The following is a 288,358-nucleotide window of genomic DNA, read 5'->3' as shown; positions in this document are numbered from 1 at the left end:
CACATAAATCTAACAGAGGAAGATCATGAACTTGAGTCACTAACCTGGTTTACAAGTTCAGTCCATGCCCAGAGAACGTGGTAGGATCCAGCTGGTAGTCTACCAACAAGATGCGGCGATGCCCAGAGTCTCCCAGATGATGAAGCCCAGGAGAACAAGCCGGAGTCCGAAGCCAGATCAGGCAAACAGATCAGAACAAGAACAGGCAGGCTGATAGTTTAAGAAGTCCAAAGACAGTTTAGGCAAACCGTTCAAATGGGAATGGGGGGGCTTGGAGGTTATGAATTAATCCATTGGTCAGCACTAGAGACACTAGTCACGTGATTCCCGTGGGATGGGAGTCATTATTATAACGATCACGTGATTGGGACGGTACAGGATTAAACATTAACGGGAGCAGACGGGAGCGGGAGCAAACCGATAACTCCGATACCGATAACTCAGTAACTAAAAAAAAACTACAATCGATGCCAAAAAATAAAATAAAATAGAAAAAAAAAAAATCCAGTACTGGCGCCGCCATTTTGTAGTTTTTTTCCTTGAAGCCTCCACTATAATGCGAGTCAAAAAAACTACACGACCCAAAAACCAACAGTGCTTCCGCTCTGAGTTTTTTTCACCCGCGCAAAAAAACAACAATGGAGGGACCAACTGTCATGATGGGTTTTAGGTTCCTAACCTACATGCAGAACACACACGGAGTCAGGAGGAAAGTTTGACTGTTTATTGAGGAAACACGAGGTTATGACAGGTGTTGGAAACAGGTTCGAGGCTGGTAACACCGGTTCACTATCCAAAGTTTCAGGCTGAGCGTCAGGGGGAGAGTACCGGTTGGGTCCAGAGACAGAGGATCGGCAGAGGGCTTAGCAGCGGCAGGAACTGGCTTCAGAGTTGTGAGGTTCAGACCTTGAGGGGATCTCCAAGCTCTCTCCAGAGAACTGGCTGGAAGACGCAGGTTGAGGTCTTCAGGTTTGGCTTCTCAGAGCAGGCAGGCTGGTTTCCAAACATGAGCTCCACCAGAGCTCCAGGTTTCGGTCAGGATCTTCATAGAAGAGCAAGAGGACAAAACTGATCAGGATCTGGTTTAAGGTTTCAGGAGAGTCAGAGAGTTTGGCAGGTTGGTTGGCTACCGTGACTCATTAAACACTCTGGCACTGAAAGGAAGCTCAGCCGCTGCTTATGAAGCTGGTCTCCTGATGACTGATGGATATCAGGTGAGGACCTCAGCTCAGCTCCAGGTGACCAAGGGGTACCCTCTGCTGGAGGAAGGTGGACAGACCTCCAGATCCCAACACCAACAGTTAGTGGCGAACTCGACTTCGAAAAGTTTGATTGTTAATTCACCTAAGATAAGCATGGTCTGTTTCCTTGTTTGTTACTTTTATTATGTATTTATAATTATTATTCCTTTTACTTTAACTGACCTTTACTACAGTTAGAAACAGGAACTTAACTGACCCTTCATAGAAATTCAGATTCAATGTATCGGAGAAATCTTATTGAAGACAACAAGAATGGGAGTGATGCAGGAGCGGGAGTCATTCTGAATGGGAGTGGGATGGGAGTGGGAGTAATTTCACCAGGAGTGGGACGGGATTTAGATTTCTACTCTGGCCCGGGATCGGGACGGGACACAATTTTTTTCTGTGAGAGTGGGACGGGACAGGAGTGAAAATCCACTCCCATGTCAGTCTCTAGTCAGCACTAAGAACATGATAAATATGGTGAAAATCCACCCCAATCCTCCAATTCACCAGGAAGGTTACCACTTTAAGAGGGGTACACGCTACTTTAAAAGGAAATACTGGACAAGGAATGCATAGAGTATAGCTTCTAGATATGTGATCATTTAGACTGTTAACACTTTACAGTTCATTCATAAGTGTTTAATATGCCTTAATTAATGCTGATCAAGAGACAAATCTGACTAGTGTTGCATATATTCCACAATTCAAACTCAATGATTACTTGGACAAAAATAAAAAATTGCAAGCATAGATTTAAACATGCAGAATGCGTTGAATGCACCAATCCATAACGGGAGCCTTATTGTCAATTTTTACCAAACCCATTTTGACACTAGGGTGTTAATGAGTGGTTAACGATAGCAGCAGTGGTCCCAGAACTGCTCAGTCGTGACAGAAATGTCGTCCGGAGAGTGAAACTCTTCATCAAACTGCTTCCTAATTCAGTTCAAACAGAATTAAATGACTGAACAAAATCTATAGGGTACCATGAAGTTGGGATGGTGAGGGATTATGGGGATTGGGGGAGTGTTGACCTAGTGGTTGGAGCAGTGCGCTTGTTCTCTGAGAAGGTAACAAGAGCCCTACAGCCTGCACTCTGTGACCCTTAACCTGTGATTGCGCCACACAGTGGCAGATCACTGCTCCACAAGAGGATGGGGTTAAGATGCAAAAGTGAATTTCTCCATTTTGAGATCAATGATGTTCAATTATCATTATTGATTTTTTAAATTATGGATTAAATCTGCCTCTATTACGCCGTTCAGACATTGTCGTGTTCCGTTCGGCTTTTTTTGGTTCTGTTTTCAGCTAATCTGCAGTTCAGCGATCCTCCTGCTCAGGACGTTTTATCCAGTCTTGGTCCGATCTTCCCGCCGTCTTGGCTTCTTGTCATCTGCACTCAAGTTGTTTCTGTGTTTTAGGTTGAAATGTATTTGGTTGTTGTTGAACCTGCCTAATGCCTGCCTCCCTTCAGGTCGTTTCAATTACATTTTGTTGAGAACTGGATTGAATCTGCAACAATTACAAACGTCTCAGACTGCTTTTAAGTCAAACCTTTTTAGGACGATTGTGAGAACCTAATCCAAGACCGCAAAACCATTCCCCGGCATACCAAAAAAGTAAAAAACAACAAAAAACAACAACAATCCACTGGACTTCATTTCCAAGTTTGAAATCTTCGCTTACCGTCCAGGAGGCTTTTTCAATTCAAAATGTCAGAAACAGCATTGAGTTGAAGGCTTTATACAGTATAAATCCTCGATCTCAAAGCCTATAGTGTATAAAGCCTGCAACTCTACGCTATTTCTGACATTTTAAATTGAAAAAGCTTTGTGGATGGGAAGCGAAATGTCCAGTGGATTGTTTTTTTTTTTTTACTTTTTTGGAATGACTATGACCTGGGTGACTGAGAATGTTCACCAGCACATTCCCTGGCATAGTTAGTTTGTTTTGTGAATGCCTGCCATGCCATAGAAGAAGAACAAAACAGGAAAAGCACATTAAATCTACATCTGAACACCAAACGGAAACCAAATTAGATGGATTCTGTTCTTCCTGCTTTTTATTCTTCCCTGATCAGTGTTAAGGGCTCGTTATCCTCCTGCAGCAGTGAGCTTGTTGCAGGTATTTTTGATTTATGCCAAAATTAAAGTGTTTTGTTATTCCACATCACAACGCCAGAGGGCCAATCAGGAACTAGCTGTGGGTCTAGATACGGCAGAGGCGGTGAGGAAGTGGGGGCCAGTTTGTGCGACAACGGAGGGACATGAGGGCCAAAAAGAGCGGGGATCCAGGTGGAAAAGGGTCCCAGCGTTCTCACGCACCTCGCTCTTCTAGTTGGTCCATCTTCACCAGTCGTTTTCCACAATGGAAAACAAGCCGGTAAGGAACCAAACAGGAAATACGCATAATGTAGAGTGGATGTAGATTTGACCAATCAGAGGCCTCCTGTCTACGGTCGCCTATAATTTTGGAGAGGAGCAGCAGGGGGGGGGGGCATATCTGCGTTTACTGTGACCTGGTTTCTGAGTATAAATCAACCTTTACACTGAAGGGAGACTGTCCTGTTGCAACGATCTGTTAGAACTGCTTCATTACAGGTGGGAATTTTCTCACATTAACCGCTCGCTGGAATGGACCAACGATGTGAACGAGGCCTCTGACACTGACCGAACAGGAAGCTTCCAGAATAAAATGACTAGTGACTCTGAATGGTCACTGTAACAAGAGCTGCTTTCTTTAAAACGCAGGAAACGTTTGAGCTTTTAACCAATTTTCCGTCAGACCCGATCTGGTGGATCACTGGAAACAAAGCTGCAACACTTTTCTGTCAGCCCTGCAGGTCGCTGAGGTCACAGAGAGAAAAGGGAATCAGATGTCCTCCCCTCATTCCTTTCAAATTACAGCTCTCTCAGGATCTCGCCCAAATATGTAATGACAGACCCTCACAGACACAGATGCACAGAGTGCGTCTAGAAGTTAGCGCTGCCCTGAGAAATATCCTCCACCAACACAAAGACTGCAGAGAACTGTTTGTTTCCATCCGGCAGCAGCGGGGGCAGAAACTATAAACGTTGCTGAACAGGAAAAGTGTGCCATCAGAAAGCAGACCACACCAGTGGATATTCTAACAAGAAAAAGACGACATTAGTGCATAAAAACACAAAGTTACAGTAGACAATTGTGTTTGTTGAAGACACGTCTGGACCCGACAATGCAGTGAAAACAGAAAATCTGGTGCAGACCAGCAGCAGATGGGATCTAAAGGGTTTAAGTGGTTTCGGGTGGAGTTCAAGTATTCCTCCAAGTATTTAAACGTGGGCGAGCATCTGACCGACCTCAGTCAGCTGCTGGAGGACGAGGCAGGCGGCCGTGCTGCATTCCTTCTGGGGAGAAGACCTTCATGTGGTGTGTGTGTGTATGTGTGTGTGTGTGTGTGTGTGTGTGTGTGGCTCGGCTTGCCTGCAGGGAGTCATTAAAGGGAGCGACCACAGCTCTGCCAGGAACTGGTAAAAGTGCATCCTGCTGCACTTTCCCCACGGCTGCATGTCAGAACATTTTATACTAAATCTACAAATTTAGCAACAGATTCTTCTTATAATAACCTTTTTTGTTTTCCTCTTATTGAGGGATTGTGATAATAATAGTTGATGTTACACATTTCTTTAGAATAATAATAAATGATTAAACACAGAATTTAAACAGCTTTACCTTTATTATTCCTAAAGATGATTCATTTAACAAGTGGAGAGGCCTGGGGGGTGAAAGTCAACCCACCCTGAGTCTGAGCCACCAAAGGAGGTGGTCACAAGGCAAATGTGGTCAACATGTATGACGACATGCTGGTTTTCAGTCCAAAGAGTGTGATGTAGAGTCGGTATGATTCGACCTCAATAAGTGAACAGCTGACAGCGACTCCGCTTCTATCCAAAGCACTGAATGTTTGCTGTTGTCCGACAGAAATCATCCATTACCCACATAAAGATATAACACAGTAGTTATTAAACTGTATTACACTATGTAAGAGGTCTATTTTATTCTGTTTTAATTGATCAAGAACTATGTGTGAGGAAGTTTTCATTTTCTCACTCATATAGAGACCTAAAGCAGTTCTCTATATTTCTCAGATTTCTTCGATCTAATGAATCACAGATTGTGTTCGTTATTATCAATCTAAACCACTTTTCTTGAATGTTTTGAGGGTTTTTCTCCACTCCTGAGTTCAAACGTCCCCAAGTCTCCTCCTGGATCTTCATCCCAGAAGTGATCTACAGTAATAACATCATCCGCTAAATAGGGCGGGTCTCAGAATGAACTAAACTTTAACTCAGAGGCAGAGGAAAGCTTACAGAGATCAGAGATCTGAGGCTCATGCTAGAGAACAACGCAGTCCCAGAATGAACAAAAAGCTCTGAAACATGAACACATTTGGTTTCTATTAAAGCAGGGTCCATTCCTACAAAGTGCGTTTCTGATGTGTATAAGTTGTTGTCCAAACCTTAAACTACATGTTGTTGAAGGATTGCCATGTTTAATTGGCAGCTAGTGCCCTCAGTGCAGCATTAGAATCACACTTCTCTTTCTCAGTGTTAGGAATCCAGTTTGTGTGGGTTGTTTTGTGTTTGTCTCTCCCTCCACCACCAGATGGTGCCCTGTCCTCGTTGGCCCTCCTGCACATCTGTGGCTCGTTGATTCATTACTGGGGAGTATTTGAGCTGCTGACTGCCACTACCTCGACTCCAGAGTGTTTGCCAATTTTGGGAAGCCTTCCCACTGACCGGAAGTTTTGGCCTTCTCCCCAGGAAGGATATTTTTTGTTCACACTGAGCTGGGGAAATGTTCCACACGATCCGTTCAATTACCGTCGGAAATCTAAGTGGCAGTCCGCTCTCATACTTCTCCAACCTGTCCGCCCTCCAACAAGTTGCTCTCCCTCTGGAAAACTCACACATTCTGGATTCAAGGCTTTGATTTAGATTCCATCCTACGTGAGTCCCTCTTTCCTCCATACTCAAGAACTCTATTCTGTTTCCTACGGCAATTTAACTAACCACTGTGAACTTCCCTTCTACTTCTAGTTCCGGGTTCAACAGCTCTCTCTGAGTTCAAGATTCCACCTCCTGTTGTCCTCATCAATAAACCTGTTAAACTTTCCCTTGGTTCTCTGAGTGGTTTTCTGCATGTGGGGCAGATCCCTTAAAAGCTTCATGACACTCAGTGTTTCCAGATGGCATAAACCATTGCTAATACTGGCTGACAAGATTAAGTCAAATCATTTTGTCTTACAACGCATTTATTTTGGCTGGCTGCTCACACTGAGCCTGGTTCTGCTGGAGGTTCCTTCCTGTTCAAAGGGAGTTTTTCCTCTCCACTGTCGCTACAAGCATGCTTAGTGTGAGGGATTGCTGAAGAGTCAATGAGTCGATGCAATCAGCTGGTTTTCCTTAGATAGAAAACTTTAAAATCAATCTGACTGGATGATCTGGTGAACTGTAGGTGCCTTGAGATGACATGTTCTGAATTGGTGCTATAAAAATAAACTGAATTGAATTTTAGCAGAACGATGGACCGTTCATTTCTGAGTTTATGGGCTTGATTGCATAAAAACGAGATCTATTTAGAATATGATCACCTGCTGATGACTGAAGCATTTAGAGAAACATGCTCAAACAATGCATGTTTTTTTTGTTTTGTTTTTTGATGAATTGCAATAAGATGAATTACAAATGAGAAGCGGCCTTTAATTCAGCACAATGTGCTCGGTTTCTTTACTGCATACGTGTCTTTGGTCCTTTGTGGGAACAAAATGGTTGCTTCCTGTTTTTTTTTTTTTTCTTCCTCACTTCCCATTTTCCCACGCTGTCATATTCTATTCATTCACAACTTTCAGTTTACTCCACTTACCAGGAAGCTTTGTTGACAAGATTTATTTAAAATTTGCAGACAGGCTGCCTTGGCTTGTATGGATGAAGAAATATGATCAATTTATACAATCCTACAACTTTAACTACAACTATAAAATATAAGACAATCTGGACAAATTGACTGGTAATGCAGAGCATGCCTACTATGTCCTTCCTGGAGGTGTCAAAGGTTCTCATTTTATCCTTACTTAACTAAAAGTAAATATACTCATTCATAAAAGTATTGATTAAACTAAAAAAAAAAAAACTATTAAAGAAAATAGTTCTTTGAACATAAAGCAGGTTTGTTTTCCTCTTTAATCCACTACCTGCATTTTATTTGGTATACTGGAAAAAAATCAGTCATTTTTTCTTAAAATCAGTGCATTTGTTCTTTAAGTGAGGAGGTAAAAGAGACATTTTGCAAATGGAACAAGACAATTTACATTTAAAATAATAAAACACAATTGCATTGTCTTATTTCAAGTCCATTTTATCTAAATATCTTATTTTATGAGTAAAAATACTCATTCCATTGGGAAATCATCTCATTTACCTGCTCAAATTAAGGGGAAATACACTTAATTTAAATTTTTTTTTACTTATTTCTAGATCCTTTTTCTAGTACATGGAAGTCACAAAACTCTGACTCGGACTTGTGTTGTTCTAAATGTAAATTTCAGACAGGATAATAGAGACTGAACTAAACGAAGTCATGCATGTGCTGCTAGAAACATTTTTGGAGCTTCTCAGCATTAAAGTGAAATATAGCACACAATCTTTTTTTTTTTTTTTTACTATTTTCTTATGTTAGAAATCTAATTTCATGAAACCAAATCTTAATAATGATTTCCCTCCAAATGCATCACTTTTGCAACACTGTAATTAAATGATGACCATTATATTAAATCAATGGTTTCAGGTATACTGGAGTATTTTTGTGAATTTTTGAAAAAATAAATAAATAAAATGGACATGCACAACCCTGTGCCCGCTCTCGAAAGGAAACAACTATGAAACATGTGCGAGAGCATGCACAAGTCCATTTCTCCTCGTGCAAGACTCTCAAGGACTCAAGGCAATCCGTTGTTAGCCGAACACTGGATGCAATCTGCTCTTGTTAACAATTCAAAACACTATGCTGTTTCTCAACAACTTGAAGTAATCTGCTTCTAGTCAACCGCTCGATTCAATCTGCTGCTGGTCAATGACAAAACTCAATCTGTTTCTAGCCAATAACTAGATGCAATGTACTGCTTCTATTCAACACAATAATCTGCGTTCCAATAGCGCAAATTACACCACCCTTTTGAAACCATGCAGAGATCGATCCGCGCACGGTAACCGAGACAACTGTTTAATGTAAATGTTACGCAATACTGAACTGGACAGCGCTAAACTGTTACTAGTTCATCAGTAGGGCTCGGCGCGGTTCAGTTCTGGATCAGTTCTCTGCATGAGCAGACCGCGTCATCTCCTTACAGTCAGCCTCCGTAATCATTACATTTCTGAGATCCATAAAAATCCTTGCTTCCCTACCGTGCCACGCGATTTCCAGCGATAATTCTGCTTAGCAGTGTGATGAACCTCAAGGTCCGTTGTTGTTTCCTGCGACTCTAAGCCCTGATTAGACCATCGTTTGTCGTATCCTGTTCCCAAAAGCCGACTCTGTGAAGTAAATTCATCAAAGGAAGCCTTCTTCACCTGACTTTCCGTGAACTTCCTGAATGTTATAGGCGCCGTCTGTTGATTTGCCTGTTTACCTCTAGAGAGCAGTAGTACCGTAACGCGCTAGCACGGTGTGTAAACGGTCGTGAGGAACTGAGCTCTGCATGGATCGGTTTTTAGAGGGTAATGGGGAAATAGATTCAACACAATCTGCTGCTACTCAATAATTCGAAGCAATCTGTCGCTGGTCATTGACTAGATACAATCTGCTGCCACTACTTGATACAGTAAACTGCTTTTTAACAAACTGATGCAATAAGCTGCTAATCAACGACAACCAATCTGCTGCTAGTCAAAGGCTCAACACATCCTGCAGTTATTTTATATTTTAAAAAATGGAATTATCTAAAAAAATAAAGCACTAAACTTAGGGGAGGAAAAAATGTAGATGTTTAGGGTTTTGTGAAATCCAGACCTTCCATCCATATGAATCTTTATTTGTGTCAGGTTGAGTGGAGGCTTTGACGACCCAAATGCAGAGATTAGTAGGCAGCAGACATGTTCACAAGTCATTTTTTGCAAGTCCAAGTCAAGTCTCAAGTCTATTTGCGCGCTTGCTTGTTTCTCCTTGTGTTTTCATCTCCTTCACTGAGACGGTATAGCTTAAAGGTCGCTATTAAATCTATCTGTCAAGTTAGTAAAACAAAAAATGATTAAAAAAAATATTGTTCACAAGTCGGAAATCGCGAGTCTCTATAGAGTCTGAAGTCCTTCAAATGCAAGTCTAAATCGAGTCTGAAGTCATTAAATATGCGACTTAAGTGAGACTCGAGTACGAGTCACAAACTCGAGTCCCCACCTCTGGTAGGCAGAGACGAGTTTTGCTGATTTAATGAGAAGCTCACAGGCAACTGAGGCAAAAATCCAAAAATCAAAAATAATGAATACAGAAAAATCCAGAATCTAGGAGACATCATGGAAAAAATATAGGAAAAGACGAGGAACGAGCACTAAGGAACTGCACACACTGCAAAAAATGGAAATTTAAATAAGTAATTTTCGCTCAAATTATGTGCATTTTTCTTGAATTGAGGAGTTAAGTGAGACACTTTTCCAATGGAACAAGACAATTTACGTTTAAAATAAGAAAAAAACTATTGCTTTTTCTTATTTCAAGTGTATATTATCTTATTATCTTATTTTAGGAGTAAAAATACTCATTCCATTGGCAGATCATCTTATTTGGCTGCTCAATTTAAGGGTAAATACACTTAATTTAAGACATCTTTTACTTATTTCTAGATGTTTTTTGCAGTGCAGGGAGAGTATATATAGGAGACAGAACACATACTAGACTAATGAGGAGACAAGGAACAGGTGTGGATGGAAGCATCTAGAAGGAGGCCAAGGGGAAAGGAAAAAAACACAAGGGGGCAACAGAGAGTAACTCAAGAACAAAACACTGCTGGAAAACAACTACAAATACAAAGAAACTAAAAAAATAAATAAAAAAAAACGCAAACAGAACCCTGACAATTTGATTCTGGAAACAGATGAAGGTGCAATCTAGAAACACTGAATCTGCTCCCTGGACTTCTTACTCAGAGCTTGTTTACCGGCATGTATAGTTCCGTCTCTTCTCCTGCAAACCTGATTTAACAGATCAAATCACCTTCATAGCATAAATCCAGATATGGCTGAAAATCAGGTGTGTGGCAACATGCAGCAAATAAGCCAGGGGTGCAAACATCCTTTCCTGGAGGGCTGCTATCATCAAAAAAAATCGGGAAGCACCCCTGCTTAAAAATGTCTCAATAAGCTACTTCTTTGAATCAGCTGTGTTGGTGCTGAAAGCTTTTGTTTCCCCTGATCTAAAACATGCAGGAAGAGCTTTGGAGCCTCCACTGATTAAACCATCAGATGCCAAATGTGTTTTATGAACAATAATTATTGTTTGGTATTATCTGAGTTGTTGCTGGAAGCACTAAATTTTTATCCTGATGCATAGAAAGTCTTCTGCTAAAGGCAGATAATAAGCATGTACCCTCTCAGAAGACTGCATTCATGTCCTATGACACTTGGAGTAATAACACCATTAGGCACAGTGTGAACGTTTCACTTCTGTTGTCGGGGGAAACAGTTAACATGCCTCCACTTGTGACCTATCATTGTTCTTTAACAGGTTAAATCAGTTGCTTCCTGCTGTGTTTGAGCATCAGTTGTCTGCACAGTCCTGTCAGATAAGCTAATCCAAGCTGGCTATCAATGAGAGACAGAAAAACGCTGCAGGAGTGTAACATGCTATCAGCGCTGCCCTGATCCACACAAACCCATTCACATGAACGCTGACTGAAAACATGAGCGTGCTGCTCGCTCACAGATACACACTATCTGCTTCTACATTTACAACCTGCTTCCTCAACCCTGCAACCACCGCACTCACACAAACACACAGTGTTGATAAGGGCCAGTCAAACCTCCCTGACTTCCACGTAAGCAGAGAAACGTTGCAGAGGGTTGGTTTTCCACAGAAATACCCCCTCCTCAAAAACAAAAAAAACAAAAAAAAACTCTTAGACGCATGAAGTTCTCATCAGAAACTCACAACCATAATCATTTTGGTGATTTAACGATTTATTTAGGGCGGATACACAGTTGGAAGACGTAGATGTTGTGTAAAATTTTTCTCTTATTTCTACAAACTAGCTCAAATGTATACATGCACCAGCTATTTGTTTAAATGACTCGCTAGTTAGACCCCAGCAATAAACTCTATATAACCAGAGTTATAATCACTTCACAATCGTTGGACCAGGTTATAATCATAGCCCACACAGTATGTCAGCTGTTGAGCCACAATGACCACAGAGTATAACTGGAAAAGTCAAGCTGAGGTCTAAAACCAAAAGAATGGCGACTTTCAAGCCTGGTGTTGACAGCAGCATGTCTGTTTTCAGTGTTATTGGTTCAATGGACAGAGTGGATGGGATGATGAATGAGGCCAACCCCCCCCACATTCTTTAATCTTAGCAGCAAGATAAATAAAACATGGAGAGAGTTGGATGTCCTAACAAGACAGTTTTCCAAAACAAGGCCCAGTGTTTGTTTTGGATGGATAAGTCAGAACAGCATTAAGCCTTTATGAGAACTGAATCCAAACCTAAAAGAAATGATAATTCTGAACTCTTCTTTAAAAGTAAGAGCTGAGCTAGATGATTAACCAGCTTAAATTAACATAGGCCCATCATAAGGTGACCAGATTTGGGTTTCTGGAAAGGAGGACACTTCTTTTATATAGGGGGGGGGGGGGGGGGTGTCCTGCTGGGAACCTCGGCGGACGGGGGCAGGGAGCCAGCCGGGGATGGAGAGCGAACAAACCCGACCCGGTGAGGGAAAGTTTCCACCCACCGTACCTGTCAAGCACGGGGCCGCCGGGGTCCAGGCTACCGTCACCGCAAGAGTGTAACTTTGTGATGAGAGTTGATGGGGATACTTGGGTGGCGGCTCATGGACCTACAGTTACACTTTCATTAGGCTAATATTCCAAACATTGTCATGGTTTTATCTAAAGGTCTGACCCCAAAATGCGGAAGACCAAACAGAGAGACACAGATGAAAAGTTTAACGGGTTTTATTAAAGAGATTAAGCTCGGTGCAGAGTTTCTCTGAACTCTGCTCAGCCGGAACTGGAAGGTGAGGGGAAGACACTGCGGTTAGTTCAGGCTCAGTGGGAAATTAGATTCTTAGACTTGAATTGGAGGAATAGGTTGCAGACTCACTTCTCCAGGAAAAGGTGTCCCTTATGGAATCCAGTCTGTGTGGGAAGATTCCAGTGATTGTCTTGTTTGGTGTTGGGCAGACGGGGTTTACCCAGACTGCGGTTGTTTATGTTGGTGAACGGAGAAGCTGACTGCCACTCAGATTTCCTGCGGTACTTGAACGGGCTGTGGTGCGGATGAAACCTTTGCTCGGTGTGAAGCTCAGGCAACCTCTTAGGGAAAGTGGATCCAAACCTCCTGTTTGGAACCCCAGCTCAGTTAGAAGCTCAGTTGATCCTTCCAGAGAGAGAAGGTACGAACAAATCGAGTTAGCAGGATGACTTCCTGCCGAGAGGCAAAGACAAAAACAAGTTAAGACTCAGGTTGATAAAAACTCAGTTTGACTAAGCAAACTCAGCTTGGTTAGAGTACCCAAAACTGGCAAACAAAAAACTCAGGTTAGACTCTGCTAACTAAGCATGGCTTGAGGACCCTGTATAGGCAAACACTCTGGCGTCGAGGTAGTGGCAGTCAGCAGCTGAAGAACACTCCACAGGTAATGAGGCAACGAGCCGCAGGGGTGCAGGGAGGCCCAATGAGGATGGGGCACCACCTGGTGGAGAAGGAAAGGAAACACAAAAACAGACCTCACAAACTGGATTCCTGACAAAAATTAGCTCAAACATCTATTTATTGAATGCGTTCCTATTTTTGAGAACAGATGACCACAACACACTGATATGTATAGATGTTAGAGAGATGCCTTTTGGTGCATTACAAATACAGGGCCCAAAAACATCAATGGATGAAACAAATGATTAATAAGAGCTGATTCCAATGCCAAAATTTATATATCATGCATCCCTAGAAACACAATTTGAATTCCATCCAGAAAAAAAATTGGATATGCTGAATTTTAAATATAGCATAGCATATTTTTCTCTTGTAAACTTTATGGTAAACTTGGGAGATGTATTTTATTGTATGTTGCATATCCCTGTAAATCTGTTTCACCTTTCAATCTGCAGCTCTCCCTACTTCTCTCTGTGCCGTTTAAAAATATTTATGAACCTCTTTACTAATATAATGATGCCAGAAACATAGAAGTTCTCCAGTCTGATTCCGTCTGTACTAAAATAATTGTTTGAACCTGTAACTGGGAGTCATGGTCCTCTGAGAAGCCAAGTTTTTTTTAACTAGCAAAGAAGAACAAACTGTTTTCTCAAGCTTCTTGTGGTATAATACCAACTTGTTTAAACTTACAATCTGTTGCCATTTTAAGCTGAAAAAGTTCTGCATGTTTAACAAACAGATTTTGCGTGGCATCTCTAATTATTTTAACCAAACCGTCTCCTAACGTTTACTTAAACATCGAAGTAGCTGCTGGTTAATATTCACTGAGTGCTGCTGTGTGTCTCTCCTCCTCCACGTAGCTACTCTCTAAGCAGTGAAATTGCGTCCGCCAATCAGATGTCTCAAAGCGACAGGTCGGATGATGTTAGACCGAGATGCGGGACACGGGAGCAGCGGGAGAGAGGAAAAAAAATAAAACACTTACTCAAAACGCTTTGAATACAGATAGCTGCACCCAACCGCTGTTACCCCCGCTGGCTCCCTGCCTCTGTCTACCGGGGTTCCCGGACCAGCCCCGTTTGAATGCCCGGTGTGTTTCGACTATGTGCTGCACTGTAGTCGACCAAAATCCCGGATGAATTTGAAATTCCCCCCGGACATTGCTGCAGATATTCAGTGTAAGACTGCATTTTTAACCCAAAATTTAACACTTTATAAAAAAAAAAAAAAAAAAAAAAAAATCCAAATTTATCCAAATGTATGACAAACTTTTTTAGGATCCAAACAAGCACGAGAAAACACATAGAAATGCTTTCTTTTCATGGTTCCATGACTGACAGATGGCTGTTATGGACATGCTGGTTTAAATCAGGTTTAAAGGATCAGAGGTATGTTTAGAACATGCAGGGCAGCAGCCCTCTGACAAAGGAACGGGACACCAGCGCTCTATGGGGTTACAGTGAGTGACTTCAAAAGTCAAAGTCAAAAAGTCAAAAAGCCTTTATTGTCATTATATTCTGTGACAAATACAATGAGATTTGGGACTTCCATAACAGCTACCGTGAAATAAAATTAAAATAAAAATATATAAAAAATATATAGATATATTAAAAGGAAAGGAAATGTAAACAGTTACAAAAAATATATATAAATATATTAAAAGGAAATGTAAACAGTGAAAAGGAAATGTAAACAGTGAAAAGGAAATGTAAAACAGTACTGGCACAGATTGTGGGGGGGGGGATAGTGCAAAACAACTGTGGGTAAACAAAATAAAGTTCTCTGGAAGTCTTTTGCATGTTTTCACATCTCTAGCAGTAATGCTTAGCAGCATGTCAGTAAAAGGAGCGACCCCCTCTTACATTCATTAACACATTGACAGATTAAAAATGCATAAATGGTAAGAGATCTAACTGACCTCTTCACACTTCCACATTGCCACCACTTCCTCATTTTGTCTACCAGAAACCAGCTCATTCATGACAGCAACAGGATGAACTGCCGGAAGAGGCGCACAGAACCCCCAACTGTCCATTCCCTCTTCCTCTTATTGCTTAATAATAGAAAGTAGAGGACGTTCTGGACCCTGCATGTCGCAAGTGTGCAGAATTTGTTGCACGCAGCCAGTCTGCAGATCATCCACCTAAGCTGCATGGTTGAAGCAGAAAAGGTGAAGAGCAGTTGCAGAGAGGGATTGCCATCTTGATAGTCTCAAGCTCAATTATGAGCTCCAAGACCAACACAAAGCCTTCTCTGACCTATAACCTACTGTAAAGAAAATCCCAAATTCCTAAAATTGCCCTAACAAGACTGGTAAGATGAAACTATCCAAGTAGCTCCACTCTAATCAGAGATAACTGGGTAGTTTGTTGTTGTGCAACAGAAGGTGCTGGTGGGGTTTGAACACACAGACTTCCAGGTGAAAGTCATGCATGCCAACCAGTCAGCCAAAGGGATATCCTTGTGACAAGGACAAACGATCATTCAGAGGCATAGTGACAGGACCCCACACTATCACAATAGTACAATAAAATATGTGAGTAACTTTTAAGAAGAACTTGGTGCAGGTGTTCCCTACATCTCAGCTGATATTTAGTAGATTTGTGTTCACAAACTGCAGGAGTAAGACTTGTCGTAAATATCCAAACATCCAGAGTCTGTCCAAACAAAAAGAACCAAGCCAGCAAGAACACCCGTTTGTGCCACCGTTCACAGGGAAGCTCATTTTGGACCTAGAGGGTGCTGACCATAAAATCAGGTCCTGCCCCAAGGATGACACCTTCAGACTGGACTCAGATGGTAAATGGTATTTACTTATACAGTGCCTTTTTTCAAGTCAGGAGACTTGACCAAAGCTCTTTATACTACATTCATTCACCCATTCACGCACACACTCACACACTGATGGTGGCAAGCTATATTGTAGCCACAGCTGCCCTGGGGCTCACTGACAGAATCAGGACTGCCATACACTGCCACCATCAGTAGACAATGCAGGTGAAGTGCCTTGCCCAAAGACACAATGACACTGAAAGTCAGAGAGGGGGCTTGAACCGTCAATCCTTCGATTTCAGGGCAAACTCCTACATCCAACGCCACTGTCGCCCTATGATCTACAGCTACCGACACTGTCAAAAAGTCCTCTGGAGGAAATGTTGTGGCCATATGAGAATATTTCAAACACCTTACCCAAGATTAATCATGGTAAATTCTTAAAACGACTCCTAATGACTAAGCCCCATTACCTGGACTAGAGATAAAGTGGAGCAAAGCATGTGGTGAGGTTTCATTCTTACACCTAGATGTTCCACCAATGAGGTTCATCTGAGCTCATCCTGAAGCCAAATTTGGACCTCATATGAGCCCTATTTACACTACCCTCTGAAAACCCAACCATGTCGATTTCGAATACAGCTTTGATCAGTTAACAGTGCTGACCTTGTTTCCTTATGACCGTTTACACACCATGCTTGCATGGTTCCTCGCCTCCTAGAGGTGATCTATGATACTAATGCTCGCTAGAGAGAAACAAGCAAATCAACATGGCAGCGCCGTCCGGACAAAGGACGGGACACTGATAGCTAGCCACCATCTGCAGTGAGCTGTGCAGCAGAGAGCAGTAGGGACACTGATTCGGATGTGCATGGCGTGTGTTTCTAAGTCGCTTGTGGAGAAATGTCTTCGGTTGTGAGTAGCGAGGAAAGAGGAAGCGATTCTTGAACGATGGAAGAGGGAAATTGTGAAAAAGAAAGAAGATTGGAAGAGAGTAAAGTCAAAAAATGAGAAAAGGCGGAAAAAGCAGAGATCAGTTGAAGGGGAGTCGAGTTCAGAACAATGTAATGATGAGCTGTTAGGATTCCAGTCTGTGTGGTTTGTTTTGTGTTTGTCTTCCTTCCTCCACCAGGCTGTGCCTGGTTCTCGTTGGCCTCCTCACACACCTGCGGAAGGTTACCTCATTTACGGAGTGCTCTTAAGCTGCTGACTGCCACTACCTCAACGCCAGAGTGTTTGCCAGATTTAGGTACTCTAGCCAGGCTGAGATTTTTTGTCTACACGAGTTTTAACCTCGCTGTTTTTGTCTTTGCCTCTTGGCAGGAAGTCATCCTGCAAACCGGATGGTTCGGACCTTCTCTCCCCTGGAAGGATCTTCTGAGAATCAAACTGAGCTGAGGATTCAAGTTTGTGCTTCTGATCAACCCTTTTCCCCAAGGATCGTTTGGGTCTTCTCTCTGAGAAGGGGATTCATCTCCATAACAACCCGTTCAAGTACCGCAGGAAATCTGAGTGGCAGTCAGCTTCTCCGTTCACCAACGTACAACCGCATTCTGGGTAAACCCTGTCCGCCCTCCATCGATCTAGACAAACACTGGAACATCCCACACCGACTGGAGTCAATAAGAGACGCCTTTTTTTTGGAAATGTGAGTCAGTTACCTATTTCTCCTCTTCAAGTTCAAGAATCTAATTTCCCACTGAGCCTGATCTAACCGCAGTGTCTTCCCCTCACTTTCCAGTTCTGGTTAAACAGTGTTCAGAGCTACACTGGGCTCATCTCATCCTTCTCAATAAACCTGTTAAACTTTTCCCTGGTCTCTCTGTGTTGGTGTTCTGCATGTGGGTCAGAGCATTTGATAAAATCATGACATGAACTCATTTTCATGTTTCCTCGTTTTATTCCTTATCAGTTGGTGGTTGGTGGTGGTAATGCACTTCAACTAGTTTGCCAACCAAGATAAAATACTACAAGAAGAACATGGCGGCGCCCGTAACATTCAGGAAGTTTGCGGGGAGTCAGGCGAAGGAGGCAGCCTTTGGTGAATTTACTGAACAGAGTTGGCCTTTTGGAGGTGGATACGACAAACGATAGTCCAATCAGGGCTTCCAGACGCAGGAAACAACGACAGATGTTGAGGTTCATCACAGTTAAGCAGAATTATCACTGGAAATTGTGGCACAATAGGGAATCTAGTATTTTTATGACTGTCTTAAATTTTATGATTATGGACGTTGACCTTAAGGAGATGAGGTGGTCTGCTCATGCGCTCTTTGTTATCTGAGAACTGATCCTGAACTGAACCGTGCCGAGCCCTACGGATGAACTAGTACCAGTTTAGTGCGGTTCGGTTGTGTCCGGCGCTGTCCGGTTCAGTTTTGCGTACCATCAATAGTGATCTCGGTTACCATACTTGGACCAATTTCAGCACAGTTTTAAAAGGGTAGTTGAAAAGAGGCTATAAACTCCCCCCCTACAGGAGCCCCCACTGCTGGGTGGACTGGGCTGCTGTCCCATCCCCGTTTACTGAGGGTGACATTTTTCCCTCCAGGATGTTCTTTAAACCCACGGTTACCTGAGATTAAATTAACTGGCAAAGAAAAGGGCATCGACCAATCATCCTCATTACTGAAGCTCAGCAGCAGCCCAGACGTCAGCATCAACGTGATCCACAGAGTTTCAGGGAAAAATTAGATTTTCCTCGGGTAGCATGAAGGACTGGAAAATTGCTCTGACATTTAAATTTGCTTGTAGCACAACTTTATAGGTTCAAAGGCTCGATCAAACTCCTTGTTTTTTCAGGTTTTTAGAGAGAGTCGTTTTTTACAAAGATGATTTTATTGTAAAATATTAGATTTAGACAACTTTTATTGTCATTTTGTATTCACAGTGTATACGAAACAAAATTTAGTTGTGGTTCTGATTCATATTTGGACCAATGGACTGAAATATAACAGATTAAGGCTTCTAATCAAATCAGAACAACTCAACGCCACCTCCTGTTGGTAAATGTTATTTCATGCAGTCAGTTAACCACAGTTACTTTCTTGCAGTAGAACAGGGATGTCAAACTGGTTCCAGAAAGGGCTGTGTGGCTGCAGGTTTTCTTTCTAACCAAACAATAGCACACCAGACTCCAGTCATCTCATCAAGGGAGTCCAATCTGAACATGATGACATGATGATATGAATGGAGTCTGGTGCACTGTTGTTTGGTTGGAAAGAAAACCTGCAGCCACACGGCCCTTTCTGGAACTAGTTTGACACCCGTGCAGTAGAATCAATATAGAAAATTACCTTTAAGAAGCAAAAAGCAAAACTTTGCCATTTTAGAGGAAGGAGAACCCGAGGAATGGTTTTGTGAAGAATATATATATGTTTTATGGTAAGATCTCACACACCATCTGTCTGCTGCTCTTCAGGCTCGTTTACATAGCCGGGCGGGTCGTGAGCCGTCTGGTCATGTGTGCGAGCACAAGAATAGCTGCCACTCAAGGCTTAGCAATGTAGCTGTCGGGTTCATAAAATGTAGATTTTTGCAAAAGAAGAACTGAAATACACATTTATGGATACAATTTCTGCAGAAAGGAGAGACAGTTGAACCCCAGACTCAAACACACTGTCTCCCACTGGACCTCCTCCGCAGAGCATTTTATTAACAGAACATGACACATGGTTACAAACGGAGTATTGTTCTGACAGAACAATCGATCAGTTCATGAAGACAGAATGCTCCATCAGAATGACAAGGCAGGATGGTCTCCGGACTGAATCATTAGACAGGAGTGGAGCACCCCCTCGCACAAATGTTTCATAAACACACATTAATTTTATAGTCATCATTGAATAAACCTAATAGTAGCATAGTAGCAAAAATGGCAGACAAAGCAAAAAGGTTCACCAAAAGACAACCGTTCGTGCAACAGTCTTATTAGAGTTGAGCTGCTAGTGACCTTGTGGTTTCAGCGGCTGGCTCAAGCGGCCTGCTCCCTGGGCCCCACACAATGGCAACCCACTGCTCCTGAAAGGGATGGGTCCAAATGCAGAGATAAATTTCTCCAATGTGAGATCAAAAAAGCTAAATTATTTTTATTATGCAACGGTGTCCAGTGGGTTAATTATTAGATTTGATCAATGCTAACACAGTTAGCATTGTTAAATGTGCTGCCCACCACGATCCTCACCTGCATCCATGATGTGTTTAAAATATAACATTAAAACAGATAACTGGTGTTTAAAATTTTCAGATTTTCCATTGAGTTGGTAGATAACAAGGAGCAGAGGCAGTTACCTGATCACGCTATGTGCTTACACTGAGTCTTTACACCAAGAGCAACTTAAGTGTGTTGTCTCACATTATATTAAAATAAAAAAAAAAGACATTAATGCATTAAAGGGAATAGTTGCTTATTTTACAGGTGCTGTAATGTCTGAATTCCATTGGAGGAATTGATGATTTTATCATAAAAAATATTTTTGATTAATTTAACCAACACTTGTGTCATGTTGTTAATCTTGATAGTTGTATTAAAACTGAGATGTTTTGGTCTACAGACAGTGCTCAACAGTGCACCTAGTGGTAAAAACCCATAGAGGAGCTAAGAAGCTAAGAAGCTCCTTTAGTGAAAGACTTTTTACACCCCGTCTGTAAGAAGGAGCGCTACCGTACTATTTCATACCGTGTGCAATAACCAGTTTCTCTACATCCGACACCCAGTGCAATAACTATATACGTATATATATATATATATATATATATATATATATATATATATACGTATATATATATATATATATATATATATATATATATATATATATATATATATATATATATATATATATATATACACTCACCGGCCACTTTATTAGGTACCCCATGCTAGTAACGGGTTGGACCCCCTTTTGCCTTCAGAACTGCCTCAATTCTTCGTGGCATAGATTCAACAAGGTGCTGGAACCATTCCTCAGGGAGTTTGGTCCATATTGACATGATGGCATCACACAGTTGCCGCAGATTTGTCGGCTGCACATCCATGATGCGAATCTCCCGTTCCACCACATCCCAAAGATGCTCTATTGGATTGAGATCTGGTGTCTGTGGAGGCCATTTGAGTACAGTGAACTCATTGTCATGTTCAAGAAACCAGTCTGAGATGATTCCAGCTTTATGACATGGCGCATTATCCTGCTGAAAGTAGCCATCAGAAGTTGGGTACATTGTGGTCATAAAGGGATGGACATGGTCAGCAACAATACTCAGGTAGGCTGTGGCGTTACAACGATGCTCAATTGGTACCAAGGGGCCCAAAGAGTGCCAAGAAAATATTCCCCACACCATGGCACCACCACCACCAGCCTGAACCGTTGATACAAGGCAGGATGGATCCATGCTTTCATGTTGTAGACGCCAAATTCTGACCCTACCATCCGAATATCGCAGCAGAAATCGAGACTCATCAGACCAGGCAATGTTTTTCCAATCTTCTATTGTCCAATTTCGATGAGCTTGTGCAAATTGTAGCCTCAGTTTCCTGTTCTTAGCTCAAAGGAGTGGCACCCGGTGTGGTCTTCTGCTGCTGTAGCCCAACTGCCTCAAAGTTTGACGTACTGTGCATTCAGAGATGCTCTCCTGCCCACCTTGGTTGTAGCGGGTGGTTATTTGAGTCACTGTTGCCCTTCTATCAGCTCGAACCAGTCTGGCCATTCTCCTCTGACCTCTGGCATCAACAAGGCATTTCCGCCCACAGAACTGCCGCTCACTGGATATTTTTTTCTTTTTCGGACCATTCTCTGTAAACCCTAGAGATGGTTGTGCGTGAAAATCCCAGTAGATCAGCAGTTTCTGAAATACTCAGACCAGCCCTTCTGGCACCAACAATCATGCCACGTTCAAAGTCACTCAAATCACCTTTCTTCCCCATACTGATGCTCGGTTTGAACTGCAGGAGATTGTCTTGACCATGTCTACATGCCTAAATGCACTGAGTTGCCGCCATGTGATTGGCTGCTTAGAAATTAAGTGTTAACAAGCAGTTGGACAGGTGTACCTAATAAAGTGGCCGGTGAGTGTATATATATATATATATATATATATATATAAATAAATGATGTGATATGTGTGCATACTGTATATACTGTATATATCCCATGCAGCTTTTTCTTCCTTTGGCACATTCCTCTCCTTTGTTTGAGCTGATGTAATGAGTAAATCTCTTCAGAGTGAGATCAATAAAGGCAATCAATCAAATCCATGTTTGCCAAAGCAGACAGGAAATAACCCCATGCCCTATGCAAATTTATTTCTGATAGGTATGAAAGAGGGCTTGATTTTACCTTTAAAAAGTCTGATCTGAAATTATCAAAACTGCAGAACTACAGTTTGGCAGGGAGTCCATCAATCATCTCTTCACCTAATGGCCTAGTGGTTAGAGTATAGAGCTTGGAATCCTGAGATTCTGAGTTCAAGCCCCACTCCCACAGACTGCCACTCTGTGTCCCTGAGCAAAGACCCTTAACCCCACACTGCTCCCCGGGCGCCGTACAATGGCAGCCCGCTGCTCCCCAAACGGATGGGTTAAATGCAGAGAGTTAATTTTGTTGCTCTGTACTTATGACAGTGGAATGACAATAAAAGCTGGGGGGGGGGAGGAAATTTTTTTTTCCTAAGCTGTGAAATCTGCTGACACATAAAGAAGCCGCAGTGTGAAACAATCCACAACATAAGAAAACATTTAGACGTTGGTTGGATGTCCACTCAGTGAGGAAGAAGACAGATCTGTTTGGAGGAAGAAAAATTCCAGCCTTAGGCAATACTTGAGAAAGCGCTGCTGAAGGTAAATGGGCATCATTTTTTTAAGAGGATGCATGGCACCATAACTTTAAGACAGACAATGCAGTGAGGAATGCTCTGATCTTTATATTGGAGAAACCAAACAACCTCTCCACAGACGCATGGCCCAACAAAGAGCGCCCTACTCTGGACAAGACTCTAGGCTACATCTACACCTGATGGACAAAGGACGTTCTTTGGAGGACCAGAATGTTCACATTTTAGACAAAGAAGACAGATGGTTTGAGAGGAAGGAAGCCGTCTATGTTAGGAAAGAAAAACCAACCTTAAACAGAGGGGGTGGGCTCAGATTTCAGCTTTCAAAAACCTACAATGCAGCAATAGAGTTGATCCCTTCCTGCTATCATTGCAACCCCAACCCCTTTACAGGGGAACAGAAGACCTCGCCTTTTCGGCCAGGCCAACTATCCCCTCTAACGACCCCCATTTCAGAGACACAGACCAGTATCTGAAATTGCAGGCTAAAAAGAAGCCAAATGAACCCCATTCCAAAGGGGCGGACCTGTTCATCTGGTTCAATTTGCATGTTTTCTAAGCCAAAACAAGGCTTTGGCTTAGGTCCGCTCTATAAAACCTGGAACTCAATGCTATTTCTGACAGTTTGAATTGAAAAAGCTTCCTGGAGGGGAAGCAAAACGTTTTCAAACTTGGAAACAAAGTCCAGTGGATTGTTTAACTTTTTTGGAACTTTAAGGCAGACCTAAATGTTCAATTAACCAATGTTGTACATAGGCTTCAATGTTCCCAAGTTAAGCTGCATTTTTAACACCCCCCTCTGTGTTCTGAATAAAGTCTTATCTCTAAGCTCACAGATCTCTTCAAAAATCATTTGAATTATCAGAGATGTTAAATGGATTCCATTAAATTTGGCAACTTTTTCTGGATCCAAGGAAAGGAATCTATGGCGCCTCAGTATCCCAGTTGTTTTGGAATATTCACTCATTTATAATTTTCCTCTCATGAAGCTAAACCTGTGATGGGGAGTTCCAACCGAAGAACCCAGAGAACTGAAAACTCACAGGAAGCAATTTGAGATGAGCCGTGGGATTTTCTAAACCAAAGGGAGACACTGGGGTGGCAACAGGTCAAAGCAACTTTAGAAACTCCACAGAAGATCTAGGTTACTGCAGCCATAGCAGACTCACCAGCAGCTGGAGGACAGGAGCACCAATCCTAGATTTCCAGGTGTCTCTAATGTTCTCTAACAGTCTGCAAAATCTTTTGCAGACTGAAATGAAAATGAAAAAGAGAGATCATATCTCTCCTATCCTGGCTTCTCTTCATTGGCTTCCTGTTAAATCCAGAATAGAATTTAAAATCCTCCTTCTCGCATATAAAGCCTTAAATGGCCAAGCTCCATCTGATATCAGAGATCTGATTGTTCCTTATGTTCCTAACAGAGCACTTCGCTCTCAATCTGCAGGTTTACTAGTGGTTCCTAGAATTTCTAAAAGTAGAATGGGAGGCAGATCTTTTAGTTATCAGGCTCCTCTCCTGTGGAACCAACTACCAGTTTTAGTCCGTGAGGCAGAGACCCTGTCTACTTTTAAGGCTAGGCTTAAAACTTTCCTTGTTGATAAAGCTTATAGTTAGAGTGGCTCAGGTTATCCTGAGCTATCTCTATAGTTATGCTGCTATAGGCTTAGACTGCTGGAGGACATAGGGACCCCTTTTTCATCATTCTGCTTCATTCTATCTCTATTCTCCCACTCTGCAGAATCTGTTAGTTCAATCTCTAACCTTCTGCTCTCTCTGCTTTTTCTCATAGTAGCTTCACCTGGTCTGTTCCTGTTTGGCTGTGACTCCATCCTGGAGAGAAATATCAGCTGTGCTGCTTCCATCAACACCTTTGTTTATAGATGTTGGAGATCGGCCTGTTTTCCAGTGTAGTCCTGCTTCTCTGTCCGTGACTAACTGGATGTGCTCTCTTCATCCTCTGACACGGGAGTTGGCTTGGAGCCGGTCTGCATTGCTGTGTGTTTCCTGGATGGAGCCACCTTTTACAGTTACCTTTTGTATCTCTGCTTCTTTTTCTATCTCTGCTTCTGTCTCCTTGAACCCCAGTCGGCCTCAGCAGATGGCCGCTCACACTGAGCCTGGTTCTGCTGGAGGTTTCTTCCTGTTCAAAGGGAGTTTTTCCTCTCCACTGTCGCTACAAGCATTCTTAGTGTGAGGGATTGCTGAAGAGTCAATGAGTCGATGCAATCAACTGGTTTTCCTTAGATAGAAAACTTTGAATCAATCTGACTGGATGATCTGGTGAACTGGAAAGTGCATTGAGATGACATGTGTTGTGGATTAGCGCTATAGAAATATATGGATTGAATATTGGGACATTAGAGTAAAGGAGGGAAAGAAACAAACCGTGATGAGATTTCCTTCCAAAATTATTGGAACAAATGCTTTTTGTTATTGTTGTAGCTTAGTTTCATATAATCCCTTCCATGTAACCCAGAACCGATGAACAGAACCGAGCTGATGGATGCTCCTCTGTGTTTTCTGGTCTTCCTGACGGCTCTGAGGCTGCAGGACAACCCCTCAGATGTATGCACTTGGAAAGTTTGGCACCGGGCTGCCTCACATGTGAACAACATGTGAAGAAAGAGGACAGAGCGAACTCTGCGGCTCACAGCAGTTTATGGAGCGGCAGGCTTCTCGTGGTTCATGATGTTCCATGAAACTGGACCTGGATGATTCTCAGAACGTCTGGAACAAATGAGGAGAAGGAGGGAGGATAACAGGGAGGGAGATGGAGATTCCTGACGGGAGAGGACTCTATTTTTATTTTAGTTCTAGAAAGAAGAAACCTATTTTCATAGAACTGTCCCATAAAACATTTGCTGCTGAAAGAGTTCTTTCATGATGTGATTTTTATCAGCTTCCCCTCTGCATTCAGTCATATGACCATGGCTCATCCAGACTCCGGTCCAGAAGGTTCTTCTTCCTCCTTTAGAGAGAAATCAAAACGCAGAAGGAAAGGCAGCCCTCATGAGAGACAGGAAGTCAGAGGGATTTCATGTCTGCTGTGGGTTTTATCTGGCTTCGATCCCCTTTCCAAACTTGGTATGCAGAACACTCTCTGTGTCCAACTTTAAATGTCCTCAGAACTTCAACATGAAGCCAGCAGAAAATGTATTTTCCAGTTTACAGGATCAGTCAGAGCTTTAATTGCAGTTATGAAAAAGACTGACGTCAAACTTTTGGGTTTCAAATGATTAAACTGAACTGATGTTTGGATTTTCTCTAATCCTTTCCTCACCGAATCCTGAAGCCTCACTAACATCTGGATAATTATCTATTAACATGATCACCTTCAGCTGACCTTTTCAGAGTGAGGCTCTGGCTTGGTTCTAGTTGGACTTATCTTCTTTTAAGATTTCCCGAATTTCATTTAAACTGATCGGGTATTTCAAAGGAAAAGTCCGGTCGGCAAGGAAGAATCAATGGATCATTATTTATACCTAAAACTAATACGATCACTGTAATTTAATGAATTTAGCCTTAATCCGTTAAAACATAAAAACATTTTTTGTCGCGATTATTGAGTCTGGGAGCGGCCATTTTTGCCCAAATATAGTAGCCCCTCCCTCCTGCCATCTTCCAGCAGTGACGTCACGGTGCGGTAAGCCTAGCGCCATTCTCCCCGCTTTACAAGCTAAATCAATGGGAACTACTAGACACATCTGCAATCAACAACAATTATTGAAGATTTCCAGAGGACTTCACCATTGAAATTCACCAGAGCTATAGTGAAACTGACAATGCCCACGTGCATGGCAGCTGGATGCTGGAATACATCGGGTAAAAGTGAAAAAAAAAGAGTTATTCCACCTTTCTGATTCCTGATCCTCCACGGACGGGTTGGTCGTTGGATCGCCAACTTGAAGAGGGAGGATTTGCCATCGAACTTCTGGCCAGAGAAAAAACCCGTAATATGTAGCCAACATTTGGAAGAAGAATGTTTTCAAGATGACTTGGATAATAGCGCGTTGTGACAAACACCAGATACAGCACTGGGACTTGATCAACAGCCGATACCGCACCGTGACGTCACAAACCAGCAGGTGGCAGTAGTGTTCTTTGACAAACATGGATGCTTCCAGTAAAGCACATTCAGATGAAAATTACTCTGAATTAAAAACACTGATCATTTATTGAACAGTATGGAATAATTTTACTTATTTAAAGTACTCTCAGAAGTTTGAATTCTGAATATGGCCGGACTTCTCCTTTTAAAGAAAACTTCATTCTGCTGGGCTGAGATTATTTCAGCATCCATCCTTCATACTGAGGTATTGCTGTTAAGTAAAATAATCAAAGTCCTCTCCTTAGTCAGGAGATAATTTCTGCAAAACCAATGACTCCATTCAATGGTATGTGGATTATACAAACCCTCTGCAATTGTATTTCAATTCATGTTTAATCATCATGGCCTCTTTTCTTTCCCCTTTTTATCAAGAAGTTACAGACAAGAACCTGACCTGTGTGTTTGAGTGTTCATGTGGATGTAGTGTTAGCAACATTAGCAGCTACTAGTCACGTTTTGTTTACCATCATTTCCCGGCACCTTAAACAACTGATATAAAGTTACACAAGTTACACAAGATTAATGAAAAAGCTGTGGGTGAGTCCCTGAGTGTTGGAGAACAATCACAACCTTTTGGTGAAATAGAGACTGAAGCAAGGAGGTCTAATATTAGCAGCCTTCCAGTTAACAAAGGAGGAGGAACAAGATTGTGCTTTATGGGCTTTTATGGTTAGAACAATGAGCCCAAACAAAAAATGAATAAGTAATTAAATAAATAGATAAATACTAATAATAGCTACTCTCACTCTGTAGATTTTCCTGCAGGTCTTAACTGACGCAAACCATGTTCATGTTTTAACATGAAAAAAAATATGATTTCTTGATGATGAATCCTTTAACTAAAGTATTTTCAGTCTAACATGTATGATCATGACTTTGAGTCTGTCTCTGTTATTGAGTTGGCTGATAATTTAATTATTTTTACATTTATTGGCTCTGGTTGTTTTAGGTTAATTGGCTTTTCTAAATTCTCCTTAGGTGCGAAGGACTGGTTATCCTCCCGCAGCAGTGCGTCGCAGTGAGCTTGTCACATTTATGCCCAATGTTGAAGCGTGGTCTGCGCTGAGGGCCAATCAGGAACTAGCTGTTGGTCTAGACACAGCAGAGGTGCTGAGGAAATGGGGGCAAGTTTGTGCAACAATGCAGGGACATGAGGGCCAAAAAGAGCAGGGATCCAGATGGAAAAAGGGTCCCAGCGTTCTCACCTCGCTTTTTTAGCTGCTCCATCTTCACCAGTCGTTTTCCACAATGGCGGTCATACAAACAAAACAAGCCGGTAAGGAACCAAACAGGAAATTTGACCAATCGGAGGCCTCCTGTCTGCGACACTTTCTGCGGTCACCCACAATTTTCCCAGAATGCTTTGCACAAAGAACATTATAGGATTTGCTGTCACAGTGGCCCGCTCTCGCCATAGCTGTCGCTACCCGACAGCAGCGACTAATAACAAAGATGGCGCAGGCACCGAGCGGTGGACCAATGGGGAAGTGATCATCTGTCCGAACGGTAAGTTAACTGAGTTCACTATATAGTGATTGTGGAATTTAGGGGTTAGGGCGAACGGTCAGACATAGTAAGCATGCATGAGCTATGAGAATAGCAACTTTTAAACAGCTTTTAGAATAGCAACTTTATAAAAAGAAAAGTGCACATGCGAGAGCGTGCACAAGCCCATTTCTGTCATGGTTTTATCTAAAGCTCGGACCTACATGCAGAGAAACCAATTCAGAGAGACCAGGTGAAAAGGTTAAACAGGTTTTATTGAAGAGATAATGCACGGTGCAGTGTTGATCTGAACTTTGCTCAGCCGGAACTAGAAGGTGAGGGGAAGACACAGTGATTAGTTCAGGCTCGGTGGGAAATTTCATTCGTGGATTTGGAGAAGGGGATCTGGTTGTTGACTCACGTTTCCAGAGAAGTTGTAGAATCTCTAACTCCAATCTGTGTGTTGTATTCCAGTGTTAGTTTGATTTGGTTTACCCAGAACACGTTCGGTTGTAGGTGAACGGAGAAACTGACTGCCACTCAGATTTCCTGCGGTACTTGAACGGGTCGTAGTGGAGATGATTCCCTTGCTCAGTGTGGAAACTCAACGTCCTCTCTGGGAAACTGGATCCAAACCTCCAGTTTGAATCCCCAGCTCAGTTTGAGGCTCAGTTGATCCCTCCAGGGAGTGAAGGTCCGAAAAGGTCCAGTTTGCAGGATGACTTCCTGCCGAGAGCAAAAACTCAGCTTGGCTAGAGTACCCAAAACTGGCAAACACTCTGGCATGGAGGTAGTGGCAGTCAGCAGCTTATGAGCACTCCATTAACGAGGTTACCATCAGCAGGTGTGTGAGGAGGCGGACCAGAACCAGGCGCCTCCTGTTGGAGGAAGGGAGACAAACACAAAAACAAACACACAGACTGGAGCTAATTTCACAATTTCTTGTGCACGCTCTCGCACAAGCACTTTTTAAAAAAAAGAAAAGGTCTATAAAAAATTGAGAAAATCCTCAACAGCACCTTTAAAGAGATTTGATTTGAATCAGTTTTACACACGATAACTGAACTGACCTCTTTTGCTATGATTAAACCAAATGATGATGGAGCAGCCATGTGGCCAGCACAGTGAGATGGAAATATTAACCACAGGAAACATCCAAATATCATTAGTTTGCATTCATTGCTTTCTGTAGTCAGTAGAAAGGTGAGTTATTAGAAAAGCTGATGCTTAAAAACATCTCTTTGAGGTCAAATGTGATGGATTCATCTCCACTACTAAAAGGTTTCATCTTTAAAAACGTGAAGCTGTGACCTCAGATCTGAGGGCCACACTAGGAGCCAAACTGGGAGCCAGCTGGTAACGACTTGAAAGGTTTACAGTTTACCTCTGGAATAAATCCCTAAATCACAGCCGACATTCGGTCACAACCGACTAGAGCACAGCGCTTTCCAGGCACACACAAACACGCACCCTCCACCATCAGCAGGACAGCCACTGGATGTGTTGGGAGGCCTTATTTGGCAGCTCCCACACACTCACACATTCCTCTGCTGGGACTGGACCCAAAAAGCTGCCCAACCCGCCCTTTACCCGCTCTCCTCCTCTTTCAGGTTCACTGGGTGATCTTCTGGGAATCAAAGGCAGCAGCTTGCATGTAGGACAGCTGGCCGGCGGGAGTATTCGGTTCCCTCGTTGGGTGACGAAGTATTTGCAACGAGCCAGAGGGTCGTTTGGCTGCAGAGTCACTGTTCAGAGTTAACCGTTTAAGGCGCTTTGCCTCCTTGAAGATGTCCTATTTCTCTGTCTTTTCACAATTAAATGTCTGACCATATTCTATATCAGAAATAAACAGCCCCAGATTTCTACCTGACTTACCTGGCAAAGTGTAGTAATGTTAATACCCTCTGGACTTTAAAGGAAAAGTCCGGCCATATTCAGAATTCAAAATTCTGAAAGTACTAAATAAGTAAAATTATTCCATCCTGTTCAATAAATGATCAGTGTTTTTAATTCAGAGTAATTTTCATGTGAATGTTCTTTACTGGGGGCATCCATGTTTGTCAAAGAACACTACTGCCACCTACTGGTTTGTGACGTCACGGTGCGGTATCGGCTGTTGATCAAGTCCCAGTGCTGTATCTGGTGTTTGTCACAACGCGCTATTATCCAAGTCATCTTGAAAACATTCTTCTTCCAAATGTTGGCTACATATTACGTGTTTTTTCTCTGGCCAGAAGTTCGATGGCAAATCCTCCCTCTTCAAGTTGGCGATCCAACGACCAACCCGTCCGTGGAGGATCAGGAATCAGAAAGGTGGAATAACTCTTTTTTCCACTTTTACCCGATGTATTCCAGCATCCAGCTGCCATGCACGTGGGCATTGTCAGTTTCACTATAGCTCTGGTGAATTTCAATGGTGAAGTCCTCTGGAAATCTTCAATAATTGTTGTTGATTGCAGATGTGTCTAGTAGTTCCCATTGATTTAGCTTGTAAAGCGGGGAGAATGGCGCTAGGCTTACCGCACCGTGATGTCACTGCTGGAAGATGGCAGGAGGGAGGGGTTACTATATTTCGGCAAAAATGGCCGCTCCCAGACTCAGTGATCGCGATAAAAATTACTATTTTTATTTTTTTACTAATTACTGCTAAATTCATTAAATCACTGCAAACTTATTAGTTTTAGGTATAAATAATGATCCATTGATTCTTCCTTGCTGAGGGTATTTTTCCTTGAGGTTGAACTTTGACTAGGCCACTCCATACCTTAACTATACTTCCTTCACATCCATTCAACACTGGACTCTATGGTGTTGTTCTGAATATTATTCTGCTGCATAACCAATGTTTGGTGGTAGTTTAAAGTCATGAATGAAAGGTTAGAAAGCAGAATTTATCATCCATTTCTTAAGAAGCAGAAATGTGTGACTGTTATCCTACTTAATGATGTCATCGGGAGGCCGGAACTAACTATTAGGACCTCCTTGGTAAAATCCGGATCTGTAAAACAGATTCTGTGTCTTATCATGTTTACTTTAATATCAGCCTCTAACTAGAAGGATCGTAATATTTCCCAGAACTGCATGACCGGCAGAGGAATGTGAAGAACGAGGTGTGATTTATTTATTTATTTTTTTAGAGGATGACTCAGGAGATGATCTGGTCTCAAACTCTTTAGATGTCCACGCTGTAGTCTGTCAACTCTGACCGTGTTTTCAGCAGAGATGGCGCCAAGGCCTGTGATTGGCTGGCAGGGCCCGTCCTGGCGAGGCCTGTCCTCCCTCGGAGAATAAACGGACGACCGTGTCGTCAGGGAGGGCACAAGCCTGGCAGGGTGCTGAAATCCCACACTTACTCTATTTCAGGCGGGAATGTGTTGGCTGCACCTCGCTGTAGATACGACCCGGGCCCCAGAATAGAAAAAAACGATTTATCAGGGTTCATGGCAGTGTTCAAATCTGACTCTGCTCTCTAAACATCCCACTCCCACTTCCACAGAAAACTTTAAAAGGAAACTATGTGGAATCATCCCTCTTATATAAATCTGAGCCCTGTATGTCCTTAAAGCACTGACTCAGCCTCTGTCTCTACTTCCCTTCCCATTAGCCAGACTTTCCTCTCATCCCTCAAAGTGGCCTCCAGCAGTAAGACATCTAGAAGGTCTGTTTTCTTTGGCTTTTGGCTGCTTTCCACTTAGTTTCACTTCTGACCTGTTAATCTTCCATGCATAAAAATCCTCTTCACTCTGTTTGAAACTGGATCATTCTTTGGTTCTTTATGTGAGACAGAAATGTCACATCAGAATCTGAATTCCTATTAGTTTCCATTAATTTATCCATCCATTTTCCATCATGCTTATCCCAAGTGGGGTTGTGAGGGGTGCTGGTGCCTATCTCCAGCTGTCTACGGGTGACAGGCGCGGTCCACCCTGGACAGGTCGCCAGTCCATCACAGGGCAACATAGAGACAAACAGGACAAACAACCTAAGGAGAATTTAGAGAAGCATATTAACCAACAGTCATGTTTTTCGACTGTGGGAGGAAGCCGAAGTACCCAGAGAGAACCCACGCATGCACAGGGAGAACAGGTAACTCCATGCAAAAAGACCGCGGGCCGGGAATCGAACCCGGAACCTTCTTGCTGCAAGAAAGCAGTGCTACCGACTGCCCCACGGAGCAGCCCTCCGTGAATTCACTGTACAAAAAAATAAAAGTTATTAAAATCAGCACCACTTAAAGGCATAATAAAAAAATATATATATATTTTAAATAAGGAAATAGAAAGAACTCGGATGTTAAAGAAAAATAAATGAACTGATATACACTATATTGCCAAAAGTATTTGCTCACCTGCCTTGACTCACATATGAGCTTAAGTGACATCCCGTTCCTAATCCATAGGGTTCAATATGACGTCGGTCCACCCTTTGCAGCTAGAACAGCTTCAACTCTTCTGGGAAGGCTGTCCACAAGGTTTAGGAGTGTGTTTATGGGAATTTTTGACCATTCTTCCAGAAGCGCATTTGTGAGGTCGCACACTGATGTTGGACGAGAAGGCCTGGCTCTCAGTCTCCGCTCTAATTCATCCCAAAGGTGTTCTATCGGGTTGAGGTCAGGACTCTGTGCAGGCCAGTCAAGTTCATCCACACCAGACTCTGTCATCCATGTCTTTATGGACCTTGCTTTGTGCACTGGTGCACAGTCATGTTGGAAGAGGAAGGGGCCAGCTCCAAACTGTTCCCACAAAGTTGGGAGCATGGAATTGTCCAAAATGTCTTGGTATGCTGAAGCATTCAGAGTTCCTTTCACTGGAACTAAGGGGCCAAGCCCAGCTCCTGAAAAACAACCCCACACCATAATCCCCCCTCCACCAAACTTTACACTTGGCACAATGCAGTCAGACAAGTACCGTTCTCCTGGCAACCGCCAAACCCAGACCCGTCCATCAGATTGCCAGATGGAGAAGCGCGATTCGTCACTCCAGAGAACGCGTCTCCACTGCTCTAGAGTCCAGTGGCGGCGTGCTTTACACCACCGCATCCGACGCTTTGCATTGCACTTGGTGATGTATGGCTTGGATGCAGCTGCTCGACCATGGAAACCCATTCCATGAAGCTCTCTGCGCACTGTTCTTGAGCTAATCTGAAGGCCACATGAAGTTTGGAGGTCTGTAGTGATTGACTCTGCAGAAAGTTGGCGACCTCTTCGCACTATGCGCGTCAGCATCCGCTGACCCCGCTCCGTCAGTTTACGTGGCCTACCACTTCGTGGCTGAGTTGCTGTCGTTCCCAAACACTTCCATTTTCTTATAATACAGCTGACAGTTGACTGTGGAATATTTAGGAGCGAGGAAATTTCACGACTGGATTTGTTGCACAGGTGGCATCCTATCACAGTTCCACGCTGGAATTCACTGAGCTCCTGAGAGCGACCCATTCTTTCACAAATGTTTGTAAAAACAGTCTGCATGCCTAGGTGCTTGAATTTATACACCTGTGGCCATGGAAGTGATTGGAACACCTGATTCCAATAATTTGGATGGGTGAGCAAATACTTTTGGCAATATAGTGTATAAATGATTATCAGGGTTTGAATTAGACTGAGTTGTTCAGTTTCTTGGATAGAAACTTTTAGAAGTTATTGCCCAGAGATGCCTTCCTGAGGATAGGAGTTTGAAGAAATGATTGCTGGATAGATGGGGGTCCCTGGTGATGCTGTGGACTCTCCAGAGGCAGCAGGTCCAGTAGATCTCCTCCAGAGATGACTTATACTTAGGCAACTGTTACTGTCAATTTTTATACAAAGAGTGTATGCAAAACGAAATGTGGTTTTGTAGCTTTCAGACAGTGAATGAGCAGCAGCTTAGCAGTGAAATTAACATTTCCGTTTTATAAAGTGCAGCAGTGTTTAAATGTAAACAGTATGGGAGAAAAAACATGCTACAAAATGCATTGATATGGGAGTTCAGAGCATCGCAAAGACAAATATGTATGGTGCAAAAATTCTTAAGTATAGTGGAGTTGGCGTTCAGGGTCAGGTCTTCACTGATGTTTACAGGAATCTGAAATGTGTCATCATTAGGGTTCTGCATGGATAACCCAGTTCTAACCTTTCAATTCTCCAGGAATCATTCAGATTTTTTATTTTGGATTCCCTAGTTTTGATGCCAGGTCAGCTGACCGGAAATAGAAGCTGCCGCACATAAGTGAAGAAGAATCCACAGGACTGTGCACAATTATCTGTTCATGCTGCAGAGTGGCTTTAAGTTGATTAAGGAAATGACCAGACGGCTCCCATTGAGATGGGATTAGATTTTTGCCAAGGACAGCAAGCAGCTAGAATGATTACACTCCGCCAAAGTCAGGATGAGAGCTTCATCTTTGACCCGCTCCATCGGTGTTGTGCTAAAGTACACTAGCGTTCAAAAGTTTGGGGTCACATTGAAATGTCCTTATTTTAAATAGGAAATTTAAATAAATACACTTCATACAGCACAAACAGGCTCTAACCAGAGTAGAAAAAGAAGTGGGAGGCCGCGTTGCACAACTGAGCAAGAAGTACATTAGAGTCTCTAGTTTAAGAAACAGACGCCTCACAGGTCCCCAACTGGCATCTTCATTAAATAGTACCCGCAGTAGCCTGTTTGTGCTGTCCTCTGAAGGGAGTAGTACACACCGTTGTAGGAAATCTTCAATTTCTTAGCAATTTCTCTCATGGAATAGCCTTTATTTCTAAGAACAAGAATAAACTGTGGAGTTTCAGATGAAAGTTCTCTTTTTCTGACCGCTTTGAGCGTTTAATTGACCCCACAAATGTGATGCTCCAGAAACTCAATCTGCTCAAAGGAAGGTCAGTTTTGTAGCTTCTGTGACGAGCTAAACTGTTTTCAGATGTGTGAACATGATTGCACAAGGGTTTTCTAATCATCAATCAGCCTTCTGAGCCAATGAGCAAACACATTGTAACGTTAGAACACTGGAGTGATAGTTGCTGGAAATGGGCCTCTATACACCTATGTAGATGTTGCACCAAAAACCAGACATTTGCAGCTAGAATAGTCATTTACCACATTAGCAATGTATAGAGTGTATTTCTTTAAAGTTAAGACTAGTTTAAAGTTATCTTCATTGAAAAGTACAGTGCTTGCCTTCAAATATAAGGACATTTCAATGTGACCCCAAACTTTTGAATGGTAGTGTAGGTTTCCCTGTTCCTTTTGTTAATTCATAGAGCCTTTTTATACTTTACGTCTTAACAGATATCCGCCTCATTTTCTACGCCTTCTGGGTGGAAAGAAAAGCACTTTAAAGTAGATCTGCTGAACTTATGAAAAATTTTTAATGCAACTTCATCCACTTTTTATTTTAGACAAAATCTAACTGAACAGCCGCCCCACTCTAACTGAACAGCCATCCCATTTCTATCACTTGCATGGTTTTGGTCCCTGGCACTCGGTTTTGTGCGTTAATGTGTAAGGGTAGCGTGTCCCAACAATTTTAAGAGTCAGGTGGAAGTGCCCTTCAACCCTTAAGATGATCCCTTCAGACCGAGGGTGGTCAGGAGCTAAATTGGAACAAAGTGGCTTACCAGAATACTTTGCGAACTCATTCCGCAAAAAGAAAAATGGTGTCCGGCTGTGGAAAAAGAACTTCATATATGCAAGTATACTTTTACAATTAATCACGGGTTTTAAAAAAAAAAATAAGTTGGGATATCTTATTTAGCAGTAAATGCTAGTGTTGCACCGATACCAGTATCAGGCAGGTCCCCGATCCAGCGCTAAAATGGTGGTATTGTGAAAAGAAAAAGGAAAACAAAAACACTGATTATTTGCGAACACAACTATGGTGTGTGGCCAGCCTCATTCATTACTCAAACAGGTTAATCGTCTCATTATCTCAAGAAATCAATAACTGTTTTCTCATGATAACAAGATAATTATCTTGTTATCTTGAGAAAACAAGAATGGTTTGACCGCGATAACGAGATAGTAATGTCTAGTGTTGCACCGACACTGATCCAGCACTTATCAGTGAGTACCAACAAATAGGGCATCGATACCATTTTGAGATCCAAAAGTTTATTCAACTATTGTCACCCATTCCAGGTAGGCAATGATAAGTTCTACTGGATTCACTTTGTTTTAGTCTTTTTCCTGCTTCACAAAGGTAGGCAGCAGCTTGATAAAGCCTTGACAGCAATTATTTTACATCCATGTGGTATGCAGTTCTTCATATATATATATATATATATATACGCACACATCAATTTCAAACAGATGGTATCGATATCGGCCGATACTGCACAGCCGGGTAAGTTATCGGTATCGTAACACTAGCAAAAACAATTGAATTCCAAATCGTTGTGTTGAAACATGATTATTGCAAACTATTGTGTGGAATTGCACGGTCACTATAGGAGCATATAAGGTATAAAATTATGCATAATAATCGTTACGCATGTTTACTGCACGGCACACGCACAGTAACTCTTCATAAGGTTTGATTTTTCAGGTCAGGAGTAATATCTCCATAGTTCCTGAGCCAATCGATATTTTTATACAAATATTTTTATATTTTTATGGGCTACTATATTAAGCTTCAAACTGAATTGAAAAAGCTTCCTGGATGGGGAAACCAAGTCCAGCGCATTATTTTTTTACTTTTTTTTTTAATGATTCTTTTTCTTAAAAGAACCGAAATCAAAACAAGGAATCGAAACTGCGATCGTTCAAACACTTTTATAATGATGGTTTGCATGTCTGGCTCCTAGAGTCATCAATAAGTAGCACTGGGCACATGCTGCTGCTTCTCTGCACTGAAAGAGTCGGCTAAGGTGGAGTATCAGGTCAGGATGGCTTCTGGAAGGCTCTCCTTGAAGGTTTTCTGGGAGGAAACTGTGGGATACCCAGGAGCTGCTCTATTCTGATCTAGGAACGCTGGTGCTGTTTTTCCCTGGTGAGAAAACTCAGGATTGATAAACGATAGATGGTATTTGGGCGATACGCTGCATTAGATGAATAATGGTCCAGAATCTCCTCCTATATTAACCCACAGCTCATGAAACACAGCTTGATGTAAAGTGCCTTGAGATGACATGTGTTGTGAATTTGGCGCTATATAAATAAACTGAATTGAATTGAAATTGATCTCAGCAGCCACAGATTTTTATGGATTCACAGACGGATTCCTGTCCACCACCACTCTTGCAGACCATGCAGATGTTTTGCACCGCTGACGTGCAAAACCTCCTGACCTCCTTCACCTCTGCATGCCAAATAAAACAGTGAAACTGATGGAATGACCCACCTTCTGATTAATACTACTGATGATTGCTTGGCCACTCCCAGTCAGTCAGTTCATCCTTAAAGGGGCACTGGGAAACTTTTATAGAAAATTTATTTTTTACTTACTTTTTAAAACTGTTACTGTTACAGATAAACTATAAGACAAATCAAGCTCCTCCCAGTGGTCCTACCGCCATCTGCAGGAAACCACAGCTCCCAGTTAGAAACAACCAATCAGAGCCCGGAGGAATTCCTTAGTAGACATGTTTCCATCAACCCTTTTTTGCACCTTTTGATGTGTTGCATTAAAAGAGCTTGATGGAAAGAAGCAAAATGATGCAAAAAAGGTTTTTACGCTTGAGGTGGTTTCTAGCTTTCCTTTAAAAAGCATAAATGCGGCAAAGAAGAAATGGAAACACATTTTTGAATGAGTTCTGATGTAGCGAATATTGACGTCACATGATTGATCGGCTTTTTCTGCCGCCGCTGACTACATTCTCATAATTTTACGACTTTATTCTCATAAAGTTACGACTATATTCTCGTTGTGACTCGTTGTGACTTTTTTCTCATATTGTTACGACTTTATTGTTGTGACTTTTTTCTCGCAATGTTAAAACTTTACTCTCGAAATAGAAGAAAAAAAATCTTTAGCTTGGCCCTAATACTCCGATATAGGATCCAGGGGTTATTCTGGGATGGCACTGTCTCAATGACAGCTTTCTTTCAGCCATAGATGCACTACTGCTCAACTCACTCCATCTCTGAAGATGGCTGATGCTTCCACAAAGTCAATAAAGATCCTCAGGAGCCCCTTCTGCTCTCCCACAATACTTTGCTGCACATCTCTTGCTTTTGCTCTTTTATGTCATTTTTTTCTCAGCAACTTTTTCAGTTTTTATCCATTTAGTTTCAAATATTTAGCCAGGAAGATTCTACAGAGAAAATATTTATCAGGAAATTAAGCTAAACCTTCACATTGTGCAGAGGAGGAAATAAAGCTGCAACATACTTTGGTTCGTTTAGTTAGTTTTATCTAAAAGTGGAAAAGAATAAGTGGCTGCCAATAGGTTCGTATAAAGAGCTAAAGCACGAGTGTTTATATGTCTAAAGATTTATTGTTTTTAACTTTGCAGTTGTCTGACATGTAAAATTCACTTAGCTGTATTGGCTCCGTTAGTCAGGTTATTAAAGAGTGATTGAGGGTGAATTATCTGGGGGTGGGGGTGAGAGAGAAAAGCCCAGTTTTAGACCCCATTATAAACTAAAGACCTGTGCAGTGGCAGCGGCAGACTACAGAGTATTTTTACTACTTTCCCTTGCATGTGTACAACACCAGATGCACTTCAATTCGTCCCCAGAGGAGAGAAACATCTTCCAAAAGTCACACCAAACACCAAGGAAAATCTGTCACTTTGTAGAACCGTCTACGGTTCCAGCTGTGGTTCTTCTGGGGATTATCCTAACAAACATTAATATTTGGCCCATTCTTCTTTGCAGAACTTTTAAATCTCCTCCTTGACTAAAAAACAGCAGCTGGATTTAGATCTGGACTTTGACTTGGCCGATCCAACTGTTTTAATCTACACGGGTGTCAAACTTCGGTCCTCAGTGGTTGTTGCCCTGAAACGTTGCATGTGTTTCTGTTTTAGCGGGACATAAGGAAATGAGGCCCCGTCCACACGAAGTCAAAACGAACACGAAACGCTAATATTTTCCAGAACGTTTGTCGTAAAGACGGAGACGTAAAATAAATGTGATCGTCCACACGAATGCATGAAAACGCTACAAAATGTATGCCAGGCCTGTAAGTGGCGCTGTGGTGCCAAAGCAAAAATAGGCGACGAAATGTTGGGCATGCGCACTAATATTTATACATGGTTGCCCTGCGGGTCCATTTTCGTGGTTCAGTCAAATTCAGGTGCTGAACTATGTCGTCTATATTGCTCTGTTCTTCCTGGAGATATTCCAGAAGAAGAAGATTCTGTTGTAAGCCCGACAGCAGGGTGAGTAGCATGGGCAGCAACCATTCAACACAGTACGGCGCCATTGTTGTTGTGATACTGTGTCGCGCATGCGTGTTTAGAGGCGACGCTATGACGCATGCGTGTAAAAAAAAAAAAAATGCGGTTAGAGCTTAAAGATGGAAACGCGAAAACGGCGTTTCAAAGTCTTCCCACTCTGAAGGCTGAATAAAAAAAAGATTGTTTACAGACCCCAGAAACGCCTGCTTCGTATGGATGAGAGGCTGGTTTGGTGAAAAATTTGTGTGTTTATGCCAGGGTTCGTCTTCGTGTGGACGGGGCCTGAGTCTGGTGTTAGCAGCACCGTAGAGGTAATTCATCCACCAGGAACCCTTCAATTGAGTCAGTAGCTCAGTGGATAACTCCAGTCCTTGAAGGTTGTTTTAGATGCATCACTGCTTCAGTAAAGCTGACCATAGTATGAGCTCATTAGCAGAGCTTGGAAGCTGGCTAATGAAGTTTAGGTTAGAATAGCAAGGGAGGCATTAGAGTTACCAGGGGCGGATTTAGGAAATGAAGGGGCTCTAGGCAAAGACAGGAATGGGGCCCTCTAAATTGAGAAGACAACAAAACAGACCCATTATACAGATCCTGTTTTCTCAGCTGACTTTTCATGCTGTCTCTAAAGGAATGAAAGATTTTTTCCAAGCACTAAGCTCACTTAGCTGATTGCTCCTTCCTGTGTTTCCAAAAAGGCCAAAGTAAATAACCCAGTCCTTCTTTTCACTGTAGACAAGCCATGATCTGCTTCTCTGTTCTCCAGTTTTCATTTGGATGAAATAATAGCTGCATGAATCATGACAGCAGACAAGATAGAGGAGAGCAGGAGGCGGGGTTACCAATCTACTTGCTCTGGAGAGCAGAGTTCGCTGCTTTTAGATGTTGTCTCCAAAGTCTCCAGTAGCAGAAAAAAAGTCTCAAGATTTGGCGCTAGGAGCTTTTTAGAAATCAAAGTTCTAGAGGGGTCTGAAAAGTGACTAAATATAGCGACTAAAGCGCTAAGTTGGCAACACTGCTCTTTGCATGGTTTGTTTTCAAATGGTTTGCTGCTGTCTGTTTGGACCTTTCTGAACATGTGCAGCAAATGGACTGATCCAATATGGTGGACACTGAAGGGGTGGGGGGGGGGGCTGAGACACACTTAATATTATAAGCTTTCTGATGGCATTTTAGTAAAAGGATTTTTATCAAAAACACAATTAATGTGCACAAATGAGGAATAGTTTTATTAACCATACTTGGGGCCCAAAGAAACTGCCTACTGTAGTATTGCTTAATGATAAATCCGTCCCTGATAGTTGCAGAAGACCAGCCTGTGAGAATCTGAGATGCACCGCTGTTCTAGCTGTATGTTTAAATTGGTTGTTCCTGCAAGGAAATGAATCTGTGTCCAAATCTCAATTAAGTTCAGTTTATTTCTATAGAACCAATTTAAAACACATCACCTGCAGGATCGATCTAAGAAAGGCAGCTGATTAAACCTTATCATTAAATTTGCAGGATTCGCCCCTTTTGGAAGAGCAGGTAGCTGTTAGGAATCCAGTCTGTGTGGGTTGTGTTTTTGGTGTTTTTCTCCCCCTCCACCACCAGGTGGTGCCCCGTCCTCGTTGGTCCTCCTTCACAACTGCGGCTGGTTGACTCATCACTGGGGAGTATTTGAGCAGCGGACTTTCACTACCTTGACGCCAGAGTGTTTGCTAGTTTTGGGTACTCTAGCCGAGCTGAGTTTAGCTGAGTCTTTGTTTCTCTGAGTTCTAACGTTGTTTTTGCCTTTTGCCTTTTGGCAGGAAGTCATCCTGCATACTGGATTATTGGCCTTCTCCCCCCCGGAAGGATTTGTTTGAGCTTCACACTAAGCAGGGGATTTATCTCCACACGTCCCGTTCAAGTACTCCTGGAAATCTAAGTGGCAGACCGCTCCATTGCTCCTCAGGAACCAACCAAACCAAAACCTGTCCGCCCTCCAACGAGCCTCTACCTCTGGAAAAAAAACCCCACACCGACTGGGTACTGGGAAGGAACCTTTCTCCGCTAACATAACGTCGTTCAAAGTTCCCACGGACCCTGTACTAACCTCTGTGAACTTCCCCTCTTACTTCCAGTTCTGGTTCACGAGCCCTCTGAGTTCACCTGAATCCAACCCGTTTGGACCCGTAATAAACCTGTTAAACTTTTACTCCGGTTTCTCTGAGTGGTTTCCTGCATGTGGGTCAGATCTCTTTAAAACATCATGACAGTAGCGACAGTAAAATGTTTACATTGTGTTGACTCTGAAGCATTCGCTCCCACCGTGCAAGCATGCAGCGACAGCGGAGAGGAAAAACTCCCTTTTAACACTAAGAAACCTCCAGCAGAACCAGGCTCAGTGTGAGCGGCCATCTGCTGAGGCCGACTGGGGTTCAAGGAGACAGAAGCAGACATAGAAAAAGACCATAGAGGCACTGATTGAAAAATATTTTCCATGTTAGAAAAAGTAACGGTAAACTAGCTCCACAGGTGGTTCAGCTGAGCTCTCAGCCAGTTTAGGAAGATGTTCTGGTAAGTGTGAAGAGGAAGAAATGTGCAGGACGTCTGTCCTCTTATGTTCATATTGATGGACAGAGCCCGGTGTTCCTTCAGAGGAGATATTGCGGCTGGTAAAAGGAAGTCTCTTCTGTCTGGACAGATTTAGCCACCTCAGCCGCTCAGACTTTAGCTCAGATATTTAAAGGAACCCGGAAATCAAGAACCGTCTGTATTCCCAGCTGTGTTTTTAGCCAAGCAGTTTGGTTTGGATGGAGTCCGGACTTCCTCTCTAACAGCAGAAGATCTCAGAGTGACTCACCAGGGAGATGTTGGCTCCTTTTAGTTCCCCTGACAAACTGCACAGAAGGAAACACACAGTCAGAACTGGTTTGCACTTCCTCTTCTCTGAATATCTAACAGCTTGTGACAGGCCCATGAAACACCGCTCCAGCTCATCTGTTCAAACGTGAACATTTTTGTTCCCTGAGGGAAGAAGAGGAAACGTTTTCTCTGGTCTGTTTGCTTTGTGCTCATCCTTTTGAAACGCATCAAACTGTGTCTTTGGATTTCAGTTTGTGCTTCAGTAAAGCCGCTCAGCTAAAGCATCATTCCAGCAGAGATATGATCAAAGTTTGCAGAGATCCTCCTAAAGAGTTGTGTGTTTTGCTCCAAACAAACTTGATTAAAGGGCTGTTCTGATCTCTCTGCTCTTTTTCTATGAATTCAAAGCCGATCCTTAGAAACCAAACAAGACGCTAGTGTTTGATGGTGAGACGAGAATTCAATGTTTTTAATTCTGACAAAGAAGTCACAGTCAGTGCCGTGCATGCAGGGCAACGTTTGGACTTCATGACAAACTTTCTGTAGTGAAGAAATGGCTCCATCTCCTCTTGGGTTTCCAGTCAACACTTCCAGATGTCAATCCTTTCACATTTAGCCAAACCTGTTAAACTCGGCTTACAATGTACGATTTTTTTGCCTTTTTTTGGACCGATTTTCCAGTTGTACGAGAATTTTTCAATCGTGCCAACTTTCAGCCTGATCGTGCGTCATGTAGTGAACAGGGAGCAATGAGGGTTGATCAACCTCTGACCACCACCTCCCAATCAGAAGTCGTAAGATCGGGGGGAAAAAATCAAACGTATTTGAAATTCAGTCGGACAAACAAGGATTCTTCTTCTTCTTCCTTTCAGATGAAAACCCAGAAGCGGTGGGAGTGCAATGAGTGAAATGGAGTAAAACTGACAGACCGTAGTAGCCACGTTTGCTCAGCCATGTCTTTGTTCAAATACGTCGTCCCGTTTTCTTTTTAGGGATTTCGGCACAAAATTATCCAAATTGCCGAGGCAGCGCTTTTCACTCTAGTGAGCTTCATTTTCTACTGGTTTGGCTTCCGGATAGACGAGTCCGAGTAGCGCCATCTCACTGCGGAGCTGAGTCCCACCTGGTTTTTAGATGTACAGTGTGAGCTGTGAACTTAAACCCTGCAGTTTCTTCGTCATACAGTGTGAGCTGTAGCTGCAACGATTGAAAATAAATAAATCGTACAGCGTTTGTCCAGCTTTAATGTTGATGCTTTCGGACCATCAGCTTTAAATCAATCAAAAGATCTACAGAGAAAATCACAGCAGAGAAGAAACCTCAAGGAATGAACCCACATTTAAAGTGTTTATTTCTCTTCAGTTTGATGCTAATCATTTACATCCAATCGGAACCATCATCAAACTGATAAAAAAAAAAAATCCATGTTCATATGGTCATTTTATACAAAATCATAACTTCTAGTCTTCTAGTCCGGCTTAATAAAGTGATTAAGAAGCAGAAGGATAGCAAAAGGTTTTTTCTCTCTATGACAAAATGGAAACACTTCATCATATTCTTACAGAAGACACTTTTAGTTAACTTTCCCAATTATTGAGAAAAACTTTTCTGACTTTTATTGTAGAAATTTTCTTAGCAGTGACTTTCACTTTTACCAGAGTAATTTTCAGTACCGTATAGACTTTGGAGCACAGAGCAAGAGTCTTGTCCTCAAACAAAATGCTCTCTTCTATAGTTTTGAGCTTGGCACCAGCTACTATCTGCAGGCCTGAATCCAAGGACCTGCAGGAACAAATGGAAGAAGATGGAACCTGGTGTCAGTCCATCCAGAACTCCCCATGTCGGGACAGGCATAAATGATTGGTTTCATGTTTTTACTGATTACCGCTAATTTCATTCAATCACCGTGAACAAATTAGTTTTAGGTTTAAATAATGATCCATTGGTTATTCCTTTCTGAACGGACTTTTCTTTTAAAAAATTAGATACGTGTGTTTGGAAATATTTTTATAAATGACACTTCTTGCCCTGGTGTTCATTTCCAGCTTTCAACATTATGCATTATTTTTACCTCTCAATATGTGTGAAATTAGTTTTTAAACATTTAATTCAAACCTGAATTTGTTAGACACTTTGATTTTGTTTTTTAATATAAGACAGTTCCTTGCTTTAAGGGACAGCTGGTAAAACCACCCTCAAAACAGCGATAGTCAATAAAAGAGCTTTCAGTCCAACTTAAAGCGTCTTTAAAAACACTGCTGTGCAGTAAGAAAGTCCCAGTAGAAAATTACAAAGGTAATATTGATTGTGTAGTAGTTTGGTCGAGGATCAGCAAGGTGAACAAAAAACAGCATCAGCCAGCGGTTCCAGAGTCCTCTGAGGATTTTCATTCAGCACTTTTCACTCTGACAACACACCTGCACTTGACTGGACCAGGCCACAATGAAACAGGTAGAAAACTGAGAAACACAAATAAAATTAATGATCCAGTTTATAAACTCGTCTACATAATGAAAGAGTCTGCATAATAAACCATGTGAGACAAGATAACTCAAAAAGTTACTTCAAAGAAAAACAGAGCATTTCCCCAAAAGGAAACCCTCTAAATGCAAGAGGTAATCAATGACATCATCCAGCCAATTTAGCAGGAAATACTGGGACAAACAATGGTGACTATAAAGGAAAACAAATACCATTAATATACTTTTGAAACAAAATACATGTCAGGACTCCAGTCTGTGTGGTCTGTGTTTTTGTGTGTTTGTCTTCCTTCCTCCACCAGGCGGTGCCTGGTTCTGATTCTCCTCCTCACACACCTGCAAGGGGTTAGCTTGTTAACGAAGTGTACTAAAGCTGCTGACTGCCACGACCTCGACGCGAGAGTGTTTGCAAACTGAGTCAAACAGAGTTTTTGTCAACTTGAGTCTTAATATTGTTTTTTGTCTTTGCCTCTCGGCAGGAAGTCATCCTGCAAACTGGATTTTCGGACCTTCTCTCCCTGGAAGGATCTACTGAACCTCAAACTGAGCTGGGGATACAAACCGGAGGTTTGGATCCACTTTCCCCCCAGAGGAATCATTTGAGCTTCACACTGAGCAAGGGATTCATCTGCACCATAGTCCGTTGAAGTACCGCAGGAAATCTAGGTGGCAGTCAGTCTTCTCCGTTCATCTACAAGCAACCGTATTCTGCGTAACCCTGTCCGCCCTCCTCCGTATGAGACAAACACAGGAACACATTCCTCACCTGCTGGAGTCTAAGAGTAAACCTAATCTCTGGAAACATGAGTCTGCCTACCTTTCCTCCTCTTCAAATTCGAGAATCAATTTTCCCACTGAACCTGAACTAACCGCAGTGTCTTCCTCTCACCTTTCAGTGAGCAGTTTTTCAGAGCAACACTGGAATCTCCACAAAACCTCTCAATAAACTTTTCCCCTTGTCTCTCTGGATTGGTTTATCTGCATGTCGGTCCGAGCTTTTCATAAAATCATGACAATACACAAGTTCAACCACTAATCCAGAAGTAGTAGCTTTAACCTAAACATATAAATGGATGGAAACTGCAACATAATGCTATAACAAACAAACCTGGGATAGTAAGCAAAGCAAAGTTGCAAACTAATGTTTAAATTTAAGCATTATGAATCAGAAATAAGAATAAGGGACAAGTGGTGAACACAAACTGAACCACTTCGTCACATTGATGTAGGCTGCCTTTTTAAAAATTATAAAACTATTGGACTAAATAGAAATGTATATTAGTAGTTTTGAAATGCAGGCTGATACAAAATACTTGGAAAAAAGCAGGCAAAAAACAAAACCCCTTCATTTCTGATTAGTGTGATGCTAAATGAGCAGATTAGGCCTCAGGATTGATTAAGCCTGGCTGTTAGTCTGGTGTGGAGCAGGATAGCTGCACAGAATTAATGATCTGATGCTGCTTCTGCGAAACAGATTTGAGGCCTAATAAAGTCAGGATTTTAGGAAACCCCCCCCGGGTTAAGCTCTTATCTTGGTATCTTGGCCTCAGGTCTCTGTAGAGCAGAAAGAAAGAGGCCCCGCCCACAAAGAGACATGCTTAGTTATGGCTGCAAAGACACCATGTCCTCATGGACTATTCTTTGAGGGGAAACAATTTGTCAAGTTGGTTTGAGGTTTGACAAGACCCAAAACGCAGACACTGAAGCTGGAGGTGGTTACTTGCAGATTTTGAAAAAAAAAAAAACAGAAGCTAAAATCCAAAAACATAAATCCACAAAATCCAAAAATATTGAAAAATAGGAATACTCACAACAAGTGGTCAAAGAAATGACGACAAACCAGCAACAGTGACTGAGCAGGAGGTGCATTTAAGGGAGAGAGAAACAAAGACCAGGGTAATCAGCAGACTGGGAGCAGGTGTGAACAGAGGAGTCTAGAAGGGAGCTAGGGGAAAGGAGACTGACACTAGAGGGCAACAGAGGGCAAACAGGAAATACCTAAGCACTCAAATACAATCAAAAATAACTAGAATAACACAAAATGAAAATATAAACAATGAAAACTCAAAGTTAAAATGTAAACAGAACCAAAACCATGACACAATTATTTTTCAATTGATAAGTTCTGAATGTTGCTTTTTGCATTCTCTGTTTTTTTTGTATTTGTCCATTATGTTGTTGTGTTTCTGCAGCAATGTCACAGCGCCACCAGTGCACTTAAATATTACAGGAGCTTTAATGGTGCTGCTTGCCCTCTTGTTGACACATTGCTTTTAAATATATACCCATGTGGATAGGGCAGATTGCTGAGGGGTGATTTTAATTCAATTCAATTCAGTTTATTTCTATAGCGCCAATTTCCAACACACGTCATCTCAAGGCACTTTCCAGTTCACCAGATCATCCAGTCAGATTGATACAAAGTTTTCTATCTAAGGAAAACCAGCTGATTGCATCAACTCATTGACTCAAATGCCTCACACTAAGCATGCTTGTAGCGACAATGGAGAGGAGCCAACTCCCATGTCAGAGGATGAAGAGAGAACATCCAGTTAGTCACAGTCAGAGAAACAGGACTACACTGAAAAACAGGCCAAGCTCCAACATCTATAAACAAAGGTGTTGATGGCAGCAGCACAGCTGATATTTCTCTCCAGGATGGAGTCACAGCCAAACAGGAACAGACCAGATGAAGCTACTATGAGAAAAAGCAGAGAGAGCAGAACGTTAGAGATTGAACTAACAGATTCTGCAGAGTGGGAGAATAGAGATAGAATGAAGCAGAATGATGAAAAAGGGGTCCCTATGTCCTCCAGCAGTCTAAGCCTATAGCAGCATAGCTATAGAGATAGCTCAGGATAACCTGAGCCACTTTAACTATAAACTTTATCAAACAGGAACGTTTTAAACCTAGCCTTAAAAGTAGACAGGGTGTCTGCCTCACGGACTAAAACTGGTTTTTACCGAAATTTTAACTGAATGATCTTAACCAAAAGACGCATCAAAAAGGATTAAAAAAAATCCCCTTCTGTTATTTTTTCCATTCATTAAACCAAATGAGAGTTTTGTTCCTTTGGGAAGCAAACAGAACCAAAGATAAAAAAAAGGTAAAACAGAAACCATAAAAAAAAAAAAATAGCAAAACTGAATGCTTTTGAAGCGTAATCCTCCCAAACTTGTTAACTTCTAACTGCTGCTTGGTCCCTTTATTTTGGGACCATTTCAAAACAAAGGGAATCAGGAAAGGGGAATCTCCGCACAGACAAAACTATGACCGACGACTGCATGACACACCAGGACTGCGGTCCAATAACTTATATAACTCTGTGGAAATAAATCCATCTGCTCAGAGAACAAAGAGCAACCACAGAGTGAGTCACTGTGGATCACAGGAAGCCTGGGGGCAGGACTCATTACAATCACAAAGACAAGTCCTTTTTTAAATTATGCTGATTTTTTTTTCCATTTTTCAGTGAGCAAAATAAACCATCAGACAAAAAGTCAAATTCAGCTGTCAGCAGTCTGAAAAATGTTTCTAAAAATACCTGTGCTTAATTTGAAGAGGAAATCATCACTAAGTCATGCTGCCAAAATTCAGTTCAGTAAAGAAAAACAAACAGGGTAGAAATAAAATTGAGTGGATCCAGAAAAATAATGTAAACTGGACCTAAGGCAGCAGAGAAAATACCCGCAAATAAAACACTTTAGAATTATAAGAGAGGAAAGTTTATGATCTGAGCTCCAGCACGTTGAAGACGGAATAAATTACATAAAAACTATGAAATACTGATAAAAAATATCAAAGGAAATGTTTATAAAAACACTAAAAAGGACAAATGGTATAAACTAAGATGTTTAATTTCAGAAAGAAGTTAAAATCAGGGCATATTAATAACAATTTAAATTAAAAAAAAAATAATTTTGAAATGTAAGAAACTGAACAATAAGTTGTTCTTCTGGTCACATTAACTTGTTATTGGTGGGAGACAGAGGGACACTGGCAAAAAAATAACATCACAGATAAAAAAAAGTCTGTTACTGAGCTCCTTCAGACACAGAGCGCTGCATTCTATGTGCACTAAGGAGTGTTATCACAGATCCTTCCTCCCAGCAGCTGCTAAAACCATCACTGCTGCAGAAGAACTTATTGCCGCATTTCCAGACAGGACACTGTTAAAAAAAAAAAAAAAAGACTCTATGAATGTTCACATCACTGCTGCTAAAATCAAAACAGTTGTATTTGTGTTGTCTGTTTATGCACAAAAGTGACTATTTTATTTATTTTTCAAATTTAGATTTTCCTTCAATGAGAGAGCTTGTTTTTTTAACACATGTACGCCACCATTTTTCTCATCTTTTCACTTATACTATTTATCCTTAGAAGTCTGAATGCAGGTTGCATGGTGGAGCAGTGGGTAGCACTGTTTCCTTGAAGCAAGAAGGTTCCGGGTTCGATTCCCGGCACGGGGTCTTTCTGCATGGAGTTTGCATGTTCTCCCTGAGCATGCGTAGGTTCTCTCTGGGTACTCCGGTTTCCTCCCACAGTCCAAAAACATCTGTAAGTTAATTGGGTTTGCATGGTTGTGTGTCTCTGTGTTGCCCTGCGACAGACTGGCGACCGGTCCAGGGTGGACCTCACCCATAGACTACCTCACTGTGACCCTGAAAACGACTAAGTGGGAGAAAATAGATGGATGTGAATGCTTCCACTGGCCTTCCATTTTTCTGCTGACACACCTGAGTTTTTGAGAAAATACAAAAAAAACTGAGCCAATTCTTCTCGAAAAAGTTGTTTTTTCTTTTGATTGGAGTAGACAAGTAAGACAATTAGAATCACATTTACAATAATTTAATTTAATAGCTCCATTATTTTATTTTATGTGAAAAATATCTAGTCATTATAATTTAAGGGTAAAAATACTTATTTCAATCTTCAGAACCACTAGAAGAAAATCCAGATGGTGTCAGGAAAGGTCCAGATTGAAGATTATATTTTTGGCCATAGTTATATGGCCAAAAATGCCCTCTGGGAAGAGGCTTTGCAGCATTCAATGCAGGATTAGCAGATTCTGCAAATGCGTCTTCCCCACCCGCCATCAGACGGCTAAATGTTGAAAAAAAAACTCCAAACACTGCATATTTACACCAAATAAACTACTCAAAAAAATTAAAGGAACACTTTGTAATCAGAATGTAGCATCAAGTTAATTAAACTTGTGGGATATTGATTTGGTCAGGTAAGTAGCAGAGGGGTTGTTAATCAGTTTCAGCTGCTTTGGTGTTAATGAAATTAACAACAGGTGAACTAGAGGGGCAACAACGAGACAACCATCAAAACAGGAATGGTTTTACAGGTGGAGGCCACTGACATTTTTTCCCCTCCTCATCTTTTCTCACTCTTTTTCACCAGTTTAGCATTTTGCTAGGGTCACTGTCACTACTGTTAGCATGAGGCGCTACCTGGACCCTGCAGAGGTTGCACAGGCAGTCCAACTCCTCCAGGAAGGCGCATCAATACGTGCCATTGCCAGAAGGTTTGCTGTGTCTCCCAGCACAATCTCAAGAGCATGGAGGAGATTCCAGGAGACAGGCAGTTACTCCAGGAGAGCTGGACAGGGCCGTAGAAGGTCTACAACCCATCAGCAGGACCGCTATCTGCTCCTTTGTGCAAGGAGGAGCAGGAGGAGCACTGCCAGAGCCCTACAAATGACCTCCAGCAGGCCACTGGTGTGAATGTCTCTGACCGAACAATCAGAAACAGGCTTCAACAGGATTGACTTTGGTGCCGGTGCCTTCGCTTCAATGCCGGTTCCTGGGCGATGCTTTTTCCGATGCCGGTTTTGTGGTATCGGTTCGGGGGGGAGGGGAGCTGCACGAAATGGTGAGGTGCAGGTCTTGGGTTTTGTTTTGGGCTGTGGTTTTTCCGCTTTCATTTCTCCTCTTGCATAGGGGAATTTTTATTTATTTTATTTGTATTTATTTATTTATTTTATTTTATTTTTCAGTGGGGGGGAGCGGTTGCGGGCGGGTCAGTGTCTGGTGTCCACTGTCACATTGTGGGGGCTTTTCTGCTTGGCGTTTTTTTTTGGGGGGGGATTGGCATGTCTGTTTTCTCGGGGGGTGGGCAGGCCCATTGGGTGGGGGTCCTGCTGGCGGCGCGCCGCTGGTTTGTGGGGGTCTGGGCGGCTCCGGCGGGGGTGGTGTTGGGGGGCCGGTGTGGATGGGCTGGCTGCGCTGATTGGGTATTTGGATGGGTTTTCCCTCTTGGAGGCATGGTGGAGCTGCTTTGTTCCCGCTGATCGCGGCGGGTGTGGCTGCGGGGCGGGTGGAGTGGCTCCGACCGGCGCACGTTGGGGGGCCGGGGCGGCGGAGCTGCTTCGGCCGCGTGTCGGGGGCCGGTGCGGGCGGCGGGGCTTGCTCCGGACGCGACTGTGCTGCTCTGGCTTTGTCCGGTGAGGGAGAGGCGTGGTTCACTCCGCTGTGAACCACGCCGGCTGATTGCGCCAGCTGCGGTCTGCTCTTCTTGCGGTCGGGCGCCGGGCAGCTTTTCTGCTCTTGGGTTATGTCTGTGCACGGCGTGTTGCATTGCGCGCTGTTGGCATCGGTCTTGGTGGGGTGGGGCCGCGCTTTTGGCCTGGGGGGCGTTTTGGGGGGGTTCCGCAGATGCGCGTGGGCCCCAGCTTTGGGTGGGGCCGCCTGTGTGTTTTTCCTGGGTGGTGCGGTCACGTTGGGTGTTGCGGCCGGTCGCCGAGGCTTGGTGCCTCGGTCGGCGCCGTGGAGGGGCCAGTGTTCGGTGCCCAGCCCAACTTCAGGGTGGCCGGCTGCCGGCGGAGCCCACGGACTCGTCCCCGCGGCTCCCCGGGGCGCCAGCATGGCGGTGGCTGGGGGGCTTCTTCGTGGCTGTCTCTCCTCCTCCCTTGGTGGGGGTCTGACTTCCAGGGCTGGCCCCGCCTTGGTGCCTTCGCTCTTGGGGTCCCTTTGGGCGCCTGGGGCTTTGGGTCTCCCGGCGCTGGACTCAGTGCTCTGGGGGTGCGCCTCTTCGGCTCTCCACAACCACTATTGAGCATTTTTTCTATGGATAAACTTTACATGCACAAGTTCACCCTCACAAACAATTACAGGTGCTAGGCTTCAGGTACTTAGAGATTCACTTCCATGCAGAAACCCCACATTCATATCTTCAGGTAACACAGAGTACATGTCAGACTTAATAATATTACTTTAGCGATAGTTTCAAGGTGTTGCTTTATTGTATATCTCGTACCATGTCTTTCGGTTGTGCTGTTCTTTTTTTCATCTCGTTACAGGTGATGAAGCAGACTGAAAATGTTTTGTCATTGTCTCCTTTCTATCTCCTCTTTCTTTCATCTTTTTTTTTCTTCTTCTGTTTTTCTGCTCTATTCACATTGCAGTGTCCATATAAACTGTAAAAATCCCTGCATAATTATAATAAAGCAATTTATATGCATGAACCAAGTGGAGCAGTATGGTGATAGCCGTACTGCTCAACTTATGAAAGTAAAATCTGTTGGGCTCTTTTTGGCATCAAGACAAATATTCTTATTGGCACATTGCCAGACAGGACGCTGTAAAAAAAAAAAAGAAAAAAGAATGAAACAGACTTCACGAGGGTGACCTGAGGGCCCCACGTCCTCTAGTGGGCCCTGTGCTCACTGCCCGGCACTGTGGAGCTCCATTGGCATTTGCCACAGAACACCGGAATTAGCAAGTCCACCACTGGCGCCCTGTGCTTTTCACAGATGAGAGCAGGTTCACCCTGAGCACATGTGACAGACATGAAAGGGTCTGGAGAAGCCGTGGAGAACGTTATGCTGCCTGTAACATCGTTCAGCATGACCGGTTTGGTGTGGGATCAGTGATGGTCTGGGGAGGCATATCCATGGAGGGACGCACAGACCTATACAGGCTAGACAACACAGCCCTGACTGCCATTAGGTATCGGGATGAAATCCTTGCACCCATTGTCAGACCCTATGCTGGTGCAGTGGGTCCTGGGTTCCTCCTGGTGCACGACAATGCCCGGCCTCATGTGGTGAGAGTATGCAGGCAGTTCCTGGAGGATGAAGGAATTGATGCCATTGATTGGCCCCCCACCCCCCGCTCGCCTGACCTAAATCCAATAGAACACCTCATTATGTTTCCATCCATCCCACGCCGCCAGGTTGCACCTCAGACTGTCCAGGAGCTCAGTGATGCCCTGGTCCAGATCTGGGAGGAGATCTGGACCAGGGCCCCAGGACCCCAGGACGCCATCCGTCGTCTCATTAGGACAATGCCCCGATGTCGTCAGGCATGCATACACGCACGCGGGGGCCATACAAATGACTGAATACCATTTTGAGTTGCTGCAATGAAATTTCAGCAAAATTGACTAGCCTGCAGCATTATTTTTTCACTATAAGTTTTGGGGTGTCTTTGAATTCAGCGCTCTGTAGGTTGATCCTTTTCATTTCCATCAAATGATCTGGCATCCTTTGTTCCTAACACATCACCCAGTCCATATCAGTAGAAATAAAAAGCAAGATTTTTTTTCCCCATTGAGATCTGATGTGTTTTCAAAGAGTTCCTTTAATTTTTTTGAACGGTGCATGTTTGATGCTCTGAACTTCCATATCAATGCGTTTTTTTTTTTTTTTTTCCCCACAATGTTTACATTTGATAACTTCTGCATTTAATAAATAGAAATTTTTGTACACACATTTTGTGTAAACAAAATGAGAATAAAAGTTGTCTAAGTCATATAAATGTTCCTGTTTGGCTGGAAGCACGGAGAGTAGAAGAAGCTTGATCACCTCTCAAGAGCAGGTGACAGGAGTCACCATGAGGCTGCCCCTCTGATCTCTGCTCTCCTACACTGCAAAAAAATTGCAGTCTAAATAAGTCATTTTTTCTTAAAATAAGTGCATTTGTTCTTGAATTAAGGAGGTAAAAGAGACATTTTGCCAATTGAACAAGACAATTTATATTTAAAATAAGAAAAAACAATTACATTGTCTTATTTTAAGTTCATATCATCTAATTATCTTATTTTAAGAGCAAAACTACTCATTCTATTGGCAGATGATCTTATTTACCTGCTCAAATTAAGGGGAAATATACTTCATTCAAGATATTTTTACTTATTTCTAGATAGTTTTTGCAGTGTAGTAGACCTTCATGTCTTGGCAGGTCTGCAGATCCATCCTCTCCTCATGTTCAGATGATTCATTTAGAGCTGAACAATAACTTTCTCTCCGAGCCGCCTGCTGGTTTCCTTGTTTGGTTTTCTAATTGTTCTCCAGAGATTCTCTGAGGCCAGAACCAGAGGAGCTGCAGGTAGTTAAAGCTGACGGCTTTGACTCAGGTTCTGAGGAACCTCAGACCAGAACTATTTCCTGACTGGATTCAGTGGAATCCAGAATGTTCTGAGAAACCGACATGGTACTAGTTATAGCGTCTAAATTCTCTAAGCTGCATATTTGTGATTCACAGGCTGAACATGTGGTCAGCAGAACCACAGACTGAGCCTTTACCTTCTGTAGGGGCAGAGTGGGGCGTTAAATCCCAAAGCTGACATCCATAGATGGTAGATCCCAGCTGATAGAGCAGGAGCTGTAATGGCATCATAATCCAGACAGGAAGTGGAATCAGTGTGACCCCCCCCCCCACCCCCCTGCCCCGACGAAGAGGGAAAGCATGCATTGCATGTCCCTCTGAACCGCTGCAGTCTGCATAGAGAAGCTATCATCCAAACGCAGTTTAGTCCCATAAAGTCCAAATTGTAAGTTAATGGAAGGAACTTTACCCAGAACCTCATCTGGACTGGACTCCCTGCAACCAGAACCAACAGAGCCGGTGAGGCAATCAGCTCCGGGAGGCGAGCAGCTCTCACTGACTCAGAAACTGAGTCAGTGAGAGTCAGAATCTGAGCCTGGGAGCCAAATTGCATGTTTAGACATTGGAGCTGCAGGCTGAAGACTTCTGAGGAGAACGGAGAGTTTATCTTGAAGCTAAAAGTGAAACATGTTCATTTATAGTTCAGCGGGTGAAATGGACGTACAGAGAAGTTCAAACCCATCAACACCTCCTTTCTCTGCAAATCTCACAATTCTAAACTTCCACCATAAAACGGGCGAATCCAAAAGAAGCACAGAGTTTACGTAAACTCGGGGATGTTGCCTTATTTGGTTCTGATCTGGACTTATGTCACGCCCCGAAATTGACATCCAGACCAGCCCAATGGTTCACTGGCCCAGGAACATGAATACAGGTAGATGGAAGACACCAGTTTAGCCTATTATTAAAGTATTTCTGATTCCTGGTTGATGGGACAGGTGTTGTGAATGAAACGGTGCCCAGCTTGAAAGAGCTCCTGTGTGTCTCTGAATGTGTGCATTGATGACTGAAAGACATCTTCTGCCTCCATTTATCTGTTTACTATAGTCTGTTAATTCATGTTAATGTGGATTTAGAGACATTTCAAACAGTGGAAAAAATTGCAGAGGGAATATAAAAAAAAAGTCTAATCAACCAAAACTTTCGTGACCACCATGCAGTACCTCCGTGGAACCCCTAGGGGTCGTAAACCCCCCGTTGAAGACCTCCGATCTATACTTAAAATTAATATGTTTGCGGTGATTTAATGAATTTAGCGTTAATCGGTAAGAAAATGAAAATAATAATTTTCGTCGCGATCACTGAGTCTGGTAGCGGCCATTTTTGCCCAAATATAGTAACCCCTGCCTCCTGCCATCTTCCAGCAGTGACATCACGGTGCGGTAAGCCTAGCGCCATTCTCCCCGCTTTACAAGCTAAATCAATGGGAACTACTAGACACATCTGCAATCAACAACAATTATTGAAGATTTCCAGAGGACTTCACCATTGAAATTCACCAGAGCTATAGTGAAACTGACAATGCCCACGTGCATGGCAGCTGGATGCTGGAATACATCAGGTAAAAGTGAAAAAAAGAGTTATTCCACCTTTCTGATTCCTGATCCTCCACGGACGGGTTGGTCGTTGGATCGCCAACTTGAAGAGGGAGGATTTGCCATCGAACTTCTGGCCAGAGAAAAAACCCGTAATATGTAGCCAACATTTGGAAGAAGAATGTTTTCAAGATGACTTGGATAATAGCGCGTTGTGACAAACACCAGATACAGCACTGGGACTTGATCACACAAATGGAAATTACTTTTAATTAAAAACATTAATTTAGTGAACAGTTTGTAAAAATTTCATATTTAAAGTACTTTCAGGAGTTTGAATTCTGAATATGGCGGGACTTTTCCTTTGAAACAGCAGCTCCTGTCCTGTGAGTGAAGATAGGAGGGATGAAGAAAGAGAAAACGTCCCTGAGAGGCAGAGAGAGGAAACGAAACGAACCAGAACCTTCCAGGAAAGTCTGAGCAGAAACATCTCCTCTTATCTCCTTAAACAAACTTCCAGTAAATCTTTCAGCTTCTGACGGAAAAACGTACAGGGTTGGAAATTCCTTTAAAATATATCAAACCATGAAAATATTTCCTCCCATCTGAAGAACTTTGGGAACGATTTCTAAGATGAGGTTAAAGTTTTAAAATCATACAAACATGTCAGGCTTACACTGTTAAAATAACTTTAAACCCTCTTTAGAGGTGACGAAATATCCCTGTTTCAATTTTTTTTTTCCTTTTTAGCTGCTCAGAAATAAATAAAAGACGCAAAGAAAATTTTTGAAAATAATCAATTATTGTAAAGCTTATTGTTATAGTTTTGGGGTGTTCCTTTTTTATTTTGTTGGTCAAGAAGATGTTTCAGTCTTTTACAAGAAAAAAAAGAATCTTTAATAAACTTATAAATGAATATCCGATAATAAAATAAATGGCTGCTTTTGCACTGTTTCTTGAGGGGCCACATTCACACTATTTAGAGACCAAATAACTAAAGTCCTTGACAGATTTTGAGCTTCATTTCAGAATAATTAAACACATAACTCAGTAGTAAACGGTTCGTCATCTTAGAGTTTTTCCTCTCCACTGTCGCTACAAGCATGCTTAGTGTGAGGGATTGCTGAAGAGTCAATGAGTCGATGCAATCAACTGGTTTTCCTTAGATAGAAAACTTTGAATCAATCTGACTGGATGATCTGGTGAACTGGATGTGTTGTAAATTGGTGCTATAGAAATAAACTGAATAGAACTTTAACAGTGATTTTCACCCCTGGTCCTCAGGGTCCACCTTCCTGCGCTTCGCCAGGCCTCCATCTAATCCTGGTATTCCCTCCTCAGCAGGACATCATTGAAGGTGAAATAATGACAAACTCCCTGCAAATATCCTGCAGGAATCACCTGAACATGCAGAACGGTGGATCCTGGAGGCCATGCAGAAAGGCTCTTCTTTATTTTTTATTTATTTGTCCTCTTGGCTGAACTTTCTTATTAGAAATCCTGTCAAACTCCCACCCTGTTGATGGGAGATTACGTTTTGATAATGAAAAAGTTACAGTAAACTGTTCAGGAGGGGTTTCCAAGCAGCCCGTCTGTGCAGCTGGGTGGGACGCTTTTAGAGTGTGACTCACACTGAGAAATAAACGGAATCTGCTGCAGACACTGAATCCATTAAGGTTAGGTAACACGATGTGAGGGGAGGTTAACTTGGTGTCACACGAGGTGACAGCCGCTGACTTTTGACAGTCAGTCATTGTGACAACAGCAGAGGGGTGTTTGCAGAGATGGCAAAAGTACTCACTTTCCGTACTTGAGTAAAAGTACAGATACTTGTGTTAAAAAATACTCTGGTAAAAGTGGAAGTACTGATTAAACTTCTTTACTCAAGTAAAAGTAACAAAGTACAGGCTTGTAAATTTACTTAAAGTATAAAAGTAAAAGTAGAAACCACTTTTTTCATGCCGTTGCCTACATTTTAAATGGATGTCTGCCAATAGGACTAGATCTCCGTTGTGTTCATTTTCAATCATCTCGTCGTCCATGCTACTATGCTAACGCCACCAAGCTGCAATGATTTGCCGCCAATGAATACCACCGAATCTGTCGATTCATCTTGTAGTGGTGCGTCAAATGCAACGTAGATTCCCATCCAATTAGATTGAATTTGGTATTGATGACGTGAAAAATAATAATGGTAACTCCATTGAAATGATTCAAAACTAAAGTAACGAGCCAATTTTTAAAAATGAAAGGAGTAGAAAGTACAGATATTTATGTAAAAATGTAAGGAGTAGAAGTAAAAAGTCGCCATAAAAATAAGTAGTAAAGTAAAGTAAAAATATCAGAAAAATCTACTTGAGTACAGTAACGAAGTATTTGTACTTCGTTACTTCCCATCTCTGGGTGTAAGATGGCAGCAATCAGAGAACAGTAGAAACAGGCAGAGAAAGGACTGAAGATGAAGATTAAATAGATCAGCAGAGCAGTTAGTTTCTTCCATTTCTTTCTTCCCTTCTTATTTTCACAAAAAAAAAATACTCCAGTGTCCAACAATTATCCCAAAAAGATAAAGGTCTTCCTAAAGCTTCTTCTTTTACCCATTTATTCACAATAAAAACCATGAGCTTGTCAAGTTAAAGCATCTTCTAGGCTGAAAGGAAAAGTCCAAACCTACCAAGATGGACGTCTGCCTGAAACAGACAGGCTGGACAAGATCAACATCCATCATAGGAGTATCACCATTCCACAGCGGAGCAGGTCAGAGGTCATGTAAACATGGATGGATTTAATTCCAGGATAATCCTGAGGAAGACCGGCACCTAAGATCAGCTTCAGTCCAGCTTCTAGTGGAGGTTCAGGTTGGATCATGGAGTCCCCAGAGCTACTATACGGAAACTTTCAGAGTCATCTCTGCTCCAACTCAGTAGGGGATCCATGAATAAACGTCTGTAATGGATTTTGGAGCTAAACCGTTCATTGATTTATAGACTAACAGAAGGATTTTAAAGTTTTTTCTAATTCAATTTAATTCAGTTTATTTCTATAGTGCCGATCCACATCACATGTCATCTAAAGGCTCTTTCCAGTTCACCAGATCATCCATTCAGATTGATTCAAAGTTTTCTATCTAAGAAAAACCAGCTGATTGCATCAACTAATTGACTTAAAGGAATAGTACACCTAAAACATGATTAGCCTTCATTTTCTACTCACCCCCATGCTGAACAACACTCTGGAGTACTTTTTTGATATCTCAAATGCATCTGGAGATCTGGGAGGCTTCTTGCTGTCTGCTGACATTCAAATAATGGAGGTCTATGGCGCCCAAGGCAGAAAGGTCCATAAAAGTCCACAAAAAACGTGTCAATATTCCTCCATACTGCTCGTCCAATGTATTCCAAGTGTCCTGAGTGGGTAGCATCCAGAATTTACTCGAAACAAAGTCATTTAGAATGTTTTTAGATCATAAACAGTAGTGTATAGGATTTCCTGAAAGCGCGCACATGTGCGTTCACGAGCCTACGGAAACTGCGGCAGACCAAACCAGATGAAAGTGCGCATTCAGCATCTGCTCTGCCAATAATGCAAGCGTAGAAGAAGAAATGTGCTGTTTACCTGTGCAAAGAAAGAAACAACGAAAGAAAAATGTCTGAGGACTTCAGTGTTGAGGAAGAGCATGAGTTCTTTGCCGAGCTGAATGCGCTGGTTTGGTCTGCCGGCTTCCATAGGCTCGTGATCGCGCGTGTGCGCGCTTTCAGGAAATCCTATACACTACTGTTTATGCTCTAAAAACATTCTAAATGACTTCGTTTCGAGTAAATTCTGGATGCTACCCACTCAGGACACTTGGAATACATTGGACGAGCAGTATGGAGGAATATTGACACGTTTTTTGTGGACTTTTATGGACCTTTCTGTCTCGGGCGCCATAGACCTCCATTATTTGAATGTCAGCAGACAGCAAGAAGCCTCCCAGATCTCCAGATGCATTTGAGATATCAAAAAAGTACTCCAGAGTGTTGTTCAGCATGGGGGTGGGTAGAAAATGAAGGCTAATCATGTTTTGGGTGTACTATTCCTTTAACCCTGTAATGCCAAATGTATCGTATTTGATACATACGGTTTCTGAAGTGTTTTGCGTCTGACACCTTTTGCATAATTTAATGGTAAAAACTTTGCTCAAAATCCTATTGTACACAATCAGATATACCTGATAACAGAGGGCAGAAGACTACACAAAAAATAATCTGGACTTATCGCATAGTAATAAATTATTAATATCAAAATTGTATTTCTGTTTTTTTCTTCTTACATATTTTGTTAAAAGGCCAAATAAGGACTTCAAACCAAAAAAAATTAATTTTCTGTTTTGTTTTATTCTTGGATCGGGCTTTAAAGGGTTAAAGGCAATCCCTGACACTAAGCATGCTTGTAGCGACAGTGGAGAGGAAAAACTTCCTTCCTTCAAAGCAGCCACTCATTGTTAGGAAGGTGTTTAACCAAATAAATACTTTCAATAATAAAGCTGGTAGACATAAACCCTGAAGACCAAAAGTGTGAATCCAGGAGGTGAACACAGATGTGTGCCATATTTTATTTGCTTAAATTATTTTTTTTTAACAGCTTTCTTCCCCTCATTGTGTCGGCTTGTCCCATAAAAACACAGTTAGACGTCTGTGGTTAAGAACAGTTCAGAGGTTTGAATCCTAAAGGGTCTGTTAGTGTTAGAGAGTGAAGCAGGTTGCGTGTAGAGAATAAGTCTCCCTCCGTCTGAAGCCTCAAACGGCGATGATGCAGACGTGTTCTGGCAGATTTGATCAACCTATAGTCTGCAGAGTGTTCTGCGTTCTCCTATGTCTGAATTAATCTGCTTATCCAGGTCCAGATTGGAGGCAGGGAACCACATGTTACAGCGAGATGGAATCGGGTCTGCTTCATGGCCATGTGGTCAGCTTAGACACAGCTGCTTGTCATCATGATGTCTTCCAGGTAAATAGAATAGAACTTTATTGATCTCGCAATGGAAAAATTCACTTGTGACATCGGCTCTTATGCACATCTCTGATGTTGCTGCTATTTTCAAATTACTGTAAAAATGTCCATAGCTGGATATAAGTTATTTATTCTCCAGGTGCAGTTTTATATTGTTAAAATACTTGACAGTACAATATTTTATTGTATATCTTTTAAGTCTTTACTATTATATTATTTTTATACATTTTACTAAGTTCCACATTTGTGTGACAATTTTTTCTATGATATTTTTGCTGCTGTAACACCAGAATACCCCCATTGTGGGACAATAAAGGGATTTTCTATTCTATTTTATGAACAAACAGGAGAAGCACAAAGTATAAACCGTGCATCCAGATATATACAGTGGGTGGTAAAATGATTTGAGGTGACTTATATACACAGTAAAATGGTGGCAGATAAAGTGCAGTTTCTGGTTCGTTGAATAGATAAATAGTACAAGTTATTACAGTGTTATTACACCAGGTTATATTGCAGTGGCTTTAGTTTTAGTCCGTGAGGCAGACACCCTGTCTACTTTTAAGGCTAGACTTAAAACTTTCCTTTTTGATAAAGCTTATAGTTAGAGTGGCTCAGGTTATCCTGAGCTATCTCTATAGTTATGCTGCTATAGGCTTAGACTGCTGGAGGACATAGGGACCCCTTTTTCATCATTCTGCTTCATTCTATCACTATTCTCCCACTCTGCAGAATCTGTTAGTTCAATCTCTAGCGTTCTGCTCTCTCTGCTTTTTCTCATAGTAGCTTCATCTGGTCTGTTCCTGTTTGGCTGTGACTCCATCCTGGAGAGAAATATCAGCTGTGCTGCTGCCATCAACACCTTTGTTTCTAGATGTTGGAGATCGGCCTGTTTTTCCAGTGTAGTCCTGTTTCTCTGACTGTGACTAACTGGATGTGCTCTCTTCATCCTCTGACATGGGAGCTGGCTCGGAGCTCGTCTCCCTGACTGTGTGTTTCCTGGACGGGCCGCCTGTGGAGCTGGTTGACAGTTGCCTTTTGTATCTATGCTTCTTTTTCTATGTCTGCTTCTGTCTCCTTGAACCCCAGTGGGCCTCAGCAGATGGCCGCTCACACTGAGCCTGGTTCTGCTGGAGGTTTCTTCCTGTTCAAAGGGAGTTTTTCCTCTCCACTGTCGCTACACGCATGCTTAGTGTGAGGGATTGCTGAAGAGTCAATGAGTCGATGCAATCAACTGGTTTTCCTTAGATAGAAAACTTTGAATCATCTTGACTGGTTGATCTGGTTGAACTGTAAAGTGCCTTGAGATGACATGTGTTGTATATTGGCGCTATATAAACTAAACTTAATTGAAATTATATAAATAGTATGTAAAGTAAAGTGGTGGCAGGTAAAGTGCAGGTTCTGGTCTGTTACATAGATAGATAGTATAAGTTATTGCTGTGTTATTACACCAGGTTATAGTGCAGCGGGATGCAGTGGCACTGTCTGATGGCAGCAGGCATGAATGAACCGCTCCTTTTTACACACTGGGAGTTTGAGTCTGTCACTAAAGGAGCTGCTCACCTCCTCTACAGTCTGGGGCAGAGGGGGAAAGGCGTTGTTCATGATGGATGCAATTTTGGACAAGCTGGTCCAAATGGGGATGCACATACTCTGACTCTCACAAAGAAAACCTCAGATGACATCAGAAATGTTTAAATGACATTTAAACAGTAAGCAGTCCATACCTCAGCCCAGCCTGGCATGACCTTTATAATACCTTAGAAAAATAATCATGATGATTCAGAGCAAACATTAACCAAACACATGTGGAAACCTGTTGCTCAACATTAAGAAATTCCTGCAGCAATGTTCCTGGATTGGCACCAAAAATGTTTTTGAGGAGGATTTGGTTGAATGTTCAGCCCAGTTCCTCTAAATCACCTGGAGCATTTCCAGCGGAACGTGTCACCTCTTCACTGGGAGCTCTGACCCAACAGTTCAGACAATCCTTCAGGACCCGGCGGGAGTTCTGCTCCAATCCGGAGCTCCCAGCTCAGAGAATTATTGTGTGTAGAATTTCACTGACACATCCCAGATAACCAAGCTATGATTCCAGTATGCCAGTAATCCCTCTGGACCCAGAGGCCGGCCCAGTCAGCGTTGCGTGGCCCTGACTCTCAGGCACCGGAAGTTTCCAAAGCAGCTGTTATTTCCTTCCAAAATCTTCTATTTTTTTTTTATCATTGTGTTCATATCTCAGTAGGACAACAATGGCACTATGCAGGTACTCCTGAACTGATGTCGCCATCTAGTGGCAGCTTCTGGTTATAGAAGGACCTTGAAGTCGTTTTTTTTCAAAGTGTTCCTTTATTTTAATTTTTTTTAGCAGTGTACAAAAATATTTCTGCCATAATTTAGGATCTATGTAACTTTATTACATAATAAATTTCCATTTATTTTCTAAATAATTTTAACTCAAAGCTATTAAACAAACCTTATATGATGCATATCCATTAGTTTAATAACGGTTATTCATTTAAATTAATCAATTGTCAGGTTTATGTATTTAGAATTTATTAAGTATACCTGCTGAAAATCACTAGAAATGAAAATTTATTTTCTGATTTGCATAATAATCAGGTGACCTGTCTGCAATTCAAACAATAAACTTCATGCATCAAGTCATTAGTTTTAACCAAAACTCTTAGCTACTAGAGACACCGTCTGCATCAGATAATAATAAATCCTATAATTGTTAGAAAATCACTCAGATTAAATTTATCTGATTATAAAATTGATGGGAAGGTCTGAAACATTTCAGCAGAAATCAGCAGGTTAAAGAAAAAACATCAATGAATCTGAGATCTTCCTTCATTTCACAATAAAAACAGAGAGAAGCAGGAGGCTGAAGCTGCTGTCTTCAACATTTATTTCATCACTTTAAAAACCGTCTGTGAACAATCAGAATATAAATACATACCTCTGACACACACACACACACCGACACACACCCTGATTTTAATGTTCAGATGGGCAGCGACAACCTTAGACAATTGAAAGATCAGAAAACGGCTTACAGGCAGGTCCGTTTACAGAGGGAACACTGGGCCGTCGGTACCGGAGGGAACTGGGCCGTCGGTACCGGAGGGAACTGGGCCGTCGGTAATGGGGGAACACCAGGCCGTCGGTACCGGAGGGAACTGGGCCGTCGGTAATGGGGGAACACCAGGCCGTCGGTACCAGAGGGAACTGGGCTGTCGGTACTGGGGGGAACACTGGTCTAGACTCAGAGAAACTCTGAAAGGAGGAACGGTTCTGTAGGTATTTCTGGCTTTTATAAAGATCAAAGGGATCAGGGGTCTAACCCCCCCCCCTCCCCCCCTGGTTTAGACTTTATCAGAACACTGATCTGAACAGAGGTCCAAAATATTTGAAGAGTTTGAAATGTTGGTTCCAGGTAGCCATCAGGATCCAGAAGTTAATGAGCAGTTCTGGCCTCAGATTAAGAAACAAAATAAAAAAAGTTAGAGAAGCAGAACCTTCTGGGGTGGCATGGATCCACCTTCTGATGTCTAGATAAAACCCAAAGATTTGTCCTTCCGGGCTCATTAATGCAGCTGAACTTGAACAGAACCTCCATTTCCCCGACAGATCCTCTCTGTCAGTGTCTGTAAATCTGCCTGAACCAATTTTAAATCACAGCAAGATGCAGCATTTTCCCAACTTCCTTCTCCTGCTTTCTCACTGAGACTTTGGCTGCAGCTTAAACTTTCTGCAGATCTTCAGGAGATGCCTGAACATCTCCTGAAACATCCACCAGCATCCAAACACTTGCAAGGATCTGCATGTTTTCATGACAGAACAGCTTGGAAATCAGTGAAGTTGCAGCGTAATCGGCAATCTGGAAACCAGGCCGGACGTCCTCCAGAGAGAAGCTCTGAAGTCAGACCAGCCGAAGGTTGATGAAAGTTTACAGGATTTCATTTAAGGCTTAAAACCCTTCCAACACTAAAAGAAGCATGGCGGAGGCAGCATCATGCTGTGGGCAGATTCAAGAGTCAAGAATTTTGGCAAACTGGGATTTTAATCAAATGTTTCTTTCTTTCTGTGAGGATTAAAAACCTGATGCTACAGGGAGGATCAACAGCAGCAGGGGGATGATGTGAACGAGTTTGGAAGCAGCATAAAGAGTCAGTGTGATGCTGCTGAGGATCCCTGTTGTAGTGTTTTAATGCTTCTGCACAGATCAGAGGAAAACAGCGGCGGCGGAAACAACGATGGGACCCCCTGAAGATGTGGAATAACAATCAGATCAAATCCTCCCGGCATCACCAGAGTCTGAGTGATGGAAGTTAGAGAAGCTGGACTAAGTTCCCTCGGTACTTAAAATCCTCCATCAGGGTAAAATGAGGTAATTGACTCGGTCCCCTGCTGCGCCTGTAGTGATCAAGCTGCTGATGTATCATGGAGGACGTTCTTTTCCTCCCTGCTCAAAGCCTGTGGAGACGATGTCCTCCCATCTGCTCGGCAGAGTCTGTCTCCTTCCTCCCGGTGCCAAGAGATCCGACAGTGGAGAGGAAAATCCAAAGAGCTCCGCCTCTTTCTGTCCAGAGCTCCTCCCACAGGAACCCAGAGGAACTTCTGTGGATTTCTCTCTCAGTTTATTAAAGGTTCAAAGCCGATGAGAGGAGGCAAACTCTTCCTCCTGCTCCTCCTCCTCGCTGCCCGTTTCTGTCCTCTGGTTTCTCAGCGTCTGGGTCTGAAGAGCTGGCACCAGGCGGGCGATCTGTTAGGACGCCTTGCCCAGCTCTATCTTCTTCTGGATGGCCCGAGCAGAGTGGTAGACGAGCGAGTCGATCAGTCCTGCCACTGAGAGTCAGAACAAGATGGCTGAGCCTCACAGAATCTCCTTTACCATCAGAATGAAGCAGATTCAAAAGGACTGACCTGTGAAGATGCCTCCGATGATGGCGCAGACTCCTGTCAGGAAGTGCGTGAATGATCTGAAGAAAGAGGACATCTTTTCAACATTTATACTTCAGGTCGGAATCAAACTATTTTTTTTATTATTATCAAGCCAGTCACCAACCAAGCTTCCACCTTTCCTTTAGTCATTTTTTAAAGAAACTGAAACATTTGGCATTTATTTCTATTTAGCCCCTTTTACTTAGTGAATTTCTCCAGTTTGAGATCAATTAATTTCTATTCTATTCTATTCCAGCTTTGTGTAATAAAGCCTGAGTTTAACTGCTGTTTCTAATTGTTGGCTAATTGTTTGCAGGAGTGAGAGGAGAGAGAGCGAAGGGCAGCAGTGGCCAAAAAAAAAGAGTAAACAGGTGAGCTAGGAAAGTAAATCTAACATAAAAAAGCAACTAGAGACAAGAAATAAACGAACCCAAATGATTAGGAAAGGATTAAACTAATCAAAATAGAAACTAAGGAAACACAGAACAATGATTAAAACTAGAATCAAACCAAAAACACAAACCTTTAAAACACTACTTTTCTTTCTCCATTAAAAAAACTAAACTAGGATAACAAAAACCCTAAACTTTCGTAGATAAACCTCACTGAACCGTCATGTTGTTTTTAAAGAAAAACCCTTTTTCTTTCTTTTCCCCTGGAATTAACTGAGTTTAGCGTCTGTTTCTGGCCTCAGAGGTTCTTCAGACCTTTTTTTTTTTACCCGTTTACCCCTTTGGACATTTTGTCTCACCATGAGTTCCCCTTACTGTCAAAAGTATGGATTATTGTCCCAAAGTGAAACGTACAATAACTGAAATAAAGACTATTTTAATTAACATTTTATTTTGAGCATTTAGTTCTGCATTTAACCTTTCCATCTTAAATAGAAAACATTAGCATGTTACAGCTTCTTTTTCTGTCTCTGCTTCTGTCTCCTTGAACCCCAGTGGGCCTCAGCAGATGGCCGCTCACACTGAGCCTGGTTCTGCTGGAGGTTTCTTCCTGTTCAAAGGGAGTTTTTCCTCTCCACTGTCGCTACAAGCATGCTTAGTGTGAGGGATTGCTGAGAGTTAATGAGTCGATGCAATCAGCTGGTTTTCCTTAGACAGAAAACTTTGAATGTGAATTGGAGCGATAGAAATAAACTGAATAGAATTGAATATGTTGACAGGAAGTTAATAAGGAATCAAAATAAATACAAAATAAAATCAGGTTATAAACCTTTATTTATAAAACTGGAGCAACTCCCTTATAATCAGATTTAAACTTGATGAAGTGGGGGAAAAAAAACATTATAGTCAGACTGACTTCAGGTTTACTTTGTTTTTTTTTTTATCAAGACAGCTGAGGTGCTTTGATGAGCTCAGTGTGAAAAACAGCTGACTGTTCTCTACATCCAGGCTGTTCCTCTGCTTGGTTTGTGTCAAAGCTGAAGGTGAACTCAAAGAAAAACGTACTTTTTGGTTGATGAAAGCTTGTTTAAACAAAGCAGATCAGATTCCAGCCCGATTTTTTTTCACTAGCTAAGAAATAAAATATTTTCATCTACCAACTGCAATGCCCTCAGAGAATTTAAATATCAACCAGCATCACGGAGCAAAAGGAACCCAGCAGGTCACAGAGGGAATCCTGCAGATGTTTTAGGCTTTAGGATCCGTCATTTCTACGTGAAGAAAGGATGGACCAACATCATTAAAGAAGCAGCAACTCTGGAGGAGCTGCAGAGATCCACCACTAAGGTGGAGGCTGGTGATGGGTCCAGCAACAGCGATGCATGGAGCCCATAGAGCAAAACACTGTATAGGTGAGCGTATTGTTTCCAGAAAGTCATGTGACCGATACAGGAGTTGTTTCTAACTGACTGAGACACTAAACTGTGTTTAAAAAAGGTTTCTGTCAACATGATGCATCTGCTAAAAAAATGTCTCATCTTTTGCAGTCTATCATTAAAATCATCAAGAATTTTGGAGCCTAAAAGGAATAGGAACGTTTGAGCCATTTTTATTTTTAATTTTCTCGTAGTGTCATCTCTCTCAGTTATCAGAATTAAAGTTAACTTCAAACTCACTCTTAGTTTATTTACAGTTTTTACTGTACTAATTATTTAAAAAATTATGATTTAAATCCTAGTCCACAAGCATCCTTATTCACATTTTCCCCTAAACTATCACATTATGATATATGTTTACATTATTTATTGGCTGCATCTAAAAATATCAAAGATATTTTAAATTTAAACATAGATATAACCTACAATAATTTATATTATATCATTGCATAGGGTCATAAAATCAACGGTTTAGTCTGTGAAATAAGCTGCCTGTAGTGTCTTTAAATGTCCAGCAGGTGTCAGTATTCTGTGAGAAAGTATCAACGCAGCATCAATACAGTTTTGCAATGTGTCTTAATGCTTCAGATGCCTCATTAACCCATCACTAGTGGACGCCTATCCACGGGGCAGCTATTAGTATTAATTTCAATCATTTAGTCTGTATTAGACTGAGGAGCAGGCATTGAAACAAAGCCATAAGAAGGCCTGTTCAGTTTGCTGCTCTGAGGGAGACAAAAACCACAGGGAGCCAGACTTCACAGCCTACATGAAAGTCTATGTGGGTGAAGGAAAAGCAACACCGAACACAGTGCAGAGTGGACACAGGGGTGGCAGCATCATGCTGGGGGGACAGGGGAGCTGGTTAAATCCTGGGAGGAAACCTGTTTGAGGAGTAATGCTCAAGTCCAGTCCTTAATAACTACTATCCTGCAGCTTTTTGATGTACCCCATTTTAACAATCCTGAATCAAATGAGTGGCTTGTTACCAGGGTTCGGGTGTGTTAGAGAATAGATGCATGTAAGAGTTAGAGGATGGTAGCTCTTCAGGACTGGACTTGAGCACCACTGTGTTAGAGGCTCTGGAAGACCTGAGACTTTTTCTGCTCATCCAGCAGTAGGATCCCTGCAGAGTCACAGGTTAGAATGGCCTAGTCCAGGGGTCTGCAACCTGTGGCTCTTTGGACCCTCTACAGTGGATCTTAATTGTGCCTAAAATGTACATAAAGTGCTAAATAATGTACCATAATAAATACCAGTCTTAAAAGCTTTAGTGGTTTTTATAAGACGGAAAAGAATGACATTAAAAGAACCAGAAATAGGTTTTTAGACCCATTTTTCTTCAATTTAGCTTGAAATTTATGTGTTTTAATATTAGTTCAACAGTTAAAAATACATAAATTGTCGGTTGTTTAAGATGGAAACTAATTTACTATACGAGATAATAAGGTTTTTTTTTTTTTTTTAAATCATCTTATACTTTGCAGCTCTAAACAGTTTTTATTTGGTCGGACTCGGGGGGGGGGGGGGGGGGGGGGGGGTGGCTCTTTGGATATGAAAGGTTGCAGACCCCTGGCCTAGTCAAAGTCCACGCCTAAACCCAACCTCAAACTGTTGTAAGATATGAAACTCTATGTATTAGATACAGCAGCTCTCCAATCTGACTACGTTTGATCTGAAGAAAGATCAAAGATGGCTGAGTGTAAGACCTGCAGCCAGAGGCTGAACTCAGACATCTTTACCATAATGCACTTCTTTGTGTCTATTTTTACATATTATCCAAATAAAACACATGTAACCTGTGGTTCAAACAAACAACGTGAACAACAGTGAATCATTTTGAAAAAGCTTCATAAAGAAGGTTCTGTTTTTCGGCTGTAGATTTTATAAACTGGTCTACAGCTAGAAAAAGAAATGAGGCAGAGTCCGTATCACCAACGTACCTGTGTTTTTCTGTGAACTTCACCATCATGGGTGAAAGCTCATACAAAACAAAGACGCCTGGCAGACCCTGATCGCCTATTAAACCATTGGCGACTTTCTCATGCCTGGTGACAGAAAACTGGTTGGTTTTTACCACCTGGGGGTTACAAAAAAAAAAAAAAAAGACATTAATCTGAGCAGCTTGGATTTTTTTAATGGTAAAATATGTGGAGAATATGAAAGCAGTGAGAAAATATGACAAAAACAGTTAATTTTCTATTAATTTCAAATGGGCATAAAGTTAGTTTAACCCACCTCTCCGTCTGTTTTTACGTAGATCGTCGGGACAATTTTCACAAAATACTGGTACATCATGGATGCTGTGAAGATAAAAACAACAGGTCTAAATTACATGAATTATTTCTACAGATTTCATAACTTTTTCAATTCAATTCAGTTTATATCTATAGAGCCAATTCACGTCAAGTAATCTCAAGGCACTTTCCAGTTCACCAGATCATCCAGTCAGATTGATTCAAAGTTTTCTATCTAAGGAAAACCAGCTGATTGCATCGATTCATTGACTCTTCAGCAATCCCTCACACTAAGCATGCTTGTAGCGACAGTGGAGAGGAAAAACTCCCTTTGAACAGAGAAGGAACCTCCTGGAACGGCCATCTGCTGAGGCTGACTGGGGTTCAAGGAGACAGAAGCAGAGATAGAAAAAGAAGCTGTAAAAGGCGGCCCCGTCCAGGAAACACACAGCCAGGCAGACGAGCTCCAAGCTAGCTCCCATGTCAGAGGATGAAGAGAGCACATCCACTCAGTCACAGTCAGAGAAACAGGACTACACTGGAAAACAGGCCGATCTCCAACATGTATAAACAAAGGTGTTGATGGCAGCAGCACAGCTGATGTTTCTCTCCAGGATGGAGTCACAGCCAAACAGGAACAGACCAGATGAAGCTACTATGAGAAAAAGCAGAGAGAGCAGAACGTTAGAGATTGAACTAATAGAATCTGCAGAGTGGGAGAATAGAGATAGAATGAAGCAGAATGATGAAATAGGGGTCCCTATGTCCTCCAGCAGTCTAAGCCTATAGCAGCATAACTATAGAGATAGCTCAGGATAACCTGAGCCACTCTAACTATAAGCTTTATCAAAGAGGAAAGTTTTAAGCCTAGCCTTAAAAGTAGACAGTGTGTCAGCAGACCCCCCTTGTCAAGAACAATGGACTGGAATACTAGAAGAAATCTACATTATAAAAAAAGCTGACACATCGTCTAAGACTTCACCAAACTCAAATGGTAGAAAAGTGGAGGAAATGGACAAGATTCAAGACAAAAGACAGCGACAAAGATAAAAAAATAAATAAACTGAACGGGACAAAGGCCAAATAGATGAATAGCTCCCAAGTGAAAGCTCTATGTTACGTCGAGTTTAATGTATAATGTTCATGCACACTGTATATGTAAAAAAGTGAAAAATACCAATAAAAAATTAAATGTAAAAAAAAAAAAAAAAGTAGACAGTGTGTCTGCCTCACGGACTAAAACTGGATTTAACCGAAATTTTAACCGAATGTATGGGGCCAAAATGGTAGCTTTAATATTTGCAAATGTGTGTGGAGAGTTGTGTGTCTGTATCTCGATTTGTGTGTGTGCAGTGGGATTTGAAAATGTGTAAATAAATCTGTAAATGTGTGAGGAGATTTGTGTGTCTGTACAACAATCTGCAAATGTGTAAAACTACTTGTGTGTAATCCGTTTTGCAAATGTGTAAAAAATCCACAAATCTGTATTCAGATCTGCAAATGTGTACTGAGATTTGCAAATGTGTAAAAAATCCACAAATCTGTATTCAGATCTGCAAATGTGTACTGGGATTTGCAAATGTGTAGATCAATCTGTAAGCACACACAGAGACACTTGTGTCTGAAGTATTTTCGCTTCAAGACCCAGAAATACAGACAAATCATTGGTTACAAGTCAAGCGGTTTTTCGGTTGGCTCTCTTTACACACGTGATTTTTGCTACTCTTCTGCCGCGTGAGATGCACAAATGCGTAGAAGGATTTGTATGTGTATTTTCGCGATTTGTAACCCCTTGCGCAGGCTCGCAGGCTCACATGCTGCCCTGACCGCAGGCTCACAGGCTCACAGCTCTCTCTCTGCTGCGACAGTTCAGCACAACTTGCTTCACATACAGCCACACACCACCAGTTGGCGGTATTGTACAGTACGTGACGTTACTGGGGTCCTAGGGGTTGTACCTGCTAAGTTGAGAGCAATGGAATCCCGTCAGCTTTCTGTAAGTATATTTCTTTAATTTTTTCTATAGTTTGCATTAGTAAAACTGTTTCTTCTTCTTCTGCTTCTGTTTTATGGCGGCTGGCAAGCAACTTTATGATGTGCATTACCACCATCTACTTCAGTGGAGTGTGGATCGGGATGCTATGTATTTTCCCACTGAAAAATAAAAATAAATATTAACAATATTTACATAAATAAACTTATATCCTTTCTATCAATTTCGTTTTTTCAAGATTGTTTATCAAATTACAAAAATAATCATAAGTAGATTTTTTCCCCCCAAAATATCTTGTATATTTAACTGTAATTTATTTTCTTGTAACCCTTCTCTCCATAGAATATTTATAACAAAACAACAAAACATGCTCCACCGTCTCCCCTTGATAACAAAAACCACAACCTCCTGTTCCCATTCTAAATAAGTTTCCATTTAACCCCGTGTTTCCGAAACTTAATCTAGATATAACCTCTTTTTTATTCCTTTCCGTTCTCCTCATTTCACCAATTTTCCTTTGAATACTATAAAGCCAACTTCCAGTTCTATGCTCTTCCCACAGCTTCTGCCATCTTTCCGTAACCTTTTGTTTAATAATAGATAAAAAATTTTCCTTACTGAATGGTATCAATATCATCCTTGTCACGTCAACTCCCGCAGCGGAGGAAAATAAAAAAAGGTAGAGGCTGTCTGTGAGCCTGTGAGCCTGCGGTCAGGGCAGCATGTGAGCCTGCGGTCAGGGCAGCATGTGAGCCTGCGAGCCTGCGCAAGGGGTTACAAATCGCGAAAATACACATACAAATCCTTCTACGCATTTGTGCATCTCACGCGGCAGAAGAGTAGCAAAAATCACGTGTGTAAAGAGAGCTAACCGAAAAAACCGCTTGACTTGTAACCAATGATTTGTCTGTATTTCTGGGTCTTGAAGCGAAAATACTTCAGACACAAGTGTCTCTGTGTGTGCTTACAGATTGATCTACACATTTGCAAGTCTCAGTACACATTTGCAGATCTGAATACAGATTTGTGGATTTTTTACAAATTTGCAAATCTCAGTACACATTTACAGATCTGAATACAGATTTGTGGATTTTTTACACATTTGCAAATCTCAGTACACATTTACAGATCTGAATCCAGATTTGTGGATTTTTTACACATTTGCAAATCTCAGTACACATTTGCAGATCTGAATACAGATTTGTGGATTTTTTACACATTTGCAAATCTCAGTACACATTTACAGATCTGAATACAGATTTGTGGATTTTTTACACATTTGCAAAACGGATTACGCACAAGTAGTTTTACACATTTGCAGATTGTTGTACAGACACACAAATCTCCTCACACATTTACAGATTTATTTACACATTTTCAAATCCCACTGCACACACACAAATCGAGATACAGACACACAACTCTCCACACACATTTGCAAATATTAAAGCTACCATTTTGGCCCCATATGAATGATGTTAACCAAAAGACGCATCAAAAAGATGCAGGATAAAAAATCTCCTTCTGTAAATGTTATCTGTTCCATTTATTAATCCAAAGGAAAGTTTTGGTAGTTAGGAGGACATAGGGGTCCATATGTCCTCCTAACTACAGAAGGTTGAAATTATTTATGTTTTAGTGATTTTATGAATATTTAAGTCCAAACCAAAATTATAAACAGTAGATCATTCTAACAATAATCCGGTTGAACTCTGCGGCTAAAGGAGCAATAATAAACCAGGCCGTAGGGGGCGCTGTTTACTTTGCTCGTATCTGTTTCTCCACTGTTCTCCTTCTGCTTCCGGTTATGGAGGTCTGCTGCTAGTGAGGCTTTTAAAACGCATCTGGGCTCCAGCAGAGGATACATTTAAACCGGAGGGACAAATTAGGAGATAATCAGACCAAAATAAGTGAAGGTAAGGCCGCTTTCACGCAGACTGCTCAATGTTTTAAGGGTAAAGCGGGTTTGAAGGTGAATCCTTATCGATCAAGGCCACAGGTGACGTTAGCATGCTAAGCTAGCACAACCAGCTGCGGACTATGGCGAATAAACAAGCGGCAGGTCGTCATTGGTTTTAGTTATAAACCGCGGACGGTTAGCAGTTGAAGGAGCAGAGACGAGCTAATGAGTTAGCATCGAGGAGTGGATGAGCTAAAGGCGGTGTGATGCGGAGCTGCAGCAGCACAGAGCGACCATCAGGTTCAGAGGTTAACAGGACTGTAGAATCAGTCAGGAAGGAACTTGGTCCTAAGCAGATCTGATACAAATGAGATGAACAAGCAGCCATCGGGGATGACGACATAACGCAGAGGTCACGCGTGGAGTGGGGCTGTGGTGATAAAGGGCAGTTTTCTGGGGGTCCAGAATGAAACGGCTACAGCATCTAAAAAGCTGAGGTCGCTCCTATAGTTCATTGTAAACATGATCAAAGCTCAGTCACAAGAAGATGAACATTAAATATTAATACAATTTAAACACTTAATGATTAATTAAATAACCTTTATTGATCTCACATTGGAGAAATTTATTTCTGCATTTAACCCATCCCCTTGGGGAGCAGTGTGGGGTTAAGGGTCTTGCTCAGGGACCCAGAGTGGCAGTCTGTGGGAGTGGGACTCAAACTCAGAACCTCGGGATCCCAAGCTCTATTTCCACCACTCAGAGTTTAAATAATCTGCCTTCACTTAAACGACTTGTAACTATATTTAAATTCATCCAGAGGGTTTCATCTGTTATTGGAATAACAGTTGGTTATTTATTTCTCCTGGAGGCATCATGGGTGAATTTTGGCTTAACTTGATGATCCAATAATTATTTTATAAACCTTCTATTCAATATTTAAATTCTCTATAGTAAAATCTCTCAGATGCAGGTTCTTTCATGTCTTTTAAATCCCTTTATTCTTATTCTATTGTTTAATCTATGGCATATTAAATATATACGTTATATATTTTTTTTGTCTGAATTTTATTTCTCAGTCTGTGAGGCGGTGCAGTTTGGGTTTAATGAGTCATGTCAAACAAACTTATCTTTATTTGCTTTGGACTTTGAAACTAAAGAATGGGAGGAATCCCACACTGACCTTAGAAATGTTACTTTATCCTGTTCTTACTGCTAACACTCATTATCTCAACATTTAGCATTAAATGTAAAGGTTTTTACTTCATATTTCTTGCTACTCAGATGAAATCCTAGCTCTTTTTTGTTTTAGTTCTTCCCGAATATTGGGCATAAATCAAAAATGTCTGCGACAAGCTAACTGCGACACACTGCTGCAGGGGGATAACCAGGCCTTAAGAGGGGCCTCCTTTATATGATTAATTGTAAGGTCCGTTAGAGCTTCTCAATGTTTAAGTTTTAAATTAATACTGAATGGATTAACTTTTAATTGGAAGAAAAAGTCTCCTTTTATCTTGAAATGATCATTAATATTAAAAGGGTGTAGAAAGCTCCAGAAATCGCTGCTCTGAGCCTGTTACTGTTCAGCAGTTTTTCATCTCAGTGGTTTTATAAAATTAAACAAGCCGACCTTTCTGTCTGTGGCTAAACTGTGCTGCTTCTGCACACCAATAACTCTTGAAAAATGACTTTGAATTGTGCTGCTGTGTTTTTAGATGCCTGTAGCTGTAGGTCCGTACGGCCAGACCCAGCCGAGCTGCTTTGATCGGGTCAAGATGGGCTTCATGATGGGGTTTGCAGTAGGAATGGCGGCAGGCGCCATGTTTGGTACCTTCTCTTGTCTCAGGTAAGTCTGGGCCAGAACTGAACCCCAAGAGAAGATGACATTTATTTAGAAAAAGGCACAGATCATCATAATCTGTTAAAATTTTCTCTGCTGTTTATTATTTAGGATTAATTATGGTTTTCGTTTATTTTCCCTTTAAATCTAAACTAGACTTATTGTTTAACACGCCTGTAATTAGTTAAGTTAGTCAATTACTAATATAATAGGTTTTCCTCATGCATGATTTCTTAGCCCCACTGGAAAACCGGCACTGATCTAATGTCATTATTTACATAATTTATTTAACGTTGCTGTAGCTGAAGGAAGAACATTAACTGCTTTGAATCAAAGCTTTCTGATTAATGGAGTCTCCCCTTTAATTATGCTGACATTTGGTTAGGAAGTGAAACCAGGACTAAGTTAAACTCTTTGTATGTTTGCAGGATCGGTATGCGAGGCAGGGAGCTGATGGGAGGCGTGGGGAAGACCATGATGCAGAGCGGAGGGACTTTCGGCACCTTCATGGCCATCGGAATGGGCATCCGCTGCTGAGGACTTCCTCCCCTTTCCTCCAACAACTGTACAGCCATGGGACTTATCAAACCACAGCTCTCTGCCGGCTATCTGTCGCCTTCTCAACCCACACTCTAGTTTTTGTCAATAAAAGTTCAGGTTTGTCCAATCACCTCCAGAGAGAACGTGTCATGTTTTCTGACGAGGCCACAGAACCAGATCATCCAACGTAAGAAGGAACCAGAACTTATCACAGAGTTCTGGTCCATTACAGTTGAATTTAGAGCATGAATTGGATTCATTAAACAAGATTATGCTTCAAATCTATATATAAAAAAAAAAAAAAAAAATTTTCAAAGCTAGAAACAAAAGTTTGGTAGGAGCAACATTTCTACAAAGAAGTCTGAAAGTAAAGCTAGTCCAGGCTGTTACCTTGCGGCGCCGAGACGTCGGTTCCATCCAGCGGGTTAACGATGCCGGGGTAATCTTTACCAAACGACAGGTGTTTAATCAGATGCGTCATGTTGATCTGCAGCACAGCAGGAGGTGAGCAGAAAAAAACAGGTTTAAACTGAGCTGCTCAGTCAGAGGCAAACATCTTCAGGCTCCTCATTTCCTTCTACATTAACTGAAGTTTAATTTTATCAATAAAAACCTCCTGATTGAAGAAAAAAATATCTCACTATTACAGAATCACACAAATAGGAAACTTACATTATCTAGTCCAAAGCTCTGCAGGTCATGGACTGGAAAAAAAAAAAAGAATGAAACAATTATTAAAAATGATTCAAAAATATACAAAACCTTCATTAAAAGCCTAAAAAGAATCAAAATAAAGAAACATGTAGAATATTAACGAGCAGCTGAATTCTAAGGGAAAACATGGATCTTTAACGCGTTCCCCTTGGAGAGGCTTTCAGCATCATGTCGTTCAATCCTTCTGCCAAAGTAGTTTGACCAACAGAACAGTTTTAAATGGAAGAAAAAGTTTACTAAGAGTTAATCTGCAGAAACTGAAATCTGTAAATTTTATCCCCTAATATTTACATTGAAGCAGAAATTTTCCACTTTCTTTGCTCTGCAATAGCATCAGGTTTGACATGTTTATAATTCAATAAAATAAGTGCAAATTTAAATATTTTACCTTATTTTGTCGTATTCAAAAACACTGCTAGAATCTGTAGCATGTTTTTATTTCATGAATTATCTTTATATACACTCACCGGCCACTTTATTAGGTACACCTGTCCAACTGCTCGTTAACACTTAATTTCTAAGCAGCCAATCACATGGCGGCAACTCAGTGCATTTAGGCATGTAGACATGGTCAAGACAATCTCCTGCAGTCCAAACCGAGCATCAGTATGGGGAAGAAAGGTGATTTGAGTGACTTTGAACGTGGCATGATTGTTGGTGCCAGAAGGGCTGGTCTGAGTATTTCAGAAACTGCTGATCTACTGGGATTTTCACGCACAACCATCTCTAGGGTTTACAGAGAATGGTCCGAGAAAGAAAAAACATCCAGTGAGCGGCAGTTCTGTGGGCGGAAATGCCTTGTTGATGCCAGAGGTCAGAGGAGAATGGCCTGACTGGTTCGAGCTGATAGAAGGGCAACAGTGACTCAAATAACCACCCGTTACAACCAAGGTGGGCAGAAGAGCATCTCTGAACGCACAGTACGTCGAACTTTGAGGCAGATGAGCTACAGCAGCAGAAGACCACACCGGGTGCCACTCCTTTCAGCTAAGAACAGGAAACTGAGGCTACAATTTGCACAAGCTCATCGAAATTGGACAATAGAAGATTGGAAAAACGTTGCCTGGTCTGATGAGTCTCGATTTCTGCTGCGACATTCGGATGGTAGGGTCAGTATTTGGCGTCTACAACATGAAAGCATGGATCCATCCTGCCTTGTATCAACGATTCAGGCTGGTGGTGGTGGTGTCATGGTGTGGGGAATATTTTCTTGGCACTCTTTGGGCCCCTTGGTACCAATTGAGCATTGTTGCAACGCCACAGCCTACCTGAGTATTGTTGCTGACCATGTCCATCCCTTTATGACCACAATGTACCCAACTTCTGATGGCTACTTTCAGCAGGATAATGCGCCATGTCATAAAGCTGGAATCATCTCAGACTGGTTTCTTGAACATGACAATGAGTTCACTGTACTCAAATGGCCTCCACAGTCACCAGATCTCAATCCAATAGAGCATCTTTGGGATGTGGTGGAACGGGAGATTCGCATCATGGATGTGCAGCCGACAAATCTGCGGCAACTGTGTGATGCCATCATGTCAATATGGACCAAACTCCCTGAGGAATGCTTCCAGCACCTTGTTGAATCTATGCCATGAAGAACTGAGGCAGTTCTGAAGGCAAAAGGGGGTCCAACCCGTTACTAGCATTGGGTACCTAAAAAAGTGGCCGGTGAGTGTGTATATATATATATATATATATATATATATATATATATATATATATATATTATAGATCAAAGGAAGCCTGACCATCTGTAGAACAGAAGAAACTGACAGAAAATCAGCTTTACAGCTTTTTTTTGTAACATTTAAGCCAAATGAAGCTTTAGAAGAATTAATTTAAAGCAGAGGTTTGAAAACTGCAGCGGTTTGATCATCCGTCACTGATTGAAGATGATGGAAACATTAAACAGGCGGTCAGACGGCGGCTGATGGATTATTTCTCAGTAGATCAGCGCAGGATCTCCTCAAGCTCCACGGAAGTTAGACCGGAGAATTCTGCCCCGCTGCTGAAGCGCAGCGGGGCAGAGACGGAGGATCTGGGATTTTGGGGTAAATCTGCTCCCCAACTTCTGAAAAAAGGCCGATGTGGCTAAAATAATCACATCCTTAGAGGAGCCCAGTGAAGCTTCTGTCATCTGAACCATTTAAACCATCAGGACTTTATCAAAGGAGCATCAACCTTCTACCTTCAGCACATTTAAAATCTTTCAGTAACGTTAAGTTCACAACTTCAGGCCGATTTTAACAAACTAACAAAGGAGGAAAATCAAGATAAGCTTAACTGAAGATTTGCTTAAAGTTAAAAGTTTGTGTGAGAAAAGAGAATCTGATGAAATTAAAATGCAGATGACATCACATCCTGTCCGTCTATTAGAGTTAAATCAACAAGCCGCTGAATGAAGGAACCAGTTCAGATTTGTTAGGATGAAAACCAAACACAATTTAACATCTATTAAACATCAGAGAGTCTTTGTGTTTTTTTATCAAAGAACAGTAAACTTATCTAGCCTGGGTGCCAGTCCGAACTTAGTCCCGCCCACAAGGTTTGAGTTCGGGGAAGTTCGGTCTGGCTCTGCTCCATAGTAGCGCGAGTATTATCGCCCACTGTCAGGCGATCCAATCAAATTGTCAGGGCGGGCTTTATACGATGATGGACAGATGATCAACAGTAACGTAATCAACCACGTGACCAAAGCGCGCATGGGTGACAACAACAATGGCTGCCGCTGGAGAGTTTGGGTGAGTAGATTCTGCTATTAGGTCTGTTCTAGAAGATATCGACAGCAAATTAATTTTAAAAGAGGAACAGAGAAACGCGATCAAGTCTCATCTTCTTATTATAGGTGTGCAACTGCATACTTTGATTTTTGTTGACAACAACTATGCCTCACTTAACATACGTCACGCACTCCGTTGCTCTTATTGGTTGTAGGTCTGTCCAATTGAGTGCAGAGGCATTTTTTTTCCTGGTTCGTTCAAAACACGCCCCATAATCACAGCTCTATGGAGCAGTATCAGACTCATATTCTGACAAGAATTGAGTAGGACTACGTCAGGCTAAAACTTATCAGAAACTGAGGCAAAAGATCTAAACAAATCAGATACGTTTAAATTTTTATGCTGGAGCTTTTATCTATGGAGGACCAGCTCTGCCATATTTAAAAATAAATACATAAAAAAATAAATGCTCCATAAATGAATAAGCATACAATTAATTGCCCCCAAAAATACAATAAATACATTTATTGAGCTGAGATATTAACTTAGAAACTTCAACACCTTAAAGCTCCTCCCGTCACACCGAGGACACTTTATTCACACAAATACTTTCACACATACTACATGCATTCAAAGTCACATATCTGCAAAGGAAGATGGACTTACTTTCCACAGCGTGAACTGCAGAAAGAAGAGAAAAGAGTCACAAGAATAGTGCAGCAGACAACAAACCACGACGTGCGAAAGAGAGAGAGAGAGGAGGCTGAAGGTGGAGCTGCACAGCTTTTCCCTTTAACTCTGATAAAAAGGTTTTCAGACATTTCTACACAGATTCACTGAGAATCAAATCAGTCAATCACCTCAAGAGTTGGTTAAATTGAAAAAAAAAACGATTTTACATCATATCAAGAAAAAATAATCTATGAGATTAACTACAAGTACTGTGCAGCTCGACCCACAGATTTTAAATGGAAGACATTGCTCTGGGACAGGAGGTGTTTTGGTCTGAATGAGTAGGAGGTTCTATTAGGAAGGAACTCCTGATGTGATTCTCATCTAATTTCTGCTGCAAAGACTTAAAATATAAATGAGAGCAACGAATGGAAAAATGTTCAGAGCACAGCATGCATGCATGTTTTGGCACAGGAAACTAAAACCAGTGCAGGGGATCCAGATTTAATCCCAGCTAAGACCTGCAGCCAATCCCGGTTAAAATCCCATCACAGGGGAGATTTTGAACAGATACCAACATTTGTTTGGGTTCTAGTTTTAATTTCCTGCTCTGATTTAAAGCTACAGGAGGATTGTTGGTGCGTTTCTGCAGCAGCTTTGGAGATGAAAGATGGAATAATCTGCTGTGACTTCAGTGCTCTCCTAGTGACAGGATTACAGTGGTTACCAGTGGTTTTAGATCATTTTAAAACAAAATGTTTGTTTTTCTGTCTGATCAGGTTTCCAGATAGATTTTTAAAGCAGCTCCTTACAGGCAAAGATGGCCTCTATGGAGCCACTGCAGAACTGGGTCCAACAGGTTGGAGCTATTCAGAGTTTTAACAACATTAATCGTGATTAATTCAGGGTTTATACAGGAATGAGTAACTAAAGTAAATTTAATGCTCTTAGAAATAATTTTAATGCCATCATAAAGTACCCATAATAAATATAAATATATATATATATATTTATTTATACACAACTTTTTATAGTCCCTTACTATTACTTTTTAGTTGAACATACACCTGTAATAATATTTATATCCTGCATAGCACGTCTGGATAGATGCCATATGGCCTATGGATGAAAGTGCAATGACAAAGTTGAATTCTAATATATATATATCTCAACTTATATATAACAGGGTAAAATCCTTCGTCATCTTTACCTTCGACAAGCAGCAGCCATGTCCCAAATTCCTTGTTTTCCTTTTTCCCGTTCATCTAGCTTTAAAATATATCGCAATATAATATATCTGACGAAATTTTACTTTTATTTTTTTAAATAAAGCATTTTAAAAGGCATTTTTAATAGTACTATATCACATTTTCTGAATTTAAAGCCAATTAAGGCCTTAATATAAGAGATAATAATTTAATGATTTTTAATGACCTGCGGAAACCCTGTAATTGATTATTGAAATAATCGTCAACTAATTCAATAATTGATTACCATAATCGTTAACGGGAGAATAGAAATTCTAGACATACCTTTAGCTGACAGAATGACCCACTTAGAGCAGTAATTATACCAAAATTGTGAAAATAAATCTATAAATATTTAGCATTTAAGATTAAGATTATCATTCTGCTCTATAATCCAGAACTCCACCAACTGAAATTTTTTTATTTCACCTGGTTTAATTTTGTATAAAATCTTTGGCAATCCAATTATTAATAGGTGAATAAAAAAAAAATAACCAACAGATTAATTGATTATGAAAATAATCCTTAGTTGCAGCTCTAATCCATGCTTAATGTCCGTCTTTCTCGCTGTCGTTCTGTCTCGTACCACTCGCGGTAGAAGTCTGCTTCCGGAGGATCTCCGCATTCCCGCGCGCGCGGCTACCGTACTTGTGTGTTGAAGTAAATGTGACGTCAACATGGCGGATGGTAAAATCCGTAGGTTTAGGTATTACTCTAGTGGCCGTTAGGTGTAAAAGTCCATAGATAAGCCGCAAGGTCGAAAAATGGGGGAAAAGTCGCGGCTTATAGTTTGAAAATTACGGTAGATGAGAAGCAAGGAGAGAGAAGGAAATTCAAGCCCCCTCCTCCATCAATCAATCATTCTGTAATCTGTGGTGGACAGTTTGATCTACTCTGCCATTAACTGCTGGATTAACAGCATCGAGCAAATTCCTGAAAGAAAAAACCCTCAACTGATAAAGAAGGCCAGCTCTGAAGTCAACATCTGATAAAAAGGCAGCATTAACAGCGGAGGGTGAAACCCTGCTGGGATTTTATGCTGCTCTATGATCACTGTTAGCCTGTTCAGGGCAGGATGGTGGCGATGGATGAAAGAATGTATGGTGAACATTTTAGGACATCCTCAGGCCTTGAGTTATTAGGTTTCAGGGAGAAAAAACAACCTTTTCGTTCTCTTGTCTTAGGAATTTATGTCTGAGGTGTGAAAAGAGAGAGCTTTTATTCTCATGCACCTCGCTCTTCTAGCGGGTCAAACTTCACGATTCGTTTTTCAACTCATTGACTGTTATTTTTCAGTGAATGAGGTTTTAATAGGAATAGGTGGAGTGCAACTTTTCTACTTCTGTATTTGCTGTTGTTTCTCAAAAAAAAAAAAAGCATAACGTTATTGCAGCTTTCATTGATTTATTTCAAATTTGAAACATTGTCTAGTCTGTAGGGTGTGAAGAAAAAAAACAATTAATCGAATCGTATCGTGGTTTATTCCTGAGTATCGAAAATAATCGAATCGCTGGGTCAGAAAATTGATACTGAATGGAATCGCCATGATAGGTGTGATTTACACCCCTAGTATTTACCCTTAATTTCGGCGGGTGAATTAGATGATTTGCAAACGGAATGAGTATTTTTGCTTTTAAAATAAGATATTTAGATAAAATGCACTTGAAATAAGACAATGCAATTGTGTAAATTGTCTTGTTCCATTGGCAAAATGTCTCTTTAACCTTCTCAATTCAAGAACAAATGCACTTATTTTAAGAAAACATGACTTATCTAGATTTAGATTTTTTTTCCAGTGTGGAGAACAATTCTATTCCCGCTCCGCATCAAAGTCTGTCCCAAAGACCCCCCCAACCCCCGTACCACCCCCCCACCCCCCATCCCCGACTCCCAAGACTCCTTAAAATCCGATAAATGTCTCCCTCTTTTTTGATTTGAAGCGTGGAAGTGGAATATCCCAGCATTTCCCATGATTCATTGCAAGTTAAACAAGACCGGCAGCGCTCGGACATCAATTACACTATATATATATATATATATATATATTAGGGATGGGACGATTTATGAAAACCGTCAGAATCGTTCGGTTCGACTGTCTCGGTTCGGTTCGCGTGTGTTTCGTTCGGTTCGCGCGCTGCTCCTTTTTCTCATAGAGGAAGCGTTTACACTCCAGAGCAGAAGGTGGCGGTACTGCGACCAAAGCCAACCGCCAGTAGTAAACAAGAAGAAGAAGAAGCAAAGCAGCTTAGCGTGTGTAGCAGGGGGAAAAAATCAGTTGTTGTGGAGAATTGTGTGGGTATGGCGAGTGGGAAAGAACAGCAGTTGGAAGACGCGCCAGCAGCACTTTATAGGTCTGCTGTATGGGAGCGCTTTGCATTTAGAGTGACCTACGATGACAGCGGAAAGAAAGTTGTGGATAAAAGTGCAACAGTGTGCAAGCATTGTGCAACACGTTTTGTTTATGCTAACAGCAACATGTCATGCTAACCCCGAAATCCCTCATACTCCGTCAGCAACCCCCGCTGCGCTCCAGACCGGCTGCTCAAAGCAAAGCCTACAGCCCCCACTGTGGCTTCGTCTGCTCCCCTCTGAGTTCCTTGGAGATGGTAGAGAGCATGTAACCTGACAACAGCCAGATGCATGCTCTCTAACCTGGAAGCTCTCAGGTTAGAGAGCATGCACCAGATGATTAAATTCAAAGCAGCAAAACATACGGAAATGATCCAGGGTTTCCGCGGATCATTTAAAATAATTACAATCCATTATTTTTGGGGGGATTTTTTCATTAATTTCATAATTTTTTATGGAATTTCGGTGTAACAATCAACATGTATCGAATCGAACCGAACCGTGGATTTTGTGAATCATTCCACCCCTAATATATATATATATATATATATATATATATATATATATATATATATATATATATATATATATATAGTATACACTTTGTGTAACCCAAAATATATATTTTTTTTATGTCTATTATGTGCTTGGTTGGTCAAGATTTCAAAGATTTCCATCCGTTTCATGAGACCAAAGACCTGATGAGATTCTTCCTAAGACCTGAGAACCATCGTTGACTGTGGCAGCAGCAGGAAACAGCTCTGTTATCAATTTTTATGACACTAATCTTTATTTTATGACCTAAGGTTCAGTTTAGAGCAAAGGGAGAAGCATGCAATCATCCAGCATTAGCAGCGACCTTCAGCTCATCCCTTTGAGAGGAAAACGTGGAGAAAGAGAAGTTTGTATGCAGTTTAAGGTTTTCCTGTTAGAGCTGATTCTACTGAGAAATAATCCATCAGCCGCCGTCTGACCGACGGTTTAATGTTTCCATCATCTTCAATCAGTGACGGATGATCAAACCGCTGCAGTTTTCAAACCTCTGCTTTAAATAAATCTAAAGCTGACGGAGACGGAGGAATCTGAGGTTTAGAACCTGAGGGTGTCCTAAAATCTACATCATATGAATGAAGATGGATTAATGATCAACATGAGGATTAATCAAGTTTAAAAACACCCTTTATTGTGGTTGTCTTGCTATGCTATATAGAATAAACATTAAAATTTTCCCTAATTTTGTTTTAAAGAAACATATTTAGACTGCAGCTCAAATCCAGATCATTATTGCTTTGGTTTAAAACTTAAGGCTCAGTTTAAGTGAAGGGAACCAGATTAGAGCTGGTTAAACTAAACAGCCTCAGATTTTCAGACATGCCTTTGAATCAGAGCTTTCAAAAGGCTCCGGTTTGCGCTACCAAAACCTGACAAAGGGTGTTTAAACCTTTAATGGAGGGACAGATGGAGTGGAGTGAAAGACAGCTGCTTACCGTGGACATGGGACTGTTGAAAACTTTTTCCTGGAGCAAAGTGGAAGTTTCCTGCCACCTAAAAAAAAAAATTAGAAGAAATGACTCAGGGCACATTTTAACGTTTTAAAGCAACAAGAAAACTAATGATTATGAATAAAGAATACATGGAATCAGAGGAAATAAAGAGATATCACCTTGTTGACCTCCAGGAAGCCGTAAACCTGACAGCCCTCGTTCTTCTGCTCCATCATCTTCTGCGTGAAGCCTTCTCTCTTACACTGTTCGATGGTGTCGGCACTTTTAAAGGCCCAGCCGCGCCGCCGGTACGCTTCACGGACGTCGTCACAGGTGTTACAGCACCTGCACGCACACACGCAGACGGTTAGCGGTTAAATCCCAGGCCTTCCGGACGAGCAGAGGCTGAGTGGGCGGGTGTTTTACTTCAGGTCTTCGGTCTCGGCGCCGTAGCAGCTCTCACATCTGTTGGGGTCCAGCGTGCTCGGGTCGAACGTTGCCCCGTCATCAGCTCCACCCAGCTCTGACAACAGAACCGTCGATGGTTTAGAAAACAACATGAAGCTGTGCATAACCGTGCAGAATTATTTGTAAGGTTGGCTTTTCTTTTATTGGTCGGATGAAATACTGTAACTTTGTAAGATAGAAATTTTGAGTTTTCATGAGCTGTATGTCAAAATCATCCGTATTAAGACAATAAAAGACCTGAAATATTTCAGTTAGTGTTCAATGAACCTAAAATATATAAATGTCCAATTTTTTTCACTATATTATGGAAAATAATGAACTTTATCACAATATGCTAATATTTTGAGAAGGACCTGTATTCAGAAGTTTAACTTTAGTAGAACGATTAATTCAAATAGCAAATTTCCTGCAAAATAAACTTTTATGAGTGGCTATATAAAAAAAAAATATTAATGTAATGATTGTAAGTTTTGCTTGACTCATGCATATTTGAGTAACCCTTATGAATTCTGCTCTCTGAGCAGCAGCTCCTCTCTTTCCTGGAAAATAGGGCAGCCTAGACATACTAACATAGAGCCACAGGCCCATTTTCTCTGATCAGCAGGTAGAAATGTGAGGCAGAGTGACATCATTTCTGTTCAAAGTGGAGACAAAGTGGAAAGATAAGCAGCTAATCGGGACAGAGACGCCAACCGTTCTGTTTTTAGCTGCTGTCTTATGCTACGTTCAGTCCGCTAGCTACAGAAGCAGCTAGTCTCCATGCAAATTCAATGGCTGACGTGCATCAAGGCGTCACAATTGGCATCTACCAATCAGAGAAGCTGATCTGGGAAGGAGACAATTTTACTGATCTACTTTAACTATAAAAGTAAAAGTAATGCAGGACAAAATGTTAAGGACAGAAGCTTTACTGCGCTACCCTATTAAAGGAACATTTTACTACAATTCTAGATAACTTTCTTAAACTTTGTTTTCTTAGTTCTATAACTAATGGTAACTGTGTCAAATTTTACTTTGCATCATCTTGGGAATCTTTATTTTTGCATGTGGTGAACAACAAGTTGGGGCAGCACTGAGAAATTGTCTTGATTAAAAAAATATATTTTAATGCTTTCACTTTAGAATATATATATATATATATACACACACACACACACACACACACACACACACACGTAGACACATACATAAAATAAAAAAAAGGAGTATAAGTAAAAAGTTGTCCAAAAAATAATTTCTCTTTTAAATTATAACCAACGTTTCTACTTAAGGAAGTATTTGTACTTTGTTACTTGGCAGCTCTGTGTTCAGCCAAACATCCTAAACATGAATATTTAATTGAAACAAACTATAACTAGCTGCATCTGAAGCTTTCTGTCTAACAGGTTGATCACAGTCCAAAGGGTGAAAGGTCAAAGCGCAGAGAGGTTACCGTGTTTTTCTGCCTCGTCGGTGACCGGTTGGAGATCCTTATCCAGCCGCTGCTTGAACAGGTTGTGTTCCACGTCCAGCTGCTGCTCACCAGCCACGTCCATCGCATCTATACTGAGATCTGAGAGACGGCTTCGTGAACCCAAGTCCAGTCGGTGTTTGAACAGAACTTTTTAAAACAGGCAGAACTTACAGGCGCAGGGCATGTGGGGGAAAATGACGTCGATGTTAATTTTGAGTTTGTCTCCTCTGGACGTGTCGACGTAGAGCTCAGGGTGGACCTGAGGGACCACAGCAAACTTTCATTTCATGAAAACACTGAAAGGTTGACATTATTTGGACCAAAGTAAAAGCTCTGCTACAAAACAGACAGCGGCTGCTTTGCTGCTTCAGGGCCTGGAGGAGCTGCAGTAACTGATGAAACTGGAAATGCTGCGTTTCAGCAGAAGATCCTGCAGGAGAATCTGCAGCCATCAGTCTGGACCTAAAACTCTATCCCTCCTATGTACTGCAGAAACCCCCATGCTACCTGACCACAGACCAGCAACAGGTCAGGTCGTATAAAACCTACATCTATGGGTGGAAAAAAATAAATAAAACTTATCATTTCAGGGGTGTGGGCACGTGTATTTATGAATAAAATACAGGTACCATAGAGTTACAGTATGAATGAAACTTATATTTTTATAAGCTATTACCTCTACATCTTAAAACATCTGCAGGCTTTGGCCAATTTACAGCTGTTAATCTGCGGGTTTAGGCCAATTTACAGCTGTTAATCTGCGGGTTTAGGCCAATTTACAGCTGTTAATCTGCGGGTTTAGGCCAATCTACAGCTGCTAATCTGCGGGTTTAGGCCAATCTACAGCTGTTAAACTGCGAGTTTAGGCCAATCTACAGCTGCTAATCTGCGGGTTTAGGCCAATCTACAGCTGTTAATCTGCGAGTTTAGGCCAATCTACAGCTGCTAATCTGCGGGTTTAGGCCAATCTACAGCTGTTAATCTGCGAGTTTCTGCCAATCTACAGCTGCTGATCTGTGGGTTTAGGCCAATCTACAGCTGTTAATCTGCGGGTTTAGGCCAATCTACAGCTGCTAATCTGCGGGTTTAGGCCAATCTACAGCTGTTGATCTGCGAGTTTCTGCCAATCTACAGCTGCTAATCTGCGGATTTAGGCCAATCTACAGCTGTTAATCTGCGGGTTTAGGCCAATCTACAGCTGCTAATCTGCGGGTTTAGGCCAATCTACAGCTGCTAATCTGCGGGTTTAGGCCAATCTACAGCTGTTAATCTGCGAGTTTCTGCCAATCTATAGCTGCTAATCTGTGGGTTTAGGCCAATCTACAGCTGCTAATCTGCGGGTTTAGGCCAATCTACAGCTGTTAATCTGCGAGTTTCTGCCAATCTACAGCTGCTGATCTGTGGGTTTAGGCCAATCTACAGCTGTTAATCTGCGGGTTTAGGCCAATCTACAGCTGCTAATCTGCGGGTTTAGGCCAATCTACAGCTGCTAATCTGCGGGTTAAGGCCAATCTACAGCTGCTAATCTGCGGGTTAAGGCCAATCTACAGCTGCTAATCTGCGGGTTTAGGCCAATCTACACTTGTTAATCTGCGGGTTTAGGCCAATCTACAGCTGCTAATCTGCGGGTTTAGGCCCATCTACAGCTGCTAATCTGCGGGTTAAGGCCAATCTACAGCTGCTAATCTGCGAGTTTCTGCCAATCTACAGCTGCTAATCTGCGGGTTAAGGCCAATCTACAGCTGCTAATCTGCGGGTTAAGGCCAATCTACAGCTGCTAATCTGCGGGTTAAGGCCAATCTACAGCTGCTAATCTGCGGGTTAAGGCCAATCTACAGCTGCTAATCTGCGGGTTAAGGCCAATCTACAGCTGTTAATCTGCGGGTTAAGGCCAATCTACAGCTGCTAATCTGCGGGTTTAGGCCAATCTACAGCTGCTAATCTGCGGGTTTAGGCCCATCTACAGCTGCTAATCTGCGGGTTAAGGCCAATCTACAGCTGCTAATCTGCGGGTTAAGGCCAATCTACAGCTGCTAATCTGCGAGTTTCTGCCAATCTACAGCTGCTAATCTGCGGGTTAAGGCCAATCTACAGCTGCTAATCTGCAGGTTTAGGCCAATCTACAGCTGTTAATCTGCGGGTTTAGGCCAATCTACAGCTGCTAATCTGCGGGTTTAGGCCAATCTACAGCTGCTAATCTGCGGGTTAAGGCCAATCTACAGCTGCTAATCTGCGGGTTAAGGCCAATCTACAGCTGCTAATCTGCGGGTTTAGGCCAATCTACACTTGTTAATCTGCGGGTTTAGGCCAATCTACAGCTGCTAATCTGCGGGTTTAGGCCAATCTACAGCTGCTAATCTGCGGGTTAAGGCCAATCTACAGCTGCTAATCTGCGAGTTTCTGCCAATCTACAGCTGCTAATCTGCGGGTTAAGGCCAATCTACAGCTGCTAATCTGCGGGTTTAGGCCAATCTACAGCTGTTAATCTGCGGGTTTAGGCCAATCTACAGCTGCTAATCTGCGGGTTTAGGCCAATCTACAGCTGCTAATCTGCGGGTTTAGGCCAATCTACAGCTGCTAATCTGCGGGTTTAGGCCAATCTACACTTGTTAATCTGCGGGTTTAGGCCAATCTACAGCTGTTAATCTGCGGGTTAAGGCCAATCTACAGCTGCTAATCTGCGGGTTTAGGCCAATCTACACTTGTTAATCTGCGGGTTTAGGCCAATCTACACTTGTTAATCTGCGGGTTTAGGCCAATCTACAGCTGCTAATCTGCGGGTTAAGGCCAATCTACAGCTGCTAATCTGCGGGTTAAGGCCAATCTACAGCTGCTAATCTGCGGGTTAAGGCCAATCTACAGCTGCTAATCTGCGGGTTTAGGCCAATCTACACTTGTTAATCTGCGGGTTTAGGCCAATCTACAGCTGCTAATCTGCGGGTTTAGGCCAATCTACAGCTGCTAATCTGCGGGTTAAGGCCAATCTACAGCTGCTAATCTGCGGGTTAAGGCCAATCTACAGCTGCTAATCTGTGGGTTAAGGCCAATCTACAGCTGCTAATCTGCGAGTTTAGGCCAATCTACAGCTGTTAATCTGTGATCGCAGCAGACTGGATGTGAGGCAATGTTGTTAACTGCCACAGTTGTTAAAGGTCTCCGTTTCGGATGTGATCAACCAATAAATGGCCGTTATTAGCGGCTACTAGTCACATAGAATGGCTCCAGACTGCGACTCCTCTGCCTTCTAGAAGGTTTCTAATGGCTGATAATATGCAGCTTCCCGCTGATAACAGCCGCCAAACCAGTCTGACGGGAAACCCTCACCTGGTGCTTTCAGGTGTTTTAGAGTTAAAGTTCAGCTTGCTGTGAGGTTTGCAGGAGGTCCGCTTAGAATCGGACTGAAAACAGCTGAAATGTTTCATCGTTTTGAAATAAAAAGCTGATAATCCCCCTCTGTGAACAGATTGTTGAAGAAAATCTCTGCACAACCGAGGATTAACAGATTTCCTGATAAATCTCTGCAGTTTTACATCTTTATAACACAACGAGAGGCAGTGGAACAATGGAATGAAGCAGACGTCCGAAAGGGGAAGCTGCAGCTTAGGCGTGGAAGGATTTAATCCCACAAACGACGGTCAGATGAGGAGCTCACCTCTTTAGTCAGGTAGTACTGCAGCTCTGAGACGAACAGGATCAGCATGATGATGCCACTGATGATGGTCACTGAGGAGAGACATGGAGCCATAACCGACGTTAAAGGAAAATCTGAACAGAAGTTTCTGTTAAATTCAGTTTGATCTAGGAAAAAAAAAAAAAAAAAATTATTTTCTATTTGTTCCCATTTTGAAACCCTCGCCTCATTAGCAAGAATAAAATCCATTAAACCCATCCATCCAATTTTTTTAGAAAAACTCCCTGAAAATCAGAGATCTAGAAACTGCTTGGAATCAGGACAGAAACGCTGACATTTAGTCGGACCTTCCCACAAAGAATTAAGAATCATTTTTGACTTTTATCCGTTTTAAATTCCTAATTTAACATTTTAAACATCTATCCCTCTTTATTTAAAAAACGTCTGCGTTCATGAAAGCTTTTATAGGAATAAACTTCCCTTTAAACCTTGAAGGGCCAAAAGCCACAGAATTGATTGATGGTTTGACTTTACTGACCTCAAATTGGAGAAATTTACTCGTTAAATCAGCTCAAATAGTCAAAGAAGAAGAATGTGCTAAAGGAAGTTTAAAAAAACTATTGTAGGATGAAACAAGGGTTATTGCACACGCTGTTTACATGCTTATTTATATAGATGGATATTTATATATATAGTTATTGCACTGGGTGTCAGCTATAGAGAAACAGGTTATTGCGCAGGGTATTAAATAGTAACTTGCACATTGTACGTTGCACAAGTTATCAGTGCTGTAGTGTCGCGTTGTAGAGTCTGTTTGCAGCAGGGATGAATCAATCAAATCACTGTTAACTCAGGGAAATTTGATATCTTTACTAGTTTAATTAACTTGTAATTAATACATTATTTGCAGTTTAAAATATTTAAAAGGAGAGGAGAACAGTTAAAATAAGTTAAAATGACAAAATATAATTGTTGTGAAATTTGCATTTAAAAAAAACAAACATAAAATACCAAATTATAAAAAATAAAAAAAAAAACTTTCCAGTGTTTTCTCCTATTTCAGGGACCCAGAAACTAAAGCTCGGGCTGCCACTGATATTAATACGGGGAATCGATCATTATGATCATTTATACACCTGCCTCTGAAATATCCAATATTATAAAGCTCATAGAAACACTTTGCTTCTCTCTGCTTTTTTTTTTAAGTCTTTGTTCAATTCAATTCAGTTTATTTATATAGCGCCAATTCACAACACAGGTCATCTCAAGGCACTTTACAGTTCACCAGATCATTGTTGAATGGGAAACGGGTCAGTAGTTCACATATTGTTGTTAACTGTTGTTCTGTTTGAGAAATGTCACTTAATCAAACCTTTTCCATCATTCCAAATGATAAATAACCAATAAAAGTATAGATGGGTGAAGCTAATACAGTATCTGGTCATAATCGGTATCGCTCAACATCTAAATCTGCATTATTAAAGGTTTTGTACAGGAATGAGTAACCCCAATTTAATGCTTTTTAATGCTCTTTTAATGCACTCATAATTTTTTTTAATGCCATCAACAAGTACCCATGACTCTCATTCATATATTGTAACATGAAGAAATCATCATCTTTACAGTCGACAGGCTGCAGCCGTGTCTCGAATTCCTCGTTTTTCAGCCACTTTTGTTGAAATTTGCATTTTCCTATTCTCTAGCTTTTTCTCCGCCTCGAGCTTCTTTTTCCGAACATACGACTTTACGATCGACGGGAAGCAGTTCCACGCAAAAATAGCGCGATATATCTGATGAAATTGTATTTATAATCTTTTTTTTTTAAATAAAGCATTTAAAAGGCTATAATAATCACATTTAATTAATTTAAATGCCAATTAAGGCCTTAATTAAAAATAATAATAATTTAATGACTTTTAATGATTTTTGATCACCCACGGAAACCCTGTATTAGTATCATAAATGAAAAAGTTGTTTAAGGACTACTCATAACCAAAGTCACCATAAATAGGTAACAAACAGTGAGTGGATGATCACAGGTTCACGGTTTATTGCACTGCTATAACAGGGTTTATATGAGTAACTCTAATTTAATGCTTTTTAATGCTCTTAAAAATCATTTAATGCCATCAACAAGTACCTGTCGACAGGCTGCAGCCATGTCACACATTCCTCATTTTCCAGCCACTTTTGTTGAAATTTTTTCAAATTTTCTCGTTGAGACATTTTTCTCATTCTCTAGCTTTTTCTCCGCCTCGGGCTTCTTTTTCGGAACAAACGGCTTTACGATCGACGGTAAGCAGTTCCACGCAAATATATCGCAATTTATCTGAGGAAATAGTTTTTATCAACTTTTTAGATTTTTAAATAAAGCATTTTAAATGCCACAATAATCATATTTAATTAATTTTAATGCTATTTAAGGCCTTAATAAATAAAAAAAACTAATTTAATGACCCGTCGAAACACGGTATAAAGTCTTCTACCTGGACTGGAAACACTAATGGGTTTTCATTGTTGGGAGAAGAAACTTTATCTGAATCTGCTGGTGAAGATTCTAAGTCATTCAGGTCATTGTAATTCCCAAAGAAAAAGTTAAAATCAATCCACTGGATTTGTTTCCAAGTTTGAAGACGTTTCGCTTCCCATCCAGGAAGCTTTCAGTTCAAAATGTCAGAAATAGGGCCGAGTTTGAGGCTTTTATACGGTAGCCCAACACATACCCTGAGTGACGGCGTGGGCGGCGAGATCCTCAGAGGAATATTAGAGATTGAACCAAGGCTGGAATCCCCAAACGTGCATCAATAGTTTAATAAATGCAAAGTTAAATCATTAGATGTCAAACCCTTTAAAATATGTACTCAGTGTCAGACAGCCAAGGACCCACACTAAGTTTGATCATTTTTAATAACTTCCTCCTTTAAAAGCTGTTGATCTTTCTGATGTTTGGTTTCTATGAAGCAATGAAAATTTGGGCTGATATCTGATAGTAATATATTGATTTAATGGCTGATTAATGATAGATAGATGAAGGTTTTAACGTTAAAAAGTGACCAGTGAGCGTTTCCAGATCCTGTGCTGCATCACTTTCACACGGATACACAAATGGTGCTTTCATTTTAAGCCTTTTTTTCTTTTAAAAACAAAAATATAAAACCTCATACAGGACGCAAAAGTAACAAAAACACAGTTTCACAACATGTAAATTACAAAACAATATTAAGAACTTTGACATTTTTGGCAAATTCTATTAAATATTGTAGAATAAATATTTGTTTTAAGAAATACCTGGAAGAAAGGATTAAATTATAAACTTCTCAATGAACAGGAGAAAATGATCTAATTAATTTTTAAAATCAGTTTATCTTTAGTTCATGTAGATTATAAAGATCACATTAGTTTGTTTATTCTGATAAACATCTTATCCCTCAGCATAAGTTTATAGATTAAGCCTTTAAAGGAGAGTTTTAAAGCAAAAACAAGTTTTATTTAACCATCACTGTTCCCAACAACCTCAATAAGTTTTTACATTCATGCTGATTTTGCACAGTTTCTACCTTAGTCAGTTAAATAACCTGCTGCTGTCATTTTGCTCATCTCTGATGTTGCTGCTATTTTCAAATATCCATTACTGTAAAAATGTCCATAGCTGCATATTGGTTATTTATTCTCCAGGTGCACAGTTTTATATTGTTAAAACACTTTACAGTACAGGATTTTAGTGTTTATATTTTAACTCTTCACTATTAAGTTATTCTTATACATTTTTCTAAGGTCCACATTTGTGTGACCATTTTCTGTATTTTTGTTTTTGCTGTAAACACCACAATTTCCCCCATAGTGGGAAAATAAAGGGATTTTCTATTCTATTCAGTGGCGGTTCTAGACCAAATGAATTAGGGGGCCAGGAGGGGGCCAGCGTGTTTTCATGGGGGCACAGAAAAGCATGAAATAAAAAACAGGTCCAGGCATTCAAATATATTAAGATAGTTGCATGAAGTGAGATTTTTATTAAATAGGTTTAATTAAAATGCCTTATTAGGTCAATATGCATTCATAATTTAGGAACTTAACATATTTTTGTCATAATTTAAGGTAAAATTACAGTTTTTCTATAAAATCTGAATTAGAACTCAAGAAAAACTGAAATAGATCCAAAGGACCTATCAGAAACTATGTCTGTTTCATTCCCTTTGAGTATTATGTCTTCAGTACAGGGGCCATAATAGGGGCCAGGACAGGATCTACAGGGGCACTGGCCCCCGTTGGCCCCTGTATACAACCGCCAATGATTCTATTCTATTTAAACAATGAAAATAGATTTAAAAAATGTCTTGTTTGTGGTTTAATCTTACAATTAACTGCATATTTAAAACTGCCGAGTTTAAAAAAGAAAAACTTGCAGATGTGAATAAAAGGTTAAAGATGTTTAATGATGTAAAACCTGATGTTTATATAAAATGAGTTCTGGCTGTGCTCTAGCTGAAGAATACATTAGAGTTCTATAGAATAAATTATTGAAAATAAATGTTTGTTTTCTGGTCATCAATGAATGAAAAATATTCTTAAGTGATTTAAAAGTGCATCCTGCAGCGTTTGATGTCTGTGAATGAGCGCCGCTGTCAGCAGCCCTGTTAGCAGCGGCAGCTAGCTCCCGGAGTGTCTGATCGGTTAAAGGCTCCTACCGGCCGCTCCTCCCCACGTCTTCACTCGGAAATCCTCCAGAGTTTTGGGAAAAGCGTCAAACTGCTTCAGCTTATTTAATGTGTCCATTTTCTCCGGCAGGAAATCCTCCCGAACGCCACAGAACCTTATCGGAGCGCCCCTGCTCTCCAGAAACACATCGGTCCCTTCACTTCCGCAGCACGTGACGCGCGGTTCAGCCAATCAGCAGCAGACGCGTCAATTTCTATTTTTTTTTACCCTTTCTTTTAACTAAGCTTTATTGAAATAATATATATATATATATATATATATATATATATATATATATATATATATATATATATATATATATATATATATATAAAAAATGTGAATAATGAAATTGTCTATATACTAAACAAAATTGTTCTCTACTTACAAAAAAACACCTTAAATTCTAAGATGGAAAAATTTTCTTTTTCTATATTTTTTATCTAAAAATTCAATGTATAACACGGATCCATAAATACCTTTTATTTCAGGGTTAAATTCTGTATAAAGTAACAGATTATAATTAAAAATGTCTCCAGACCTTTTCTGGTTGATGATGTTCTTTATTCGGACCCCGCTGATTTTTAATTGGTTACCCCTGCTCTATAGAGTGGACTTGTATATCTGATTTTCAGATCAAATTCCCTTCATTTGTCTAAAAAAAGAAAAAGAAAAGAAAAAATAGCTTTTTGTTTGTTTACTTGATTTTGACCCAATGAAAAAATGTCAGATCGCTGCTAACTGAACAGAAAAGGTCCTTAAAATGTGACCAAAATTACTATCTAGGATCAGCTTTTATTATAAACTAGATTATAAGATTGAAAAGACAGAAACACATCGGAACTAGAAAACCTGTGGAGTAACCAACAGTTTGAAGTAAACCTGCAGAGATTCAATTATTCACTTGAATGTTTTTCTTAGTTCTTGGCTTATCTACTATATTAAATGTCTGAAACCTTTAGAACTCAGAGAGGCATTTTGTCCCGAGTCCAGATTAATAAAAGTTCAATTTCAGCTGCAAATACAAAGACATAAAAATGACCTTTTAATAAAATAAAACATGTTACATACGTGCTGCAAGAAATGTGTTGCCATTTTAAAGAACCATAAATTTGTATTTGCATCAACCGCCTCCGTCTGCCTAAAAAGTGGATCAGACAGCTGCAGCTGCTCCAGAACGCTGCTGCACGTGTCCTCACTAAGACTAAGAAATTAGAGCACATCACCCCAGTTCTAAAGTCCTTACACTGGCTCCCTGTATCTCAGAGAATAGACTTTAAAATACTTCTGTTAGTCTATAAATCTCTGAATGGCTTAGCACCTAAATACATCACAGACTTGCTATCAGTGTATCAACCCTCCAGACCACTCAGGTCTTCTGGCTCCAGCCTGCTCTGCATACCTAGAACCAGAACTAAACATGGAGAAGCAGCATTTAGTTCCTATGCTCCACTTATCTGGAACAAACTTCCAGAAAACTGTAAAAGTGCAGAAAGCCTGAGTTCCTTTAAATCAATACTAAAAACACATTTGTTTAGGATTGCCTTCCACTGTTCTAGTTAAACAGTTCAACTAAAACATCATTAGTTAAACTTTTTTTTCCTTAGTCTGTTTTTAATATTCTTTTTTGTTTCTGCATTTTTTATTTTATTTTTCCTACTTGCTTTGATTCTGTTTTATTTTCCTATATTTTAATCATGTAAAGCACTTTGCATTGTCTTTGTACTGAATTGTGCTATACAAATAAATTTGCCTTGCTTTGCCACAACTGATGAGTACTTTACACTTAATGTATGTCAACCATCAGATAACTTACCTGTAACTTATGGCTAGTACGTTACAGGTAACATGGTAGCACGGAGAAACATGCTCATGATTTCTCAACGTGTGCCAGCATGTTTCTCCGTGCTCATAACTTTATCCAATGTATTCCAGCGTTTTTTGCCAGATTTTTCATACAATCAGGCATATGCTGGTCTAAACTGTCACGGTGTGACAGCAGCTAGACCAGGGGTGGTTAATTCCAGTTCCTTAGGGCTGATATCCTGCAACCTTTAGGCTACGTTCACACTGCAGCCTGAAGTGACCCAAATAGGATTTTTTGACCCATATGCGACCTGGATCTGATCTTTTCATGGCGGTCTGAACAACACAGATCCGATTTCTTCAAATGTGACCCAGGCCAATTGGCTCTCTGGTCCTGAGTCCGATACGAATCTGATCTTTTCAAATGCGATCTGGCCGTTCACACACAGATCGCATTTATCTGACTTCAACGCCATTAATACCCAACTAAGGTCACTATTCTGGGTCTTGGTATGAAGAAGGGGCAAGAAAAACAACAACCATGGCAGATGATAATGCTGAGAGCAGTATTTATGATTAACCATATTGAAAAGGTTGTGTTTTATGGTTGGAAACGTAGCCTTAGATGCGTCTTTGGTTCAACACACCTGAATCAAATAATTAGATGGACTCAGGAGGAACTGACTGCACACTGAGGAGGTAACTCAGCTATTTGAATCAGGTGTGTTGGACCAAGGATGGATCTAAATGTTGCAGGATACCGTTCCCCAAGAACCGGACACTTCTAGTTCTGATGCAACCCGTTTGAACTGCGTCCACCTTGAACGCTGTTAAATAAATAGCTCTTTTCACACAAATTCTGTTTCCACTGAGAAAAAATACTTTATTTAAAGTTTTTGGCCTGCAGGTTCTTCGAAAAGCTCTCAAAAAATAAAAATATTTACATTAGAAATATCCCAGAATGAGCTGCAGGTTCGCTGGAACCATGAAGTGTTTTTGATGTTCCGGGTGGCGGTTCGTCTCACTGAGTTTTCAGTTTTTCTACAAACAGTGTCATCGCCACTCCGTACAGGAGCGCCCCCGTCAGGAGCAGGGCCGTGCTGGAGAGGGGCCCAAATGACAGCAGGGCCCCCAGCGCGTAGAAGAGCAGCAGCAGCAGCAGCGTCCTGTAGCTGGCCAGCGGGCGCAGGCTGAGCCGCGGCTGCAGGCTTCGCTCCAGAGTCCGCCGGGACATCGGGCTCCGCTTCAACCGGACCGAGGGCTCCGGTTCCGTCAGGAAGCGGCGGCCGAGGCGACCCAGGAAGTCTGAGCGCGAGCAGAGAGCGCTCATGTGGGCTTGGAACTGCAATCAGAGAGCAGAACGGGATTATCTATTTAATCTGTCTTCATCCACGGTTCCTACAACATAAGGCAAGTTCAATTCAAGACTTTTTAAGACTTTTTTTGTTCCATGAAACAAAACTTTAAGACCAAGTTCACAATAAAGTGGAAATGTTTACAATTTTGAAAAACTTTCCATATAGGAAGAAAGTAGTGATGTTATGAGTTGAGGCTTCGAAGTGTGTGTCAAGGCGTGATTCATTTAGAGGAAGGGCCAACATTGATGACGTCCGAGGCCTCGCTACCGTGAAACCATGTGACCGCTTCAGGAAGCGCAAGAATTTTGAGAGGCATCTAAACAGCCTCAGTGTTCAGTCAAGATGTGGGAGTTTGGAGGAGAGATGCTCTCAGCTGGATAGAGTTTGGATAGATTCTAAGAATAGATTGGTTGTTTTTCCAACCAATCTAGTTGCTTAAAGCTAATTTGATTTGAATAAACAATGTAATGATCAAAATTTGAGCAAACCACCAGACAAAGCCACTGTTAACACATCAGTATTTACAAGTATTTTCTCCTATCCATTGCTATCTACATAGGTGGCGTCATCTGTAAGAGACAGACTGCAACTCTAGAGGCTTATGGTTCATGACCCGTCTTTGATTTTTAAAAGTTGTGATTAAACTTAATTATTTTGGCTGATGAGACTAATTTGTACGGAAGAGGATTAGGGCCACTGGAAAAAAAAGTTAACTGATTTTTAAATTTTATTTCAGTGTAGTATGGGAAAAAAAGTCAGAATTCTGACTTTAATCTCAGAATTCTGACTGATTTCTGACAATAAAAAAAGTCAGAATTCTGACTTTAATCTCAGAATTCTGACTGATTTCTGACAATAAAAAGTCAGAATTCTTAAATTAAAGTCAGAATTTGGAGATTAAAGACAGAATTCTGAGAAAAAAATCAGAATTCTGATTTCTTCCCCATACTAAACTGAAATAAAATTTAAAAATCATTTAACTTTTTTTTTTTTCCAGTGGCCCTAATCCTCTTCCGTAAATTTGCATTGTTTTGCCCGAGTGAAAATATAGATTGGGTAAATTAGGTCGGTTTAGCCAAAAGATTGGTTGAACACAACTTCCAACCTGATTAAAACCAAGAAACGTGGAAAAACTATCATGTTTGAATAAAAATGACTAACACCTTTCATTTTGCTCATCATTGCCCAATTTGCACAAACACTTTCACTGCCTGCTTGAGTTTATTTCCCTAAAATGGCAGAACAACTGTGCGCCTTAAATGATTGCTCTAAGAAAATTTACACTTAAAAAAACTTTTATTATACACACCAACCATTAATAATTGCAAGGGAACTTAAAAGGGGAAAAACAGAAAAGCAGTTGCAAAAAAGAATCACAGATTTTATTTTAAACTGTAGTACTGCTTTACACCAGTAGGTGGTGACATGTTGTTCACATGAAGCCTCGGTTCAATGCCTCATGAGGCTTCATCTCACCGTTACTAGAAGAAAGCTAAAAACACAGTTGTTTCGGCTGCAGCGTGTCCCTGCCATTTTTCCCTCTAGGGTTTGGGAGGCAGCCCCATCGCAGCTGTGATGTTTTGCCCTGATTGGTTCTCCGTTGCGTTAAAGCTGCTATGGATGCAGCAGAAGGGAAAGCTTTTCCGTCTTCCTCCTCAGAGCCCTGTTTGGTTTGTATTGGTTTGGTTGAGTTTTGTTAAGTCTGCTTCCGTCTTCTTGAACCCAGTCGGCCTCGGCAGATGGCCGCTCACACTGAGCCTGGTTCTGCTGGAGGTTTCTTCCTGTTTAAAGGGAGTTTTTCCTCTCCACTGTCGCTACAAGCATGCTTAGTGTGAGGGATTGTATTGAGTCAATGAGTCGATGCAATCAACTGGTTTTCCTTAGATGGAGAACTTTGTATCAATTTGACTTTATGATCTGGTTGAACTGTGAAGTGCCTTGAGATGACATGTGTTGTGAATTTGGCGCTATATAAATAAACTGAATTGAATTGAATTGAATTGTTGCTTTAATTCTGGTTAGTTATGGTATTTGCATTGATCTCTCTTGTTTTGTTATTTCAGGTATTCTCTTTTTGACAAGCCCGGACAAGCCCCCAAAATGTTACGTCCACCAGGCTTGTTTAGTGGGGTAACATTAAAGGAGACCACACAAGGATTTTCTGATTCAATGAAAATTTAATCTATTAAATTATCTTAAAGAAATAAAAAACTGAAAAGAGAAGCAGCCGCTTCCCTATGACTTTAATTTTTGATATGAATTACAAAAATAAAATCCTTTTATGACTTGGTGACAATTTTAAGACCTATTAAAAACTGATTTAAGACATTTTTATATTGAAGAATTCAATGCCTTTTAAGACTTTTTAAGGATCTGCAGGAACCCTGACTGTTTATTTCAGAGCCTCGGCAGTTTCCAGCTCACCCTGTCGTTCAGCAGAGAGGAAACCCTGTAGAGGAACCGGACCAGCAGGGCGCTCTCGTAGCTCCTGATGGGCTGCAGCTCCGGATCCCCCTGATACTGGACCTCAAACCTGCGCAGCCCGTTTATGATCTGCAGAAACACGCAGAGGGTGAGAGGAAAGCCACAGCCGTCGGTCCTCTTCCTGCTGGATCCGACACCTACCTGCATCCTGCCCAGGTCGGTCAGAACCAGCCCGTTCTCCCCCTGGATGCAGTCCGGCAGCTGCCTGGAGTGGCCGTCGTCCTGGGAGGAGCTCAGGTTGGAGAGGAGCTGAGCCAGCTGGCCCTGGTTCAGCTGGAACGCAGAAACATGCAGACATGAGGAGCTGCGCCAACCCCGACCTGCAACACGTTCCAAACCGGACCTGACCTTAAAGATCCCACACAGGTTCTCCAGAGCTCTGTCCAGGAACTCGTGGGTCTTCTTCAGACATTCCCCGCTGTCCTCCGGCTCGGCACCAGGAAACGTGTTGTTGAGGTCGGAGGAGCCGAGTCCGAACCAGGAGAGGAAAGAGCTGCTGGTCGCCGCCTCGTTAGAGTGATCCGATATCCTCTTCGCCGTATGCCGGGCCTGGGCTATGATCTGGATGAACTTCATGACCTGAAGGGAGGGAAGCGACACTCTGAGCCACGCTGAAGGACTTCAGGTCCAACATTTGAAGTGAGAACGGATGTTTGAACAGAACCAAACTGAAACTCACCGCTCCTCTGACCTCAGAGCCGAACATCTGCTTGTACTGACAGTCCTGCCCTTCCAGGGAATACACATGGCTCTTCACCTTGAACACCGTATCCATCACCACCCGTTGCCGTGTGGAGAGGTAGCTCCCGCCCTGGCTCGGGGTGAGGTATCCACGAGGTTGGCGGTGGTGAAGGATGTGGTCCGGCTCCAGGAACAGCTGCTCGCCTGGGCAGAGACCAGGATCAGAGAGATTCTCAGAAATCTCAGCAGATGAGAGCGAAGAAAGATGCAGACTAAGGATGTAAACAAATAATCTGCTATTTTGAAACATCTCTGATGATCTGATAACTTGTATGTATGCGATCCACCTTCAAAAACAGGCTCTTACCACAACGATCACTTTATGCAAACCCACTCTGTATTGTTAGTGTATGTTAGGGCGGGAACGGTTCACAAAATCCACAGTTCGGTTCGGTTCACGGTTTCGTGGTCACGGTTTTCGGTTCCACTTGCACACTGTTGCACTTTTATCCACAACTTTCTTCCCGCCGTCATCGTAGGTCACTCTAAATACAAAGTGGTCCCATACAGCAGACCTATAAAGTGCTCCTTTGGCGTCTTCCAACTCCTGTTCTTTCCCACTCGCCATACCCACACAATTCTCCACAACAACTGATTTTTTTCTGCTACACCCGGCTACGCTGCTTCGCTTCTTCTTCTTGTTTACTACTGGTGGTTGGCTTTGGTCGCAGTACCGCCACCTTCTGCTCTGCAGTGTAAGCGCTTCGCCTATGAGAAAAAGGAGCAGCGCATGTACCGAACGCAACACACGCGAACCGAACAGAGACAGTCGAACCGAACGGTTTCGGATGGTTTTCATAAACCGTTCCATCCCTAATGTATGTTTTTATATTTTATCCCACTTTAATCACACAATGTGCGACCCTCGTCTCTGCGTTTCCGTAGTAAACTTGAAACATAGACTATAACAGACTATAGGCATAGACTGCAGCTCAGGCATTGGCCTAGGTTTTAAGTCAAACATGAATTTAAATAAAGTCGGAGCAAAATCCTCGCTTTAGCCTTTGAATTAAAAACGGCTCCGAGCTCCACCATATTTCTTCGTCTCTGCTCCACCGCTCGCTCCATGCTCCGCTCACATGATCTGGTTGGTAACTTCCATCCCTAATCCCACATGCAGAGACAAATGCCCCATTTACACTACCCTTGAAAAACCGATCCATGCTGAGACCGGTCCGAGCTCGGATCAGTTAACCAGGCCGAGCTCGGTTCTGACGACCGTTTACACATCACGCTGTCTCGGTTCCTCGACTCCTCGCCTCCTAGTGACGATCTGCGGTATTACTGCCAGTATTGAACGAGGAAATCAAGCAGTTGGTGGAGGTAATGCACCAAAAGTTGTTTGCCAACCGCCATAAAACACAAGAAGAAGAAGACCAAGAAGGAGGGGGCGTTTCTCAATATGCGTTCTTGAGCGTTCTCGTGTGCTCGTGTACTCGTGACACGTCATCAGCCTCAGCCCGAGGCCGTTCCAATTCTCAAGAACGCCAAATCGAGAATGCACCAAATCCCCGGATCGAGCATGCATCAGAGCAGACTTGTGCGTTCTTCAGACTGACCGCTTCCCCAGAATGCCCCGCGGCCGCAGCTTGATTCCAGACAGCGCTCACAGTGGTAAGTTAAACATTCCCTTTTCTGCTGCTGTTGTTCTTCAAAAGTACGTTTTGAAATCGTTTGAGGCGATAACATTATACATTTAAGCCTCCCTGTGTGGCCTGTTTACAGAGTTAGTGCGAAATAAAAAAAAAAGTCCGACGTTGAGCGGACCAGAGTGACCAGCAGACCTCCGAGGGTAACCGCAGCCAGGGCTAAATTTACCCCGTCTGTAGGGCACTTCTCTCGGTCTAGTTATGTGTGAACTACCGCTTGTTCTGATGGCGGTTTTTTGCGGTTCGGTAATTTTTTTTAATGTTTTTTAAGCTTTAGAAATTAAAAATATTGTTTTCAAAATGTTTTGTGTAGGGAATAAATAGTTTTGACTGTTAAAGAAATGCTAAACAACGTTGCCTGTGATGACGTCACGAGTACGCTTCTGTTCCAATACACATACGTGCTTGCGTTCTCGTCAAGTCCGATCTTCCTGCGTTCTCACCAAGAACGGACTTGACGAGAACGCGAGTACGTACTCGCGAATTGAGAAACGCCTAGGGAATCAAGCAAATCAAAATGGCGGCGCCCGTCACATTCAGAAAGTTATGCTTGATTATTATCATCATCCCAGGTCGCGCCACGCTCTTTTGAAGCCATTATTTAAAATGTTGCGTGGAGAAGATTTTGATTGTTGTTTATAGTTGTTCTTCTTCTGTTTGTGTTGGTTGGAAAGCAACTTCCGGAGGGGCATTACCGCCAACTACTGGAATGGAGTGTGAATCGGGATGTGCAGCCAGACGGAGATGACGCGTTCTGCTCATGCGCTCTTGTTATCAGAGAACCGAGCCAGGGAAAAACCGAGCCGAGCCCACCTCTGGAACTGGTCTGCAGTTAGCTCGGTCCGGTTGTGTCTAGCTCGGTTCAGTTCAGTTTGCTTTCCATTTACACACCATAAGTTATCTCAGTCACTGAGCTCGGACCGGTCTCGGCACGGTTTTTCAAGGGTAGCGTAAATGGGGTAAAAGCTGCATTAACTCTCCTGATCAGTAGCCTGCTCACCTTTCTGGATCATCTCTGCCAGGTTGGGCTGAGCAAACACTTTGGCCACCCTGAACACCATCAGGGCGTTTTTGACGTTGACCAAGTCGGTTCTCACGGCTCGGTTCAGGAAGCCCTGGAAGAGCTTGGTGTAGAGGAGCAGGTTCTCGTGGATAAACGTCTCCCTGCGGCAGAGTTTGGGTCAGGATTTCACAGACAGAACCAGTCCTGACATAAAGACTCACAGCAATTCCACCAACCATTTGTCTGGGACGGTTCTGTTTTGGTCCGGTTGGGGGTTGGTCTTCTCTCCTGTGTATCTCCAAGGCTGAATGTAGCTGAGCCACGTCTCCAGAACCTGAAGTCAGAGGAAGAGCAGAACTGACTGAATGAGTTTTAATCATCTTCACTACAAACGTAGATCATTTAGTTTGGATTTCCTTCTAATGTCATCATAATCAACTCCTCCTTCCCTCCAGCAGTAACCGCTTAAGCCCTGAGGGTCTTAAGGGAGAAAAATTATGAAAGAAATTACATATGTGAATAAAGCAAGTACAGCTCCCAAACAATAAATTGGAAATACAATTGTTTGTATTTGTATAAGTGAAAGGCATGGAGGAATATTTTTCAGGCGGAACCACTATTTGAAATGTCACAGTTTCTTATTTACAGGTGATTAAATAAAGAAAAAATGAAAAATATTTAGCCTCGCCAAATTTTTTTCCAAAATAAATGTTACAAAACACCATGACAGCCTATTTGAAACTCTGGATGAAACCTCAGACTTTATAGATCTATGTCTTGACTATAACTCAAGCTAATTTGGACTGAATAGATTAAAGCATGTTTGTTCCACCAAGGTTTTAGTGGGCAGAGTGCTGGGAGGAAATGGGATTCTGCCACAACACCAAAAGTGGCCAAATTATGCAAAAATGCATTAATGCAAGTAAAGGAGGTAAACGTACCGCTCTGAAGGAGGCATCCAGAGGCCAGTGTCCGAAGCAATGCTGCAAGAACAGGTAGAGCTTCTGCTGCACGAAACGCTGCACCACCACCCTGCAGAAGGTGACATCACGCTCGTTAAGGTTTACTAACAAACAGGAACATGCAAATTAAAACAACAACGATTGTTCCTTCTTGTCGGTATAGAATGATCTTGTTTAATTTAAATAAAGTCACAGATTATCTGTCTAAACCCGGATCCACATCCGGATCCATAAAACTTTTATTTTCTGCAGGAAACATTAGGATACATTAGAATCAAATAGTTCTGGTTCTGAAGCGGCTGGTTTGCAACTAGAGAACCCAAACCCAAATGAGTCCGGTGTTAAAGTTCTGCCTCATCTGATCAGTGTTTGACCTCCTTCAGCAAAGCGAGTGAGGATGCTGACCTCTTAAACTCCTCCAGTGGGCTGGGGTGGGAGTGGGCTGATGGCGATGAGGACGGCTGCTCGGGCTTCAGGCTGTTGGAGAAGGCGTGCAGATGTTTCACCAGGAGGCGCACCACCAACACGTGTTCCTCCGATGGACTGAAGGGCTCCTGAAAACACAGCCAATCATAGAGCGTTCCACACCAATCAACCTGATCCAGGAAGCAGCCAATCACAGCAGAAAGCGAGGTCCCGCCCTACCAGTCCTGATCAACTCTGGATCAGAGGGTTTTCTAACAGAGTTTAGCTGAAATTTGACATGTTTTCCCAAATCATTCCTTTAATCCTCTGCTCCTGTCCTAATAAAAAAGTCCAACTGGACGTGTTCTGGGACCTCACTTCCTGCCGCTCGCCTGATCTTCTGCAGCCGCCAGCCATCCCTCTGCAGCCAGTCATCATCAAACTCATGCAAAGATGGTTGTTCCTCCTGATTTGAAACATGCTCTGAGGAGCAGCAGCAGCAGCAAGAACGTGAAAACCACCCAGAACCAGTTAGAACGGCATGCATTAACACAGAACCACAGCTCAGATGCATCTCCAAAGCTCTGCTGCAGGATCACACCTGCTGTCGAGGATCCTTCTCTGTAGGTCTGAAGGGTTTAAGCTCCTTAAAACTGCAGCTAAATAATCAATTATCCAATGTTTGTTTTTTTCTAATAATTGTATGATTTATTTAAGTATCTAATGATGTATTAAAATATTTTCTGTTGTTAAAGCAGTTTTTTATTCCTTGTAAACAATCTGTTAGTGTTTTTATGCAGAAATAAAAATTTATTAAGGATTTATTAAGTAAAATCTTATTTTTTGTTACATTTTTTTCACATTTGTGTTTATCTGCATATTTCTATTCACTTAAACTGTCAGAGAAATATCCTCGACTGAATCAGCTGGCTGCAGGTTTACCTCCAGGAGGCCCCAGAGGGGCGGGGGTGAATGAAAAGGTAAAAGTACTTGGTAGGTGTGGAAGGTCCCAGAGCCTGGTGGGGCGTGGGGTTGGCACGGCATGCTGGACATACTGAGGCGGTACTGCAGCAGGGCCAGCTGTTCACCCGTAACCACCAGGGAGGGGGACGACGATGGGGAGGACAACCACAAGGGGAGGAGCACAGAGGAAGAGGGGGGGAAGTGGTGGAAGGGAGGAACAGATGAGAAACAAAAAGGAGAGCAACCAGGAAGAAACAATTGGCCGAAAAGGATTAGGAGAAAAAAAAACAAAAAAAAACAGGAGAGGAGACAAACAAGAAGAAAATATTGACTGTGGGAACAAAACGTTTCATCTGTTGGTGGCCAGAGGAGTCCAGCTCCAGTCCTACAGGCGGGACAAAACAGTCAAATCATCTCCTGGGGAGCAAAGAAACATTCGTGACATGCAGGACGTCTTCCTGAGGACTGAGGCTGGACACCAACCTGCAGACATGCTGCAGGGATGGACATGATATCAGCTGCTCTGGGCCTCAACAGGAGGGACAGCAGAGCTACATCAGAATAAAAACCAGCAGCTTTGACATCAGAATCCATCCCAACAGATTAACAGAAGGAACTCAGGCTGGAAGATTTGGGATTAAATCCATCAGATTGGAGAAGATTTCAGCTGAAACAAAACTCAAAATGCCCCAAATCTGTCAGCAGGAGTCCTCCTGGTTCTGGACACGGAACATGTTGGGGTTAAAGTCTGCAGAACGTCTGGATGCATTTTAAAGGAGACGATGAGATGTTTCCTCTGAGGCTCCACAGAGCAGGACAAACAGCAGCTCCACAGCTCTGACTTCAACCTTAAAGTTCTGGATGTTTGTGGTTTTAAACAAACATTCCTGCAGCAGGAGTCCAGAGGAAACAGTCCAGTGGGACCACGGCATGAATCTGGTCCGTGTTGCCATGCATGTTGTTGGGAGGAACGCCAGCATTAAGTCTCAGCACAGAACTTAATTTATTCTGATCAGGTCTGCGGGTCAACTATGGAGTACGGAAGAGGATTAGGGCCACTGAAAAAAAATAAATAAAAACTTAACTGATTTTTTTATTTTATTTCAGTTTAACATGGGAAAAAAGTCAGAATTCTGACATTTTTCCAATACTAAACTGAAATAAAATTTCCTCCACTGGCCCTAATCCTCTTCCATAATGGAGGACCAACATTGCCTATTTCAAAATAAATACAGAAATAAATAAATGCTCAATAAATAAATAAGCATACAATTAATTGCCCCCAAAATACAATCAGCAAATAAATGTAAGTAGAAATGAAATTATACAGTGAGACATAAACATATATAACTCTTTTAATTAGCTTCTTTATTTATTTCCCTTTGTAATATTTACCTTATTTGTTTTTTGTCCTTTATAATGTTCAACTTTATTTTTTAATGACTTACATTTTCAAGTATTTATTTATGTGCATGTTATAATATTTTTGTCTGTTTTATTCTTCCTTTGTATTTTTTTACGCTAGTTATTTCTTCGCCGCTGTTTATTTCTGCCTGTTGTTTTTACATTTCTCTCTGCATTTCTGCCTCACTATGTAAATGAGGAGGGGGCGTGTCCTAGAGAGTCAACTTATAATTTGAGCATGCTCAAAAACTAACTTCTTTTTTGTTTCTGCATTTTTATTTTATTTTTTTTCCTACATGCTTTGATTCTGTTTTATTTTCCTATATTTTAATCATGTAAAGCACTTTGCATTGTCTTTGTACTGAATCGTGCGATACAAATAAATTTGCCTTGCAGAAATATCTTTATCTCCAACACATTAAACTTTGTTCTCCACTGTCTCCATGGTTTTATTTTATTGCAGAAGGTCGCTCTTTTCAGTTTTGCAGGTAGGAAGACCAGAGATCTGCTTGGATGAGAACCGATGTTCTCTGACTCTGTGGTGACTTCATAAGCGCGTTCCTCCCACAACATCAAACTGGTGACATGCAGCATGCAGAGGATGTGAGGAGGAGCAAAGCGACAGGAACATGCTCGACTCCTGACCGCAGCAGCTTTAAACCAAACAGTAGGAAGTAAAGCATCTGGTTGTTTTGGGTTTGAAACGGAGATTTCTGCTGTTTTCATGCAGCAAACAGCTTCTTCAACATCAAATCAATCTCTGATCTGAACTGGTTAAACTGATGATGCTCTGAACACAGGAGAGGGATGTTTCCTCTGCAGCAAGGTTCACGAGGAGCTCAAACCAAAGGAATCCATTTACAGATGAATGAGGTTCTATGCAGGAACATCAGCTGGTCTGATGGGGAGAGGATCAGCCAATCGACAGCCATGTAGCGCAGGTAAGGAAGGGATGAGGAGGTGGTGGGGGGGAGTAAAGGTCTTACCTTTACCTGAGGAGACTGCAGCTTCTGGTACATGTCCAAGGAGTAATGGTGGAGCCAGATCTCTACGAACATCTAGAGACACGCAGACAAACCGCAGCTTTACTTCATCATCAGTGTTTCAGCACCTCTAACCCTGGGAGGCCCGATCCTGACCCATTACTGCTCACATCACAAAGAGAATCAACATTCAGGAATCATTTCCTTCTGTTCACACACTCACGACAGAGAAGGATTCCCATATTATCGGTCTATAAAAACTTACTGCTGGGATTCCTCCCCCATTCAGCAGAAGGTGTGTGAAAAAACTCAGGGTTTATACAGGAATGAATAACTCTAATTTAATGCTTTTTAATGCTCTTAGAAATAAATGTTATGCCATCAACAAATACCCATGACTTTCATATATAAGGGCACTCGAGGCAGTGACCCCCAAACTGGAGGAATGGTTACAGCAGATTACTGGAAATACATCAGACACCTCAGTCCAGAAGAGTGCGTGTTGATTGTTAGGAAAATCTATTATGGTCATGTTGCTGTTAGCATAAATAAAACGTGTTGCACAATGCTTGCACACTGTTTTTATCCTCAACTTTCTTTCCGGCGTCATCGTATGTCACTCTAAATGCAAAGTGGTCCCATACAGCAGACCTATAAAGTGCTGCTGGTGCGTCTTCCAACTCCTGTTCTTTCCCACTCGCCATACCCACACAATTCTCCACAACAACTGATTTTTTTTCTGCTACACCCGGCTACGCGGCTTCGCTTCTTCTTCTTCTTGTTTACTACTGGTGGTTGGCTTTGGTCGCAGTACCGCCACCTTCTGCTCTGGAGTGTAAACGCTTCCCCTATGAGAAAAAGGAGCAGCCGAACGCAACACAAGCGAACCGAACCGAGACAGTCGAACCGAACGGTTCAGCGGGTTTTCATAAACCGTTCCATCCCTAATATACATATACATATATGCAAAGTTCAACAAAAATGGCTATAAAACGAGGAATTCGGGACATGGCTATATCTATATATATCTATCTATATAGATGCTCTTGGACAAAAACAGAGCCTTAGAGCACCCAGCATTTAGATCTGTTTGAGTAAATAATTCCTCTAAAGTCTCTCTGTTCGGAGTCTGAGCAGGTGCTCCATCTATGGAGGCTGCTCTTCATCAATGCAGCCATCTGACTGTGGGACTTTTCCTGCAGATCTTCCCCCTTTAATTAATGCCAGTAAATACCAATTCTTAGTAATAATTTCTAAACATTTTCCCTCCAATTAAACAGTGTTTATATGAGTAAAACATTAAAGCCTCTTAATGTCTGAAGAGATGCTGTTTGATGTCTGAAGCTGTGGATCCCAGCCGGGTGGAGCTTCTCTCACCTGCAGCAGCGTCTCAGACCTCCAGATCTCCTGGGCTGCAGGGTCTGCGTTCACAGACGACTGGTGGAAAATATGGTGCTTCAGGAGGCTGGGGCTATGAACGCCGTAACCAGCAAACGACACGCTGGAGGCTCTGGGTGGGAGAAAAGACATCTTTTAATAAATCAATCATCTTTTCCTGACTGTAACTAAAAGCACCGGGAGTCTGTCTCCTGCTCAGAACTGCTTTTCCTTTAATATTAGAAGATGAATCAGAGTTTCTGTTTCATCTAAATGTTCGTGGGGAACCGTCACAGCAAAATAAAAAACGCAGCACGTTTCAGAATGAATACCTTTATAAAAGCGTTGTTGCTGTCTCTGCGTGTTTGTTGCTATATTTAAAGATATGCTGGTGAAGATTCTCAGTCATCCAGGTCATGGTTATTCCAAAATATTAAAAAAAACAATCCACTGGACTTTGTTTCCAAGTCTGAAGACGTTTCTCTTCCATCCAGGAAGCTTTTCCAATTCTAAATGTCAGAAATAGCGTTGAGTTCGAGCCTTTATACAGTGGACCAAAAACAAAGCCTTGTTTTTGTTTAGAAAACATGCAAACTGAAACAGACGAACGGGTCCACCCCTTTGGAATGGAGGCGTTTGGCTTCTTTGTTAGCCTGCAATGCCCCATACCCGTTTAACGACCCCCCGTTCAGAGACATAGACAGGTATGGGGTGTCCCAGGCTAACAAAGAAGCCAAACGACCCTCATTCCAAAGGGGTGGACCCGTTCGTCTGTTTCAGTTCGGATGTTTTCTAAAAAAAATGAAGCATCGAACTCCAGGCTATTTCTGACATTTTGAATTGAAAAAGCTTCCTGGATGGGAAGAGAAACATCTTCAAACGTGGAAACATTCCAGTGTTTTCTAACTATATTTAAGGATTTTAAATCCTTAAGATTTTAACAAAATTTTCCCTCAAAATATGACGAGAGACAAATCTATTGACTTTTGTTTTCTGATGCACGACAATAGCAAACTGACACTCTCATTTTCACTTTACAGTTTTTACATTTTCAGTTAAATAATTAGCATGTTTTCAGCGTTGTTCGGCTTTCTAATATTTTTGTTTCTTCGGTTCCTCCATACATAACCTGAAGTGTTAAAATTTTCAAATGTCTTGGTTTGATGAATCGTTACCGTGGTGACGGAGCCGTGACGGAGCCTCTAGCGTCCGAGAACGGAGACGGAGGGACGCTTCCTTCGACGGGGAGGAAGTACTTCAGGTACATGTCCACCAGCACGAAGTAGGCGCTGTCTGTGGAGCTGCTGAGCTGAGGCTGGAGGCAGTTCTGAGGGTAGATTGGAGCACAAAGTTAAACTTAGAGGACAGAGCCTGGTTTTAGTAACGACTCTGGGTCAGTTTGAAAGCTCTCTGACAGCACAGAACTCCAAATATATTTCTCATAATTGTAGGAAATTCTTTAGAAACTGTCCTAAATCCAGTTCATTATCTGGAAAATAGAAAATGTGTAAAATGTGGGAGCCATATGTCCATGACTTCATAATCCTGAAAAGAGAAGCTTCTGAAAACATGCCTGCCTTGGCAGAGATGATGGACATTTCTCAATGTGTGCATTCTCATGTGCTCGTGTACCTGTGAAACGTCATCAGCATAAGCCCTAGTAGTGTTCCAATTCACAAGAACAGCAGACTGAGAACGGACAAAGTCCGTTTCTCAATATGCGTTCTTGAGCGTTCTCGTGACACGCCATCAGCCTCAGCCCGAGAACTTTTCTTATTGTCGAGAAGTTTGATGTTGTTCTCGCCCCGCCCTCTTTACCCAGCACTAATCAGAGCAGACTCATCCTTTCCTGAGATTGACAGCTGTCCCGGCAATCACTGCGGCAGCAGCAGCTTTCAATAAGGCGCTCCATTGAAAGTTCTCTTTTCTGTTGCTGTTGTTCAATAAAAGTGCGTTTTAAGATCATTTGAGGCGAGAATATACTTTAAACCGTCATTATATGGCCCATTTACTACGGAAGAGGATTAGGGCCACTGAAAAAAAAAAGTTAACTGATTTTTTAATTTTATTTCAGTTTAACATGGGGAAAAAAGTCAGAATTCTGACTTTTTTCTCAGAATTGTGGATCTTAATGTAGATGGGCACCATGAAGGAAGAGATGTGGAGCACTCAGCTTTACTGACAAAGATGTGAGTTGTTTGAGGTGGCCAGTGACACATTGGTGGAAAATGACGGAATTAGGCAACTTTTTACGTGGCAGAGGGGTCCCCTCATTAATGGAGGAGCAGAAGGTCATTAAAACAAGAGAGCTAGTCTCTAAAACAGACATGGCTATGGCTTGATGCTAACATGTTTGTTAGCTGTCAGAATTCTGAGAAAAAAAGTCAGAATTCTGACTTTTTCCCGATATTAAATTGAAATAAAATTAAAAAATCAATTATCTTTTTTATTTTTTAATGGCCCTAATCCTCTTCCGTAATTTACTGATTTAATGCGTAATAAAAAAAATAAAATAACCCAAAGTTAAGAGGACTGTGGCAACCAGTGAAGCTCCAAAGCTAACAGCAGCCCGTCTATAGCAGCCCTCTCCCTGCATAGCCGTGTTTGAAGGACTGCTGGCTCTGATGGAGATTTATTTTTGTGTCTTATTTGGCAAAATGTTAATTTGATTTGTGTTTATCTTACTGTGTTCATTATTATTCCCCCACTAAATGAAAAAAGTTTGAATTTATTATTATCTAGAGACTCCCCGAGTCCAGACTGTCCTGTGTTCTTCTCCAGAACAGACTTGGCTCCGTACTCAGTTTTTGTGAATTGAGAAACGGCCAATGTCTGCTCATTTAATCTTCTTTACATAAACCCTCCAAATCTAGGCGTTAGGACTCCTCCTGGTGGCCAGAGGGTGAAGTTCCTCTTTATCTTCAGCCACAAACCCAAAGTTTCTGCTGTTTGGTAACCCTCATAATTCCCTAGGATTAACTAGGCTCTAAAATACCAGAGCATGATGCCGCCCTCACTATGCTGCACAGCTGATGTGAACTGATCATGGCCTAAATGTTCCACCTTGGTTGTCTCACTGATGCTAACAGCTGCTTAAGGGAGACTCCAAGTATTTTTGTGCAAATTTCAACAGAGATTTGATTTTCTTTTTTTATTTATAAGAAAAGCTTCCTGTCCTGCATCTGACCCCAGATATAAGATTAATAGAACACCTCTGATGCTGCTGCAGGCCTCTAGGAAGCCTCTCTGGACTGTTTACACTTTTCCTTCCTCAGTGGAAACAGTTGTGGGTTATTTCAGATAGAGACTGTCCTCATGTAGGTTAGGAATGTCCCCATACAGCGGTTTCCCATCCACTTTACCACACCGAAACCGGAGCTTTGAGTCTTGACGCACAGAGATGCTCATCTCTGACTGTGTGCAAACCTCTTTTACTAATCTTCTAGTAAGAAAAAGCTTGATTAAGTGATATTACTGAAATAATAAGCAACAACAAGTATAAGAAACACTGACCAAATTATTCACCAATAGATTTCAGTTTTATATACACTGAACACACGGACAGTGATGCTGATTAGCTTTGAAGAAACGAAAACCATCTGAAACTGTGAAGCAGCAGCAGAACTCACCCTGGGAGCGACGAGGCAGTAGGCCAAATGAAACATGAAGAACTCAAAAGGATCTGCAGATGGTTGAGGAATCATTTTAGATTCTAATAAACTTCTGTGGATGAAACCCTTTTAAAGAAGCAGAGAAGGGGAGAAATAAACTGATGTGAGCCGTTTGGCGGCGTTTTGACTCTTGAAGGATACCGAGAGCGATGTTCGGAGTCATGACGCCCGGCGGCGGGAACTGCAGCTTGTTGTGGAACAGAGGGCAGTCTGGGAGGACGCCCTCCTGGATGCAGGCCTTCACAGGACCCTGGAAACAAACACGTCGATTAGAGGATCGAGAGGAGCTTTTAAAAACGAAATAATCACAGCAGGAACGTTTCAGTCCTTCAGCTGATCCTGTAGCATCCAGGCTTTGTTTTCATACAGGTGTTACGATTGGCGTTGTCAACTTATGTAAATATGAGTGTGAAGGTGGCCGTCGCCGATTCCTGCGTTTCATCCTCAGCTCATCTCAACGACTAAACTGTTTAAACATCCTGTAAAGTTCTGCAGCCTGTAGGAGTGAGCTGCCGTTTTTTTAGTTAGGGAGGTGAGTTTTTGTCATTTGGTTAATTTACTTTCATTTGTTTGTTTATTTCATTTGTTTTTTTTTTTTACAAAGAAATGCTGGGTTTTTTTTTACACAATATGATATAGATGTCTGAAATGGTAAATATATTTGTTTTTATGGAGACAGCCACTGTCTGTTTCAGTAAAAAAGAGAATGTCCACCACATTCTCTTTTTTACTGAAACATTATTCTATTTTTATCTTTTTGTTGTGAAAAAAATAAATAAAAATTAAGTAAGTTGGTTAGCATTCAGATAGTTTCCTTTTGTTTGCCGTTTTCGGCCTCATCTCTCTCTGAATTCATATTCTCCAATTTTTCTAACATTCATTTCAAAAATACATTTTTTTTTTATATAAATAACACCATATAATGTTGAACTTTGTGTGTTTACTGCTTGGGATCTGAAGAGGATCTTTCATGTTATGATCTGGCCACCCCTAGACGGGTTCTAACAACAGGTAACTAAAGTTACTAGTAACTTCTCCAAAAAAGTCAATACATCAGTCACAGCATAATCAAATTAACTAGCTAATGCATAAAATAAATTAAATATGCAGTTGCTTTATATGAGCTAAAACATTGATAAATGTACCTTTCTTTGAATACAACTGGAGGTTTATTATGGAATATAAAAATTTTTTTTTATTAGTTTTATTTTGTCATTTTTTATACAGGAGTGTAAACAGCCAGGAAAGAGGATGAGAGCGTTCAGGACAACTGGAGGGGGAGTTAGATGAAAAACACGGAAACATCCTGGAAGGTCCTACCGGGAGATAGTTGACAGGAAGTTCATATTTGTATTCTTCAGCCTGGAGTTTATAAACCAGCTTCATCATCGGGCCGCTGAAAAGACAGAAGAGCAAAAAATAAAAAATAGATGGATTACTCTGATTATACAGATGAATGAAGCTTTGGTCACGCAGGAACGAACGGGTCCTACCTGGGGTTCAGAAAGTCCAAAACAACGGCGTACTCGTGGCTCCGGGAGTGGAGGAGGCGCAGGTTCCAGCCAGAGATGATCCCATCCAGACTTCCAAACATGCTCTCCACCAGCCAGGGGAAGATGGGGTGCAGCTCCTGCAGAGACATCAGGGTTAAAGCGCAGCTCTGATCTGCAGCCGCAGCGTTTAAAACGTTTTCTCTGAAGGAACCCAGTTAATACACACAGGGAAAACTCATCATTACCAGCTATGGCTCCCATTAAAGAAACGCCACAGCAGTAATATTTCCTAGGCTACGTTCACACTGCGAGCCTTAATGCTCAATTCCGACTTTTTTGTAATTTTTTTGGTTGTTCACATAATCAAATATTTGTGACTTGTATGTGATCTCCTGTGTGAACTGCACACAGAAGTGGAGAACGCAATGACGTCACAACACTGTCACACTCTGTGTTTACAGAAGTAAACATCTATATTAGTGCTGGAATGCATCAAGCAGTCCTTCATTTCTATTCCAACCTCAGCCGGTGCTTTAACACTAAAATCTTTTCAAGAGGGTTGAAAATAAAGACCGTATTCTACATCATCGTCCACCATGGTTGTTGTTTTCTTCCCGCTTCGGCGTATTAAGACGCAGAATAGTGACCTTTGTGGAGGTCACCTGGCCGTTCAGACACAGGTCGCATTTGAAAAGATCAGATTCGTATCGGATTCAGGACCACAGAGCCAAGTGGCCCGGGTCGCATTGGAAGAAATCAGATCTGTGTTGTTCAGACTGTCATGAAAAGATCAGATCCAGGTTGAATATGTGAAAAAAGAAAAATCAGATTTGAGTCACTTCAGGCGTGTAAACGAAGCCTTAGGCTACGTTCACACTACAAGCTTTAATGCACAATTCCAAATTATTTTTTTTTGCATTGCCGTTCATATTTCCAAATATATGCGACTTTGATGTGATCTTCTGCGTGAACTGCAGTCATACAACGCAAGTGTTCAGCATGTACAGTAGAGGACGTAATGACATCACAAGCCCGCTTGCTTTGAGCTTACGGAAGTGAACATGGATGGCATGGTTGTTGCTTTTCTTCCCGCTTCTGCGTAGCAAGACCCCGAATATGCTGATGAAGATTATCAGTCATTCAGGTCGTAGTCATTACGTAAAAGTTCAAGATTTGAAGACGTTTCGCCACTTTCCAGGAAGCTTTCTCAATAAAATTTTTTTAACTTTTATGGAAAGACTCAGAATAGTGACCTTTGTCAGCTATTAATGCCGTTCATGTCGGATGAATGCGACCTGGCCGTTCAAACACAGGTCGCATTTGAAAAGATCGGATTGGTATCACAGAGCCAAGCGGCCTGGATCGCACTGGAAAAAAATCGGATCTGTGTTGTTCAGACTGTCATGAAAAGATCAGATCCAGGTCGCATATGGGCAAAAAAAAAAAAAGAGATTTGGGTCACTTCAGGCTGTAGAGTGAACGTAGCCTCCGACTAACAAACTTTCTAAACCTTCACTTTATTAACAGTCCCATTCTGACCTACTCTTAAAACTGCAGATGCTTCATGTCTCTTATAAATGACAACTTCTGTCTTAATGAGGCTACCTGTATAAATAAAGAGTTATTATAGTTTAATAATAAAAAAACTGATGGAGATGTGACTTAACCCTTTAAAGCCTGATCCAAGAATAAAAGAAAACAGAAAATTACTTTTTTTTTGGTTTGAATCCCTTATTTGGCCTTTTAACAAAATATGTAAAAAGAAAAAACAGAAATACATTTTTTATTTTAATAATTGCGATAAGTCAAGATTATTTTTGTATAGTCTTCTGTCCTCTGTTATCAGGTATATCTGATTGTGTACAATAGGATTTTGAGCAAAGTTTTTACCATTAAATTATGCAAAAGGTGTCAGACGCAAAACATTTCAGAAACCGTATGTATCAAATACGATACATTTGACATTATGGGTTAAATGAAGAAAAATGATCAGATGCTGGAGGATTTTATGAGACAACTGAACCATGTGGAGCAGCTCCACATAAACCATATAGATTGCAGCAGGTTCTGCTCTTGATGATAACAAAGCTACAGTGCAGGAGGCAGTTTATGAACCAGAATCAATAACCGGATAAAGAACATCAGTGATTGGTTCATCCAAAGACTCGCTGATGACTCTGGAACTACATCTAAGGTAAAAACACATTCTTTTCTTTAAAACCATCCAACCATGTTTTAAATACGGCTGAACGATTTAGCTAAAAATCTACATTGTGATTAATTACAATTTTCCCTTGTAGTAACGCAAGCAACCCCAGGCTTTCAGTTTTAGAAAGCTTGTTTGCTCAGAGTCCATTAGTAAAGGATTATCCTGTAACAACTGTATTAAAAAGTCTTTAATTCTACTTGCATGTATGGATCTGCTGCTAGCTACAAATCTCTCTACCTTTCTGTGTAGCGACAAACCAATTTTAAACATTTAATGAATTAAAAATTAGTACCTTTGCATTTTGTAAATTGCGATTATAAAGCCCATTATAATTGCCCAGTCCTAATTTTAATGAAACACTTTTAGTTTCCTAAAATTTTATATTGAAAACCAGGAATCCTTTACTTCCAATAAACCAACCATGCTTTTTTTTTTAAGTTTAACGCTTTAAAAACATAATTAAAAGTCTAGATCCGAGAAAAGAAAATAAGAAGGGAGAGAATTCTTCAGCAGGAACGCTGCGGCATTAAAAATCTCTTATCATTTTCTAAAGCTTTTGTGTGTCAGTTGTAAATGAAAACAGTTTGATGAACCTTCATCTCTTCCTGTTTTTAAACACAGAAAGGCAGCCGTGGGGCTAAAAGGCAAACTAAACTTGTGGTTCGTTCAGATTCTGCCGCCTCAGTCAGACTGACGTACCTTGGCCGGATACTCGTCTATGATCTTCATCAGGTCCTGGATTCGATGCATCAGAGGTTTGTTGGTGGCGTCAGCTTTAAGGTTTGCCTTAAAAAAAGAAACATTTTAACAGAACATGGTGTTAATCTTTTTCAATAGGAACAAAAAACCAACCCAAACAACAGGTAGTACTGTGATGCAGGGTGGGAACTTTCTTCCATTTTTTTTAACCCAAATCCTCAATATAAAAATCAACAATAAAAAAAATCATATTTCTTTATTTTTTTTATATAATTTTATCTATACATAAAACCTAATACATTAATATTGTAATGGAATTTAAACTTAAAGCACCGAATAACGCACAGCAGAGTCCCATGACGTGACATTTGCTCCAGGATAAACATTTAATCATGAATGATTATTATATATTTAAGCCAAGTAGTCCTTTTTTATTGTGATCTAATACGCTTAGAGTCCGTGTTGCCCTACGAGACATATACAAGTTTTTTCTTACTTTGGTCCAATATAACTCTTTGAGCAGTTTGGGTCGCCGACCCCTGGACAAAACTTTCCTAAGGTCACTACGATGTACGCTGCTTCTTCTTCTTCTATTTTTTAATGGCGGTTGGCAAACAACTTATAGGTGCATTACCGCCACCTTCCAGAATGGAGTATGGACCAGACAAACTATTATAATCTCCCTAAAATACCCATTCTTCTTAGAAAACTAAAAATACTCCCAAAAAATACATCCCCCGATGACCTTTGAAACTACGGAAGAGGATTAGGGCCACTGAAAAAAAATGTTAACTGATTTTTTTTTTATTTTATTTCAGTATAGTATGGGAAAAAAGTCAGAATTCTGACTTTAATCTCAGAATTCTGACTTTTTTTCCCACGTTAAACTGAAATAAAATTTAAAAATCAGTTAACTTTTTTTTTTTTTCAGTGGCCCTAATCCTCTTCCGTAGAAACAATTCCCTTATATCTAGTTTATTTTTATTCCTGTCTAACTCTCTACGCAACATCTCTCTTTCCTGAGTATATTTATCACATTCTAAAAAAATATGTTGGACAGTTTCTAATTTCCCACAAATAAAACACCCTGTATTATGCTTATTCATTATTTTAAGAGTACTATTTAAAGGAATAGTACACCCAAAACATGATTAGCCTTCATTTTCTACTCACCCCCATGCTGAACAACACTCTGGAGTACTTTTTTGATATCTCAAATGCATCTGGAGATCTGGGAGGCTTCTTGCTGTCTGCTGACATTCAAATAATGGAGGTCTATGGCGCCCGAGACAGAAAGGTCCATAAAAGTCCACAAAAAACGTGTCAATATTCCTCCATACTGCTCGTCCAATGTATTCCAAGTGTCCTGAGTGGGTAGCGTCCATAATTTACTCGAAACGAAGTCATTTAGAATGTTTTTAGAGCATAAACAGTAGTGTATAGGATTTCCTGAAAGCGTGCACCTGCGAGTTCACGAGCCTACGGAAACTGCGACAGACCAAGCCAGATGAAAGTGCGCATTCAGCGTCTGCTCTGCCAATAATGCAAGCGTAGAAGAAGAAATGTGCTGTTTACCTGTGCAAAGAAAGAAACAACGAAAGAAAAATGTCTGAGGACTTCAGTGTTGAGGAAGAGCATGAGTTCTTTGCCGAGCTGAATGCGCACTTTCATCCGGTTTGGTCTGCCGCGGTTTCCGTAGCGTCGTGAACGCGCTTTCAGGAAATCCTATACACTACTGTTTATGCTCTAAAAACATTCTAAATGACTTCGTTTCGAGTAAATTCTGGACGCTACCCACTCAGGACACTTGGAATACATTGGACGAGCAGTATGGAGGAATATTGACACGTTTTTTGTGGACTTTTATGGACCTTTCTGCCTCGGGCGCTGGGCACCTCCATTATTTGAATGTCAGCAGACAGCAAGAAGCCTCCCAGATCTCCAGATGCATTTGAGATATCAAAAAAGTACTCCAGGGTGTTGTTCAGCATGGGGGTGAGTAGAAAATGAAGGCTAATCATGTTTTGGGTGTACTATTCCTTTAATCTTGTATGTCCAAATCTTATCCTAGATCTACCTTCTTCTTTTTTAATTCTATTAAATATGTACGCTGCTTTGCAGAATCTGCTCCCCATCACAGCCGCACAGGTGGCAGACAATCTTAAGAACCTGTGTGCAGGAGTGAAGGCTAAGCTGCTGATGGATTGGGTTATAACGGAGGTCTTCAACAGGGGGTCCATGACCCCTATGGGGTCCACAGAGGTAATGCATGGAGGTCGCGGAAGTTTTGGTTGATTGGACTTTTTTCCCACTAATTGAAATATCTTTAAATCCACACGAACATGAATTAACAGACTGTAGTAAACAGATAAATGGAGGCAGAAGATGTCTTTCAGTCATCAATGCACACATTCAGAGACACACAGGAGCTCTTTCAAGCTGGGCACCGTTTCATTCACAACACCTGTCCCATCAACCAGGAAGCAGAAATACTTTAATAATCCCAGGGAGAAATTACTTTAGTTACATTACTCCATCTGTAATAGAGTGACTATAGGACCAGTTTGATAGAACACTATTTCATACAATATATATAATTATGGGGTCCCTGCTCCATCTCACCATAGTTTGCCTGGAAAAAAGACCCCTGGTATAGAGTTAAAAAGCAGATTGTGATCATGGAGGTGGTCATAGACTTCAAGAGTAAACAGCACAGATACCCAATAATTCTAATAACTGATATCTGGACACATCATCTCTGGTTAAACTGTTAAAAACATTTACTAACTAAAGAGTTTTCCTAATGTTTGACTAATAAAGCAACTGAATAACTTAAACAGATGTTGTGGTATAAGTGAAGTAAGCTGTAGGTGAACAGGTGGTGTTAGCAGGGACTGACCAGCAGGAAGCTGGGCTGCAGTAGGCTTGGAGAACTCATCTTTCTAAAGTCCAGTTCACCTCAGGAGACCTGCAGCTGCACAACAAACACACACAAGGTTTTTACTTTAAACCATGAAGCTAAATAATCAATAAACATTTAAACAAACGAATCCAACAACAAAGAAACTGTTCTGGAGAACAAGCACGCAAATGAGGACAATAATATAAACAGTTTAGCTTAGAGATTGAAGCCATAGAAAAGCTAACGATGCTAACTGAGGAGCTAAGCTGTAGCCGGTTAAACTGAAAGCAGCAGCTTAAAGTTCACCGTTAAACACTAGAAACCAACCGGGACACTCAAAGCTGTTAATGACATATTCTTCACCTCTGTTCACTCAGGAAAATTGGAGCTCGAAGGATTTATCCACGAACCGCGTTTCCATCAGCGCTCCAGAGAGCGGGTAGCCTGCTTCTCTGTTGGTTTCACCGCAGCGGATCGCATGTTGTTGCTCACTACCTCCACCAGCTGGATGTGAAGGGTATAGCATATGTTCGCAACATAGTTTCAAAGGGTAACAACTTACTACAAATATACAGTACAGGGGCGCCAGCAGGAATTTGGGGCCCCATGAAAGACATTGACATTGGCCCCCAAATAAAATTTATGCAAGCTTTAAAACTGCTATAAAGATGCACTAAAAAGTATCATTTACATTGTTAATGTTTATAGGCTGCACATAATCCAAATTAGCCAATGATCTGTCAGTCTGGGTTGCTGTTGCTGCTACTTTTACAGACATCCCAAGTCTCCTGGAAGCTCCGGGAGTCTCCCTGATATAGATAGTTGTTCATGGATGCCCGCGAGTCGGATAAATTATCCAGGATTTTAGACTATGGGAGGTGGTGTTTTTTTAATTGGAGTGAAAGCGAACCAGCAATAAAATAATTTGTGCATCATGTGCGGATTAGAACTACTGTGATTGCGCAGGAACAACAAGAGAGAGCGGGGTGTGAGGAGGAGGTTGCTGGTGAATCCAGTGCTGCGTATCTGTCCAAAGCGATGCTCTGATCAACCAGCGTTCCAGGCAACTCGTTGGATCAGTCCGATAAGTTTCTCTGGGTTACTCTCTGGCAGTCACCTAGTTACCACTCAAAGCTGTGCATCCTGTGAAACGGCAGAGGTTCAATCCTCGAGTAAAAAACAAAAAATATCAGACTGATTTTACAGCAGAATATACTAAAGTATATCCATGTCTAGTGAAGGGGAGAAACAGTGACGAATCTAGACCAAATGTGCCAGAGGGCCAGCAGTGGGGGAGCATGTTTTCATGGGGGCCCAGAAAAGCATGAAATAAAAAACAGGGCAAGGGATTCAAATATATTAATATAGCTGCATGAAGTGAAATTTCTTTCAGTTGGGTTCAATAGAAATTCTATTTATTATGAGGTCAATATACATTTAAAATTGAGAAATATTACATATTTTTGACTTAATTTACGTTAAAACTACTATTTTCTATAAATTTGTATGAGTTTTTGGAACTTGGGATGTCTGCTTTTAGACACAGCAGGCAAACCTGTGGCAAGCCGGGCGATGGGAAAGAAGGAGAAGACGGTGAGAAAAAGAGAGCAGAGAAAGTGTGGACTGCTGGAAGAACTGTGGTGAACTGGTGAAAGAAAAGTGAAATGGTGCTCAAAGATGACCCTGCACATTTAGAGGATGTTTGGCTCAACCTGCTGCTGTGAAGCAGGATTCTCCACCATGAACAGAATCAACAATAAATCTGGATCCAGGCTCAAAATGAGCTCCTTGATATGTGCTTGAGAATGGCTTAGTCTCCATTCAGACCCAGGTTTAAAGCCTTGCAGGGCAGCATAAAGCCCACTGCCAACATTAAGACAGAGAAAAGAAAGAAAATAACAAACCATCAGTTCAGGGGTTTTATAAAATATGGGAATCAGGAAACTGTCTATAGACCAAACTGAGAGGTTGTTGTTCTTTACTTAAAAAAAAAACACTTTACATTTTAAAATGTAAAAACGTTCTATTTTTCATATTTTTTATTAAAATATCAATTTATAACATGGGTGGATAAAAACCTCAGAGGAAAAGCTTTTGCAAAATGCAACATGATCCTTTATAAAGCTTCAAATAGACAGAGGTGTATAATAGAAGAGTAAAACTACACTGGAAAAACGATCTAGAAATAAGTAAAAAAATTCTAAATTAAGTATATTTACCCTTAATTTGGGTATGTAAATAAGATTTTATTTTGTATTTTTACTCTTAAAATAAGGAAATTAGAAAAAATGCTCTTGAAATAAGACAATACAATAGTGTTTTCTTATTTTAAGTGTAAATTGTCTTGTTCTATTGGCAAAATGTCTTTTTTACCTCCTCAGTCCAAGAACAGATGCGCTTATTTTAAGAAAAAATTACTTATTTAGATTTCGATTTTTTCCAGTGTAAACTATCAAACTTCTACAAAAGTAAAAGTAATACACTGCATAAAACCCAAAATCCAGATAAGCAATTTTTTCTTAAAATAAGTGCATTTGTTCTTGGATTAAGGAGGTAAAAGAGACATTTTGCCAATGGAACAAGACAATTCACATTTAAAATAAGAAAACACAATGATATTTGTCTTATTTCAAGTGCATTTTATCTAAATATCTTATTTTAAGAGTAAAAATACTCATCCCATTGGCAAACTATCTCATTTACCTACTCAGATTAAGGGTAAATACGCTTAATTTAAGACATTTTTACTTATTCCTAGATAGTTTTTCCAGTGTAAGATATAAACATTTTAAAGGAAGGACTTGTAATAGCACTGAGGAATGGCAAAGACGACAACAAGGCTGAGTAATCTTCCTTTTTCAACCTGATTTACAATCCCTGGACCTTGTTCAGCCTTTTTCACCAAGAGCAGAATTTATATTAACATTTAGGATTTATTGATGTGACGTATTAGAATTGTGGTAAAAAAAACAAAAAAAAAAAACATATGTGAATCTATGTTGTTGTTAATATTTAATCTCCTGATTTTCAGAAAATCTCAACATTTCAGTGAACAGTTTTAGAAATGATCTCAACTTCTACAGCAAAGCATTAAAAACTACTACATTTTATTAACATTTCAGACCATATTTTACTTTAAATATTTTTTTTCTCCATGCAAATCGAAACACACTGCCCATCTCCTAAAGACCATACTTGCTGTGCAGGAAGTGCGAGGAATTTTGTTTGGGAAATGCATCATTTTGTGGGGCAATGCAAGTGCAACTAAAACAAATGTGAAATGTAAAAATCCAAAGATTTGTTCATAAAAAAAGGGCTGGCTCCCTGCCCCAATCCGCCGGTGTTCCCGGCCCTGGAGCTGACGGCTCGGTTCGAGCACCCGGTGTGTTTCCACTACCTGCTTCACTGTAGTCGACAAAAATCCACGATTTTGAAATTCCTCCCGGACATTTTTTAGGTATGAAAAGTAGGACATGTCAGTGAAAAAGAGGACGTCTGGTCACCCTACCATATCAACACTTTGATGTTTCAGTGAGTGAGTGCTTGTTGCTATGATGCGTCTTTGCTCAGCAGCTTCGCTCGTTGTAAACCAACCAATCAGAGCACAGCTCATCTAAATATTCATGATTATACCATAAAAGGAAGCAGGGGCGGGTTTAGGAAATTTGGGGCCCTAGGTAAAGACAGGAAGGGGGCCCTCTGAATTAAGAAGACAAAACATAAAACAGATCCATTATACAGATACAGAAATTTTAATATAATAGACAGACATTATTTGTTCTACGTTTTATCCCTTTTCTTGTTTTCCTCTGTTTTGTACTCAGCTGACTTTTCATGTCGTTTCAAAAGGAATGAAACTAAGCTCACTTAGCTGATTGCTCCTTCCTGTGTTTCCAAAAAGGCCAAAGTAAATAACCCAGTCCTTCTTTTCACTGTAGACAAGCCATGATCTGCTTATCTGTTCTCCATTTTTCATTTGGATGAAATAATAGCTGCATGAATCATGACAGCAGACAAGATAAAGGAGAGCGGGAGGCGGGGTTACCAATCTACTCGCTCTGGAGAGCAGAGTTCGCTGCTTTTAGATGCTGTCGCCAAAATCTCCAGTAGTAGAAAAAAGGCACTACATTTAGAGCTAGGTGCCTTTTTGAAATAAAAGCGATAGAGGGGTCTAAAATACACCTGTGCCTGAGACACACTTAATATTATAAGCATTCTTATGGCATTTTTAATGAAGGGATTTTTATTAAAAACATAATTAATGTGCACAAATAAGTAATAGCTGTATGGAAAAGGAGTTTCATGGGGCCCCCAGGAACTTGGGGCCATAGGCAACTGCCTACTTTTGCCTAATGGTAAATCTGCCCCTGAAAGGAAGAAAACCTGTTGTTTCATTCTAGGGTTTTTAACCAGGCTGCATTAGGGCTCATAGAACAGCTAATATGCCATTTTCAGCCCAACCAGTGTAACACACCCTATTAGAGACCTGAAGGACCAGATACCCTAAATAATTATTCTATCACCCACTTTAATAAAACTTGAAATGATGGAATAATTCAATGGTTTGAGCTTCAGATGGGTCGACTCTTTCCTGGACCACAGAAAGGACCAGCCCATTTTCCAGGCTACCAGGACCGACAGGTGACACATTTAAAGTAACCATCAAGGTCTTTTTTTCTGAGTTAGAGACTGCTTTATAGACCCACCATAAAGTGCTTGGAGACACTCATGGAGGACCATCTCCACCATCCCTCAGCAGGAGAAGATGTGGCTCAAAGTCTTCAAACGGGAACTGTCCGACTTAATCTGACATCATCAGTAAGTAACCAGGAAAAGCTACAAGTATGCAGATCAGATATTCCAGGCCGTTTTGACAGTTATTAAAAGCGCTGTCCTCTCTATTGTTCCATTTGTTGAATAAACTTTTAAATACCTAGAAATACCTACAAATCTTTACAAATTTTAAGTGGCCCTTTTGAGATTTATTAGCTTGACTGAATATATATTTCAGGTATCTTAAATGCATTTTTTCCTAGTCAAAATGAAAATTTCAGACATCTAAGGTAATTCTTACTAGTACAAATTATGTCACATTTCCCATTTATGTGTATTGGGCTTTTACTTCCAGATATCAAAAATAAACATTCTTCCTATCTAAAATGCATTCTGACGAGGATTATTTCTAATTTCAGATCTCCATAATAGAGTAACTGCTAGTCAAAATAATTATTTGTGATATCAGGAATTAATATAACTTTATAGATATCCAGAAATCCAATTCTTGACATCTAAAATATATTTCTACAAGCAGAAATGTAATTACAGATATCTACTATTGATATATGACTAGTTAAATGGAATTTCAGGTATCTACATTTTAATAATGCATATCCAAAATGCAGTTTTAGACATTTGAAAACATATTTGACTAACATTCAAAAAAGAAATAGGGCTCTGTTTTAAAATAAAATAAACAGGCTGACTATTCACATTTCTATTATAGATAGCACAAAGTATTCTACCTAGTCACAATTACAATACTCCTAGTCATAACTGTATTATAGATATCAATAATTACATATCTACCAGTAGAAATAAAATTTTAAATACTCTTACCAGGCCATGGTGCTGCGCTATGATGTAATCAGCTAACGAATCTGGCCTACAGCTGCTGCTGTAGTGGGGGGGGGAGGCAAAGGCGTAGCTAGAAAATGTTTATAAGGGTGGCCAGGCAATAACCAATATACACTGAGGGGTAGCAGATAGTGGATAGGTGCCAGAACCTCACGGTCAAGCCAAAGATAAGACAAACTATACTTTCCTACAGCCTTTGCTAACAAATAGACGGAATATATTTAAACATTCGTGCTCTCTAGATAAAAGGTATAGTGGATAAAATTCTTTCAGGTTTGAGTTCTGGGGCGTAAATCTTTTCTATTGCTATTACTTACCTACTTTTATCAATAATCATTCTGCATAAAATTTATATTTACAAGTACTAATATCTTTATAAATTGATTATTTAACACGTTTTAATGAAACTATTTATTTATCTATGATTTTGCTGAAGACTCTTGATGACTTGCAAGTTCTCTTTTCCCCATATAACTCAATATCTAGTTTTGAAAAGAGCATGAATTCCGTATTTATCATCTTTAACGTAAGTGTATTAATGTGTATAATTAACCTCAGGGTTTTTCTTGTCAAGTAATTATGAATATATGAAAAAAAAATAGTATGTAATATATGAAAAATTTAAATGTTTTGAAAATTTCCACTTGAGAGTATTACGGCTGCCACCGTCTGTTTTAGAGGGGAAAAAATGGTGGGTGTGGCCACAGGGGTGGCCAGTGATTGGCTAAGGGTGGCCATGGCCAGCCCTGGCCCCCCATCTAGCTCCGCCTCTGGGGGGAGGGAAGAGACACTGATTTGGAATGGTGGGATTTCTGAACTTTTGGAGGGTACCTATCTTTATACTTCTCTGAAAGTGAAGCAGCTCAGTGATTTAACATCCAGAGAGAAGACAAGATCCGTGTTTCTGGAATTTTTCTTTCTGGGTTTTTTATAAAAAATGATTGGTTTGGCTGAAATTCCTTCTGCTTTAGCTATATATTTCTGGAATCGTGCAAGCCATGCCACTTACCACCAGTGGTGGACAGTAACGCAGTACTAGTTGTTACTCATTCCATTTGGCTGGGCTTAGCTTTGCAATCCGCTTTGCTGTTTGTCTTTCTTGAAATGCAATTGGCCACACTATGTCTCCAACAAAGTTCTAACTTCATCCTTAAGAACAGCTATCCAGGTGTCATGCTTTTTGTTCTGTTTCAGTTTTTTCTTTGAGTTTTAATTAGTTTTATTTCCATTTTGTGTTATTCTAGTTGTTTTTTATTATTTTTGAGTTCTCACGTATTTACCTTTTGTTACCCTTTGTGTCAGTCTCCGTCCCCTAGCTCCCTTCTAGATGTTTCCATCCACACCTGTTCTTTATCTGCTGGTCAACCTGGTCTTTGTTCAGTCTCCCATTCATACTCCTCCTCTTCAGTTACTGTTTGCTGGTTGTTTCTAAGCTTCTCGTGTGTATTTCCCTGACATCTCCTGTGTTAGGAATCCAGTGTGTGTGAGCTGTGTTTGTTGTTTGTGTTCTCTCCCTCCACCACCAGGTGGCGCCCTGTTCTCGTTGGTACTCCCACACACCTGCGGCTGGTTGTGCTCATTACTGAGGACTCTTAAGCTGCTGACTGCCACTACCTCGTCGCAGGAGTGTTTGCCAGTTTTGGGTTCTCTAGCCCAGCTGAGTTTAGCTGAGTCAAACTGAGTTTTTGTCTCTCTGAGTTCTAACCTTGTTTTTGTCTTTGCCTTTTCGGCAGGAAGTCATCCTGCAAACTGGATTTTTGACCTTCTCCCCCTGGAAGGATTGTTTTGAGCTTCACACTGAGCAGGGGATTAATCTCCACACGACCCGTTCAAGTTCTCCTGGAAGTGGTAGTCTGCTCCATTGCTCCTCAAGGAACCAACCAAACCAAAAACCTGTCTGCCCTCCAACGAGCCCCCCAGTTACTGGATAAAACCCACACCTACTGGATGCTGGGAAGAGAACCTTTTTCTGCCAACGTGAGTCCCGTTCTCTGATTTTTGCAAGACGTTGTTCAAAGTTCCCACGGACCCTGAACTAACCTCTGAACTTCCCGTCTTACTTCCAGTTCCGGTTCAACAGCTCTCTGAGTTACCCTGGATCAACCTTATTGTTTATTCCAATTAACCTGTTAAACTTTTACTCTGGTTCTCTGAGTGGTTTCCTGCATGTGGGTCAGATCTCTTAAAAACAGCATGAGATCCTGGTTTTTGTTTTTTCTGTATTTTGTGTTTGACTTTTGCTTCTGTTGCCCTTTGCAACTATATTAAATCTTCAAGAAGCCACTTCCGCATCCGTCTCTGCATTTGGGTCCCCTTTAAACCTTCACGCAACCTGACATCCAGGATGTTTTAGTTATTTTTCAACACACCTGGATCAAATGGTAGCTTATTAGCAGGCATATGAAGGACACCACTGTTTTAGAAAAAATAGTATGACGTTCCACAAATGTTAAAAACTCAGGGGAGATGGTATTTGTAGTTTTATAATTTTATTAAGGCATGAGTTGTTGCCATGTGGCCAAGTTGTTCAATAGGATGAGTCTTAAATCAATGTTATAGTGTATTTTATGTCAGGACTCCTGTCTTTGTGTTTGTGTTTCTGTGTTTGTCTCCCTTGCTGCACCAGGAGGCGCCTGGTTCTGGTCCGCCTCCTCACACACCTGCTGATGGTTTCCTCATTAGACGGAGTGTTCTTAAGCTGCTGACTGCCACTACCTCGACGCCAGAGTGTTTGCCAGATTTGGATACTCTAGCCAAGCTGAGTTTTTGTCTACCTGAGTTTAACTTTGTTTTTGTCTTTGCCTCTCAGCAGGAAGTCATCCTGCTAACTGGATTTTTTCGGACCTTCTCTCCCTGGAAGGATCAACTGAGCTTCAAACTGAGCTGGGGTTCAAACAGGAGGTTTGGATCCACTTTCCCCAAGAAATCGTTTGAGCTTCTCACTGAGAAAGGGATTATTCTCCACTACAACCCGTTCAAGTACCGCAGGAAATCTGAGTGGCAGTCAGTTTCTCCGTTCACCAACTATCAACCGCATTCTGGTTAAACCCAGTTCCGCCCTCCACCGAATCAGATAAACACTGGAAACAAGGCACAAAGACAGGAGTCAAGGATTCAACAAACTTCTCTGGAAACGTGAGTCGGCAACCAAATCCTCTTCTCCAAGTTCACAAGTCAAATTCCCCACTGAGCCTGAACTAACCACTGTGTCTTCCCCTCACTTTACAGTTCCGGTTGAGCAGTGTTCAGAGCAACACTTCTCCCTCTGTTTAACCACTTCAATAAAACCCATTAAACCTTTTCCCTGGTCTCTCTGTTCGGTTTTCTGCATTTGGCTCTGAACTTTGTAACATCATGACATTCTCTAAATTAGTGAAAAGCTAATTTGATCTGATCCCAAATTCTTCCAGATAAACTTTGGTTTCAAACACAAGATCCATCTTAAACCGTAATATGGTTTTCAACCATGTTTCCCCCTTCCTCTTTGTTCATAGTAGTTAGTTTAGTTTAGTTTAGTTTCACTAGTCTTAGTTGAGAGTCTTAAACTGGAATATGCTTGACGTGGAGCTGAATGATTTTTGTTAATAAACTCTTATATTTTGAACAGAAGTTGTGGTGAATTAATTCCAGAATTAACAGTTTGACCAGGATTAGTCCTCGAATCACTCTTTCATCTATTGTTCTAACACACAGGGCTGTGTGTCATAAACACTATATAACAGCCGAAATAATATCTGATTAAATAAGATATTTCACCCCCCCTACCAGGGAGGGCAATCAACATCTTAAAGTATCAGAAATATAAATTCCCAGCTGGCTGGGAATACATTTGAACATAGAATCACAACACTGTCACGCTTCCTACATCACAGTCAGTTGCACTCATTGGTCAGAGCGTTGGCCAATAGGCACAGACATAGTTTGAAAAACAGCGGGTTGCTCTCATCAACAATCTTCTGATGTCTCATTCATCGGGGGTCAGACTAAATTACACATTTAATCTCACATTTAGTCTGGTTTATCAGGCTAGAAAACAACCAGATGATCAGTCAGATCAGATCAGATCATCTCCAGTTTCCTGTTTCAAACACTGAGTTTCAATCAGATCAATAAGGTTTCATTTGGACTTTGTGTTCTTCATGCTGAGAACATCAGAGCTGCTGTTTGCTCACTGAGATCTTCATGGGTAAGATTTTTATTTTACCCAAAGTGTTGAAGAATGGAAACATCTTGTCAGTGAAGGTGTGAGTGAAGGTGTGTATGTGTGTGTTAGTGTCCAGATCAGAGAAGGACAGCTTTCCTCTGTCCCAGTCCAGATTCACTCTGATCCTCTGGAGCTTCTTCTGGACTGAGAGGAATGTGGAGAGAGCAGCTGGAGACTCCACTGAGTATTCCCCTCCATTGAACATAAGGAGCAATCCAGGCTGGATCCTTCCCTTCCTCTGAACAGACTCTTCTAACACACCAAGTCTCCAGCAGTCACTGTCTCCAACATCAACATCCCAGCTGTGGTTCCCTGAGTTAAAGCTCTCAGAACTCAGGACAGAACAACACACATCAAACCTTTCTGGATTATCTGGAAACTTTGGATTCTCTCCTAAGCTCACGTTGGTCAGATCTTCAGACAGGATGAGTTCTGGACCAGCAGTGTTTGGATCCAGGATGAGAGGAGTGTAGGACACCATGTTCTTCATGTTGCTCCAGATCTTGAAGGCCAGGTTGCCCAGATGTTTGGCCTGGTCTATCAGAGCTCCTGAGGGCAGCTGTGGATCCTCCAGCAGGGGGCAGCGCTGGACTCTTTCCACTGCAGCCTTGTAGTTGTGCAGGAATGAGACGTCTTCAGCTCTCAGCTCCTCCTCTGTGGCTCTGACTGTGTCTGAAAGAGCTGCTATCTCTCTGCTCAGAGCCTCCATCTTCTCCTTCATCATCCCTCTCTTCTGCTCCTCTTCCTCCCTCAGTGCAGCCAGCCTGGCCTCCTCTTCCTCTGCTAGAAACTGATGAAGCTTCTTAAACTGCTCCTTAATCAGCCTCTCTGTGTGTCGGGCCTGGACCTTCATGTGTTCTGCTGTCTGATCAAACTCCTCCTGAACTTTCTTCCTGACCTTCAGCTCCTTATTTAAATGTTCTAGAGATTCACAAAGAGTTAATCTTATATCCAGTGCCGCTTCATCGATGGAAGAAAAGCTGTGTCCAGTGTGTTTTTCTGAATCTCTGCAGATGAAACATACTGGCTGGTGATGGTCCAGACAGAAGAGCTTGAGTTTCTTGGTGTGCAGACTGCAGAGACCCTCTGAAGCTCTCTGCTCTTTATTCTCTAAGGTCTCATAATGGCTCTTCAGAGCCAAATCTGGTGGTGCAAACTTAGAACATCTCCGCTTGCAAACTGGACACTCTTTTACTGGTTTCTCTCTCCAGCAGTTCTTCAGACACTCCTTACAGAAGCTGTGGCTACATGACAGAAGAACTGGATCCTTAAAGACGTCCTGACAGACCGGACAGCAGAGATCCTCCTCTAACCTGGAAGCCATTTAGTCTCTGAGTGAAGCTGAAAACACAGAAGGTCCAGTCAGTCATGGCTCCCCTCCCTCCTCTACTAACTTCCCTCAAAGTGACTCTGAGTGGTGTTCTTGGTCCAACTCACCTTCAGTGTGTGGAGTGTGAGCAGCTTGAAGCAGCAGTGTTGGAGGTTTCCACTTTTCTCTCCTGCAGCTGGACTCACTCAGAGGAAGCTGCTAGTTTGGTCTGAAGGTGAATCTGATTGTGTGGGAGTCTCTCTGTTGGGAACAACAATCAAAAACTACTTCCTTATTTAGTTTGGCTCAAAGTCCAGAAATAAACCTTTACGCTACTATAAAATTTACTGATTAACAGGTTTTTTATTTTCACAACTTTCTGCACTCTTATGGACCTTTCTGTGTAAACCCAGTGTACCTACTCATCTTCCTCATTTTCATAGGAGAAGGAGGAGCAGTACAGACAAGGGTCCATAACTTTACTTTTAAATTAAAATAAACCTCCAGAAGAATGAGTGATATAAAAGCCAATTTATGAAAATGCTCTTTGTCTTTTTTTTACTATATAACTAGGGGGAAAAAATGATTCACCGGATTAGGTAGGATAAAGTCTTAGACTAGGTTTTTGTGCCATATCGCCACGCCCCATTGTAAGTGTTTTAATATGGTTGCTATGCAACATATGTCTGTCTGTGAATACTGGGCCCTCTATTCTCAGCCTAGACAGCTAATCTGCTTCCTTGTTCAATGTCTGAAAATATATATATATGTGTGTATTTTCCTGAGCTGCAAGAGGTCTTGCACTTTTTTTAAGCTTTTTAATTAATTGATCATTGTAATAATTGTCAACCAATTTAGTAATCGATTAATCGCTTCGAGAATGCAAAATATGCCTTTAGGTTACAGGTCAACAAACTTTGAACAGCAATTATACCAAAATTCTTAAATAAATATATAAACACTTTGTATTCAAGATATAAAAAGCTTTTTCGTCTGTCAGTATGCTCTATCCAGAACTCAAGTGGAATCGTTTTAGTTTCACTTTGTTTAATTTCGTGAAAAGTCTTCTTTGTGGAACCTTTTGCTATCCAATTATTAATCTAAAAAAAAAAAAAAAAAAATCGACAGATTAATCGATTTGCAAAATAATCGTTAGTTGCAGCCCAGTTGTTACAGTGTTATTGTGAAGTTGAATTATTAGCGCATATATTTACCTGAGAACTGATGATGTCTGTGTGTTACAGACCCTGGTTGCATGGAAGTGTATATGACAATAAAGTAGTGAATCTTTATTATTTATTTTCATTGTATTTTAAATAGGCCTATCTGCTTTGTCCACAAAAAAAAAATAAAAATCCCAGCCCCCCCACAAAATTACTTCCAGCGGCCCTGGACTGATCCAACAAAAAATCATTTCAGATGAGGTCCTGGCGTTTAGCGCTCATTGACAGTGAATGGGGATGATCACACCTGACATGATTTCCTGCAGAGGGAAGCATAGCTCCGACTGAGATAGAGCCCAGGTCTATTTTAGTCGGTCTACACAGCAATTAAGCACCAAATCTATGAGTCTGACAGGAAGAGAGACACGGTTAAAAAGTAATATACACCCGCTTTGGTGGAAAACAAAAAATAAAATCTGTTGATTGCACGGAGAAAGAGTCAGGTGTGGAGTTGCACATCGCATGTATATAGCAAGCAGGACAGACTTTGCAAAAACAATCATTGAAACATAAACTGCACCACTGCAGTTATAAAGCCCACTGGTGCTTTATAACTGCACCAGTGGGCTTTAAAAATATATTTTGTCCAAGTAAAAGATGGGAAATTGTTTTAATTTGTGTGACAAAAAGACAAAACAAAATCTGGATGGATTTGCTCACCCTGCCTAGTGGAAGCCTTTTTATACGCAGCCAGAGGGTAAAAAGTCATGCGCAACCTGTGTGACCCGGTGTTCTGTCAGATGAGCATACTTGATCAGACCAGCATACCCATAGTCAATACCCGTTTATCCCTTTCGTTTTGTACAAAATATAAACTTTAAATTATCTCAACGAATGTTTATCCTTTTAGTCATGTACAAAAAAAACGATATAATGACTTACTTTTCGATTAGTTTTTTTGAAGCGCATGATGATCTGACCTTAAACTGTTTTTTCTGTACAAGACTAATGTCAGGTTTATGCTTCTGTTATGTTTTTCTTTTGAGTATTCAGTCTTACTTTACTCCTCGTCTTCTAGTGTTTAGTTTTCTTTTCTCCATGTTTTATAGTCCTAGTAGTTAAATTGTTATTTCCAGTCTTCCAGGTTTCTATTTGTTGCTCTCTGCTGCCCTCTTGTGTTCTCCTTCTTCCCTAGCTCTTCCCCTCTCTTGTTCTGTGCACACCTGCTCCCAGTTTCCTCATTAGCCTCCTCTTTGTCTCAGTCTCCTTTAAAAGCCCTCTCTCTTCAGTTCCCCTTTGCTGGGTCCTCGTCAAACACCGTGTACACGCTCCAACTCCTTCTCTCTGTGCCTTCTTCCTTATGATTGTGATTCCCCTGATGTCTCCATGGTTTCTGGTACGTTAGACTAGTTTTCATGTTTTTTTTTTTTTTTTTGGACTTCTTGTTTCATGTTTGTTTGGACTTTGTTTTCCTTTTGGATTTTTGGATAACCTGTTTTTGTTTTCTATTAAATCATTATTCAATCCACAAGAGATTCACCTCTGCCTCCCTGCCTCTGCTTTTGGGTCAACTAACCATAGCCAAATCGTGACAACTAAAGGGATACACACCCGTAGAGGTAGTTTAAAGTCTATTTTCCGTACAAAACTAAAGGGATAAATGCAAATCTGACGTCATGCATATTAACTATAGGTATGCTGATCTGACAGAACAGCGGCCTTAAGGTAAGAGTTAAACTCAGGTTAAGGTTAGGTATGCACTGGTAATGGTTACGGTCATTGTTAGGGACAGAGCATAGAAAGGGTTAAGAAGGACTGAAAATCAATGGAAGTCAATAGGAATCAACACACGGTCCTCATAATAAATAGCAAGAAATGATTGGCTCTGTGTGGCTCTACATGGCTGATAAGGCTCATCCTGATTCACTGAAACCATTCAGATGAAAGAGACAAAAACATACAGGTTACATATATTTGAGTTTATTTGACTTTAAATGTCAGATATTATTTGTGGTTTATTCACATACAAAATGTCATTATTCTGTTTTACATTTGAAAACATCTTATAGAAGAAAAAAGCCACGAAGAACAGTCTTTTTTTTCCGGGTGTGAAGGAGCTCTGAATGAAAAGACCAGGTCCATCACATGTGTTCCTGTTCAATGAGGCTTTTATTTCCTCTAATGCATCAAGGAGCAAAGAACTAAAACAAGTTCAAGCAGAAAACAGATTTTAGCTTTAATAGCAGCTGCTTTGCTGCAGTTGAAGTTCTGGAGATCAAACATTTCTGTGTGAAACTGAGCAAAGTTTGTTAATAAGGAAAAGGTTCAGATTCATCATCAGTTCAACACAGTTTGGTGATGATTATAAGGAGAATGTAAAAAAAATCCTGTTATTATCAGCAGATCAGGAAGAGAACCAGTTCCTAAAAGGTTTTTAAGAAGGAGAAAATGTTTCCGATTGAATATTTACCACATACTGATCATGCATCTGGACCGGGTCTCACTCTTATCTGCAGTTTTTACCAGCGGGAAGATTCAGAAAAGTTTGTCTTTCAACACACAACAGTTTCAGTTGGATCTCTGATAAAAAGTTTTCCTTTCAAGACAAAAAGCTGGAGAAATCTCTCCTGATGACTTTATCAGGTTTTACATCACTTTGGCCGTTTGAGCTTTAAAATGACAGAACATAAATCGCAAACTAAAACTTATCTGTGAAAAAAAAACACTACTACTAATCCAAATGTATTAACTTGTTTTCAGGGATTCAAACTCGCATTGCTTTCTTCTAGCCATTAGGCAAGTTAAAGGAAAAGTCTGTTCAGCAAGGAATAATCAATGGATTACTACTAATAAATTTGCGGTGATTTAATGAATTTAGCGATAATCAGTAAAAAGGTAGATATATAAATTTTCGTCACGATCACTGAATCTGGGAGTGGCCCTTTTTGCCCAAATATAGAAACACATCCCTCACTGCAAAAACGGTCTAGAAATAAGTAAAAATTTTCCTAAATTAAGAGCATTTAGTCTCAATTTGTGCAGGTAAATAAGATTTGCCAATGGAATTAGTATTTTTTACTCTTTAAATTAGATAATTATATAATATGCACTTGGAATAAGACAATGCAGTTGTTTTGTCTTATTTTAAAACCAAATTGTCTTGTTCCATTGGCAAAGACTTTCACATTTCTCCTTAATTCAAGAAAAAAGTTACTTATTTTAAGAAAAAAGGACATATTGAGATATCTTTTTTTGCAGTGCTCCTGCCATCTTCCAGCAGTGACGTCACGGTGCGGTAAGCCTAGCGCCATTCTCCCCGCTTTACAAGCTAAATCAATGGGAACTACTAGACACATCTGCAATCAACAACAATTATTGAAGATTTCCAGAGGACTTCACCATTGAAATTCACCAGAGCTATAGTGAAACTGACAATGCCCACGTGCATGGCAGCTGGATGCTGGAATACATCGGGTAAAAGTGGAAAAAAAAAGAGTTATTCCACCTTTCTGATTCCTGATCCTCCACGGACGGGTTGGTCGTTGGATCGCCAACTTGAAGAGGGAGGATTTGCCATCGAACTTCTGGCCAGAGAAAAAAAACGTAATTTGTAGCCAATATTTGGAAGAAGAATGTTTTCAAGATGACTTAGATAATAGCGCGTTGTGACAAACACCAGATACAGCACTGGGACTTGATCAACACTCTGCAAAAAAAAAGAACTCTCAATAAGTTATTTTTTTCTTAAAATAAGTGCATTTTTCTTGAATTGAGGTGGTAAGTGGGACACTTTGCCAATGGAACAAGACAATTTACATTTAAAATAAGAAAAAGTAATTGCATTGTCTTATTTCAAGTGAATAATATCTAATTTCTAAAATCTACTAAAATGAAGGCTTAATACACTTATTTGAAGAATTTCTCACTTCTTTCTAGATCGTCTTTGCAGTGCAGCCGATACCACACCGTGACGTCACAAACCAGTAGGTGGCAGTAGTGTTCTTTGACAAACATGGATGCCTCCAGTAAAACACATTCACATGAAAATTACTCTGAATTATAAACACTGATCATTTATTGAACAGGATGTAATAATTACATATTTAAAGAACTTTCAGAAGTTTTTATTCTGAATATGAGCGGACTTTTCCTTTAAGAAATGTTAAACATTAAGGAATAAGTATGGATGCTGAGATATAGAACCTTTAGAGCAGATCTAATATTTCCATTCTGGACAAAATGATCTTTAAGGAAACAAAAAAGATTGGGCTCATCTTGTGGTTTTTGATTCTCTTTTTTCCAACAGTCACCTTTGGGAAAAATTCGTTCACTCACTGATTTACTGAGTGCTCACAGTGCATGGTTTGTGAAATTAGAAAAATAAAAAGAATACAATTTTTTCCTCAATCCAAAATGTAAATTGGGTTCTTTCTCTGTTGAAGCAAAAGTTCCCCCCCCCCCCCCCCCCCCCCCCCCCCCAGAAGTCAGCAGTAAGCAGCAGCAGTGATGGAAACAATATCTGAGGAATTAGTGAGGAGATATTTCCAACCCTTTAGGGAAACAGAAGCAGGAAATAAATCTACATTTGGTTCTATAAATGAGCCCACGTCAGTTTGAAAGAGTTAAATTAACATTTGGAGGAAAACTACTAGACAGCTATGACCTGATGCATCACTTCCCTTTTTAATATTTTAAGGCTGAATAATACTTTGTAACAGAAGATGTTACAGTACTTTCTGTCTCTGTGAGACCTGTCCGTCAAAACCCTGGCTGTTAAGGACCTGTTGTCCTAACAGAGTCCACCAGTCCTCCGGGGCACTAAAGGGGAAATTCAGGGGGGTTGTTCCTCCTAACTCGGGCCTTCCGGCTTTCCTGTTTCAGCTTCAGACTGCGAAGTTTCTGCTGTCTGCGTTTTTCTCGGTACCACAGGTGCTCACAATACTCGTCCACGCTCAGACTGTTGGTTCCCACCATCTGCAGGTCTTTGTAGCTCCTTAGAGGAGGCAGCCATGAGTTCCTGTGTGGCGGCAAAGGAACGGCCTCAGACTGACCCAGAAACCCAGAGACTCCTGCTACAGCCGGGCCGGTCCTCAGCAGGCTCAGGAGGTCCGGGTGGTTAAGGTTCTGTTGGTAGCGGGCTGGATGAAGGCTGTTGTTGGGGATGATGTGAACTCGGTACCGGCCAAGGACCTGGCTGTAGAAGCGCTCCTGAGCGGTGCAGGTGTAGAGGCCTGCGTCAGTCAGCTCCAGGCGCTGAACCAGCAACCCTCGCTTCATGTGGAGGAAGCGGTCCTCATCAGTCAGAGAAAGCTGAGAGGAAGAGAGAAGATGTTGGAGTTCAGCTCATCTTTCATGTTCAGGGTTTTAGGATAAACTTTCCATCCATCCATCCATCCATCCATCCATCCATCCATCCATCCATCCATCCATCCATCCATCCATCCATCCATCCATCCATCCATCCATCCATCCATCCATCCATCCATCCATCCATGCATCCATCCATATATACATATGAAGGTTATTTTGTCTCAAAACTATTTCTGCATTGTAAATGTGAATTTGAAGTTGTACAATCTTTTTTTACACCTGTTCAAATTTCAAGTACAAGTACACAAATTCTGTTCTACAAGTTGGACATCAATTATAAACCTTTGTTTCTAGATGTTGGAGCTTGGCCTGTTTTCCAGTGTAGTCTTGTTTCTCTGACTGTGACTAACTGGATGTGCTCTCTTCATCCTCTGACATGGGAGCTGGCTTGGAGCTCGTCTGCCTGGCTGTGTGTTTCCTGGACGGGGCCGCCTTTTACAGCTGCTTTTTGTGTCTCTGCTTCTGTCTCCTTGAACCCCAGTGGGCCTGATTGGATGGCCGCTCACACTGAGCCTGGTTCTGCTGGAGGTTTCTTCCTGTTAAAAGGGAGTTTTTCCTCTCCACTGTCGCTACAAGCATGCTTAGTGTGAGGGATTGCGTTCAAGTCAATGAGTCGATGCAATCAGCTGGTTTTTCTTAGATAGAAAACTTTGAATCAATCTGACTGGATGATCTGGTGAACTGGAAAGTGCCTTGAGATGACATGTGTGAATTGGAGCTATAGAAATAAACTGAACTGAATTGAATTGGATAGTCCAAAATAACCTCCAATTTGATATGTGGAACAAGGACTTGTTCAAAGGTGTCTTAGTGGTTACAACCTGCCTATTACCTTATAACTATAGTTTATAGATTCCTCCAGATGAACATGCATACCTGTTGTTGAAGGCTGTAGGCTCAGTCTCAGTATTGAAGTGTTTTCTTTTAGTTTTTATGGCACTAGTGACTCGTCTGTTTTTTTTGGACAGTAGGCTGACAACAAAGGGGATATGAAAGAGGGGGAGAGACATGCAGCGAAGGACCACAGGTCGGATTAGAACCCGGGTCTGCCGCGTCGAGGACTGAGGCCTCTGTACATGCACCACCGAAGCATGCCCCAGAGTGCTGAAGTGTTAACACTATGCCAGAGCTCTACTAAATCTCTAACCTCTAAGTCCAACACTGAACAGAGCAGCATTAAACATATTAGATATTTTATGTTCTATGATATTATCTGCATGAATGGAGACTAATTTAACCAGATCTCATGTCATTGAATGTCAATATTGAAGTAGGTAAAGGTGCGTCCGATCTGAGGTGTTGGTATGAAGCAAACACCTGTCTGACGGTTTTCTGCTGGTTCTCTGGCAGCTGTAATGTCCAGTTGAGTTCCGTCTGCAATGACCGAGGAACGCACTCCAAGAAGGTGGAGTTTCCCTCAACGCCGTACACCACCTTCACTTCCACGGAGTCTGAATCTGACAAGAGAAAAGCACAAGACAAAAAACACTAAATGTAAGCAGCCAACTTTTCTAGTTGGTGGAGAAACTACAAGAACTTAATGAGACCTGGGGTGAATTCTTATGGTTTTTCTGGTGTAAGAAAAATCTAAGACAAAATCTTACCCATGAAGATCTCAGTGAGCAAACAGCAGCTCTGATGTTCTCAGCATGAAGAACACAAAGTCCAAATGAAATCTTATTGATCTGATTGAAACTCAGTGTTTGAAACAGGAAACTGGAGATGATCTGATCTGATCATCTGGTTGTTTTCAGCTCCCTTTCAGATCTGCTTCATATTCTGTCCAGATGCTGCAAACTAAGACATGAAGTGGATGATGTGGAGTTTAACTGGAGATCTTTACCTTCCTCTGTGACTGGGCACTGACTCCAGGGGTCTCCATACTTCACATCCTGTCTGCGAGCTCGCCTGACACACAAACAAAGATCACAATATGCAGTGTCTGAAGGAGAAACTCAGGTTCTTCACAGAAAAGAACATAAAATGTAGTTTTCAGAATTATTTTTTAGTTTGTTCTGAAAAGAATAAGGATGAACAACTTTTAGGGGCCCTCAATATGAATTTTGATAGTTTTTATAGTTAAAGTGGAAACAACAAGAAAAAAATTTATTTATTAAATTATAAAGTGTGTAAACATTGACGTAGAAATGATGCTTTAGCAAAGCCATGTCTGTAAATGAGTAAGTAGATAATAGCTAGCATGATGCCTACTTTTTAAAAAAGAATTTTGACTTTTTTCTCAGTATTTCATGTTCATTCTGTGGAGTGATGTTAAAGAAAAAGTCCGGTCTTCAGAATTCAAACTTCTGAAAGTACTTTAAATATTAAAATATTACATATTGTTCAATAAATGACAATTGTTTTAATTCAGAGTAATTTTCATGTGAATGTGCTTTACTGGAGGCATCCATGTTTGCCAAAGAACACTACTGCCACCTACTGGTTTGTGACGTCACGGTGCGGTATCGGCTGTTGATCAAGTCCCAGTGCTGTATCTGGTGTTTGTCACAACGCGCTATTATCCAAGTCATCTTGAAAACATTCTTCTTCCAAATGTTGGCTACATATTACGGGTTTTTTCTCTGGCCAGAAGTTCGATGGCAAATCCTCCCTCTTCAAGTTGGCGATCCAACGACCAACCCGTCCGTGGAGGATCAGGGATCAGAAAGGTGGAATAACTCTTTTTTTTTTCACTTTTACCCGATGTATTCCAGCATCCAGCTGCCATGCACGTGGGCATTGTCAGTTTCACTATAGCTCTGGTGAATTTCAATGGTGAAGTCCTCTGGAAATCTTCAATAATTGTTGTTGATTGCAGATGTTTCTAGTAGTTCCCATTGATTTAGCTTGGAAAGCGGGGAGAATGGCGCTAGGCTTACCGCACCGTGACGTCACTGCTGGAAGATGGCAGGAGGGAGGGGTTACTATATTTGGTCAAAAATGGCCGCTCCCAGACTCAGTGATCGCGATGAAAAACATTGTTTTTTTTCACTGATTAACGCTAAATTCAGTAAATCACCGCAAACATATTAGTTTTAGGTATAAATAATGATCCATTGATTATTCCTGCTGACCGGACTTTTCCTTTAACTTTCTGCTGATCCATGGCGTTGGCAGCATCATGCTGTGGGCATGCTTTTCTACAGCACAGATCAGGAAGCTGTTGGAGTTAAATCTGGGGTTAAAGTCTGAACGTTCAGCCTGGGTTTACATTAAACTGTTCTCATGTCTTAAAGGTATGCAGTGGAAGTCCAGACCTAGACCTAGTAGAGAATCTGTTGACCTGAAGACTGATGTCATAGATGCTCTACATCTAAGCTTATTAACGTATTTCCGCTTCAGGATCTTTAAAGAGTTTAACTGTTGGTTTTTATGCATGTTGTGTAACTTTAAAAACTCTGAAATGTTTCTAGCACTGGCTGTAAGTTGATCGCAGTGATCGCAACGAAAATTATTGTTTTTATTTTTTTTACTAATTAATGCTAAATTCCTTAAATCACTGCAAACATATTAGTTTTATGCATAAATGATGATCCATTGATTATTCCTTGCTGTCTTTTCCTTTGAAACAAACTTTGTGACATCACAAGAACTGAGGGCTGAATGGATGAAGACTTTAGCTCAGTGTTCTGTCTATAAAGTGACTCCTAAGGCAGATAATAAGGACGTCGGTCCTTCCTGACTTATTGCCTGTACCTCCTGCTGGTGGGGAAGTATCTGGAGCAGGTCTGTCCGTCCCAGGAGCAGTAGGGGTCTCTGGACAGGCAGCACTCGGCGCAGTCGGCCCCGTAGAGCTCACACCTCTGCAGACTCAACTGGACCAGGCCGAGCTCACTGCAGACGTACAGCTGCTCCTGAGGACAGGAAACACAGGAGCTCAGACTGATGATATTCCTGAGGCATCATATTTGCTCAAGCAGTGGCTGTTATCCCTCAGCTCCGTTTCTATATCTCCAAACTCTTTATTTCAGATTTGATCAAATCTCAAGCTTCCATGAATAAAAGATAGAGGTTTAAAAAAATGCTTAAACTAGTGTCTATTAGCAAGATTCAAACTTAAGTTATTGGTTTCACTAAATGTGTTTTTTTTTAAATAAATATCTGATTAATCAAAAAAGGATAGAATCAAATAATTAAAATGTTTTATATCAGCGCTGGACATAAAGACAGCAGAAAAGTAAAACCTACTCTTTTAGTAGACAGCTCCATGCTGAGGATGGGAGTGGGAGTCTGTGGGATAAAACATCAAGCAGTGATTAAAAATACAATCGACTTTTATTTAAAAAGTAAGAAAGTGATTCTGAAGAACAACAGGTGATGACATTTAAGATTAAAAAGCTTGAATCAAATCACTTTCCCTTCAACCTGATTCAAAACCAACCAATGTTTGTTTGTCAGACTGTCACTAAATCAGGATTTCCTGGGGACCCCATAAAACTCTGTTTACATGTATCGGCAGGATGTCAAAGTGGACCCTGGTTGCTGATTGGTGGAGCTGGTCGGCCGTCATCTGCTGGGCGGAGCTCCAAGTTTTCTTTCTTAAACGGGTTGTTGAATGATGACTTCATTCTCGTAATATTGAAGTCATCACAAACAGGCTACTGCGGGTACTATTTAATGAAGATGCCAGTTGGGGACCTGTGAGGCGTCTGTTTCTCAAACTAGAGACTCTAATGTACTTATATTCTTGCTCAGTTGTGCAACGCGGCCTCCCACTTCTTTTTCTACTCTGGTTAGAGCCTGTTTGTGCTGTCCTCTGAAGAAAGTAGTACACACCGTTCTAGGAAATCTTCAATTTCTTAGCAATTTCACGCATGGACTAGCCTTCATTTCAAAGAACAAGAATAGACTGTCCAGTTTCAGATTTTGAGCGTTTAATTGACCCCACAAATGTGATGCTCCAGAAACTCAATCTGCTCAAAGGAAGGTCAGTTTTGTAGCTTCTGTAACGAGTTAAACTGTTTTCAGATGAGTGAACGTGATTGCACAAGGGTTTTCTAATCATCAATTACCAAAAACCAGACATTTGCAGCTAGAATAGTCATTTACCACATTGTATGTATAGAGTGTATTTCTTTAAAGTTAAAACTAGTTTAAAGTTATCTTCATTGAAAAGTACAGTGCTTTTCCTTCAAAAATAAGGACATTTCAATGTGACCCGCAAACTTTTGAACGGTAGTGTATGATACAAATTAACATGTTAAAATAATAACAATATTTTTTTAATAATTTCATTTTATTGATCACATCGGAGAAATGTACCTCTGCATTTAACCCATCTCCTTGGGGAGCAGTGGGCTGCCATTGTGGGGCGTCCAGGGAGCAATCAGGCGAGTATTAACTATTTTTACCTGTAATGTAATTAATCCTTAAAAGGCTGCATCATAAACAACTCTGACAGAGGGTCAAACCTGCAGGAATGCAGGAATGAAGGCGAACTTGTATGACCGACAGGATCCCACCCTAGTTTGTCTTTAACAGCGGCCATAATTCAGGCAGGCGGAGGGCGAGGAATGCCTCACAGCAACATGAAATACTACAACTGAGTGCGGGGTCAGGGAAGCTACTGAGATTAGAAATCAAATAAGTCTCTTTCTTCTTCTTCACAGGGCTAAAGATTCCCCACAGCGTCACTTTTCTGGGTCACTGACTTGTTTCAGCGTTTCACAAAAGGAGTCTGCGACCTGTGACCGCTCTGAGGCGAGAGGTCGAGCTGAAGGAGGGAGGGGGAGTCGCTGGGAGTATTTTAAGGGGGGATCTGGCCGTCCTCCGTTCTGTCAGCACCAGGGAACCCAGTCAGACCGCAAATTGGCCCTCAGCAGAAACCAGAGGAACCAGCAGCGCTTTCAAACGACTCCACCAGACCTTCTGCTCCTGCTTCCTGGAAATATGTCTGTTCACGCTAAAATTGAAGGATGAAATCGTATCTTGATCTTATCAAAAAATACCTTTCTTCCACTCATGTTAGGTTCATCTCCTCAAAATTGTATTTTTTCGTCTCTCTGATGTCTCTTCACTCAGACGATTTTGGAAAATATGTGCCTTTCCATCTGGTTTTATAATGAGAACAGATTTCTGGACAAACATGTCCCATAGGGAGCTTAAAGAAGGCCTCCTGTGGGGAAACACACTCTGCAGGATTGGCAGAGGAACACAAGGAGATACTAAAACAAGCTCTTAGCCTTAAAAGTCCTGATCCATTACATCAGTTTGGAGTAAATCTGTCCGATAGGAGGCTGTTTGGGCCTGCAGCTGCTGCTCTGACTGGCTGATAGACGGATCGGTTCGGAATAATCTCACCTGGAACACGGTTAGCTCTTCCAGAATGACCTCCTCTGTTTCCCAGTTGTCTTTGATGACAGACACAGCCTTCACCACCTTCCCATCATCTGGAAGATATCACATCAAGAAGAAAAGGGAAGGTTCAATGCACGTTTACATAAGGAGGTCGCTGCTATTAAATATTGCAGAAATGCTTCGACTTTGGAAAGAAAGTTCTTTTGTTTTGTTTATTCTCTTCCAGACATGTGTAATGATTCCAACTCTCATGCAGTGCAACTAAGAAATCTTACTGGTGCTGATGCTGACTGGTTTACTGTATCATGCCCCGAATATCTTATTTGAGCTTTCTTTTATGTTCATGATGAATGGATGGATGGAAGGATGGATGGATGGATGGAGGGATGGATGGATGGATGGATGGATGGAGGGATGGATGGATGGATGGATGATGGATGGATAATGGATGGATGGATGGATGGATGGATGGATGGATGGAGGGATGGATGGATGATGGATGGATAATGGATGGATGGATGGATGGATGGATGGATGATGGATGGATAATGGATGGATGGATGGATGGAGGGATGGATGGATGGATGGATGGATAATGGATGGATGGATGGATGGATGGATGGAGGGATGGATGGATGGATGGATGATAGATGGATAATGGATGGATGGATGGATGGATGGAGGGATGGATGGATGGATGGATAATGGATGGATGGATGGATGGATGGATGGAGGGATGGATGGATGATGGATGGATAATGGATGGATGGATGGATGGATGGAGGGATGGATGGATGGATGGAGGGATGGATGGATGGAGGGATGGATGGATGGATGGATGGATGGAGGGATGGATGGATGGATGATGGATGGATGGATGGAGGGATGGATGGATGGATGGATGGATGATGGATGGATGGATGATGGATGGATGGATGGATGGATGGATGGATAATGGATGGATGATGGATGGATGGATGGATGATGGATGGATGGATGGATGGAGGGATGGATGATGGATGGATGGATGGATGGATGATGGATGGATGATGGATGGATGGATGGATGATGGATGGATGATGGATGGATGATGGATGGATGGATGGATGGATGATGGATGGATGGATGATGGATGGATGGATGGAGGGATGGATTATGGATGGATGATGGATGGATGGATGGATGGAGGGATGGATGGATGGATGGAGGGATGGATGGATGGATGGATGGAGGGATGGATGGATGGATGGAGGGATGGATGGAGGGATGGATGGAGGGATGGATGGATGGATGATGGATGGATAATGGATGGATGGATGGATGGATGGATGATGGATGGATAATGGATGGATGGATGGAGGGATGGATGGATGATGGATGGAGGGATGGAGGGATGGATGTATGGATGGATGGATGGAGGGATGGATGGATGGATGATGGATGGATAATGGATGGATGGATGGATGGATGGATGGATGATGGATGGATGGATGGATGATGGATGGATGGATGGATGGAGGGATGGATGGATGGAGGGATGGATGGATGGATGGAGGGATGGATGGATGATGGATGGATAATGGATGGATGATGGATGGATGGATGGATGATGGATGGATGGATGATGGATGGATGGATGGATGGATGGAGGGATGGATGGAGGGATGGATGGATGGATGGATGGATGATGGATGGATAATGGATGGATGATGGATGGATGGATGGATGATGGATGGAGGGATGGATGGATGGATGGATGGATGGATAATGGATGGATGATGGATGGATGGATGGATGATGGATGGAGGGATGGATGGATGGATGATGGATATTAGCAGTAACTTTAGCTAAGTACTCTGAATCCTAAAGGGAGCATCAGGGCTGAAATATTTTGCAGCAGGAACATCTATGAAGAACGCCACCATCATCAATCTATCTTCTATTTGCTGCATAACCACCTGCGTGATAAACTAGAGGACAGTTTAGCGCATTTTACCCAGAGTGGATCTTCATTAGAGGAGTTTTACTCTCTACGTGTTTCAGCAATATCACAGCAGGACATTAGGAAATACTTTTCCCCCTGTCAGATTCTTTGGTTCCTCCCACAGTCCAAATATACGCATGCTGGGAGAACTGGTGAGTCTACACTGGAGCCTTAGCTATGTTTGTCCTGCACTGGGGAGCAGTTGACCTCTTCCCTCACCCTGCCTCGACTGGAAGGAGCTCTGTGCTGTGGTGAACACAGCAGCTCACCTTCTGGGAGCTTTAAAGGAAGATGCACATGGCATCCACCCCAGTTCCTTTTATAGACTGGAGAGGATGGAAAAGGCTTTATATAGGCTTTTTCTTTACTCTCACCTGAAGACACTTAACTAAGCCCCTAAAGGCAGAATACTGAGCAACCCTCTGATTATTTTTGTTTTTTAAAACATAAGCCACTGATCACAGGCAGGGTGACTGTTGGATTAATTGTACAAGTTATTCTACTTTAATCATATTATACTTATACATTCATATTTATACATTTGCATATTCCTGTATACTTGTATTACACAAAGTGTTGAAATGTTTCACTTGCTGTCTTTCTAATGCTTGTTATTAGTGTGTGCAGATGGAGTGCTGGCTGCTCAAGGTCAGCAAGGAGAAAACACGGGGAAATGCACTCACTAACACCGGAGAAAGGAGTGAAAGCTCTTATCTCATGATACTGTATGATGTTATGCAGACTTCTGGTACCGACTGGGTTTCACCCCCTCCCTTCTGGTTCCGACTGGCTTCACCCTTCCCCCTCCCCTTAGCAGTCGGAACCACATTGTAGCCAGGGCGTTTCCTTAATAAAAAGCTTGGTAGAGCGGAGACTTTTTCAGAGTGGTTTGGAGAATTGTAACTGAACAGTCTCTGATCACTCTCCTTGCAAGTAAATTATACTAAAATTCTCTGTGTCTTCCTTTGTACAGGTTACTGCATAAAATGTTTGGTGTTTAAACCTAACATTAATTGGTCCTTCGAGCCGGATTGCAAGATACCCGACGACCCCCAGCAGGTAAGTGAGACCCAGATAAGCCTGCGGCCGCAGCAAAGAGACCCTTTACGGGACTGGTCTCTCCCTTACAAGCTGGGGTCCGACGGTTGAAGCATTTCGAGGACGCAGAGAATTGTGAGTAGTTTTTCTTTTAATAAGGAGTGAGTGAATTATTGGAAGAAAAATATATAAAAATATAAAAATTTATAAAAATATATTATAAAAAAAAAAGATAGAAGTGAAGGACAGCGAAGTCCTCTCAGCGTGGGGTCACGAGATTCCCCTGTGCAAACAGTTTAAACCTCGTGAAGGACGGCGGTGTCCTCTATCTTAAATAGTTAAATTCCGCATGGGGTAACGAGGTCCCCCTTTTGTACTAAAACCCTGACAATTCTAGACTGTATCAGGTAAAACAGAAATTTTAAAACAGTTAAAGTCCGCGGGAGGGCAGGCTGCCCTAGTTTGTAAGGGCAGGTTCCCCGAGTTGTAAACTAGTTAAATTCTGCGTAGGATGGCGGCGTCCTCTGTGTTTAAAATAAAGTAAAAGTTAACTGCGCAGTGTGTGTGTGAGTGTGTGTGTGAAAGGAAATATAGATATCACTAGATATCTGTATTTCATACCAAAAAGACAAGGGTTAAATGGTGAGCTTTTGTGGATGTTTGTAGACAAGAAAACTCCACCTGTAAAGGTTGAAGTGAGTTTTACCACAAAAAGTAGTTGATCACCATCTTGTCTGAAGCCCCAGTGTTTAGAACACGACAGGTGTTGAAAACCCACTGGGCCCAAATTTAGTTCAAAATGGGAAAAGGGCAAAGTAAAGAAAAACAGAAGTTATTAGAGAAACTCCAGTGCAAAGATTGGAAAGCAGTCGAAAATGATGACCCATCAGCGTTAGAGCCGTTGTGTCACTGAATAAAAACTACGGTTTTAATGGCAAATTGAGCACCACAAACATAAAAGATTTGCAACAAAAAATAAAAACAAAGAGCAAAAATAAAGACACTTTGATGGCAAAAGAAGGTTACATGCAAACCATGGTCTGGATGAAATTGGCAGGTCAGAGAGAAGAGGGAGAGCGCAGAGTTAAGAGAGAGAGGGGGAGAGACAAAGAAAAGAGAAAGAAGAGGAAGAAAGGGAAAGTGAAGAAAGAAAAAAGAAAAAGGAAAGATCAGTTATGTTTCATAGAAAGGAGGATGATGAGTATGCAGGGCCCTATTCTAGCCTGATACATCAAATACATAATCTCCCACCAATGGGAGGTGCTGCCGCTGCAGCCGATCCCTCAGCTCTCTCACCCACGGGGGATCCTCCACGATATACTCCCCCACAACATGTAGAAGCACCATTGAAAATAGCCCCTCCTCAAGTAGCTTCTCCACAAGCTGATACCTCCCAGGGATATATTACTAGGTCCAAAGGTTCTGTAGGGGATTGGTCAAAAACTTTAGCGACAACATTTAATGACATTCTGTCTCCACGGACACCCCGAGTGATGCCTGTGAACCTGGAAGGTGAAGGAGCAGTCCTCACGCTTCCTTTAATAGAATTACCAAACCCCTTAGCAGGCCAGGTTGAGGGGAATGCCCAACAACCAGCCACAGTAATGGTATACAGAACCTGGACACAGGAAGATGTTAGAAAAGCAGTAGAAGGAATTCCCTCTCCAAAGAAGGATGTGGAAGAATGTGTAATTCAAGAATGGGTAAATCGTCACCACATAGAGATGAGTGGTGCAACACTCCAAAAGTATATAAATCACGCCCTGCATGCAGAGAAAGTCATAAAAAGTAAAAAGAATAAAAATAAAGAATCCACTGTGTTTTATCAGGAGGAAGAGGACACTGTGTTTTATCAGCAGTCCAGAGGTAGGGGCCGAGGCCGTGTAAGGGGAAGAGGTTTTGGATCACGCTCAACTGATAATTCCAGAGCGTGTTGGTCATGTGGAAAAAAAGGCCACATAGCTAGACACTGTCAAAGTAAACCACAAAAGCAGGAAGCTCAGCATGACTAGATGAGCAACCATTTTCTATTAGAGAGATAGAGGGTGAAAATATGGATGTCTTAAACCTAGAAGATTTTTTTAAGAAATGTTATAGACCAGAAAAAGTTCTGATGGTCCAGGGCACTCCTGTTAAATTTTGTGTGATACAGGAGCCTGCAGAACCACAATAAAAGAACCCATACCCTTGCACATACCCATCGTAAAGATGATTTACCTGTAGGTCCATATTCAGCATTATTACAGCAAGCACAAGCAGCTTTACAGCAAGACCCAAATGAACTTGGTGCTGCTGCTGCTTCTGCTTCAGCCCCAGTCTTGCCAGCTCCTAAAGTTGAGAATCTACCGGCTTATTCTCCTATGCCCAGCACCTCCACAAGGGTTACCCGTTCTGGGGGACCTGTGGGGGCTTGGTCAAAAGATATGGGGGGAGGCTTAATCTCCCCACTGCCAGCCCCTGAACCCAAACCTGAAATTGAGTGTTTCCTTTAATTGAGCTGCCAAATCCTTTGGCGGGTCAGGGGCCAGCTGAAAATCCATTTTTTCCTGTCATGATGGTCTATAGGCAGGGGCGGATTCAGGAAATTTGGGGCCCTGGGCATGGATGGGCAGGGGGGGGCCCCCCCCTCACACACTGAAAAAAAAATAGAGGTTGACAGAACTTAAATTTTCTAGGCAACGTGATGCATTTGGTTTTTTGAGTTTTCCTTACTTAAATTCACTGTGGTTGAGTTTACAAAGATTTTTGAGTTCTGCCAACTTAGGTTTTTGGAGTGTTACATAGAAATTTTGAGTTCTACCAACTTAGGTTTTTGAGTTTCACCTTTAAGTTCTGAGTTCTATCAACTTTGTTTTATGAGTTTGACATATAGATTTTGAGTTCTACAAACTCAGATTTTGTAGTGTTATCTGCAAGTTGAGTTCTATCAACTCAGTTTTTTTAGTCCTACCAATCGTCTTCACTACCAATCATTCAACACACAAAAAATTATGTTAATACAACATTTTTATTGCTTCAAGTCAAACGTTGTATCAATAGATACAGTATAAAACCATGTTCAACAACATAATCTTAACTGCACAGATCAAAGTAACCTGACACTGGACCAGAATGTTCTAGATTTGTAAGAGGGAGTGATGATGAGGGAAAAAACAGTAAGACACCGATTTAGTAAGAAGAAAACACACAGGTAATTTTTTGTGAAGTAAGTGTATTAACATATATGAAAAAATAACAGTTTTACAAATTTGGACGGCCTTCAGTTTGTTTTTTCAATTGTAGTCTCTTTAAATTGGGTGCACCCTTTAAAAAAATAAAATGAAATAAAATGTCTTGTTTCCCAACGGAAAAAGAAAAAGGTTTTCCCTTTTTATCTCTGAGTTTTTCTTTTTAGTCCTACCACTCCGACAGGACGATAAATGCAAGAAAAGAAAGTCCTCTTTAGTCCAAATCCTTCTCTTCAGTCCAAATCCAGATGTTCACACAGTTGGCTCGCCATCTCCATTTAAGGAGAGAATCCAGAATCCAGGGTATCCAAAAAACCCAGCCTGCATAGCACAACAGGGCTTAGTTAAATCCATTCACTTCTTGTTCTTAACTGTACAGTTTATATCTCTCCAAGTATGATAAATTTCAGTGTGTAATGTAACTTTTCTAACTCATTACGAATTAACTGCTGCATTACAGGGTTAACATATAAAATGTTAATGTCACTGTTTTTCTTGTAAAGCAAATAAAATCATGAAAGCAAAAAATCCACATGTAAATAATTATAAAACCACTTACAGCTAAACAGTAAATACCCACATCGGATTAAGAAAGTAAAATAATGTAGTCTTGTAATATTCTGTGCCTGAGTGCAACAACACTGCACTACATAAAACAATTTAAAATTTCATAAGTTATTACACTCAACTTAATGTCTCTTTTCATTTGTACAATGAAAATAACAGGCACTCTTTTCTCTGGAAAAACACTAAACCGCCCGGCGGCATAAAACAGAAACGCGAAACCCCCCGCGATTATAAACCCGAAACGCGCGGGGTTTTTTCCTTTTTCATCAGAAGTGAAAAACTTTGTAAAATCATGCTTCAACTGGGGTGGAATAAACAACAAGGGAATCCCTAACTACGGGGCAAACCGCTAAGGGTTTGTATTTTGCAGGATTTCCCACCGGGAAAAAAAAAGATTCAAAAACGGTAAGGCCCCGGGGGCCGTTCCCCCGTGGTTTTCCCCAAAATGCATAAAACCCACAATGTCCCCCAATTTTCAAACGGGGGAGGGAAAAAGGCTGTCCCCTTAAAAAAGGGAAAGGAAACCCCCCGAAAGGAAAATGAGGGGGCGTTTCCATAAACATAAGCAGTGCGCAGCCCCTGAGTTTACGTTGAGGGAACTAAAAAAAATCTTGTATAGGGATTTTAAAACTCCTTGTTAAAAACCAACTTTTGAAATTTTGGGTTGGGAAAAGGGGTATTTATTTTTAATGTCAAATTTATATTCTGAGTCGGTTTACAATACAATTGTGTTTTTAAACAACAATTGCCTTTTTATTTTTTTTAACAGGGCATAAAAACCCAAAAAAACAGCCCCATTCTCCAGATAGAAAAATGTTAATAGAATAGACTTTTTCATTATTTGTTCTGGGTTTTGCCCCCTTGGTTCTTTTTCCCTTTTTTCCCTCTCTATTTATCACCCTTTCTGTGGAATTTTACCCAAAGTTTTTTAAATCAAAAACATAATTAATATCCCAACAAAAAAGGGGATTGTTTTTAATATACATGTGAAAGCCCCCCAAACATTTTCCCCCTTGGTTTTTTACATTTGGTGATCCCAACAACTGTTAAACAAAAAATTTCCCAGGTGGGGCCAAGCCCGGGAGACTGTCATGGGCCCGTTTAGCTCAAGGTCTTTTAAAAGGGTTTGGGGCAGGAGACCCGTTGTGTGGTTGAGGCCCCTGAAGGACTCTCCGGCCCGGCGGGTCGTATGATTTACCTGAATGCCCAGTTAACCTTGGGCAGGGATGCTCTATGCTTTGTTAGACAGGGTGGGGCCCATCCCATCCCTGGTGGGGACCCTATTGGTCTGGTTTTTTTTTTGGTACTTTTGCTTTTATGCATGTTTTTTTTTTTTTTATGCTTGAATGAGCATCAGTACTAAATAAGGAATTCATTTTTTAAAAAGAGAAAAGGGCATTTTGCTACTTTAAATTAAAAATTTTTAAGCACTAAATAACAAATTGCTGTTTTTATCAATGTTGGGTTTCCCCGGGCTCTGATAAAATTGGAATTAGGACTGTTTTCCACTTTGTAAAAAAAATTTTTTTTGGAAAAAACTAAAGACAGAGGGTAAATACGTACTTTTTTTCAAATATATAGAATCGTGCAGAATTAAACCCCACCCCTTAAATTTTTTTCCCAACAAACCCTTCTCTCTGAAACAACAAAAAAATACATTTTTTAAAAATAATAACTTCACTAAAAAAAGTTGAACATCCTGGGTTTTAAATTTACTCTGTTTTTCCCCAACTAATGTATTTTATCGGGGCCCGGGAAAAAAGAATCATTTTTAAAATTGATTTTTTTGCATTTTCGAAACAAAATTTAGGGGTTTCATCATTAAAGGGGAGTATAGAACCCCTGAAAAAAAAATTGCATGTAAAATCTGGCTTTCCCCCCGAAGAGAAACCCCTTGGATTAGTAATCATCCCAAAACTGTAAAATAAAATTTATAAACATTTTGCAAAAAACGATTATTTAAAAGTTTTTTTCTGTCAATACTTTCCCTCCGGAGCTCTTCAGAGGGGAAAAGTTTTTGGGTTTTTCCTGGTTTAATGCCAATTGTAAACTTCTTTTTAAAATTTTGGGTAAAACCAAAATTTAAACGAAAAAAAATTAACGATAGACTGTTTGTTTTTCGAAATAATTGTTAATTGCTGTCCCAATTTTAAACGTAACATTGCAAATTAAAAAATAAATTTTTTATTAAAAACTGTGAAAGTGGGGATGACATTCAAAGAAACCAAAAAAGTTTTAAACAGCCAAAATATCTTAAAAAACCCTGATGGGACCTATTTTGTTACCAGAAAAAATAAAAACCCAAACCCTTTCCAAAATTTTTAAAAAAATTTTTTGAATGGGGGCGCTATATTGAGTCTGATTTTTCTCATGTCTCAACCGGGGGGTTGTAGGATTGATTTGGAAACATTGGGTGCATAATTAAAACCCGCCAAAGGATTTATATTTCCCATGCAAAAAATCTTTTGTAAAGCATGTTAATATGTGCTAAATTTTTAAAATAAAAAGGTTTCTTTCCCCCAAAATTTATTCCCTTTTAAATTTTGTTTGGGTTATAATAGATTTTTTTTTTCTAAATGGATTGGGAAGAAAGGATGTTAGATCAGTGAGTAATAATAAAATCACTTTTCTTAATTATTCTTGGAACTTATCGTAGCTTAGCACTCATTTAATTTAATGTGGTACCTGTTATAGAAACACAATTTTGGGTTCCCCTTTACCGAATTCCCAAAGGGAAATCCATCGTTTCAAAAGGGGGTTGTATTTTTTGTATCAAACCCTTCAAACTGGGGAAGGATTCAACAACCCCTGCCCAGAGGTCATAGGAAGTAGGGCCCCTTGTTTAAAAAGATTACCCATAAACCTTTTTTAAAAATTGAACCCGAAAAAACTTTTGGGTTATTTAATTGTTTTGGGGGTTTTAAACTCTCACTCCCGGGCAAGGATTTTGTTGCCCCCCATGAACCCGCTATTTGTAAAAGGGATTTTATCTCTCTATAATTTAAAGAGTAATCAAATTTGGTGACTATTTTTTTTTCAAAATTCTCGCAAGATTTAAAAATTTACCCGGGGAAAATTTACGGGTTTTGATTTTCTCCTATTTCCTCGGAGTTCAAAAACCCCATAATGGTTGGGGGGGAAATTTTTTAAACCCCGGACAAATGGAAAAAAAGGGGTTAAGGGATGGACATTTAGCTAAGAAAAAGGATGAGAGAATATCAGGGTTTTGCTGTTTAAAACCCTGCCCCCAAAGTTTTTACTCGGGCAATAAAACCCCCAGCAGAAAAACCCCCCGGGGAAAGGGGAAATGGTTCTTCCCCATTTCTATGTGCACGGGCCCCAGTGGAACCGATCCATGTTGGCCTTTGTATTTGGTTTCCCCAAAAAATTAACCAAAAAAGAGAAGAGATACAAGGGGTTCTACTTTTTGCCCAAGGGTGAAAATAAAAAATTTTCAAATATTAATGGTCTCTTAAAACGATGAAATTTTTTAAAATATCATGGAAACTTGGGCAAAAAAAACAACTGGTTTTAATGGCAGAACAAGCACTAAAACAGTGTTAATGATTTTTTGTGGTATGGGAGCTTTGCCCCCTTTATGTGTGGGTTCCTGCTACCAAAAACTCCCCAAAAAGTCTTTAAAACCCTAATGAATTTAAAAGGTCCCCAACTGATTGCAAACCCATTGGGATAAGAAACTATCCCCCGACCACAGGGGAGAAGGGAAAAAACCAATCTTTTTGAAAAAAATAGTGTGGCAAATTTCAACTGTGAAAAAAGGGCGGAGCGAGCCCGAAACTACAAAACTAAATGGGAAAACAATGTGAATATTTCCCGGTATCCCCCTTTTTTAAACCTCAATTTCCCCAGCGACTTGGGGGTGGTGTGGAGATGAAAAATTGTTTGACCCAAAATTCCATGTACCACCATTTGGGTTAAGTGCTGGGCCGTCACTTTTATTTTACCCGTTTTGTTACCTCACTCACAACGGATGAAATTAAATTTACAACTGCCCAAAAAGAAATTTTCCCCCACCCCAGGGCATATAAAGGAGGAGGGCATCTGAAAATGCATGGGTGGAGAAAGACCTCAATTATATTGAAAGCATTGGGGTACCCGAGGTGTTTCCCGATGGGGTATAAACTACCCAAAAAAAATTTTTTGCAGGAAATTTTTTTTCTTTTTTTATGCGGTGGGTACTTTTAAATAAAAAATTTTGAAAAGAATCAACAACCATTATAACGTCCAAGGGGGAAAAAAAAAAAAGAGGCTTCTTTCCCCCAGTACCATGAACAATTTTTAACTACCCCTCTGATGGCCCTTTTCCCCAAAAAATATTTCGGGTTTAATGTTTTTTACTGAAAAAGGTGGGGTTTTGCCTTTTTTTGGGATCAGTGTTGCATTTTTCCCCAAACAACACCGCCCGCGATGGCAAACCTCACAAAAGGGCCCCGAAGGCCTTGGGTTTTAAAAAGCAAAAAGAAAGAAACCCTTTTTGGAGTTGACACAAAAAAAATGGGGGTGGTTAGGGGACCAAAATTTTTTTTAAAAACAAACCTTTTTGGGGTTTCTAATTTTTAATTTTCAAAAGTGTATTTCCGCCAAACTTGCCTTTTGGGGATTGTTGTTGGGTTTTCCCTTTTTTAAGCGCCCGCCCAAATAGACTGATTACCCCCGGCAATAAAACCCTGGAAAACAGAAATGTATGCCCCCGCCCCCCTGGGAAAAAAAACCCCCTAATGATGAAACAGGGGCGAAGAGAGATCTCTTTGCTTTTCCTGACCCTTTTATCCAAAATTTCCCAAAGACCCTTAACAGGGAACCCACCAGTTTAAAGTACCCCTGGGGTGTCCCTTTAAGCTAAAAAATGATTTCATAGTTGAAAAATCTGAAAGGAAGGGAAAATATAAATGATAAAAATTTAAAGCTTAAAGTGAAAACGGGGGGAAATGTTGGATTAATTGTACAAATTATTTACTTTAAAAACATAAATTTCTTATACATTTTTTTTTTTTTACATTTGCATATTCCTGTTTTAAAATTTTATTACACAAAGTGTTGAAAGGGTTTTCCCCTTTCTGTCTTTCTAAGCTTGTTATTAGTGGGGTTTCATATTGGGGTGCTTGGTGTCAAGGGCAGCAAAGGGGAAAAAAGGGGAAATAAACACCCCACTAAAAAGGGGAAAAAGGGGTGAAAGCTCTTATCTCAAAGTAAATGTATGATGTTATGCAGGGCTTTTTGGTACCGACTGGGTTTTAACCCCCCCCTTCCCGGTTCCGAATGGTTTTACCCTTCCCCCCCCCCTTAGCAAATTCGGAACCCCAAATTTTAGCCAGGGGGGTTTCCTTAAAAAAAAGGGTTGGTAGAGGCCCGGGGACCCTTTTTTAAAAGTGGTTTGGAAGAATTGTAACTGAACAGTCTCTGATCACTCTCCTTGCAAGTAAATTATACTAAAATTCTCTGTGTCTTCCTTTGTACAGGTTACTGCATAAAATGTTTGGTGTTTAAACCTAACAGTGACATATGAAATTAATTCAATTTATTTCTGCATCATGCCCCGAGTTCACTTTCCAGTTCACCAGATCATCCAGTCAGATTGATTTAAAGGTTTCTATCAAAGGAAAAACCAGCTGATTGCCAGCTGATTGCATCGACTCATTGACTCTTCAGCAATCCCTCACACTAAGCATGCTTGTAGCGACAGTGGAGAGGAAAAACTCCCTTTGAACAGGAAGAAACCTCCAGCAGAACCAGGCTCAGTGTGATCGGCCATCTGCTGAGGCCGACTGGGGTTCAAGGAGACAGAAGCAGAGATACAAAAAGCAGCATAGATACAGAAGGCATGTACATGAAGATGAACGAGGTGATAAAGCTGTAAAAACTACCTCACATACGGAAAGACAAACTCAGAAAGCTCTCAGCACGTGAAAAGATTTACATGAAGACAACATGAAGCACAAATCGAATGTAAGACAAAAAAAATAAGAAAAACACCTAAACCCAAACGCATCAAATGTGTGTGCTGATAGACTATTTGGACTGATTCTGGATCTTTCTGTGAAACAAGCTCAAATCTGTGTTACTACATCTAGACTAGTGTGGACCATTTCTAGCCTGACACGTTACTGATTGTTAATGACGCCTATTTTCAAATTAAAATAAGATGTATTCAGAAGATGAAGAACATCCTGGGAATGTTATGTCTCTCCCTCTGTGGAATTATGGCGTTCTGTTAGGAAATGGCCTCCTAACCTTCCCCTGATTGATGCACAGCAGCAGCTGATTCTGTGGGTCAGGAAGCTGCAGCCGCCGTGACAACGTGATGAGAACAAACTTTTTGACCCGACTTTTACAGTCTTTGTCTTATATGTGACACTTTGGTTGCTGCAGGTTTAATGTTTAACAACAAGCAAGTTATGAGTGTTTCAAAGAACATTTACTGAACTTGATGTTTAGATTTCCACAGCATAGAGAGGAAGATCTCTAGTTTCAGATGAGTTAAAAGTCTCGTACCACAGTGGGAAGAGATTCATCATATAAAGCTGGTGGTTAATGAACATTTTTTGGGCTGGAAAAACTTGAGTCAGTGAAGATAGAAGAAAATTCTTCCTGTTCTGCAGTGTGAAAACTGAGCTCCTGAAGCAGAGAGAAGGTTTTATCCAGGCTGCTAAATGTGCTGCTTGGGGTGGGGGTGAGAGGTCGGAGAGAGGAAACCACTTACAGGAGATATATGGAGCAGTTGGAGCAACTCTGGCCCCCCGATCTGTCACCAGCCCTTATATGACCCCTCATTCATCAGGAACCCGGTCAGGGTCCAAACACACAGAATATAATCATCTTAAAGGACATTTTTTTTACAAACTGACAGCAGCTACTGCAGCTGAAGGCACATAAAGACACAATTTATAGGAAACTGAAGCAGAATGAACCTTACCAGCAATAAAAAACTGAATATGAACCATTCATTTTAATTATTGCTCCCTATAGCAGCAAATCTTCTGAAAACCACCTCCACTAACTCACTGACTTTCATCACCTCCTCATCCTCCCCCTCACCTGTCCCCAGGTGTAAGACATCATACGGTCCATCCTGAGCCTCCACTCGGTCCACAACAACCTTCTTCAGCAGGTACGGGGAGTTGACCCGGGTCAGGACGGGTCGGCCGCCCAGGGGCAGGACGGGCTCCCACATCAGCTGGTGCTGCCGTATGAAGCTCACCACCTCATCTGGGAAGTCCTTGGTGGACTTGTGCCGAGCGTCGTACGTCTCGCTTGGACACTTAGAGGAAAAGAGAGGAGAACAAGGGAAAAAGAACATAGTGGAGGATGTTAGGAGGCAGAAAGGTCCTAACGTCAGGGACATGGGTAAAATTAAAGATTAAAATAAAATCTGGAACATTGGAAAATAATTAGCTAAGTCAAATAAAACGAGTTGAAAACTGAATATTTAGCCAGAAATCAGATGAACTTATCAGAGTGAAACATATAAACCCTAAAAAAAATCTCCTATAATATAAACAAAAAGATGATTAAAGCTTAAAATCAGAGGTTTTTAAGCTTCTGAATCATTTTATTTTAACATATCTAAAGACATTAAAAATAACGTGTGAAGACTATCAGTCATCCAGTTAAAAAACAAACCGCTGGACTTGTTTTCCAAGTCTGAAGATGTTTCGCTTCCCATCCAGAAATATTTCTCTCTGGATTAGCATTGTGTTCCAGGCTTATAGAGTGACCCAAACAAAAGCCTTGTTGTGGCTTAGAAAACATGCAAATAGAACCAAAGAACAGATCCACCCCTTAATATAGGGGGGATCGTTGAGGTCTTTGTTGGCCTGCAAAACCCGATACTGGGCTATATTTCTCAAAAGGGAGTCGTTAGGGTCATTGTTGGCTAATAAGATAGGTAGTCTTGGTCCGGTGCATGGCGATGAGGATTATGATAGCAGGAAGGAATCAACTCTATCGCTGCATTGTAGGTGTTTGAAAGCTGGAATCTGAGTCCCCCCCTCTGTTTAAGGTTGATGTTTCTTTCTTAATATATATGGCTTCTTTCACACCCCTTTCAAACCACCTGTCCTCTTTGTCCAAAATGTGAACATTCTGGTCCTCTAATGAGTGTCCCTTGTCCTTGTCCCTCGAGAGTCTTGTCCAGAGGAGGGCGCTCTTCATGTGTCTGTGGAGAGGTTATTTGGTTTCTCCAATATAAAGATCAGAGGATTCCTCATTGCATTGAAATGCAGACAACACTCTGCTCAGATTTGGTCTGGGAGTTTTGTCTTTAGGATGCACTAGTCTCTGTTTAAGGGTCTTGCTTGGTTTGAAATGTTCTGGGATTCTGTGTTTGGAGAAAATCCTCTTGAGTTTTTCAGAGACTCCAGCAACATATGAGATAGTGATGTTTTTTGTGTTTTTGCATTTAATATTCTCCCCGTTATTTGTCTGTTGGACATGCAGCGGTAAAAAGAAGAATAAAAAAGAAAGGCAATAATAAGGCTTTTATTTGTGCCACTCTATAAGCCTGGAACTCAAAAGCCAATTCTGACATTTTGGATTGAGAAAGCTTCCTGGATGGGAATGCAAAACATCTTTAAACTTGGAAAACAAAATTGCATTATTATTTTCTTTTTATTTCTTTAATAAAAAAAATATCCTTACAATAGATTTAATTTCTATAAACCAAAATATTTAACTGTCCTGCTTTTGAAATAATTAAACTGCTTTTTCTACTTTAAGGTCAAAACAACTAAATCTGTGTGTAAAAATAACAAATACTAACTTATTTATGAATAAATTAGGTTTATCTGAGGTTTTAATGATGTGAAATGAACAGCGGGACCTCATAGATAAAAACTGCTCCAATAATGAGCAGCTGTGGTTCCAGATGTGCTTATCTCTAACTGGTCCCTACTTACACCAACTCTCCAACTCAGCCTGATTAAAACAGATCTGAAAACTTAGAGTCAGTTACTTCAAACCTTACAGGCTGTAACTTAATTTGTATTTAAAGTCACATAGCCTGTTTGCATTCAGAGGAAAATCAAAACATTAATTGATACAATTGTTAACTTTTTCTCATCATAATAACGACTGCTATCCAGGTGTCTTGAGTTTTATTATTCTTTAAGTTAATCTTTACCATTCAAAGCCTTGCCACATAAGGTTGTACTTTTTAATTTAGTTTCTCAGTTTATTCTTGTATTTTTTATTTATTTTTTGCTGTTAAAATTATTCATTTTCTCTTTTTCCCCATTTGTCATTTTGTTCTTTGTGTCCAAGTTCAGCTCCTTTGGTTTTGTTTAATCTCCCACCTTCGATTTCCCTGCTTTCTTTCTGCTACAGCTGCTCCTCATTTCCTCTGATGAGTCTCTTTAGTCACTTTATTGTTTTTCACCTCGTTTCAGTATTAATTAACATGCTGATGCATCACAGATGGATTCTTCTGTTACCCTGTTTGATTTCCCACCTGTGTTTCATCAACTCTCACTACTGTAATTCCCCTCCAGGTTTACCTGTTGCTTCATTATTAGAATAAACAACTCTTTATAAATGGGTCATTTACTACCACAAACATGACAGGAGGTCACTTTATAATGCTACAGTTAGATAACTAAATTTTACCCAAGTTGGTGTAAAAAATTAACCTGACTCCACCAGATGTATTTGCTCTGCATATCCATCTGGAAACCTTCTGTTGAAGTAATTTTGGGAAGGGGCGTAAATACTGGTTAGCTGATTGGCCTATATTGGTGATAGACGGGCCGAATAAACCAATCAGATCAACGAAGCATATGACGTACTAACAGAGCGACGACGAAAACACAACCACAAGCCAGGCTGCTCTTGCCGAAACCAGTCGGGAGAAGAGCAAAAACATCTTTTCCTCTGAGAAAAGCCTCCAGAGCAGTGTTTTGCTCTTCTTTCAGTGAAGAAATACTCTGTAATTCCAATAAAACTTGCTCGATAGCCATGCTAACGCTAGTTTCATCGGCTGAAGCCGCCATGTTCTTTAGACTGAACTGTCGCGCTTCTCGTTGCGTCACACCTCAACCCGCCTCAAAGCCAACGCTGATTGGACGTTCGTTTGGTGAACGGCTCCAAATTTTCTTTAACGGAGAGTCTCAAGACTGATCTGCGAGTGAAACCTTGAAAGCTCGCGAGATCAGGATGGTCTCACGAGGCTAATATGTTGCTGGAGTCTCTGAAAACTCAAGAGGATTTTCTCCAAACACAGAATCCCAGAACATTTCAAACCAAGCAAGACCCTTAAACAGAGAGATCAGGATGGTCTCACGAGGCTAGTAAAAAATGACTTTTGTAAAATCAGAAAATGTTATATAAAATATAGATTAAACTAATGCAAGTTGAACATAAGGAGCTTTAAATGAATAACTGAGGCCAAAAACCAAAATACAAAATACATGGGACCAAAAACCAGACAACTTCAACTGTAAAGCTTAAGCTCAGAGGGGATCGAGCGTTTTCTGTTGCAGCTCCAAAACTTTGGAATGGATTGCCGCTGCACATTAGACAGGCCACCTCTCTGTCTCACTTTAAAACTCTTCTTAAAACCCACCTCTTTTCTTTGGCTTTTGACACCATGTAGAGTGTTGATTTTATGTATACACATGCATATTTTTATCCTTTTGCTGGCAGTGCTTTTATTTTATTTTATTTTATTTACTTTTATTTATTTTAGTTATTTTATCTTTTTTGTGCAGCACTTTGGGAACCTTGTGTTTATTTAAATCGTGCTATATAAATAAAGTGGATTGGATTGGATTGGAACTTATTGGGGAAACTCAGCAAAACTCAAACCAGCACTGAGGAATTGCGAATGGAGAGTATATATGGGAGACTGAACAAAGACAGGACTAATGAGCTGATTAGGAGCAGGTGTGAACAGAGGATTCTAAAAAGGAGCTAGAGAAAAGGCAACCAACAGAGGGCAACCAATAAACACCTAAGAACTCAAATATATCCATAAAACACCACAAAATAGGAATAAAACCAATAGAAGTAGAAAACAAAGAAAAACATGGACAGAGATGGGAAGTAACGAAGTACAAATACTTCATATTTTTACTTTACTACTTATTTTTATGGTGACTTTTTACTTCTACTCCTTACATTTTTACACAAATATCTGTACTTTCTACTCCTTACATTTTAAAAAATTGGCTCATTACTTTATTTTGAATAATTTCAGTGGAGTTACCGTTATTATTTTTCACGTCATCAATACCAAATTCAGTCTAATTGGATGGGAATCTACGTTGCATTTGACGCACAACTACAAGATGAATCCACAGATTTGGCAGTATTCATTCACGGCAAATCATTGCAGCTTGGTGGGGATGGCGTTAGCATAGTAGCATGGACGACGAGATGATTGAAAATGAACACAATGGAGATCTAGTCCTATTGGCAGACATCCATTTAAAATGTAGGCAACGGCATGAAAAAAGTGGTTTCTACTTTTACTTTTATACTTTAAGTAAATTTACAAGCCTGTACTTTGTTACTTTTACTTGAGTGAAGAAGTTTAATCAGTACTTCCACTTTTACCAGAGTATTTTTTAACACAAGTATCTGTACTTTTACTCAAGTACGGAAAGTGAGTACTTTTGCCATCTCTGAACATGGATCAAAGTGAAACTGAAAACACAAAAGAAAACTTAACAGAACCAAGACTGTGGACAAATAAAAAATAAAGAAGAACAAAAAGAAATGGGAATAAATATCATACATATACAAATTTTCTTAAAATTTTCTTAAATAACTAACAGCTATAAGGTACATTCTTCTTGTGTCAAACCCCAGGCTGTTTCATGCAGAGCCTCATATTATCCCTCAGTGAGGAAAATGGAAACGTGAGAATGATGGATAGATGAAAAACTGGGAGCAGGAAAGATTAATTTGTTAAACAGATAAAGCAACTTGTAGCAACAAGATAAAAAGTGAGGTGAGGTAAAAGGAGCTGCAGGGAGAAATGTGGAAGCCATTATTGTCTCTGCGGTGAGCCGGTGGTCAGGAGGTTACCACCACAGAGTCTCAGTGACAGCTTCATCTGGCTTATAATCATCCCGCCTGATTCAAGGCTCTCATCGTTGCCACGGCTCACCTCTCCTGCAGTCGACCGCGTGATTGAACGGCACGCCACAGAGAGCTGAAATAATACCTGACGCGCACACCGACCTCTGCCCTCATGACAAGCTGAAACACCCCAGAGGAGCCGAGGTGTTGGACCTGCAGGGGCTGAACCGTCTTTATGGGTTTGGACTCTGATCCCACAGGAAATTCCTAATTTCTCACAAAAACACAAATGCCACACAGGTTCTAATATATTTGGGACAAATGATGGACTGCAAGGCTGGAAGTGATGGTTTAACTAAATAAAAGGTGAAACTCTACTCCTTAGAGCCCTGCCTCAATGAAGCATGCACACTCTGCGGTGCAGGTTTAGACATTAAAGATACATTTAATGATATTTGCATAAGAATAATAGAAGTAGTGGTAATATGCACTGGCTATCAGGTCCAAGAACGGAGACGCATCAGACGTCCTCTAGGGGCCCTAGCCAACCTTTGTTGAACTTCCTTAGAAAAACTTAGAAAAGGTTTTAGAGTTTAGTGAGAAATTCCGCTCCTTTTCTTGAAGTCGTGCAGGATATGCTAATATTTAATGCTAATGCTGACATTTAGCAGCAGTTAAGTTAAATTTCAATGTGGTACTTTTTTATTTTATGCAGAGTGACAATTGGTAACTTTACTTCTATTTATCAAATGTTCTTTAAAAACTGTTCTTATATGTGAGGTAAATATTGTTGACATTCAACAGCAGTATACCAATGGCCAGTCAGATCCTCCTCTCTTTGTGTTCCTGCCAGTAGTGGCAGTAGCAGAATAAAGTCTAACACCAGGATTTTTCAGTTTAGGAATAATTATATAATCCATGCCAGAAATTGTTTGTAATTATAAATTTTCAAAGAGTAAATAAAAACCCCTAAAAATCCTATTTCTTTGGTTATGTTAATGCCCATCATCTCTTTGTGGCCATATAGGAAAAAGCCTGTAGCTTTTGGCCAGTAGGGGGTGCTACACAGAGTCTAGAGGCCCTGAAGCACAGATGAGAGATTTAAAAGCAGAAAGGATTTAAATGCATTTATTTTCTGAAATAGTTTTTTTTAACCTTTTACAGGTTAGAGTGTAGTCCGCTTATTATACTTAGGGAGAAAAAAACAAATGTTGTTCTTTTTTATAACGTAAAACCAAAGACGGACCGGACGTATTTCTGGTTGATGCACAATTAAGCTGATGATTGGGCAGTGCCATTCTGATTGTAGAACACTTTGGACTAACAGAGTGATAAGTCATGGGCGATTTCTCAATATACATATGTTAGTTTCTTCAATGATGATTATAAAGTTAATGTGTGTGCATATGGAACATTGGAGAAATTATATGCTTCACTCTGTTTACTGCAAACTGTCATGCAACGGTGGTAGAAATTGTGGATGTTTGTGCAAGGCTAATCACAGTTATCAGGAGACCACTCTATTCTGCGATTCAATCAGAAGGAGCATTTTGTCCTATGACCTGATCAATTGCCTTGTCAAAAGAACACTCTATTTTGTAACCCACCCCATGTGTTATGATCTGCTAATAAAAAGGCTTCTGCTGAGGAAACCCACCAGAGAGCAGATGTAGCTGAATGTAGCTCTCTCCTTCTGCAGAAGCCGTTAAAAAAATCCCTCTTCTGTGTGGACTCAGTTTCTCTTTTATGAACCTACATTTTTGAACGTAACAGCATACTTGTGCATCCTGCACTTGTGCATTATGCACCCTTGTGCTTGTGAAAAGTCATCAGCCTCAGCCCTAGCACAGTTCCAATTCACTAGAACACAAGACCGAGAACGGACAAAGTCCCTGGATGTTGTTCTCGCCCCTCCCTCTTTACCCAGAGGTGGTAAAGAGGTGTTAGGGACGACGTTCGGACACGGCCATGGAGTTCCTGGTAAAGTAAAGGCCACATTTACCCCTCTCGAGTAAATCCTACTTAATATTACTAAAAATCTGCCTGATCAGGCAGGTGGCACATTTGTTTGGTTGCATAACAACGGCTGTTACAGCATAGTCAGCTCTGGTCTGTGATGGGAGCTCAGACTGCTGTAAAGTGGACCACATGAACCATTCAGTGAGGAATCAATTTCAAGTTACATCGGCGAGATTTAGTGAAGGGAAGGGTACAAGCATCAATATGCATCAAGTGCTGCAAAATCATTTAATATATGTTAAAGTGGAGGATGTTCTTTTTCCAGGTGGATCATCAAAATAAGAGGTTCTCCTAATTGTCAATCATCCATCCATTTTCTGACACGCTTTATCCCGAGTGGGGTGGTGAGGGGTGCTGGTGCCTATGGCCAGCTGTTTACGGGAGAGAGGCGGGGTTCACCCTGGACAGGTCGCCAGTCCATTGCAGGGCAACACAGAGACAAACAGGACTAATTCTCAATCATTCTGGTGATATGTTTACGTAACGCCATCCTACGTGCTCGTCACCATTTTCACTTGTGAGCCTGACGTAGTGGAAAAATTGCAAATCTTTTTTTTTGGAACATAAGCTTGTATGAGAGATGCAAACATCCGTTTTCAGACAGAGCGTGCACGAGGAGCAATGGGCTTGTGCACGCTGTCGCAGGTGTTTCACAGGCATTCTCTTTCGGGAGCGGGTACAGGGTTGTGCATGTGCATTTTTTTTTAAAGTGGAGAGGGCGGGAATTTTCAAAAATTCGCAAAAATTCTTAACAATACCTTTAAATGATACTAAGACGGAAGGTCAAACGTCATGCTGTATTTCTTTAATAAACAGAGATTTATGATGTCACGTCCTGCTCTAAGCACCCCCATTTCTGCTGCTGCTCTGTGACTCCTCTGAAGAATGGCTGGGCAATTAATTGCATTTGCAATATAATCACAATTTAATAAAGCTGAATTTTCAAATCGCAGAGGCACTGATTTTTAACCACACTGTGATCAACAAGAGTAAGACACTAAATTTCTCCCTCCAGCCCTTCAGGTGGGGATTAAACGCTTAAAGTGGGTTCGTCGTTGTCAGATTTCTGTTATGTTTTTCTTTTGAGTATCCAGTTTCGCTTTGCTCCTTGTTTTCAAGTTTTAGTGGGTTAATTCTTAGTTTATTGAGTTCTTTGTTTTTTTCTCAGTTGCTGTCTTAGTCTTGGTTCTGTTATATTTTCTTTTTACTGTTCAGTCTTGCTTTACTCCTTGTTTTCTAGTGTTAGTGGTTTTATTTTTATTTTACTGTGTTCTTTGGTTTTATTCCCAGTTACTGTCCTAGTCTGGGTTCTGTTATGTTTTCTTTTGAGTCTTTAGTTTTCTTTGTTTTATAGTCCTAGTAGTTTTATTATTATTTTGTTGTTATTTCCAGTCTTCCGGGTTTCTTTTTGTTGCTCTCTGCTGCCCTCTTGTGTTCTCCTTTTTCCCTAGCTCTTTCCCTCTCTTGTTCTGTGCACACCTGCTCCCAGTTTCCTCATTAGCCCTCTCTTTGTCTCAGTCTCCTTTAAAAGCCCTCTCTCTTCAGTTCCTCTTTGCTGGGTCAAACATCGTCAAATCTCATCAGTCTTCCTCCACTTCGTCTCTCTGAGCCCTCCTTGTGATTTTGATTCCCCTGATGTCTCCTTGGTTTTTTGGTACGTCTAGACTTGTGTTTTATTCTTAGTTTTGATCTTTGGACTCCAGGTTTCATTTTTGTTTGGACTTTGTTTTCTTTTTGATCTTTTGGATAACCTGCCTCTGTTTTCAGTTTTTTTTTTATTATTCATCATTAAATCACTCAAAAAAATTCACCTCTGCCTTCCTGCCTCTGCCTTTGGGTCCACAACCCTCACTGCATGAAAAGTGAGATTTTCGTCCCCGTAAACCCCCGTAAACTCCCGCAGATCTGCCTGATTTTCGTCAGTTTCCGACAATTTGCAACCCGTGCTTGTCCGCGTTTGTCGTGCCACAAATTGTCGGAAACGTACCGTGACGTATGTGGAGAGCGATAAGCTGTACTAATGGCCCTAATTAGCACATGAATACAGCAAACCCGCGCGGCTGGCCAGGTCTGGCTTGAATAACCTACTCAGTATTGGCTGAAACCACTATTCTCAAACAAATGAAATCGCTCGTGATTGGCAGCAAAACCACACGTGGCCACGCCAGGCTTTAATTTTCTTACTGAGTATTGGACGGAACCACTTCTTTTTAAACAAGTAAAGTCGCTCGTGATTGGTTGGCATATATATATATTTACATATATATATTTATTCATATATATATATATATATATATATATTTATTCATTCATTTATATATTTATTCATTCGTATATTTATTCATTCATATATTTATTCATTCATATGCTGTGTATTTATGTTATCCTACACTACTACACAATTATTATGCTACCATCAAGGACATGAATGAATTTATACAGGAAATGAAGATTTGCCAGGAAGCTGTTTATGCAAAGAAAGAGCTTTATTGAAACACACACAACTATATACAACGCATATCCAAACACATGCGTATCTAAAAATTACAACTCCGTGAACATTCCGTTTGCTTCCTCGGGGTTGGAGGTAACAGGCAGCATTCCCTCCGAGGCAGGTCCGATGTGCAGACGCCTACTGTGCGTGGCCCTGTACTTCGGCATCGCTTCTAACCGGGACTGCAGCTTAACACAGAGTTCAGTGAGATCCGGCCTACGAAATGGCGGCGACCGTACAATCCATCCAGAGACACCGCCGACGACGCCATCTTCTTCGTCGGACATGAGGTCGACGGTGGCGGACTTCCAGAGTTCCATTTCCTCATCTGCTAGCACACTCTGCCTCGCCTTCAGCAGCTGAAAAAAAAAACAATGAATCAGCGCACTGCATATGGACACAACACATCTATCAATGCACCTGAAAAATAGTCACCAAATAAAGTCTTACCCTCTTTCTTCTGGCCCGACTCCGAGCAGATAGCCTGGCCGCCTCCGCACGCAGCGTGCTGGCTAGCAGCGTGTATCTGAAGCTCCTGCATACCGTCTCATAATACGTCTTACAGGCAGCTGGAAAACAATTAAATGAGAGTGGTATGAATAAAAAAAAAAAAAATCAAACGCAAGTCACAGTAACAAGGAAGGAGAAAACATTAAAACGAGTCACTTACACACAATGTCGTCTTTATCAACATCGTGCAAATCCGAGCAAATAGGAGGTCACCGCCTCATTGTGAGGCGACTGTAGTCTGTGAAAAAAAAAAAAAGTACAGCTATGGTCGGTATCCATCCGTATCCATGTCCTTTTACCGCAGAATGAAAGCATATTCTTTAAACCTTACCCCTGCTCCGGTTCATAGCGCCTGCAATTAGTCTCCGAGTTGTTAAGACGGCATACTGCATCCTGTGAATCACAAAAAATACACTTTAATAAAGCTTTAGGCTAGGCTGCTTTTAGCTTACCTAGCTAGGCTAGGTTGTCTTTAGCTTGCCTAGCTAAGCTAGGCTGCTTTTAGCATAGCTACCAGTAATCGAACATATATTTACCGCTAGCGTGGCGTTGTGCACCCGTCTTCTCTTCCTCGAGTTCGTATATCCCGGAAAGTTGCTCGACTGCAGAGCCGCCATCTTGTCGTCTATGGACTACAACCTGGAGTGCATCGAATTCTCCAGCAGAGTGAGGCGCCCATTCATGTCGGCAGTATGTTGGGCAAGCTGACGAGACAGTCCGCTGATAGCAATCAGCAGTTTCTTCTCGTCAGTCTGCGGGCTGGCCAAAAGTTGTGGACTAAGAGCAGTTGGAGGCGAGTTGAACGCGAGACGTCGTGCAGCCATTGTTCACGTAACAACAAAATACAAACACGGTAACTGGAGATGAAGTTCTATAGTAACACAAACATGTCTGCTAATATGCTGGTCTCGCGAGAAGTCGTAGTGCACAAAAGCTCACACGTGATTGGACGATGGGGCCGAAGGCTCATCAGGCTCCTCCAATCACATACAACGTCATTGTTATACGGAAGGACTCGCGAGAAGAGCTCGCGTCGCTCCATTCTGGAAGGTGGCGGTAATGCACCTATAAATTGTTTGCAATTGCAATTGTTTGTCTCCATAAGATTGAATTTGAGCAGGTGGACATTAGAGATAATAAATGCAACAACAAGTTTTTGAATCAATATTCTATAAATAATATGTACCCAGGAAGAACAAAAAGCACAGCTCTCTTACAAAATTTTAAGAAATCTATGATAGTCACAATTAGGACAAATTATTTGAAATTCCCAATTCCTCCTAAATATAAAGAATTACAATTTAAAATAATAAATAACATATATCCTTCAAATGAGTTTTTAAGAGAGAGATTTAAGTTTAATGTTGAGAATTGTGGCTTTTGTACAACTCAATTGGAAACAACTAAACATCTTTTTTATGAATGTAAAGAAGTATTAAACTTATGGGATCAACTTCGAACCTTTCTGTCTTCTAAAACAATAAATTTAGATTTTATTTCCTGGCAAAACATTCAATTCGGTTTATCCATTAAAGAAAAAAAATTTGGAATTTTTAATCAATATTCTAATAATTGTAACAAAGTATTATATCCATAAATGTCGCTATGCAAAATGCTCCCTCTCAATCTCTGCTCTCAAAAATGAACTTTCCCTTTTCAAAAGATGTCTGAGAAAGATGCAGAATTTAAATGCAATTAAATTGTTTGAGTTAATTGAAGAATTTCAGTTGGTAGTCCCCACTGATTAATTTACTTTAACTACTATTATTATTTTATTTATTTTTATTTATTTTATTTTATTTTATACTTTTTTCCAGCCTGTGCATTTAATTTTATTTTTCAAAAGCAGGAGTTGTGATATTTCTTCTTGTATTGAAATATTTGTTATTGACTTGTTGTTTGAGATTGTTATTGTTTTCTTATATATTCAATAACAAAAAAAAAAAAGTGGAAATCTAAAAAAAAAAATTAACCATAACAGCCAACTGATTCTGATTAAAACTAATTTTTGAAGTAAATTATTTTGTGTATTTTTTTTTACATAACATTTGCATACACAGTAATCTAGCGTACTTTAATTAAATAAATCAATTCAAGCTAAAATGTAAGAGTCTATAATTAGGCTATACTGAGCCTGATCTATTTCTACCATCTATTTGGGGGATATTTATTGCCACACTTTGGGCCACTTAAAACCAATTTAGCAGGCTGACCTATGACCTTATGACCACAGTGTACCAATCTTCTGATGGCTACTTCCAACAGGATAATGCGCCATGTTATAAAGTGAATCATCTCAGAATCATTTCTTGAAACTTTTCCACTTAAGTAATTGTGAATTGAGCATATTGACAGACAACATTTTATTTTTTATCTTAAATGCAAATTTAAAAAAAAATAATTACAGCTCTAAATGTATTGCTCTGTCAGCTAAAGATCTGTTTTGGTCTCTATACTTTAATTAAATAAATCAATTCAAGCTAAAATGTAAGAGGCTATACCTGATCTCTTTATATCAGAGATTTTCTTACCCAGGGTTGCAGGGGGGGTAAAACCCCCCCTGCAACCCTGGTTTGCATTTGTATAGCTCACAGCATGTTCATTTACATTAAGCCTCCCCTAGAATTCCATGGGGGGGAGGCATGGGGGGAACACTGCCTAAGAAATTCCACGTCAATTTCTGACAATTTACGGGAGTTTTCGGCGAAGCGTGCAAATTGCCGTAAACTGCCGCTAACCTGAAGTTCCACGACAATCTACCGTGCCGTATATTGACGAAAATCCCACTTTTCATGCAGTGCCTAAAACAAATCCTGACAGTCGTCACACAGAAAGGTAGAGAGGTTTGCAGCGTGTAGCAGATCAATGATTGCAAGTAGACGTAAACACTTTTCACGCAATGGTTAAAGTGAATTCCTGTAACAATGGACTCTGGGCAAACCAGCTTTCAAAAACCGAAAGCCTTGGGTGAAACATCTTCAAATTTGGGGTTAGTTCAAAGGAAAATGGAATCGCATATTTCATTAAAAATAATCGCAAATTAAGATTTTTGTTAAAATTGTTCAGCGCTGCTCTGGAGGTCCTTATTTTTATGGAGAGAGACAATTTTTAAAACAACCAGAGGGAAAATGTTGATGGGCTGAATGTTCAGTTAAAGCCTAAACTGCCTGTTGTGGTTTGTCTGGACTAATGCAGCTTCATGTAACCCTAAACTGTCTCCATGATGCTGGAATGAGGTCTCCAGAGGAGCTGGACCATCTGCTGCAGGGTTTCTGTTTTGTTGTGACTGATCACAGCTCTGCACGACTGTGGCTGCAGGACTAATTTAGGATAATTACCTTCCTGAAGGGACCCTGCAGTGGGAATAACCCAGACGGGCATCTATATATGCTGCATTTTCCTATTAGGCCTGTTCCTGCGTGTTTCCCAGTGATATTCACCCGCCCTGCAGCCACAACCTCAATAAACCAGACTCCTGCCTGGTAGGGACTGTAAAAACCCAGTTATCTTAAAGCTTATTGTGTGTCTTCAACTCACAGTTCCAGGTCTGGGGTAGGGGATGCGGCCTTTGTACTCAACCCAGCGGTAGTCAGGACCTTCTTTGTGGGCAAAGGGTCCGTTGAAGGCGGCACGGATTGATGCCATGGAGTAGACGCACACAGCTGAGCCTCGGAATATGGAGCTACGAAAGAAGCAGACCAGTTGGTTGATTTCCTGGGTTTGAGAATAAGTTAAGAAGAGACAAAATCAGAGCCGAAAAAGTGAAAACAAAAAAGTTTTAATTTAGAAAGAACTAGCAGAGGAAGACTAGAGCTTCCTCTGTTCCTCAGGATGAAGAAAAGCAAGATGGAGCCTGAACGGCAGAAGGAGGAGGATAGAATAAAGGTAGGAGGCAAAGGGAAAAAAAGCAGGTCTGCTTTTATACATCATGGTTAGAAAAACACAACTAGTCAGGCCCCTTCACCTTTGCCCCAGGCACCCACCCATGCCTGACCTCTGACCCCAGCACGGATGGATAAGCACGTGCCAGATTCAGAGGAAGGTCGTATCCTTCCAGAACCCCAGCTGACGTTTTCTTCAGCATTTAAAGTTTATAGGTGGATTCAGGTGGTGGCGATTATAGAGCGGATTATATAACTAGATACTGACACATAGAACTGTCCAAACAGACACTGAGGGATTATAATACAAAGATTCTAATATAATAATGCTTCTTTCTCTCTATGATGAGAAGAAATGGAAATACTATACATACATTTCCTGTACAGTGAAGCAGTTTGTTAAAGTCCTATAGAAGCCACTGTTCCAACCGTTGTATTTCCAAATTCTCCCGAGTGGTGCCCAACTTTACACGAGTGAATAAAGTGAATGTGATTGGTCGATTATCAAGGGGGCGGGACAAGCAAGTTTGGTTGTGGCCGGTTTGTCGGAAGCATGTTGCTAACCAGTTAGCAACTTAGTGCTAGTAGGTTCCCAATGGGAAATTCCATTGGGACCAAGTAGCACTAAATTGGTGACTTAGAAACGACGCTGTCAAGGAACGCTATGGACAGAGGAAACATGCAAGAGGAGGAGAGTTTAGTGTCGGAGGTCGTGGATGAGTCTCCTCCGTCATCCATTTTTTATTTAGAGGAGGAAAGCGGGGACGAAGATGTTGTGGAAGAGGACGCCAGGGCGGCAGAAGCTTGGTTTGGTGTAGAAGGCTTCCAGCCGTACATGATTGAGCCCTTGCCTCACAACGCTGCCAGTTCTGTTAGCTCTACGCCTGCTGAAGACACAGACGTCCATCCCCGTGAACACTGGGACGCAACTCAATGGGAAAGGAAAGGATTCTGATTTCAACCGTTGCGTATATTAGCTGGGACATATGAATCAAGATGCTATGACCGAAAAAAATTGATTGACAGATGACCGTTGATATATGATTGGCTGATTTTAGGTGTTCAGGCTGACGTAGAACTAACTGGCCTGCATAAGATAACGGAAAAAACCCACAGATTTTAAGACAGGATTTCTTTTTTATTGAAATGTTCTAAATTTTGGGACAATATCATCTGATAAAGAGTACATTTATATACCGGTACATGTTTTAACCAGAATGATTTGACATTTAAAAATGAATTCCTTACGACTTTAACCTGATGCCTTGCAGCAAGCAGGTCCTGGGTTCAAATCCCTCTCTGAGTTGTTTTGTTTTTTTTTGAATGGAGTTTTTTTAGTTCTCCTCCTGTATACTTTGGCTCTCTCTGAGTTCTGGGCCCTGCAACTAAACTTGAGCCTGACCTCATTTGGTCTAAACATGCTTATCATTTTCGGAAACTGATGACTTTGTCTGCTGGAGTTTTCTCCACTCCTGCTTTGTGTTTAGATGTTTACTTCACTGCTGTTTCAGCTTGATCAACCTGCTGCATATTCAAGAAAATGTTTTTAAAAACCTGTGAAATGAATAACCAGCTTCTCACCTGGAGGTCTTGAAGACGCCGTAGATGGTCGGGTTCTGAGGATCCTTGGTTTCCAGAACAAAGACGTCCTCTGAGAACAAAACAAAAATCAAGATCTGGACTTTTTTTTTCCTTTTATCCGTAAACAGTTAAAGTCCGATTAAAGAGATTCTTGACGTATTCCAAAATAATTGGGTAAGAAAATAAGAAGTTTGAGAGGAAGGAGGAGGAAGAGGAGGGAAAGGGTCAGTGTTACCCAGTTCATCAAAGTGCGTATCGACTCCAGACGGGCCGGGAACAGAACAGACCAATCTGGCTTTGAGGAAGGTGGTCCAGCGGTTGATCAGACTCCTCTTCCCGCCAACGTCGTTCTTTAGGAAGTCAGGGAGCAGAGAAACAGGACAGAGACAGATATGGGACATGAGGTTTTTTTTATTAAACTGATCTGGAGGCCTTTTCATTCAGCTTCAGTCCAAAACGCACTTCCTTATCAATGTGTTTTTTGCACCATGTTTTTTCTCCCACACTGTTTACATTTGATCACTGCTGCACTTTCTGGAATGGAAATCTTTATTTACTGTCTGTAAAGCTGTACTAAACAAAATTTTGATTTGTATACACTCTGTATGCAAAATGACATTTTAAAAAAGTTCAAGTCTAAGAACCCGTCCATCACAGCATGCTGGGCATCGGCATGTCTGGAAGGAGGTAAATGGGTCCGGCTTGATCAAACTAAGTGGATCCCTCCTCTGATGTCTTCAGGAACTGGACTGACAACAAATGAAAGAGCAGCCAAACTCCAGGGAACCATTGATCCACATTCACATAAAAAAGGAGAATAAGAAAATAAAGCCGCATCAGGAATTTCAAGCTCAAAGATATTCATGCATATTAATCAAATTTGTATCAATCTAATATGATCAGTTTCAGATACGCAGCATGAAGACATGCTCAGAGTTTCTAATCCTGCCGATTGGTGAATCAAGGTTGTTTAGACTTCAGCTGTTGTAGTTATCTAACTACCTCAATTGTATTCTTTACCTAGTTCCACTTTATTGTAAAACGCCAAATCCATATGTGTATAAGTAACCTTAAAGTCACCTTCATCGATCAACTGTATATGTGTGGAGAAACTGCACTGGAAAAACGATCTAGAAATGAGTGAAAATTCTCAAATTAAGTGTATTTACCCTTAATCTGAGTTGGTAAATGAGATAGTACGAAAAGAATGAGTATTTTTACCCTTAAAATAAGATTATTTCCTCCTCAATAAAAAAAATGCACTTATTTTAAGAAAAAAATTACTTTTTTAGATTTTAATTTTTTGTAGTTTGTATTTACTATATGCACCTTTTCCTCCTTTTGGTGCCTTCCTTAGATTATTGATAAATAGTCAAAAGGGATAAACTATCAGTAAAGTCTATCTTATCTTATCTTACCTTGCAGACTCGGGCCACTCGGCTGTAGACCCTCCTGTCCCACTGGCCGGCCTCCACTGCCTTCTCCTTGAAGAAGAAGTAAACCTTATCATCATCCGGACTGTGAGTATCGGGGATGGAGAAGGAGCCCACAAAGTCCGGTTCTGGGGAAGACACAGAAAGCCTGTTTTTGAGATCAAAGCCAACGGAGGGATCACCGACAATCATTCATGCTGAGGTGCAATGAAAATGGATTTCAGTTTAGCTTTTAATCCTGAATGGATCAGGTGACTAGGAGAGGGTCTTCAAAGAAGTGCATCATGTAGAGAACGTCCAGCTGCTCACCGTTGAGCCAGTTCTGTTCGTAGGCCTCAGTGCGGAGGTAATGCTGACTGCTGCCCTGAACGGATGTGCGGAAAATCGCTGCGTTGGCTCCCATAAAGTCAACGGAAGTGCCGGCATAAAGTTCGCCATCTGAGTAGAAGGAAGGAGAGATCGCGTCTGGTTGAAATCCAAAGAGCACTGCAGTATAACATCAGTCAACAGCCCCACTATGGAGTTCTTTAGGAGAAACAATTAAAGCTCCATGTCTACTCAGAAAACTCAGAAAAAGCAAATTATGTTTGGAGTGAGAGCAGAGATTCATTATGTCTTTACAAATAATGAACAGTGTAGTGGGAAAAAAGTATTAAACTATTCAGCCTAGTTAAATAAACGGAGATCGATGGATTTCACTCAGCATTTTATTTTCTTATCTTTACAAAGAGAGAACAGTTCATAATACGGCCGTTACTGCTCTGTAATCAGCCCTGTTCTGACTTGACAGAGTTTGTCTCCCTTACTTGAGGACAAAGCTGTGAAGGTTGTGTCAGAGTCAAAACAAGTTACACCAACTTAAAAAAAAAAGCCTTGGGGAAACAATTTGGCTTGTCGTGGGAATAAGTCTGTTTTATCTGAAATCACCCCTCACTGAGACATTTTCTCATCCTTGCAGGTAAAACAAACTGAGGAAAAACATTTTTTTATTGAATAAATTGCATAACTAAATATATGAGACAAGAGAAATCAAACATTTCCGACCCCAACATTTAAGAGTTTTATGTTTTGTTCAGTAAATCTGAGTTTGGAGAAGAAATTAACATGAAATCAGGAACAGATGAATAAAGCTGTAGTTTTCAAAACAAAAACATGAAGCTCTAAGAAAGGTGGAAACCAGATGAAATTCATCAGTATTCAGTAAACAGTCCAGTCCCTTTTCAGTGCAAATGGATATCAAGTTCTTTAATCTAAACCAGCGGCTTTTAAAGAGCCGCCTCATCACCAAAAGTCACACAAGAAGCCCGTCCAGGTGGCTAATAGCACCTAAACCACTAAATGTTCCACTGAGCGCATTTATGCTTTGGAAAAACCATCTAGAAATAAGTAAAAATTCTTTAAATTGAATGTATTTACCCTTAATCTGAGCAGGTAAATGAGATAGTTTGCCAATGGAATGAGTAGTTTTACTCTTAAAATAAGATAATTAGATAACATACACTTGAAATAAGACAATGTAATTGTTTCTTCTTATTTTAAAATCTAAATAGTCTTGTTCCATTGGCAAAATGTCGCTTTTGCCTCCTCAATTCAAGAACAAATGCACTTATTTTAAGAAAAAATTATTCATCTAGATTTTGATTTTTTTCAAGTGTGAACGGGACCTGAAAGAGGAAAGAGAAGTTTTAGGAATATCATCCATGAGGGAAAAATGAAATTTCCTGACAATGGTCTAAGAACATGGCCCTGGATACTCAGCTGGATACTTTGAGAAGGAAAATTAAGCTTTTAGGGAAAAAAAAAACACAGAAAGTACAGAAATTTACGGAAGCCGAGAGCGGTCGTACTTGTCTTCTTTTTTTTCTTCGTCTTCTCAAGATAATGACATAACTATCTCGTTATCGCGGGTAAACAATTAATTGTTGTCTTGAGATAAAGAGATGATTAACCTGTATACTATTACTGCACCATAATTTGGACTCATTTCTGTAGGTTTATTTAGGTCTTCCTGAAAAGCAAAGTGAACATGATGTCAGTGGGTCGATTAGAAATGTATTTACTGACAACCAAGTTAATAGTTTCCAATTAACTAGTTACTGAAGGTAGAAGAATATGGAGGACCAGCTCGACCATATTTAAAAATAAATACAATAAACAAATAAATGTAGGTTGAAATTTAATTATACTCTGAGACATAAATGTATATATATCTCTTTTAATTAGCTTCTTTATTTATTCACCTTTGTAATAATTACCTTACTGCTAACCAACCAATGGGCAGAAGCTGCCCCTCTAAGACTCATTTGCATAATGAGGCAGAAATTTATCCAGAAATGTAAAAATGACAGTCAGGAATAAATAGCATTGAAGAAATAAACAGGGAAATAAAATACAAAGGAAGATTAAAACAGACAAAAATATTATAACATGCACATATATATATATATATATAAAAAAAAAAAGTAATTAATACATAAAGTTTATAACAGATAATAAATAAATAAGGTAATTATTACAAAGGTGAATAAATAAAGAAGCTAATTAAAAGCGATATATACATTTGTCTCACTGTATAATTTAAATTCTACCTACATTTATTCATTTATTATATTTTGGGGGCAATTAATTGTATGCTTATTTATTTATTGAGCATTTATTTATTTCTGTATTTATTTTTAACCTCTTACACCCTAAGGGGGTATAAATAAATTTCTGCCTGTCAAAAACACACAAAAGTAAATAACTTATAGCCTCAAAGCTATTAGATTTAAGAAGAAACTTTTGGTACGTCTGTAAAGGTAAGATGTCATAGAATGGTTTTCTGGTGTCAGCACCATTGTAGCTTTGACCCTGCCTGAACTATTAGGGACAAAATACAACATATTTTGCATTTTTTGAACCTCGCCAAAATTTTCTTTGAAATAAACATTGCAAAACACTACCAAAATATAATTTATAGCACAAAAAAGTAGTACAGACTTTCAAATCTAAATGTTGTGTAAAAATATACCAAATTTGGACTCAATCAGATGAATCATATTTATTTTAGAAGGGTATTAGTGAGAAATTTCTTAGGCGGAGGGGCCAGTTTGGCAGATTTATCCATAAATGTCACCAAACTGTGCCAAATATGTTTTTTACATCAATACTGGGGGTTTGGTAAAACTACGAGGTCACGTAGCAGCTGGACCCGCCGGTGGGTCCGTAGGGTTCAAGGGGTTAAATTTGTTAAAGCTGGACAAGCTGGAAAAAACAAATTAAACTAAAATAATCACAAGACAAAAGGAACAGCAGACCTTTTACCTACGAGGCAACATGCATTGAAAGGCCCCGACCCACAGGCTGAGAAACACTTGACTTAGGATTAGGTAGCTGTTAAAATATCTTAGTTAGTTTTAGTGTCATTTGTTGTTTTACTCAGAATTAATTGTCTAAGGAAAGAAAAAGTTTGCTTCATGACATTCAGCTTGGATTTAATGTTTTTTATTCAGACTGTCCAGCTGTGGAACATCCATCAGAAGACATGAAGCTCAGAGTTATAATCTGATCCTCTTGGGACGTCTGTCTTTGTGAGGAAGACATAAATGGAGTTGCAGTGTTTTATGTCCACAGCGGCTGACGTCATGATGTGAAATAACTCAGTCAGACCACACAAGTCTCTGCTCAGCTCACGATCTGCAGCCGGACGGCGGACAGTGCAGGGACTGTTGGCTGCAGAACATTAGTGTCACCAGAACATGAAGCCGATGACCTACGGCTGCTTAACGTTCTCCGGCTGTGTGTGGCAGGGTGTTAAATGAGCCTGGGTGTCACCTACCGGTCAGTCTGACAGTGAAGGGCTCTCTGGGACTGAAGGGACATTTTCCTCGTCCTGACTCAACTGTGTGGGACAACTTGAACGTGGACCTCTGCAGGACGGAAAAAGGGAGGGGAGGGGGACATGGGCCACACACAAACACAGAAAGAGTGAGTGATAAAGTGACCTGCAGCCTCATCACTGCACTCAGAATACTTAACACCAACAAATCATCAACATTCAGCAAATTATTTCACATTTTTGATCCCTTGTTATTTATTAACAGACTCTGGTTCCAAAGGACTTATCTAGAATAACCTGATCCACATCTCTAGGCTATAGAACTCAGAAATCTAAAATGTTTAATTTTCATGCTTTCAGTTGAACATCAATTACTGTATTTCCACCTCTGATGTGACCTCCTCAGCAGTAAAACAAGGCTCCATACTGGGTTATTTTCCTTTAACTTCCAAAAAAACACTTTTTGCAGATGACTACCAGGTTTACTTTGCACTGAGGTGCACTGCTGACTGCTCTGTTCAGCCTGGAGAAATTGTAAGATGGAAGCACCTGCATTTTAACACCAAGACAAGTCACCGACATTCACACCTTCCTCGCATTTGCTGCACTACACGGCAGACATGTTCACAAGTCATTTTTTGCAAGTCCAAGTCAAGTCTCAAGTCTTGAGAAGGCCTGTCGCAATAATCAATTAATCGCACAAAAAATTCTAATCACTTGATTAATTTAAAAAAGTGCAATAATTTTCATGCTTGCTTGTTTCTCCTTGTGTTTTTATCTCCGTCACTGAGACGGTATAGCTTAAAGGTCGCTATTATATCTATGGAATTATCATTATCTTGAACTGCTAAATGAAAAATACAATTAAAAAAAGCACACGCAAAATTTTTTTCCAGATAAATTTAGCATTTTCTTACAGTATTTCCTGACATTTGTGGTTACAACTTTTTCTAGTTTTAGCAGTAAATGTCTGCTCTTTTATTGAAAATGAGGACTGTGGAAAAAAAAAAAAACAATCACAATCCTGCCTTCCACGTAATGTTGCGTCAGTGACGTCAGTGTGTTGCACAGGGAAAAATATGATTTATGGTTTTCTTTCATTTTAATGTTAGTTTTATGCTTTGCATGTTTGGAGAGGAAGATATGATTTGTTTTTCTTTGTATTTTCTTCTTAAGCTTTGCATGTTTTGATGTTTCTTTTTTATATGATTGTTTTCCTTTATTTTAGACTTTTTAAGTTTTCCTGCATGTTGGGTTGCTTGTTTTGGTTTGTTTTTCCCTTGTGACAATCCATGCGCATTGGACTGAAGTAGTTGTCTGAGGAGGCGGAGTGCATTAATTGCACTGCGTAATGCTACGCTCAGGTGTGAGCAAGGGCTGATTAAAGCCGACATAAAAGGAGTCTGAAGGAAAGGAGAAGGAGAACGGAATCTGCAGGTGACAGAGACGGACGCGCTGCTGGGGGAGATGCAGGCGGGATCCATGCGCACAGATGGCCCAGTAAGAAGTATTAGGGCAGAGGAGGAACCTCGGCTGTAAGTAGCGCTCCCCCTCGCTTAAAGCATAAACAGGAATATATCTTCCGACGGGGTTTTGGCGCGTGGATGCTGGCGTTCTCCTTGCTTCTCTTTTTAGCTAGATCGGTCTGGAAAGGGGTGTGGCACGCCAGGGAGTGGAACAGTGCTGGAGCGCCGCAGAGTCTGTGGATCAGCCAGTGGGTGCTGCAGGCTGATCACTCACACCTGAAGCAGCATAACAAGCGGAGCCCAACTTCCAGCCTCTGATTTTTAAGGAAAACTCTTGAATTTTAGGTTTTATCAGGAGAAGAAAAGGACTGTTTTATTATGCCACTTTTGCTGTGGCTTTTTGTATAAATAAAACACTTGAACTTGAGTGCTTCACAGTTTGGGTCTTTGAGTTTTCTTCTGTGTGCGGGTAAGGCGAGCGGCAATCAGTCAAGTTAGTAAAACAAAAAACACTTGAATAAGTGTTTTTACACTGGAATAAAATATTGTTCACAAGTCGGAAATCACGAGTCTCAGTCGAGTCTGAAGTCCTTTAAATGCAAGTCTAAGTCGAGTCTGAAGTCATTAAATATGCGACTTAAGTGCGATTCGAGTACGAGTCACAAACTCGAGTCCCCATCTCTGCTACACGGACGTCTTTAACAGGTATTTATAAGAATGTAATATAACAGTATCATAGAAAACAACTGAACAGTCAAATAGCCACTTAGTATTTACTGTGTGATGGACGAAAGAAATAAAATGAGGAATAACCCAGTGTGATGATGAACAGGTCCTACCTGTTAGAACAATGTTTTTATACTTCATCTGCTGCCAGCTTTCCCCCCATAATGTCATCAGATTAGAAGAGGCTATGGCAGCTTGTTTTTAATACTTATTAGTTTGTCTGAATATGTATTTCTGATATCTGAAATACATATTTTTTTCTTGTCAAAATAAACATTTCAAACAAAATTCATTTCAATTCAGTTTATTTCTATAGCGCCAATTCACATTATGTCATCTCAAGGCACTTTCCAGTTCACCAGATCATCCAGTCAGATTGATTCAAAGTTTTCTATCTAAGGAAAACCAGACTCATCGACTTGAATGCATTCCCTCACACTAAGCATGCTTGTAGTAACAGTGGAGAGGAAAAACTCCCCTTTAACAGGAAGAAACCTCCAGCAGAACCAGGCTCAGTGTGAGCGGCCATCTGCTGAGGCCCACTGGGGTTCAAGGAGACAGAAGCAGACATGCAAACAAAATGAAATTCTTTAGATCTAAAATAGACTTTCTGGGTAATATTTTGATCAGAAGAAATGTATTTCCTATAAATATAATAATAAAAGTCAAAACAGCCACCTAAAATGAGGAAAACATAGATATACATTCACCGGCCACTTTATTAGGTACACCTGTCCAACTGCTCGTTAACACTTAATTTCTAAGCAGCCAATCACATGGCGGCAACTCAGTGCATTTAGGCATGTAGACATGGTCAAGACAATCTCCTGCAGTTCAAACCGAGCATCAGTATGGGGAAGAAAGGTGATTTGAGTGACTTTGAACGTGGCATGATTGTTGGTGCCAGAAGGGCTGGACTGAGTATTTCAGAAACTGCTGATCTGCTGGGATTTTCACGCACAACCATCTCTAGGGTTTACAGAGAATGGTCCGAAAAAGAAAAAACATCCAGTGAGCGGCAGTTCTGTGGGCGGAAATGCCTTGTTGATGCCAGAGGTCAGAGGAGAATGGCCAGACTGGTTCGAGCTGATAGAAGGGCAACAGTGACTCAAATAACCACCCGTTACAACCAAGGTGGGCAGAAGAGCATCTCTGAACGCACAGTACGTGGAACTTTGAGGCAGATGGGCTACAGCAGCAGAAGACCACACCGGGTGCCACTCCTTTCAGCTAAGAACAGGAAACTGAGGCTACAATTTGCACAAGCTCATCGAAATTGGACAATAGAAGATTGGAAAAACGTTGCCTGGTCTGATGAGTCTCGATTTCTGCTGCGACATTCGGATGGTAGGGTCAGAATTTGGCGTCTACAACATGAAAGCATGGATCCATCCTGCCTTGTATCAACGGTTCAGGCTGGTGGTGGTGGTGTCATGGTGTGGGGAATATTTTCTTGGCACTCTTTGGGCCCCTTGGTACCAATTGAGCATCGTTGCAACGCCACAGCCTACCTGAGTATTGTTGCTGACCATGTCCATCCCTTTATGAACACAATTTACCCAACTTCTGATGGCTACTTTCAGCAGGATAATGCGCCATGTCATAAAGCTGGAATCATCTCAGACTGGTTTCTTGAACATGACAATGAGTTCACTGTACTCAAATGGCCTCCACAGTCACCAGATCTCAATCCAATAGAGCATCTTTGGGATGTGGTGGAACGGGAGATTCGCATCATGGATGTGCAGCTGACAAATCTGCGGCAACTGTGTGATGCCATCATGTCAATATGGACCAAACTCCCTGAGGAATGCTTCCAGCACCTTGCTGAATCTATGCCACGAAGAATTGAGGCAGTTCTGAAGGCAAAAGGGGGTCCAACCCGTTACTAGCATGGGGTACCTAATAAAGTGGCCGGTGAGTGTATATAAAACTTCTTACTTGTACAACCTTGTTTTTTTTTACTTTTTAAAATTCTGTTTTTGCTGCATACATGTAATTCATAAAATCTATTATAGTTTTGACTGGGAATGTGATTCTGATCAGGAAGAATCTTATTTAAGGGATCTACATTTGAAAAAAAAAACTGAGAAGAGAGTGCTTTTAATAAATGTCAAAAACGGCCTGCCATACCACACTGCATATAAACTGCATTAACTCGAGCAGAAATCTTTTCCCATGCAGCTGTAATGCAGGTGCTCTCTCTTTTAAACATATTATCTGATGTTTTATTTTCTATTCTGCATTATTCTGCATTTGGCCTCAGATAATGGACTTGTATCTGTGCTCGTCCTGTTGGATCTTAGTGCTGCATTTGATACAGTTGACCATAATATTCTTTTAGAAAGACTTGAATATTTTGTTGGAATTAAAGGAACAGCACTAGACTGGTTTAAATCTTATCTATCTGATCGAATTCAGTTTGTTCATGTTAATGATAGATCTTCAACACGCTCAAAGGTTACCTGTGGAGTACCACAGGGATCAGTGCTAGGACCAATTCTCTTTACTTTATACATGCTCCCAATTGGTAGAATTATTAGACAGCATGGGATTAATTTCCACTGTTATGCTGATGATACCCAGCTATATCTGTCTACAAATCCAGATGAAGCTAACCCATTACATAGATTACAGGCATGTCTTGAAGACATAAAAACCTGGATGACTCTTAACTTTCTGCTTCTGAATGCAGACAAAACAGAAGTTATAGTCTTTGGACCAGAGTCTCTGAAAAAGAAACTGATTAGCCAGTCACTTCATTTGGATGGGATTAAACTGATTTCAGATAATAAAGTAAAAAATCTTGGTGTTATTTTTGATCAGGACCTGTCATTTAAATCCCATATCAAAGAGGTTTCTAGAATTTCCTTCTTTCATCTGAGGAACATTGCAAAAATTAGAAATATCCTGTCCAGGGGTGATGCTGAGAAACTAGTCCATGCATTTGTTACTTCAAGGCTGGACTATTGTAATTCTTTACTATCAGGAAGTCCACAAACTGTAGTTAAAAGCCTTCAGCTGATCCAAAATGCTGCAGCCAGAGTTCTAATGAAAATTAAAGAGAGATCATATCTCGCCTATCCTGGCTTCTCTTCATTGGCTTCCTGTTAAATCAAGAATAGAATTTAAAATCCTCCTTCTCACATATAAAGCCTTAAATGGCCAAGCTCCATCTTATATCAGAGATCTGATTGTTCCTTATGTTCCTAACAGAGCACTTCGCTCTCAATCTGCAAGTTTACTAGTGGTTCCTAGAATTTCTAAAAGTAGAATGGGAGGCAGATCTTTTAGTTCTCAGGCTCCTCTCCTGTGGAACCAACTACCTGTTTTAGTCCGTGAGGCAGACACCCTGTCTACTTTTAAGGCTAGGCTTAAAACTTTCCTTTTTGATAAAGCTTATAGTTAGGGTGGCTCAGGTTATCCTGAGCTATCTCTATAGTTATGCTGCTATAGGCTTAGACTTTTGGAGGACATAGGGACCCCCATTTCATCATTCTGCTTCATTCTCTCTCTGTTCTCCTATTCTACAGAATCTGTTAGTTCAATCTCTAACCTTCTGCTCTCTCTGCTTTTCCTCAGAGTAGCTTTGCCTCGTCTGTTCCTGTTTGGCTGTGACTCCATCCTGGAAAGAAACATCAGCTGTGCTGCTTCTATCAACACCCTTGTTTATAGATGTTGGAGATCGGCCTGTTTTCCAGTGTGGTCCTGTTTCTCTGACCGTGACTGAGTGGATGTGCTCTCTTCGTCCTCTGGCATGGGAGCTGCCTTGGAGCTCGTCTGCCTGGCTGTGTGTTTCCTGGACGGGGCCGCCTTTTACAGCTGCTTTTTGTATCTCTGCTTCTGTCTCCTTGAACCCCAGTCGGCCTCGGCAGATGGCCGCTCACACTGAGCCTGGTTCTGCTGGAGGTTTCTTCCTGTTAAAAGGGAGTTTTTCCTCTCCACTGTCGCTACAAGCATGCTTAGTGTGGGGGATTGTATTTGAGTCAATGAGTCAATGCAATCAACTGGTTTTCCTTAGATAGAAAACTTTGTATCAATTTGACTGTATGATCTGGTTGAACTGTAAAGTGCCTTGAGATGACATGTGTTGTGAATTTGGCGCTATATAAATAAACTGAATTGAATTGAATTAAAATCTCTAGTTCCAGTGGGGAGAAATAGGCACTTCTTGTTGCCTAATGTTAATAAAAGACTGCTGTTCTGTTGGGGGGCAGAAAGGTGCTGGGATGTGAGGCAGCCTTTTCTCATCCTGCAGGGAGCTTTGTTTGAAAATCCCTTTCTGTGTATGATTCATTTTTTGTACTATATGAACTCACAATTGTGAATCTAACACCAACCTTAAGCTAGATCAATTCAGAGTTGAGTGTTTGATTCTGAGTTTGTTAACTGATTTGTTTCCAAAATGTTAATCAAGTGAATGTGACTGAGTAAATGTGACCAGTTATGATCCAAGTCAATCAAACAATCAGGAAAGCTGAAGTTTCTCCACGTAGCAGAACTGAATTGTTGCAGTACGACGTGTAAAAGAGATAAACTGCCCACTGATCATGTTTCTCACCTCAGAGTTGTGGCTGAGCTGCAGGTACGTACACTGTGGATGGAAGGCACCGGTTCCACACGCGTAAACGTGAGTCTTATTGAACGGCTGCAGCGCGCGAACAAAGTTGGCACAATCCCTCTGAAAATCGAGCCAAAAAATAGATCTGTGACTTTTCCTCGTGTTTAAGAGAAAAAAAACACAGGAAAAAAAAACATTTCAAAAAGAAAAGAAAGATGTAAAGCAGGTTTTAGGCTCCTAAACCTTTAAAATTATCTTTAGTTTGTTTCTTTTTGAAATAAATTTTACCTCCAGACTTTTTCCTGCCAGCCTGCAGTGCTCCACATGTTCTTGCGCAGCGGGCCAGTGGATCTGATGGAGAACATGGAGAACATCCAATCAACAACATAGATTATAAACAATCAAATGTTAACTGCAATATCTGCTAATGGAAACTGAAAAATAACAGATGTTACCTAAATATAGAGAAAGACATATAAATATTGATTAAACGATAATTAACTTCTGATCCCAAACTTGTGATGACTTTCCGATACCAGAAAATGCATTAAATAAAGAAAATGCATTAAATAAAGTTTATATTTTTACAATCTTTGTGAAACAAAATCAGGACCTCAGAGCTGCAATAATAATTTCTAATGCAGATTTATGATAAGCCTCTGATTACAGGCTGAAATATAGCTTATAGATATATTTCTCATTAGTATGGACTTTTATCATATTTAGTCACTTTCTGTGTCAATATATCATATCAGATCATAACTTTGTAGCTGCAACCAAAGACTCATTATAACATCAACGCTCATTAACATTAATATTTAGGAACTGGGGAAGCAGATTAAGGGGAAATATGGGATAAAAATCGATTCCAGTGTTTTTTTTTAAACTGATAAATAGACTTAGAATAAATAGATAAAGCATTAATGCTGCTTCCAATGTGTCAAAGGAAACAATAAAATGTAAATGTTGACTCAGAGATCAGAATGGCTCAGTATTAGAATAATTCTCCCTCAGAATTTTCCATAGTTTTTTTTCTTTCTGCATCAAGAAGATTTTAAGACCTCAAACCCTCAGAAGGCATCAGATAGACGGTTTCACCGCCTCACCTTCTGAAAGGGGCGTTGCAGGTTGTCGGGACTCAGCAGGTAAATGTGGTCTTTCCCTCCGACCAGCAGCCAGCCTCGATCCTCGTCTAAAAGCAGGACCTGATAGCCTCCACTGACTCCACCCTCCCAATAGAGCGCCGAGCCGTTCCGTAGATCTGGAAAAGAGTCAAAATCAATTAAGGTTTTAGACAAATCAATCTAACCGTGCTATTTAAAGCACTTCAAGCAGCTTTTAAAGCCAAAGGTGTCAATGGGTTAGTCTGTGTCAGGATGATCATCTTCATTAATAGACACCTCCAGTGGTGATGCTGATAAGCACTGAGGGAATGGGCTCAGCTTTTATAGGAATCTAATGTGCAGTAGATCACAGTCCCAACCCTTTTACAGAGGAACAGAAGACCTCGCCTTTTCAGCCAGGCCAACAATTCCCTTTAACGACCCCCCTTTCAGAGACATAGACAGGTATGGGGCATTGCAGGCTCACAATGAAGCCAAACGACCCCCATTCCAAAGGGGGGGACCCGTTTGTCCGCTTCTATTTGCATGTTTTCTAAACAAAAACAAGGCTTTGTTGGGCTGCTGTATAAAACCTCAAACTCAACGCTATTTCTGACATCTTGAATTGAAAAAGTGTTGGATTCAGAAAATGTAGGTTTGCAAATAAATAGAAATTGAGTCTACACAGGAAAGAGATTCAAGCAGCTTCTGCAGGAGCAGAAGGAAAAGCCCAACCCAACTTCAAGCTTTCCTTCCCCGAATCCCATTAACAGAACATAACACATGGTTACAAAACAGTATTTTTTCTGACAGAACAATTGATCAGTTCATAAAGACAAGATGCTCCATCAGAATGCCAAGGCAGGATGGTCTCCTTACTGAATCAAGAGACAGGAGTGGAGCATCCCCTTGCACAAATTAAGCACACATTCATTTTATAATCATCATTGAATAAACCTAACAAAAGCTTCCTGGATGGGAAGAGAAATGTCTTCAAAACTTGGAAACAAACTTACTTTTTTGAAGCCCCAGTGTCGTTTACCAAAGATGTAATCTAATGATCTCCACCAGCAAAAAAGTTGGTTTGATGTTACATTTTCAAAACATTTTGCCTAAATTTATTCCTGCAAGGACTTCAGTAATAAACAGTGATTTAATGAAAAAAGGCAGGTTTGTCTAACTGCATCTCAGCAGCAAGCATGTGAGTGAACAGCATGTCAGAGACATCAGCAATGAACTCTGAGAAGCAGCTGTTGCTGCTCATCAATCTAGGAAGGTTTTAAGACCATTTCCAATCAATCTGAAGTCCATCATTCTTAAAGAGAAAGATTAGAGGGAAACCCTTTGAGGAGTTGATGTTGCAGCAGATTAAGCCAAAATGTCAGAGCTTGAAGCTCAGAGGAGGGAAAGAAAAGTCAACATCTCAGATTCTCACACTGCAAAAAATTTTAATCTAAATAAGTATTTTTTTCTTAAAATAAGTGAATTTTGTCTTGAATTGAGGAGTTAAGTGAGACTCTTTCCCGACAATTTCCATTCAAAAAAAAGAAAAAACAACTGCATTGCTTTATTACAAGTGCATATTATCTAAGCATCTAATCCTAAGAGTAAAAATATTAATTCCACTGACAAATCATCCCATTTACCAGTGGCAGCTGGCCCATAGGGGGTCCATAGATATGGAGGGGAAATGTCATAATATATATACCTATTAAAAGTATTATCAATGTCAGTTTCACTTAATAGTATATAGCTATATGTAATATGAATTATTAAAACAACACTTCTACCAATTGACTCTCATTCAATAGAACATTTCCACCGACAGAACGGATCATTTATCTTTTGGGCGCTCATTCAAAGTGCACCTGAAGTGTAGCGAAATAACCAATCGTATAATAATTACTAAATATTTGGCTAATCAGCATCGCCAAACTTAATGGCTTTGGGCTCCTGGAATTTTGGTTCCTGCTACAGTGATATAGGTGATGGAGCCAGTAGTCAGTCTGGAAGTGAGGTAGAGACTATGGTGGCGACGACAGCTGAACTTGAAGAGCAGCTTTCACACATCTTTACCGAGCTAACCTTTCGCTAGAAGGACGATGCTGGAAAAAATCCATGTAAAGGAGCTGGGACTTGACAAGTCTGAAATAAATTTAACGCAGCGAACCGAGGAAAAGGTTAAATCCTGGTTCCTTTTCAAACTTCAGAATCTAACCCAGGATAAAGACAGCTAGGACTGATTTAAAGCACTTTTTAGAAAAGGCAAAGAAAAAAGAACAATCTGGGATTCACATGGAAAATAATATAAAATAGCGTACTTTTTAGGTGTATATTAATTTGCATACTTGCTCTTAAATAAACACATTCTCAGAAAATAAATAGTTTTAATATATTTAGAAAATATAAATATGTTCCACAGAATGCTCTAGGCAAATTTCCAGTTAACATGAATTCTGCCACCATCAGTCTCCTGCTTAAACCAGGCAAAGATCCTATGTTTGCGACCAGCTATCGTCCCATATCCTTAATAAATGTGGATATTAAAATAATCTGTAAAGCTTTAGCAAAACGATTAGATAAAATCACTCCTCTCATAATCCACCCAGATCAAACTGGTTTCATTAAAGGAAGGCAGTCAGCTGCTAACACACGCACAAACAAATATGATTAAGGTATAAAAGGCATGAAAATAGAGCATAAAATTAGTCTTTACGCAGATGATGTATTACTTTATCTCCAGCATTCAAACACTTGCATCTCTCAAGTGATTAGTTTACTAGAATCTTTCTCAAAAGTCTCAGAATACTCTATAAATTGGTCTAAATCTATAATACTACCAATTAATTGCTCTCTACAGAATCCCTCAGGTCTACAATTGCAATCAGGAAATATCAAATATTTGGGAATTACTGTGTCATCTAAACTAGCTGAGTTACCAAAACTTTTCTTTTTTCCTTTTCTTCTTCTGTTTTTCTGCTCTATTTACATTGCAGTGTCCATATAAACTGTAAAACTCCCTGCATGATTATAATAAAGCAATTTATATGCATGAAACAAGTAAAATCTGTTGGGCTCTTTTTGGCATCAAGACAATTATTCTTATTGCCACCTTGCCAGACAGGACACTGTAAAAAAAAAAAAAAAAAGAAAATATAAAGCTGACTAATAGCTTCTCCATTATCAAACTAGTTCATTATACATTATAATTTTAGGTGCATTATAATTTTAGGTTTGTGACGCCATATTGGACCATATAAAACACAGATTTACCTTCACAGAGCTTTAGAAGGACAAGATTTATGTACAAAAAGTAAACCTGTACATAAAATTATGTTTATAAAGTATTTTTAAGATGTTTTTTTCCGTTGTTAGCATTAATCTAAATAAACTGGTGAGATAAATTATTATACATATGATTGGTTTTTGGTATAATCCTATTTTGAATTTATAGAAGGCAAGCTAACAAAAGAAGCTGAATGACCCCCATCCTAAATGGGTGGAGCCCTTTGCTTGTTCAACTCTGCATGTTTTCTAAACTAAAACAAGACTTTGTTGGGGTACGGTATAAAACCTGGAACTCAAATCTATTTCTGACATTTTGAATTGAAAAAGCTTCCTGGATGGAAGAGAAACGTCTTTAAACCTGGAAACAAAGTCTTTAGTGTTTCTAAAGAAACTAATGCACAGCTCAAAAGGAGGTTTTTCTAAATCAGTGTCTCCATTTTCACCTTGTTGGTTTTTAGATTATAAAATGAGGTAGATCAATAATCTATACTGTTTATCTGAGGTAATATTATTCAGCTCATTTTGGGACCAAGCGAGCTGTGAGTGATTTATTCGGTCCTGTTTCAAAACGCAGGCAGCCTAATTCATTTTTCCACATAACTGCAGCTTGAACCTGGCAGCTCTTATGTTCATAAATCAACGGCGATGTAATCCAACACTGCAGGTCAGGAGAAGACCTTCACTCTACAGGTTGAATGGGTTTCCTTCACGTGAATTGAAGTAAATCAACGCTGCGGTTGAGTGCTCCATAACTAAAGTCAACAGCGATACGGCACATGCACATTGATCTGCCCTCTCTGGGGAGTCGGTGTTAAAGCAGGCAGAAAACAACCTGAAGAAGAGGAGTAAATTAACCCTGCAGCTCCGTCTTTCCCCTCACTCTTCTGCAGCCACCATCCTGATTCTGTAACGCTGTCAGATCAGGCCTCATGGAGGACCAACCACTGCAGGGTCGGTGCCAAAGCAACAAGAACCCAAACAGAAACACCACTGCTGAACAATCATGATGTGGAACCAAAAGCATTTCATGGCAGAAGGTTTCTGCGCCGATCAAGTTTCCAGTTATTTTTACATTTCAGTCATTTGAAGGGAAAGTCATCGCGCTGACAGCGTGTTCCTCACAGCTGAGTCTCATTTATGGCTGCGACTTCATATTTGATTCATTTATCCTCCGTTTCTGGAGCCAGAGTTGTTGCTTTTTGATAGAAATCTGTTTTAAATCTAAACTACTTTTAGGAAGAAAAAAAAAAAACATAGGACTTTAGGACATTCCAATGATTAATTTCCCCCCAAAATATTGAAATGACAAAATCCCACTTAAGGTATTGGGTTCCAATGTTGGCCTTCAGAGAAGTTTCCTAGAAAAGTATCTAACCCTCTCCTCTCCTGCTAAAGTTCTCCTGGTTTCTACATCTCCAGTAACTGTAAAAATATAAAGTTTCTGACTGTAAAAGCAGCTTTAAATGTATCTTTAGAGAAAAGCAGCAAACATGCTGCAGCTGACTGTGCCCTAAATGCAACATGCTTCTGCAGAATGTTTCTGTGCAGCAATAAGGTGCTTTAAAGGTAAAGAAAAGTGAGCATGAAGCTCTGTAAACCTGTCATGAAGTTTGCAATGAGCTGAGTGGAGCGAGACGACCCCCCGCGGTGCACGCCGAGCACAAACATCGTTTAAGCATACAGAGACGCTGCCTGTGGGTTCAGCCTTTGAATGCAGCACGCCACATTTCCTACAGCGCCCAGAAAGAAATAAATCACCGCTCTGACAATCCCATTGATTTCACTGGAAGCTTACAGGTGACAGCGGAGACTCAGCTTGCCAGTGGGCCATAGAGGAAAGGACTGAATAACTGCAGAAGAATGTAGTCGGGTTTGTTTGCACAGCCTTTATTTGGTGAGGAAAATTGTGATGGATGAAAATAGGGCTGCATCTGGCAAACAAACCCCAACTCACTGACAATGATGTACATGTGGTATTAGATTCAGACGGCTCATTTGTCACTTTTACTTTATGTCTTAGTTTCTTGTTATTTGACTGTTAAATAAAATGAAGCGGAGATGTTAACAGCTGTCTGAATTCATTTGATTCTAAATACTGAAATTGGAAATAATTTATTCTAATTCATCATTTTATAAAATATCTTTAGTTTTGCATGGTAGTAATCCACCTGTAAGTTCTACAAAAGTATTTAGAAAGCATGATGGCTGACAGGAGTGAGCCAAACTTTAAACACAAAACTGGGAGTGGCAGCCTGGTGGTTAGGAGTTCGAAACCCGCTGCCATTCTGGCTCCCTGAGCAAAGACCCTCAAACTCTCACTTAGGGTTGCCAACTGTCCCTTAAAAAGCGTAATTGTTCATTATGTAGAAATAGAAGTACCTGTCCTGTATTTAGTGGAAAAGGAACGCAGTTTGTCCCTTATTACTGTGAGAGTAAAAAAATTGTCAGTAAAAAGCTGATGGAAAATGATGAACAATGGCACGTTAGATACAAAACTTGGGGTAAACTTGTTCCTGTCCTGTGTTGTGACCAATGAGCTGTAGACATATATGTAACGATTCCAGAATTTTTTTTTTTGTTTACAACTGCAGCCTATGTACAGTCATTGCATTTGAGGCACAAATATGTTTACAATTTTGCACAAGCTTGCTGTTGCACCAAAAATGTGCACCATTTATATATTGTTATTGTATAAATTTTTACAGTTTGAAGTTAAGCAGGACAGGCTTATGTTTTGTTAGGAATCCAGTTTGTGTGGGTTGTGTTTTTGTTTGTTTTCCCTCCAACACCAGGTGGCGCCTGGTTCTCGTTGGCCTTCTTACACACCTGAGGATGGTTGCCTCATTACCGGAGGACTCTTAAGCTGCTGACTGCCACTACCTCGACGCCAGAGTGTTTGCCAGTTTTGGGAAGTCATGCTGCATACTGGATGTTTTGGACCTTCTCCCCCTGGAAGGATCTTCTGAGCTTCAAACTGAGCTGGGGATTCAAACTGGAGGTTTGAATCAACTTTTCCCCAAAGGATTGCTTGAGCATTACACTGAGCAGGGGATTCATCTCCATGAGAAACCGTTCAAGTACCATAGGAAATCTAAGTGGCAGTCAGTTCCTCCGTTCCTCAAGGAAACACCTCAAACTGGGTAAACCCTGTCCGCCCTCCAACGAGCAGCACTGGATCCATCTCTACCAGTTCTCAATAAACCTATTAAATCTTCCCCTGGTCTATCTGTTTGGTTTTCTGCATGTGGGTCAGATCTTTGCATAAAATCATGACATGTTTAAGATATTTATTGTATTCAGCAAAATTTGTTATTTTGTATTAAAGTGAATTGCTGGATAATAATTTGTTAATGTGTTCATGTCACTAGATTAGAGTCAAACAGCTAAAAAAATTATTTCACACACAAAGGGGGGCTTTAAAAAAAATCCCCACACCAGGAGGGTAAAAGGCAATTGGGTCAGCTGGCACACACATGAGGTGTTCCTTTTTTTTATTCTCAGGGAGTTAGCAACCCTACTCACACTGCTCCCTGGGCGCCCCATGATGGCAGCCCACTGCTCCCCCAGGGGATGGGTTAAATGCAGACAGTGAATTTCGCTGCACTGTACTTGTGACAGTGCAAATAAACACCGGAAACAACACCAACAAACTGATGCAGCAGGAGAAGATTGCAAAAGAAAAGTGCTGCACTCACAGAAAACATGCGAAGAAAATGCTAAAAATACAAAAACATTATCAAGTTTAAAGCTTTCCCTATATTTCATCTGTTTTCTGTGATTGTTGGTTTGTCCTGTTGGACAGTTTTTCTTTTTCATTAACAGTCAGTTTGATCGTTTGTGGAACATCATGTTGGACCAACAGGAGAGAGACTGAGCTGCATGGAGCCGTACAGTTGATTTAACCCTACAGGAGGTTCGAGCCTTAACACAATCAGAAGATAATTTATGGAGCTTCTGCTCTTCTCCAAGTCTTCAGGATCTCATCCATCAAACAGCAACGATAGCAAATCGACCACATAATGAAAAGTAAACGTAGCAGGAGAAGTTTGTGAGAAAGCTCCCTGAGGCGGGATGTGGTGGAAAATAGGACATGAAAAAGTGGAGGAAGAAGCCAAAGAGTTTACATCACAGCAGAAATCTCTCATGCTTTGACTTTGGGTTTTCCAGAAATGTTCCTGAAATTATGTGTGACCTATCTCGTTTGTAAAGGTGGAAAAACAGCCTTAAAACTGGAGAGACATGCAGAAAGAATGGCGGCCTAGTTATTAGTAACTAATGTTTATTTATAAAGCACCTTTCACAGACACAGAGGTAACAAAGTGCTTTACAAAAATAAAATAGAAATAAAATACATTTACATTCACAGAAGACATGGTCATAAAACAACGATTAATCTACTGGATTTAAAATGCTTTCTTAAGCAAACATGTTTTCAGTTCACTCTTAAAAACATAAACAAAATCAAGTAAGCCTGAGGAAAGCGGAAGATGGCTCCAAAGCGCCGGCGCGACCACCTGAAAGGAGCGATCTACCCTGGTCCTGGTTAGTAGCCTCGTGAGACCATCCTGATCTCGCGAGCTTTCAAGGTTTCACTCGCAGATCAGTCTGGAGACTCTCCGTTAGAGAAAATTTGGAGCCGTTCACCAAACGAACGTCCAGTCAGCGTTGGCTTTGAGGCGGGTTGAGGTGTGACGCAACGAGAAGCGCGATAGTTCAGTCTAAAGAACATGGCGGCTTCAGCCGATGAAACTAGCGTTAGCGTGGCTATCGAGCAAGTTTTATCGGAATTACAGAGTATTTGTTCACTGAAAGAAGAGCAAAACACTGCTCTGGAGGCTTTTCTCAGAGGAAAATATGTTTTTGCTCTTCTCCCGACTGGTTTCAGCAAGAGTTTGATCTTGTGGTTGTGTTTTCGTCGTCGCTCTGTTAGTACGTCATATGCTTCATTGATCTGATTGGTTTATTTGGCCCGTCTATCACCAACATAGGCCAATCAGCTAACCAGTATTTTCGCCCCTTCCCAAAATTACTTCAACGGAAGGTTTCCAGATGGATATGCGGAGCAAATCCATCTGGCGGAGTCAGGTTACCTGGTTAGGGCATAGAGCTTCTGAGTCCTGAGGTTCTGAGTACAAGTCCCACTCCCACAGACTCTGGGGAGTAATCTGAGCAAGACCCTTAACCCCACACTGCTCCCGGGGCGCCACACGATGGCAGCCCTCTACTCCCCAAGGGAATGGGTTAAATGCAGAGAGTTAATTTTGTTGTTCTGTACTTGTGACAGTGTAATGACAATAAAACCTGGGTAAAGGAGAAAGACAAAGCTCTGATATACGGTGGATTAAACTCCGATCTGTGTTAAAATGCAGGCTTTTATTTCAGAGGATGTTTCTTCTATCCTCTGGAGGTTTGAACTTTCCTGAGAACTCAACTACTGTAAACCAGACTGAGCTTTTATAGAGAATCTGAGTGGTTTCCTTTAGTGAAACATGATAGTGGAGGTGACTGATTGCTCTCTGTGATGAACACTGATTGCCTGTAATCATGGAGGTGGTTTTAACGTGATTTGCTTCATTAAACATGCATGCTGTGCAGCGGAGGCAAACGCTGCGATCCGATGCGTACAAATAAAAACAGGCTTGCTTCACACCTTCATGACATGCGACAGCGCAGCAGAGCCAAACCTGCCTGCATAACAAGGATCAGGCAGCCGGTGCAAACAGAGCGGCTCTGAATGACGGGTTCTGGTTAGAATCTAACCTCTGGGATCGTGGCAGTCTGCCCAGATACAGACATGACGTCCACAAGGACCAACATCTACATACTGTACTCCAACCCTCAGGCCTCATGTCAGGTTTTAACACCTCCAGTTCCTTCTTTGTTCTCATTTTTCCTTCTTCCACCCCTGCAGGTCGTGAACTCGTGGTCAGACTTGAAATGTTGGCTGAAGCCTGAGGTTCCCTGATAGTTATTGTTGGAATGTGCAAACCCAGCCTCCCCACACCATGTTCCTATATCACTAATGCACAGGCGGGTGGTTCAAACCCCAAAGTGACGCACTCATTTGCATGACAACTGGTTGTACAGTTTCCAGTACAGCTCAGGAAAATTCCCACATGGATATCAGGAATGTTCAGCGCCGCAGCAGAGGGAACGCTGAAAACCATAAAGAGAAAACGGGGGTTTTCAGTTCTCTATAGAGGCTGCAGTTTGAAATTAACAATCATTATTTTTACATCCAAATGTTGGAAAATGACTAATTTCACATAATGTTAGTATATGGCAGCTGAATCTGACCCCGCCCTTAACTTCAGGTTGTCCAGCAATAACTCAACCTCAGACACAGGAATTCTAATTGTTTTATATTACAACAGAGCAGCCGATCCATCATTAAGTCTGCAGACATTTTTTCCTGAACAGCTCTATGAAGCGCCTTCACAGCATTTTAGGATGAGATCAAGACTTTGACTAGGCCTTTGTGGGCCTATTCGCTTGTGTACTTCTAGTTTCATCTAGTCTTAAAAGCATCATTCCTTCACCACCCTGCTTGACCACCGGCAGGTTGTGGTTTTAGAGTATTTTACCCTATTAATTCAGTTCAATTCCATTTATTTCTATAGCGCCAATTCACAACACATGTCATCTCAAGGCACTTTACAGTTCACCATCCAGTCAAATTGATTCAAAGTTTTCTATCTAGGAAAAGCAGCTGATTGCATCGACTCATTACAAAAGGAAAAACTCATGTGGGGAGCCAGAGACAATGGAACAACAAATCAGCACTGAATGACTGCAGAGGTGGAGTATAGGCTCTGTTCGAAAACCTAGGACGCGTCCTCCAAGGACGCGGTCTACCTAGACTGGGTCCTTCGAAGTCCTTGAAAATAAGGAGAACGGAAGAGTTTAGGCTTTGAATTCGACCAGGTCTACCCTTCGGCGGGTTTTACCGCCGTATGCTCTGTTGCTTAGCAACCGTAAACGTTGACACACAAAGCAGGAAAAGAATGAATACAGAAGTTTTCAAAACTGTTTATTTATTTCTTTTTTATTGTAAAGTGAACAAAGACTACACTCACAAGAATCCAGAATGGAATAAAGGTTCCAACCACCGGGAGCAGGAACAAATAAAATCAAATGTAACGATAGAAACCTTAGTCAGTTAAATAACCTGCTGCTGTCATTCTGCACATCTCTGATGTTGCTGCTATTTTCAAATTACTGTAAAAATGTCCATAGCTGCATATTGGTTATTTATTCCCCAGCTTTATATTGTTAAAACACTTTACAGTATTTTATTGTTTATATTTTAACTCTTCCCTATTATGTTATTCTTATACATTTTTCTAAGGTCCACATTTGTGTGACCATTTTCAATAATCTTTCTGCTGCTGTAAATTTGCCCGTTGTGGGACAATAAAGGGATTTTCTATTCTATAAAAGGGTTAGAAATATATAAGTAAATCTAAACAATGTATTTATAAAAAATATATCTGCAAAATCTCTAATATTCAACAACAAAAAATACATAGTTAAGCATATTGTGCAAAACAGCAATAAAAAGATAAAACTCCTATCAGATTTATAGTCCCCACCCTGCAGATATATTAGAATCTGTCCTTAAATTACAGCCAAACTCATTTACACAGTAACAGATAAAAACCTTTAGATAAATCAAACATTACCGCCACATATCTGACTCAATAACCATTAAAACAACTATTTTCATTAATCTCAGACGGAACTATTAAATGACTTGTATTATATTAAACTGAACTTCCAATTTTCACCACTGTTCGGCGCCAAGTAACCTTTCCTCTGATCACAGCTTGCTTGGTCTCGCAATGAATCCTGGGATATCCAAGAATACTGAGGATACATCAGACCCGTCGTTCAAATCGGGCAAAAAGAAGGACGCATTTTAAGGCCGCATAACGAGGACTCTTGGAATCCGACCAGACCTCGGCGCCGCGCTATGACGTAATCGGCCTTCGAATCCGGTCTTCTAAGGATGCGTCCTAGGTTTTGGAACAGAGCCATAGGGAGACTGAACCGAGACAGGCTAATTAGCAGATTGGCAGCAGGTGTGGGAAACACCAATTAGAAGGGAGCCAAGGGGAAAGGAAAACAGAGAGTAACTAAAGAACTCAGCACTGTTAGAACACAAAAAAACTAGAAAATAAACCCAAGCAGGGGGCAGAACCCTGACACATTGACTCAAAGGCAATTCCTCACTCCAAACTAGCGACAGTGGAGAGGAAACACTCCCTTTTAACAGGAGGAAACCTCCATCAGAACCAGGCTCAGTGTGAGCGGGAATCTTAACTGGTTAAATCCCCCTGCTTCCAAATTTACAGCATCATACTGATCCAATAAGGCTACTGTCTTACATTACAATGGTTTAACATGGATAGACCCTTCCTAAGGTTAAAGGACAGCAGCTGATTTATTTTGCATAGATTTTTTTTAGGGCTTTTTTTTTAGTGATTTTGTTGTGGAGAGTTAACAGGTTAGTCTGGAATAAAGCAATCAGAGCGACAGCTACAAGGGGGTTCCTACATGCTGACGGCCTAACTGCTGATAAGAGCTGACAGGAGTCCTCACCTGTCAAACAGCTCCGTCTGCTCAGGGTTAAACAGCTCTGATTATCAGAACCTGTCAAATGCCAGACACATGACCACGCGTCAACTTCAACCCCCATGTTTACATGGACAGCAAACATGGAGAGTCAGAGAGGGCAGGGACTGAGGGTGTGTGAAGATGTTCCTCCTTCCTGCTTCTGTGCTGACAGAAGTTCTGGCTTCATTGAGGACCAAGCGACCACCATCAGGGTTCATCTGGAAAGGTCAAGCCCTGCATGGCTGAACATCAGTTTAAATAAATACTTTGCATCCTTCTGCTATATAATAAGGCATAATTTCTGCTTCTTTGTTTGCCCTGTTTTTCAGTGTAATCCTGTTTCTCTGACTGTGACTAACTGGATGTGCTCTCTTCATCCTCTGACATGGGAGCTGGTTCGGAGCTCGTCTGCCTGGCTGTGTTTCCTGGACAGGGCCACCTTTTACAGTTGCCTTTTGTATCTATGCTTCTTTTTCTATCTCTGCTTCTGTCTCCTTGAACCCCAGTCAGCCTCAGCAGATGGCCGCTCACACTGAGCCTGGTTCTGCTGGAGGTTTCTTCCTGTTGAAAGGGAGTTTTTCCTCTCCACTGTCGCTACAAGCATGCTTAGTGTGAGGGATTGCTGAAGAGTCAATGAGTCGAAGCAATCAGCTGGTTTTCCTTAGATAGAAAACTTTGAATCAATCTGACTGGATGATCTTGTAAACTTGAAAGTCCCCTGAGATGACATGTGTTGTGAACTGGCGCTATAGATATAAATTGAATAGAATTGGATAATACGGCAAAATCCCTCATACGCCATGAAGGCGGCTGCTCGATGCACAACATACTAAAAGATCTGAGTGACAGTGGGCAGACAGGGGGGAGGTTTTCCTCATAAGACTCAGACGAGAGGAAAAAGCCATTATGAATTGGCACTATAGAAATAAACTGAATTGAATTTTAACCACGTATCTGATTTCACTACCTGCTTCTACTCACCTTCTTCTTGTCTTGTGGACAACTCTGCAGCTTAAATGTCAGTAGGCTCTTGCAGACCGTCCGGTTAGTGACACTAGCATGAACCTTGTGTTCCTCTTCCAATGCAATGTTTTACTTTCTGAATTTTCCTCCTTTAATTAAACCTTTTTATTTTCACCCGCCTGTTTTCTACCTCCGCTCTATTTTTGGGATCCTGCTTTAAAACATTTTATTTCATACATAAAGAAAATCAAATGTTTCTTTTCTGTGCCAGTCAGAGGTGTCAAGTAACAAAGTACAAATACCTCATTACCTTCCTTAAGAAGAAATGTTGCCTATCTATTCTTTGCTGGAGTCATCATTTTTAGACAACTTTTTATTTCTACTCCTTGCATGTTTATGTAATTATCACTACTTTCTCCTCCTTACATTATAAAAATAGACTCATTAGTTTTGTTTCATTTAAGCTCATTTCCATTATGGCCTCTTGGTTTTGCTAATAAAAAAAAAATTAAAACCATCACAATAATTAGTTTCATCCCCAACTTGTTCACAACATACCAAAATAAATAGTTTATCCAGATGATGCAAAGTTAAATTTGGCAGTGCTACCATTAGTTATAAAACTAAGAAAACAACGTCTAAGGAAGTTATCTTCCAGAATTGTAGAAAAATGTTCCTTTAATAGGGTAGAGCAGTAAAACTTCTGTCCTTAACATTTTTTCCTGCATTACTTTTACTTTTATACTTCAGGTTAAAAATTATACTTTAATACTTTTACTGGAGTAAAAAGCTTAAATTCGTAGCTGTTCCAGTCGTTGCATTTCCGAATTCTCCCAAGTGGTGCCCGACTTTACACGAGTGAATAATGTGAATGTGATTGGTCGATTATCAAGGAAGTTTGGTTGTGGTTTGGTTTGTTGGAAGCATCTTGCTAATGTAACCGGATCCTTTCTGCGTTGTGCTGGTTTATTAAGTGATCAGGCCGTGACACAGTTCATCTGTAACAGGACAGTTTCCCGATTTATTGTGCCTGACGAGAACAACATACAAAAACAACTGTGTTATTGGCTGCCCGCTCCAAGTCCTCTCCCACAGGACAACATGACAAAAGGGGCGCGGTGCGGCAAAAGTATGTCTCACAGTAAACCGAATAAACCTTTTTTATACAACATACCTGACGAGAACAACATACAAAAACAACTGTGTTATTGGCTGCCCGCTCCAAGTCCTACACAAAACAGAAGTACAGAACAAATATTAACTTAATAGATCTATAAATAAACTGTACATATTCAGATGAAAAATAATTGGCACACACCTCTCCCGCAGGACAACATGACAAAAGGGGAGGGTCTAAGGGGTGCAGACAATTTAAAGACAATACCACAGAAGACGTCAAAAGGAGGGGCTTATACTCTTACAGTAGAAGCACAGTTAAAACAATGATATTTTCTAGAGGTTTTTCAGTCAGGTACGTAACAATACAAATAAACAAATAAAAACATTTTGTGTAATTATAACAAAAGAGAAATACAACCAGGTTACACTAACCAGTTAGCAACTTAGTGCTAGCAGGTTCCCAATGGGAAATTCCATTGGGACCAAGTAGCACTAAATTGGTGACTTAGAAACGACGCTGTCAAGGAACGCTATGGACAGAGGAAACATGCAAGAGTAGGAGAGTTTAGTGTCGGAGGTCGTGGATGAGTCTCCTCCGTCATCCATTTTTTATTTAGAGGAGTAAAGCGGGGATGAAGATGTTGTGGAAGAGGACGCCAGGGCGGCAGAAGCTTGGTTTGGTGTAGAAGGCTTCCAGCCGTACATGTTTGAGCCCTTGCCTCGCAACGCTGCCAGTTCTGTTAGCTCTACGCCTGCTGAAGACACAGACGTCCATCCCCGTGAACACTGGGATGCAACTCAATGGGAAAGGAAATGATTCTGATTTCTGATTTCAGCCGTTGCATATATTAGCTGCGACATATGAATCAAGATGCTATGACCGAAAAAATGTGATTGACAGATGACTGTTGATATATGATTGGCCGAATTTAGGTGTTCAGGCTGACGTAAAACTAACTGGCCTGCAGAAGATAACGGGAATAAGACACAAATTTTAAGACAGAATTTTTTTGTTTTTTAAAAAGAAATTTTCTAACTTTGGGGAAAATATGGTCTGATAAAGAGTACATTTATATATGTTTAAGCCAGAATGATTTGAAATTTAAATGCGACTTCCCTATGACTTTAAGTTGATTCTCTAACTTCTATAAAAAGTGTTTTTAAACAGTAGGATTTTTACTTCTATTGGAGTAATAAACATGAATACTCTTGACCCTTCCAGCCAGTCAGTATTTGACAGAAATGTCTTTATCTGGAGAAGTGAACTCCTTTGGTCTATTACAAGAAGCAAAGCTTTGGAGACACTGACATGTTTTTCTGAGCTCTCATTTTAAAGATGGTACCAGGAAGATTAATCTGCCAGCTGGTTTAGACAACAGAGAGAACCATTATCCCAAACACTAAACAGTTGGAGGCATAAAACTGATTTGTGGTTTGTTTGTATTGTCTGTGTTTGGTTTCCAAACTTGCTTCTGTGCATCACGGTTCCCCATCTCTGCTTTGGTCTTCTGACTAATTTATAGTTCCCTCAGAAGCAAAGATACAAATCTGAGTCATGCTAGCCTGATGTTTTTAGACAGGAAAGGAATTCCTCTGGCAACTCTTCAAAAAAAAGCCAAACATGTTTTCTTTTAATTTGTTATACATTCATAAATTTTAACAAAATGTATTTTTTAATCATTTGTTGCTAAGGATATTCGGCGGTTCTGGCTGTTCTTAAACTCCAGAGTTAAAGGTTGAATGAAGGCAGAGTGTCAAAGATGTGATAATTGTTTGCAGACGGACTCCACATTTGTTGGTTGCACCTCGATGACAGAAGGCAGAAATAATGGAGTAGGAGGAGGTCTTTCTCAGCAACCTGGTTTCTCTCTCATGTTTCAGCAGACGCTCGGTGACACAGAGAAGTGAGTGTGAAAATGGGATCAGTGGTTTGGGAAAGATAAGACATGTAGTCACTATCTGAGCATTTAAAGGTAGAGCAGGGTTGCAGTCTCTGGAGATAACCGAGTCACCAGAATTTGGCCAGAATCACCTCAGCAAAAAGATTTTTGTTTTTTTTTTCCCAGTAGTTCCAGTGCTGCTGACAGAGACAGACTGGTTTTACAAATACCAAACACATGCAAACAGACTTCAATTAAAATGCATGTTTTAATGCCAGAAGATGTAATACTTTCTGATCTTAGCTCAGAGCTCATATAGATACTGAACAGAAATGGCATGAGTAGTGAGCTTTAAGGAACCTCACATGTGACTTTATTTTATTTACAATTATAAATGACAAATAATAAAAAGTTGTACAGAACTGTTAAGTAAAATCTGAGTTCCAGTTGCTCAGAAACACAGACAGTCTATTATGAATAACTGTGTCAAAGGTCAGACTAAGATCCAGCGAAACAAAAATACAGAACAATATTATGATCATGTCATGATCACTGCCCTGATAGCTGGCCTAATTGCTTATTATTATTAATTATCACTCATCTTATCCACCTGCTCCTGCTGCTTTATATACAGCTCAGCTACCGGGGCTAGATCATTGTCTGAGCTGGAGATCATGGCTCATTTCCATAGTTCATGTTCTCATGGAGGCCGGTGGTGAGAGAGGGTTTTTAGCCTTGTCTTAGTGTTTCCTGATCATGTCCTGTCTCTTATCCCCTGAGCATGACCGGTTCCTGTTTTGGCTCAGTTGAGGAAGCTAGTTTAAAGTTAAGTAGTTTTCCTAATATCATGTTTTGTTCTGCTTCTTAACTAGCCTTGTGAGACCATCCTGATCTCGCGATCTTTCAAGATTTCACTCACTAATCAGTCTGGAGACTCTCCGTTAAAGAAAATTTGGAGCCGTTCACCAAACGAACGTCCAATCAGCGTTGGCTTTGAGGCGGGTTGAGGTGTGACGCAACGAGAAGCGCGACAGTTCAGTCTAAAGAACATGGCGGCTTCAGCCGATGAAACTAGCGTAAGCGTGGCTATCGGGCAAGTTTTATCGGAATTACAGAGTATTTCTTCACTGAAAGAAGAGCAAAACACTGCTCTGGAGGCTTTTCTCAGAGGAAAAGATGTTTTTGCTCTTCTCCCGACTGGTTTCGGCAAGAGTTTGATCTATCAATTGGCTCCTCTTCGTCGTCGCTCTGTTACGTCATATGCTTCGTTGATCTGATTGGTTTATTTGGCTCGTCTATTACCAACATAGGCCAATCAGCTAACCAGTATTTTCGCCCCTTCCCAAAATTACTTCAACGGAAGGTTTCCAGATGGATATGTGGAGCAAATCCATCAAATCCATCTGGCGGAGTCAGGTTACTTCTCAACTACTGACCTACCTGTTTCCATTTGAACATTTCTTGCTGAACTCTATGCTGGACTCTTGGAACCCCACCTCACCCGCTTCTATTCTGTATTTCAAATCAACACAGTGAACTTTCCCACTGTCTGTCTCATCTTGAATTCTGTGTCATAAATTCTGAGTTCATTACAGATCAGACAAATTAAATATTTTAAATAACGATAGTATTATGGAAATATCTAATGAATTGTGTTAGAAACACTCAAAGAGACTTAATTTGCCACCCAGTCTGGAGCAACACTCTGAATCTTCAGTTTTGCTTCAATCCATGTCCTAAAAGACATCTATTTCAAATGTTGGACTCTGTTTCCCATGCTTCATTAAGGTTAATCACAAACTGTAGAGCCATGACACATCGCTGTGACCTGTACTCTAAGGTGGGATGGCCTTCCCTCTCTATGAGAAGGCAGTTTCATTGCTACACTTTTATTTACAAGGCCCTTCTTGGATTACTGCCCTCTTACATTTGTACCTTACTCACACAGAAAAGCATGGCTTCTTCTGCCCTGAGATCCAACCATCAGCTGTTGCACATTGTTCCTTTTGCCCGCTGATAACTGGGAAGAAAGGCTTTATCTACGCAGATCCTTGTGCGTGGAATTTTTTTAGTTGGCTGAGATATTATCCTTAAATTTATTTAAGTTGAAAGTGAAAGAATTTAAAGCATTCTCAATTACCTGTAATTGTTTACTTGATATGTTTTTTTATGTACCTGTCATTTAATTTAATGTATTTCTCTTTTTTCTCTATTTTATTTATTTATTAGTATTATTATTAATTATTATTATTATTTGTATTTATATTTTTTATGATAAATAATAATAATTTAATGTATCTGTTTATTATGTAACTTTGCTGCCTCTTGGCCAGGACTCCCTTGAAAAAGAGGCTTTTAATCTCAATGGGATTTTAATAAAATTTTAAAAACTATTTTTTGAAATTGGCAGGTTATTTTTTAAACTCATAAGATTGAATAAAGATTTGGTTTGAGGATGTCCCCTATTTAGCCTGTATTGCAGAAATCGTCTGTATTTAAACATCAGCAAGTCACCAGAAACGACCTGGGCTGAAATATACTGTTACTGCATTTTACGCAGAGTTTTATGGTTGATAAATAATAAGAGTTCTCATACCCAACATTTGTTCTCACAATGATTGATGAAAGTTTAAAATATTTAGTTATTTCAGGTCCTTGAATGTTTAACTTGTGTTTAGATAGACAGAAACTGTAAACTGAGCAACATCAGAAAAGCTCCAGCTGTTTATGCTCACGAGGCATTCAGGGACAGTCGGACTGCATGTCACCACACTGCAAAAAATTCAAATCTCAATAAGTGATTTTTTTCTTAAAATAAGTGCATTTTTTCTTGAATTGAGGAGGTGAGACTCTTTGCCAATTGAGCAGGAAAATGTACGCTTAAAATAGGAAAAAAACAATTATATTGCCTTATTGCAAGTGCATATTATCTAATTATCTTATTTTAAGAGTAAAAATACTCATTCCATTGGCAAATCATCCTAATTACCTGCTCAAATTAAGGGTAAATACACTTAATTTAAGACATTTTTACTCATTTTTATATCGTTTTTGCAGTGCAGTCTTTGGATGTTTGTCGCTTTAAACACTTGTAATGCTGTGCACCATTAATGCTACTTTCAGTGAATGTTTCATTATCAAACATAAACCAAATCCTAAAATATGCTTAAAATGGTTCTTCTGCCAAAAGATCACAAAATAAAACGCAACATTACTCCAAACCAAAAACCTCCCATGTTGGCCTTCTTCTGCAACCCATTAGCCTCAGTTAGCATATGCTAACACTTAGAGAGGACATAGGTGAAGGTGGAGGGGCAGCAGCGTAGAGCTCATGTGTTCTGAAACTGGACTGAAATGAAAGCAGCTCTGATGTTTGATAGAAACCAAAGCTGAGCCGTCCTGACACGGCGACCTGAGAGGAGAAGCTGGAGCAAATATGACCTCCATCTGTTTTAGGAACAGCTCCCAGAGGAAGATAAATTCATTTGAATTTTTACCTCTTCAAGCTGCACACATGCAGCTGACGCAAATGCAAACATCTCCAATTATCAGCGTCCCACAGGGCGTCCAGATAAAACACTGACTGATTTTCTAAAATAACAACGTTTACAGTTTGAAATGCATGTTAGGACATGTTATAAACCACATGTGACCATAGACAGATGGCTGGTGTAATTGGACACAGTTGCATTAAACCTGTAGTAAATGGAGACATTTGATGTGGGGCTGCTTTTTTAAACTTTATAGTAAGATTAAAGTCAAACAAATTAAACTAGAGGAACATTTTACAACAAGCAAACTGCATTTCGTTTTAGATCTATCTTTCATATAACTCCTATTAATAAATATAGTAATTTACCAGCTATTTCTTTTTTAATCAATCATAGAAAACCTTGGTTGCGTTTTTTTTGTTTTTTTGTTTGTTTTTTCCAAAATCGCTTGCACTGCAAAAACGATCTAGAAATAAGTAAAAATTTCTAAAATGAAGTGTATTCACCCGTAATTTGAACAGGTAAATATGATGATTTGCCAATGAAATTAGTATCTTTACCCTTAAAATAAGATAATTAGATGATATGTACTTAAAATAAGACAATGCAATTGTTTTTTCTTATTTTGAAGGTAAATGGTCTTGTTCCATTGGCAAAGTGTCTCACTTTCTTCCTCAATTAGAGGAAAATGCACTTACTGTAAGAAAAAATGACTTGCTTAGATTTCCATTTTTTGCAGTGTCGTCTGCATCCAATAACCAGCTAAGGCGGTATTTATTCTGTGAAATGTTAATTAATTTACTCCATGAGTCTCCATCACATAGCTATATTAAAACCAGACAAATGAAAGTGTGGAAGACAAATCCAGTAAAGTCTTTAGAAACATTGCAGGAACACTGTTACTGTGTCCACTGAGCTTAGAAAGTCTGGTTTAACTCTGGTTAATAATCAAATTACAGCCCTGATTGGATCAAGAAACGTTTTGTGTAAATAAAACCTTTATTTATTGAGTTCTGCAGGACACAGAAACTCTGGACTGGTTGGGTCCACGTTGTTTGGTGCTTTCCTGGGAAAGACATGGAGGTGTTGAGTTACCCCTGGTTACTGCTCCTGTCTGAAACAGGACTCCTCTGTTAGTTTTTTTAGGCATTTCAGGTAGCCATGTTTCCCTCGGATTGTTTGACAACGCTGCCAGGAAACATCCGGCCCAAACCAGGACTGCTCTGCAGGCCCACATTAACCTGCTCTGGGTCCACAGCTATTTAAAGGCACACTATGCAACATTTTTCAGTTAATTAATGTGTTCCATAACGTTTTGGATGATTTAATGAGTCATTTCAGGTTGAACAAAGGTATTCTTTGTGGTCTGTGGGGGAAATACCGCACTTGCAATTGCAGGAGCACCGACCCGCACCCACAGGCTCAGAAGTCTCGCTAGAGTCAGTCTTGCTTTACGGCGAGAACTGCTACACCCCCCAGTTAAAAGCATGCTCGTTGCTAGCACAGTGGCGATCTTTGTGCAGTGCTGTGTTCACACCGGACGCAGCAGGAGCAGCAAAATCACGTCTGCTGCTTCATTTTTGCTGCTTGTACCAGTGAGTTCTGACGCGCGGCTGAAGCAGCTTTGCTGCTCTCTCTGCGCTGCCCAAAAGTGTGTCTGATGCGCGTTGGGCGGAGCTATCCTATCCTTTCTCTGCCTTGCAGCTATATTTGCTGTGATCAGTGGGAATAAAGTAGTTTTAATATGTTTTTAAGTGAGAAAATCTACCTGAAAACGTAATCAGTGCAGTCAGTTCATTCAGATTATTATCCTGCCTTCAATATTTTTTCTGTCGGAGCCGCTCAGACCCCCACATACCAGCGCTGCGCCGACAGTAGGAATCCCTTCATCAGCAGCCTCTGGCCGGGTCGCCTCATCGCAGTTCACCGCGGCAGCTGGTAGGTGTTTTTCATCTAAATAATCCAAACTGCAGGCAGCAGGATAATAAAAGCGAACATATTCTACCGGCATATTTCTGCATTTTAAGTTAATTTAGGCGTCAATAAACTGTTTAAGAGGAGTGATCACAGCGCTCTGATCATCAGCGCTGTGTCTCTCTCCCTGCCAGCTCCCAGATCAGCTTCTCTGATTGGTTGACGCGGCGCGTCGAGCAGCAAAAATTCAATTTTTCCATCTCGAGCAGCAGCGCGTTTGCGGCGCGTCACGCGTGTCAGATGCTTAAACGCGCCCGATGCGCTGCTTCAGCTGCTCAGACGTGCTGCGCCTGCTGCTCAAAACGCGCCGCGGGACCTTTTGCTGCGCCTTGACGCGCGTCAACCATTGACTTTGCATGTAAACTCGCTGCTTCTGTTGCGCCAGCTGCGTCCGGTGTGAACGTAGCATTAGTCATTCGTTGCGTTCGCCTGTCTGCTAAGCTCAAAACAACCGCGCCTGGCTTGATGGAGAAACCAGGAGAACAGCTGTGCACTTTTACCTTCGCCCTATTGGGGGAGCCTCGCTGGAAAATCAACACCGGTTGCATAGTGTACCTTTAAAGCTTCTGTTCTCTTTCTGTTGATTTTATTTTTTCAATGTGCTTTATTTCTAAATCATAGTTTGCTTTTATTTCGCTGATCAAATAATCATCACTTTAGTTTGGATTGAGACTCCAGGAGTAAAAAAGATTTGGAGGCTTTAATCTCAGCAGGTTCTTGTGTCTCCAGCAGCTGGATGGTGATAAGGCAGGTCGTCTGAGTGTGTCGCAGATAACGCACATATGCCCCCCCTTGCGCAGACACTCTGGTGCACCTCTCCAAAATTGTAGGCGAACATAAGCAGGAGGCCTCTGATTGGTAAAATCTACATCCGCTCTACACTGTGAGTATTTGCTGTTTGGTTCCTTACCGGCTTGTTTTGTTTGTCTGACCGCCATTGTGGAAAACGACTGGTGAAGATGGAGCAGCTAGAAGAGCGAGGAGCGCTTGTCAGGCCTTTGCCTTCTCCACAGGTGTTCCAGGTTTACTGATAGGTGTTCGCACACCTGCAGGTGGTTCTGCAGCACCGGGGCATTCTATAAGAACTGCGTTCAGACAGCGGGAGGACGACTGAGTGTTACCGTAGTGGTATGCAAACCTACCATGGTCTCTAGCCTTCAAAGCTCTTTGAGTAACCAAACTTTACCTTTGTGTTTCCCAGGTACCCCCTCATGTTCTGATCCTTCCTCTCGAGTCCAAGTTATCCCTCTCGTGGTGGATTCCTATGAGTGGTTCCCCCAGTTCCTTCCGAGTTAGTTCCCCTTACTGGTCCCATCACCCTCACGGACCTCCATCAGGTTCCTTCCGCTGTTCTGGATCCCTGGATTTTCCCGGTGCTGCTCGGACCCTCTCTGGCTTCAGCTCTCTGGTCACCTGGACGATCGCCTTCTCCACCTTCAGGCAAGCATAGAGTCCAACCCGCCTTCTCCCCGGTTTGGCTTTCCCCGCTCTGAGGTAAGCGTTCGTTGAGCTGTACATTCCTCTGCTCCATCCCTGGTTGACCGCCCTTCTCATTCCCTTAGACGTTCCCTGGTTCCGGCTCCCTGTGCTGAGCTTCGGTCTGCTGTTGCAGAATCCCCTTTCGTTAAGTTTTTTTCAATAAAACCCTTAAAGATCTGCCTGTTTCCGAGTGTAAAACATGACAGCGCTGGGACCCTTTTTCCACCTGGACCCCCGCTCTTTTTCGCCCTCATGTCCCTCCGTTGTCACAGAAACTTGACCCCACTTCCTCACCGCCTCGGCCGTATCTAGACCCACAGCTAGTTCCTGATTAGCCCTCTTGCATTGCGGAGTGGAATAACATAGCGCAGAGCACGCTTCAATATTGAGCATAAATCAAAATCATTTGCTTCATACCTGCAACAAGCTCACTGTCCTACACTGCTGAGGGAGTATCACAAGCCCTTTAGTCTAAGAAGTAGAGCCTGGATAGGTTCAGTACAGTAAAACCTACATGGGCCAAGGTGGGTCGACTATGTGGGTCAAATCTTTGGAGAGGAATTGAACATTTCTTTTCATAATCCATCTTCTCCCACTTCATCCATGAGGGTCACAGTGGGACTGATGCCCATTTATAGAAGTCCTTGTGCGAAAGGCAGGGTCCACCCTGGACAATTCACCAGTTTATCTACTGGGCACCTTAAAAAACCATGCACAAATACAGTCACACCCAGGGACATTTTAGATTCACCAAAAAACCCAACAAAGACGTTTTGGGGACTAACGTGCCAGCTGCACCTATGCATGCTAACTCATCCAGGAAGTCCTGGGTTTAACCCTTTTTAAAAAATGTGGAGATGGAACGTTTTTTAATAGCTGACCCACCATGTGAGCTGTGGGACGGGCCGGGTCATCTCTGTGGGCAAAAGGTGATCTAAGCAAGTGACAAAATGCCCTGCAAAAACATAAACAAACTAAATCCTACGCACACAAACACACTAAAGAAAGCTGAAGAAAAATGCTACAGTCACAGAAAATAGAGATGCTGTAAGATGTTACACTGCAAAAACAATCCAGAAATAAGTAAAAAATGGCTTAAATTAAGTATATTTAGCCTTAATTTGAGCAGGTAAATAAGATGATTTGCCAATGGAATGAGTATTTTCACTCTTAAAATAAGATAGTTAGATAATATTTACTTGAAATAAGACGATAAAATAGTTTTTTCTTATTTTAAAAGGAAATTGTCTTGTTCCATTGGCAAAGTGTCTTACTTACCTCCTCAAATCAAGGAAAAACACACTTATTTTAAGAAAAAATAACTTATTGAGATTTATATTTTTTGCAGTGTACAACTATCAAACATCATACCAAATAAAAATAAAATAAAAGCTGCATCTGATGGAGTCAAGAACATTTCATATTCTCTACATCGGCCAGATTTCTCCGCATCTGAGCATAAAGTTTAATCTGGAGCACCTTGTATTTGTTTTTAGTAAAACCTATTATCCATGTGAAATTTAGTCGGTTATTTATGCACTATTATGTATTTCTAATGGTTTTAATGCTTTTCATATCAATTACCTATGATGTAAAGTCGTGTTTTTATAATTGTGAGCTTAGCTGTAGCGTCCAAGAATACAAGCAGGAAACTGGAACGCTTTTACCTCAGAGATGACATCACTCTGACCCTGCTCTGATGAAAATTGAATGGAGTATTAAATTTCTTCACTGGACACCTGCAGAAATTTATTTTATTTTATTTCAATAAAGTAAACTTGCGTAATGCTCAGATACGCTCCGTGTTTTTTTAAGTACAGCGTTTTCAATCAAAGGCAACAAGCATAAATTAAATGAGTCTTTGTGGAATCTTCTTTAAGGTTTTCCTACAGTGACTAAGATTAGAGCAGTGAAGCTTCACCCATGGAGCTTTAAACACTTAACACATGGTTCCTCTTTGCACACATGTTTTAATCTGAGCCAATGACGTGGAGGATCATCTGCAGGGAAGATGAAAGGCTGATGACATCTGTTACCACGGTGACCCAAGCCTCCAGCTCTGCTAGGTCTTTCTGATGGTTTGAACTGTTTATGCTCTGTCTCTGTCTGCGCTGTCTCACAATCTGACGGCTTTTATGGGCTGGAAAACATTTAGAGACCCTGAACAGGCTGAAGCTTCTTGGTTAAAGATGCTTTGATCATTGTGCCAGAAGGTTTTAGATCTTCTGCACGTCACCTCCTCACTTCATAATCGTCACATTAGCCGTATATCACAGTTAAAGAAGTTTTTCCAAACTCCGAAGGTTAGCATTCTTAAGTCCAAACCAGATACCTGCTGAGACCTCTTACCACCCGTCTAATTTAAACTTGTGCACAAACCTTAGACAGACCTGTATGGCACTGCCTATTAAAGATATATGTTAAATCTCAGCTCCTTGCAGGTGAATGCATCCTAAAGTGCAAACTATCAAGTGTTTGATGATAACATCTCAACACTGTGATCGATCCACAGGTTAAACTATAGCATCACAAACATGTTAAACGTGTGCTTTGTTTCTATTGGAAAAAGAAACGCCACTGGTTTGTTCTACATCAAACTATGCATGTAGAGTTTTACCAAACATTGTTGTCTTGTTCTTATGAACATATGTACAAAATTTCACATCTATAAAATGTGGTGTGGTGATGCTCTAGGTCAGGGGTAACCAATTAAATATCAGCAGGGTCAGAATAATAAAAATCATCAACCAGTAAAGGTCCGGAGACATTTTTAATTATAATCCGTTACTGTAAACAGAATTTAAAACTGAAATTCTACAGTTAGGCACTGCCATCAGACAACATGAGGTAATTAATAAATGTTTTAAGGTGGGTCCGGATCCGGGCTGCGGTCCGCTAATCCGTGACCTCTGCTCTAAAGAGTGAGGCCCTGGATAAATGCTGGTCATAAGTCCTGTCCATCATTTTAAACCTCTTCTCATTGGCTGCCACCAACTATCAACCATTTTTAGAAATGTTGCTGCATCAGCTGTCATATGTGGAAGCACTGTGTTAGGATTATTCAGTGATGATTATAAAATTAATGTGTGCTTATGAAACATTTGTGCGAGGGGATGCTCCACTCCTGTCTCATGATTCAGTCAGGAGACCATCCTGCCTTGTCATTCTGATGGAGCATTCTGTCTTCGTGAACTGATCAATTGTTCTGTCAGAACAATACTCTGTTTGTAACCATGCGTCATGTTCTGTTAATAAAATGCTCTGCGGAGGAGGTCCAGTGGGAGACAGTGTGTTTGAGTCTGGAGTTCAACTTTCTCTTCTTCCTGCAGGAATTGTATTGATAAGTCTGTATTTCAGTTCTTCTTAAGAAAAAACCTATTTATGAACCCAACACACTGTATATACTGTATATATGTAACAAGTAAATTTCTCCACTGTGAGACCAATAAAGGCAATCAATCAATCAACCAATCAATCAATCAATCAATCAATCAGATCATAAGGCAGGTGAGAAGAGAAGTGAGCATACACAAAATGACTTTGAAAGAATCGGTTGGTTTTACTAAAATTGATGACTTTAGGTTAAACTGTGATTTAATGAGCTGAAAATAAGCACATCCAACCTAGCGGGCGGAGATTTCAGTGGATTTCTCTATTTTTGATGGAAAAAGCTTTCAATTTTTTTATTTTTTGAATGAGGAAAATCTAATTTTGATGGATTCCACCAGGGATGAATACTGGATTCTGGACTGATAGAGGGAATTCAAACATGATTTAGACTTCCATTTTTAAAAATTCAGAGCCGATTCAGACTCACGGTTACAGACTTGTGAACGAGTTTACATCTTAAAATGTTTCTCGTTTTACTTGTGAGTGTGTTACATTCCATAAGGCTGAATAATTTTATGTGACACCTGCTCAAACTTATTGCATCCATGGAAGAGACAGTGAGCACACCTGTTCTGCCCACCAACTTCTAATAACGTTTGGTGAAAAGAATGAACAACGTAAAATTGCAGGATTTTGATTGGTATTATTTCAAAGCCTTTATTTTTTCTTTAGAATAAAAAAAATATACATTTACTGCCAAAATAAGAGAATGCTGTGACAACAAATGTGAAGATAATAATAAAATGTATCTGTAAAAAAACTGAGTTGCTGTAGTGCTGTTTAAGATAATGATCATTCTGCCTACTTAGGTAATAGCTTCATCTGGTCTGTTCCTGTTTGGCTGTGACTCCATCCTGGAGAGAAATATCAGCTGTGCTGCTGCCATCAACACCTTTGTTTCTAGATGTTGGAGCTTGGCCTGTTTTTCAGTGTAGTCCTGTTTCTCTGACCGTGACTGGCTGGATGTGCTCTCTTCATCCTCTGACATGGGAGCTGGCTCAGAGCTCGTCTGCCTGGCTGTGTGTTTCCTGGACGGGGCCGCCTTTTACAGCTGCTTTTTGTATCTCTGCTTCTGTCTCCTTGAACCCCAGTCGGCCTCAGCAGATGGCCGCTCACACTGAGCCTGGTTCTGCTGGAGGTTTCTTCCTGTTCAAAGGGAGTTTTTCCTGGACCTGGCTCGGATTCCTGCTTGTTCACTGAGGCTGCAGCATCTGGTTCACTCTTGGCGTTGCCTGCGGCATCTCGTTGGCGGTCCACCGCCTGATCCTACCTCGCTCTAAGGAAATAAACTGAACTCTCATGGATAATCATCTTCCGTCAGATTATCATGGTCACTTGCCTGTGTTTCTCTCCACCAGTTTTCCAGTGATGGGCGGTGCCTCGCCTCAACCGCAGCCACTGCAGATCCGCAGATCCTTCTCCCCTTTTTAATAAAAACCTTTGAATTACCCCACTGTTTGTCTGACCTCCAATTCTGGGTCCTACATTCTGAGCCTTTGACACTGTGGGTCTGGTGGTCAATGACATGATCTCAGATCAGAAGCTGAAATCTTCTCATCCGCTCAGATTTTTCCATCCTTCATTGGACTTTTCAGTTTTCAGCAATGTTTCTGACCAAATTCCCTTAACAAGGCTTCGCCGCAGACTTCCCTCGTTTTCCTACATCCTGTGTTAACCTAGACGGTTCTAATAAGACTGTTGAGGCATTTTCAGGTGTAATTTTAAATAAATACATGCTGAACGTTAACAGATGGTTGAAACACAGATTGCATCTTGTTTTGAAACAGTTTGATGCCTCTCCACCCAGAAAACACCCATTAAATCAGATCCGACTGCACTCAGAATCTATTGGCTTGCAGCTGTTTGCTGATAAAATCTGAAGGAGCTATTTGAATCAATCAGTTTTCGGGCAGTCTTAGCAGTGGGGGTGGTCGTTTGGAGGAAAAGCGCCTGTAAGTTCTGTTGCTGCTGGAGGACACTAACCTTTATGCTTCATGTTGAAGGAGGCTGAAGTGTTTGCTAAACAGAGCAAGTGTTCATAAATCAAGCTTACTAAAGATGTTTAATTCCCTGAGAACATCTGAAGGCATCGGAGCTCATGGGATTAAAAACTTCAATATGAAGGTTTGAACAGAGGATGTTTTAATGATTGTTGACTATACAACAACCAGTTTCATTGAGGAGTTAATATTATGGTCTTATCTGGTAAAGAAATGAAGAGCAGGCTGTTGTCTGCAGCTTTTAACCATTTAAAAAACTAAAACTAAAATGCATCGTCACAAAGCCAAATTTAGGATTATATTTATAAACTCTATGCAAGAATGCAATAAGGAATGCTCTGATCTTTATATTGGAGAAAAACCAAACAACCTCTCCACAGACGCATGGCCCAACACAGAAGAGCGACAAGGGACAAGACCCTGCGGTCCATCTACACCTTATGGACAAAGGACATTCTTTGGAGGACCAGAATGTTCACATTTTGGACAAAGAAGACAGGTGGTTTGAGAGGGGCGTGAAGGAAGCCATCTATGTTAAGAAAGAAACATCAACCTTAAACAGAGGGGGTGATTTCAGCTTTCAAAAACCTACAAAGCAGCAATTGGGTTGATTCCTTCCCGCTATCGTCACACCACCAACCCTTTTACAGAGGAGCAGAAGACCTCGCCTATTCAGCAAGGCCAACAATTCCCTTTAACGACAGGTATGGGGTATTGCAGGCTAACAAAAGAAGCCAAACAACCCCATTCCAAAGGGGTGGACCCGTTCGTCCGTTTCAATTTTCATGTTTTCTAAACAAAAACAAACCTTTGTTGGGCTGCTGAATAAAACCTGGAACTCAACGCTATTTCTGACTTTTTGAATTAAAAAAGCTTCCTGGATGGGAAGAGAAAAGTCTTCAAACTTGGAAACAAAGTCCAGTGGATTGTCTTTTAACCTTTTTTTAATGACTATTACCTGGATGACTAAGAACTTTTCACAGCTGCCCACCTCCACCTATAAATCTGATGATTTGGTGCATCAGGGAGGCAGACCTGGTAGGCCTGTCTATCTAGAGCAAGTCACAACGTTGAAAACATAAACATTTACTGGCCTTCAGACTTTATTGGTACTCTTATATTTAAAAGGCCCAAAAGCAAAGACAGCCAACAAGTCTGACAAAACTGCTGAGTTAGTGGCGTTAGAGCAGAGAAAACAGAGATGAAGCTCAAGCTAAAGATAAACCTTCTCAGCAGACAAATTAAACCTCTTTATATCAATGTGATGAAGCAGCTGCCTGGTCCAAAGCACAGAGACAATTCCAGGGTGTCTATTTTCTCTTCTCTGTGATGGAGGACTGTTTTATACTCTACTGGGAGGACTTAATGAACTTAAAGTATTAAGCTCTAACAGAGGCCAAACCATTCTGTCTCTGCAGGCGGGCGGGCGTGTGCTTCACCAATGCAAGGACGATTGGGAAGAAAAGAGTAATGTAAGGCTTAGCTATGCATGACGAACACGGGGACACAATGTCTGCAGCTGTTATATTCCATGCAGGATTACCCCCTGCACCTAATATTCTGGCCAACACTACTGGAATGGGGGTTAGGGCACAGACCGCAAGCTTACAGCACCACACAGCATGTAGGAATACTTTTTAAAGCCTCTCTGTACCAGTCAAGAGTTACAATAGTTCCTTTCAAAGAGTTACAATCTTTTGACTGTGTTTGTGTTCCCACTCAGTTACTGTTAGAGTCATAGGAAAACGGCTGTTCCAATTGTTGCATTTCCGAATTCTCCAGAGTGGTGCCCAACTTTAAACGAGTGAATAAAGTGAATGTGATTGGTCATTTATCAAGGGGGCGGGATTGTTGTGGCAGAAGGTTCGCAAGCAAGTTTGGTTGTGGCCTATTTGTGGGAAGCATCTTGCTAACCAGTTAGCAACTTAGTGCTAGTAGGTTCCCAATGGGAAATTCCATTGGGACCAAGTAGCACTAAATTGGTGACTTAGAAACGACGCTGTCAAGGAACGCTATGGACAGAGGAAACATGCAAGAGGAGGAGAGTTTAGTGTCGGAGGTCGTGGATGAGTCTCCTCCGTCATCCATTTTTTATTTAGAGGAGGAAAGCGGGGACGAAGATGTTGTGGAAGAGGACGCCAGGGCGGCAGAAGCTTGGTTTGGTGTAGAAGGCTTCCAGCCGTACATGTTTGAGCCCTTGCCTCGCAACGCTGCCAGTTCTGTTAGCTCTACGCCTGCTGAAGACACAGACGTCCATCCCCGTGAACACTGGGACGCAACTCAATAGGAAAGGATTCTGATTTCAACCGGTGCGTATATTAGCTGCGACATGAATCAAGATGCTATGACCGAAAAAACTTGATTGACAGATGACTGTTGATATATGATTGGCCGAATTTAGGTGTTCAGGCTGACGTAGAACTAACTGGCCTGCAGAAGATAACGAAGAAAAAAAAATGATTTTAAGAAAGGATTTCTTTTTTTAATAGAAATTTTCTAAATTTTGGGAAAATGTCGCCTGATAAAGAGAACATTTATATACATGTTTAAGCCAGAATTAATTACACTTAATTATGACTTTCCTACCACTTTAAAGACAGGGTTTCAACTCCACTAATACTGCATGCATGCTAGGTGTGACGGTTTGCTGTCGATTCAATCAGCTGTTTTTCCTGAGACAGAAAACTGAATCCATCTGATTCATCCAGGTCATAGTCAAGCTTGAAAAGTTCAGTTTAGGCAAATGGATGTGGAGTTTTCTAGAAGACAATTCTTCTCTCATCCAAGAGTCTTCTTCCGTTCTAACTAGTGGTGGAGAGCAGAGAATTAGGGGAAAAACAAAAGTTGGCTCTGATCCCTCCCACTGGATTGGCCATGGAGGTCACCTGGGGGTGGTAATGGTCATTAGAGGGTTCTGATGGGTCCTTAATTCCCTCGTCATTGCATCGTGAGTCAGGTGAGGGTAGGTGAGAGGAGAATCTTCTAGGTATTTTTCCTAAAAGTGCTTTGCAAGTAGGTGAAAGGTTATGTCTAAAGACCACCTCCTCACTGCAGTGCAGAGCAGGAAATCAATCAGCTCAAAGGGGAATGGGTGTTAATGTGGCCGTGCAAACCTTTTGGATGAATAAACCCAACTTTGGGACTATTTTAAGAACAAAAAAAACACCATGCATGTGATCATCACTAGACTGAACTAAACCTGAAGCCACCAAAGTGCTGTCTCTTAGGACTCATGAAACGGACACAAATGGCCCCAAGGAGCTTAACCTGAAGGCCCCACAGGGCTGCACCTGGTGTGGCTTGGTCTGCATTCCTTCATTGCTCTGCTTCATCTCAGGTGCCGGACGGCTTTGCTAAGCTTAGGAAACATCCACACTGTCATCCCTTCCCTTCCCTCCTTCCTTTCTACTTTCCTTTGTTTTCCTCTTTCTTTACCAACTCCTCCCGGGTCTACAATCCATAATCAGAGCAGGCTAAAGGTCAAGGTTGACAGTATGACTGCGTTTGGTACCAACACCTCACGCCTACACATCCTTTCACACACAGGTTGCATTCCTGACCCCTTATTTCTGGATGTTTATGGATGTGAATCAGTTTTGACAGACTTCCTGCAGAAACACGTTGGTTGTTTTTATCTAACAACACAGCAACTCGGCTCAGATTGGACCGCTGTGTCTGTGTGTTTTCATAGTTTGGAAGATGTGACGGAATCAGTTCTTGTTTTTCTACGTCTGAGTGACCAGCTATCATAATACCTGCTGGATGAGTGTGTAGAGGCAACCTGCCATAGACAGCTGAGCTGTCACAGCTATCAGAAAGTGTGTGTGTGTGGGTGTGTGTGTGTGTGGGGGTGTTGCTGTGTTTCTCATCCCACAGTCCCATATGAGGTCAGTGTGTTTTGGTTGGATTTTTTCCACCCGAGCGTCAGAAAGCAGCAACAGCAGTTGGAAAAGTCAGATCCACAGTAAACTAACGCAGGCACCTTTTACTGAAACAGGGTTAAAATCATTATCCACACTGATGTTTCTCCTTCATTAGGCTCTGAAAAGCGGCCTGCTTTTAGTTTGAACCCGAAGTTGCACAATTTCCTCACAGCTGGAACGGATCTGGAAGGTATTCAGTTAATGCGGCAATGATTTGTGGAGCTCTGGTGCCCTCCAACAGCCCACAAACAACATGTAAGTCCATGAAAGTCCAACATGTAAGTCAATATTGTTCCAAAACGCCTTCCACCAGGTCCAAACTACTGCTGGCTTAGATCCATGCGGATCAATCCTGACATTAATTTCTCAAAAAAAAGTTTCTGGATACTTAAGCGAAGTAGATATTATATATTTGCTCTCTGCAGGATTCTAAAAGTTAATAAATGTTCAATTAAAACTTACATGACCGAGTGGGAAGAAAAAGGAGCAGAGTTTTAAGTGTGTGAATCACTTTTGGATCCCTCAGTTTTCTAAATTCAGAACTACAGAGAATGAATGGAGCTTAATGAAGTCCAGGCTGCTGACTTTTCCTCCGAACTAATAAAACTGACAGACATACATTTTCTCAAAAAATAAAGTTGCAGTGGGAAAAAAAATGATAATTTCACAGAATTTCACAGAAATTGAATAAAGCTAAAGCAAAGAGTTCAAACAAAACTGCTGTTTGGATTAGGCTTGGTTCTGATGGCTGCACAATACTTCATGCTGGTCGCTTCTCTTGAAGAGCCTGTCTGTTCAAGTGAGACGAGCCGTCATGAAGCCCTGATCAGCCAATCAGAAGTGGACTGTGAACCAACATGAGTCCAACTGCCTTCGATGGCCACAAAAAAAAAAAAAAAGGAGTCCCAGAATGTAAACCAACGATGTTACTCCTGGTCTTTTAGTTACACAACCCAGAGTGTTTGTCTGTAACTAAGAGTAAAAGACCAGGAGTATATGTCATGGTTTTGGTTATGTTCTGCTTAACTTTGCTCATTGTTTTCCAGTTTTATTGGTTCAATTCCTATTTTGTTGTAATTTCTAGATTAATGTTAGTCCTCATGTTTTTCTGTTGTTGTCCTCTGTTGCCCTCTTGTGTGTGTTCCTTTCCCCTTGCCTTCCTCGTTGTCTCCTCTCACACCTGCTCCTTGTCAGCTCGTTAGCCCTCCCTTTGTCTCTGTCAGCTATATATGTTCTCCCTCTGCTCTCACTCTTTGTTGGTTCCTTGTTGTTGCTGGTCCTGTCATCGCTGTTGTCATCTCGCCTCGTCTCTCCCTGGCTCCTTCTATGTGTTTTCCCTTGATGTCTCCATGGTTCTGGTCTGTTACATTTTTAGTTGGATTTTTGGATTCCCTTTGTTAACCATTTTCATCTTTAAAACTACAAGTAATCACCTCAGCCTTTCTGCCCCTGCATTTGGGTCCTCCAAACCTCAACCAAGACGTGACAGTATATATATATATATAGATATATATATATATATATATATATATATATATATATATATATATATATATACTAGTGATGGTGAGATGAAGCCTCATGAGGCATTGAACCGTTTGGCCAAATTGCTTCAACGATCCCAACAGTTCATGAGGCTTCATGTGAACATGTCACCACCTACTGGTGGAGGGCAGAACTACAGTTTGTAATAAAATCTGTGATTTTTTTTTGCAATTGTTTTTTATTTTTTCCCCCTTTTAAGTTCCCTTGAAATTGTTAATGGCTGGTGTGTATAATAAAATTTTTATAAGTTTTTTTTTTAAGTGTAAAATTTCTTAGAGCAATCATTTAAGGCGCACAGTTGTTCTGCCATTTTATTGAAATAAACTCAAGCAGACAGTGAAAGTGTTTGTGCAAATTGGGCAATGATGAACAAAATTAACGGTGTTAGTCATTTTTATTCAAACATGATAGTTTTTCCATGTTTTTCTTTATTTTAAACAGGTTGGAAGTTGTGTTCAACCAATCTTTTTAATAAACCGACCTAATTTTCCCAATCTATATTTTTACTCGGGCAAAACAATGCAGTTTAATCTCATCAGCCAAAATAATTAAGTTTAATCGCAACTTTCAAAAGAGAGAGACAGGTCTTGAACCATCAACCTCTAGGGTGAGAGTCTGTCCCTTACAGAGGATGCCAATCATGTAGATGGTCTATGATGGGAGAAAATACTTCTTAAAACTGACGTATTAACACTGGCTTTGTCTGGTGGTTTACTCAGATTTTGATCATTACATTGTTTATTCAAACCAAATTAGCTTTAAGCAACTAAATTGGTTGGAAAAGCAACCAATTTATTCTTAGAATCTATCCAAATTTTATCCAGCTGACAGCAGCTCTCCTCCAATCTCCCACATCTTGACTGAACACTGAGGCTGTTTAGATGCCTGTCAAAATTCTTGCGCTTCCCGAACCACTTACCGAACCGGTCACGTGGTTTCACGGTAGCGAGGCCTCGGACGTCATCAATTTTGGCCCCTCCTCTAAATGAATCACGCCTCGACACGCGCATCGGGGAAACGCCCCCTCCATTACTCGACACACGCCTCGAAGCCTCGGCTCATCTCATAACATCATTAATATATACTGTACAAGGCGGGTTTCAATTATTAAAGTTTGTCTCGCTGCAAACTAAGAACATCTGGGTTTTTTAGAAGTCCGGTGCAAAGAAAAAAAGAGAAGATAACATCAAACGCTTGACAGTGCATATAAAAAAAATAAATAAATAAACAGAAGATGAGTCAGGAAAAGGTCCAAGACAGGAGCAAAAACACTGTGTTGTCGCGACCCAGGCATAGCTGCCAGCTGGCCTGACTACAGGCAGGCTGGCAGAAGATCGGCTCATTTTACAGCTCAGTTAATACTTTTACACCAGGGCTTTATATCTGGCCTCAGAGCTTCTCCTTCTAAAGGCTTTTACTGGATCTCTCTGTGATGCTGAACATCAGAAAGGCTTATCAGCAGCAGCTGAGATAAAGTTCTTTGACCTTGGACACTTAAAGCTAAGTTTGGAAACTGGTCTCAGTTTTAAAAAGACACCTGAGGTGCATGAAATCTGCTTCATCTGTTGAGCAAAGATTTATGACCCGACACATGATGGGCCTGAAACATTTCCCAGAGGTTTTCCCTAAGGCCACACAATAAAGCACCATGCAGAGTAGAATCATTTCAGCAGCTTTGGAGAGGAAAAATGTTCTCGTTTTTGAGTCTGTTTAATCGTTGTCTAAATAGGTTTATCAGAAACTGTTGAAGTACAAACCCAGCTTCTAAATGCTTGAGCTGATCCTAGATTGATCATTTTATCATCTCTAAACTTAGGTTACAAATTGTGGTTAAGTTTGGATTTTATTTTTAAACAAACATACCATGAGTGGTGCCCATACCATGATAAAACCTCCTACTGCTGCAGCACAGAGCCTCACTGCAAAGACTGGTTGCAGGAATCATATACACTATATTGCCAAAAGTATTTGCTCACCTGCCTTGACTCACATATGAGCTTAAGTGACATCCCGTTCCTAATCCATAGGGTTCAATATGACGTCGGTCCACCCTTTGCAGCTAGAACAGCTTCAACTCTTCTGGGAAGGCTGTCCACAAGGTTTAGGAGTGTGTTTATGGGAATTTTTGACCATTCTTCCAGAAGCGCATTTGTGAGGTCGCACACTGATGTTGGACGAGAAGGCCTGGCTCTCAGTCTCCGCTCTAATTCATCCCAAAGGTGTTCTATCGGGTTGAGGTCAGGACTCTGTGCAGGCCAGTCAAGTTCATCCACACCAGACTCTGTCATCCATGTCTTTATGGACCTTGCTTTGTGCACTGGTGCACAGTCATGTTGGAAGAGGAAGGGGCCAGCTCCAAACTGTTCCCACAAAGTTGGGAGCATGGAATTGTCCAAAATGTCTTGGTATGCTGAAGCATTCAGAGTTCCTTTCACTGGAACTAAGGGGCCAAGCCCAGCTCCTGAAAAACAACCCCACACCATAATCCCCCCTCCACCAAACTTTACACTTGGCACAATGCAGTCAGACAAGTACCGTTCTCCTGGCAACCGCCAAACCCAGACCCGTCCATCAGATTGCCAGATGGAGAAGCGCGATTCGTCACTCCAGAGAACGCGTCTCCACTGCTCTAGAGTCCAGTGGCGGCGTGCTTTACACCACCGCATCCGACGCTTTGCATTGCACTTGGTGATGTATGGCTTGGATGCAGCTGCTCGACCATGGAAACCCATTCCATGAAGCTCTCTGCGCACTGTTCTTGAGCTAATCTGAAGGCCACATGAAGTTTGGAGGTCTGTAGTGATTGACTCTGCAGAAAGTTGGCGACCTCTTCGCACTATGCGCGTCAGCATCCGCTGACCCCGCTCCGTCAGTTTACGTGGCCTACCACTTCGTGGCTGAGTTGCTGTCGTTCCCAAACACTTCCATTTTCTTATAATACAGCTGACAGTTGACTGTGGAATATTTAGGAGCGAGGAAATTTCACGACTGGATTTGTTGCACAGGTGGCATCCTATCACAGTTCCACGCTGGAATTCACTGAGCTCCTGAGAGCGACCCATTCTTTCACAAATGTTTGTAAAAACAGTCTGCATGCCTAGGTGCTTGAATTTATACACCTGTGGCCATGGAAGTGATTGGAACACCTGATTCCAATAATTTGGATGGGTGAGCAAATACTTTTGGCAATATAGTGTATGAAACTTCACTTCACTTTCACTTTATTTTTTAGCAAATAATCCAACATTAAACAACAATATCAAAACAAAACAAAACCAAATATTTTCCAAAAAAAAAGGAATAGGCTGAAGCAAAGCTTATTATTGCCTACCCTGTTTTATACTTCCAACCTTTACAACCTACCAGGTTCTTTACTGCGTATATAAATATACAAATCTAGATAACATAGGATTTTATCATTTTACATTCTAAAGCCCTTTTAAAATTCACCAAGAAAGAACATAACTTTAAATCATCATTCAATTCATTCCACATTTTCACACCAATAACTGAAACTCATCTAGACTTTATCTGGCTCTTCTCTTTTGCACATTCAAATATAAACAAACCTCGCAAATTATATTTATTCTTTCTTAACTTAAATAATTTCTGAATACCAGAAGGAAGACTTTTGTTCTCTGCTATATGAATTATTTCCAGTATTTTTACATAAACGTCTTTGAATGTTAATGTATTGCTTTAAATGAAGAGTTTATCAGTTGGTTCTTATTAATACGCCTTATAGCTTTTTTTTGCAACTTTACTAACTTATCAATAATTGTTTTATTTGCATTTCCCGATATTTCTGAACAATAGGACAAATAAGGCATAACCAAAGAGGACTATATAATATGCAGGCCTTTAATATTTATTAAATCTTTTATTTTAAATAATATTCCAATAGTTTTTGTAATTTTATTTCTAATATATTCTATGTGAGGCTTCCAACTAAGTTTGTTGTCTATAATAATCCCTAAAAATTTTGTCTCATAAACTCTTTCAATTTCAACTCCATTTGTACATAACTTATTATAATGAAACCATGTTTTCAACTCAGCTAACTCTTTTTTTATCGTTTTTATTATTTCATCCAAATTTCTCCCAGAAAAAAATGGATTCATATAATCAGCAAACATTATAAACTTTAAATTACTGGTGATACTGATCCATCTGTTCCCCATGTCTCTTTGTCCATTCCAAACTGACGGTCCTCTAAAAGAGGACACCATCTCTGGACAGGGATAAAGGAAGGCTTCACAGACGCCCATCTTCCGGCTGACTTCAGTTAATCTCCCTGGGCTGCGAGCGATGAGCCTCTGAATCAAATCCTGCATGTTGGTTTGACTCATTCATGCTGGAATTGATCCTAATTTAATGTTTTTACAACTTTCTTTTTTTAAACTGATTACAGTTTGTCAGTCAGGTTCAAGGTTTTAAATGTTAAAACCTCCAGACTATTTCAGTTTAGCCATGTGATGTGGCGCTCCAAAGAACCACAGATCATTTCCTTTGATTATTGGGAGAAGTATTTCAGAATGGAGCCTCTGAAGTCTAAGGTGGATCTAGGTGTAGATATTTCTATGGCAGAAGTTGGAGAAAGGCGTCCAGTTCACACCTGGATTGGATAAAGATGCTTCACTGGATTTATGGAAGCTCTCAGCTTCGGTTCTCCAGGACAGATGTTTATTCTGCAGGGAGAGGCAGACCTGGAGCTTGCTGTTCCCCGCTGCGCTTCCTTTCTGCTGCTAAATCTCTATATTTACAGTTATCTGCATGTGTTGACAAAGACTTTGGCATTATGGACATTTTTAACTACAACTGTAGAAAAAAAGAGAATGCAGTAAAAAGAGATCAAACTTAAGTTTTCTAATTAAACAAGCGGTTATTTTCAGCAGATTTGAGAACGAGTGTTTGTTTCCGTTTTGAGCCCCAAAGCTGCTGAACAGCATTAAAAGTTTACAGGTTGAGGATTGTTCATCCTGCGGCTAAAACGCAGCAGGAGAGTCACGCCGGAGTTCATTAAACATGTTCGCTGCTTCCTTTTACGACCAGAAGCTGCTACTGTTTCTAATAATAAACACAAACTCGCCTCAATTCTGTGTGAATATAAAAGTTCTGCCATGAAATCAAATAGTCTCCTTCAAATTGTGAAAAAGTACAAACAAAGACCAAAATATTATAGAAGAAAAGTTTTTGATGCAAAAGCAGCTCTAAGTATAACAGGTTTTTCGAGCTTCGCTTTTATCATTTCAATATAAAAAAAAATCCGATTTAGATCCAAGATAGACTGTTATAAAAACTTGTTAGTATTTTCATCAAGTCATCTCAGAGATTTTTAAATTATATTTTATACCTGTACTGTAGTAGTTGTTTTTTTTCTACTAAACACGATAAGAAAAAATAAACCTTAACGGCGTAGAACAGGGTAACCAATTAAAAATCAGCGGGGTCCAAATAAAGAAAATCATCAACCAGTAAAGGTCCGGAGACATTTTTAATTAAAATATGTTATTTTAAACAGAATTTAAAACTGTAATAAAATGAGTTTTTTATCCATGTTATACATTGAATTTTTTAATTACAAAAAAATAGAACATTTTTATATCTAAAGTGTTTTTTTAAGTAGAGAACAACAATCGTTCAGTTTGGTTTATTGACAATTTCGTGATTCCCATATTTTCTCAAACACCTGAACTGATCGTTTGTTATTTCCTTTCTTTTTTCTGTCTTAATGTTGGCAGTGGGTTTTAGGCTGCCCTGCAAGGCTTTAAACCTGGGTCTGAATGGAGACTAAGCCATTCTCAAGCACATATCAAGGAGCTCATTTTGAGCCTGGATCCAGATTTATTGTTGATTCTGTTCATGGTGGAGAATCCTGCTTCACAGCAGCAGGTTGAGCCAAACATCCTCTAAATGTGCAGGGTCATCTTTGAGCGCCATTTCACTTTTCTTTCACCAGTTCACCGCAGTTCTTCCAGCAGTCCACACTTTCTCTGCTCTCTTTTTCTCATCGTCTTCTCCTTCTTTCCCATCGCCCGGCTTGCCACAGGTTTGCCTGCTGTGTCTAAAAGTAGCAGCAGCAGCAACCCAGACTGACAGCTCATTGGCTCATTTGGATCACGTGCAGCCTGGAGCCGGACGCTCCCCAGGGCTTTACCGTATTAACAGGAGAAGCAGCGCAGGTGAAATTAGACACAGCCGTCAGACAACATGCAGTAATTTATAAATGTTTTAAATCAGGTTGGGTCCGGATTAGCCAGCAGGTGGGTCTGGTTCCAGACCGCAGTCCGCTAATCCATGACCTCTTGTGTAGAAAGTATGCCAGGCCTGTGTGTGGCGCTGTGACATAGTTTCTAAAACACACTGAGAACAACAAAGACATTCCAGTTTCTGAAGTTTAGTATTTGGTCATATATGGTGGCTGCGACATTATCTTCGTACAAATACCTGTGTTGTATCTTATAAAAACTAAAATATTTTTAATAATAATCTCTGGGTTTTTTCATTATTCCTATAAGGGAGTTTCCATACCAGTTTCATATATTGTTAGTTTATTAACCTACAGTGAATTTCAGTTAGATCTTCTGGTCCTTTTGTCATTCTCCACTCAACAATCATTATTTATGCTTCTGGTTTGTCATTGTTCATTGCTGGATTTCTGAATCAATCTATCCATTACCCCCTTGGTTTCTCTGCTTCTGCCCATCCTTGTAATTTTGAAATCATTTTTATTATTAAAGAACTCCTTCTATCCATCTACAACCCTGCTGGGGTTGTGAGGGTTGCTGGTGTCTATCTCCAGCTGTCCAGGCGGGGTCCACCCTGGACAGGTCTGCAGTCCATCGCAGAGCAACACAGAGACAAACAACCATTCACACTCACACCTAAGGAGGATTTAGAGAAGACAATTAACCTAACAGTCATGTTTTTTCAATGTGGGAGGAAGCCAGAGTACCCAGAGAGAACCCACAAATGCACAGGGAGAACATACAAACTCCATGCAGAAAGACCCTGGGCCAGGATTGAACCCCACACCTTCTTGCTGCAAGGCAGCAGTGCTTCCCACTGTGCAGCCCAAGAACGCGCTGTTTGAATAGTTAGTCTGCATTTGTGTTTTTTCTGTACCACAATATGACACTTTATGCTAAAACTAAAAGCCTAATACACTCTAAGATACAACTACTTTGCATCATAATGTCAAGAGCCAATTTTCATTTCTGAAATTAATGTTTAATCTACTTGGCCACCTAGTTTAGATTTTATTTTTTACATTTTGCACCTCAGGCAGACTTTAACACACACAGACTGGTATATAAACATGTTCTCCTGCAGATTTCTTCTTTTATGTTTTTTCTAACGACCAACAGAAACACCGTGGTGACAGAAAGGGATTCAAAGCTCCACAAACCTGAAGCTCTTCCTCAGTTAAAAGAAGCCAGATGAGCTCCAGCAGACAGTCTGCAGGGAAGAGCTGCAGCTTTGCAGCTTGTAAAACCTCTCTGATAAACAAAGTCTGCACAACCTCTGAGCTCATCCGCTCAGTGACAGGAGAGCCTGGAGGAGGTTAACACATTTACCAAGAGAAGTGGGGGTTACTGCTGCATGCCTCCAAACGGAGACACAGGGCTGCTTTCTCTATAGATCTGCTGCTATAGGCTTAGACTGCTGGAGGACATAGGGACCCCTTTTTCATCATTCTGCTTCATTCTATCTCTATTCTCCCACTCTGCAGAATCTGTTAGTTCAATCTCTAACGTTCTTCTCTCTCTGCTTTTTCTCATAGTAGCTTCATCTGGTCTGTTCCTGTTTAGCTGTGACTCCATCCTGGAGAGAAATATCAGCTGTGCTGCTGCCATCAACACCTTTGTTTAGATGTTGGAGATCGGCCTGTTTTCCAGTGTAGTCCTGTTTCTCCTCTTGCAAGAAGAAGTCCAAACACAACACATTGATGTTTGTTAACTATTAAAATCAGATTGATTTAGCCTTTTAGTCTCAGAAAGTAAAGTTAAGTCTGTTTAAAGCTCAGCTGAGAATGTCCTGAAAAGACGTGATTAATGCTGTGGTGTAAATAAAGCAGAAACATTTCTTAATCAGCCGTTTAGTGTTTAAAAGATTGATGCTATAAGCAAAGAAAACAAATGATCTCCGTTTACATCAGGACTGATTTGCAGTGGTCTAAATCAAAGCCCGAGCCACTGAAATCCATCCATTAAAGGAAGATGAAAGCAGCATGTTCCCAATTTCCTTCAGAGAGCTTTCTAAATTTAAAGCTTTGCTCCTGATTAAAAAGTACATCAAACATGAGTTGGTTTGTTTTTCTCTCCCAGAATAGAGAAAATTGGCATGAATTGAACCCTTTAGGCCCCACATCCTCATGTTTAATCGGTTTCTGCCTCCATCATTCATGTAAACCCCACCTTCATCTGAAAGCTCAGCTTTAGCACTTCAGTTTACTTTTGGTTCATTGTCAGGTTCATCCATCTCACTGATTGGTTCCTATTCCCTCATCAAACACAGACACAACCTCTGAGAAGGTTTCCATTTATTTTGGGGCTGAGACATCATATGATGGGGTCATCTGGAGTGGAAACGTGTTCAGAAATTTGAGCAGGACATGCTAACATGCAAGATAGTTTTACTCTGCAAAAACCACCGAAGGCAGAGCAATTTAACTTTGATATATTTATGTAAATGTAATGTACACATATCAATGTTAAAATAGGTTATTTCCTTGAAGCTGGATCCAAGGCTAAATGAGGCCCTAAGCAGCGGGTTAGTTCACCTCTGCCTTGGACCGGCTCTGGGGAAACGTTCCGTTATTCTTTCATAGTTAAAACACCAATTCAGCTCACGAGAGCAAACATGTAGAGTTATACAGTATGATACAGGAAAATCATGCTTTTGTTCCAAAAAAAAAAAAAAATAGTTAAAAAACAATCCACTGGATTTTATTTCCAAGTTTGAAGACATTTCTCTTCCCATCCAGGAAGCTTTTCAAAATGTCAGAAATAGCGTTGAGCCCAAGGCTTTATAGAGTAGACCAAAACAAAGCCTTGTTTTTGTTTAGAAAACATGCAAATTAAAATGGACTAACGGGTCCCCCCCTTTGGAATTGGGGTCGTTTGCCTCCTTTTTTTAGCCTGCAATGCCCCATACCTGTCTATGTTTCTGAAAGGGGGGGGTCATTAAAGGGAATTATTGGCCCGGCTGGCCAGGTCTGGAAGGGATCAACTCAAATGCTGCATTGAGTTGATCCCTTCTCACTATCATCGCAGAGACATAGGCAGGTATGGGGCATTGCAGGCTAACAAAAGAAGCCAAACAACCCCCATTTCAAAACTGCTGGATCCGTTCATCCGTTTCTATTTGCATGTTTCTAAACAAAAACAAGGTTTTGTTGTGCTACTCTATAAAGCCTTTAAATTCAAAGCTATTTCTAACAATTTTAATTGAAAAAGCTTCCTGGATGGGAAGCAAAACGTCTTCAAACTTGGAAACAAAGTCCAGTGGATTGTTTTTTTAACATATTTGGAATAGAAAATGACCTGGATAACTGAGAATCTTCACCAGCATAATGCTTTTAGTGAGGTTCACCTGAATAAAATATTTAGTCACCAATTTAACTAAAATAATTCCTCAGGATAGCTGCAGTTTATTTGTACGGAAGAGGATTAGGGCCACTGGAAAAAAAAAAAAAAAGTTTACTGATTTTAAAATTTTATTTCAATTTAGTATTGGAGAAAAGTCAGAATTCTGACTTTGTTCTCAGAACTCTGACTTTTTTTTTTTTAGAATTCTGACTTTTTTGTTCAGAATTCTGGGATTAAAGTCAGAATTCTGAGAAGAAAGTCAGAATTTCTAAGAAGAAAGTCAGAAAACTGAGAAAAAAGTCATAATTTCTAAGAAAAACGTCAGAATTCCGACTTTTTTCTTAGAAATTCTGACTTTTTTTATTTTAGAATTCTGACTTTTTTTTTCAGAATTCTGAGAAACAAGTCAGAATTCTGAGAAACAAGTCTTCTTCTGACTTTCTTCCCATACTAAACTGAAATAAAATTTAAAAATCAGTGAATTTTTTTTTTTCCAGTGGCCCTAATCCTCTTCCGTATATTTGAAATGGTCTAAAATTTGCAGAAATATACATTTTCTGTTACATTCTGGATGCAAAATGCCTTGCTATGCTAACCATGCAAAGCCTTGTTGCTGAGCACAATAAATAACAAATCTCTGTTTCTTTATTGAAGCTAAAATATAATTGAAGTGTAATTTACTAATAATAAATTCTGTCAAAGAAAGGTTCCAGAGTATAATCGGAAAAGAACAGAACAGGAGAGTCAACCTCATGCAGCACATGTTTAAATCATGTCATACCTGAGTGTGAGAGCTGTAGCCGTGGCCTGGTCTGTCTCCAGGTTCTGAGTTCTGGATCACTTCTAGACTGTGAAGGTTGCACGCAAAGCAGCAAGAAGAGAAACATTGCTGGAATCAGAGGATGTGTGGCCCTTCTGGTGCTGAGATCTGCTGCCTGCAGGCCTGCAGGCAAAGCCGGCATCTTCTTTGAGTGGTCTTCAGTGATGTGGAGGAACTGATGGGAGGAAGAACCATCCAGGAGGTCACATCACACACTGGGCTGGAAGAACAGAGGAAAAAAGCCAGAGAATGTCATGATTGGCTCTGCAAAGTCTTCAGATTAAATCCGCACATCTTTAAGTATCTTCCTTATATCTGATATTTTGAGGGGGGACGCTGAAGCCTTCATTCCAGCAGGAATCCTAATTCATCTTATTCTGTCAGGAGGCTTTCTGCTGAGCGTTACCTCAGTGGGTTTTTAGGAGCCTAACAAGTCGGAAAGACGTCTGCTGAGAGAGAAAAGACAGCGAGACGGTTTTAAAATCCGATTCTGCTCAATGTTTCAGCTTCACCTCAGCTTGACTCTGCAGACACAGGAATGTGGAAAACAGTGGAAATGATCTCAGCAGCAGAGATTTCAGAACCTGCTGACATCTTATTCTGCAGATCACTTCTCACTTTATAAAGCCAGGTTTCCATTTTAATTTAAATAGTTTTAAATGGTGAAAAATTCAATGATCCAGCTGCTCCTGATGGCTCTCCTGGTAAATCAGTTGGTTTTAGAATCAGACAGTCAGTAACAATCAGCAGAGGGTTACGGTTGAATATGGCCTCCAACCTGAAGCTAAGCCCAAACCTGCTGTTTCCATTTCATCTGTGACTCTTTGACCCTTCAAACTGAGTGAACAGTTCATCTGAAATGAAGCTGTTTCCCACATAAAGGACCAGGAAAAGCAATATAACGGAACATCAGGGCGATAATCCAACAGTGGAAGCTCTTTCAGGCTTTATGGACGAGTTTCTGCATGAACATGACTTTTAATTAGGGCCGGAAAACATTTCCACTTAGAGGTGATACAAGCTTTTCCAGCATATCTAAACCTTAAACATACACCAGCTGGAAACAGCTACAGGGCAGAGAAAGTGGCTGATATTAGTCAGCTCAGTGAGGCAGCATCTTTAGGCCTCCATATGGAAACAAACTCATATAAAACATCTTTTTTTTTGTGTCTGCTGCTCCAACTTTTAAACACGTTCAACCAAGCAGAACTCCAGTCAGCTAGAAACCAATCAAAAGATCACCTAAGTCCATGGTTACAAAATTCAAATTCCTTACATGGAAACTGTGAGTCAAAGCACAAGAGAGAAAAAAAAATCCTTCTGGAATCAAATCTGAAACTAAACGGTTTATGTAATTCTGTGATCAAATTCTTTATTATCTGTGGGGCAAAGATGATTTAAGTTTCCTCTGAGATAAAAAAACCCATCCTGCATTGGAGAGAGGCTCAGAAAGGCAAACTGAATGAGGAAACATTTTAAACGTAATTTTTCTCACTACAAACATGTCCTACAAACAGGTCTCGTAGAGTAAAGGGTAAGCCAAGAAGATCTGTTGAAAAACTGTATTTTTTATTTTTATTTTTTTACAGTGTCCTGTCTGGCAAAGTCGCAATAAGAATAATTGTCTTGATGCCAAAAAGAGCCCAACAGATTTTACTTTCACAAGTGTAGCAGTATAGCAATTGCCATATTGCTCCACTTGTTTCATGCATATAAATTGCTTTATTATAATTATGCAGGGAGTTTTACAGTTTATATGGACACTGCAATGTAAATAGAGCAAAAAAACAGAAGAAAAAGGAAAGAAAAAAAAGAGAAAAGATGAAAGAAATAGGAGATAGAAAGGAGATCATGACAAAACATTTTCAGTCTGCTTCATCACCACAAACGAGATGTAAAACAGCAGAACCAAAAGACATGGTACGAGATACACAATAAAGCAACACCTTAAAACTATCACTGAAGTAGTATTAGTACGTCTGACGTGTACTCTGTGTTACCTGAAGATATGAATGTGGGCTTTCTGAATGGAAGTACATCTCTGAGTACCTGGAACTGCAGGATTTTTCTCCAGTTTTACCATAATACAGGCTCCTACCATGATACAGGCTCCTACCATGATACAGGCTCCTACCATGATACAGGCTCCTACCATGATACAGGCTCCTACCATGATACAGGCTCCTACCATGATACAGGCTCCTACCATGATACAGGCTCCTACCATGATACAGGCTCCTACCATGATACAGGCTCCTACCATGATACAGGCTCCTACCATGATACAGGCTCCTACCATGATACAGGCTCCTACCATGATACAGGCCCATACCATGCAGAGCCTGACAGGATGGAGACGTTCTTGACCAAAGTTTAGAGGCTTGTTGTCCTCATTTCTCCTCCTCTTAAGACAAACTCCTGGATCTCTGCTCTTTCTGGTCAAACAGGCTGAATTTAATAAATCTTCTTGATGTTAGAAATTGCAACAAACAATAAATTTTTACAGGATTTGTTTTATATACAACCAATGAGGCAACTAGGTGTGTCAGATTTATTAAATACAATTTAAAAATCGAGATTTAAGATAAATACGTTTTAATTTTAAATTTATTCCTAAACGATTGTTGTATATTTTTATATATAGTTTAACTTCTTTATCTGGTTGTCATAGTTCTGTATTAATTTCCTATTGTCCGCTTCCTTGGTAGCACTTCCTCTTCCTCCTGTTACAGTAGGACTGTAAACATGGCTGACCTCGCCTTTAAACCTCTGAAAGCTTTATATGTTTGCTTAAACCTTCCAGGAAAATGAACCGTATCTTAGTCCAGGAATTTGCTGTATTTGCAGCAGGATGAGGGTAAATGGGTGGTGGACCTTATTTTAGACTGATTAATTGTCAGAGAGGCAGAGTGGAGGACGCCAGATTCTGACCATGCTAATCCCTCCCATTATTTCTAATCTATCCGCTGTTATTTATCACATTTGGTATTTTCTCTTCATACTCCCCATCCTCTGTCCTAATCCTGCTCACTTGATCCTTTTATACCTTTTGTCACCTGAACTATCCGTCACTTCCTTCTCTGATATGCTTTATCTCCGTCCTTCAACCACATGCAGTCTTCCTGCAAACCCTTCAAATCCTGTTACTCGGGCAATAAATACCTCCCTTATCTCCAGCTTCTTGCTTCTTAATCTCTCATTCTTTGATGTTGGGCTTTTTTTACTTGCTAAAAATCCCAAACCTAATCACAGCAAATCTCTTTTATCTGTATTTTTTTAGCGTTTTGCTGTGAGTATTGCCTGCAGGATGGAAGAACACTGCAAAAAATCTAAATCTAGATAAGTCATTTTTTCTTAAAATAGGTGCGTTTGTTCTTGAATTGAGGAGGTAAAAGAGACATATTGCCAATGGAACAAGACAATTTACACTTGAAATAAGAAAACACAATTGCATTGTCTTATTTCAAGTGCATATTATCTGATTATCTTATTTCAAGAGTAAAATTACAAATTCCATTGGCAAACAATCCCATTTACCTACTCAAATAAGGGTAAATACACTTAATTTAAGAATTTTTTACTTTTTTCTAGATAGTTTTTGCAGTGAAGAGGCTACACACTGGAAAGACAATCTAGAAACAAGTAAAATGTTTCTTAAATTAACTGTATTTGTCCTTAATTTGAGTAGTTAAACAAGATAGTTTGAGATAGTATTTTTACTCTAAAAAATAAGATAATTAGATAATATGCACTTAAAATAAAACAATGCCATTGTGTTTTATTATTTTAAGTGTAAATTGTCTCGTTCCATTGGCAAAACGTCTCTTTTACCTCCTCAATCCAACAACAAACACACTTATTTTAAGAAAAAAATGACTTATCTAGATTTCCATTTTTTCCAGTGCATGAATTATTAATAAAATCCTGCTTAGCGTTTCCAGAAGACAACAGACGTAAAAACAGGGAAGTAACTAATGGATTCTAAACATAAAATATTAAAATAAGATTAGATCTCATGATTAAATCCAGATTCTAAATATTTTGTTGAAAGAAAAATAGAAAAAACTGACTGAAGGAAAAATAGCTCTGAACCACAGAGGTATGTGGTACTAAAAAGCCAAGCTGTAAAGACATCAGAAATAACCTTAAAGGAGCAGCTGCTGCATTACACTCAGATGGATTAATGAGGTAATTTCCAAACTATCTGAGGTCCTGTCATAACCTGAGATTATTCATATTCTGACAGCTGTAAAACTTCCCAGGAGTAAAAGTATCACCAGATGTTAAAGTTCATGATAAGGAAATGAGAAAAAGAACAGGTATGGATGTATGACTTTGGTTTGCAAAGCTGCTCCTTAGTTTTACCCTGAATATCATCCATCACCACCTCAGTCAACAAGTTTACACTCTTTTTTTTTTAGAATCGCTATTTCTTTCATTTGAAGAACATCTTTAATCTTTAAAATCCTGGTTCAGAACCTGAGCTGGAGCATGTTTATCTCCTCCTACTTCACTATTGTTGCAGCATTTTGATGTGTTTCTATTGGAAGGAGTTTGACCATCTGCCGCCTGTACAGAGTTTAGCAGCAGAGCTTCTATCTGAGCCACATCAGTCTCTCTGCACTCGCTGCCAGGCAGGTCGGTCCTTTAACACTGTTTGGTCTTTATGCCTGTTGGATTCAGAAAATGTAGGTTTGCAAATAAATAGAAATTGAGTCTACACAGGAAAGAGATTTAAGCAGCTTCTGCAGGAGCGGAAGGAAAAGCCCAATCCAACTTCAAGCCTTCCTCCTCCGAATCGCCTCCTGCAGCCGTCTTTTTTTAACAGAACATAACACATGGTTACAAAACAGTATTTGTTCTGACAGAACAATTGATCAGTTCATGAAGACAAGATGCTCCATCAGAATGACAAGGCAGGATGGTCTCCTGACTGGATCATGAAACAGGAGTAGAGCATCCCCTTGCAAAAATGTTTCATAAGAACACATTAATTTTATAATCATCATTGAATAAACCTAACAATGCCCATGCTTACATCTCTGACCCGTCTACAGCCTCAACCCCCTCCAGTCTAAGCTCATCGGCTCAGAGGCTGTTGGTATTGTTCATTGACGTTCCTCATCAGCAGACTTTATTAAAAATTCTTGCCTCCATCTTGTTATTGTCTCTAATAGTTTGCTGATTTATTTTGTTGTAACCTTTTTAAATAGAGGTTTCTTACTTATTCCTTTTTCCTACATTATTTCTCAAAATACAATTATTTTATATAGGTACTCCTTTGGAGCCTGGGTGGAAGTTCAGCTGAATAAACTGATTACTCGCCTTCATCTGCCTCCGACACAAGCTAATGAGCTTTGAACTACACCTTTACGAAGCCCAATCAACAAAGCATCCAACGTTCATCTTGGGGGCGACAGTGGCGTTGGATGTAGGAGTTTGCCCTGAAATCGAAGGATTGACGTTTCAAGCCCCAGCTCCAGCTGTCAGTGTCGTTGTGTCCTTGGGCAAGACACTTCACCTGCATTGTCTACTGATGGTGGTCAGAGGGCCCGGTGGCGCCAGTGTACGGCAGCCCCGCTTCTGTCAGTGAGCCCCAGGGCAGCTGTGGCTACAATGTAGCTTGTCCCCATCAGTGTGTGAGTGAATGGGTGAATGAATGTAGTGTAAAGAGCTTTGGTCAAGTCTCCTAACTTGAATAAAGGCGCTATATAAGTACATGCCATTTATCATTTACCATCTTAAAAGGTCTCCAAATCCACATCTCAGTCTCCTATCCAAAGTGCAGGCAGTGGTTCTGCTATGTCTGACTTCATTCAGATGACCCGGTTCCATCCACCTCCAGCCCCTCCTACCACCTTCTTAACTAAAGCTTCATTAGAGCGTCATTCCACCTGGACTTTTACTGCATTCCATTCTCATTTCAACCGGTCTGCCAGAAGACCACCATGTTGAGCCTGGTTCTTCCAGAGGTTTCTTCCCAATGGGGAGTTTTTCCTCTCCACTGTCGCTTCATGCTTGCTCATCATAGACCGGTTCTCATAACTCGTGTTATCCAACTGGACTTCCATCTTCCAGATCCCTGAGTGAAGCTCTAGTATCAGCTCACGCAGTCCACAGGATCTTCCCATAAAGCTCAGCAGACCGTCTTACTAACCAGCAGTCTACAGACTGACCAACTCCATCTATCTCCACTCCACCACCAGTTTCAGGCCTGAGGGGAAACATCCCTGTTCTTAACTCCTGTTCATGCATTTCAAACAAAATTCAGCGCTATGTTTCCTGCTGAGGTCTGAGCGCCAAAGACTGAAGAAATTGTATCAAAAAATTCTTCTAATTGTCTTTTCTTTTCCGTGTGCTTTTTTCAGATTGAAATGTTATTTTATATATGATTTTTTTTTGGTGATTGCAAACATTTCTTTGTCTTTGTGAACACCTCATACCAAAGGTCAAACACGGCGGTGGTGGGTTGATGATTTGGGCTTGTTCTGCACCCTTTGGACCTGGGTGCTATGCATCTTGGATACGGTGGACCATAAATAGAGGAGATATAGGGGGGTCAATAATATCTCCATATAGCTGAAGTTTGTGCCAAACTGTGTCACAAACAGAACAATGATCCAAACACAGCAGATAATCTACAACAGTCAAGAGAAAAGGAACAGAGACGCTGGAATGGTCCAGTTAAAGTCCAAACCCCTGATGTTTACTGAAATGATGCGGTTGGACCTTCAACCTCTGCAGGAACCTCAGTGAAATGAAGCAGCATTGAAAAGAAGGGAGAGTTATAAATCCTCCACAGTGATGTGAGACGCTGACACTGCTGAGAGTTCCTGCTGTCAGCGAGGTGCTATGGAGTTATGTGTTGTTCTTCTGAGGTTCTATTCATCTCATTTTAAACCTTACAACAACCACTTCATTTCATTATGTTTTAATCCAGAGAAAACACCCAGAAAGCTGTAAAACTCCTGATTAACAGCCTGATAATAAAGATGTTTTACTCTTAAAAATGCTGAGAATGTCGAGGTTAATCAAAAAGAGATTGGCCGCTCCCGCTCTTATCCACCTCCAGAGACAAATATAACGAAAAGGAAAATATTCATACATTTGGTAAAAACAGTCATAGATATTTGATGCTGAAGGCCTGCAGTTTATCTCCCTCTCACCCTGCTGCTAACACACCAGCGCTGCACTTTGCTTTATGACTGTGGGGGCTCAGGTTCAGCCGGGGTCAGTGCTGGAAGAGAAGATGCAGAGCATCAGGAGAAGCTCCAGATCCAGGCGGTGACCTGCAGTACCTGCCTGTACAGGCCATGTTTATCTCTGCAACTCAGCATCCTTCATGTTTTACTGCTCGGCAGTTCAAGGTCACACAGATACAGATGCTCCAAACGCTGCAGCTCCTGAAACCATCGCAGAACCCAAACTGACTCACATGTGGAGTCCAGGTGGAGGAGCCGCCCTGATGCTCACAGGGAGCTCCGAACGTCTGGATCGGATCTGCATCGTTCTCCCGCATCCACTCTTTGGTTTACAGAAAAACCAAAATCTACAGAAGTTAGTTCAACGGGAGATGTTTTCTATTTCTCTCCAAATGGACGGTGACTTCAATGAATATGAAATAGAAACAAATACTAAAATAAAAAACATCTGGAACATTTAGAATCACCACATCTTCTCTCCATTTTCTTAGAACAGAAAGTCAAAAACCGTGACCCCAAAAGGAGCGATGCAACAGACGCAATAATTTTATAATGATTTATATGAATACAGATACATCATTTATTCATTATCAAACTGATTGATTGATTGATTGATTGATTGATTGATTGATTGATTAGCTTTAATGATCTCACAGTGGGGAAATTCCCTGGTCACATATTGGCATAGTAAATAAAGAAGGTGCAAATAAGGAGAAAAAAGGTGCATTAAGAATAAACACTATATATACAGTATATCAAGATAAATAAGGATTAAGGTGCAAGTTTACATGTATCACACACAATCAAAAACAAAATAAAAATAAGAAATAAAAAAAATAAGATGATTCGTTAGTAAGAATTCATTAATTCTGGCATGTCTGGCTTTAGCCCCTCCCAACCTATAAATCTATCAAGAGAACAGCGGCAAATAGGAGCAAAATGGTGCAGATCAAATGGGATGAGGGCAGGGCTGCATCTGCATGTGCTTCCAAACATTTGTTTTGGTCTACAGAGAGTGCCAATTACCCCCCCCCCCCCCCCCCCCCCCCCACAGTGGTGACGTTTCTCATTGCTTGTTTACTTGTTTTACTTAAGTCAGATTCCATTCAGGAAGATGTTTCAGATGACTCCTGGGGGGGGGCGTCTTGATCCCGAGACTGGCCCCAAGCAGAGATCCATCCCAGTCAGGAATCTTCCTCTGAGGTTTCAATGAACGCCGCCTAAAGCTCTGCGTGATTTCACGCTTCATCCACATGATAGCTGGACGGAGCAGCAGCTGAAGAGAAAGGTCCGATAAATCTTTCAGGATGTCCTGAACCAAGACTGGGGGGATTTACACAGCTCTGCTCTCCTCTTTTGAAATGGCTGTAAATTTCCGAGGGATGAAGCAATAAATTTCTATCAAAGCAGACCTCCTGCAGGAAGTGATGTCATGTCTGGACCCATAATCCCTCTGGCTTTGAGATGTGTGTGCTGATAGTTTTGCAAAGCTTCAGTAAACTGAAGGTAAACCTTCAGGTGCGGATTTCACAGAGTCATGATGGCGATGAACGCCTGTTTCATCTATCGGTCAGGAGGATGTTGGATCCTGAAGTCAAACCCAGAAGAAGATGATTTGCATTCAGATTTTAAAGCAGAGTACAGAGTCTCTGTGACGCCAGACTGGACCCAAACCACTGGCAGATATAAGAGCATCACAGCCTGCCTCTGTTCTGGAACAATCCAAGGGGGGGGGGGGTTCTGTTTGCTTAGATTATTTCAGAGCCTTTAAACTGAAATTAAATCATTTCTGTTGTTCTGATTTATCCGCTTTCCAAACTATGTTTTGGAAAAGACCCGCTGGGATTCCCAGGGCTCTGTGGTTTCAGAAGTCGGTCCTGCGGTCCAGTTAAAGCAGCAAGTATGTGAACTCAGAGCTGGAAGACGTCAGACTCGCCACAGTAAAGAAAAACAAAATTCCTGAATCCTGGACAATAAGTGTGAGCGATGGGGAAGCTTTTCTGAGGTTCTCTGCTGGCCCGCTTCTAACGACTAGCTCATGCTTGTTGGCTCCACCTGGATGTTACTCAACATCCAGAGAATGAACTCAGTGTTTGCTTTTAATCCTGTTGCTGTTTGCAGCGTGTTTTATCTGAGGCCTGAGCCTGTCTGTTCAGGTTTCAGCTTTTTTATGGATTCACACCTCAACTCTCCATGAATCAGTGGAAACCTGCAGTTTTAGCAGCACCAGTAAGAGAAATAGATGTTCCTGAATCCGTTCGTCCTTCAGTAATCAGCGGAGCGGTAGATTAAAGACTTAGGTTCAGGTCAGAGACGTGATGATTGGAAAGGAAGCAGAGGAAACAATCCAGATGTTTATTTAAGTCAATAAAGAAAATGTTGAATTATAACAGTGAGTCCAGGCATGTTTCCATGTTATCATTAATGGCTCCTTAGAGACTCCGTCTGCTTTGTCTCTTTAACCTGAAGAAGCAGAACCAATTCACAGGTTCCCTTACAGCCAATGTCTGGGAACAGAACCAATGGTCAGAACAGAGAACGGATCTCCAGGACTTTTTAAGTCGGGCGTACACTGTACGTTTTTTTCAACCGTTGCACACAGCTACAGCTCACACGAAAACAGCAGGGTTTAAAAGTTCACAGCTCATGATGTTTGTTCTCACACTGCAAAGCTCTGATGCGATCTACCTGCTCACACTGTGCTTCTAAAAACCACGTCAGACTCAGCTCCACAGTGAGATGGTGCTACTCGGACTCGTTTATCCGAAAGGGAAGCTCACTAGAGTGAAACACGCTGCCTTGGCAATTTGTGCAATTCTGTGCTGAAAGCCCTAAAAAGAAAAGTCAATGACCTATTTGAACAAAGAAATGGCTGAGCAAACATGGCTACTGTCAATTCTGTCAATTTTATAGAAAGAACTCCATTTCACTCATTGCACCCCCGCCATGATTCTGGGTTTTCATCTGAGAGGAAGAAGATTCCTTGTTTGCCGACTGAGCAATTTGCCCACAACCACCTTAGGACGGCCGACTGAATTGTTGACCTTACGATTCCTGATCAGGAGGTGGTCGTTAGAAGCCGATCGTCCCTCGTTAAGGCCGATTTATACTCAGAAACCAGTTCGTCTGCATGTGTGTCACAGTGAACGCAGATGTGCCCCCGTTCCTTCCGCAGACACTCTGCTGCACCTCTCCAAAATTGTAGGTGACCGCAGACAGGAGGCCTCTGATTGGTCAAATCTACATCCGCTCTACACTATCTGCATTTCCTGTTTGGTTCCTTACCGGCTTGTTTTGTTTGTATGACCACCATTGTGGAAAACGACTGGTGAAGATGGACCAGCTAGAAGAGCGAGGTGTGCGAGAATGCTGGGACCCTTTTTCCACCTGGATCTCCGCTCTTTTTGGCCCTCAAGTTTGTCCGCTGTCGTACAAACATGCTAGCCTCGTGAGACCATCCTGATCTCGCGAGCTTTCAAGGTTTCACTCGCTAATCAGTCTGGAGACTCTCCGTTAAAGAAAATTTGGAGCCGTTCACCAAACGAACGTCCAATCAGCGTTGGCTTTGAGGCGGGTTGAGGTGTGACACAACGAGAAGCGCGACAGTTCAGTCTAAAGAACGTGGGAGCTTCAGCCGATGAAACTAGCGTTAGCGTGGCTATCGAGCAAGTTTTATCGGAATGACAGTGTATTTCTTCACTGAAAGAAGAGCAAAACACTGCTCTGGAGGCTTTTCTCAGAGGAAAAGATGTTTTTGCTCTTCTCCCGACTGGTTTCGGCAAGAGTTTGATCTATCAATTGGCTCCTCTTCGTCGTCGCTCTGTTAGTACGTCATATGCTTCGTTGATCTGATTGGTTTGTTTGGCCCATCTATCACCAACATAGGCCAATCAGCTAACCAGTATTTTCGCCCCTTCCCAAAATTACTTCAACGGAAGGTTTCCAGATGGATATGCGGAGAAAATCCATCTGGCGGAGTCAGGTTACAAACTTGCCCCCACTTCCTCACCGCCTCGGCCGTATCTAGACCCACAGCTGGTTCCTGATTGTACCTCTTGAGTGGTTGCATGGAATAAATCAAAATATCTGTGATACCCCTTTACACTCCAGGACGCACAATCAGGCTGAAAGTCTTCCCGATCGGAAAATTCTTGCAGGACTGGAGAGTCAGCCCGAAAAGGGCAAAAAAAATCGTACAGTGAAAGCCCGGCTTTACTCAGCTGCTCCAGAAAACCCAAATCTGCTTTGAAAACAGTTTTACACTTTTATAATATTTTTATATGCTATAATAGTATGCTATTCCAGAAAGCTGTGGAGCTCCGACCATCATTTAGCGAGAGGCAGGAGACATCTTGCACGGGTCGTCTGTCTGTTTATCACCAGGCTGCAAAAACCCAAAGTTCTGTTTTATAGAAAAAAAAGTAAAAGATTTTAGCCAAAAAAATAGGTCATTGCTTAATAAGCTGGCTCTTCATAGAGAGCCATCAAACCATATTCCAGTTGATTGGAAGGGAAAAAAATGTGGTCAACCCACAACTCTTAGAGATTCTCTGGAGTTTTGTCAAAAGGAAATGCAGAGATATATTGATGCAGCGGTTAATGCGCCCAGTTCAAGCATTAAATGTAGGTACTGTACTGCAAATAGACCCTAAGCCCGTTGGTGAAGGAACGACTTTATATTCTGTTTCAGAAAACTTTTCTTACTCCAGAAAGACGCCAACTGACACACACAGCTATCTTTCTTTAGTAAAATATGGTTGCATCCAGTAAAACTGCATGTCGTTATTTTCCAGAACTGAACCTGAAGAAACGTCTTTCTGGGAACTGAGCTTCATGTCACAAGAAGTTCTGGGAAGAGGAAACAATCTCTGTGACTTTGTTCTTCCGCTGTTTCCTGCTTCAGTTCAAGAGCTCGAGGAAATGTTGTCCCTCTGTGTCCCTGAGGGTTCCTGGGAAGAGGAAGCGAGCTGATGTCATGCTCTTCCACAGCGCGGCACTCAGACGGAGACCAATGGGAAACAGCCCCCCCCCCCCCCAGTGGTTCATAGGCTGATAGCCTTACAGTTGGTCAGATACTCTGACACTTCCTGCTACCTCCACAGCATCAGAACATCCAAACAAACTTCTGCTTGAGTGTTCAAGACTAAAATTACGGTAAAGAACCCAAAGACAGCAGGTTTTAATGTTTTTGATCCTCATCATGAAAAAAAAAAAAAAAACTGATGTTAAATTCCACTATATTAATCTTCTTAGCATTTTTAAAAGAATAAAAATGCTTCAAATTCTCCTTTTAACATTAAGCAACAATATCCATCCGTCTATTTTCCCCCTTGCTTATCCCAGCTGGGGTCCTGAGAGGTCCTGGTGTCTATCTCCAGCTATCTATGGGTCCACCCTGGACAGGTCTCGAGTCCATCTCAGGGAAACACAGAGACAAACAAGACAAACAACCATTCACACACACACTGATACCTACGGAGGATTTAGAGAAGCCAATTAACCTGACAGTCATGTTTTTGGACTCTGGGAGGAAGCCGGAGTACCCGGAGAGAACCTATGCATCCACAGGGAGAACAGGCACTCCATACGAAAAGACCCCAAGCAGGAAATCAAACCCGGAACCTTCTTGGTGCAAGGCAGCAGTCTTACCCACTGCAACAATATTCAATAGAAATAGCCTGACTGTTAACAGCGTTTAATTGGCTGTCATTGTTTTTTTTTTGTCTTTGATATTGTCTCAAAACATCTTGCCATATTAAGGCGACGTCTCTTTCTTTCTGTATTTTTTTGTGGTTGCCATATAGATTAAATTCTTTAGATTTTAGCTTAATCTTATTTTCTGTATTTTAGTTTTTCCTTCAGATCAATGTTTTTTAGTTTCCGTTTGAGTTTAGTTTTTATTTCACTCCTTCCACCAGCCTCTCTCTTTGCTCTCCTCTGCTGCTGTTCTAAATCCCCCCTCATTAACCCACCTGTAGCTAATATCCATCACCCTCTTTCTTCAGTATATAAGCTCTCTGTTTATCTCCGTTCATGAATGGTTCCTCCCGTTACTCTGTGCTTCGTGTCCTGCCCTTTTGCAGGTTTCCTGTTTTCATTTATCAAATCTCCACCGTATTTTTCCCAAGTTTCTGTCTTTATCTTGGTTCTGCTCTCAAAGCACAAAAACTCAACCTGACTTTAGGTAAACAAAAATACACAACATATTCTCCTGCACAGCACTATGGCGGCTCAGCAAAGCAGCCATAGTTCGACACTGATCTGAGATCTTTATTATTGTTTTTATTGTTTTTTTAAACTAATTTTATTTTTTTTATCCTATTTTATATGTTTTTAGGTGAATTTCCTTATCATGGATTAATTATCTATCTATCTATCTATCTATCTATCTATCTATCTATCTATCTATCTATCTATCTATCTATCTATCTATCTATCTATCTATCTATCTATCTGATCCAGGCTTCCTCCCACAGTTCAAAAAACACAACAGCCAGAGAAGGAGGATGGATTGATGGAAGTTATATGTTCATCCCAAATACCCAGGATTTCTATTGACCTCAGGCCTTGGAGGTCATGACTGAGGAGAAATACTATTTTTAGTGTAAAAACAAGATGGCAGCAGGACGTAGGTTAGCTACATACTGGCTTAATATGAGTCAATCACTGGAAAGAAAGATTGGGAGATTCTCCAGAAGATCTGAAAGACTAACCTGACTCCGCCAGATGGATTTGCTCTGCATATCCATCTGGAAACCTTCCGTTGAAGTAATTTTGGGAAGGGGCGAAAATGCTGCTTAGCTGATTGGCCTATGTTGGTGATAGACGGGCCAAATAAACCAATCAGATCAACGAAGCATATGACGTACTAACAGAGCGACGACGAAGAGGAGCCAAGTGATAGACCAAACTCTTGCCGAAAGCAGTCGGGAGAAGAGCAAAAACATCTTTTCCTCTGAGAAAAGCCTCCAGAGCAATGTTTTGCTCTTCTTTCAGTGAAGAAATACTCTGTAATTCCGATAAAACTTGCTCGATAGCCAAGCTAACGCTAGTTTCATCGGCTGAAGCCGCCATGTTCTTTAGACTGAACTGTCGTGCTTTTCGTTGCGTCACACCTCAACCTGCCTCAAAGCCAACGCTGATTGGACGTTCGTTTGGTGAACGGCTCCAAATTTTCTTTAACAGAGAGTCTCCAGACTGATCTGCGAGTGAAACCTTGAAAACTCGCGAGATCAGGATGGTCTCACGAGGCTACTGAAAGACAGGCAAACATGCCAGGAGTTAATGTTCCTGAAGGTGTTTCAGGAAGTTTAATGACCAGATAAAGACCAGATCAGTTTCAGTTTGTCCTAAATAAACCCTAGAAGAGGATTTTTTTGTTTTTCACACTGTTGAACAAATGAGAAACTCTGCAGGAGATCCACTCAGGCCGGTCCAACAAAGCCGGATGATGAAATGTGTTCGTCTGGAAAACTTTTACCACAGCTGACTACATTTTACTGAGGAGATGAGCATCAGTGAAGTCCCAGTTGGCTCACGGAAAAGGCTAAATCACTAAAAGGCTCCAGTTCTTTTTTTTCAGGATGTTTGAATCGCATTGTCTGAGTTTTCCAGTCCGTAACATCTCTGATTCGCTCTCCTCACAGAGATGTTTCCAAATGAGCAAAGCTTCCCGCTGACTTCTAAGGAATGAACCAGTGGAGCTTTTCAAGGCTGGTTCTGTTAGCCCTACTCTGCTCCTTCTGTACTGAACATCCCTCTCATACCTGAGCCGGAGGAGTTCATGCTCCAGGAGCAGCTTCCATCCCATCCTTTCTCTCCTGGTGACAGGAGGCGGAGCCTGTTCCTGGAAGACGCCCTGAAGGAGGCGGCGGCTGATTGTTAAACTGAGGGAACAAGTTAATTAGGCTTCTGCTCGGGGAGGGAGAGAGGCACTGCTGGGTGCATTCCACATTTTTCCAACATTTCTGAAAGCCGCTTGTGAAGTGAGAGAAGGTGTGTGGGCAGATGCATGAATGAAAGCTCTTTTCTGCCTTTCTGTGTGCATATAATCAGTCATGTGCAGCGTGGCTGATGTATTGCTGCTGTCCAGTTAGATGGATGGCTGCTTTTTTGCGTCGGGGTCTGCCTCCGGGCTCCAGGGACGGGTGGGGCTTTCAGAGCCGAGCAGCGGGAATCCAAAGTTTGTTTTTGCCTTAACAAACATCAGTCTGGGAGACTTTTTTTTTCTCTTTCTGTTTGTTAAAAAACCTCCAGACAACCTGCTGCTGCACATTTACAGAAATAAACGTCTGTCACATCTGAACCCGAGTCTGACGAGAGGCGCTGGCCCCGCCGGACATTTTCCGAGTCTCGTACATTTAAAAGCTGTCAGTGGCTTATTTATAGTCAGATCCTTTGGATGTCCTACAGCTGGATTACAAGATATTTACTTTATGTGACGCATGGATAAAATTCATTCATAACCAGCTTATTATCCCTCTCTTTTCCAACTCTTCCTTCTTCCTCTCCTCTCTCCTGCTCTCTGTGTCAGATGTTCAGTTATTCCTCTGCCTCCTTTAGTGATAATGGGATGTGTAATAAGTGTAGTATTTTTGTAGCTTTGGAGGCGAGGGTGTCAGAGTTAGAATCCAGGCTTCAGGCTGTTGAAGTAGGCCCCCCACGTAGCTGTCCTCCAAAAGTGCCTGAGCAGCCAGGCGATTGGGTAACTGTACACAGAAAGCGTAGTCGTGGATCTCTGCCCACTGGTCACCACCAACCCGTTCACGTTTCTAACCGGTTTTCCCCACTCAGTGACACACCCACTGAGAAGCCCACTCTGGTGATTGGCAGCTCCATAGTCAGAAACGTGGCATTAGAGACACCAGGGACCATAGTCAAATGTTTGCCGGGGGCCAGAACGGGCGACATCAAATCCTACCTGAAACTACTGGCTAAGGATAAGGTTAAATACAGTAAGATTGTTATTCACGCTGGTGGTAATGACACCCGGTTACGCCGATCGGAGGTCACTAAAATTAGTGTTGCTTCGGTGTGTAAGTTTGCCAAAAAAATGTCGGACTCCGTAATTTTCTCTGGTCCCCTCCCTGATCTGACCAGTGATGACATGTTTAGCCGCATGTCGTCATTCAACCGCTGGTTGTCTAGGTGGTGTCCTGAAAACAACGTGGGCTACATTAATAATTGGCAATCCTTTTGGGGAAAGCCTGGTCTGATTCGGAGAGACGGCATCCATCCCACTTTGGATGGTGCAGCTCTTCTTTCTAGGAATCTGGCCACGTTTATTAGTCCTCCAAAACCCTGACCCCCCAGGGTGCAGACCAGGAAGCAGAGTTGTAGTTTAACACACATCTCTGCAGCTTCTCTACTGTTACCCACTCTTTACTCCATCCAGACAGTGTCTTGCCCACGACCAAAATCTAATAAATTAGCAAAGATTCCCAAAGGAGTAAATCATGATAATCTAATTAAAATCAAAATAACTCCAAGTGGGGGAAAAGTTAAAACAATTAAATGCGGTCTGTTTAACATAAGATCGCTTTCCTCTAAAAGTCTGCTAGTTAATGACTTGATTTGTGATAATCACATTGACTTGTTTTGCCTTACAGAAACCTGGCTGCAGCAAGAGGATTATGTGAGCATAAATGAGGCAACTCCTTCAAGCTATTTAAATTTTCACATACCCAGAAGTTCTGGGCGAGGAGGAGGAGTAGCAACAATCTTCCAGTCTGACTTACTGATTACTCCCAAAACAGTTAATACCTACAACTCTTTTGAACATTTAACCCTTAATTTCCCTCATCCAAATTTCAAGGCAAGAAAACCTCTTCTTTTTGTAACTTTGTATCGTCCGCCAGGTCCTTACTCTGAATTTTTAGATGAGTTTTCAGAGTTCCTTTCTGATTTGGTATTAAATACTGACAGGGTCATCATAGTGGGAGATTTTAACATCCATGCTGACATTGAAGGCGATAGCTTAAGAGCAGCCTTTAATGCTATCTTAGACACTATTGGCTTTGTTCAAAATGTGAATAGTCCCACACATTCTCATCTTCATACTTTGGATCTTGTGCTGACATACGGCATAGAATGTGAAGAAATAACAGTATTTCCTCACAACCCTGTCCTCTCTGACCACTTTCTAATAACCTTCAGGATTACTTTAACAGAGTTCTCCTCCCCCAAAAGAAGGTTCAATTTTAGTAGATCTTTATCAGATAGTGCAGTTATAAATTTTAAAGAATCGGCTTCACTTTCTCTCTCCTCTGTGTCGCTGAGCAGTGCTGCAGAGTGCAAAAGTATAGCTTATTCCCCTTCACAGGTTGATGATTTTGTTGATGGGGTTGCTAGTTCTCTGCGTATTGCCTTAGACAACGCAGCTCCTTTGAAAATGAAAACCGTTAAAAATAGAAAGCTTGCTCCTTGGTTTAATGCAGAGCTGCGTACTTTGAAGCAAAATGCTAGGAAACTGGAGAGAAAATATCGCTCCACAGGCCTGCAGGAGTCCTTCCTAGTCTGGAAAAATGGTTTACTGCTGTATAAGAGGACCCTTTGTAAAGCAAGAGCAGCATACTTCTCCTCATTAATAGAGGAGAATAAGAATAATCCTAGATTTCTTTTTAATACAGTTGCCAAACTCACCCAGAGCCATAGCTCTGTTGAACCGTCCATTCCACCTGCTCTTAGCAGCAATGATTTTATGGGATTCTTTATAAATAAGATTGATCTTATTAAAAATAAGATCATAAGCACTCCTCTATCCGCGATTGTACCTGAGGTAGTCATGGAATCTGAACCGGGTTTAGACTGCTTTGATCCAGTTGAACTTTATGAATTAGCAAAATTATTGTCTTCATCTAGGCCTTCAACTTGTATGTTAGATCCAGTTCCAACCAGGTTATTTAAGGAGGTATTCCCTTTGATCTCCTCCTCCATTTATATGTGATTAATCTATCTCTGTTACAGGGATATGTACCTAAAGCTTTTAAGGTTGCTGTAATTAAACCTCTGCTTAAGAAACCGTCTCTTGACCCAGATGACTTGGTTAATTATAGACCTATATCCAATCTTCCTTTCTTATCCAAAATTCTTGAGAAAGTAGTTGCCAAACAAGTTTGCGACCACTTACACCATAATGAACTTTTTGAAGAGTTTCAGTCTGGCTTTAGAGCTCATCATAGCACTGAAACAGCTCTGGTGAAAGTCACTAATGATATTCTCATGGCCTCAGATAATGGACTTGTATCTGTGCTCGTCCTGTTGGATCTTAGTGCTGCATTTGATACAGTTGACCATAATATTCTTTTAGAAAGACTTGAATATTTTGTTGGAATTAAAGGAACAGCACTAGACTGGTTTAAATCCTATCTATCTGATCGAATTCAGTTTGTTTATGTTAATGATAGATCTTCAACACACTCAAAGGTTACCTGTGGAGTACCACAGGGATCAGTGCTAGGACCAATTCTCTTTACTTTGTACATGCTCCCAATTGGTAGAGTTATTAGACAGCATGGGATTAATTTCCACTGTTATGCTGATGATACCCAGCTATATCTGTCTATAAATCCAGATGAAGCTAACCCATTACATAGATTACAGACATGTCTTGAAGACATAAAAACCTGGATGACTCTTAACTTTCTGCTTCTGAATGCAGACAAAACAGAAGTTATAGTCTTTGGACCAGAGTCTCTGAAAAAGAAGCTGATTAGCCAGTCACTTCATTTGGATGGGATTAAACTGATTTCAGATAATAAAGTAAAAAATCTTGGTGTTATTTTTGATCAGGACCTGTCATTTAAATCCCAGATCAAAGAGGTTTCTAGAATTTCCTTCTTTCATCTGAGGAACATTGCAAAAATTAGAAATCTCCTGTCCAGGGGTGATGCTGAGAAACTAGTCCATGCATTTGTTACTTCAAGGCTGGACTATTGTAATTCTTTACTATCAGGAAGTCCACAAACTGTAGTTAAAAGCCTTCAGCTGATCCAAAATGCTGCAGCCAGAGTTCTGATGAAAATTAAAAAGAGAGATCATATCTCGCCTATCCTGGCTTCTCTTCATTGGCTTCCTGTTAAATCAAGAATAGAATTTAAAATCCTCCTTCTCACATATAAAGCCTTAAATGGCCAAGCTCCATCTGATATCAGAGATCTGATTGTTCCTTATGTTCCTAACAGAGCACTTCGCTCTCAATCTGCAAGTTTACTAGTGGTTCCTAGAATTTCTAAAAGTAGAATGGGAGGCAGATCTTTTAGTTATCAGGCTCCTCTCCTGTGGAACCAACTACCAGTTTTAGTCCGTGAGGCAGACACCCTGTCTACTTTTAAGGCTAGGCTTAAAACTTTCCTTTTTGATAAAGCTTATAGTTAGGGTGGCTCAGGTTATCCTGAGCTATCTCTATAGTTATGCTGCTATAGGCTTAGACTTTTGGAGGACATAGGGACCCCCATTTCATCATTCTGCTTCATTCTCTCTCTGTTCTCCTATTCTGCAGAATCTGTTTGTTCAATCTCTAACCTTCTGCTCTCTCTGCTTTTCCTCAGAGTAGCTTTGCCTCGTCTGTTCCTGTTTGGCTGTGACGTCATCCAGGAAAGAAACATCAGCTGTGCTGCTTCCATCAACACCCTTGTTTGTAGATGTTGGAGATCGGCCTGTCTTCAGGTGTGGTCCTGTTTCTCTGGCCGTGGCTTGGCTGGATGTGCTCTCTTCATCCTCTGGCATGGGAGCTGCCTTGGAGCTCGTCTGCCTGGCTGTGTGATTCCTGGACGGGGCCGCCTTTTACAGCTGCTTTTTGTATCTCTGCTTCTGTCTCCTTGAACCCCAGTCGGCCTCAGCAGATGGCCGCTCACACTGAGCCTGGTTCTGCTGGAGGTTTCTTCCTGTTAAAAGGGAGTTTTTCCTCTCCACTGTCGCTACAAGCATGCTTAGTGTGAGGGATTGTATTTGAGTCAATGAGTTAATGCAATCAACTGGTTTTCCTTAGATAGAAAACTTTGTATCAATTTGACTGTATGATCTGGTTGAACTGTAAAGTGCCTTGAGATGACATGTGTTGTGAATTTGGCGCTATATAAATAAACTGAATTGAATTGAATTGAATTTTAAATTATTCAGTGTTTTCTTCCTATTCTGTTCAACAAGCCTGTTAAGCTGCTGTCATGCTTCTATGCAGCAGTTCCCAAAGGGCCATATGGGCCATTTGGAGCCCTCAAAAGGATATTTTGTGGCTCCTGACATTTATGGAATGGAGGAAATCTAGCCTCAAGTGACAGTCGATGCAGTCACATCTTTTGTTGATCAGGTTTGTGCATTCATAATATTTTTTGTCAAAAGAACAACAAAGAAATATAAAAAACATTCTTTAAGCCCTAAAAATAAAACCAGTTTACCATAGAAAAGGGAAGCGGTGTGTCTGTCTTATTATTAAATAATTGATGGATAAATTAATATTTAAAGTTCATTCTGTAACAAATTAAAATCTTACTATTGTGTTTATTTTACTATAATGTCATCACATACTGTCATGCATAAATTATTGTTTATTAGATTAAATAGAAAAAGACATTTATTCTTAAAACTTAACTGTAAAGTGCATTTAACTTATGATTTTGACCATATGGTGAAAAATTACCTTAATATGACCCTAAGCACTGGTTAGATAATGAGTTAGTTAAAAAGAACCAGTTTAAGTTCTGATCTTTGGGCTTTTATCAGCTGATTGGGACAATCTGATCCAGCTTTATCTGGTAAAATTTGAAGGAAAAGTCCAAATATATCAGGTTTAACAGATAGAAAATTAGATTTAAAATTTTCCAAGTCCTTTCAGATCTTTGGTAAATTTGTTCCTGTTAGGACTCGAGTCTGTGTGGTCTGTGTTTTTGTGCGTTTGTCTTCCTTCCTCCACCAGGTGGCGCCTGGTTCTGAACTTCTCCTCACACACCTGCAGATGGTTACCTCGTTAACGGAGCGCTCTTAAGCTGCTGACTGCCACTACCTCGACGCCAGAGTGTTTGCCAGTTTTGAGTACTCTAGCCAAGCTGAGTTTTGCTGAGTCAAACTGAGTTTTTGTCAACCTGAGTCTTAACACTGTTTTTTAGTCTTTGCCTCTCGGCAGGAAGTCATCCTGCAAACTGGATTTTTTTGGACCTTCTCTCCCTGGAAGGATCAACTGAGCTTCAAACTGAGCTGAGTAAACAAACCGGTTTGGATCCACTTTTCCCCGAGGAAACGTTTGAGTTTCACACTGAGCAAGAGATTCATCTGCACAACAGTCCGTTCAAGTACCGCAGGAAATCTGAGTGGCAGTCAGTCTTTCTCCGTTCATCTACAAGCAACTGCATTCTGGGTAAACCCTGTCCGCCCTCCACCGTATGAGACAAACACCGGAACACATTCCTCACCTGCTGGAGTCTAAGAGTCAACCTAATCTCTGGAAATGTGAGTCTGCAAACCATTTCTCCTCTTCAAGTTCGAGAATCAATTCTCCCACTGAACCTGAACTAACCGCAGTGTCTTCCCCTCACCTTTCAGTTCCGGTTGAGCAGTGTTCAGAGCAATAATGGAATTTCCACAAAACTTCTCAATAAATCTGTTAAACTTTTTTTTCCTTGTCTCTCTGGACTGGTTTATCTGCATGTGGGTCTGAGCTCTTCATAAAATCATAACAGTTCCTAAGTATTTTCAGAAGTGAAGAATATACATGAAATTTTTCATGTATATTATTTTTCTATTTGTCATGAATATCCTGCTCCTGCCTCCTTATCATCTTCATTGCATTGCCGCTCCCCTCCTTATTTCAAGTTTTCAATGTTGGCAGAATTCTGATCGACAGCCAGACCACTAAATCAGAACCAACACTCATGCTATTCTTTCCTCTCACTTTGGATTTAACCCTGACTTACTGTAACCTGACCACATTCCTCCTAACATATTGCAACGGCACTGAGGACTGAGCCGTCAATAAGTCTTCACTGCAGGTTCATAAAGGCCTGGAATTCCAATCAGTCTGAGGGGACCTTTAACGGCCACCAGGCGGCCGAAGGTGAAAGAGAGCAAAGGTGCAATTTAAGAGCTGCTCCAACATCAACACAGATAAATAAGGGTGTGTTCTCTGATTTAAAGAGTGGTGTGAACTCAGGCCTCTGGGTGATTTCTGGAGATTAACCTTCAGGGTCATCAAGGTGCTGAAATAAGAGCTCAGAGGCGGCGAAAAGGAATTTTAAAAAAACAGGATCCTTAACAGGATCTAAAAAAGTTCTCCTAGTTTTAATTAAAAAAAATTGTTGTTACCTTTCCCTTTAGCGTTAATATATCGCAATAATTAAGAATTTTTCTTAACAATTATGAATCTGACCACACAACCATGAAATTCTGATAAAGGGAGAAAATACTTCCCTTGAAATAATCACTGCATAAATAGAAACTCTAATCCCAGAGAATTATATTGTTTACTGGAATTATGGGATTATATTATATGTATTTGCATTTTACAATGCGGTCATCCCCTCTGTAACAGTGATGGTAATTTCTATATGACTGTCTGTTTCCTTGCTGCTTTATAATGTAAACTTTGAAGTGCGGTTTTTAGGCTTTTATTGGGAGGATTTGATTGATGTTGCGTCACGGTGTTTCTTCTGTATCTGCTGTTCGTTGGATCAATACCAACAAAAACATTCACCTTTTTCATTTGAATAGTTTTTTAGAGAAAAATAAAATGTATTCTCTTTATAAAAAGGTTAAAGACAGATTCAGTCCCTGGGTAGAAAAGGTTGTGGGTTTAATCCCAGAGCCGTCCTGTCACATATTATTGTGTCCAATCAATGTTGGAATCTGGTTTGAAGCACTTTGAGTTTTGAAATGACTCATGAAGTGCTTCATAAAGTCAGTCCATTATATATTTATTTTTTATTTATCCTTTATTTAACCAGGTAATAGCCATTGAGATTAAAAATCTCTTTTGCAAGGGAGACCTGACCAAGATAGGCATCAAAATTACATCACATCATTACATACGTATAAAGACACACATAAAAGCCAAATATGCACTTACAATAAAATTTCAATTAAAACGTTGACATGTGAGGGAGTCTAACTCAAAACATCTCATTCCCAGCTTAAAAGTATTCAAAGGAACCAATTTACTAAGTTTCAAGTTATTTTGCAGCAAATTCCATGTAAAGGTAGTAGAGTAAGCAAAGGCCTTTTTAACCAGCTCAGTACTGACACGAAAACAAGACAACAGCCTGAGAACGGAGAGAGTAATGACCAGTACCTTTCTTTCATAAGAAGTATTTGATGAGCCAGACTGGAAAAACGATCTATAAATAAGTGAAAATATCTTAAATTAAGTGTATTTACCCTTAATTTGAGGAGGTAAATGAGATAGTTTGCCAATTGAATTCGTATTTTTAATTTTAAGATAAAATAAGATAATATGCACTTGAAATAAGACAATGCAGTTGTGTTTTCTTATTTTAAGTGTAAATTGTCTTGTTCCATTTGCAAAATGTCTATTTTGCCTCCTTAATCCAAGAACAAATGCACTTATCTTAAGAAAAAACGACCTATCTAGGTTTCGATTTTTTCCATAGGCTTGAAGGCTTTAGTGCCTTTCAGCTAATAATTATAATTAATATCTTATGGGAGAGGAAAGCAAATCAGCAGAAGGAGGTCCATTAGACTGTTGGACCTGGATGTTTAGATTCAGTCTGTCCAAAGAGAAACAGGACTACAGCTGTCCGGAACAGCAGATAATTCTCTGGTTTGGATGTGAAACGAGACCAACTCATATCTAACCACAACTCCTACACACCTGTGAGCCCCTCTGTTCCTGCTGTCGATGCACTGAGAGCTTCTCTGGTTTAATTGAAGATGTTAGGAGCAGATGTTCCTGAAGGGATCAGCCCTTATTTCTGAGATGCAGGTGAGGACCCAAAAGATCTGAAGCTCCGCAGGAAGGAAGCCGTTTACAGGAAGGGAGAGAGCAGAGTGTACTTTTACAGCTAGCAGAGGTCCTTCAGAGTTTAATGCACGATGCTGCATATATTCTAGTGCAGGTGTGACCAATTAATAATCAGCAGAAATCAACAACCAGTAGGTCCGGAGACATTTTACATTATAATCTGTTACTTTAAAGAGAACTTACAACTGATATACACTGAGGTGTTAATGGAGCCATGTTATACATTACTTTTTTTAAATAAAAAATATGAAAGGGGAAAAAAAAGAGCATATTTTTAAATTTTAAAATCCAAACATCAATTTCCTGATTCCCATATTTTCTCAAACACCTGAACTGATCATATGTTATTTTCTTTCTTATTTCTGTCTTAATGTTGGCAGTGGGTTTTAGGCTGCCCTGCAAGGCTTTAAACCTGGGTTTGAATGGAGACTAAGCCATTCTCAAGCACATATCAAGGAGCTCATTTTGAGCCTGGATCCAGATTTATTGTTGATTCTGTTCATGGTGGAGAATCCTGCTTCACAGCAGCAGGTTGAGCCAAACATCCTCTAAATGTTCAGGGTCATCTTTGAGCACCATTTCACTTTTCTTTCACCAGTTCACCACAGTTCTTCCAGCAGTCCACACTTTCTCTGCTCTCTTTTTCTCATGGTCTTCTCCTTCTTTCCCATCGCCCGGCTTGCCACAGGTTTGCCTGCTGTGTCTAAAAGTAGCAGCAGCAGCAACCCAGACTGACAGCAGCTCATTGGCTCATTTGGATCACGCGCAGCCTGGAGCCGGACGCTCCCCAGGGCTTTACCGTATTAACAGGAGAAGCTGAGCAAGTAAAGTTAGACACTCGTCCGATTACATGCGGTAATTTATAAATGTTTTAAATCAGGTTGGGTCCGGATTAGCAAGCAGGTGGGTCCGGATCCGGACCCTAATCTGCCTATCCGTGACCTCTGTTCTAGTGGTACGCTGCAGAGACAATCTGGTTACAAAGAAAACCTATAAGACTTACAATTATATCCTGTGAGAAAAATCAAGTATTTTTGAACTGAGTTGAACTGAATTGAAGAGCCCATCCCTGCCTGGGTCAGCAGGATCTAAAGGCTGCTGGATCACATAGTGAACAGTGTTGCTTCAGTGATAATAATACAGTCTTAATGGGATAAACAGTTTTTTATCATGACTTTATCTCCTACTTTAAACCTTTTTCGATGATTTAGGATCCATCCAGCTGTGTGTGGGAGTGCAGGGTGTGGATGGTAATGGTTTGGTTAGTGTCAAAGCGCTGGAAGATATGGAAGCAGAGGAAGAAGGTTATCTTCTCTCTGATTCTTATCTTCCAACAGATTCAGGCTGCAGATCCACATCATGAAAGCACATAGATCTGTCCCTCTGCCCTGCAGCCCTGCTGGGAAACTTCTCTGCTCTGTTTCTGCAGCATTTCATTTCATCTGAAGGTTTTATTTGGCTCTGTGATCCAAGCGGAGGCTGATTTACAGGCTGGGCTGTGACCTGCCGGCCCATCACACTGCATCACCCACCAGCGGCAGAGTTTAGGGTATTTATCCACAATAACTGGAGACATGTCTGTTTGCTTTTACATTTCTATGTGACCTCTCTAAGAGTAATATGCAAGTAAAGATTTTAGAGGACCCACTATTTTTTAAGAGCTGCATTAATTTTCAGTATTTCTGCTCAGTTCAGCAGCAATATGTCCATTACAGTAGAGGTGGGAAGTTTTCTCAGCTCTACTAGCAGAGATTAGGCACTAAAACAAACAGATTCTTCATCCTTTTTATCAGGAGAAACAGCTGAAACAAGCTTAGTACGGCCTTCACAGCTGCATCAAATCAAAGTAAAGCCCTCATTAAATTCATAGGGAAGCGGCTGTTCCAACCGTTGCAGTTCCAAATTCTCCCGAGTGGTGCCCGACTTTACACAAGTGGATAAAGTAAAATCGGTTTGTCGGAAGCATCTTGCTCACCAGTTAGCAACTTAGTGCTAGCAGGTTCCCAATGGGAAATTCCATTGGGACCAAGTAGCACTAAATTGGTGACTTAGAAACGACGCTGTCAAGGAACGCTATGGACAGAGGAAACATGCAAGAGGAGGAGAGTTTAGTGTCGGAGGTCGTGGATGAGTCTCCTCCTTCATCCATTTTTTATTCAGAGGAGGAAAGCGGGGACGAAGATGTTGTGGAAGAGGACGCCAGGGCGGCAGAAGCTTGGTTTGGTGTAGAAGGCTTCCAGCCGTACATGTTTGAGCCCTTGCCTCGCAACGCTGCCAGTTCTGTTAGCTCTACGCCTGCTGAAGACACAGACGTCCTTCCCCGTGAACACTGGGACGCAACTCAATGGGAAAGGAAAGGATTCTGATTTCAACCGTTGCGTATATTAGCTGTGACATATTAATCAAGATGCTATGACCGAAAAAGTGTGATTGACAGATGACCGTTGATATATGATTGGCCGAATTTAGGTTTTCAGGCCAGAATGATTTGACATTTAAATATGACTTCCCTACGACAGACAAACCTGTGACCCATTCTACCAGGATACCAGAACTCCTCCAGCTGAGGCCCAGACTTCTCCATCTGTATCAATAACAGGTACAGGTGTATTTCTATACTTCTAATTTTGCTAATTTTTGGACCTTTTTTTTATTATTCTCTGACAATCAGACTGAAAGGTCAGATCCAGGTGAAAAAAAAAAGATTTATTTTCAGGAGTCAGCAGACGGACAGATGTGGCTCTGGAGCAGAGCTGAAGCTTCATTAGACCAGTTGGATCAAACTTCAACTGGACATCTGACAGAGGAGCCTAATCACAGAGGAGAACATGTTTTATCTATTATATATATATATACGGTGGAGTTTGATGGATCCGTTGAACTCAGTTTAAACTTGTCTTCACTTCATTGTTTCTGTTTGAAACAATTCATTTCAATTCAGTTTAGTTCTATAGCTCCAGTTCACAACACATGTCATCTCAAGGCACTTTCCAGTTCACCAGATCATCCAGTCAGATTGATTCAAAGTTTTCTATCTAAGGGAAACCAGCTGATTGCATCGACTCATTGACTCTTCAGCAATCCCTCACACTAAGCATGCTTGTAGCGACAGTGGAGAGGAAATACTCCCTTTTAACAGGAAGAAACCTCCAGCAGAACCAGTAGCATCTGTTTCCTTAAAAAAGGTGAAGAAAATCCTTGACTCAAAAAAAATAAAAAAAATAAAAAAGTAGTTTTAAACAGTTTATTTTGTACAGCTAAAAACATACAAACCTTCCTGGATCATAAAGGATGATCCTGGGACTTTATTCATCCATTGTCTGTGATTAATGTCTCTGAACTTCAGGCCTTTATAACTCTGGAAATAAAAGTGGACCTCAAAATTATTTCTTATTGGTACGACATTCCAAAAAAAATAAAAATCAATCCACTGGACTTGGTTTCCAAGTTTGAAGACGTTTTGCTTCCCATCCAGGAAGCTTTTTCAATTTAAAATGTCAATAATAGCGTTAACCTCGAACTATACGCTATTTCTTACATTTTGAACTGAAAAAGCTTCCTGGATGGGAAGCAAAACGTCTTCAAACTTGGAAACCAAGTCCAGTGGATTGATTTTAATTTATTTTATTTTTTTTTGAACTCATTTGTTCTGACGGATTTAGATTATACAAGAAGAGTATTCCAAAAAAAGTTGACGGGAAGTTAAACATCTTAAGGTGACCCAGGTTGGGTCATTGAAACACGTTTTTATCATGTAAAGCATTTAGAATCAGCTCCAATGTCAGAGGTTGTCTTTAATTAAACACCAGCAGAGTTTAAATTAGATCCACCCTTTCTTTCGCCTGAAGAAACTTTTTCTGCTCTTTAACTGGAAACAGAAGCGCCTCGCCTCTCCTTCAGCTTTCTTGTACGTTTGCCAAAGCTGTTGATCTGCATGTCGTTAGCTGTTAGCTCGCCGATGGGGGTCCCTGCTGCTCGATGGCATGAGTGACAGCCCTCAGCTGCTTTTCTTTAACGTCTCACTGAAAAGAGTGAGCTGTGGAGGAGGAGGGGGGGTGAAGATGAAGAAGGGATGCAGACCTGAGAAAAGCTTAAAGTTAAGGCTCCACATGAAGCTTCGCTTTTGTCTCTGTCAGGAGTCTGCAGGCTGTGCCTGTGTGTGGCTGCCTCCCTGCTGCTGGGTTGTTTTTGTACTTGGCTGCTCCCAGTGTTCCCACCAGAACCAGTGAATAGACGCTCCTTTCAGCGCTCACCAGGGCTCCTAATGAGGGGGAGCGCTTAATGTCTGTTTCAATGTGCTTCAATCCTGAATCCTGGATGGGGGGGGGCCTGACTGAGTTCTCAAGGCTCAATTAAATCAAAGCAGGTTCATAGTCCCAGTAAGACCAGTTCTAAATGGTTTCTCAAACATGCACTTTGACAGCCAGCAGAATCTCTATCAGTGCAAACTGGTACCAGATGGATCCAGGTTTCATATCCCTCCTTCCAGCACTGGGTTGTTTTCCCCAGACTAACGTTTCAGGAAGCACATTTCTTCAACAATTCCCAGAAAGTTACAGAATTGGACAAAATCACCTTTAAAAAATGTGCAGAAAACTAAAGAAATCCTCCAAAGCTTCACTCAGCAGCTCAGGACGCGACACAAACTTCCGTCTCCAGTTCAGACTGAGAAACTGTTTCAGAACCAGTTTCTTTGATGGGAGGACGCTCTCTGAGAGTTTGGTTCTGTGGACCAGTCAGCCATTGGAACTGGATCTACGACCCAGACTGGGTCTAATAGGGCTGGTCAGCCAATCAGAAATGGATCTGTGTCATATTTTCCAGGCATTAAGATAATCTGTTCCTTCCTCTCTAAAATTGCAAATGTGAGATTTATCATTTCTTCTTCTTAGCTAAAACAAAGTGCAAACTGAATTCATAGTATTCTCAAACTATTGAAATTTCAGATTCACCTTTTTGATTTAATGAACATTCAGTGTTAAACCTAAAAGGAAATAGAAAGATTTACCACCATGATCCCCTGATTTGTCTCAGATGAAAATCTCATGCAACTGCAGGCGGTCATAATATGAACAGAATAAAGTCAAAAAATATTTATTTTGAGAAAGTACTGAAGCCCAGAGCGGTCGTATCCCTCCGATACTTTTTTACGATAGTTTTCTAAAAAAAAAAAAAAGATAACAAAAAGATCACAAAACCCGCTTTCTCGTGATAAGGAGATGATTGGTGTGTTAAAACTGATTTCATTCTTCAATACCACAACAGGGGGAGAGGATTTATATGTCATGGCAGCCAATGTGTTATTCTGCTAATAATTCTGTGTTTAACTTTTAGGTAACGAGACGACATTGTTGGTTTGATGATTTGCTTCCAGTTCTGATTCATAAACAATTAGACCTATGCCTCCGGCGCCTTATACTGGAAAAACAATCAGAAATAAGTAAAAATGTCTTAAATTAAGTGTATTTACCCTTAATTTGAGTGGGTAAATGAGATGATTTTCCAATGGAATTAGTATTTTTACTCTAAAAAAAAAAGATATTTAGATAAAATGCACTTAAAATATGACAATGCAATTGTATTTTCTTATTTTAAATGTATATTGTCTCGTTCCATTGGTAAAATGTCTTGTTTACCTCCTCAATCCAAGAACAAGTACACTTATTATAAGAAAAAAATGACTTATCTAGATTTAGATTTTTTCCAGGTGTTTTCAAACAGCCCCGGTGTTACGCCTGCAACAGGTACAAGATGCATTAACCTCCAAAATGGGTCCCGATCACAGATTTTCATTTAAAAAAAACTGTCAAATTTGTTTCTACTGTATTCCATGCAATTGAATCATCCACCATGCCCTGACAATGAGTGAAAAGAAAAAGGAAAACAAAAAAACTGATTATTTGCGAACACAACCACGGTGTGTGGCCAGCCTCATTCATTACTCACACAGGTTAATCATCAAAGAGATAATTATCTTGTTATCTTGAGAAAACAATTAATGGTTTAACCGCGATAACGAGATAGTAATGTCTAGTGTTGCACCGATACCGATACCAGTATTGGGCGGGACCCCGACCCAGCACTAAAATGGTGATATCTGTATTGGCGATTACCAACAAATAGGGCATCGATGCCATTTTAAGAGCCATAGGTTTAGGTAGGCAATAAAAAGTTCTACTGGATTCACTTTGTATTAGTCTTTTTCCTGCTTTACAAAGGTAGACAGCAGCTTGACAAAGCCATGATGCTAATTAGTAGTATGCAGTTCTTCATATATACACACACACACACATCAATTTCAAACAGATGGTACAGGTATCAGTATCGGGGCCGAAAAATTTAATCGGCACCACAGTAGTTATGTCATTATCTCGAGAATGTGGTGTTTGTAAACTAAACACTTAGCTGCATGCTTCACATGGATGGCAAAACCGCTGTGCTTAGGATTGATAAAAGGCGACGTGAAACCCTGGAATAACAATCAGTGTCTCAGACCAGGACGGTCTGTGAGAGGAAGAACCAAACCTGCATGCTGGTCCATAAAGCAGCAGCTCATTGAATCGGTAGCCAACAACATTGCTGTTATTGCTGGTCAGGTTTTCGCCTCATTTTCTGGATCAGCACCTCTACATTTCCACCAAGATTAAAGCAAAACCAAAACAATTCAGATTTGAAACAGTAATTTGGGTTCAAACCTTTTCATTTCTGCTGTTTCCAAAACAGAGAAACAAACAGCGAGACTTTCATTACGAGATTCCTCTCCGGCATTAACTAAAGCATTTCCAGATAACTCCTGCAGCTACACCCCGAGCTGAGTGTGGAAGAGCGACGTAGATGCTGTGATTACAGTAAATTAAAGGGTATTACAGCGTAATCCACTGCCAGTATTTATGGGTCATTGTAACACATGAGTTCCTGTTGGAGCCATGCTGATGTGGAGAACAAGATTAATGTCTTCATCTCTGGCTCTTAGGGCACAACGAGGTGCGTTACTGACTTGGAACAACTGCTCACACGTGTAGAAACATAGAAAATTAAAAATCACACGGAAATCAGAAACAAGCAGGCCGAAAATCCCAAACATTTTATCCTGCAGACACTCAGATCTAAGGAAAACTTTCTAAGGAAGTTGAGACAGGTTTTCATTTTTAGATTTTGTTCTATCTAACATAATGCAGGTCAAAAATATTTTCTCCTATTTAAGATGGTTTATTAGCCAGAGAAGCATCAGACCTTTGGGCATAAACAAAGCTCTGTTGCACAGGGTCAAAGTTTAAGATTGCAAAAATGAAAACAGAAATAATTTACATCACAGTCGAAAACAGATTGAGAAACTAAATTCGCTGACAAGTAACTTCAAGCTCTTTAATAACAGATAAAACCTTTTCATAAACAAGAAAAAAAATTTTATTTTTCTAATGACTTTGAGGATTTTATAGAACAAAAGAGTAGCCTCCCAGATCAGTTAATTCAGTTTTCGTATTAATGTTATCGGACTAAAGACATCCATATGTTTTCAGTTAGGATCAACCTGATTGAACAAAGTTTGTCTTTATTGTTCTGCTAAGTAAAAACAGTCTATACCTTCCAAACCTCTCACGAGAAAGACTAAAAACAGCTTATGTTGCTTAAAAAAAATAAAAATGAACGACTAATGACCAGGAAACCTTTAAAGAAAGTATCAACATACTGATAGCTTGGAATGAAAATGAGAAGAAAGTCAAAACATGTGTTGCAACCTGCCTAAATGATTACCACCCCGTCGCACTGACCCACCTTATAATAAATTGCTTTAAGCAGTAAACCTCATTCCATCACTGGATCTGTACGAGTTCCCCCAAATACTCCAAGTATTTACACCAGAGGTGAATGTTTTTCGACCACACTGCTGAAAATGCTCATTTAAAAAGCCTAAGTCACAATCAGGCAACATCTTTCAGATTCGACTCAAAATGTTTTTCTTTATTTTGGCTAAATAATGAAACTTCTCTCTTTATTCCTAATTGGCTGAGGTGGAGTCAGTCCAATTAAAATAAAATAAAAATCTCCTGCTTTATACTCTTTGTTTCAATTCACATCATGTCACCTCAAGGCACTTTCCAGTTCACCAGATCATCCAGTCAGATTGATTCAAAGTTTTCTATCTAAGGAAAACCAGTTGATTGCATCGACTCATTGACTCTTCAGCAATCTCTCACACTAAGCATGCTTGTAGCAACAGTGGAGAGGAAAAACTCCCTTTGAACAGGAAGAAACCTCCAGCAGAACCAGGCTCAGTGTGAGCGGCCATCTGCTGAGGCCCACTGGGGTTCAAGGAGACAGAAGCAGACATAGAAAAAGAAGCATAGATACAAAAGGCAACTATCAACCAGCTCCACAGGCGGCCCCGTCCAGGAAACACACAGCCAGGCAGACGAGCTCCGAGCCAGCTCCCATGTCAGAGGATGAAGAGAGCACATCCAGTTAGTTACAGTCAGAGAAACAGGACTACACTGAAAAAAAGGCAGATCTCCAACATCTATAAACAAAGGTGTTGATGGCAGCAGCACAGCTGATATTTCTCTCCAGGATGGAGTCACAGCCAAACAGGAACAGACCAGATGAAGCTACTATGAGAAAAAGCAGAGAGAGCAGCTCCAGAAGTCTAAACATATAGCAGCATAACTATAGAGTTAGCTCAGGATAACCTCCTCAAGGTTGTGTCATCGGCCCGTAGCGGTTCACACTGTTAACAAACAGCATCAACACAAGAAAAAAACCGGATAACTGCACTGGCACATGATCCCACATGCACAGGGATGATAAATCAAGGTAAAGAGCAAGAGGGCAGCAGCAGAGAGACAACAACCTGGTCCCAAACATGGACATAAAAGAGGACAAGATTGTAAATTTCCAGAGGTCGTGACCCAAGCACACACCGTCAGCATCCGCAGCTGTGCAGCAGAGGGAAGGGATAGCACAGAGTTTGTCAGAGAGCAGATAGGGTTATCTCAATGGATGGAAAACTTTTCTGTGTCCGACAGGGACCGTTCTGCCACAACATCTGAAACAAACCCACTCACACAGGGGTTCTCACATTTTACAAGGCTGTGCAAGAGAGTAGTGATGATCTTGGCACTCCCCGATCCGTCCCGGAAGCACAATCCATCCTGCGCATGTGCACACAGATTTTTTTTTTTTTTACTTGATCGTATTCAAATCCACCCTCCCACACACACACCTGCGCGGACCGGCCAAGCAGGTAAATATGATCAAGTAAAATGATACGACTGGCATAAAATCAAATACAAACAGCATAAAAATAAAACAAGCCGGTCCCATCTAGGCGTAATCGGAGACAATGACAGACGAAGTGTGCTCCTGATGTCCAGTCTGCTCCGCAGCTTTGTTTTGGTCGCTGTAACCGCAGTAAATCCTGCTTCACAAAGATAGGATAGATAGGATTAGTCTTAACCTGTGTCAAGAGGCACAGATGCACCGACTGATGGAATTGGGAGAGAATACCGCAATTTTTTATAAGTTTTCAAAATAAAACATCACTCAGACTCTGATCGTCGATAAATTATTCTGTGCGGCCCGGTACCAAATGACCGACGGCCCGTTCGTTGGGGACCGCTGCTCTAAACCACAACCAAAATCTGACACTTACATATCGCATATTCTAAAAAATGAAAAACAACAATACAGTTAAATAGCCTTTCGACCGTTACTGTGACCGCTCTGAGCATGCCGGATGATGACATCACAGAATACAATGGAGAGAATGAAAACGTATCCATTTCTTTCAGAAAAGTCTTCAAAAATGTTTGAAGTATAAAAAGAAGTATTTTCAGTACAGTTATTGCGCAGTTTTTCAGCTATCTGGTTCTTATTATTCAGTTGGAGGATGCACAGGACGTTTCGTGCTTCTGGGATGAATGGGGTAGTAACAGATCTAAATCTCACTGTTTTAGTCCTGCAGTGTGGCAGACAGGACAGCCCTACAGGAGACAGTGATGGTGAGAGGAGCCGATGATGCCCCTGGAGTCATGGAGCACCTGGAACCTTGGTCCAGAGACCCACTCCCACCCTCTCCATGGTTCAGGCCTGGTTCAGATGTTTAGAAAAGAAACTGAAATCTTCCATCAGACCTTCTTCCATGCATATGACTGTAGACCCACAGTGAGTTTACAGAAACCCAACATGCAGCATAAATATTAAACAAACCTTCATTCTTTTGTTCCGCTACAGCTGCACCCAGAAGAAACAATGGTGTTAAAATAAAGTCCCTTCTGTCAGCTGCATTGTCCCGCGGTGACTCAAATAAACTTGTCCTCTGAGGACGTGGGGAGCACGCTGTCTGTTTGTTCAGATGTTTACACCCACTCTGCGCGTCCTTGTAGTGATTTGTGTCTCTGTATACGTCTGCAGACAAAGTGGAGCCCAGCAGAGAGCAGACAGTGATGCATGATGTGTGAAGAAACAATCGCTTACAGTATTTATGTATTATTGTTAGCTGTGTGTGTGTTCTATAAATGGCAGCTTTGGTTTATGGGTCTGCAAGCCAACCGAGTTACTCCTCTTCTTTTGCACCAGACCGCAGCTAAAATTATATTTTATTCCAGCTTCTCTGCAGAATTTTGTAATTAAACTGGAAAAAAGAGATTCAATTTTATCATAAAACAAAATAACATATTGATAAATCTGAAAATTGACAACTGATTTCACAAACTACAGAAAACTGCTGATCCTCTCTGTCAAGTTAATTAAACTGTCTGTGTTTCACCTAAATAAATGGTTGAGGAAACTATTATTTATTTTAAGGAAATCTTGAAACAGATACATATGATTTCGATTAGAAAGGTTTGTGCAAATCATTGTAGGTCAAAAACTTAAAAACTATTTTCTTTATCAAAACAAAGGTATGCTGTTTGCTAATTCTTTTGCAATAGAACTAAAGTAAATGAATCTAGTATTTAACCAAGTTTAATGACCTAAATAAGTATAAATAATCTATAAAGCCTCGAACTCAACGCTATTTCTGACATTTTGAACTGAAAAAGCTTCGTGGATGGAAAGCGAAACGTCTTCAAACTTGTAAATAAAATGCAGTGGATTGTTTTTTTAACTTTTTTGGATTGACTATGACCTGGATGACTGAGAATCTTCACCAGCAAACCTAAATAAGAACATTAAAGGCTCACCAAAGTCTTGGAACAAGTTATGCTACGTTCACACCAGACGCAGCAGGCGCAGCGAGTTTACATGCAAAGTCAATGGTTGACGCGCGTCAAAGCACAGCAAAAGGTCCAGCAGCGCTCAGCAAGTGAAGCAGCACGCCGCAAACGCGCTGCTGCTCGAGGTGGATAAATTGAACTTTTGCTGCTCGACGCGCAGCGTCAACCAATCAGAGAAGCTGATCTGGGAGCTTGCAGAGAGACAGACACATCGCTGATGACACAGAGCGCTGTGATTACTCCTCTGAAACAGTTTATTGATGCATAAATTAACTTAAAATGCAGAAATCTGCCGGCATAATATGTTCGCTTTTATTATCCTGCTGCCTGCAGTTTGGATTATTTAGATGAAAAACACCTACCAGCTGCCGCGGTGAACCGCGAGGAGGCGACCCGGCCAGAGGCTGCTGTGGAATGGGATTCCTACTGTCGGCGCACCGCTGGTATGTGGGGGTCTGAGCGGCTCCGACAGAAATAATATTGTAAGGCAGGATGGTAATCTGGATGAACTGACTGCACTGATTCAATTCAATTCAGTTTATTTATATAGCACCACATTCACAACAAATGTCATCTCAAGGCATCTGATTAAGTTTTCAGGTGGATTTTCTCACTTTAAAACATCTTAAAACTACTTTATTCCCACTGATCACAGTAAATATAGCTGCAAGGCAGAGAAAGGACAGTGAAGCTCCGCCCAACGTGCGTCAGACACACTTTTGCACCGCGCAGCCAGAGCAGCAAAGCTGCTTCAGCCGCGCGTCAGAACTAAACTGGTACAAGCAGCAAAAATGAAGCAGCAGAAGCGATTTTGCTGCTCCTGCTGTGTCCGGTGTGAAAGCAGCATTAGAACTAAAATTAAAGTCAATCTGAAAGATTGACTATAAATAATTTAGTGATTTTGACGTTTTCGAATATGCAAAGATTTGAGTCATTCTGTAATAATTTAAAGTAGATTAAAAATAAAAAGTCCTTCAGCCACGGATGCTTTGAGTTCATTACTGACCTCATATTTGATCAATAAATGAAGACTTTCAAAAGCAGAGTTATGAACTATTGGTAAACCAGGAGGACTCTATGTAGCTCCGTGTCTCCTGTCACTGTATCAAAGCATCATCCACCTGTTCTGGTGTTTTGCTCCACCTGTTTTTGACACATGCTCGCTCTTAAAACCTGAAATAGAATCAAACCCGGAACCAGCACTGCTGGCAAAATCATCGGCCTTCGTTCACGTTCAGCCTTTCTAAACTCAACAATAAGCTAATTATACACATCGCCACGTAAACAGCAAAGTTACCAACTAACCCAGTAAAGGAATCACCTACTACCTTCAGGATGCATGTGGAGGAGGAGGAGGAGGAGGAGGAGGAGGGCTTGGTTTGTCTGTACTCTTATGCTGCATTTTCATGTTACAATAATGGGATGTAATCATGTTACAATTATGTGCTGCATTGTTCCGTTGGTGGGGTTGGAGTCTGGGAGCTGCCCTGTGGAAAAATAATTTCCCTTTGCAGACAATCAAATCTAATGTCGTAAAAAAAAGTCTTGATCAAAAGTCAGACTGATTGTTTCCATTGATTTAAACTGTCGTCTGACCTATTTAAGCTGTTAATGTTCCTTCGTCCAATATCATATTTATATACATTTCTAAGTATAGTTTTATTAAATGATCTTTTATTGTAGATCATAATTGTAGTTTTGACCTTTAATCAGCCAAAGTTTAGACAGAAGCCCAGGATTAGCTTTATGACATCTGCTAACAGTCACTGGGATCAGCCTGGCTCATTCTCAGGGTGTTTAAATCTGTCTGCTCCTGTTTTGGCATCAGAGTGAGGACCATTTGTTTTTGGTTCCACCATCAAATTGAGGACCGTTTATACATTTCTGGTAAAAGTTGGGTTCAGGACTGAAGTGTGACTGAGTTTAGGTTAACATTAGGGTTAGTATGCACTGGTAATGGTTCAGTTTATTTTCAGGGTCAGGGCAGAGAAAGGGTTGAGGCTAGGGTTAGGCGTTAGGGTTAGACCAGTTGTAAAGTGCAAAGAAACGACATTTTGCCGGTCCTCACATGCTATTTAGCTAATGGTGAAGTTTAGTGCTAAGGTGTCAATTGGTTATGGTTAGGATTGAGGCTGATTTACTCAGAAAGCATGTCGTCTGCTTGTGTCGCAGTGAATGCAAATGTGCCCCAGCCACTGCCGCAGACACTCTGCTGCAGCTCTCCCAAACTGTAGGCAACCGCAGACAGTGCCGCAAACAGGAGGCCTCTGATTGGTCAAATCTACATCTGCTCTACACTATACATATTTCCTGTTTGGTTCCTTCCCCGCTTGTTTTGTTTGTATGACCGCCATTGTGGAAAATGACTTGCGAAGATGGAGCAGCTAGAAGAGCGAGGTGCGTGAGAACGCTGGGACCCTTTTTCCACCTGGATCCCCGCTCTTTTTGGCCCTCATGTCCCTCCGTTGTCGCAAAAACTTGCCCCCACTTCCTCACCGCCTCGGCCGTATCTAGATCCACAGCTAGTTCCTGATTGACCTTCTTGCATTGTAGTTTGGAATAACATATATCAATATTGGGCATAAATCAAAAATATCTGCGACAAGCTCACTGCGACACACTGCTGCAGGAGGATAACCAGCCTTTAGGGAAAGATATGCATTGGTAATGGTTAGGTTTAGGGTTAATTTTAAGGTTAAGGCATAGAAAGGGTTGACAATGACTGAAAATCAATGGAAGTAAATGGGAGTCAACAAATGGTCCTCACTATATATAGCAGAATGAGTATGTGAGTGTGTGTGTCCGCTGGGTGTACAGTTGGCGTCCCTCGGCGCCAGCCCCTTGGTTTGCTCAGATGGCTCCAGAGAGGAAGGAAGCGCTCGGCTGGACAGAAAAAGATTATTGTTGCCTCGGTTCAGATAAGCAGCTCATTAATTAGCCCATTGCTAAACACAATGATACAATAGAGTCTGATAGGGGAGCTGATGGGAGGATGCTGCTGGTGTGCCAACTCATTCAGAGATGTTGGTGTGTTTTTGGGTTTCTGGGTCGCTCAGTGATGGATCTAAAACATTGAGATGAGAAAAAATGGATAGAGATCAAGAATTCAGACAGCTGGAATAAAATGAGCAGAAAAATATTTTCCAAGCTGCTGAAGCAGAGCCGGAGAAACCGAGCAGAGCCCATCGTGTTTGGACTGCTTTGTCTCCATCTCAGACTCAGGATCCCATGAGATCTAAGGAGAACCAACGCGCGCAGTTGGATCAGCGCAAAAACCCAGTAAAACACCCTCATTCCTGCAGTAAAGTCTGCTGAATGGTTTCTGAAAACAGACGAAAGCCGAAGTTCCCTCAATCATTAAACAGCCTGAAATCTTAAGGAAAATCCCTTCAACAGACTGGAAATTTCTGAAGAATCAGTGCTGGTTTGGGGTTGGTGCCATGAATCCGTCTCCTCTGTGGCAGCCTTCTTTGCAGAAATCTTATCTCAGCTTTTATTGATCATTCAGGCTCCACAGGTGCTAATGTACATCACTCAGGTCCCGTTAAAGCTGCCAGAGGAGAGAACTAAATCATTCTGAGCTTTAAATGCTCCACCTGTTAATGAGTCACATTCTGGGACATGTCCAAGTCTGGCTGTGATGAGAGGAGACCATCCTGTGAACCTTTAATACAAAAAACTCATGTCTAGCCTGGACCGTGGTTAATGCGGCTGATAACCGTATGCAGCCGCTGACGTCTGATAGTCTGCTGATGGGCCTCTAGAAGCTCCATCAAATCATGAAGTTATTCTTTAAACAGAGGAAAATATTTCAGACCTTTCCCAGGATGGAACATCAAGCAGATTTAGCTGGAAACTCAGAGGAAAGGGCAGAAACCTCAGAGTCTACAGGCCTTAGTTACCAGGTTAAAGGTCATGACCCTGAACCAGTCGGGATGCTTTGAAAGGATGAGGGAGACACCCTCTCCTCTGATAAAACAAGATGGCAGCAGGGAAGGTTAACAAATGGACAAGACTGTCTGGAACAGATGAGACCAAAGCGGAGATGTTTGGTCATAATGAATCAGCACAAACACGTCAAACCAAGGCTAAGGCACGGCGGTGGACAGTTGATGATGTGGGCTTTTCAACTGAGAGAAATTATTTTGTTGGATTCAGACATAGAATTTTAGATTCATTCCTAAACTTTAGTTATAGTCGATATGCTGAGTTTTTTTTTGTTTCATTTGATGACAGCAAGGAACTAAAGCGACGCAGACGCTGTGCATCCAAGATGAGTTTTTAAAGTTACGCAACATGCATAAAAACCAACAGTTAAACTCTGTAAAGATACTGAAGCGGAAATACGTTAATAAGCTTAGATGTAGAGCATCTATGACATCAGTCTTCAGGTCAACAGATTCTCTACTAGGTCTAGGTCTGGACTTCCACTGCCTACCTTTAAGACATGAGAACAGTTTAATGTAAACCCAGGCTGAACGTTCAGACTTTAACCCCAGATTTAACTCCAACAGCTTCCTGATCTCTGCTGTAGAAAAGCATACCCACAGCATGATGCTGCCAACCCCATGGATCAACAGAAAGTTAAAGGAAAAGTCCGGTCAGCAGGAATAATCAATGGATTGTTATTTATACCTAAAACGAATAAGTTTGCGGTGATTTACTGAATTTAGCGTTAATCAGTAAAAAAATAAAAATATTTTTCTTCGCAATCACTGAGTCTGGGAGCGGCCATTTTTGCCCAAATATAGTAGCCCCTCCCTCCTGCCATCTTCCAGCAGTGACGTCACGGTGCGGTAAGCCTAGCGCCATTCTCCCCGCTTTCCAAGCTAAATCAATGGGAACTACTAGACACATCTGCAATCAACAACAATTATTGAAGATTTCCAGAGGACTTCACCATTGAAATTCACCAGAGCTATAGTGAAACTGACAATGCCCACGTGCATGGCAGCTGGAATACATCGGGTAAAAGTGAAAATAAAGAGTTATTCCACCTTTCTGATTCCTGATCCTCCACGGACGGGTTGGTCGTTGGATCGCCAACTTGAAGAGGGAGGATTTGCCATCGAACTTCTGGCCAGAGAAAAAACCCGTAATATGTAGCCAACATTTGGAAGAAGAATGTTTTCAAGATGACTTGGATAATAGCGCGTTGTGACAAACACCAGATACAGCACTGGGACTTGATCAACAGCCGATACCGCACCGTGACGTCACAAACCAGTAGGTGGCAGTAGTGTTCTTTGACAGACATGGATGCCTCCAGTAAAGCACATTCACATGAAAATTACTCTGAATCAAAAACACTGATCATTTATTGAACAGGAGGGAATAATTTCATATTTAAAGTATTTTCAGAAGTTTGTATTCTGAATGTGACCGGACTTTTCCTTTAAAGGATTCTATTCGCCTTCATACCAGCCTGATCCTTTTCAGCACAGAAATGTTTGCATAGATGCACAACAGGAATTATTTCGCTCCAACAACTGAGATTCTTTCCTCATCAATGTCGCCTCTAAAAGAAGCGATTTCTCTGGGTCTCAAAGGGACATTTCAAAGTCAATTCCTTCCAGTGTTCTGGCCCCCAGGGGGCCTGTGCAAGCCTTGACCTTTGACCCCAAGCAGCACCTCCTCAGCTGATGAAGGAATGGCTCGTCGCTCAGCTGTTGTGTCCTCTGAGGCTGAGACACTGATGTAAGCCCGACTGGGTGGTCCGACCCGCTCTGTATGTGTGTCGCTCAGACCTTCTGAGCACGCTCAGTAATTTGCACTTGATTTGGAACACATTTTGTTGGAATAATAAGTTGTTTTTTTTCTCCCTGTTTCCTGTCTGAAGCTGACAGTGCTCAGTTCTCAGACTATACAAAACGAAAACTTATTTTGTACAGCTCTCATGACATTTCCATTTCTTAAAGTGCAGCAGTGATCAAATGTAAACAGTTGATATGGAAGTTAAGAGCATTAAATGCAATTTTGCAGTGTTGTGGTTTGGTGTTGTCAGTGTGATGCAGGGTCTCTGACGTGATTTAGAGTTTTTTTTAACACTTCAGCTGTTTGATGGCGGTGAACTGTTGAAAAAAAAAGAAAGAAAAGCTCCCTGCAGCTTTTTGACTTTGATACTGGAATGAATATAAAAACCAACTGTTACCCAGAGCCTCTGAGATCAAACCAGCCACATGTTTCTATTCATGGAAGCTTCTGTAAAGCAAATATTTACCCAGAGAAAAATGAAAGAAAAAAAAAAAAAAATTCTCCTGCAGTTTTCTTTCCATTATCTGCAGTTATTTCTCATGTAAGATGAAGACAATAAAACAGGCTAATAAAGAGGAGCTGTTGTTTTTCCTGACCCCATCATGTTGACCCTGTTCACACAATCAGGAAACGGCTGCAGCGGAAGGAAAAACAACAAAAACACTTGTTCTGCATCTACTCTGCTCCTGAGAACAAACAGCGGCTGCAGGATGGACCAGAAAAGAAAAAAAAACAGCACGCACTTCTACGGCAGCGAACGGACAAACGAGTCACGCTGAGTCACTCCCACAGCGTGAACACATGACTCCTCTTTCCTTTAAACTGCTTATCTGGATGTTTGTTCAATCTGTAAAAATCTAAACCTTCATCTAAATCACATGTCGTTTTAAACCAGCCTTAAACCGTCCTTTTCTGGATGATTTCATAAACCTTTAACCAAAGTTTCCAACTTGCAACTCGATGCAGAAGAGCAGAAGACCCAAACCCTGACCTCTACAACCCGCCGCTGTTCTGTCAGATGAGCATACCCCGTCAGACCAGCATACCCATAGTCAATTCCCGTTTATTCCTTTAGTTTTGTGCAAAAATGAACTTTAAACTACCTCAACGAGCATGCATTCTGTAGTCATGTACAAAAAAACGATTGAATTACTTACTTTTTGGTGTTTTTTGAAGCGTATGGTGATCTCACCTTAAATTGTTTGTTTTTTGTACATGACCAAATCAATACACACCTGTCAAGGTAGTTTAAAGTCTATTTTTCGTACAAAACTAAAGGGATAAACAGAAATCTGACGTCTTGCGCATGTGTATTGACTATAGGGATGCTGATCTGACAGAACAGCAACCTGCAGGCTTTAGGTCACAGGGGTCTGGTCCTTGAGGACAACTGTGCTGCCAATTTTAGAGTCATCTCCGGCACTCTTTGAAAATCAAGATTTCAAACCAATAGTGTTATTGGAATCCAGGACAAGAGCTTATAACCTCTGAAACGTTAAAAAAATATGGATATTTTGATGGCAAAAATTAATGTCAATGTAAAAACAAGAAACGCCAACTTGCCCGAAAATATAAAGAATAATAATAAAAGTGCTTTTATAAGAAATTCATGAAAAACCCTCTAAGAGTTTTTTTTTTTTTTTTTTGCTACAACATAACCTTAGAGGTATTAATGCTGATATTGGAACTTACATCTTTTAGTTTATTAACCTGAATATAATTGTTAACTAGGCTTATTAATTTTTTAACTTTACCTTTTAACTTTTCAATTAGCGTTTTACCTTTTTTTCTTGTTAACCTTTTTTCCAAATTAATTCCACAGTAGGTAATCTATCATTCAGGGGCTCATCAATTAGTCAAATGCCAAAATAAGATATACAGCCATGTAGCAGGATGTTTACTGAATGGCTGGATATAGATCTTGTGCTTCTAGACCTCACTGAGGTGTCAATTTATAAGTGTATGGAAGTGATCAAAAATGGAAACTTGTCTATAAAGGGTTAAAAGATCAAGTTTAGGCAGAGTTTTGCAGAGATTGACTGGATACATAACATATAATTCAGGCGTTTAACTCACATGTGTTGAACCAGGGAGTCCTCTTAACATTGCAGGAGACTGTTGAGACTGTTTCTATAGAACTAGAGCTTAAAGAATGTGACTTCATCATCATGTACTGATTTAAACCAAATTTGTTTAAGCAGCGACGTCTCTTAACCCATAGAAAACCATGGCAGTAGTCATTACTGTGTGTTATGGCTGAAAAACATATCACGATGTAAGCCTTTACTATCAGTCTATATTCAAAAATTATAGATTTATTTTGTTTGTTTCAGCCATTTGAAATAAGGACCATGGTTAAAAACATAGTCGAAAAATTACAAATCTTCTTTTGGAAGGTAAGTTTGTATGAGTGAAGCAAACGGCAACCTTCAAACAGAGTTTGCACGAGGAGAAATGGGCTCACACACTTTTAATAGGTGTTCCCTCTCGGGAGCGGGTACAGGGTTGTGCATGTGCATTTTTTGTTGGAGAGGGCGGGTCTTTTCAGAATTCGCGCAAAAAAATTCCTCTATAGTTTTAAGTTGGTTGGAGCTTTGAAACTGCAGCAATTTTACTTTGCTTTGCTGTGAGAGTTTGAGACTAAATCCTTTCCTCTGCCTACATCCCCCAGAATGCAATGCAGTTGTGAATAGGAGTTCACTTAAATCATGGATCATTCCATCTACTGTAGTAGCCATTCACATTTTTTGTGGACAGATCTATAGAGAAGCCTTATCTCCTGGTCAGACCCTGTAATTCAGTGAAAGGGTGGAGTCAGAGTAAAAAAATATGGACGCCCAGGAGAAGGCCAATGGCTTGAAGTTGGAGTGGATTTTGCCGCCATTCGGCTGGCTTTTGACTGGGAAGGGCCACTTTGAATGGCTGCTTCTGTAAACTATTTTCTAAAATCTTTTCTGTTAATGTTGATGTTATTTGATTTTATTTTCTCTTGATAATTGGTTTCATTTCGTTTTACCTGCAGGAAGTTGGTCGAATTTGATGAACGGCGACATTTAACCCGTTTCAGATGCAGCATTGATCAGATTTCACACAGATGCTGCCTATCATTAATAAAAACATCTGCAGAAACACACTTTATATGAGGCAAATGAAGACAAAACATGAGACAGTCAGCAAAAAAAAAACAGACAGGACAGGCTGAAGACATTGGAAGGGAAACAACTGTCACTACACTGAAAATTTACGAAGAGGAACCTAAATAACTAGAGCAGGAACCAAATGAGTTTAAATACAGAGAAGAAAAGCAGGGCAAGAACTGGAAGAAGAATCAAAATTAATATTTCAAACAAAATTCAATTCAGTTTATTTCTATAGCGCCAATTCACAACACACGTCATCTCAAGGAACTTTCCAGTTCACCAGATCATCCAGTCAGATTGATTCAAAGTTTTCTATCTCAGGAAAACCAGTTGTTTGCATCGACTCATTGACTCTTCAGCAATCCCTCACGCTAAGCATGCTTGTAGCGACAGTGGAGAGGAAAAACTCCCTTTGAACAGGAAGAAACCTCCAGCAGAACCAGGCTCAGTGTGAGCGGCCATCTGCTGAGGCCCGACTGGGGTTCAAGGAGACAGAAGCAGACATAGAAAAAGAAGCATAGATACAAAAGGCAACTGTCAACCAGCTCCACAGGCGGCCCCGTCCAGGAAACACACAGCCAGGCAGACGAGCTCCGAGCCAGCTCCCATGTCAGAGGATGAAGAGAGCACATCCAGTTAGTCACAGTCAGAGAAACAGGACCACACTGGAAAACAGGCTGATGTCAAACATCTATAAACAAAGGTGTTGATGGCAGCAGCACAGCTGATATTTCTCTCCAGGATGGAGTCACAGCCAAACAGGAACATATCTTCAAGCTATGAGCTGGAAGAGGAGCGGGACTCAATGAATGATGTAACATCTGGAGATGAAGATTAGAAGGATGTTATTTTTGGGCTCCTCAGCATCAGTATGTCTGCATATTTCATGTGGGTGTCTGTTTGTTTAGTTTTCAGCCCGTCTGATTTTTATGATGTGACGTTAACTCAGCAACAGGATGAGGAAACATCCTCCAGCAACCAGCCTGGAGAAGCTGCAGATCCTGATGACTTCTGGATCATTTATGATTGTTCTGTCAGAGCAGAAAAAGTTCATCCTCTGTCAAATTCCTCTACGGCGACATGGAAGGAGGAAGAGCAGAGAGCCACAGGACGGCCTGGAGAAAAACAGCCGAGGAGAAGCAAAGTGTCGTGCAACGACTTCCTACTGTGTCCAAGACAAATACACTGCAAGCAGCCAAAAGGAACCGTCAGAGCGGCGTGGAAACTGATATTAGGAAGCATTGCTGGGTAATTATCTCATCTACGACTCAGTTCATGGGAAGAGATCAACTCCATGACGTATCCATGAAGAAAGCAGGAGGAATACCATGAATATTTGAAGGTTAAACAGATTAATTAACTGATCTGTTGATGCATTTTGCTTTAAATATATAGAAACCTGCTGCCAGCAAAGCCATTTAATGTTTCAAGGAAGTGGAGGTCTTAACAATCAAAGCTTTAGTGTCTGTGAGCTGAAACTGAGATTGATGAACTATTAACCTTAAGTATATTGGAATATGGAACAAACTCCAACACGTTTTAACTCAGGTGAATCTTCAGAGTAATTGTCTGAATAACCGCTTAGTTCACATGACTTGATGTGAGATGATGCAGAAATATCAGCAGACATGTTCATTTCCTGTTTGCTCCTCTGGCACCAGCCTGTCTGCCTTCTTTCTTCTCACCAACACCAGATTGGTGGTCAGTTCACTGCCCATATATGCTGGGATTTGCAGTTAATTTTTTGTTTTTACATCTTTTATTTACATAATCTTTTAAAGTCTTGTTATATTCCACTCGCAAGTTTTCCAAATGATCACAGCTGATTGTCTAAAATAGTAAAAAATCTGACCTTTATTTAAACTCCTGCTAAACCTAAAGAGTGAATATTAATTTATCATAAATTTTTATAAGCAAAAATCTCTGTTCTCCAACCCATAGCTCATAGATTATGCCAAAATTATAAAACTTACAGTATATAGAGTCTTCTCATTTAAGATGAAAATACATTTCTGTGTGATTAGTTTCTATCCAGAGACTTTTGCAATTAAATTCTTAATGGATTAATTGGAAAAATTATCGACAGATGAATCAATTACCAAAATGATCATTAGTGGCAGCCCTAATGGGAAGATCAGCTCATAGTTTAGAAAATCTTTAACTTCTAGCAATAAAATATACAGATTATTTTAAACGAAATATGATTCAGATCCAAAACTGGACGTTATTCAAAACATCTGAGCCTACGAGTAAAACTCACTGTTTGGTTGATCCTGTTTCCTTTCCTGCGGTCTGTGCAAAAAAAAGCTGATTTTCTGCCATATGGAGGCTTCAGGTGCAGGAGGCATCATAAGGAGAGGAGGAATGATAAAGAAAGGGGGAATCACAAGGAGAGGAGGCATCATAAGTGTCACAGAGGGAGGTGATTTGACAGGACCCAAATGCAGATACATGAGCTTGAGGTGGTTACCTCAAGGTTTAATGACAAAAGTTCAACAGCAGCAAAAATCCAAAATCATAAATCCTCAAAATTTCAAAAAATGCTGAAAACCAGGAATACTCACAACAAGATGGAGACAAAGTAATGACGACAAACCAGCAAAGAGTGACTGAGCAGGAGGAGGATATATAGGAGAGAGAAACAAAGACCAGGATAATTAGCAGATTGGGAGCAGGTGTGAACAGAGGAGACAAGAAGGGAGCTAGAAGAAGGAGACTGACACAAGAGGGCAAACAAGAAATATCGAAGAATTTAAAAACAATCAAAAATAACTAGAACACAAGAATGAAAAATAAGACCAATGAAAACTCGGAGATAAAACTTTAACAAAACCATGACAATAAGGAGAAAGGAATCATATGGATAGGAGGAATGATAAAGAAAGGGGGAATCACGTGGAAAGGAGGTGTTTCCTAGTTTTAGTTTGACTTTACTACTGCTGCAGTTTAAAAATCACAATTTAATGTCAAAAAGCTAAATTCGGAATACAAAATATTTTTGTTTTTCTTCCATAGCAAAAATGTAAATAAAAATAAAAATTATTGCACTTCAATCTAAGACCCATTTTATAAAATCAGCTACAATTATTTACATATTAATAAATGTATTAGCTTGAGTATTAAGATGGTAAATATGTGGGAGACAAAGGTGGAAAAATTAAGCTTCTATTTTTGACTTTATAATAAATGACTTGAATATATTAATCATTATTATTCTTTATTGTTATGTCTGGTTTTAATTTATATATTAACTTCAGTTACACATGAGGTGTAATAAAGTGAAATAAATCTTCTGGACACTGTTTTTGTTTCACTGAATTATTTCACCATGGGTTACCGATTAGGTCTGTGCTGCAACTGTTTCATAGACAAATAACTTCATAAAGCTTTGGCTTCTTTACTTCCACTAACCCCGTATGCCGACTCCTCAGGCGCTCACCATGCTAAGTGCTTGAGCTGCTGATAAGCAGATAACCTCAGAGACCTTCATCTTCATCGTCGCCTAACGTTTAGTGTTTCCAGATCTTAGAGCTTCTTGGTCTTTGAGAATCGTTTCAAGCTTTTGCCAGTGAGACAGAAGCTTCATCCATGATTGTTCTGAAACAAATTCATCATGATCCTGACAGGAGCCAAGCCTGCCTGACATACCTAACATGCAAACACACACACACATATGCACTGATGCAAACTGCAGCCAGAGGCTCTCCACACACCCAGCAAGTCAGTGGGAAAAAAATGTGATAATGTAATTATCTAATAATTATAAGTTGATATTTCTACAGATTTTTACGTCATTAATGACACAATTGCTGAAGATCTTGGGAAAACAAACAAGGTCCAAAACAAAAACAGGTGCACGGACAAAACTGCAATGATTCAACCTCTTCTCACATAATTAACCTCTGCATAGTTCTGCACGTTGTTCTGTTTGCCTACAGATTTGCTCTCCTGCACACAGCGTGATGCCTTCAGGGCTTCACTCCGAATCAGATTTGTCTGCAAACATTATCTATTCTGTGATTTTCCAGTTTATAACCCTGCTGATGGTCTCCTGCAGCAGTAAACAGGTAACACAATGACACAAGGCTGAGAGGAAAACAACCCAGAGAATGCAGGAAGCAGCAGTCACACTGCAGGGCAGAGGGGGTGATGCTGACCTCCAGAACAGGAAAGGCCGAGACAATGAGGGGAGGTTTCCCCCACAGCCGCGTCACACAGGGACTCTGATCCTGCTTTAATCAATCTGCTGCAGGTTCATCAAACACATCAGAAAATACATCTACAAGTTATCTGAATAAAGGAGATTTCACATCTAAACAGAGCAGGTGTGTGGTTTTTAAATGTTCCCTAAATACTCAAAAATCCAATTCAGTTTATTTATATAGCTCCAATTCACAACACATCATCTCAAGGCAGTTTACACAATTCAGCAGAACATCATGTCAAATTGATTCAAAGTTTTCTATCTAAGAACAAACCTACGGAAGAGGATTAGGGCCAGTGGAAAAAAAAAAAATTAACTGATTTTTAAATTTTATTTCAGTTTAGTATGGGAAAAAAGTCAGAATTCTGAGAAAAAAGTCAGAATTCTGACTTTTTTCTCAGAATTCTGACTTTTTTATTGTCAGAATTCTGTGATTAAAGTCAGAATTCTGAGAAAAACGTCAGAATTCTGACTTCTTTCCCATGTTAAACTGAAATGAAATTTAAAAATCAGTTAATTTTTTTTTTTCAGTGGCCCTAATCCTCTTCCGTACAAACCAGTTGATCTTATTGAAAAATCACATTTAAATGTAGAAAATCTGCCTCATAATGAATCTGACAGAGAGGAGAGCAGATGTAACCCTCTCTGATGAAACCATGGTGATCACAGAGGATCCTCTGTGACTCTGGAGCTTCAAGGATCATCTAAAGTGTCCATGATAAGAATCAGATCTTTCCAATGTTATCATAGGAAAAACTTTCAGAAACATTAAAACCACCAACAGAACTAGAAGCTACTGGAAAAACAGAACATTCAACCTTCAGAGATGTTTAACTCTGATTAACCCAAAGATGCATCAGAGGAAACATTCATTCATTCTAAATCAAATATTAATTCAGGATAAACTTATTAAGTCAAGTTGAACAGCAGATGAATAATAAATCCCAGCTGTGTGAAGCTGCGATGTATGAAGGACCAACTCTGCCATATTTAAAAATAAATACAGAAATAAATAAATGCTCATTAAATGTATAAGCATACAATTAATTGCCAACAAAAAAGTGAGACATAAATGTATATAACTCTTAATTAGCTTCTTTATTTATTTGCCTTTGTAATATTTACCTTATTTATTTTTCTGTCCTTTATAGTCTTCAACTTTATTTTTTTAATTACTTATATTTTTAAGTATTTATTTATGTGCATGTTATAATATTTTTGTCTGTTTTATTCTTCCTTTGTATTTTTTTACCTTAGTTATTTCTTCGCCGCTGTTTATTTCTCTCTGCCCTTTTTACATTTCTCTATGTATTTATGCCTCATTATGCAAATGAGGAGGGGGTGTGTCCTAGAGAGTCAACTTCTGCTCATTGGTTGGCTTGGCGGTCCATCTCCTTAACTCACAGAGCTCAGAGTACTAAGTTAAATGTTCTCTTTTCTGTTGCTGTTGTTCAATAAAAGTACGTTTTAAGATCATTTGAGGCGAGAACCTTATACTTTTAAGCATCACCATATGGCCCATTCACAGATTTAATGCGTAATTTAAAAGAAAATGTGACGAACTTGAGAGGACCGTGGCAACCAGCGGAGCTCCGAAGCTGATGGCAGCCAGGTCTATAGCCAGGCTATGATGGCGATTTTTTGTTGTATTTGGCAAAGTTTGGCAAAGTCCCTACTCAAGTTCTAATGACTTCAGACTCGACATCAGACTCTCCTCCTGTAGATTCGACCGATGTAGTAAAATGCTAACCAACACGCTTCACACACGGCTATGCCGAGAGAGGGCCGCTGCAGATGGGCTGTGGTTAGACCTGGCTGCCGTCAGCTTCGGAGCTCCGCTGGTTGCCACGGTCCTCTCAAGTTCGTCACATTTTCTTTTAAATTACGCATTAAATCTGTGAATGGGCCATATGGTGATGCTTAAAAGTATAAGGTTCTCGCCTCAAATTATCTTAAAACGTACTTTTATTGAACAACAGCAACAGAAAAGAGAACATTTAACTTAGTACTCTGAGCTCTGAGAGTTAAGAAGATGGACCGCCAAGCCAACCAATGAGCAGAAGTTGACTCTCTAGGACACACCCCCCTCCTCATTTGCATAATGAGACAGAAATGCATAGAGAAATGTAAAAAGGGCAGAGAGAAATGTAAAAAGGGCATAGAGAAATGTAAAAAGGGCATAGAGAAATGTAAAAAGGGCATAGAGAAATGTAAAAAGGGCAGAGAGAAATGTAAAAAGGGCATAGAGAAATGTAAAAAGGGCATAGAGAAATGTAAAAAGGGCAGAGAGAAATGTAAAAAGGGCAGAGAGAAATAAACAGCGGCGAAGAAATGACTAAGGTAAAAAAATACAAAGGAAGAATAAAACAGACAAAAATATTATAACATGCACATAAATAAATACTTAAAAATATAAATAATTAAAAAATAAAGTTGAAGATTATGAAGGACAGAAAAATAAATAAGGTAAATATTACAAAGGCAAATAAATAAAGAAGCTAATTAAGAGTTATATACATTTATGTCTCACTTTTTTGTTGGCAATTAATTGTATGCTTATACATTTATTGAGCATTTATTTATTTCTGTATTTATTTTTAAATATGGCAGAGTTGGTCCTTCATAGCGATGCGCCTGCAGCGCGTCAGGAAGCGCATCTCAGCCGTTTGGCTGTTTAAACTCACCGGTCAGAAGGTTCCTGAGTCTGAGGAGAATCTCTGGGTTAATCTGAGCTCAGGTAGAAGCAGGACGGATCCTGGAGTCACCGCGCAATTTGGAGATGTTCCACCTGAACTCTTCTGCCGTTATAAACTAACTGAGAGCGCTTCTTCATCCGCAGCTTCTATCTGCCTCTGCTGCGTTCAAAGACTGCTCGGAAATTCTGGTCTCGAAACAGAAAACGAATTGTCCCTCCGTTTAGTTTGGTTTAGCCTTAGTTTTATTAATTCAGGTTTAAGCCCGTTCGTTTTTTTTCTTTCCTGGTTTGGTTTAGGTTGGTAAAATTTAGTTTTCTTATTTTCTCAATCAATTCAGTTCAGTGATATAGAAATAAGCCTTTTTGGTCAGTTAAATTATATTCACACTGAAAAAAATAATGCTTTTGGCATTTACTTAATCACATTTAGTTGCTTTAACACAATTGATTTATGTCGTTTCCTAACATGAAACACTTGTGTTAAAGTAACCGGATATGATTAAGTAAATGCCAAAAAAAACGGATGCATTATTTTTTTCATAGCAGGTATTGCTGTTTTTATTTTGTGCTTTTTTGGTGTGGTTTTACATTTTATTCACACTGAAAAAAAACTTGTGTTACTTTAACACAATTGTTTTATGTCCTTCCATCTTTACATGAAAAAAGTGTGTTAAAGTTACTAAATATGATGAAGAAAATGCCAGAAATAGTTGCTTTATTTTTTTTTCCAGTGCAGTTTAGCTCACATTAGATGATTTCTGATGCATATTTTTAAAATGGGGATCTGTCATTCTCCTAGGTTTTGATTTTCAAATTTTTTTTGTGTGTGTGTGTATAATTGAACAGTTTTCATCCAAATAATTGAAAATATAAGATTTTTAAAAACTGGTATTGGACTCTATGTTCGTCTGCATGCTAATGAGAGAAAATGAATCAGAAAAGATGCAAAGAATTATGAATGTTTTGAAGAGGCAGAACATGAGCTCTGTTGGACCGAAAAGAGGACCAAACTTTCCCTGAGGTTGGAAGATTTTATACAGGTGCTGGTCATAAAATTAGAATATCATGAAAAAGTAGATTGATTTCAGTAATTCCATTTAAAAAGTGAAACTTGTATATTATATTCATACATTACATACAAACTCATATATTTCAGATGTTTATTTTGTTTAATTTTGATGATTACAAATGACAACAAATGAAAATCTCAAATTCATCATATCAGAAAATTAGAATATTGTGAAAAGGTTCAAAATTGATGGCCCCTGGTGCCACACTCTAATCAGCTAATTAACTCAAACCACCTGCAAAAGCCTTTAAATGGTCTTTCAGTCTAGTTCTATAGGCTACACAATCATGGGGAAGACTGCTGACTTGACAGTTGTCCAAAAGACGACCATCGACACCTTGCACAAGGAGGGCAAGACACAAAAGGTCATTGCTAAAGAGGCTGGCTGTTCACAGAGCTCAGTGTCCAAGCACATTAATAGAGAGGCGAAGGGAAGGAAAAGATGTGGTCGAAAAAAGTGTACAAGCAAGAGAGATAACCGCACCCTGGAGAGGATTGTGAAACAAAACCCCTTCAAAAATGTGGGGGAGATTCACAAAGAGTGGACTGCAGCTGGAGTGAGTGCTTCAAGAACCACCACACACAGACGTATGAAAGACATGGGTTTCTGCTGTCGCATTCCTTGTGTCAAGCCACTCTTGAACCACAGACAGCGTCAGAAGCGTCTTGCCTGGGCTAAAGAGAAACAGGACTGGACTGCTGGTGAGTGGTCCAAAGTCATGTTCTCTGATGAAAGTAAATTTTGCATTTCCTTTGGAAATCAAGGTCCCAGAGTCTGGAGGAAAAGAAGAGAGGCACTTCATCCACGTTGCTTGAAGTCCAGTGTAAAGTTTCCACAGTCAGTGATGGTTTGGGGTGCCATGTCATCTGCTGGTGTTGGTCCATTGTGTTTTCTGAGGTCCAGGGTCAACGCAGCCACATACCAGGAAGTTTTAGAGCACTTCATGCTTCCTGCAGCTGACCAACTTTTTGGAGATGCAGATTTCATTTTCCAACAGGACTTGGCACCTGCACACAGTGCCAAAGCTACCAGTACCTGGTTGAAGGACCATGGTATCCCTGTTCTTAATTGGCCAGCAAACTCTCCTGACCTTAACCCCATAGAAAATCTATGGGGTATTGTGAAGAAGAAGATGCAATACACCAGACCCAACAATTCAGAAGAGCTAAAAGCCACTATTAGAGCAACCTGGGCTATCATAACACCTGAGCAGTGCCACAGACTGATCGACTCCATGCCACGCCGCATTGCTGCAGTAATACAGGCCAAAGGAGGCCCAACTAAATACTGAGTGCTGTACATGCTCATACTTTTCATGTTCATACTTTTCAGTTGGCCAACATTTCTATAAATCCTTTGTTTTTATTGGTCTTCAGTAATATTCTAATTTTCTGATATGATGAATTTGAGATTTTCATTTGTTGTCATTTGTAATCATCAAAATTAAACAAAATAAACATCTGAAATATATGAGTTTGTATGTAATGTATGAATATAATATACAAGTTTCACTTTTTAAATGGAATTACTGAAATCAATCTACTTTTTCATGATATTCTAATTTTATGACCAGCACCTGTACATGTGTGAAGGTAAAAAACAGAGGACCATGTAGGCTGACAGGTCAGCTAAAGTATTACCCATTTGAGCAGGGATAATGGCAGAGAGGATGGAGGCATAGCGACAGGAACCCATACTGCCAGGATAGAGTTATAGGTCTGAACAGTCTGTGTCCAGAATATGTGGGTCAGCAGAGAGTTTAGTTTTCCTGTATTTAACCTTCCAGCTGTACAGGTCCTGGATGGAAGGAAGGTCAAACCTCATCATCTTTATTCAGATGCAGGTTGGACCTGTTCTGTTTTAAAGATGAGCCAAACAGTGAAGTGATGGATGAACAGACAACCGACTGACTGTTGTGTAGAAAATGGCCTCCTGCTCCTCTGGAAGGTTGAGTTGCTCCTGGAGGTCCAGTCTCTGCTGGGCCTCGGTCATTAGATGTGTGAACCATCTCAGCTCATAATAAACAGCAGTTCCCAAAAAACATTTTATTCTTATTAGAACTGCTTGGAGATCCTCAGATTTAATAGAGAGCTGTACAACTATGGGCCACATTGAAGAAACTGAAGCGAAATGGAAGCAGGAAGCAGCTTTAAATGTAGAAAAATGAAGAAAAGGAGGATAAAAGGTAAAAAGGCAAATGTGTTTAACTTTAATAAACAAATTCCCTCATCTAAACTTTCTGAAAGGAGGTTTAAAAATATCCAGATATATGAAAAAAAAAAGATTTAGTCATCTAATGCAGCTGTAGACATTTATTTCACCTCAAATGTCTTCAGTAAGTCCTAACTATTAAAAATCAAACTTTAAATCCCATCTGCATAAAGTTCATAGTTTATGCCTCAAGTCTTTACTTGCTCTTCTTGAACATATTTCATCATTTTAGTGTTTCACCTTTTTTCTGAACTGTAACTCTGAGGTGCAGTAAAGGCATCAGCAGGAGAATAAAGACAAGCTTTATTCTTCCAGTAAAATTGTTCCCCAAAGTTACCCCAGAATAAACAGCAGCAGAAGTAAAGCAGTATCCCATTTTACCTGCATTTAACATTATTTTAGATCAGTGATGATTTTTGTCTCGTTTCTGTTGCTGATCAGACCTTTATGATCTGAGATTAAATGTTTAAATAAATGAACTGTGTCACAAACGCTCAGATTATCAGTAGAGGCTGATCGGGCTGGCAGCTGAGTGTGAGAGCGAGGCGCCATTTGTTGGCCCCCAGGGACCCATTTTCTCTTAAAGTATTAAGAAAACTGACTTCTGAGCTCCTTAAAGTCCTCTAAGTCAGTCATTCTACCATAATCAGAAGCACTGAGAGTTCAGGATTTCTTCTACAAATAAAAAGTATATATTTTAAAGCTACTTAAATGTACTTAAATTCTTTAATTTCTAACTTATAGTTGTAATTATAGGCTACTCTCATAAAAAAAAACACATTTGTTATTTCTCTGTATCATAAAACCTATATTTTCTTTTTTCTTTATTAAACATAAACAATTTATAGCAGTTCTCTTGTCAGCTTCAGGATAATGTTGTAGTAAAATCCCAGATAAATAGGTAAACAATGAGAGTTCAGACTTAATAAAAGCTTTGCTTGTTCAGGTTTCAGTCGCTGTTATTTCTGTCTGATGATCTCCACATCTTTGAGGACAGCTCCCCCTTGTGGCACTACAGTGTTAACAGAATTCAATGAATGAATCCCATTCTTCACATTCCAATAGATCCCATAGAAGCCCTGCAGCGGGACAACGGTTCTCATGGGCTGTGTTCGAATTCATGGGCTGCTCTACCTGGACTGGATCCTTCGAAGTCTTTGAAAATATGAGCTATCTCTATAGTTATGCTGCTAAAGGCTTAGACTGCTGGAGGACATAGGGACCCCTTTTTCATCATTCTGCTTCATTCTATCTCTATTCTCCCACTCTGCAGAATCTATTAGTTCAATCTCTAACATTCTGCTCTCTCTGCTTTTTCTCATAGTAGCTTCATCTGGTCTGTTCCTGTTTGGCTGTGACTCCATCCTGGAGAGAAATATCAGCTGTGCTGCTGCCATCAACACCTTTGTTTCTAGATGTTGTATATCAGCCTGTTTTTAAGTGTAGTCTTGTTTCTCTGACATGTGAGCTGGCTCGCACCTGGCTGTGTGTTTCCTGGACAGGGCCGCCTTTTACAGCTGTTTTTTGTATCTATGCTTCTTTTTCTATGTCTGCTTCTGTTTCCTTGAACCCCAGTCGGCCTCAGCAGATGGCCGCTCACACTGAGCCTGGTTCTGCTGGAGGTTCAAAGGGAGTTTTTCCTCTCCACTTTTGCTACAAGCATACTTAGTGTGAGGGACTGCAT

At 40.7% G+C, this 288,358-nt stretch overlaps 5 protein-coding genes across 13 annotated transcripts; 1 reads left to right on the top strand and 4 right to left on the bottom strand.

Annotated features, from left to right (window-relative positions):
- Positions 1-64,091: 64,091 nt before the first annotated feature.
- ergic3 (ERGIC and golgi 3) lies at positions 64,092-95,782 on the bottom strand. Of its 2 annotated transcripts, XM_038296703.1 has the most exons (14): positions 95,600-95,687; positions 90,936-91,006; positions 87,455-87,542; positions 87,263-87,382; positions 85,789-85,885; positions 85,542-85,707; positions 85,366-85,423; positions 80,277-80,291; positions 76,843-76,874; positions 76,561-76,657; positions 69,899-69,963; positions 69,604-69,740; positions 65,815-65,870; positions 64,092-65,736 (listed from the first exon to the last, which is right to left on the bottom strand). In XM_038296703.1, exons 1-14 carry the CDS (start codon positions 95,685-95,687, stop codon positions 65,657-65,659), a joined length of 1,170 nt encoding a protein of 389 aa, XP_038152631.1. In that variant the 3' UTR covers positions 64,092-65,656. The 2 variants fall into 2 exon arrangements, with proteins under 2 accessions (XP_038152631.1, XP_038152632.1); XM_038296704.1 differs by lacking the exon at positions 80,277-80,291 and having other exon boundaries at positions 65,657-65,736; positions 95,600-95,782.
- Positions 73,649-76,304, top strand: romo1 (reactive oxygen species modulator 1). The gene is made up of 3 exons (XM_038296705.1): positions 73,649-73,806; positions 75,506-75,636; positions 76,059-76,304. Exons 2-3 carry the CDS (start codon positions 75,506-75,508, stop codon positions 76,165-76,167), a joined length of 240 nt encoding a protein of 79 aa, XP_038152633.1. The 5' UTR covers positions 73,649-73,806; the 3' UTR covers positions 76,168-76,304.
- A 2,490-nt stretch (positions 95,783-98,272) lies between the features above and the next one.
- On the bottom strand, positions 98,273-122,220 carry smpd4 (sphingomyelin phosphodiesterase 4). Of its 7 annotated transcripts, none has more exons than XM_038296709.1 (20): positions 122,082-122,220; positions 121,716-121,790; positions 118,817-118,903; positions 115,909-116,045; positions 115,736-115,811; positions 114,557-114,665; positions 114,374-114,426; positions 111,920-112,071; positions 110,745-110,877; positions 109,371-109,442; positions 106,960-107,097; positions 106,018-106,166; positions 105,592-105,682; positions 104,887-104,984; positions 104,640-104,811; positions 101,937-102,134; positions 101,606-101,836; positions 101,399-101,530; positions 101,198-101,326; positions 98,273-98,757 (listed from the first exon to the last, which is right to left on the bottom strand). In XM_038296709.1, the coding sequence occupies exons 2-20, from the start codon at positions 121,752-121,754 to the stop codon at positions 98,437-98,439; spliced, it is 2,517 nt and encodes an 838-aa protein (XP_038152637.1). In that variant the 5' UTR covers positions 121,755-121,790; positions 122,082-122,220; the 3' UTR covers positions 98,273-98,436. The 7 variants fall into 7 exon arrangements, with proteins under 7 accessions (XP_038152637.1, XP_038152636.1, XP_038152639.1 ...); XM_038296708.1 differs by having other exon boundaries at positions 101,937-102,142; positions 104,648-104,811; XM_038296711.1 differs by having other exon boundaries at positions 101,937-102,142; positions 104,648-104,811; positions 107,008-107,097.
- Positions 122,221-131,460: 9,240 nt separating this feature from the next.
- Positions 131,461-133,127, bottom strand: LOC119790923 (nuclear factor 7, brain-like). The gene is made up of 2 exons (XM_038296691.1): positions 132,994-133,127; positions 131,461-132,897 (listed from the first exon to the last, which is right to left on the bottom strand). The coding sequence occupies exon 2, from the start codon at positions 132,878-132,880 to the stop codon at positions 131,504-131,506; it is 1,377 nt and encodes a 458-aa protein (XP_038152619.1). The 5' UTR covers positions 132,881-132,897; positions 132,994-133,127; the 3' UTR covers positions 131,461-131,503.
- A 5,376-nt stretch (positions 133,128-138,503) lies between these two features.
- Positions 138,504-283,559, bottom strand: si:dkey-49n23.1 (semaphorin-3D). Of its 2 annotated transcripts, XM_038296696.1 has the most exons (19): positions 283,383-283,559; positions 266,591-266,788; positions 232,178-232,436; positions 188,142-188,296; positions 187,324-187,386; positions 187,036-187,155; positions 180,283-180,373; positions 176,775-176,903; positions 176,451-176,593; positions 175,268-175,382; positions 175,033-175,102; positions 173,108-173,252; positions 159,568-159,790; positions 145,699-145,787; positions 143,587-143,628; positions 143,095-143,252; positions 141,242-141,306; positions 140,716-140,855; positions 138,504-139,338 (listed from the first exon to the last, which is right to left on the bottom strand). In XM_038296696.1, the coding sequence occupies exons 3-19, from the start codon at positions 232,356-232,358 to the stop codon at positions 138,847-138,849; spliced, it is 2,421 nt and encodes an 806-aa protein (XP_038152624.1). In that variant the 5' UTR covers positions 232,359-232,436; positions 266,591-266,788; positions 283,383-283,559; the 3' UTR covers positions 138,504-138,846. The 2 variants fall into 2 exon arrangements, with proteins under 2 accessions (XP_038152624.1, XP_038152623.1); XM_038296695.1 differs by lacking the exon at positions 266,591-266,788.
- Between the last annotated feature and the right edge of the window lie 4,799 nt (positions 283,560-288,358).

This window comes from Cyprinodon tularosa, unplaced genomic scaffold (genome assembly GCF_016077235.1).
Source record: "Cyprinodon tularosa strain WSP-4 unplaced genomic scaffold, ASM1607723v1 ctg375, whole genome shotgun sequence".
Taxonomy (NCBI): Eukaryota; Metazoa; Chordata; class Actinopteri; order Cyprinodontiformes; family Cyprinodontidae; genus Cyprinodon; species Cyprinodon tularosa.
This window is presented reverse-complemented; position numbering and strand designations above follow the sequence as displayed.

Coding starts and splice junctions, on each gene's coding strand:
- romo1 (XM_038296705.1), top strand. CDS start 75,506: ATGCCTGTAGCTGTAGGTCCGTACGGCCAGACCCAGCCGAGCTGCTTT. Junction 75,637..76,058: donor GGTACCTTCTCTTGTCTCAG/GTAAGTCTGGGC, acceptor GTATGTTTGCAG/GATCGGTATGCGAGGCAGGG.
- ergic3 (XM_038296703.1), bottom strand. CDS start 95,687: ATGGACACATTAAATAAGCTGAAGCAGTTTGACGCTTTTCCCAAAACT. Junction 87,383..87,454: donor CCCCCACATGCCCTGCGCCT/GTAAGTTCTGCC, acceptor GCCGTCTCTCAG/ATCTCAGTATAGATGCGATG. Junction 69,741..69,898: donor ACGTAAAAACAGACGGAGAG/GTGGGTTAAACT, acceptor TGTAACCCCCAG/GTGGTAAAAACCAACCAGTT.
- smpd4 (XM_038296709.1), bottom strand. CDS start 121,754: ATGAGTTCTCCAAGCCTACTGCAGCCCAGCTTCCTGCTG. Junction 116,046..118,816: donor TAGACGAGTATCCGGCCAAG/GTACGTCAGTCT, acceptor ATGTCTCTGCAG/GAGCTGCACCCCATCTTCCC. Junction 98,758..101,197: donor CCTCTCTGCTGAACGACAGG/GTGAGCTGGAAA, acceptor CTCTGATTGCAG/TTCCAAGCCCACATGAGCGC.
- LOC119790923 (XM_038296691.1), bottom strand. CDS start 132,880: ATGGCTTCCAGGTTAGAGGAGGATCTCTGCTGTCCGGTCTGTCAGGAC.
- si:dkey-49n23.1 (XM_038296696.1), bottom strand. CDS start 232,358: ATGCCGGCTTTGCCTGCAGGCCTGCAGGCAGCAGATCTCAGCACCAGA. Junction 180,374..187,035: donor AGCTCAGCCACAACTCTGAG/GTGAGAAACATG, acceptor TCCGTCCTGCAG/AGGTCCACGTTCAAGTTGTC. Junction 141,307..143,094: donor TACTTCCCCACCAGCAGGAG/GTACAGGCAATA, acceptor TTTGTGTGTCAG/GCGAGCTCGCAGACAGGATG.